Source organism: Bufo gargarizans, chromosome 6 (genome assembly GCF_014858855.1).
Source record: "Bufo gargarizans isolate SCDJY-AF-19 chromosome 6, ASM1485885v1, whole genome shotgun sequence".
Lineage (NCBI taxonomy): Eukaryota > Metazoa > Chordata > Amphibia > Anura > Bufonidae > Bufo > Bufo gargarizans.
In genome coordinates this window covers 193,786,128-194,070,601 of record NC_058085.1, presented here as the reverse complement: position 1 = coordinate 194,070,601, position 284,474 = coordinate 193,786,128, and the positions used below count along the sequence as shown (strand labels likewise).

Below are 284,474 nucleotides of genomic sequence, written 5' to 3'. Positions count from 1 at the left end.
GATTAAGGGATTTGAAATACAGCCATTTTGTGCAAATAAATATTTACTCCAGTCCTACACTGGTTCAGACATTATGAGATACCCCCTCTACATACAGGAGTTTGAATCTGGCATTTGAAAGATAGCCATTTGAAATATAGCCATTTTGGGCAAATAAATATTTAATTCAGGCCTACACTGGTTCGGACAGTGTTATATACACCCTCTACATACAGGGGTTTGAATCAGGCATTCGAAATGCAGCCATTTGAAATGCAGCCATTTTGTTCAAAGGAATATTAAAATTTAGGCCTACACTGGTTCAGACCGTGTGAGACACTCCCTCTACATACAGGGGTTTGATTCAGGGATTTGAAATACAGCCATTTTGCGCAAATAAATATTTACTTGGTTCAGACAGTGTGAGATACACCCTCTACATTCAGGGGTTTGAATCAGGCATTTTAAATACAGCCATTTTAAATACAGCCATTTTGGACAAATAAATATTTACTTCAGGCCAACACTGGTTCAGACCGTGTGAGATACACCCTCTACATACAGGGGTTTGATTCAGGCATTTGAAATACAGCCATTTTGGGCAAAGAAATATTTAATTCAGGCCTACACTGGTTCATACCATGTTAGATACATTCTCTACATACAGGGGTTTGATTCAGGCATTTAAAGTACAGCCATTTGAAATGCAGCCATTTTGTGCAAATAAATATTGAATTCAGGCCTACACTGGTTCAGACCGTGTGAGACACTCCCTCTACATACAGGGGTTTGATTCAGGGATTTGAAATACAGCCATTTTGTGCAAATAAATATTTTCTTCAGGCCTACACTGGTTCAGACCGTGTGAGATTCCCCCTCTACATACAGGGGTTTGAATCTGGCATTTGAAATACAGCCATTTGAAATACTGCCATTTTTGGCAAATACATATTGAATTCAGGTCTAAACTGGTTAAGACCGTGTGAGATACTTCCTCTACATACAGGGGTTTGATTCAGGGATTTGAAATACAGCCTTTGAAATACAGACATTTTGGGCAAAGAAATATTTACTTCAGGCCTACACTGGTTCAGACCCTTTGAGATACTCCATCTACATACAAGGGTTTAAATCAGGGATTTGAAATACAGCCATTTTGTGCAAAGAAATAATTACTTCAGGCCTACACTGGTTCAGACAGTGTGCGATCTCCCCTCTACATACAGGGGTTTGAATCAGGCATTTGAAATACAGCCATTTAAAATACAGCCATTTTGGGCAAAAAAATATTGATTTCAGGCCTACACTGGTTCAGACCGTGTGAGATGCCTCCTCTACATACAGGGGTTTGAATCAGGCATTTGAAATACAGCCATTTTGGGCAAAGAAATATTTAATTCAGGCCTACACTGGTTCATACCATGTTAGATACATTCTCTACATACAGGGGTTTGATTCAGGCATTTAAAGTACAGCCATTTGAAATGCAGCCATTTTGTGCAAATAAATATTGAATTCAGGCCTACACTGGTTCAGACCGTGTGAGACACTCCCTCTACATACAGGGGTTTGATTCAGGGATTTGAAATACAGCCATTTTGTGCAAATAAATATTTTCTTCAGGCCTACACTGGTTCAGACCGTGTGAGATACCCCCTCTACATACAGGGGTTTGATTCAGGGATTTGAAATACAGCCTTTGAAATACAGACATTTTGGGCAAAGAAATATTTACTTCAGGCCTACACTGGTTCAGACCCTTTGAGATACTCCCTCTACATACAAGGGTTTGAATCAGGCATTTGAAATACAGCCATTTTGGGCAAAAAATATTGATTTCAGGCCTACACTGGTTCAGACCGTGTGAGATACTCCCTCTACATACAGGGGTTTGATTAAAGGGATTCTGTCACCTCCCCCAAGGCAAAAAACGATTTAAAACCAGCCATGCAGCACAGCTTACCTGGATTAGGCTGTGCTGTTCAATCTTGAAATCCGTCCAGCAGTTAGTTCAAAAAACGAGTTTGATCAATGAGGAAATGCGTCCTGAAGGTGCCCAGAGGGGCGTTTTTTTCTTCTGAGAGAGCCCAGTCCCGCCCCTTTTTCAGTGCCCAGCCCGCCTTCCTTTTACTTCCTAACTGCCGCCTCCAGCCTGCCACAGCCTCCCCTTCCTCTCCTCCCCCTCCCTCTTGCCGAACGAAGTCTCGCACAGGCGCAGTACCCACTGAGGGCTGCGCCTGTGCGATCATCAGGAGACTGAGGGTGGCAGCTTCATCTTCGTCACTGGGCATGCGCCGAGCCCAGTGACGTCCGATGCTCGCTCTTCCCTCAGCAGGGAAGAGCGAGCATCGGACGTCACTGGGCTCGGCGCATGCCCAGTGACGAAGATGAAGCTGCCGCCCTCAGTCTCCTGATGATCGCACAGGCGCAGCCCTCAGTGGGTACTGCGCCTGTGCGAGAATTCGTTCGGCAAGAGGGAGGGGGAGGAGAGGAAGGGGAGGCTGTGGCAGGCTGGAGGCGGCAGTTAGGAAGTAAAAGGAAGGCGGGCTGGGCACTGAAAAAGGGGCGGGACTGGGCTCTCTCAGAAGAAAAAAACGCCCCTCTGGGCACCTTCAGGACGCATTTCCTCATTGATCAAACTCGTTTTTTGATCTAACTGCTGGACGGATTTCAAGATTGAACAGCACAGCCTAATCCAGGTAAGCTGTGCTGCATGGCTGGTTTTAAATCGTTTTTTGCCTTAGGGGAGGTGACAGAATCCCTTTAAGGGATTTGAAATACAGCCATTTTGTTCAAATAAATATTTACTCCAGTCCTACACTGGTTCAGACATTATGAGATACCCCCTCTACATACAGGAGTTTGAATCTGGCATTTGAAAGATAGCCATTTGAAATATAGCCATTTTGGGCAAATAAATATTTAATTCAGGCCTACACTGGTTCGGACAGTGTTATATACACCCTCTACATACAGGGGTTTGAATCAGGCATTCGAAATGCAGCCATTTGAAATGCAGCCATTTTGTTCAAAGGAATATTAAAATTTAGGCCTACACTGGTTCAGACCCTCTACATACAGGGGTTTGATTCAGGGATTTGAAATACAGCCATTTTGCGCAAATAAATATTTACTTGGTTCAGACAGTGTGAGATACACCCTCTACATTCAGGGGTTTGAATCAGGCATTTTAAATACAGCCATTTTAAATACAGCCATTTTGGACAAATAAATATTTACTTCAGGCCAACACTGGTTCAGACCGTGTGAGATACACCCTCTACATACAGGGGTTTGATTCAGGCATTTGAAATACAGCCATTTTGGGCAAAGAAATATTTAATTCAGGCCTACACTGGTTCATACCATGTTAGATACATTCTCTACATACAGGGGTTTGATTCAGGCATTTAAAGTACAGCCATTTGAAATGCAGCCATTTTGTGCAAATAAATATTGAATTCAGGCCTACACTGGTTCAGACCGTGTGAGACACTCCCTCTACATACAGGGGTTTGATTCAGGGATTTGAAATACAGCCATTTTGTGCAAATAAATATTTTCTTCAGGCCTACACTGGTTCAGACCGTGTGAGATACCCCCTCTACATACAGGGGTTTGATTCAGGGATTTGAAATACAGCCTTTGAAATACAGACATTTTGGGCAAAGAAATATTTACTTCAGGCCTACACTGGTTCAGACCCTTTGAGATACTCCCTCTACATACAAGGGTTTGAATCAGGCATTTGAAATACAGCCATTTTGGGCAAAAAAATATTGATTTCAGGCCTACACTGGTTCAGACCGTGTGAGATACCCCCTCTACATACAGGGGTTTGATTAAGGGATTTGAAATACAGCCATTTTGTGCAAATAAATATTTACTCCTGGCCTACACTAGTTCAGACATTGTGAGATACCCCCTTTACATACAGGGGTTTGAATCTGGCATTTGAAATATAGCCATTTGAAATGCAGCCATTTTGGGCAAAGAAATATTGAATTCAGGCCTACACTGTTTCAGACCGTGTAATATGCTCCCTTTACATACAGGGTTTGATTCAGGGATTTGAAATACAGCCATTTTGGGCAATTAAATATTGAATTCAGGCCTACACTGGTTCAGACCGTGTGAGATACTCCCTCTACATACATTGGTTTGATTTAGGGATTTGAAATACAGCCATTTTGGGTAAATAAATATTTAATTTAGGCCTACACTGGTTCAGGCCCTGTGAGATACACTCTCTACATACAGGGGTTTGATCCAGGGTTTTAAATACAGCCATTTAAAATACAGCCATTTTGTGCAAAGAGATATTTGATTCAGGCCTACACTGGTTCAGACCGTGTGAGATTCACCCTTTACATACTGTTGTTCTACTCTACTATTAATTAAACACCCATTTAGGGCAAGATCCTAAATTCGAAAAATATGAAGAGAGAGTCAAATAAGGGGCGTGGCCCAGGTCATGGTGTTGCTGGTGGAGCTCCTATTGCAGGAAGAGGACGTGATCGATCTGTTCCAGCTACACGCACAAGTGAAACCCCTTCCTCAGGTGCGAGTAGGCAACAACACCTGCAGCTGTATTTGGTCGGGCCTAATGCTGCTCAACGAATGGTGAGGCCTAAACAAGTACAGGCGATAGTAGATTGGGTTGCTGACAGTGGATCCAGTACCTTCACATTGTCTCCCACCCAGTCTCCTGCTGAAAGACAACAGTTGGCACCTGCAGCCAATGTCTATTAGTCTTTTACCTCACCCCCTTGCAAATTAGCCAAACAGTCTGAGCCCAAAGTCATGCAGCAGTCTCTTCTGCTTTTTATGACTCTTTTAGTAGTATTTCCCAGGGCCATCCACCTAGCCCTGCCCCAGAAGTGGAAGAAATTGAGTGCACCGATGCCCAACCACTTATCTGTCAAGATGAGTACATGGGAGGACCATCGTAGCACGTCTTGGATGATGATGAAACACAGGTGCCAACTGCTGGGGCTTTTGAAAGTGTGCAGACCAACAAGGAAGGCAGGGGTGAAGACTGGGTGAAAGATTATGTGGAGGACGATGAGGTCCTCGACCCCACATGGAATTAAGGTCGTGCGAGTGACCTATGCAGTTCAGAGGAAATGGCGGTGGTCTCACAGAGCCACCAGCACAACAGAAGAGGGAGCAGGGTGCAAAAGCGGAGCAGTCATCCTCTAGACAGTACGCCTCCTACTGCCCACCGCAACAAGGGACCGAGCACACCAAAGCCAGCTCCAAGGAGTTGCCTGGCGTGGCAGTTCTTTAGACAATGTGCTGACGACAAGACACGAGTGGTTTGCACGCTGTGCAATCAGAGCCTGAAGCGAGGCATAAACGTTCTCAACCTGAGCACAACCTGCATGACCATGCATTTAAGTGCAAAGCATGAGCTGCAGTGGAGTAGACACCTCAAAAACCAAGAAAGGTCTCTGGCTCCTCCTGCTTCCTCTTCTGCTGCAGTCGCGGCCTCTTCATCCACCTCTGGAGTGACAGTGCCACCTGGCACCCCGCAAGCAGAGGATCTGCCAGCAACACCAACACCTTTGTCACCAAGCATCTCCAAAATGTCCCACAGAAGCGTTCAGCTCTCCATATCCCAAACACTGGAGAGGAAGAGGAAGTACCCCCTACCCATCCCCGATCCCTAGCCCTGAATGCCAGCATTTCTAAATTATTGGCCTTTGAAATGCTGTCATTCTGTCTGGTGTAGATGGATAGTTTCAGAGGTCTTATGGCGGTGGCTGTCCCACAGTACATCATGCCCAGCCGCCACTACTTTTCAAGGCGAGCCATACCTTCCCTTCACAACCAAGTAGGGGACAAAATCCGGTGCGCACTGCGCAACGCCATCTGTGGCAAGGTGCACCTCACTACGGATACGTGGACCAGTAAGCACGGTCAGGGCCGTTATATCTCCATAACAGCACACTGGGTAAATGCAGTGGCGGCTGGGCCTGAGGCGGATAGCAGTTTGGCGCATGTCCTTCCACCACTGAGGATTGCAGGGCACTTCAGTTTGCCTCCTGTTGCTTCCTCCTCCTACTCTGCTTCCTCATCCTCTACCAGCTCCTCATCCGGTCAGCATAACTCCTTCACCACCAACTTTAGCACAGCCAGGGATAAATGACAGCAGGCCGTTTTAAAACTTATCTGTTTGGGGGACGGGTGCAGGAGCTGTGGATGGGACCACATGAGTGATTTGTGCCAGTGAGCCTCAAGCCCGGCTTGGTAGTGTGTGATAATGGGCGAAATCTCGTAGCAGCTCTGGGACTAGCCAGTTTGACGCACATCCCTTGCCTGGCGCATGTGCTGAATTTGGTGGTACAGATATTCCTTAAAAATTACCCCGATTTGTCCGAGCTGTTGCATAAAGTGCAGGACGCATGGGTGAGTCGCTCGGCGGAACAACACAACTTCACCACCAATGACTAGGCCTCCATGCGAGACCTGTGTTCCTTGTTGCGCTGTTTTGAGTACTCCACCAACATGGCCAGTGCCGATATTCCATTCTCAGCGTTACTATCCCTCTTCTATGCCTCCTTGAAAAAATGCTCCTGGCGATGATGGACGAGGATGTGGCACAGGAGGAGGAGGAAGTGGGATCATTTCTTAGGGTTTCCTGACAGTCATTCCCAAGTGGCTCCGAGGGTATGTTCCTGCACCCACAAACCCAAGGTACACAATTGTCCAGCCAGGGCACAGTTCAGGAGGATGACGAGGTGGAGGATGAGGAGATGGAGGTGGAGGAACCATGTTCACAGCAGGGTGGCATCCAGACCAGCTCATGGCCATCACTGGTGCGTGGATGGGGGATACAGAGGACCCAGACGATAAACCTCCCACAGAGGAAAGCTTTTCATTGCCTCTGGGCAGCCTGGCACACATGAGCGATTACATGATGCAGTGTCTCCGCAACGACCGCCAAGTTGCCCACATTCTAACTTGTGCTGATTACAGGGTGGCCACGCTGCTGGAGCCCCGTTACAAGGACAATGAACCGTCCTTAATTCCATCACTGGAGCATGATCGTAAGATGCGCGAGTACAAGAGCATGCTGGTAGACGTGCTGCTGATGGCATTCCCACCTGACAGCGGGGGCACAGTGGAAGCACAATGCGAAGGCAGAGGACAAGGAAGAGGTCGCCAACGCAGCTGGGGCACCACCAGCACCTCAGAAGGAAGGGTTAGCATGGCCGAAATGTGGGAAAGCTTTGTCAGCACGCCACAACAACCAGCACCACCAGCTGATATGGAATGTCTTAGCAGGAGGCAGCATTTCACCAACATGGTGGAGCAGTATGTGTGCACACGCCTACACGTACTAAATGACGGGTCTGCCCCCTTCAACTTCTGGGTCTCCAAATTGGGCACATGGCCTGAGCTTGCCCTTTATGCCTTGGAGGCGCTGGCCTGCCCTGCAGCCAGTGTATTATCTGAAGGTGTGTTTAGCACGGCAGGGGGCGTCATCACAGATAAGCATAGCCACCTGTCCACAGCCAATGTAGACACGCTCACGTTCATTAAACTGAACCAGGCATGGATCCCTCAGGACTTGTCCATACCTTGTGCAGAATAGACATGTATACCGGCACTAAGCAGCCATTGTTATACTGCAGCGTAATTGCTCATGTTAGTATTACCGATTGCCAATTAGCGAGCCTATGGGGTATAAAAAAATCTACACATTCGATTGAAGGCTTAACCAAGGGGATCTTTTCAACCTTCAGTAATATCTCCAAACACATACAACTGCTCTCTGATCCCCCTGGTTTTCTCCCTTCCCCACAAGCCCCTTTTCTGGTCTATCCCGCCATCTCTAACTCACCAGATTTTTGGAATTCACTCAAAGGCACAACTTTAGGGGAGTTAATGGCCAGTACTGACACAACAGCAAAGAGGGTAGCATTAGGTTCTCTTCATATAAAGAAGGATAATTTTTGGGACCTGAAGGTATTTAATGATACGTGTGCTAAATTACATGATAAATACAAAATAATTAAAGAACTCACTTGGTTTGAAAAAATAGTACAAGACCGTGAGACCCTCAGACATGCAATCTCTAATATTTACAGGTACCTACACCACCTACGTGAACAGAGCAAACCAGACTATATCGCTCTGTGGGAGAAAGATCTAGGAATATCATTAAATGCGAAAGAAATAGACCAAATACATCTAAGATCACACGGGTTTTCTAGATGCGTAAAAATCCAAGAACACTCATACAAAACAATGGTCAGGTGGTATAATGACTCTAGCAAACTCCATAAGAAAGGTCTGTCCTCATCGGACACTTGTTGGAGATGCCTTCAAGGCGAAGGTACCTTAGGCCACATAATGTGGTCATGCCCTAAACTAGTTAATTTTTGGTCAAATATCGAAACTGAAATAAATAATATTTGCAATCTCTCCATTAAGCTTACTCCTTCTTCAGTACTCTTATAACTACCAAGTAAAGGTTGGTCTCCTAAAGCCTTCAATTTAGCTATATGGCTGGTTCAAGCAGCTAGGTCACTGATACCCTTGCATTGGCTGGACCATGACCCTCCCACCATCTCTCAGTGGAAGATCAAGGTTGACCAACTTTTTCTTATGGAAGAACTTAGCAGCTGGGCCAATCGCTCGCACTCCAAATTCCTTAAATTATGGAAACCATGGATTGCATACAAGAAAACCTAGTCCCCAAAACCTGCACACTACATATCTTCCACTTTCTGTTACAATCTCCTCTAGAGTACTTAACTTAAGAGGGAGTAAATTAATACCTCTCCCATCTGAGATTTGTTATGGTCTCACAAGCAGTCTAACTATACAAATCCATAAGACATACATCACTGTTTCTCCACAATTTACCATTTTTTGTACCTGGGAACAGCTTATTTGTTTCTTCTTGTTACGTTCATTTGTTCGTCACAAGGAGGTCTCACTAGCCCTCCAGATGTTAACTTAATATGTCACGCCGGCTGCCACTTGATTCCTGCTGTTTAATGGGACTACAACGTCTACTATGTTATGTAAACAGGTTTTGACCCATGCAATGCGAGCAGATTACTGACCGTCTATCTAACCTGTCATTTTACACAACTTGGTAATCTCCTTTACTAGGCGAGTGACTCTTGTTAACCGCTGTTGCATACACATTATTGATGACCCAATTACTAACACCTCATTTTCTTTGTGCTATGTAATGCTGAATTTGTCGCATATTTGCTATATGTGAAAACCAAATAAAAAGATATTTGTTAAAAAAAAACCAAAAAAAAAAACCTGTGTTGGCTATCTTGTCCTACTCCACCGCCGCTTCCACCTACTCCGCTATGTGCACCTCAAACTCCTACTCAATATGGAACTCCACCTCATAAATCCTTTATTTTTTTTTTGTACGTGTTTTATTTTATATCATTTCACTACTTTGTCATTAACATTTTCTAGTGAAATTAACCAATTTTTGGGTGTATAGTACCACTGCTATACCAAGTAGGCCGGTTAAAAAATAAATAAATTGTCATTTACATTTTAGGGTGAAATTAACCAATTTTGGTGTGTATAGTACCATTGCTATACCTAGTAGACCGGTAAAAAAAAATAAAAAAAAATTGTCAGTTACATTTTATGGTGAAATTAGCTAATTTTTGGGTGTATAGTACCAATGGTATACCTAGTAGACAGGTTAAACAAAAAAATAATAATTTTCATTTACTTTTTCGGGTGAAATTCAAAAATGTTTGGGTGTATAGTATCACTGCTATAACTGGTAGGCATGTTAAAAAATAAATAAATTGTCATTTACATTTTAGGGTGAAATTCACCAATTTTGGTGTGTAAAGTACCACTGCTATACCTAGTAGACCGTTAAAAAAAGATACAAAATTGTCATTTACATTTTATGGTGAAATTAACAAATTTTTGGGTGTATATTACCACTGCTATACCTAGTAGGCCAGTTTAAAAATAAATAAATTGTCATTTTCATTTTACGTTGAAATTCACCAATTTTGATGTGTATAGTACCACTGCTATACCTAGTAGACCGGTAAAAAAAAAAAAAAAATATTTGGCAGTTACATTTTATGGTGAATTTTGGGTGTATAGTACCACTGCTATATCTAGTTGACAGGTTAAACAAAAAAATAAATTGTCATTTACATTTTAGGGTGAAATTAACCAATTTTTGGGTGTATAGTGCCACTGCTTTACCTAGTAGACAGGTTAAACAAAACAAAAAAATTGTCATTTACTTTTTCGGGTGAAATTAACCAATTTTTGGGTGTATAGTACCACTCCTATACCTAGTAGACCGAAAAAAATTAAATAAGTTGTCAGTTACATTTTTTGGTGAAATTCACAAATTTTTGGGTGTAATATACCCCTCCTCTACCTAGTTGACAGCTTAATAAATTTCAATAATTTTTCTGTTACATTCTTGGATTGATATTATACAATTTTAGATGTGAATAAACATCTGCTATGCATAGGTGACAGGGAATAAAATTTTATAAATTATTGTTTTTTTTTATTTTTTTTATATATTTTATTAATTATAATACAAAAGATTCATATCCACATTACATTTATAATATTATAAAATCCATAAGTCCATCAATTTCTAATTTGTAAGAGTAATTAACAATAATTTCATGCAATTATCCATGATTGTAACCCTGGGTTCACACCTGAGCGTTTCTCAAACGCGCGTTTTACGCGCGTTTTAGTCGCGCGTTTTTATGCACGTTTTTTGTAATAGTAAACGCGCGTTTGACGCGCGTTTGTGTGATTGACTGCAGTGTCCTATGGCCACAAACGCGCGTCAAAACGCAAAGAAGCTCAAGTACTTGATTATGCGTCGGGCGTTTTACAGCGCGATCGTACGCGCTGTAAAACGCCCAGGTGAGAACCATTCCCATAGGGAAGCATTGGTTTTCATGTGTTGAGCGTTTTACAGTGCGTTTGAACGAGCTGTAAAACGCTCAGGTGTGAACCCAGCCTAAAGGTAATAAAAATCAGGTGGAGATCTCACTTACTGGGGAAAAAGCGGGAATCGCCCAGCATCCACAGCCTGATAAAGTGGACACCCAAAGCATCTCACTTAACATAATATTATCTATAAGTAAAGGGCAGAGTTCAAGGGCCCCCAGCCCAGACAGCCACCAGGCAGCAAGCGCGTACCCCGCGCGCCCTCCCCAAACACGGGTGAGCACAACCGGCAGGACCGACACTCAAGTGACCAATCAGCTAATACTCACATACAGTACGGAGCGGCCTTACGCGATCTTTGATCGCAACATTTCGTAAAGCGAACAAGGGGGTCCAGCAGTCTTCTAGCGCAATAGTGGGAAAACCACTCGCATATTTTACTGCCTCATCCCCATATAATTAAAATTAGATAGTAATGCCCTGCTTAACCGTGCCTCACATATATTCAGATTTATATCTCTTAGCCGAGGGACTCAAATCGAGTATCACTCGACAATCACCGGCTTTTGAAGAGGGTATAAACAAGAACACAGCCAAAAGCCGGCTCTGTCCCCTTAAGAAAACACCTAGTAACACCCATACCACACCTGTGTCGTATCCCTGCCCCGCAGTCAAACCTCATGTCTGACAGGAAGGGCCGCGCCTTGGGTCGCGCCCGATGCCCGGGCCCCCCGAAGTCCCGAGTCCCATACCCCCACCCATATACCATACAGCATTATGATTTTTTTTTTACCATTGTTTAATGCCGGGAGATCCCGCCATCCTCCAGCATTCCTGGAGATACTAAACTATTCAAGTATAGCTTCACATTCTTCAAACAATTACAATTCATATAGAAAAGCCCGGACTAATAGGATCTTACCAAACCCACCCCCCAAACCCCCCCCCCCCCACCTTGCAGGAAAAAAAAAAAAAAGGTTTTAATTAGTTAGCCGTGTTCCCGTCTTTCCATAGGTTGCCCCACTTTTGGCAGGATCCTCTTTGTTTGTACAAAATCCTCTCGTAGCTTTTCACTTTCTCGACCAAACCCAACCAATTGTTACAATCTGGAGCAGAAGAGCAAAACCATAGTCTAGAAATAAGGAGCCTAGCCAAAATATCGCCTTGATCAGCAATTGCCGTTTAATAGGCTGACAGTTAACCTGTGATAGGTCTCCCAGGACCCATATCCTGGGGGACAGGGGAACAACAATATTAAGTTTACAAGCCAGGTTAGTTTGGACCGATCTCCAATAGCTGCTCACCATTGGGCAGTCCCAAAACAGATGTAAATGATCTGCCTCGGAGTCACCACAGCGTGGGCAGTCAGAGGTGACTCTAAGTCCTCTCCTATATAACCATATAGGTGTCACGTATATTTTGTGCAAAATATTAAATTGTACGACAGTATGATTAAAATTGTGTCAAACAAGTTTTAAACTTTCCTCTATACTCTCCCAATCTAGAAGGCCCCCCTCTGAGAGTAAAGAAGACCAGGATCTCTGTCCTTGAGAAAGGACATCCCCAAAAAATGTTTTCATTAAGTGTCTATAACAGTGTGATACTTTAATTCTCGTGACAACTTTCTTGCAAATTAAGTAATGTAAAAATTTAGGAGTGTCTATGAAAAAAAGGTGACTATTCAAAGTGCTAAAAAGTGCTGACCTCAATTGAAAATATGCGTACCAAGCCACCTCATCCAAATTTGCCCTTTGCCTTAACTCCGCAAGGGGCAAAATTTGTCCGCCACTAACCACCTGGTGTAAATACTGAACATTCTTGGTCCTCCAATACTGATAGCAACTTAAATCCTTTAGGTTCAGGAGCTTTGAATTATGCCACAGTGGGGTACAAATTAGTGATGCCTTAACTCCACACCAACTCCTTATAACAAGCCAGGTCTTTGTGACCATTCTGCAGAAAAGTGTGTATCCAGTCTGTGTGTTTAATAAATAATCAGACTCCAGAACCGTAAAAAAGTCTGAGAAACCTTAGTTTTTCACCACTTTGCTGCAGAAATGGCTATTTTCCCAGTCATTAAAAAAACTGAGTTGGGAAGCCACAAAATAGCCCCTAAAATAGGGGAGGTTAAGACCTCCCCGATTATAGGGCATAGCAAAATAGAGTACCTTCAATCTCACACGCTTCCTCTCCCATAATAGATCGTTTAGCATCCGTTCTATCAATCTAAAATACTTGTCTGCGATCCATACCGGCGAATTGCGCAGAACATAAAGAACCTGGGGCAGCACTACCATTTTTATTAAGGAAACTCTGTCCGCTCTTGCAGGCAGAATTTTTTGCCATATCTTAATTTTAGCCCTCAACTTTATCAACAGGGGGATCAAGTTGAGTTGTAGATATTCCTGAGGTTTGGCAGAAACTAAAATCCCCAGGTACTTTATTGAATTAGAGATTGTTAACTGGGAATCCCAATCACCTCGCACCTCATCTATGGGGAGGAGAACCGTCTTCTCCCAGTTGATCTCCAGGCCAGACGGAGCAGAAAAAAGATCAACCAGGTCATTATGCGGGGAAGAGTGGTTTCTGTTTGCTGGATAAAAACCAGGATGTCATCTGCATAGAGGGATACACGATCCTGCTTCCCCAGTATGCCAAAACCAGCCACCTGCAGGTCCTGCCTTATACTAACTGCTAACGGTTCAATGTAGATATTAAATAAAAGGGGGGAAAGAGGACAGCCTTGGCGGGTGCCTCTTCCTAAGATAAAACTCTCTGTCATCATATCATTGATCCTAATCCTGGCAACTAGAGAGTTATATAATAACTGAACCATCGCTATAAAACTAGGGCCAAAGCCCATTTTTTTCATCACCTCCCAGAGAAAGATCCACTCCACCCTGTCGAAGGCTTTAGTAGCATCCAACGACAGGATGGAGCGGGCGCCGCACCCCGAGGACTGAATATTCATAAATAGCCTATGCAAGTTATGATGGGTGCCCCTTTTTGGCATAAAGCCATTTTGATCTGGGTGGATGATGGTGGATATGACCCGCGAAAGCCTCCTAGCCAAAACTTTTGATAATAACTTAACATCAGTGTTTAATAAGGAAATTGGTCTATAGGAGCTCATTTCTACCGGGTCTTTATCCTTTTTAGGAATTAAGACAATAAGGGCCTCCATCATAGAGCATGGTAAGCCCCCTCCCTGTAATGCTTGGGTAAAGACCTCTAACAACTGAGGAAGAATCACCTCACCAGACTTACGATAAACCTCGTATGGAAGGCCATCCACCCCCGGCGACAAGCTCCCCGAGATAGACCCCAAGGAGTCTTGGAGCTCTGAGAGAGATAACTCCCCTTCCAAGTATTCTACTTGAGCTTCATTTAAAGTAGAAAGTGGAATCCTCTCCAAGAACCACGTCGCCAGATCGGACGACAAACCAAAGGAGGAGCCATATATCTGAGTGAAGTATTGTAGAAAGGTGTTCCTAATTCCTTCTGGATCTGTTATAATTTCCCCCTCTGTATTGCGAATCGAAGCAATGGATTGATTTTTCTTATCTTGTGTAATTATCCTGGCTAAAAGCTTACCAGGGCGTCCGGACTCTGAAAAATATTTTAAACCCTTAAAGAATACTCTATGATTTGCTTTCTCTATTACATACTTCTCCAAAGAAAAGCTAGCCTTCTGCAACTCTTCCCTGTTATACTCAGTGGGTTGACTAATAAATCGCTCCGTTGTAAGTGCAACAGTCTTGGCCAGTTCATCCTCTTTTTTCTTAAATGTTCTCTTTGCTGCAGCAATCTCACTTATGAAAACCCCCCTCAAATATGCTTTCAAAGCATCCCATACTATATTGATGTTAGCAGAGGGTAGATTCACCTCCCAAAAGGAGGCTATCAGTAGTTTAATGGACTGAAGGTTATTCATAATAACAAGCCAATATGGATTCAACCTGAATACTAGCCCCCTTCTGTCCTTGTTCTCCCCGATGCCAACCTCAACTAGTACGGGTGAGTGGTCAGACACTGTTCTTACCCCGTATCGTATCTTCCGGATGTTGCTCAGATTGCTCTCATTGGTGAGTGCTAAGTCAATCCTGGACATTGCTCTACCACCCCTGCTAACACAAGAGTATACTCTCTTTCCTCCGCCAAGATGTTCCCATATATCCACCACTCCAACCTCCAAACAGAACTGTGGCAACGGGGAGTTGCAAAGATTCCTCCCCCGTTCTGCATCTAGTGAAAATCTATCTTTATTAGGGTCCATGACCGCATTAAAGTCCCCCATCAGAACTAGCCGACATTCTGGTCTCTTTTCGGAAAAAAGTATTAACTGGATCAGTGGGTACATTGAGAAAGGCGGGGGTATATAAAAAAAAGCGAGGATATAGCTGTACCCATGCAGCTTACCATGCAAAAAGATAAATCTACCCTGGTCATCTATATGAGGTTCTATAAGAATAAAATCCACTAAATTATGAATCAGAACTGAGACACCCCTCGAGAAGCTACTAAAAGTGGAGTGGTAAGATTGAGAATACCATCCCATTGTCAGACGGGACACAGTTTCTTTAGTAAGATGAGTTTCTACTATACAAATAATTGCTGGGAGATACCTTTTTAACCACCTCCCGACCGCTGTACGCACATATGCGTCCGGGAGGTGGTTGCTTTACTCCTCCTGGACGCATATACGCGTCATCTCGCGAGACGCGAGATTTCCTGTGAACACGCGCACACAGGCGCGCGCGCTCACAGGAACGGAAGGTAAGCGAGTGTATCTCCAGCCTGCCAGCGGTGATCGCTCGCTGGCAGGCTGGAGATCTGATTTTTTTAACCCCTAACAGGTATATTAGACGCTGTTTTGATAACAGCGTCTAATATACCTGCTACCTGGTCCTCTGGTGGTCCCTTTTGTTTGGATCGACCACCAGAGGACACAGGCAGCTCTGTAAAGTACCACAAAACACTACACTACACTACACCCCCCCCGTCACTTATTAACCCTTTATGAACTACTGATCACCCCATATAGACTCCCTGATCACCCCCCTGTCATTGATCACCCCCCTGTCATTGATCACCCCCCTGTCATTGATCACCCCCCTGTAAGGCTCCATTCAGATGTCCGTATGATTTTTACGGATCCACTGATAGATGGATCGGATCCGCAAAACACATGCGGACCTCTGAATGCAGCCTTACAGGGGGGTGATCAATGACAGAGGGGTGATCACCCATATAGACTCCCTGATCACCTCCGTCATTGATCACCCCCCTGTAAGGCTCCATTCAGACGTCCGTATGATTTTTACGGATCCACTGATGCATGGATCGGATCCGCAAAACACATGCGGACGTCTGAATGGAGCCTTACAGGGGGTGATCAATGACAAGGGGGTGATCACGCATATAGACTTCCTGATCACTTCTATGTCATTGATCACCCCCTTGTCATTGATCACCCCCCTGTAAGGCTCCATTCAGAGGTCCGCATGTGTTTTGCGGATCCGATCCATGTATCAGTGGATCCGTAAAAATCATACGGACGTCTGAATGGAGCCTTACAGGGGGGTGATCAGGGAGTCTATATGGGTGATCACCCCTCTGTCATTGATCACCCCCCCTGTAAGGCTCCATTCAGAGGTCCGCATGTGTTTTGCGGATCCGATCCATGTATCAGTGGATCCGTAAAAAATCATACGGACGTCTGAATGGAGCCTTACAGGGGGGTGATCAGGGAGTCTATATGGGTGATCACCCCTCTGTCATTGATCACCCCCCTGTAAGGCTCCATTCAGAGGTCCGCATGTGTTTTGCGGATCCGATCCATGTATCAGTGGATCCGTAAAAATCATACGGACGTCTGAATGGAGCATTACAGGGGGGTGATCAATGACAGGGGGGTGATCAATGACAGGGGGGTTATCACCCCATATAGACTCCCTGATCACCCCCCTGTCATTGATCACCCCCTGTCATTGATCACCCCCTGTAAGGCTCCATTCAGACATTTATTTGGCCCAAGTTAGCGGAAATTTTTTGTTTGTTTTTGTTTTTTCTTACTAAGTCTCATATTCCACTAACTTGTGTCAAAAAATAAAATCTCACATGAACTCACCATACCCCTCACGGAATCCAAATGCGTAAAAATCTTTTAGACATTTATATTCCAGACTTCTTCTCACGCTTTAGGGCCCTAAAATGCCAGGGCAGTGTAAATACCCCACATGTGACCCCATTTCGGAAAGAAGACACCCCAAGGTATTTGCTGAGGGGCATATTGAGTCCATGAAAGATTTAAATTTTTGTCCCAAGTTAGCGGAAAGGGAGACTTTGTGAGAAAAAAAAAATAATAATTTCCGCTAACTTTTGCCAAAAAAAAAAAAATTCTAGGAACTCGCCATGCCCCTCACGGAATACCTTGGGGTGTCTTCTTTCCAAAGTGGGGTCACATGTGGGGTATTTATACTGCCCTGGCATGTTAGGGGCCCGAAAGCGTGAGAAGAAGTCTGGGATCCAAATGTCTAAAAATGCCCTCCTAAAAGGAATTTGGGCACCATTGCGCATCTAGGCTGCAAAAAAGTGTCACACATGTGGTATCGTCGTACTCAGGAGAAGTTGGGGAATGTGTTTTGGGGTGTCATTTTACATATACCCATGCTGGGTGAGAAAAATATCTTGGTCAAATGCCAACTTTGTATAAAAAAATGGGAAAAGTTGTCTTTTGCAGAGATATTTCTCTCACCCAGCATGGGTATATGTAAAATGACACCCCAAAACACATTCCCCAACTTCTCCTGAGTACGGCAATACCAGATGTGTGACACTTTTTTGCAGCCAAGGTGGGCAAAGGGGCACACATTCCAAAGAGCACCCATAGGATTTCGCAGGCCATTTTTTACACATTTTGATTGCAAAGTACTTCTCACACATATGGGCCCCTAAATTGCCAGGGCAGTATAACTATGCCACAAGTGACCCCATTTTGGAAAGAAGACACCCCAAGGTATTCCGTGAGGGGCATGGTGAGTTCCTAGAATTTTTTTTTTTTTGTCGCAAGTTAGTGGAATATGAGACTTTGTAAAGAAAAAAAAAAATATGAAAAAAATCATCATTTTCCGCTAACTTGTGACAAAAAATTAAAAATTCTAGGAACTCGCCGTGCCCCTCACGGAATACCTTGGGGTATCTTCTTTCCAAAATGGGGTCACTTGTGGTGTAGTTATACTGCCCTGGCAATTTAGGGGCCCAAATGTGTGAGAAGTACTTTGCAATCAAAATGTGTAAAAAATGGCCTGCAAAATCCGAAAGGTGCACTTTGGAATATGTGCCCCTTTGCCCACTTTGGCTGCAGAAAAGTGTCACACATCTGGTATCGCCGTACTCAGGAGAAGTTGGGGAATGTGTTTTGGGGTGTCATTTTACATATACCCATGCTGGGTGAGAGAAATATCTTGGTCAAATGCCAACTTTGTATAAAAAAATTGGAAAAGTTGTCTTTTGCCAAGATATTTCTCTCACCCAGCATGGGTATATGTAAAAGTGAAAAATGTCATTTTTTTGCAAAATAATCGTTACATTTCGATTAATAACAAAAAAAGTAAAAATGTCAGCAGCAATGAAATACCACCAAATGAAAGCTCTATTAGTGAGAAGAAAAGGAGGTAAAATTCATTTGGGTGGTAAGTTGCATGACCGAGCGATAAACGGTGAAAGTAGTGTGGTGCAGAAGTGTAAAAAGTGCTCTGGTCATGAAGGGGGTTTCAGCTAGCGGGGCTGAAGTGGTTAATGCATTCATAATAGCTTGCCTTTTGACCCTTTCCACGAGCCCTCTGACATTCCAGGATACGATTCTAGTAGACATAAAAAAAAAAACAAAAAAAAAAACGGGGGGCGGAGCTAGCGCCAGACGGAGATGGCAGCTTAGTTCACTGCTCTCCTAAGAGGATCGTTATAGCACCAGCTTTCAGCAGCACTTTCGGGCGAGAATGGTCAAAATCGGCAACCCGAAACAAGGTGATCATTCTACCACCTCTAAAGGCCAAGTTCCTCCTGGAGAAATGGAGAAATTCCTTAAGAAGGCGGCCACAACGGTCGCACAGAAGGAAGCCAAGATGGCGCCGACGCCACAATCAAAAGCACAGAAGCGCGCTCCAGTCCTCTCGGAAGGGGAAAGCGAAGCGGAGGACTCACAGGTCAGTTCTGACCTTCCCCTAACCAGAAAATATCTGGATCGAGCCCTAAGCAGGGTTATGGAACCCATCCTCACAGAAATCTCGGCATTTAGACAAGAGGTGAGACACATTGGGGACCGGGTTGAGGCTTTGGAGTCGCGCCAAACAGCGTCCCTAAACCACCATACCGCAGTGTCAGATGCCTTACGCCGATGTTCCACCTACCTAAATAGGGCTTCATAATGCGATCGAAGATCAGGAAAATAGAGGGCGCCGCAATAACTTAAGGTTCCGCGGGATCCCTGAAACAGTACTGCCGGGGGACATACCGGCAACGGTCCTAGCCATCTGCGGTTCACTGCTGGGATCTGACTTCCCACAAGAAGTAATCATTGAACGGGCGCATAGGGCCCTTCGTCCGAAACCCAAGCCTTCTGATCCACCCAGGGACGTCATCTGCAAGTTCCTGAACTTTCCGATCAAGACCGCCATCTTAGAAGCAGCTCGCAACAATGCGGACTTATCCTATGAGGACTCTAAGCTTGAAATCTATCAGGACCTGGCCCCATCTACTTTGAAGAAACGCAGAGCACTGAAGCCTCTGACCGACTGGCTTAGGTCCAATAAAGTTCCTGTACCGCTGGTCCTACCCGTTTGGACTCTCGTTTTCTTTTGCGGGGAAATCTCATCCTTCACGGACCTGCATGCTACCTACGACACTTTGAATATTGACCTCTTGCCAATTGAGAACTGGGAGCTTTATCAAGACCTGAGTGACCTTCCAGAACTTCCTAAAATACTTCCTTTTGAGGTCTTACGTACCCCGAAGTCCTCCAGATCTAGGAAAAGAGGGCTGCAGTTCACCCCTAGAAGCCAATCACGAGATCATCAGTCCAATCCTCAGTAATTTCCTTCTGCAAGATTGGGACTATTGTCTTACCGTTTTCTTTTTTCTTCCTGAGTAGGTTATCGTCCCCCTTGTCTGCTAATCTGCTATTGTTGGTTATGACGTGAAAATGTATATACCTGCTTCTACGTTCAGATAGATTCATTCTCCCTGATAATTTAATGGCTCTATTTGAGGTGTTATACGACCTCTCCCATGGTCATAAGACCACACTTCCCCCACATGTATGTAGCATATACACATATGCTTTGTTCTTTTTTGTTTATTGTTTTATGTTCAGTTTTATATTCTTACCCTATTCTTTCCCCAAGGTATGAGACACTCCTATTCGTTACACGCGATCTTTGCTGCATTTGGAACCTACTTGCACACCTAGAGATGAACATGCACGGTATCCCTTTGCTCTCTTGGAGGAGACATCATCGGCTTAGAGGTAACTCCATTTACACCCCACCATATGGCTGATCTACACATTGCTTCTTATAATGTCAAGGGCTTTCACTCCCCTTCCAAAAGGAGTCAAGTCTTTGCCGTTCTAAGGAAAGCCAAGGCCGAAGTGGTGTTCCTCCAAGAGACACATTATCGCTTTAACCAGTTACCCTAACATGCAGTTTTCCTATTACTCTGATTGGTATCATTGTGGGGGCAATTTGTCTGCTTCATGTGGGGTTAGCATAGGTTTTCATAAAAAGATCCCATTTAAACTTATCGACCAAATTCTTGACCCAGAGGGAAGGTATATGCTAATCAAGGGCTCCATTGGCCAACAAGTATACACATTTATTAACATATACGGTCCTAATTCCAACCAGTCACAGTGGATAGCCAACATAGTCTCAATTGTCAGCCCTTTTAAAGAAGGAATAGTGATAATGGGAGGAGATTTAAACATTGCCCTATTCCCACAGCTTGACATCTCTTCGCATAGGTCGTCCCACTCTGGCAAATCCCTCAAATTCATCAGGAAAAACCTCTGGGATCTTCACTTGGTTGACTCCTGGCGCTCCCTTCACCCCAATACCCTTGACTACACCTTCTATTCTCCAGTCCATGGCACGTACCACCGGCTGGACTACCTTTTTATTTCTAAGGAACATCTCCACCTGTGTAGTACGGCATCGATTGGTTCCATTCATTTGTCAGACCACTCCCCTATATTTGTTAAGTTGCTAGCCCCTGCTAAAAACCCTACTTGTTTTAACTGGCGTTTAAATGAGACCTTATTAGACTCCCAAGACTCGGTAGATCAAATCTCCAAACATCTAACAGATTATTTCTCTCTGAATAAAAGTACGGACATCTCTATTAACACACTTTGGGACGCCCACAAACCAGTTATTAGGGGGCCACTTTATTAAGATTGGGTCCTATAAAAAGAAATTGCAAGAGAAAGCCATGATGAAGTCCTCAAAAAAATACAGGGTCTTGAGTCTTGCCATAAATCATCTCCCACTGATTCCCAGTTAAAAGAACTTTCTGAATATAGAGCGAAACTCAAATCTTTGCTATCTTCCAAAGCAGCTAAATACTTCATGAGCATGCAACATAAGTTCTTTGCCCACGGTGATAAGGCCACTAAATTCCTGATGAGTAGAATCAAGGGAAGGAGGTCCTCTAACTATGTTCACCAGCTATCTTCAACTGGTGGTAAACCGATCTTCTCTATCTCACAGATCGCTGCACATTTCCGGGACTATCTATAATAACCTTTACAACCTTACCTCCCCTGAGTCTACTGATGAGAGAATGTCAGCTATAAGAGGTTTCTTAGACTCATCCAAAGTGCCACATCTCTCCCTGGACCAGAAGCTAAAATTGGAGGCCCCTTTCTCCATTTCGGAACTCAGGAACGCTATGCTACAAATGTCTGTAGGGAAGAGCCCTGGCCCTGATGGGTCCCCACTCTCATATTATAAAACCTTTCAGAAACTCCTCCTCCCCCATCTCTTGAAGGTCTGCAACCAGTCCCTGCTGGGTTGCCCTCTTTCCAGAGACATGACTATAGCGCATATTTCCCTAATACCAAAAGAAGGAAAAGACCACAAACAATGTTCCAACTACAGGCCCATATCCCTCCTAAACATAGACCTCAAGCTCCTGGCCAAGATGTTAGCCAACAGGCTAGCCATTCTTCTCCCCCTCCTCATACATGGAGATCAGGTTGGCTTCGTCCGAGCCAGGGAAGGCAAGGATAATACTTCTAGAGTGATCAATGTCCTCTGCCATGCCAAAAGACTCTCTTCCCCTTTGCTTCTCCTTAGTACTGACGCGGAGAAAGCATTTGATAGGGTAAATTGGCAATACCTAAAACATACTCTGCTGAGGTTCGGCCTTCCTGATCCCTTTGTAAGGGCAACTTTTGCCATGTATGAGCAGGCGTCAGCCAGGGTACAAGTCAATGGAAATCTATCTGCCCCCTTCTCGATAAGCAATAGGACGAGACAGGGATGCCCCTTATCACCTCTCCTATTTGTCTTGGCACTAGAACCCCTTCTTGCTAACATAAGGCGTGATGAGGAGATTTCAGGTCTATGTTTGGGAGGCAGGGAACAGAAAGTGGCAGCTTTTGCGGACGATGTCCTTATGATGACAACTAACCCCCAAGCCTCCTTACCACGAATTCAAACCCACCTAAATAGTTTCAGCCTAGCTTCAGACTTCAAAATGAATGCAGGTAAATCCCTGGTCCTCTGCATGGGAATACCCCAATCTACAAAGAACCAGTTGATGGTGGATTCACCCTTTAATTGGTCGTCGCCTACTCTCACATACTTAGGGGTCAAACTTAGTCCCAACATACATGACCTTTTTTCTCTAAACTATATCCCCCTTAGGAAATCCATTTTTGAGGCCATAGACAAACTAGCGCAATCCAATCCAACTCTCTCTTGGTTCGGCCACAAGAATCTCCTTGCATCGCTAATCCTTCCTCGACTTACCTACCTACAACAGGTGTTACCTATACCGGTCCCCAAACAATACTACGAGCAAATTTCCAAAAAGTTTAGAACTTTTATCTGGAGTAATAAAAAGGCGAGACTGTCGTTCTCCCTGCTAACTAGGCCCAGACAAGCAGGAGGGATTGGATTGCCAAACCCCGAAACCTATGGTAGGGCTATCCTCCTTACCCGAGCGGTTGCCTGGTTGCGGCCCGTCCCCGTACTCACTCATAGTGGAAATTGAAGTGGATATCCTAAAGAAATCCCCCAGGGCTCTTCTGCTAGGTTCTCAAATAGTTTTTCCAGGACAATTCTCCCATTATCCAATAATAAAAGCCACACTAGAGGCCTGGAAATGGCTTTCGTCCTCACACTGCTCTATCCCTTTTCCCTCCCCCCTATTGACAGTAAAAGACATTGTTGATACGGCCCCTCCCCCTATAAGATCCGCGACCTCCCAAGGGCTTAGGTCCTCATTACTACCTGTAAACGCCTTGGCACTCTCCTCGGGAGTTTGGATGGATCATCAAGCGACAAACACTCTCCTAAACCCTCATCCATGTGACATCTTCACTATTGTATATCTTAGAGCATACTTGAAACAGCACATAAATATAGGGGACCTGTGTCGCCCCTTGGTGTGGTTCGAGTCGATTATCTCTCTCCATCCTACCCCTAGGAAACTTATATCACTGATTTATAGCAAACTTTGCTCACCTCCCATGCTTGCCAAGCCATCATTTGTTAGTAGTTGGGAAAGAGATCTCAATATTGTAATCCCGTTCGACTGTTTGCCTGGTCTCCTGAGTTCTCCCCATGGGGCCTCCCGCTGCGTACGAATTCAGGAGAATAATTACAAGATCCTCACTAGATGGTACAACACGCCTGAAAAGACATCACTTTACTCTGAATCAGCATCTGACGTTTGCTGGAGGTGCCATGGGGAGAAAGGAACTTTTTTCCACATATGGTGGTCCTGTCCTCCCATTTATAAATGGTGGACGGAGATTTTTGCTTATTCAAATAGGATCTGTGGGACCTCCTTTCCAACCTCTCCGCAGCTAGCTCTCCTGTCCCTCCCCTCATCGGATCATGCTGCAAAACTGCCATACGTATTTGTCCAAATGCTAATAGCCGCGCGCCTTTTACTTCCCAAGCACTGGCTACAATCCCATGTCCCAACCATAGATGACTGGATCCAAAAAATGGATCAAATTCACAGGTTCGAAGAACTTTCCTCATGGGAAATGCGATCCCATGTCATCTTTCTCAAGAAGTGGCTCCTTTGGTCGGTATTCAGAAACCCCCAAAAGTAAACCATATTCCTAGCTAATGACACTATGTTCCTTGACCCAGGGGAGCAACCTCTACTTTAGTGGACCACCCTTTAGATAGCCTCCTATCTTGGTGGCCTTTGGGGATGGGAACTTGCTCTGAGAGCCAGTCGACCATTCATAATGTTAGGACCTTTCCCCTCTAGAATACTGTACCCGGCTTAGGGTTATGCCTTTACTAATGCCAGCAAGTGTGTCTGTCCTCCGCCCTAAGATATATTCTAAGATATATTGACCAAGTCTACTCATATACTCTTCTCTTCATCATAACTCACCTTACCTGACTATGTAATGCTCTAGGTATAAGATTGCGTGAAATGAACCTATGCTGTGTTTCTAGCTAAAATGCAATGTACTCTTTATTGATTTGAGACAGGCCTGCGTGCCTTAACCTTGGTACCTTGTTACCCCCTGTTATTGTTGGAAAAAAAACAATAAAAAAAAAAAAAAAAAAAAAAAGCCTGCAAGGTGGGTTCCCTCTCCCCCTTCCCTCCCATCCCCCCTCTCTGTTGATCCGCTCAGTCGGCGAACCTCTAACCTCAGGCCATTCTCCCCCTCCCCCGCTCCATCTCCCCTCCAACGCTTCAATCATAGTAGTGCACAATTAAATTATTGATTATTTAATGTGCACCACATCCTTTCATTCAATGCTTAAACTTTGAAAAGTTGTCACACTTTTATGCTTTAATAATTTCTCCCATATTTCAACACTATAATTTTAAATTTGAAAAAATGAATCCTCCCTTGGATGGGGTCTCTCTTTCTCACGCTCCCTCTCTGGCCTGGAACCCTGATTCCCCGCCACCCGTGATCACCATGGTAGGCGCATTAAAAGAACATCGAAAGTTGATAGAGCAGATATCAAATTGGATCGTGAACATCACGGGGACGTGCGACATGGTGGGGCAGTAAGTGTGCACACGCCTACATGAACTGACTGACAGGGGTCAGCCCCTGCAACTTCTGGGTCTCCAAATTGGGCACATGGCCTGAGCTTGCCCGTTACCCCTTGGAGGTGCTGGCCTGCCCTGCAGCCAGTGTATTGTCTGAACGTGTGTTTAGCATGACTGGAGGGGATTATCACAGGTTATATTTCCCAATGGTTTTGGGTGTACCCTAATTTTAAAAATAAAATTTAAAACAAAAAAGCGGTGTGGGCTACCTCCTCCTCCTTCACTGCCGCTTCCATCTACACTGCCACATCCACCACCTCCTCAACCTCCTACTCCATATGGACCTCGTCCTCCTAGATCAAGATTATTATTTTTACGTATTTGATGTTATTTTAAGTCATTTCCCTATCCACGCTTGCCATGCTCTTAACCACATTTTGACGCCATTTGCAGTCCTCTAGCCCTTTCCATTACATTTTTACAGCCATTTTAGTGCTCAAAAGTTCGGGTCCCCATTGACTTCAATGGGGTTCGGGGTCAAGTTCGGGTCAAGTTTGGGTCCCGAACTCTAACTTTTTTCCGAAGTTTGGCCGAACCCGTCGACCCCGAACATCCAGGTGTCCGCTCAACTCTAGTAACAGCTTAATATGCTCAAACTAGGTGACAGATTTTCTTTAACTTGTATAGGTGCCTTAAAATTTTGTCTTTTTAAATATGTATGATAATGCCGTTTACATTACATGTGACTGTTTTGAATATATTTATAAAGTAATTGAATTTTATTCTATTTACTCCTCTTCCACATACTTTTTTTTTTTTTACCAAAAGACATTTCAGGAGAAAGTCCAAACTATAGAGAACAGTTGACTATAGCATAGTGGATTGTGTAGTCCAGATTGCAGGTTTTAAAGTTCTCCCTCCTCGGAGTCGACAAGCCCTATCTTCTGGACCTGTTCCTGAACATAAAAAAGAAGACTCACTGTCACGGCCACGGTTATGGTCGTGACTCCTTGGGAGCCGCATACAGTTGCCCGCGGTTGTGGTTGTTGTGTCAACCGCAGCTGAGGCATAATGTAGTTGGCCTCAGTGCGGTTGCCGCGGACAACAGCTATGTGTGCGGTTCCCGGGGAGTTGTGTGCGTGTGTGGATGCACTTTGTTTGTATGTCTGGTGTGCACTTGTTGTTGATTGGTGCGCACGTACATCTTCCTTTCACTGTGGCTGCCCGTGGCAGCGTCTGGTATGTTGTACATGTGGTGGCAGTGTCCTGGCCTTCGGGCTGTCTTTCTGGACGGCTGCCACCCATGTCGTTGCCAGCGGCAACAGCCACAGTGTGATCTGTTGGACACTTCCCCTGTCTGTGACTTTCCCTTCTGTGGTGCTGGAAGGGTTAACTCCCTTCCCAGTGTGTGAGTGATGTCACTGGGTGTGTCTGACTGTGGGTGTGGCTTCTTGGCCTATAAAGCCTGAGTGTTTTGCATGGTTCAGTAGGTTGCTTCAGCCCTGCTAGCTGGAGCAGCCTCCTGTGTATTTGACCTGCCTGTGAGAGCCACCCCTGTGGTCATAAAATTATTGTTCTTGTTGATGTCTTTATGTTGGTGAGGTTGTATGTTCTTCTGTTGGGAGCTTTCTATGTTTTGGTGCAGCTAATGGTTCTGGATTCCTGTCTCTTGAGGGATCCAGTCAGCAAGGCTGTGGCAGGTTGGTAGAACTACCTAGTTCGCCTGCCATTTCCATTAGTCTGCTAGTGTTCCCCTTTTCCCAACAGCTTGGCCATTGAGACTCCTGCTCCTCCGTGCCAAGGAGGAGTAGGTCGTCTACCCAGCTCCTAGCGCAAGGATCTGCGGAGGGTAAGATAGGGCTCCGAGGTTCCTGCGCATGGGTCCTCCTACCTTAAAGGTCGGCCCATGCTGGTTAGGAGTTAGGGCCAGGTTAGGGACGCTTTTGAGGAGGTGACCTGCTCCCTATTCTGTGCTCATGGCCGAGTAGCCACTACAACACCTGGCATCGCACGGCTGAGGGTTTCCCCCATCCTCAGCCGTGACACTCACTTATTTGAGATCCCACTGCTGCTCTGCTCCTGGCCACTTCTGGTCCCCATGAGACCATGAAGTGGTTGTGTCCCATGACTACTACAGCCAATCACAAGCCTCAATAATCAGATCAGCATGTAGAGTACCTCACTAGCCTATTATTAGCTAGTGAGGGTCACAGTTCCCAGCTACTTCCTGGTCCCATAGGGAATGGAGCTGCATCTGGACTTTAGGCAAATGAGTCTGCTTTTTTATGTTTGGAGCACAGGTCCATTCAATAGATATTGTATGCTCCAATGCTGGACAACCCCTTTAAAAACGCATTTTCTCCACAGTTTTACTGGTATTAAAATACCTCCTCCCTCTCCTTTTTCTATTATTATTATTATCATCATAATTATTTTTTTTTGCTATCTCCCGGTCAAAGTAGCTCAAAATCTAATGAAAATATATATTAACTAGACATTAAGCCCGTTATAATAACAGGCGCTACAACAGTAGTGTATAAACATTATTAGAAACAGTCTATATTAAATAATAAGATAATTTAACCAAATTGTATTTCTTGTTTTATTTTCTTTTGTCAAAAATATTTTGGAAAGAAGTCAAAAGTAAATTAATAATACAAATAAAATGGAAACTTATATACCACGATACAGTAAGTATAGTTTGTAACAATCTCCAATATATGATACCTGAATCAGATATTCAGTGAAAAGGTATTTTTTAACCTCTTGAAATTTTTCTATAAAATTTCTTTATACACATTTTTTGTAAATATTCTATCTGAATTTGGCAACAGTTTGCCTTGTTCAGCACCATCTACAACCTTTACAACCACATCTGAAAAAGTTCTAACTATAGATAATGCAACATATAACTGACCGTGGCAGAATACTGGTTCTGGCAAGTAAATGCCAACTTTTTCTAAGGTTTGCCCCTAAGCTTTATTAATTGTCATGGCAACTGGAAATTGTGATCTTCTTAAGGTAAACGGCAAATTAGTAGAGGATGGAGTTAAATCAATACGTGGAATAAAGACCATGTCCCCTTCCGCTGAACCTGTTATTACTTGAGCAATAATGAGGTTGCTTTTCAAGTCTTTAACAAAGAAGCGGGTTCCATTGCACAATCATCTTTTAGTGTTTATATTTCTGAGGAGCATAATTATTGCTCCCTTTTTAAGGTTCAGTTTATGCCTCGGCATTCCTGTTGGAGTTAACTCATTAAGAAACTCAATAGGATAGTTCTGCATATCTTCCTCAGTCATCAATTGAGTTTGAGCTAAGGAATGTCATAGTATCTCCTTCCAAAATGTTCCAAGAGTTCTTTGGCAAATAATACATTATTTTGTTATCTTTGAGACATAAGCAACTAAAATTCTTTCTCGAAAAAAGTTGTCCACAATGTTTCCTGTACATAACATTTTTGAAGGGATTTCAATTATGTCTTCAGGCAAACCGTCAATGTTTGGTGTATCACCATTGCCAACTTGAATCAGCCAATTGCTGAATTCAGTATCAACTGAACGGATATTGTTTGTAAGGTTAAGTATTTGGAAGTTTTGCCACAGTTTATAATACTTTATACATGCTTCAACAATTTTTGTCCGGTCACCATGAGGAACCACTGGAAGTGTTTGCCGAAAATCTCCACCAAGTAATAAAACTTTTCCTCCAAAGGGTTTCTAGTTATCCATTATTTCTTTTAGCAGTTTGTTAACCACTGTAAGAGCAATAGACGGGGCCATTGTACACTCATCCCAAATGAGCACTGTAGATGATCTCAAATTTTCTGCATCAGCAGAATTGAGACGCATATTTGATATTGAGTTCTCAACTGTCGGAACAGGTAATTTGAACTGAGAGTGGTATGTTCTTCCACCCTCAAGAAGATTGGCTGCTATACCTGTTGAGGCTACAGGGAGTGCAATGTTACCTTCTCCACGAACTGTGTTGAGAAGGGCTTTGTAAAGATATGTTTTACCACTACCTCCTGGACCATCCAAGAAAAAACAACGGTTGCAAAGGTTGTCATTTTTGCTTGCAGACAATATTTTTGGAATATGTATGACAAGGAATTACAAAAATGCACGGCTGAAGAAATGGAGAAAACATTAAACAGAGAACAAAAAAGAGCTTCAGAGGTCTTTTTTGTTCTCTGTTTAATGTTTTCTCCATTTCTTCAGCTGTGTATTTTTGTAATTCGTTGTAATACATATTCCAAAGTTGATCAGTATTTGGCATTGTAGAAGGCAATCCAAAATCTTCACAGTTTTTGCCATGTAGTACCAGAATGTTGGCAATTTCTTTAAGTGCGATCTTACGACAAATTGTACAATCATCATTGTGTTGTTTATGTTTGTGAACTAAATCTTCAATGAGATATTGTTCATATTTTAGAAAAAGTGTATTCATATTTTGTAATGATGCAAAAACGCAAACAATAATTCCCTAAGTTGTTTAGGCATTGTAAAGTGGACAGCATCTTCCAGAGTGTTCTCCCACACATCGTCATAAGTAATAAGTCCTTTTGCTTTTGCAGCCTCTTGGAAAGTGGGATAGACATTACCATGTTCTGTCCTCAGATCTTCAAATTATACTGCACCAGCCACATGCAGCAATAGTAGACGCAGACAGTAACTCTCTGCATCTGATATTAAGTTGACAGAATACATTCGTCCAATATTTTTTTCTGCACCACGTTGACGCAATTTCCAACAACAATTTTGAGAGTCAAACACATAGTGCAAAGTAATGTCAGAATATAATATAGTCTTTGCTTCCTCTTTTTGTTGATTCTATTTGAACCAAGCAGTCAATTAAGTATCACGGTTTAAAGCTCTCTGTACCGCTGTGGTAATGTCATTTGGGTTGAAAAAAACTGATTGTTCTTCAGGCAGATGCACTGCTAATCTATGGATGGTATGGGATTGATAATGCATTTCAAACCCATTCAAACGCCATGCTGCTTCTGGAGCACTGACATACCTAGAATTAATAAAGGTCATTATTTCATCGTGATTCAAAGTACCTTGTTCTTGAATGACAACATTTGCATAATCATGACCTTTGTAAACATGTTTGAAAAGGTATTTGACACTTTTCACTGATGCACAAACTTCCACATTAATGTGGCAATTGTACTTCAACGCTAAGTAAGGATTATATGGTACAACCCAAGAGTTATCAATATTCTTTCCGTTAAGAATTATAGTTTGGCCTGTATTTCTTCTCTTGTACTTTGGATACCCATTGCTATTAGCAATAGTTTTTTGTTGGAATTCCTTCGGAAAATCCTTACAGCATTTGTCATACATGGAGAATTAGGATTGAGTGCTCCGCATGGTCCATGAATCATATGCTTTTTTACAATTGCATGTAAGCGACAAGTGATTTCCTTGTTAGGGATTTCAGCAGCGACAATTTTATCTATCAGTTCTTCATTTTTTGGTTCACAGCTTTCTTTAAGAATGAGAAGTATGTGAGCATGTGGTAAACCTCTCTTTTGAAATTCTATCACATAGACCAGGGGTAGGCAACCTCCGGCTCCCAGCTGTTGTGAAACTCCAATTCCCAGCACGCTCCATTCATTCTATGAGAGTTCTTAGAAGAGCAGAGCAAGTATGCATACTGGGAGTTGTAGTTTTACAACAGCTGGGAGCCGGAGGTTGCCTACCCCTGACATAGACTATTGCTTTTGGGACTCCCAAAAAAAGTTTTTTTTACTGATGTCATCAATTAGAGCTTTTAGTTTTAGGTGAAATACTCTTGCAACTAAATGTGGTTGTACATCAACAGTTTGTCCATGTTGTAGTTTATCTACAATCTCTTCCAATTTGGAATTGCATGTCATTGTAATAAAAAGATCTGCTTTTCCATATTTTCTGACAATTGCCATAGTATCTTGATAATTTTGTTGCATGTTTCTGGGGCTCCCTGTAAATGAAGAAGGCAAAATATACATTTTTCCAGGACTCAGACCTGCTTCATTGGCTTCATTAAACAAATTATCCATTAATCCAGAGTATTTTTCCACACGCAATTTCGGCTGATTTTGATGTATATATTATTGAGTCTGTTGGCTTCTGTTTTTACATATGGAAAGATGGCAACCGTAGTATTGTATTTGAGTGACTCTAACTCTAGGAATGTGTGACTGGCTTGGTAAATTTAATAAAGCTTGTGGTCTTGCAATGGAATGTCAATTCCCCAGCTTTGATCGCCATAGGGGAATAACAATGGATAAACCATGGGTTCCAACTTCCAAATTAAGATCAAGGACACTAATTCTTTGTGTTTTTATTTTTTTATTTGTACAATCTTCCCTTGGTTTGCAGTGTATAAGAAGATCTCTTTCAAGTGGTGGTTCTTCATCATCATTTTGAAAAATAAAAGCAACCTCATTATATTTTTGCGTGTTATAGCGCCTTTGGTCATTTTTGCGATCTTGTACTATTGTCATGGACAATTCCTTAATAACATTGTCATTTTTGGCGGCATTCTGTTCATATTCTTTTTCAACTTGGTACAACATTTTGCAGGCCACGGCAAAAGGATTGAATTGTGCTATAGATGTACTTAATGTTTGCATAAGCTCTGTATTTATTCCTGAGTTGGCTGAAATTTGCATTATTTGTTCTGCAGCTTTAAAGGGATCTAAAATGTATTATTGTGCAAACTGTCTGTTTTCACCCTGTTGAGGATGTAGTGTTCCTGCTGTCACAACCAGACAGCTGAGAAGCTCTGACAGAGGCCTTTCAGAACCTCCTCCTTGAGTTTCTGTGTTGTGGTATTCAGCTCCTCCTCTCGTTAGCCTCTCTCAGCTGTCATGTGTTGGACTAATTGCTTCCCTTTAAATTCCTCCCCAGAAGGCTTTTCTGGGCGGCTTATACTACTTCCTGGAGTGTGTGTCCATGCTGACCTTGTTTTCCTGTCTGCTACAAAGTTAAGTGTTGTACCTTTATCGTTTATTTTCTGTTTGCTGGATTCCAGGTGACCCTGACTCCCTCCGTATCTTGTGTAGGGAGCCGGTGGTCGTGTCCCCTCACTATTGTAGGGTGCTCAGGGCTTTATAGTCAAGGTTCGTGGATATGCAAACCTCCACCATTAGGATCTTTGCATAGGCTGAGCAGCCAGGGAAAGTGCCAGGTCTCCTGCAGGGGTCTCCCTTGGTTCCTTAGCTTTTGGATCCAGCGAGTCATTTATACATGTTGCTTTGCCTTGTTTCCTGTACACCGTCCGTGACATTATAAGCCGTCATAACCGTCTCAAGCATGGATCCGGTTTCACTTTTGGATGAACGCTTCCAGGGTCTTTCATTGGAGGTAGCTGATCTCCGTAAGATTTTTTCTCAGCTTCAAGTGACCGGTTCAGCTTGCGTTCATGGAGTTTGTTCTGAGCCTAAGATCTCGCTCCCGGATACGTTCTCCGGGGGTAGTGAGAATTTTGTGCAGTTTTAGAGAGGCTTGCAAACTCCATTTTCGCATTCTTCCCCACTCCTCTGGTGATGAGGAACGGAGGGTGGGGATCATTATATCGCTGCTTAGAGGTAACGCTCAGTCCTGGGCCTTTTCGCTGCCGGAGGGGGCACGGCCTCTCCGTTCAGTGGATGAATTCTTTTTAGCCCTGGGTCAGATATATGATGATCCGGATCGTATTGCTCTGGCTGAGTCTAAACTACGTCTATTATGCCAGGGTAAACAATCCGCAGAAATATACTGCTCAGAATTTCGGAGATGGGCAGTTGATACTGGTTGGAATGATGCTGCACTCCGAAGTCAATTTTGCCATGGTCTTTCAGAGGGATTGAAAGATGCATTTGCCTTTCATGAGAGGCCTATTTCTTTGGACTCTGCTATGTCTCAGGCCGTTCGTATTGACAGGCGTCTTAGAGAGAGAGGAGAGATGTCCCCTTCCTGTCATACTCAGTCCCAGGACAGTGCAGCGGTCCCGTTCTGTGCGCAGGGGTCTCAGTCGCCGTCAGCCCCTTCTGAGCAGGAGCCCATGCAGCTGGGGTTGATTGCTTCTGACAATAGAAGATTCAGCTCGCATGGGAGGGTTTGTTTTTGTTGTGGAGGTATAAATCATTTGGCAAATGTTTGTCCTTCTAGGAGATTCAGGCAGTTCTCTGGGAGTAATAAAGAAACAAACAGGAAAAAATCTTTAAAAATGTTCCGTCTGTTACTATTGGCAGGGTTGAGGCAGAAATTGAAGGTTTTCCATTTGCTTGTAGTTCCCGTTTTGTCCTGCCGGCTAGGGTGGCGCTAGAGAGCAAGAACATTTTTTGTGAGATTTTTGTGGATAGTGGAGCAGCGGTTAATCTCATTGATAATCAATTTGCGATAACTCATGGTTTCCAGGTGCGCACTTTGGGAAAGGATATTCCTGTTTTTGCTATCGATTCCGCTCCACTTTCTCAAAAATCATTAAAGGGCATAGTTCACAATATCCGTTTAATTGTGAGTGATGCTCATGTTGAGGATGTGTCATGTTTCGTCCTTAGCGGTTTACCTACCCCTCTGGTGTTGGGGCTGCCCTGGCTCACTAAGCATAACCCCACCATTGATTGGCAAGCGAGGCAAATAAATGGTTGGAGTGACTTTTGCAGAGAGAATTGCCTCATGACATCTGTTTCTGAGGTTGCTACTAAGACTGTACCATCTTTCTCTCTGAATTTTCGGATGTCTTCTCTGAGAGTGGAGTTCAGGATTTGCCCCCGCACAGGGAGTACGATTGCCCTATTAATCTCATCCCAGATGCCAAGCTGCCTAAATCTCGTTTATACAATCTTTCCCAACCTGAGAGGATCGCTATGCGTGCTTATATCTCTGAGAGTCTGAGAAAGGGACACATACGACCCTCGAAGTCACCTGTTGCCGCTGGTTTTTTCTTTGTTAAGAAAAAAGATGGTTCTTTAAGACCTTGTCTGGATTTCAGGGAGCTGAACAATATCACAATTCGTGACCCTTATCCGCTTCCTCTGATCCCGGACCTATTTAACCAGGTTGTTGGGGCTAAAGTCTTTTCCAAATTAGATTTAAGAGGGGCATACAACCTGGTCAGGGTCAGAGAAGGGGACGAATGGAAGACGGCCTTCAATACCCCTGAGGGCCATTTTGAAAATTTGGTTATGCCTTTTGGTTTGATGAATGCCCCAGCCGTTTTTCAGCATTTCGTGAACAGCATTTTTTATCATTTGATGGGAAAATTTGTATTGGTGTATTTGGATGACATTTTGATTTTTTCTCCCGATTTCAAAACTCATAAGGAACATTTACGTCAGGTCTTGCTCATCCTGCGGGAGAATAAATTATATGCGAAACTGGAAAAATGTGTGTTTGCGGTTCCAGAAATTCAATTTCTGGGGTTTCTTCTCTCCGCTTCTGGTTTTCGCATGGACCCCGAGAAGGTCCGCGCTGTGCTTGAGTGGGAGCTTCCTGAGAATCAGAAGGCGCTGATGCGTTTTTTGGGCTTTGCCAATTATTACAGGAAGTTCATTTTGAATTATTCTTCTATTGTTAAACCACTCACTGATATGACCAGAAAGGGGGTAGATTTTTCTTCTTGGTCAGTAGAGGCGCGTAAGGCTTTTTCTGATATCAAGGAGAGTTTTGCTTCCGCTCCCATCTTGGTGCAACCTGATGTTTCTTTACCCTTCATAGTTGAGGTTGATGCTTCTGAGGTGGGTGTGGGGGCGGTCTTGTCTCAGGGTTCCTCTCCTGCCAATTGGCGACCGTGTGCCTTTTTCTCTAAGAAAACTCTCCTCCGCAGAGAGAAATTACGATGTGGGAGATAGGGAATTGTTGGCCATCAAGTTGGCTTTTGAGGAATGGCGCCATTGGCTAGAGGGAGCCAGACACCCTATTACCGTATTTACTGACCATAAAAATCTGGCCTACTTGGAGTCAGCCAAGCGTCTGAACCCGAGACAGGCCAGATGGTCGTTGTTCTTTTCTAGGTTTAATTTTGTTGTCACGTTCCGCCCTGGAGTTAAGAATGTGAAGGCAGATGCCCTGTCACGTTGTTTTCCGGGAGGCGGGAATTTTGAAGACCCGGGTCCCATTTTGGCTGAAGGTGTGGTGGTCTCTGCTCTTTTTCCTGAATTGGAGGCAGAGGTGCAGGCAGCCCAGTCAGAGGCTCCTGATCTTTGTCCTCCTGGGAGGTTGTTTGTGCCTCTCGCTTTAAGACACAAGATTTTTAAAGAACACCACGATACAGGTCCTTGCTGGGCACCCGGGGGTAAGAGCCACACTGGATCTCATCGCTCGGAGATTCTGGTGGCCTGCGCTTCGTAAGTCGGTTGAGGGTTTTGTGGCAGCCTGCGAGACTTGCGCTCGTGCCAAAGTCCCTCATTCACGGCCATCAGGTCCTCTCCTTCCCTTACCCATTCCTTCCCGTCCTTGGACACATCTGTCCATGGACTTCATAACGGACCTGCCTCGTTCCTCGGGGAAGACTGTGATTCTGGTGGTGGTGGACCGTTTTAGCAAAATGGTGCATTTCATCCCTTTTCCTGGTTTGCCCAATGCTAAGACGCTGGCGCAGGCATTTGTTGATCACATTGTCAAATTGCACGGTATTCCTTCAGACATAGTCTCTGATAGGGGCACGCAGTTTGTTTCCAGATTCTGGAAGGCTTTCTGTTCTCGCTTGGGGGTTCGGTTGTCATTCTCTTCTGCTTTCCACCCGCAGTCGAATGGCCAGACAGAGCGCGTCAATCAGAATCTGGAGACATATCTGCGCTGTTTTGTGGCGGAGAATCAAGAGGATTGGTGTTCTTTTTTGTCCCTTGCTGAGTTTGCTTTAAATAACCGTCGTCAGGAGTCCTCTGATAAGTCACCATTTTTTGGTGCATATGGGTTTCATCCACAGTTTGGGACTTTCTCGGGAGAGGGGTCTTCTGGTTTACCTGATGAGGACAGATTCTCCTCGTCTTTGTCATCTATTTGGCAAAAGATTCAGGATAATCTAAAGAGCATGAGTGAGAGATATAAGCGTGTGGCAGATAAGAGACGTGTGCTTGGTCCGGACCTGAATGTTGGTGATCTGGTGTGGTTGTCTACCAAGAATATCAAATTGAAGGTTCCCTCCTGGAAGTTGGGTCCTAGGTTTATTGGGCCTTACAAAATCCTGTCTGTCATCAATCCTGTTGCATACCGTCTTGATCTTCCTCAGACTTGGAAGATCCATAATGTTTTTCATAAGTCCTTATTGAAACCTTATGTTCAACCCATTGTACCCTCGCCTTTGCCTCCTCCTCCGATTATGGTTGATGGGAATCTTGAATTTCAGGTCTCTAGGATTGTGGATTCTCGTCTTGTCCGCGGTTCTCTTCAGTACCTTGTTCATTGGGAGGGGTATGGTCCTGAGGAGAGGATGTGGGTCCCAGTGACGGACATTAAGGCCTCTCGTCTCATCAGGGCTTTCCATAGGTCCCATCCTGAGAAGGTGGGTTCTGAGTGTCCGGAGTCCACTCGTAGAGGGAGGGGTACTGTCACAACCAGACAGCTGAGAAGCTCTGACAGAGGCCTTTCAGAACCTCCTCCTTGAGTTTCTGTGTTGTGGTATTCAGCTCCTCCTCTCGTTAGCCTCTCTCAGCTGTCATGTGTTGGACTAATTGATTCCCTTTAAATTCCTCCCCAGAAGGCTTTTCTGGGCGGCTTATACTACTTCCTGGAGTGTGTGTGCATGCTGACCTTGTTCTCCTGTCTGCTACAAAGCTAAGTGTTGTACCTTTATTGTTTATTTTCTGTTTGCTGGATTCCAGGTGACTCTGACTCCCTCCGTATCTTGTGTAGGGAGCCGGTGGTCGTGTCCCCTCACTATTGTAGGGTGCTCAGGGCTTTATAGTCAAGGTTCGTGGATATGCAAACCTCCACCATTAGGATCTTTGCATAGGCTGAGCAGCCAGGGAAAGTGCCAGGTCTCCTGCAGGGGTCTCCCTTGGTTCCTTAGCTTTTGGATCCAGCGAGTCATTTATACATGTTGCTTTGCCTTGTTTCCTGTACACCGTCCGTGACACCTGCTCTGTGACAAATCGAACCATGGATTCGAAAACAGTATGGCCTATAGCCAGGAGGCGGAGTAATGTTAGCTCCCATAGTTGCAAATGCTAGAGCACTATTTATTGACCTTATAATTTGCATGAAATTTTTGCTATAATGATGCTGACCCGTCATGAGCTGCTGTATAAACGGATTTGTTTGAATTGGTTGAAAATTAACTTTTCCTTTTGAGCTGGAACTGTGTAAATTTTTGATCAGATGGTCTTTCTCCTTCAAAATGTTTTGCTTGACAAAAATTGCATATCTGATTTAAATCTCCACATGTGTGGGGTATAATGTTACCCTCATTAATATTAACTATATCATTTATCATTGCCATTATTTCTATTGTTGCTCGAGATTCATTATTTTCCACTCGTTTACTCCGGGCCAGTCTCTGTAATTGTGCTTGCCGCAAACATTGCAATTGTTGTTCTTCTGATGTAAGACTTGCTCTTCTAGCTTTTTCTGTTTCAGCATGTCTCTTACGTTTTTGTCTTTCCCTTATACCATTTATGCTCTCCTGTGTGGCTGTTGATAAATGTGTTGTGTCTGTTTGTAGATCTGTTATCCTGCCTCTTTTTATTGCTTGTTGCTGACGTAATGTTGCTCTTCTAGCTCTGTGTACGTTCACATTTTTCTGACGCTCATTTTCCTTTTCTTCAATAGATCTATTTGCTCGTCTTTGTCTTTTTCTTAGAGATTGTTTTTTACGCAGATTTTCCTGTTCTTCTATAGATCTATTTGCTCTTCTGAATCTTTCTCTTTTAGTGTTTTTGTGACGCTTATTTTCTTTTTCTTGAATTGATCTATTTGCTAATTTTTTTCCTTTGTTTTTCAGCCTTTCTGTTTTTGACTTTTACTTGCTGACTTGAGTGTTTCTTCAGGAGAATTTGGTTATGTAGAGTTTCATTGTCTGTGTCTTTTGTCCTACTTGATGTGTCCTTTTTTTGGGTGGCATGTTGTTAGTAAAAAGTCCAAGTAATATAGGCATGTACTTTTAAAATTTTATAATATTTTCTCTTACTGTAATACTGACTTATATGTAGCTGTAATATGCGTCACTGGCACTGACTTTTGGCTGAGACTGCAGGCACTGTGACTGGTGACTGATATGACTGCCACTGACTGGTAGTGCTGAGACCACTTGCATTGTGACTGGTGACTGATACAGCTGTCACTGACTGGTGGTGCTGAGACCACTGGCACTGTGACTGGTGGCTGATACGGCTGGTACTGACTGGTAGTGCTGAGAGCACTGGCACTGTGACTGGTGGCTGAGACTGCTGGAACTGATTGCTTGCACTGACTGCTGGCACTGACTGGTGGTGCTGAAACTGTGGGCACTGTGACTGGTGCCTGAGATGGCTGGCACGGACTGGTGGTGTTGAGACCACTGGCACTGTGACTGGTGGCTGATAGGGCTGGCACTGACTGGTGGCTGATACGGCTGGCACTGACTGGTGGTGCTGAGACGGCGGGCATTGTGACTGGTGGCTGATACGGCTGGCACTGACTGGTGGTGCTGAGATGGCAGGCACTGTGACTGGTGGCTGATACGGCTGGCACTGACTGGTGGTGCTGAGACCACTGGCATTGTGACTGGTGGCTGATAGGCCTGGCACTGACTGGTGGTGCTGAGACTGTGGGCACTGTGACTGGTGCCTGAGATGGCTGGCACGAACTGCTGGCACTGACTGGTGGTGCTGAGACTGCAGCTGATGGCTGAAATAGCTGGCGCTGACTGGTGGCTGAGACGACTGGCAGTGCCATGTGGTGCTGAGACTGCTGGCACTGTGACTGGTGGCTGATATGGCTGGCACTGACTGGTGATGCTGAGACCACTGGCACTGTGGCTGATACAGTTCGCACTGACTGCTGGCACTGACTGGTGGTGCTGAAACCACTGTCACTGTGACTGGTGGCTAATACGCTTGGCACTGACTGGTGGTGCTGAGACTGCTGTCACTGTGACTGGTGACTGATACGGCTGGCACTGACTGGTGGTGCTGAGACCACTGGCACTGTGATTGGTGGCTGATACAGCTGGCACTGACTGCTAGGACTGACTGGTGGTGCTGAGACTGTGGGCACTGAGACTGGTGCCTGAGATGGCTGGCACGAACTGCTGGCATTGATTGGTGGTGCTGAGACTGCAGCTGATGGCTGAAACAGCTGGCGCTGACTGGTAGCTCAGACGACTGGCAGTGCCACGTGGTGTTGAGACTGCTGGCACTGTGACTGGTGGCTGATACGGCTGGCACTGACTGGTGGTGCTGAGACCACTGGCATTGTGACTGGTGGTTGATACAGCTGGCACTGATTGGTGGTGCTAATATGGCACTGTGACTGGTGGCTGATAGAGCTGGCACTAACTGGTGGTACAGAAACCACTGTCACTGTGACTGGTGGCAAATACGCTTGGCACTGACTGTTGATGCTGAGACTGCTGTCACTGTGACTGGTGGGTGATACGGCTGGTACTGATTGGTGATGCTAGGTGCTAATACGGCGCTGTGACTGGTGGCTGACAGAGCTGGCACTAACTGGTGGTGCAGAAGCCACTGTCACTGTGACTGGTGGCTAATACGCTTGGCATTGACTGTTGATACTGAGACTGCTGTCACTGTGACTGGTGGGTGATATGGCTGGCACTGACTGCTGGCACTGACTGGTGGGGCTGAGACGGCGGGCACTGTGACTGGTGGCTGATAGAGCTGGCACCAACTGGTGGTACTGAAACCACTGTCACTGACTGGTGGCTAATACGCTTGGCACTGACTGGTGGTGCTGAGACTGCTGTTACTGGTGGCTGATACGGCTGGCACTGACTGGTGGTGCTGAGAACACTGGCACTGTGACTGGTGGCTGATACAGCTGGCACTGACTGCTAGGACTGACTGGTGGTGCTGAGACTGTGGGCACTGTGACTGGTGCCTGAGATGGCTGGCATGAACTGCTGGCACTGACTGGTGGTGCTGAGACTGCAGCTGATGGCTGAAACAGCTGGCGCTGACTGGTAGCTCAGACGACTGGCAGTGCCACGTGGTGCTGAGACCACTGGCAATGTGACTGGTGGCTGATACAACTGGCACTGATTGGTGGTGCTAATACGGCACTGTGACTGGTGGCTGATAGAGCTGGCACTAACTGGTGGTGCAGAAACCACTGTCACTGTGACTGATGGCTAATACACTTGGCACTGACTGTTGATGCTGAGACTGCTGTCACTGTGACTGGTGGGTGATACGGCTGGCACTGACTGGTGGTGCTGAGACAGCGGGCACTGTGACTGGTAGCTGATAGAGCTGGCACTAATTGGTGGTGCTGAGACCACTGGCACTGTGACTGGTGGCTGATAGGGCTGGCACTGACTGCTGTTACAGTGACTGGTGGCAATGATTGATGGCTGGCAATTATTGCTGGCACTGATTGGTGGTGCTGGCTAATACTGCTGGCAGCAGCTGCAGTGTGTATCTGAGAGCAATTTCTGTCACTGTGCATGAAATAGCGGTGCTTCTTATGCACTCTGCTTCTTATGGACTCGGCTCCAACTGACACCACACGCCATAAGAGGCGGTTATTGGCCAGCAGTGCAGTTGTGGGAATGGTGTGATTGGACGGCTCTATGCTGTGGGCCATCCGTACAGCGTGTGGTGCGCCGTGTGTTTATTGGCTGGCGCAATTGTGGGCGGTCCGGGCGGCGACTTTGATTGGACGGCTGCGCTGCTGTGGGCTGTCCGGGCTGCATATGATGAGCCGTGTTTTTATTGGCCGGCGGCGGGGTGCTTTGGGCGGTCCCTGCTGTGTGTGTCTGTGGAGTGTGTACTGATTGGTTTGTGCACCGCCCTTGCGCACTTAACAAATCGGCACACACACACAGACACCGCGTACACAGGGCTTTTATTAGTATAGACTAGTATTAACTAGTATGAAAATGAATATTCACAAACAGGCATTTTTTCTATTTTCCCAGTTAATCTTATTTAGAAAACAATTTGACTTCACAACTACATACAAAATTTTACTAAAAAGAACAAAAAATACTTTTATTGACCTTCCCAGTTCAAAGTTCACCAAGATACCTCCAAGTAATCGATAAACTTCCATATAAAAAGCAATGCACACATAGCATTCATGTCAAAATTGAGCTACTGCAGGCTGCATTCTTCGTTACAAACTTTGTTAAACAATTAATTTTTAGTTAATTTGGGGCAATTTGTTTACAGTAGCTGAAATAGGTTAGTGAACACGTGAGCAGATACTTTGCTGTTGGTAGTTACGGTATATTCAATGTCATTTCTTTTCATTTCTTATAAAGTCACAGAGGTCAAATTATTGTGAAATTACTAAACTAGATTTTTTTATTTATTTAGGTAAGCCATGATTTTCTGCGCCCGGACCTTCAGCTTCATAGCAGCAATATTTCTAATGTTATTCACCAGGACTCTGTCTGACACATCACCAGCATGCTCTGTAATACAAGGGCTTCCAGGTCTCAATGGACGGGATGGAAGAGATGGCATTAATGGATTAAAAGGAGATACAGGTAAGGAATAAAGACAAATGGAGGTTACAGAAGGTTCCTCTCTGGAATTGAACATATTTGCCTAGTTTACTTAAAACTAAATGTCACATATTTTAAAACTAATAGAAAAGATAAAATAAGAGATATTAGTACAGGTAATTAGAGATAGGTAGTCATCTTTATTTTTTGTTTCTCTTTCTACAGTACTTTAGTATTCACTAAAACAGTTACATTTTTTTCCCAAAATAGCAGTTTTTTTTAAAAAAGAGCTGAAAATAAATGAAATTCATTGTTTCACATGTATTGGTTGGTAAGCTAAGTCACATGATAAAAATTAAGCCTACAATGCAATAAATCTTGAGCATGTGATATACAGTCATGTGAAAAAATTAGGACACCCTTTGAAAGCATGTGGTTTTTTGTAACATTTTTAATAAAAGGTTATTTCATCTCCGTTTCAACAATACAGAGAGATTAAAGTAATCCAACTAAACAAAGAAAACTGAAGAAAAGTCTTTTCAAGATCTTCTGTAAATGTCATTCTACAAAAATGCCTATTCTAACTGAGGAAAAAGATAGGACACCCTCACATGTATTCCCTCTTAAATTGGCTCAGATCTCACACAGGTATATCACACCAGGTGCACATAATTAGTAGATCGTTACTCTGCATGTTGAATGAGGCTTGCCCTATTTAAACCTCAGACATTTAGTTTGGTGTGCTCCTGACTGTTGAAGTGAGAGTGAGCACCATGGTGAGAGCAAAAGAGCTGTCAGAGGACTTCAGAAAAAAGATTGTAGCAGCCTATGAGTCTGGGAAGGGATTTAAAAAGATCTCAAAAGATTTTGAAATCAGCCATTCCACTGTCCGGAAGATAGTCTACAAGTGGAGGGCTTTCAAAACAACTGCCAACATACCCAGGACTGGTCGCCCCAGCAAGTTCACCCCAAGAGCAGACCGCAAGATGCTAAAAGAGGTCTCCAAAAACCCTAAAGTGTCATCTCGAGAACTACAGCAGGCTCTGGCTACTGTTGATGTAGAAGTACATGCCTCTACAATCAGAAAGAGACTGTACAAGTTTAACTTGCATGGGAGGTGTGCAAGGAGGAAACCTTTGCTTTCCAAGAGAAACATCGAGGCCAGACTGACATTTGCCAGAGATAAAGTTGACAAAGACCAGGACTTCTGGAATAATGTTCTTTGGACAGATGAGTCCAAAATTGAATTATTTGGACACAACAGCAGAGGACATGTTTGGCGTAAACCAAACACAGCATTCCAAGAAAAGAACCTCATACCAACTGTGAAGCATGGAGGTGGAAGTGTCATGGTTTGGGGCTGCTTTGCTGCAGCAGGACCTGGTCAGCTCACCATCATAGAATCCACGATGAATTCTACTGTGTATCAGAAGGTGCTTGAAGAACATGTGAGACCATCAGTTAGAAAATTAAAGCTGAAGCGGAACTGGACCATGCAACATGACAATGACCCAAAACATACTAGTAAATCAACCAAAGATTGGCTGAAAAAGAAGAAATGGAGAGTCCTGGAATGGCCAAGTCAAAGTCCAGATTTGAATCCCATTGAGATGCTGTGGGGTGACTTGAAAAGGGCTGTACGTGCAAGAAACCCCTCAAACATCTCACAGCTGAAAAAGTTCTGCATTGAGGAGTGGGGTAAAATTTCCTAAGACCGATGTCGAAGACTGGTAGATGGCTACAAGAACCGTCTCACTGCAGTTATTTCAGCCAAAGGAGGTAACACTCGCTATTAGGGGCAAGGGTGTCCTATCTTTTTCCTCAGTTAGAATAGGCATTTTTGTAGAATGACATTTACAGAAGATCTTGAAAAGACTTTTCTTCAGTTTTCTTTGTTTAGTCGGATTACTTTAATCTCTCTGTATTGTTGAAACGGAGATGAAATAACCTTTTATTAAAAATGTTACAAAAAAACCACATGCTTTCAAAGGGTGTCCTAATTTTTTCACATGACTGTACACCATTAGGCCTCATGCACAGGACTGTATGTATTTTACAACTGTGTGCATTCTGTATTTTGCAGGAACGGAACAGCTGGCCCCTAATAGAACAGTACTATCCTTGCCCGTAATGCGGACAATCATAGGACATGCTCTATTTTATGTCGAAAATATGGACATATATGGAAACAGAATGCACACGGAATACCTTCCGTTTGTTTTGCGGACCCATTGAAATGAATGGTTCTGTCTACGGTCCGAAAAAAAAAAAAAAAGGAACGGACACAGAATGAAAATACATTTGTGTGCATGAGGCTTTAGGGTGCTGCAACAAGTGCAGGTTTTTTTATGCTGTCATTGAAGCCAATACCAGGAATGGATTGAAAAAAGTTAAGATGTTGTATTTGCCCTAAATACGTTCTCTCCTGTTATGATCCACACCTGATTTTGGCTTCAAAACTGCATTAAAAAAACCTGAATGTGTGGCAGTTGTAGTAGATGTTGTTGTGAGAAAATGTGGAATTAACAGTATTTAATGAAAAAAAATTAAGATACTTGATTAACAATATAAAAATTATGTTTCTACAATATTCTACATTACTTAAATTCTTTCTTCCAGAGTGTTAGTACTAATGAGAAATGTCAGCCCCTTGAGCGGATGTCATATATAAGGGCCTGTTCACATCTCATTTTTGCTGTACATCAAGCGGATACATTTACAGTAAAAAACATATACAAACATATGCAATTTTGTGGTTATTAATCCTTTTTTTAAACATATACATGTAATGGATGTGCATACGTTTCAATACATTTGTGTCCTTTTTTTAAATAAAAACGTATACTTTTTTTTAAACATTTTTTTTTAAGTGTATCAAAGAAAGTAGGAAGTATCTGGATAAAAAAAGATATGTTTAACAGATGGAAAGGCATTAAGTGCGGTATGTTAAGCTATTCTATCCTGCAAAAAAAAAAACATACAGAAAAGTAAGCAATGAAAAACAGAGTCAAAAGAGTGCACTTTTGAACTATGTTTGCCCAATAATCTGTGGGTGTATCAAGCCATACACTTCTTTACGTTTTTTCTGTTTACAAACGTATCCACTTGACGTACAACAAAAATGAGATGTGAACAGCTCCTAGGTCATACAGTAAAAAATAAATCCTTTCTGTGCTGCAATCAGAAAGAACCAACGTTTCAACAAGAATGTTTTTATTTCACTAGTTAAAGAGTGCTGCTGACCTATCCTTGGGATAGGTCATCAATATCAGACAGGTGGTGGCATACCCGCTGATCAGCTGTTTGAAGGGGCTGCTAACCTAAGAACTATCACCTACTTCCTAGCAAAGCATGTCTGGTGGTAAGACTCTCGGCGCCCCTGCTGATCAGCTGTTTGAAGGGGCTGCTAGTCTGAGAGCTGCATACTCTTCAATGTTGACCTGCCTGCTGTCTGCATTGTAGTGGTTGGGCAGGGTAATTTCACCTCCATTTACTGGAATGGGACAAACAGCTTAATTTACTCTGCACCACCACTACAATTTTGACTGCATGCAGATAAATACTGAAGAGGATGCAGATCTCTCACTAGCACTGCAGTCCATTTAGGCAGCTGGTTGGTGGGAGTGAGGCGAGCCAGACCTCCAGTCTTCCACTAATCTGAAATTGATGACCTATCCTGTGGTACAGGGTATACTGTGATTAAGATTATGAATCCATGTCTGCTTTTCTTTAGGTCCTCCTGGAGTAGTAGGAGCACCAGGAATGAGAGGCAGCACCGGACCACCAGGAAAACAAGGACCTAAAGGAGATCTTGGGCTAACTGGTAACAGAGTGAGTGAGTGAGTGAGTGAGTGAGAGAGAGAGAGAGAGAGAGAGAGAGAGATTGAACCTAGTAATACACAAATGTGTGTTTCTCCAAAATATATATGCATTGTCTAAGGGGAACTCCTTTTCGTTATGGAGATCCCAAGGTACGCCGAGTATGTGTGCGCAGTCTTGTAGACCAGGTAATGCCACTTTTGTTTCTGGCAAAAATATTCCAATAGAGACAGTGAAATTAATTCCATCCTTAGTAACATAGTAACATAGTACGTAAGGCCGAAAAAAGACATTTGTCCATCCAGTTCGGTCTGTCATCCTGCAAGTTGATCCAGAGGAAGGCAAAAAAAACCTTTGAGGTAGAAGCCAATTTTCCTCACTTTAGGGGAATAAAAATTCCTTCCCGACTCCAATCAGGCAATCAGAATAACTCCCTGGATCCTTGGTATCATTAATAAATTAAATAAAAGGGAAACCAAGCACTTATAACTGGGGATGATTCTGAATAGGAATCATTGATCACGGCTCTCAGGGCACGGTCCTTCAGCCAGTTTTGACTCTAATTACAGACTATACTTATAAGCCTATACACCTTATTTTACCTATTAGATGTCTATAAGGGACAGTATCAAATGTCTTTGCAAAATCCAAGAACACTACATTCACAGCCGGCCCTCTGTCCAGACTTCTTTCTACTCACCTCCTCATAAAAACAACCAGGTTAGTCTGACAACTTCTGTCCCTGGCAAACCCATGCTGGTTATAACTTATGGTATTATTTACAGTCACATACTCCTGTATATAGTCCCTTAAGAGTTCTTTAAACATTTTTCCCACAACAGAAGTTAAACTTAGTGGTCTATAATTACCTGTGAAGGACCAGACACTTAACACTGTAGCAGTCCCTAGAGAATCTCAAAAAATTATAAACAGGGACACAGCAATGAATGAACTGAGTTATTTGAGAACCCTGGAGTGTAATTCATCTGAACCTGGAGCCTTGTTCACATTTACCTTATTTAACTTATAAGTTATCTAGGATGATATCTACAGTTAGAAAACTAAGTATATTACTACCAGCCCTGGCGCCACCAATATCAGCACCTTTCTCTTCTTTTATATATACAGAGCTAAAAAAAAAAAAAAAACATTTAGCAACTCTTCCTTTTCCTTATCTTCAGTGGCCACCCCTTTTCCGTTATTTAGGAGACCAACCTGCTCTGACCTTGGTTTTTAGCATTTATATATTTAAAGGATTTTGGGGAATTTGTTTTGCTCTCTTTTGCCACCTGCTATTCATTTTGTGTTTTTGAAGATTGTATCTCTCTTTTTACAGATTTTATTAAACCCTTTGTAAATTTCAAAGGCTATACCTGACCTCTCAGATTGCCCTTTTTACAGTAGCTGTAAGACATGTCGGTTTTAATTTTAACCGTTTATACTTGTTACTTGCAGAAATAAAGTTTGCACTGTAATCACCCAATATGGATTTAAAGCTCTCCCATTTATCCTCTGTATTATTATGTGACAGTAGCTCCTCCCAGTCTATGTCTTAAAATGCTGCCCTCGTCCCAGGGAAATGCTTTTATAGAATTCAATGTTTTTGCTCTCATAGCCAGAGTTTGCTTCTTATAGTTCAGGGGCAATATAATTATATTGTGGTCATTATTACCAAGTGTTTCACATACAGTTACATTTTGAACAAGCTCTGCATTGTTAGAAATTACCAGAACCAACAGAGCACTGCCCCTAGTGGGAGCTTTCACAAACTGGCCCATAAAGTGGTCCTGCAGCAAGTTGAGGAATTTTCTCCCCTTTGTGGTTGAGGCAGAATCATGTCCCCAGTCAATGTCTGGGAAGTTAAAATCTCCCATTATGACCACTGTACCAGCTAGTGCAGCCCGCTCTATTTGGTTATCCAGCTGAACTTCTATCTCCTCTGTGATGTTAGGGGGGTCTATAGATTACACCAAATTTTTTTTTTCAGTTTATTTCCCTTTGTAATTCCACCCATAAGGTTTCAACATTCTCACCATCCTCACCAACAATTACCTCCTTCACAATTGACTTCATATCCCTCTTCACATACACATACACGCTACCGCCTTGTCTATTGACCCTATCTTTCTTAAAGGGGTTCTTCAGTAATTTAGAAAATGAAAATACTTAATTATTAATTTATTATAAAGAAATATTCACAGCCTGATGAACGTTTAAAAGAAAAAAACAAAAACGTTATTAAAGTCCGTTTAAAAGGAGGGCAAAAAGCCTATATGTCACAGTCTGTGACCATCAGCCAACCAGACCCAAAAATTGTGCAGAGAAGGAGTATAAATAAATCCCCTGTACAATTATAGGTCTGGATGGACTAGAGACCTGACTTGCTAGCAAGTAGTTGCTAATCAATTGCAAGCCGGATGTTAGGACACGGTTCACACTATGAATGGACACTAGTATGTTTGTTGCAAGTGACCCTATAGGATATTTGCTCAGGTGTGGCTAGTCCAGCTAATTCCTGGCCATGTAAGGCTATGTTTAGCTGATCGCACTGACTATACTGAGTGCTGCACCCTTGGTCTGCGATACAGATAAATGTATCCAGTACATATACGCTAGACCACTATGTCTGGAGCGACTATTTAATAGCCTACCTCATCCAGATGATTTTACAGCGTGCTGCGTTAGTAAAGTCTCTGTGGACATATATACGCCCTCATATAGTGCAGTGTTCAGACCAGCCTCTCAGATAGCCTGCGGCCAGTATATGTGGCTATATCCATACGGCTCTTTAGGCAGGGTTGCACGAGATGCAGTATTAACCTGATAGCCTGAGTGTGTGCATGCAGCCAAAATATACTGGCCGCAAATGTGTGGATGGAGCCAAAATATACTGGGAATAAAATTTAACATTTAATGGTAATAGATTAAAATAAATGGCACAAAAAAGGATACACAGAATATATATAGACAAGCCCAGATGGGCCAAAAACAATTGCACGATTTAGCACCAATGTGAGTATTAGAACGTTCTCACCCGGATGGTTGATAGACGGACCGATCTGTATGGATGGAACCTGAGTGGTGATGCCACAGGAAAGGAGTCCGATTCATGGAGGGTGCTGGTCACTGGAGCGCGTGCATTAAGGATGGTACCAGAAAATACTGGACGGTAGGCAACAGTGGCGGATTACAATAGGGACGTTCGGGTCGGCAGCCCCGGGCCCAGCACCGCTGGGGGGCCCAACGCTGACCCGAACGCCCGCATACTGCGGCGGGGGCACGGGAGAGCATAGCTCCCTGTCCCGTCGCCGATCACCGGCATTCACCGCATAGGCCTCAGGCCTAAGGCCTGAGGCCTATGCGGTAGTGAAATCCCGGCGCAGGCGTGCGTGATGACGTTATCGCGTGCCTGTGGCGGGACGCAGCACTGTGACGCGCCTTCCTCTGCGAGCAAGCGCCTGGCCCTGGACATAGGTGAGTATTTATCTTTTCATTTTTTGTTCATTTTTTTTTATTTTATTTCATTTGCCTACTTGGGGGGGGGGGGAGGACATATTAGGGAAGATAAATCGATTACATGGGGGGGAATGTGGGGGCTGTATGGGGCCAAATTATTATGGGAGGGAATACTATGTGGGGGCAAATTACTAGATGGGGCAGTGTGGGGGCAAATTACTAGATGGGGCAATGTGGGGGCAAATTATTATGGGAGGGACTACTATGTGGGGGCACATTTCTATATGGGGGCAGTGTGGGGGAAACTATTGTGTGGGGGAAATTTCTATGTGAAGGCAGTGTGGGGTAATTTCTATGTGGGGGCAGTGTGGGGTAATTTCTATGTGGGGGCAGTGTGGGGTAATTTCTATGTGGGGGCAGTGTGGGGTAATTTCTATGTGGGGGCAGTGTGGGGTAATTTCTATGTGGGGGCAGTGTGGGGTAATTTCTTTGTGGGGGCAGTGTGGGGTAATTCCTATGCGGGGACAGTGTGGGGTAATTCCTATGCGGGGACAGTGTGGGGTAATTTCTATGTGGGGACAGTGTGGGGTAATTGCTGTGGGAAAATTGCTATGTGGGGTCAGTGTGGGTAAATTGCTATGAGGGGGCAAATTACTATGTGGGGGCAGTGTGGTGTAAATTACTATGTGGGGGCAGTGTGGGGCAAATTACTGTGTGGGGGCAAACTACTATATGGGGGCAGTTTGGGGGAAATTACTATGTGGGGGCAGTGTGGTGGAAATTACTATATGGGGGTGTTGCTATTGGGGAGGCACTGTAGGGGCAATTCTATTATTTCTGGGGACACTATACAGGGATTATTGCCTGGAGCACAATATAGAGTGTTATTATTACTGGGGGTCTCTAGGGGACATTATAACTGCTGTAGACACTATAGGAACATTTGGGGTCATTTATCAAACTGGTGTAATGCAGAACTGGCTTAGTTGCCCATAGCAGCCAATCAGATTCCACCTTTTCATATTTGACAGCTGTTTTCGAAATCCAGTTCTACTTTACACCAGTTTGATAAATTACCCCAATTATATCTATCAGGGTCACTATTTTTTCAGCAGTATAGTTCCTGGGGCATTGGGAAGCACAACGGGCACAGTATTGGGGGTGGCAGGATGACACTGTGGGGACACCAGGATGAGGAGGTTGATGGAAAAATTGAGAAATCTAACGTGTCTGTGTGTCAGAATTTGATGTAATCTTCTAAACTACCACTAGTGGCCGCTGTTTCACCCACTCTGAACTTGTGCTGCAATTTCATTCCTCCACCACTGGAGGCTGCTGTGTTATCTGAGGATTTGCCCTTAACTAAGATGGCAGTTGTGATACTGATTGGGAGCCATCTTGTTTCCTGTTTGGGCCTACTTATACCCATGAGGCAATGCAAACATTGCTCGAGTATTGTGACTTGTTCCAGTCTCCTGCTCCTCAGAACCGTCCTTTCCAGACCGTTCCGAATCTTCACTGGATTCCCTACCTTGCGATCTACTCCTCAAGTCTGCGCCTCGTTTGTTCCTTCTGGCCACTGGATTCCAGCTGTGTCTACCAGCAGCGTAACAGGATACTCGAGCCATGCCCATGGAATCCGCCGGGGAACTGGACTTGGAGGTTCGTGTAAATAATATGAACTGTTTACTAACCAACATCTACTCTGAAATGCAAAATTTGAAAACAAAATACTTAGCATTTGAAAACCAAACATCTCATAGTGTGCAAGTATTTGGGCAAGCAACTCAGGATTTACAAAACATGGTGGCTCAACACGCAGAGCAAATACAGGAACTTCATACCCGGGCCATGGTTCCAGCTTCTTCATCCACCTTGCCTCTTCCACCCTTCAGGTTTGGAGGGGACCGTGATAAGTACCGTGGATTCATTAATCAATGCAAGTTATATTTTGGTGCACACACTTCTCACTTCCTCACTGACAGATCTAAGGTGCTGTGTATTATTATGCTTCTGACACATAAGGCTGTAGCCTGGGCTAATCCTCTTATTGAGACTAATGATGCACGCCTAGATGATCTGGAAGCTTTCCTTACAGCTATGAGCCAAGTATTTGATGATCCTAACCGATGTGCCACAGCAGAAGCAACCCTACTGGCCTTACGTCAGGGCAGGCGCTCGGTTGCTGAATATGCCACAGAATTTAGGAGGTGGGTCATTGATACTGAATGGAATAATGCCGCAAAATTAACATTTTTCAAGACTGGACTATCTAATGCACTTAAAGATGAATTAGCACGTGCTGATGCTCCCACAAATTTTGATGATTTCGTACATCATTGCGTTTGTATTGATACTCGACTGTCTGAGCGTAGGCAAGAAAAGTGGAGTTCTACCTGGCTTCGTAATAATCGATACTTATCTGTTCCACCCTCCACCTCTAGAGACTTTGAAACCAAAAAATACACTGAATCTGATTGCTGAACCTATGCAGATTGACAGCATACAAAAACGTGAAAGTGCCGATAGAAGGGAACGCAGACTTCGGGAGAATCAATGCTTCTACTGTGGTAAACCTGATCACTTTCTCATTAATTGTCCAAGTCGTCGACAGAAGTCAGTGGCGGTTATAGTGGATCCTGACCTATCTGAGGATGAATCAGTTTCTTCTGAACCAGTGCCACCAGTGAATGCGGTCATCCATTCAATCTCTTCCATAGCACCTAATATTAAGAAGGAAAACAAGAACTCTCATTGCTTCATTTCTATCAAGTTTCGTACCAGCTCACAGTGGATATCTACCTCTGCCATGGTGGACTCTGGAGCAAATGGGAACTTTATGGACATTGATTTTGCTAATAAGCATGGAGTGAAGATCCAAGGGAGACTTTCACCAATTCTGATGGAAACTGTTGATGGGTCCCCACTGAACTCGGGCCCAATTGATCAAGAGACTGAACCCTTGGAGATAATTATGGAACCCAATCACCAAGAGGTTTTATCTTTTTTACTAATATCATCACCCCATTTTCCAATCATCTTGGGACTACCATGGCTGCAAGCTCAAAACCCTCAGATCAACTGGGAAACTAAAGTAGTATCCTTCCCACCAGAGGTTCACTCAGAACAGACTTTATCTAATCAACCTCAAGTAGATGGTACTGAGGACCTCGAAACATCACCTGAACTGCCATCTATGTATAAAGAATTTATGGATGTTTGTGATAAGAAGAATGCTAACAAGTTGCCCCCACATCGACCATATGACTGTCCCATTGAACTGTTGCCGGGAGCAGCTATACCCTTTGGAAGCATATATCCATTAGCAGAGCCTGAACTAAAGGCTCTCAAAGAGTACATAGACGAAAATTCAGCTAAAGGATTTATTCGTCCATCCACTTCACCAGCAGGTGCACCAATTTTTTTTGTTAAAAAGAAAGACGGTACCTTAAGGCCTTGTGTCGATTATAGAGAACTAAATAAAATAACAATAAAGAATCGTTACCCTCTACCTCTTATACCTGAGTTGCTGGATAGAGTCCGTTATGCAAAAATCTTCACCAAACTAGACCTACGAGGAGCCTATAATTTAGTGCGTGTTAGACCTGGTGATGAATGGAAAACAGCATTCAGATCACGTTACGGACATTTCGAGTACTTAGTCATGTCTTTTGGACTGTGTAATGCACCTGCCACCTTTCAGCATTTCATTAATGATATTTTCAAAGATCTGCTAGATCAGTTTGTAGTTATCTATCTGGATGACATACTAATTTTCTCTAATTCTGAGGAAGAACACCAAAATCATGTCAAAATTGTGCTAAAGCGTCTACGAACGCATCAACTCTATATTAAATTGGAGAAATGTGAATTCCATCAAACAGAAATTCAGTTCCTGGGTTATGTAATTTCTACTGTAGGATTGCATATGGACTCCAGCAAGATTCAAGCAATAATTGACTGGCCAACCCCAAGGAATGTGAAAGAAGTTCAACGTTTTGTAGGATTTGCAAATTTCTACAGACGATTTATCAAACATTTTTCTGCTATAATTACACCAATTACTCAATTAACAAGGAAAGGAATACCATTTATTTGGTCTCCCCAAGCACAGGATGCATTCCTCTGTCTAAAGACAAAATTCACCACAGCCCCTATACTGATTCATCCTGACCCTAAACATGCATTTATCGTTGAAGTTGATGCTTCTGACTGTGCAATAGGGGCTATTCTATCACAAAGAACAGGAGAAAAAGACTTGCTTCACCCTTGTGCTTATTTTTCCCGAAAACTGACCTCCTCAGAAAAGAATTATGATGTGGGAAACAAGGAACTTTTAGCCATCATTGCTGCTTTCCAAGAGTGGCGACATCATTTGGAAGGAGCAGCACAGCAGATCGTGGTGCTAACTGATCATCGTAACTTAGAGTTCATCAGATCTGCTAAATGTTTGTCTCCCCGTCAAGCTCGGTGGAGTCTGTTTCTTAACCGATTCAATTTTGTGATCTCTTATAGACCTGGCTCACGAAATGGAAAAGCTGATGCCTTATCCAGACTGTTCTCAAATGATTCCTCTTCACCTGCACCACCAACTACCATTCTGTCGGAATCCAATTTTGTGGGGGTCATTACTAACAAGGATCTGCTAGAAGACATAAGGGCAGCATATGAGACTGATCCGGTTCTCCTAAATCCACCAGATGATATATCCCTTATGTTTCAAAATAAAGTTTGGATTCATAAGTATTGCATTTATGTGCCAGAGAGTATACGACTGAGAGTATTAAAATTAATTCATGACTCCAAGCTAGCAGGTCACAAGGGAATTCAGAAGACAAAAGAACTTCTGTCACGCTTCTTTTGGTGGCCTAATTATCAAGAGGATGTGAAGAAATATGTTTCTTCTTGTAACACCTGTGCCATGAATAAAACTCCTCGAACTTCACCAGTGGGACTTTTGCAGCCTCTGTCAATCCCGTCCCGTCCTTGGGGGTCTATATCCATGGACTTTATTGTCGATTTGCCTGTTTCTAAAGGGAAAAGTGCCATCCTAGTTGTGGTTGATCGATTGACAAAGGCAGCTCACTTTATACCATGTGCGGGTCTCCCGTCTGCCAAAGAAACTGCTGAACTTATCATCCAAGATGTCTTTCGTCTCCATGGAGTACCAGATGAAGTTGTCTCTGATCGCGGAGTACAATTTACGTCCAAATTTTGGAAGAATTTTTGTAAAACACTGGACATTGATGTTAATTTGTCATCCGCTTTTCACCCCCAATCAAATGGTCAGACTGAACGCACAAACCAAACTTTGGAGCAGTATCTCCGATGCTACATTTGCCATTTGCAAGATGACTGGGTTGATTTGCTTCCAATGGCAGAATTTTCATACAATAATACTCAGAATGCTTCCACCAAACAAACACCATTTTTTGCTAATTTGTGTTACCATCCAAGTATCCTCCCTAATTTCCCCAGAGACACTTCTATTCCTGCTGTCAATGACAAAGTTCAATCTCTCCAACAGAATCTGGAGATGTTAAAGGACACATTAAAGATTGCTCAGGAGAGATATAAGCAAACAGCAGATAAATCCCGCAGGCCTTCTCTAACTTTCAAGGTGGGAGATGAGGTGTGGCTTTCTACGAAGAATTTAAAACTTCATGTACCTTCAGCAAAACTAGGTCAAAAATTTATTGGGCCTTTCAAGATTATTGGGCAAATAAATGCAGTAGCTTTTCGGTTAAAACTTCCCAGGACAATGAGAGTACATCCTGTGTTCCATGTATCACTTCTAAAACCTGTTATTCCAGATCCATTTCCAGGACGTAATCCGCCTCCTCCAGATCCAGTTGAAGTAGATGGACAAGAACATTACACTGTTGAAAAAATACTGGACTCTAGAATTTTCCGAAATCATCTACAATACTTAATTAAATGGCAGGGGTATGGCCCCGAGGACAATTCATGGGAACCTGTAAACAATATTAGTGCTCCCCGACTGCTTAAAGAATTTCACCAAAGATATCCAGAAAAACCGAGCCAAGCATCGTCCGGAGGTCGATGCTGAAGGAGGGAATAATGTCAGAATTTGATGTAATCTTCTAAACTACCACTAGTGGCCGCTGTTTCACCCACTCTGAACTTGTGCTGCAATTTCATTCCTCCACCACTGGAGGCTGCTGTGTTATCTGAGGATTTGCCCTTAACTAAGATGGCAGTTGTGATACTGATTGGGAGCCATCTTGTTTCCTGTTTGGGCCTACTTATACCCATGAGGCAATGCAAACATTGCTCGAGTATTGTGACTTGTTCCAGTCTCCTGCTCCTCAGAACCGTCCTTTCCAGACCGTTCCGAATCTTCACTGGATTCCCTACCTTGCGATCTACTCCTCAAGTCTGCGCCTCGTTTGTTCCTTCTGGCCACTGGATTCCAGCTGTGTCTACCAGCAGCGTAACACTGTGTTACAAACTGTAGAGACGAGATGCGGCTAAAAGAATTTGCCATGGTGGTCTGGGTCAAATGGAGGAGAAGAGGAAAGAGAAGGTCTACATGACAGGAGATGTCACTGGATGTAACAGGTATGTGGTGCTGTATTCTCCTCCATGTCTTTTTTATTACAATTATATGTATTTTAAATTTGACGACCAAATTTTTTCAGTTTAGGACCCAATTTGGGGTATTTTTTTTTTTTAGTCTGAAGATGTCATATGGCCTAAGAAGAGTCTGTGGCGCTCATAAAGCACCGCAGCCTCTTCATACAAAAAAAAAAAAAAATAAACTAAAAATGGAGGGGGGGGGGGGGGCCCAAGTTGGGTAGACAGCCCCGGGCCTATCATGCACTTAATCCGCCCCTGGTAGGCAAGGTCGGGAGTGTTAGTCCCTAATGTGTCCCTGGTGGAGGGGGGAGGGGGCTAGTCGACCCTACCTACCTATACGGAGTACTTGCTCCGCAAGGAGCGACCCCGTCCGGATACCTAACCCTGGTGCGGGCCGGTGTCCCTAGTAAACCCTAAAAGTGTCCCGACGTGTCACGTTTCCGTTTAGAAAAACTCATCAGGGGACGTCAAAAGTACAGGGTGGCAGGCAAATTAATGCCTGAATAATAAACAATACTGGTGGCTAGACCTGCTATAAGGATTAGCCACAGGTATGGGAGCTGAGTCAGTAAACAAGGATAATGGCTAAAGACTCCTGCAGAATGGTCCAGTAGGGCCTATTCAAACTCTGGGTATAGTGGCCAGGCCAGTGGGACCGGACCACAAAAAATCCTCAAACAGGACCGCAGGTGCTGGTTAACCAGTGGGCTGTCCGGGCACATGGAAAAAAAAACGCTAGAGAGCGCGGTGCGGTCACTGTGGGGTCCAAGTCAAAGGTCAGGGGCTGTCGGCACTGTTTACCTGGAGAGTGCCGTTTAAATGAGGAAGACCACAGCGCGCTCCTTACCAAGGCACGCCCCCCCAGGATGTCACGTAGGGACCGGGAAGGCTGTGTCCTGTGAACAAGAATCCTGCATGTCATGGAACGCAGCGTCGGACGGCGCGTGCGTTCCACATGCCGCCACAGGGGCCGCACGGATGGAGCTGTGTGCAGGGCCGAGGGCGGAGACACGTGGAGTGCAGACGTAAGCCGCCGACGCTGCATGCCTCCACAGCGTCGGCGGCTTACGTCTGCGCTCCACGTGTCTCCGCCCTCGGCCCTGCACACAGCTCCATCCGTGCGGCCCCTGTGGCGGCATGTGGAACGCACGCGCCGTCCGACGCTGCGTTCCATGACATGCAGGATTCTTGTTCACGGGACACAGCCTTCCCGGTCCCCACGTGACATCCTGGGGGGGCGTGCCTTGGTAAGGAGCGCGCTGTGGTCTTCCTCATTTAAACGGCACTCTCCAGGTAAACAGTGCCGACAGCCCCTGACCTCATACCCTTTGACTTGGGCCCCACAGTGACCGCACCGCGCTCTCTAGCGTTTTTTTTTTCCATGTGCCCGGACAGCCCACTGGTTAACCAGCACCTGCGGTCCTGTTTGAGGATTTTTTGTGGTCCGGTCCCACTGGCCTGGCCACTGTACCCGGAGTTTGAATAGGCCCCACTGGACCATTCTGCAGGAGTCTTTAGCCATTATCCTGGTTTACTGACTCAGCTCCCATACCTGTGGCTAATCCTTATAGCAGGTCTAGCCACCAGTATTGTTTATTTTTCAGGCATTAATTTGCCTGCCACCCTGTACTTTTGACGTCCCCTGATGAGTTTTTCTAAACGGAAACGTGACACGTCGGGACACTTTTAGGGTTTACTAGGGACACCGGCCCGCACCAGGGTTAGGTATCCGGACGGGGTCACTCCTTGCGGAGCAAGTACTCCGTATAGGTAGGTAGGGACGACTAGCCCCCTCCCCCCTCCACCAGGGACACATTAGGGACTAACACTCCCGACCTTGCCTACCGTCCAGTATTTTCTGGTACCATCCTTAATGCACGCGCTCCAGTGACCAGCACCCTCCATGAATCGGACTCCTTTCCTGTGGCATCACCATTCAGGTTCCATCCATACAGATCGGTCCGTTCATCAACCATCCGGGTGAGAACGTTCTAATACTCACATTGGTGCTTAATCGTGCAATTGTTTTTGGCCCATCTGGGCTTGTCTATATATATTCTGTGTATCCTTTTTTGTGCCATTTATTTTAATCTATTACCATTAAATGTTAAATTTTATTCCCTTTGATCCCCAATAAGGGATCAGTTCATTCAATTCATTCAATTTGGGATTTTTGGTCAAGGCTCTAAGCTTGACCTGTGCACTTTTTGTACTTTATCATTTCTTCCAGAGCATGGCTGGATTTCTGGCAACTGGCTTCAGTGCGGACAGTTGGCTTATGGAGGCACAGGAGGTTTTTTCGGACAAGGAATTTTCACAGAAAAAATACATCCCATCCTTTAGTGCCGCTTTCAAGGAATTAACGGATGTATACAGAGACCAGATTCTCTCCTGGTGGGAGACGCAGAGCCTAGAGGGCTATCTAAAACATAACATCGTCCCCCGGGGACTCCGCATCTCGCTGCTGCCCGCGGCCAGATTCAGGAGCCCAGGCTTCCTTAGCAAGTGGGAGCAGGAGGCCACTAATAGCTCTTTGCGGTTGATGCGTCTCCTACTAGCCGAAGAGAAAAACTAAGTTGAAACTATAAATAAAAAATTAACTGAGCATTGAAGCTGCCCAGACCTTTGCACACGAGGCGGAGTTTCCAACAAAGGAGAAGCAACTCCAAAATTACCTTGATAAATATCAGTATCACCTCAAGGAACGGAAGCACCGCCAGTTTGTGCGAGATCTGGCAGACTTCAAGGAGAATAGAATTTACTCCTCCATAGCTCACAGAGGTGAGACTGGTGGCGCACAGACTGACCTTTCTTCTACCGAAACAGACTATTCAGACTCGGACAGTTTACCAAAAGGTAATAGACAATCCCCACGGGGAGGGAGCCGTAGGGGGCGAAGACGAGGAAGTTCACGTGGAAGGGACCGCTGTTTTTTAGGGGGTACCCCCAACCAAGGGCAATCCAACCCTCCACCCTCACAATACCCACTACGCAACCGAGTCCAACCACCCCCTCAAAACCCCTAGGCCCCCAGGTTGTCAATCTGTCGTCCCGTCCACTTAGCGCCATCGAGACTCAGGTCCTCCAACTGGGCCTCTCCTTTGTCCCTACCCCTAATTTCAATAGATTTGATACCATCAAGGATCTTAACTTATTTGTTCGTAAGTTACGTTGGCATAAATTTTTCAAGTTACAGGAGAGGAGACAGTGTCGTTAACTGGGTATCCCGAGCGAAATTTTGTCAGACGTACGCCTGCTCTTTGACCTTGACAAGGGGCCACCACAACACGACGGACGGGATCCCTTTACCGACCTTAAAACGAAAAATAACAAAATGCCACCAGTATCTGCTGATCCATCCTGCATAGATGTGTTCTTGGACCTGGTCTCACACCAGGTCGAAGAAATTAGGCCTCCACATTGCTCTAATGTTGACCGGGCCCAGGCCACCGTGATTTCTGATCTCGAGAATGACCGGTCCATCGTAATCAAACCCTCAGACAAAGGGGGTAACACGGTGGTCATGGACCAGGGTCAGTACAGAGCAATGTGTGAGTCTTTACTGAACGACCCCTCGACCTATGAGGTGCTACCTCGAGATCCATCTAATGAATTTAGATCTGAACTCAAATCTATTCTAGAGGAGGCCAAACTGGCAAACCTCTTCTCTGATGACGAATTCAAGTTTCTGTTTCCCCCGTACCCTCGCATTGCAACGTTTTATTGCCTCCCTAAATTACATAAGGGGGTCAATCCACTCAAGGGACGACCCATAGTCTCAGGGGTGGACAACCTCTGCCAAAATGCAGGGATTTACGTGGATAAAATTCTGGCTCCGTTTGTGACTATTCTTCCATCTTACACTCGCGACACAACAGATCTTCTGAAGCGGTTGGAGGGCATTTACACCGAGGCGAATAGTCTATTGGCCAGTATAGATGTGGAGGCACTTTACTCCAGCATTCCACATTCACTAGGCCTCAAGGCCGTTGAACATTTTTTGAGCAGTCGAGGTCGTCAGTATCGCGCCCACAGTCTGTTTATCCTCCGTTTGCTGGAGTTCACGCTTACTCCTAACGTGTTCTCCTTCAGCGGCAGGATCTGCCACCAGCTCAGGGGCACCGCGATGGGGAGCCCATGTGCCCCGTCGTATGCTAACCTGTTCCTGGGCTGGTGGGAAGAGACCCTGGTGTTTACGGACACTGGGTCCGCACTTTTGGATCCTGTGGGACTGTGGGCGCGATACATCGACGACATTTTCATCATCTGGAACAGTGATGAGGTCTCTTTCTGTTCGCTGGTGAAGGGCCTTAATGTTAACAACATAGGCCTCCGCTTCACCAGCGAAAATAACATCGCTCACTTGCCATTTTTGGACGTCCTCATCTCCAAAACTGCGGAGGGAGAACTGACCACGACAGTTTATAGGAAGCCTAGCTCGACCAACAATTTGCTTAGGTGGGAAAGCAGTCACCCGCTCCCACTTAAGAAAGGCATCCCAAAAGGTCAGTACCTCCGCCTCAGGAGAAACTGCTCTTCTAAAAAGGACTTCATTAAACAGGCTGCTGACTCTGCGATTGAGATTCCTTCAGCGAGGATACCCTGATAGGGTGTTGCGACTAGCCTTCAGAGCAGCATTGCAGGCAGACCGCACAGATCTTTTAATTCCTAAGCCCCACCAGGCACAGACAGGGAATCTCATCCGCCTGATTAGCACTTTTGATCGTGCAGCACCTGAAGTTCGTAACATCTTATGCAAAAATTGGGGTGTCCTCATGATGGATCCAGACCTCAGAGAGGTCTGGGACCATTATCCCAACATCACCTTATCGCAGGGGTCGTAACCTCCGCGATAGGTTGGTCTCAAGCGAATTCATACCGCCTGTACCCCCGGGTACTGCCTGGTTGCAGTCAAACATCAAAGGCTGCTACAGATGTAGTGGGTGCATTGCATGCAGCCACCTGCAAACAGGTAGGACCTTCTGCAGTAACAATACCGGTAAGGTCTATACTATTAACCACTTCATCAACTGTAGGACACGGGGGGTGATTTACCGCCTAGCCTGCGAATGCGGCAAGGAATATGTTGGCAAGATCATCCGAGAGTTTCGCAGGTGGGTGGGTGAACACCTTAATGATACATCCAAGAGCAAGGACACGCCAATAGCCAACCACATCCGCACTTATCACAACGGCACTGCCCATGTGTCTTATATGGGCATTGACCGGGTCCTCCCGCCACGTCGTGGAGGAGATTGGGATCGGGTGATCCTTCAGCGGGAACTCCGCTGGATTTATTATCTTAAATCCATGACACCGTTGGGGCTTAATGAACAGCTCAACTTTAGCTGTTTCCTGTGACCGTCTGATCACACCATTTTGTCCCAACACTCAGTTCATCTGGATTTAATGTAATATATTTTCATTCAAATTTATTATACCTCATCACTATATTTCTTGTCCTCTATGCCTCCTGACCTTACCGCCGGCCCTCTGTTACGGCAGCTGGGCCTAATTGCCTATGTCTTCCCTCCCAAAGAAGCTCTGATGTTGAGAGCATCATTTTTGCTTTATCTTTGAGACCGCTGACACGCTGGTCTCTTATTGCAGCCACTGGTCCACCGTGCGTCTCTGCGCGGCGTCCAGTTGCTAGGAAGCCTTACCCGCCCCCAGGTTTTCCACTCCAGCCCCTCCTACTCTCCTGCGTGCGTCCACAGCGTCGGCGGCTGACGTCTGCGTTCCACGTGTCTCCGCCCCCGGTCCCGCACGGAGCTCTATCGGTGCGGCCCCTGTGGCGGCATGTGGAACGCACGCGCCGTCCGACGCTGCGTTCCATGACATGCAGGACTTTTGTTCACGGGACGCAGCCTTCCCGGTCTCCACGTGACATCTGGGGGGGCGTGCCTTGGTAAGGAGCGCGCTGTGGTCTTCCTCATTTAAACGGCACTCTCCAGGTAAACAGTGCCGACAGCCCCTGACCTCATACCCTTTGACTTGGGCCCCACAGTGACCGCACCGCGCTCTCTAGCGTATCCTTTTCCATGTGCCCGGACAGCCCACTGGTTAGCCAGCACCTGCGGTCCTGTTTGTAGGATTTTTGTGGTCCGGTCCCACTGGCCTGGCCACTGTACCCGGAGTTTGAATAGGCCCCACTGGACCATTCTGCAGGAGTCCTTAGCCATTATCCTGGTTTACTGACTCAGCTCCCATATCCTGTGGCTAGTCTCTGTAGCAGGATCTAGCCACCAGTATTGTTCATTTTTCAGGCATTAATTTGCCTGCCACCCTGTACTTTTGACGTCCCCTGATGAGTTTTTTCTAAACGGAAACGTGACACGTCGGGACACTGTTAGGGTTTACTAGGGACACCGGCCCGCACCAGGGTTAGGTATCCGGACGGGGTCGCTCCTTGCGGAGCAAGTACTCCGTATAGGTAGGTAGGGTCGACTAGCCCCCTCCCCCCTCCACCAGGGACACATTAGGGACTAACACTCCCGACCTTGCCTACCGTCCAGTATTTTCTGGTACCATCCTTAATGCACGCGCTCCAGTGACCAGTACCCTCCATGAATCGGACTCCTTTCCTGTGGCATCACCACTCAGGTTCCATCCATACAGATCGGTCCGTCCATCAACCATCCGGGTGAGAACGTTCTAATACTCACATTGGTGCTTTCAATTGTTTTTGGCCCATCTAGGCTTGTCTATATATATTCAGTGTTTCCTTTTTTGTGCCATTTATTTTAATCTATTACCATTAAATGTTAAATTTTATTCCCTTTGATCCCCAATAAGGGATCAGTTCATTCAATTCATTCAATTTGGGATTTTTGGTCAAGGCTCTAAGCTTGACCTGTGCACTTTTTGTACTTTATCTGAGAGGCTGGTCTGAACACTGCACTATATGAGGGCATATATATGTCCACAGAGACTTTACTAACGCAGCACGCTGTAAAATCATCTGGATGAGGTAGGCTATTAAATAGTCGCTCCAGACATAGTGGTCTAGCGTATATGTACTGGATACACTGATCTCAATCGCAGACCAAGGGTGCAGCACTCAGTATAGTCAGTGCGATCAGCTAAACATAGCCTCACACGGCCAGGAATTAGCTGGAATAGCCACACCTGAGCAAATATCCTATAGGGTCACTTGCAACAAACATACTAGTGTCCATTCATAGTGTGAATCGTGTCCTAACATCCGGCTTGCAATTGATTAGCAACTACTTGTCTCTAGTCCATACCTATAATTGTACAGAGGATTTATTTATACTCCTTCTCTGCACAATTTTTGGGTCTGGTTGGCTGATGGTCACAGACTGTGACATATAGGCTTTTTGCCCTCCTTTTAAACGGACTTTAATAACGTTTTTTTTTTTTTTCTTTTAAACGTTCATCAGGCTGTGAATCTATTGGTATTAAGGAACGTCCACCTACGTATCTGTATAAAGTGTGAGATAATTATAAATAAATACCCAAATACCTTTCATTAGTTATAATGACTCATTTTGTCTAGAGAGCAATTATTAGGAGAAATAAAATGGCCACTGTCCTATTAGTACACACAAAACCTGTCCTAATCACACAGGAGGACAAGTTGCTTCACAATACTGAGCCAAAAATCTGCCTCATCCTCCTCTCCACTACACTTGTCAGGGATTATATTCCTGAAGACTGCAGAATCTCTGTAGGAATGGCGTTCATGAGAAGACTGAAATGCAGAGAGGACAGACTCTGGTAATGGAGACCGCATACAAGTGCTGCTGCTCATTATTACATCCCCTCCTCCTCTCTGTACTTCATGTCTTCTTATTAGCTCCATTCCCCAGAGAATGATCAGAAGATCATATTAAACTGTATTCAGTACCATAACCTCTGACAAGCAGAGCAGAGAGAAGGATGAGGCAGCTCTTTACCTCAGTGCTCTGAAGTAACTTGTCCTCCCATGTGATTAGGACAGGTTTCATGTGTACTAATAGGACAGCTGCCATTGTATTACTCCTGATTATGGCTCCTGATAAAATGAGCCAATATAACTAATGAAAGGTATTTGGAAATATACTTATAATAAAGTAATATTTAACTACTTTTATCTTTTTAATTCCCGGAAAACCTGTTTAAAGAGTGTAAAACCCTGAATATTAACAGCACTAGTCTTACCAAAGAGGCTGTCGTGTTTGGACTCTTGAGCCCTTGGCCTGGTGGCATTGGCCTTGTACCTTAAACCACCTGTTGCTACAGGGAGAGAAGATATACAGCATGGTGTTTTCTGTGATCTCTACCACCTAATTGCGATGCACAAGAGAGTGCAAATCAAAGATCTAGAGCAGTTTCTTGATTACTGTGGAAGAGGAGCCATAGGAGAAGATGACCCTGAAAAACTTGTTTCCCACCGTCCTCTTTGGTTTGTTGGAAGTCTTCCAAGAGGACGTTCTCGCCCTGCAAGATGCACTGTTGAAATTTACTCTGACTGTCATCTTGGATATAGTGGCAGAGGTGTTTTTCAGGGCATTTAGAGGAATATTTGCCCTGAAGACCTGAAAGGGCTACATATTTTGGTTCTGTTTGCTGAGGATGAAAAAGTCATCATAGTTCACATGCTGAACCCTCATATTTCTGTGGAAGCTATCACCTACTTCCTAGCCAAGCATGTCTGGTGAAAGGAGGTGTGAAAATTATAAATTAGCGGGAATCTTGTCAGGAAAGTACTGCTACGTCATTAAATTTGTTGAAGACCCAGGTGGAATCGAGGGATACCATCACGCTCCCTCTACTTTTATGATTGGTAAAGACAGAGGGAGGCTGTTTTATAGCATGATAGCCACCCGCTATACTTTTGGATACAAGGAGGAAGACTGTCTGGAAAAAGCATCTATCTGCATGAAATATTAGCATCTAGTTGCCCAAATGAGAGTATCAACTCAAGTATCAAATTCCGTATTGACTTTGTTTTAATATCTGAAAGAGTCACTCCGGTATCCATGTCTCTTGACCCGAACATTTTTTCTTATCACAAATTAGTACACACCTCTCTGCAGATCCCCAGGCTCCCCAAAGCCACAGATGCCTGGAGGCTTCACACATTTCTACTCCAAAACCAAGAAATAATAAAAATTAAGGAATTTTTCATAAAGAAAAGTGTCTTCATTGCTCAAGAGAAAGCAAAGATTTTAAAAAATCTAAACATCCAGCTGCAGACATTCTATAAACTCAAAAGTGTTGATGTTGAAATGGACAACTTTATTGCCAAGCAAAAAGAGAAAATCTAACAGCACACTGAAAGCATGTTCAAATAATTTATATACAGTTCAAGAATAGGAGGTCCTTGAAAATAATTAAAAATGTTCTCACTTCTTCTTTAAAGAGACCACCAAAGTTCATGAGATCACTACTGAACTAGAGGGTGAAACATCTACAGTATAAGGCTACAGTACATGCACACGACCGTATGTGTTTTGCGGTCCGCAAATTGCGCATCCACAAAAAAACGGATTACATCATGTAACGGATCTCCTGGCACCCAACTGGGTACCTCCGTTGATGGATGCTCCTAGTGCTTCCCGAGGGCTCCAAGCACTCAATTTGACACCATAACCACCACAGACCCCACGAACCGCTGCAGCTTGGTTGGGGTCTCACCGTCCTCCACCCACACTGGACCCAAGACTTCAGCTTCTAGTGGGTGAACCTCTCCTAAATCCAGAGAGCAGGAACCATGAACAAGCTCTTACAAGAGCTTATAATCAAGGGAGTATTGTGATATAGCTATCCCCAAGAGTGTAGTTATCCCATCCTCCAAACATGAGCCAAAGCTTCATGAAGGGGTAAAACAGGTCTCTTTATTGAACACACAAGCATTGACTTATATACACATTTTCAAACAAGGGTACCAGGTTGGGAACTGAGGACATAACATAGCAGCCAATCCTTACAGTTTAAACACAAAAACTATACATTCAACAAACACAATGGCATTGCCTGTGACGCATTCAATAGCAGAATAGGCATTGTCTTTGACGCAATCAACAAAATACAATTACCAACACACTGTGCTCTGCCTGTGATACAATTTCCAAACATAATGGGCTAACTTAATCACTCATAGGCAGAAAACACACATTTTTCTTGTGGATCCGCAATTTGCGGACCAAAACACAGAAAACACCTCAAAACACCACATATCCCCATAATTTATACATCCATGGATAGCTCTGATCTGGGTAAACATCATATCCAAAAATCACCCAGATCCGAGCAGGGGTTCCCGAATTCCATGGAAGTCTACCTTCTTCTTCAAAGTTAGTATATGGGCCATAATCCTGAGGCAAGAGGCTGGCAAACAGGCCCCTCCAAAACCCAGTGGCGAGGTTATTTTCGCCACACATCAGTATGCTATCTGTTTTATTTTTTTTGTGGATTAATTGTAACAATGCCTAAAACGGACAAGAATAGGACATGTTCTATTTTTTTTTGCGGGGCTACGCAACGAGCATATTGATGCATCCTATCTGCAAAAAAAAAAAAAAGGGGAACGGACACAGAAACAAAGTTTGTGTGCATGTAGCCTAAGTAGTATGCTGGGGAAAAAAAATTATGTTTTTTTATCAAGATGGTTTTAACAGTAAAGAAACAGATAATTATTTTACAGACGATGCACTGAATGCACTGCCAAGCACTTTATCTAAATATGAAAAAGACCAACTACAAAAAAAAGGTATCATTGGATGAAGTAAATATTGTTCTTAAGTAGTCACCTAAAAAGCCCCGGGGTCGAATGGGCTCTCAGTGGATTTTTACAAAGAATTTTGTGACATACTGTATTTCAATCAAATTTTTATAGTGTAATCTTAGAAGCCTTTAAAGCTGATGTACTACCAGTTTCCTGGAGAAAATGCCTGCTTTCACTCATCTTAAAAAAATTGAGATAAAACAAGACTTGCTAATTGGAGGCCCATAACATTGCTGAACACAGACTACAAAAAAACTGTCCAAGATCTTGGTCAACCCTTTTAAAGAAGTTTTAACATCGATCATACACAAAGTACCAAGTATGTGCAGTAATTATTAAAACAATAGGGATGCTCACTTGTGTGCTAGACTGGCGCGCAGCTCACTAACTACCAATTAGTGACTGTAACATTCAAATGGAAAAAATAGCTAGCTCATAGTCAATTTGCATATAATTTACGGAATTAAAACCCATAAAATATACATGTAATACATTGATACGACTAATGTTATTAGCACAAAAATATAAAAATATTAAAACAGACTCTGTTCCTTTAAATGCCTATAATGCGGAGTTCTCGCATAAAAGGTTTGTATATGTTATGAACAGAGACGAGCAAGTTTAAAAAAAAATTGATTCACTGGTTCTCCCAATTTTTCGGGAAAAACTTGGTTTGATCTGAATATATTTGCAGCAAATTACGTTAAAAAAGGGCTATTTCCTGTCTGCTGAGACCCTCTATAGTGGTGTAGAACACTGTGCCTTGCAGTAACATGCATAGGGAGTCTGCTTTGCTAGTAAAATACTGTGAATCCGTATGACATGCAGATGACAGGTGTCACTCTTAGAATCACTGCACACTTCACTTATTTGGGCAGTTACGAGGCCAAAACTGACCAAATAACTCAAGTGGGAACTCAGCCTTACAGGTCGATGTTAGCGCCAAGAAGTAGCGCACTCCTTTTACACCGTCGCCAGCTGATTCCACATGTCTGCAGAAACTGCTCTATTAAACGCGTATACAAGTAGAGCCCCTCTGACAGAGTGGAGAGGGTGTCAGCAGTAAGTATGTGTTGACGTCACTTATTAATTTTCCCTCCCTCTGATCCGTCAGAACAAGTGGCGACAGCAGCAGCATCAGAAGGATACCACTGAGTGGCAAGGTGACATAGTGTGGAGAATGCAGCAGCAGAATCAGGATACCATACATTTTTAACCCCTTAGGGACCCATGACGTACCGGTACGGCATGGTTCCTGAGTCCTTAAGGACCCATGAGGTACCGGTAGGTCATGTATAGTTCCGATCACCGCCGCCCGGCACCTTGGAATGCATTGTAAACAGTGGCGTACACACAATCCATGGGGCCCCGGTGCAAAACTGAATCATGGGGCCCCCCTCCCCGTCGCCGCCCCCCCCTCCCAACCTCCCTCCACCAGCAGCAGAGTTAGGCTACTTTCACACCTGCGTTAGGTGCGGATCCGTCTGGCATCTGCACAGACGGATCCGCACCTATAATGCAAACGCTTGCATCTGTTCTGAACGGATCCGTTTGCATTACCACGAGAAAAAAAAAAAAAAGATGATGCAAACGGATCCGTTTTGACTTACACTAAAAGTCAATGGGAGGCAGATCCGTTTTCAATTGCACCATATTGTGTCAGTGAAAACGGATCCGTCCCCATTGACTTACATTGTAAGTCAGGATGGATCCGTTTGGCTCTGCATCGCCAGGCGCACACCAAAACGAATCTGCACAGACGGATCCGCACCTATAATGCAAATGCTTGTATCCATTCAGAACGGATCCGTTTGGCTGCAAGCAGCGTTTTGGTGTGCACCTCCAGAACCGAATGGAGGCTGAACGGAGGCAAACTGATGCATTCTGAATGGATCCTTATCCATTCAGAATGCATTGGGGTTGAACTGATCTGTTTTGGGCCTCTTATGAGAACCCTGAAACGGATCTCACAAGCGGACCCAGAAAGCATTTGCATTATAGGTGCGGATCCGTCTGTGCAGATACCAGACGGATCCGCACCTAACGCAGGTGTGAAAGTAGCCCAAGGCTAGTTTCACACTAGCGTTCGGCTGTCCGCTCGTGAGCTCCGTTTGAAGGGGCTCACGAGCGGACCCGAACGCTTCCGTCCAGCCCTAATGCATTCTGAATGGATGCGGATCCGCTCAGACTGCATCAGTCTGGCGGCGTTCAGCCTCCGCTCCGCTCAGCAGGCGGACACCTGAACGCTGCTTGCAGCATTCAGGTGTCCGCCTGGCCGTGCGGAGGCATGCGGATCCGTCCAGACTTACAATGTAAGTCAATGGGGACGGATCCGTTTGAAGATGCCACAATATGGCTCAATCTTCAAACGGATCCGTCCCCCATTGACTTTCAATGTAAAAGTCTGGACGGATCCGCTCAGGCTAATTTCACACTTAGCCATTTTTTGCCAATATAATTCAGACGGATCCAATCTGAACGGAGCCACCGTCTGCATTAATATGAGCGGATCCGTTCAGAACGGATCCGATCGAACGCTAGTGTGAAAGTAGCCTAACTCTGCTATATTTCTGTAGCCTGCAACCTCTGACTGCCCAGTTGGGCTGAAACTACTACACCCAACATGTTTTGGCAGTAATAGTAAATGGATATTGGTGCAATTCTGAGCTATTAGTCTATATAATACATATGTATTATATAGACTAGTAGCCCAGAATTGCACCAATATCCATTTACTATTACTGGCAAAACATGTTGGGTGTAGTAGTTTCAGCCCAACTGGGCAGTCAGAGGTTGCAGGCTACAGAAATGTAACAGAGCTAGTTATAAAGCCAGCCCCTGCCAGCCCCCAGCAGACCCTACTCTGAGTCTTTTTTTTTCTTTTTACAAATCTAATGTTATCTTATCTTAACTTCTGGACCGGCGCCAGCTTCTTCGCGCTTTCCAGAAAGCGCCTTCTCCCTGCTGCATCTCAGCGTCATGTCCGGTGCGGCCGCCCAACCGGAAATGACGAGGCACGCCGCACCAGCACGGGGAGGAGAATCAGGGGGTGGAGACTCAAGGAGGTGTAGGGCTGGCCTGGCACTGACTGCAGCTCAGAAACGCAACACTGGGCGGCGGGCCCCGGGTTAAACAGGCAGGCACAGCACTACTGCGGGGCGGGGCCAGGGGTCCACAGGCGGCCGGGCCCCCTGGAGTGCCGGGCCCGGTCGCAACTGCGACCCCTGCGACCCCTGTATGTACGCCCCTGATTGTAAAGGATTAGACCCCCAAAAGTTCAAGTCCCAAAGTGAAAAAAAAGTAGAAAAAATAATGTTTTCCCCCCAAAAATTTTTAAGTTTCAAGTAAAAATAAACAAAAATGTCATTTTCCCCAAATAAAGTAAAAAAAAATTGGTAAAAAATTTGGGGGGAAAAAAAGTATACATATTAGGTATTGCCGCATCCGTATTGACCAGCTCGATAAAAATATCACATGACCTAACCCCTCAAATGAACACCGTATAAAATAAAAAATAAAAACTGTGCTAAATAAACAATTTTTTTTTCACCTTACATCACAAAAAGTACAACAGCAAGCGATCAAAAAGGCGTTTGCCCACCAAAATATTACCAACCTAACCATCACCTCATTCCGCAAAAAATTAGCCCCTACCGGAGACGATCGCCCAAAAAAATAAAAAAAAAATATAGCTCAGAATATGGAAACACTAAAACATATTTTTGTTTTGTTTTAAAAAAGCTGTTATTGTGTAAAACGTACATAAAAAAAAAAGAAAGTATAGATATTTGGTATCGCCGTGTTCGTATCGACTGGCTCTATAAAAATATCACATGACCTAACCCCTCAGATGAACACTGTAAAAAATAAAAACTGCGCTGAATAAACCATTTTTTTGTCACCTTACATCACAAAAAGTGTAATAGCAAGCGATCAAAAAGTCATATGTACCCCAAAATAGTGCCAATCAAACAGTCATCTCATCTCGCAAAAAATGAGACGATACCTAAGATAATCGCCCAAAATCTGAAAAAACTATGGCTCTCAGAATATGGAGACACTAAAACATGATTTTTTTTTTTTGTTTCCAAAATAATCTTATTGTGTAAAACTTACATAAATAAAAAAAGTATGCATATTAGGTATCGGCGCATCCGTATCGACTGGCTCTACAAAAATATCACATGACCCAACCTCTCAGATGAACACCGTAAAAAAATTTAAATAAAAACTGTGCTAAATAAACCATTTTTTGTCAGCTTACATCACAAAAAGTGTAATAGCAAGCGATCAAAAAGTCACACGCACCCCAAAATAGTGCCAATAAAACAGTCATCTCATCCTGCAAAAATCATACCCTACCCAAGGTAATCGCCCAAAAACTGAAAAAATTATGGCTCTCAGACTATGGAAACACTAAAACATGATTTTTTTTTGCTTCAAAAAAGAAATTGTGTAAAACTTAAATAAATAAAAAAATATATATGCATATTATAGCATATGATCTAACCTGTGAGATGAATGTTGTAAATAACATAAAATAAAAACGGTGCCAAAACAGCTATTTCTTGTTATCTTGCCTCACAAAAAGTGTAATATAGAGCAACCAAAAATCATATGTACCCTAAACTAGTACCAACAATACTGCCACCCTACCCCATAGTTTCTAAAATGGGGCCACTTTTTTGGAGTTTCTACTCTAGGGGTGCATCAGGGGGGCTTCAAATGGGACATAGTGTCATAAAAACCAGTCTAGCATAGTGCCTTCCAAAAACCGTATGGCATTGCTTTCCTTCTGCGCCCTGCGCTGTGTCGGTACAGTAGTTTACGACCACATATGGGGTGTTTCTGTAAAAAAGTCTTGGCAAGGGCTAGAGGGCTGCAAAAGGAAGTAAAAATGGGGTAAGAGTAGGACAAGTGCCCCACAAACAGATGTGGATAGGGAAATAACTTAAAATAGCATGAAATACATAAAAATTTAAAATAAACGTTCTAAACCTGAGCACAAGTGAATGACAGTGGCACCTGCCATCCCGCAAACAGAGGCTATGGCAGCAACGCCACCATGTCTTTCACAGTCATCAAGCATTTCCACACTGTCCCATGGAAGCGTTCAGCTGTCCATCTCCCAAACACTGGAGAGGAGGAGAAGGAAGAAGTCGACAACGCAGCTGGGTCACCGCCAGCACCTCAGAAGACAGGGTTAGCATGGCCGAAATGTGGAAAAGCTTTGTCACCACGCCACAACAACCAGCACCACCAGCTGATATGGAACGTCTTAGCAGGAGGCAGTATTTCAGCAACATGTTGGAATAGTATTTGTGCACACGCCTACACTTACTGACTGATGGGTCTGCCTAGGGGCATAGCTAGAGGGGAAGAAGGGGAAGCGGCTGCTTTGGGGCCCTGACCCAGAAGGGGCCAATCCAGGAGGAGGAGGACTAAAAATACCTTGTCAGGGCCCCCTCAACAGTATTACACAATAAAATTATATGCAGTGGCAGTATAGACAGTGTAGAAAACGGATGGAACAGCTGCCGGTCCTGGTCTGAGAGAGCGATCTTTAGTGGCCCCAGGAATGGGGGCGGCATGAAAGGAAAGGTTTGTGAAAAAATTATTGGGGGAAAGGGGGGTCCCATTCAAAAATTTGCTATGGGGCCCAGTCATTTCAAGCTACACCACAGGGTCTTCCCAATTCAACTTCTGGGTCTTCAAATTGGGCACATGGCCTGAGCTTGCCTTTACGCCTTGGGAGGTGCTGGCCAGTGTATTGTCTGAACATGTGTTTAGCATGGCTGGGGGCGTTATTACAGACAAGCACAGCCGCCTGTCCACAGCTAATGTGGACAAGCTCACGTTTATTAAAATTAACCAGGCATGGATCCCACACCACTTGTGCAGAATAGGCATTTATACCGGCCACAAAGTGCACCTATTGTTTTCTTTTTTTATATGTCCCGATGTTTTGGGGGTTACCCCAATAAAAACAAAAAACAAAACAGTGTTGGCAACCTCCTCCTCCTCCACTGCCGCTTCCACCTACACCGTCGCTTCTGGTCACAGTCTTCTCAACCTCCTACGCCACATCCACCTCCTCCTCCTAGTTCGAGATTATTATTTAAATTTTTATGTATTTTATGTTATGTTATGTTATTTCCCTATCTACATTTGTTTGCAGGGCACTTGTTTTACTCTTACCCCCATTTTGCTTCCTTTTGCAGCCCTCTAACCCTTTCCAGGACTTTTTTAGAGCCATTTTAGTGCCCAAAAGTTCGGGTCCCCATTGACTTAAATGGGGTTCGGGTTTGGGGTCAAGTTCGGGTCCCGAACTCAATCTTTGTGGTGAAGTTCGGCCGCACCAGTCGAACCCGAACATACAGGTGTCCGCTGACCTCTACAGGCGAGTTCTTCTTGGGGTAAGTATGGCCCCCGCTGCACTAAACACTTGCTCTGATGCCATAATACTGGCCGGGCAGGACAGCTTTTCCAGTGCAAACTCTGCTAGTTGCGGCCACAAATCCAGTTTGGCTGCCCAGTAGTCCAGAGGATCTTCAATGTGGGTTGGCAAGGTGCTGTCCAAGTATGCCACCACCTGATGGTTCAGGTCCTGCTCCAGGTCTACCTGCTGCTGCTGGCGAGTAGTTTCTTCACTATGCTGGTGAAGAAAGCTACTCATCAGTGACTGTAGACTCAGGCTGCTGCTGATGGAGCTGGTACTGCTCCTGTCACCCCATCCCACCCCTCCCCAACAGCCATGGCGGTGGAACATGAGCGCAGCCCCGGTCAGACTTGCGAGAGGATGGACGATAGCGCAGATAGTCAGCGGCCAACTGACTACATAGGATTTCTCTGTAGTAGTTCACTTTTTCCTTCCTCTCAGTGGGTGTAAAAAGATCCCCATTCTGGATCGGTAGCGAGCGTCTAACAAGGTGAAAAGCCAGAAATAATCCCTCTGCCGAATGGTGACAATTCAGCTGTCATTACACAAGCAAGTGAGGATGCCTCCATCTCCACCACATACTGCCACAATGTGTCTGGTTCATCTGTCTCGTCTTCCTCATCGCCCTGTAGCTCCTCTGGCTGCTCCTGCTCCTCCTCTCCTGTCACCTAAGTTGAAAAACCATACATTTTGCTACACATTACCTGTGCTCCAATGTCCTCCTCCCCCTCCTCCTCCTCTTACAGTTCAGCCCCCTAGAGGGCTTATGTGGCCGTGAGATCTAGGCGCCACGTCTCCAGTCCCCTGACCAGCCATTGTTACCGGAATTCCAATGGGTGGAAACATGGCATATCAGCCTATCTTGGGGTTTGCCGTTCTGCTGATGCAGCTCAAGGAGGGTGTGCTTTGTGGTGGCTGAAGTGCAAGCAAAGTTTCCTGGCCATTTTTAGAATATCTTGAAGATGGGTGGAATACTTCAGGAAACGCTTGACAACCAGATTGAACATGTGTGCCATGCAGGGCACATGCCTCAGCCTTCCTTGATGCAGCGCCGACAATATGTTCTTCCCGTTGTCGGTCACCATGGTTCCGATTTTTTGTTGTCTCTGAGAAAGCTAGGATTTTATTTCTTGCTGCAGGGCATGGAGCAGTTTGTCTCCTGTGCGACTCCCTTCGGCAAGGCAAACCAGGTGCAGAACAGCGTGACACTGCCGTGCCCTGCACATATGGTTTGCTGGAGGAGCACTGTGACTTGCCCCTGCAGTGGAGGCTGAGGACATGGTGGAGGATGAGGGGGCAGAGGTGGACCTTGTCACAGGACCAACGGCGTGACAACGTGGAGGCGGGAGCGGTGTGACCTGGCTAAGTTGCTGGTGTGGCTGTGCAGGAACCACATTCACCCAGTGGGCCGTAAAGGACATGTATTGTCCCTGACCGTACTTACAGCTTCACACATCGGCGCTGTCGAGCACTTTGGCAGACACCGACAGGCTCAAGGACTGGCCCACCTTCTGTTCTACATATTTGTGTAGGGCTGAAACTGCTTTTTTGGCAAAGAAATGATGGCTTGGGACTCTCCACCTCGGCTAAGTCAGGCCATCAGTTCTCTGAAAAGTGCAGAGTCCACCACTTGGAAAGGGAGGGACTGCAGCACCAGAAACTAGGACAGGAGCATTTTTAGCTTCTGCACCGTTGGATGCGTGCACAAATACTGCTGTTTCTTGGCATTTGCTTTGGTGATCGATTGCTGATGGAATGACTGACGAGTAGGAGGAAGAGCAGCAGGAGCATCTGGATCAGCAGAAGATGGGAATGACAGACAGCTCCCTTCGGCTGAGGTGGTGGAGACTTGACAGGCTGAAACAGGGTGCATGCCACTGGGTGATACAGCGGTTGCCGCGGCAGGCTGGACCACTACATCGGAGCCACGGTTCTCCCAGGCCACTATATGGCGAAATTGCACATGTTGATGCAGGGCCATAGTGCCAACATTGGCACCCTGGACACGCTTCACCTTCTGCCCACAGATTCTACATACGGCCATGTTCACCTCCTCCGGCGGCTTAACAAAAAAATGCCAGACCGGCGAGTAGGTGAATTTCCCCCCAACAGTCTGCACTGACTAATTGCTATTGCCGCTGCCTCTGTGAAGCTCTGCACCACTTCTTCCTGGGCAGTTAGGATGCTGCAAAGCAGGTGGTCTACCCTGGGCATGTTTGTCTCCCGACCTCCCACTGCTGCCACCCTGCTGACTCCCAGCCACTGGCTCACGGGCAAGCTGCCACCCTCTTCTCCTGATGATAATGAAGCCCCTTCTGCACCCGGGTCCCAAGTGTGATCGGCTTTATCATCATCGAGTACTGTCTGCACATCACTTATGTCCTCCTCACCGGTCTCTGGTTCAAGAGCCTGACCTCTTGCAATATCACCTCCCACGCCACTCTCCTCATCACTACTTGCCCGCATAGCGGAGGAAGCGGCGGATGTCTTATCCAGATCTTGGCTGGGCAGAAGCTGCTGACCGCCCTGTAGTAGCTGTTCCTCGCTAAAAAGTAGAGCTGAGCCTACAGCATATAATACTTCTTGTGTTGCGGGAACCGAAAAGGCAGGTTGAGGACAGGTGAGAGCACAGGGCCTGCTCCCGGGCCATGCCAACTAAGGGTTGGCTGGGGGAGTCTGATGTCTCTAGGGATGAAGTGGATGACAGAGTTAACCAATCAAGAACTGCTGGGTTGCTGGTTAAGACATGACCGCTAGATGACACCGGGAGCAGAGGACCAGTGAGGAGGCAGGGGCAATATTCAAATTTGTGATATTTCTCGAATATTTGGGTAAATATTCGTCTTATATTCACGAATTTGGGAATTCGTGATCTCGTCATTATTTTCTTGAATGCAAAAATCGGCAATCGGAAAATTTGCACTAAAAATCCACAATAAAAAATTTGTGTTACGAAAATTTGCGATCAACGCTACTCCTAAAGTCAAAGATATTGCAGCCTTCTCATTGGCCCACAAGCAAGCAGTGAGGGATCATGGGTACTGATGAAAAAAAAATCTATTCTATTCGAGATTACGAAGATATAGCACTATATTCTAGATATTGGAGAATTCTCAAAGTGATAATATTTGCGATAAAAATTTGCGATTAGAATATTCGCGATCAACACTATTTAGGACTCTCGCTGTGACTCCTGCAGCTACGCCCCCTTACTCTGCTGCGACCTCTGCCTGCGCCAGAAACATTTAGGCCTCTGCCACTCCTCTGTGCATGGCCTGGTATTTCTCTGTCTGACATACTTTTAGCTGAACTAAATAAATTAAAAGCAAATTAAAAACACCCCAAAAAACGACAAATATATTTTTCTTTTTGTACTAAAATAGGCCACTAAATGCTTTCACCATAAATAACTGCAACAGTGAAATGCGTATATATTTTTATTTCTTTACTGAAATAGGCCACTAAACGCTTTCAACACATATAACTGCAGAAGTCAACTGCGTATATATTTTTCTTTTTCCATGGAATGACAAATAATCTTTCCCTGCACTTGTAAATCGCTTTGCTAGCACTGTCCTTAGCGCCTTCTGACGTCTCCCCCTGCACTAAGGTGCTGTGAAATAATTCCTCCCTATCATTTCCCTGCACTAATAAATAGTTTTTTCAGTTTCTTTGTTCACAATGAGGTTTTTCCTATTGCTGTCCCTAGCACCTTCTCACGTCTGTCCTTGCACTCAGAACCCTGTAAATTGGCAGAATCTAAAATGGCTGCTATATTTATAGGGCTGTGACATCACAGTGTTGGCTGGCTGTCGATTGGCTGCATGCATGCATGCATGGCAATCTGGGTAATTCCACCTTCTGAGAGTTCCTTGCTCCATGTCCTCAGTCCTCACAAGTAGCCGCCATTTTAGGAAAAATTGCGATTCGTTACCATCGAATTTCACTTTGTCTGATTCTATTTGCTCATCTCTAGTTATGAATAGTTAGGAGCAGCACTCCTGCTGAAACTGGTAGTACTATAGATATTCCCTGCAGCGGGGACAAACTCCAACACAAGCTGCTTTTGAGATATGTAGTGTCCCACTAGGTAAATGTGGGCACTACACAAGGGTCAGTTGGGCCACGTTGTTCCCACCTCCTGCAGGACAGGGTCATTGTATTTTATATAATGTTTTTATGTGTATTTTTCCCTGTTATCTGTGCATCAGGCCTGTTAGGGTGTAGTTCCTCCTCCTAGACAGTAGAGGGAGCTAGGGAACCCCTAGTATTTATAGTCAGGCCCAGCTCAGGGAGAGTCAGTCTAGAGTCTGTGTAGAGTCAGAAGTCAGTGTGGACTTTAGTTAGGCATCAGCTGAAGTGGAGCTTCTGACATGCAGCTAGATAGCCCAGGCTTCTAGTTTGCCACCAGGAGAAGGGTGTGCCTCCTGAGAGAAAGTAAGTTCCTACAAAGCACAGTGCAGAGCCAAATTGATTCCAGCCAACCTGAGAGCTAAAGGGCAGAAGGATCTATTTAAAGCAAGGAGACAAATACCTGAGGAAGTTATAGGGCATACGGGCCTTGGGATAAAGACAGACAGGATTCTGAGGAAAGTGCAGCCTGATCTGTAAGTGTTTAACCCTCTGAGTATCTTGCAAGAACATTGTGCCTGCCAATTGATGTAAAGCCTGCATGTTTACTACCTCTGACATATGGAACCGTTACCGGCACTGGCATCACAAATTTAAAGGGATCTTGCCACCGGCACATTAAAAACACCTGCCACATCCAGAGCACCTCTCCTACCATCAGGCCTGGTCCCTATACACAGAGAGTGCCCCAGAGGACCCCTGTGCCAGCCTCTCCATCTCTGCTGTACGTCTGCCCAGGGTATATAAAAACTGAGTACCAAAAAGGCCCTCGGTTAGTAACTACCCCTGTGACCTCACCAATTGCCTCACCCTTCAGGGCTGCGTACTGCAGATACCCCGTTCTACAGTGTACTGTTCCTGATAAATTTACACCTTTGTGTTTTTAGGATTTTTCGCGCATGCGTTCTTAGAATGCATGGACGCCAGAGCCGACTTGTGTATTGTGAAATCAAATGTCTCCAAATATGAATATACACCAGTAATGTTTGACAACCTGTTCTGCCAGACGCGTTCCTGGACAATGGCTCATATAAACTGTATGTTGAATCCACAGCCACACACCCAGATGAACTACTCGGAATTGGCTATTGGCTAAAATCATGGCTCGATTACTGTCGTGTTTGGTATGCCCTGTTCGGTAAATATACGCCCAGGTGATTGCAGGTAATATCATATTTCTAGGAGATTCTTGCACATGAGCAGTAATTTTCACGCATCACTTGTGCGTTGCGTGAAAATTGCAGCATGCTCTATAGTGTGTGTTTTTCATGCAACGCAGGCCCCATAGAAGTGAATGGGGCTGCGTGAAAATCACAAGCATCCGCAAGCAAGTGCGGATGCGGTGCGATTTTCCCGCATGGTTGCTAGGAGATGATCGGGATGGGGACCCGATCATTATTATTTTCCCTTATAACATTGTTATAAGGGAAAATAATGTCATTCTTAATACAGAATGCTTAGTAAAATAGGGTTGGAGGGGTTAAAAAATTATTTAACTCACCTTAATCCACTTGTTCGCGCAGCCCGGCTTCTCTTCTTTCTTCTTCTTCTTTGCTGTGCAGGAGGAAAATGACCTGTGGTGACATCGCTGCGCTCATCACATGGTCCGTCACATGATCCATGACCATGGGGATGGATTATGTGATGGACCATGTGATGAGTGCAGTGATGTCATCAAAGGTCCTTTACCCAGGTCCTGAAGAAAGAAGAGAAGCCGGGCTTCCATGTTATAAGGGAAAATAATACAATCTACACAACACCTAACCCAAACCCGAACTTCTGTGAAGAAGTTCAGGTTTGGGTACCAAACATGACGATTTTTCTCACGCGCGTGCAAAACACATTAAAATGTTTTGGACTCGCGCAGAAAAATCGCCCATTTTCCCGCAACGCAACTGCATTTTATCCGGCCCAACTCCATGACGCCCGTGTGAAAGAGACCTAAAAGGTCACTGTTAAGGGGGGCGGGGTGTTGTGGAGGTCACATTTTAAGGGAACAGAGCTCTGTGAAGATCACTGTTAACCCCTTAAGGACACAGCCTAATTTCACCTTAGGACCAGGCAATTTTTTGCAAATCTGACCAGTGTCACTTTAAGTGCTGATAACTTTAAAACGCTTTGACTTATCCAGGCCATTCTGAGATTGTTTTTTCATCACATATTGTACTTCATGATACTGGTAAAATGAAGTAAAAAAAAAATATATTTTTTTCCACAAAAAATACCAAATTTAACAAAGATTTGGAAAAATTTGCAAATTTCTAAGTTTCAGTTTCTCTATATCTGCAATACATAGTAATACCCCCAAAAATTGTGATGACTTTACATTCTCCATATGTCTACTTCATGTTTGAATTATTTTGGGAATGATATTTAATTTTTTGGGGATGTTATAAGGCTTAGAAGTTTAGAAGCAAATCTTGAAATTTTTCAGAAGTTTACAAAAACTAAATTTTTAGGGACCAGTTCAGTTCTGAAGTCACTTTGCGAGGCTTACATAATAGAAACCACCCAAAAATGACCCCATCTAAGAAACTACACCCCTCAAGGTATTCAAAACTGATTTTACATAAGTTGTTTACCCTTTAGGTGTTGCACAAGAGTTATTGGCAAATGGGGATGAAATTTAAGAATTTAATTTTTTTGTCTAATTTTTCATTTTAACCCATTTTTTCCACTAACAAAGCAAGGGTTAACAGCCAAACAAGACTGTATCTTTATTGCCCTGACTCTGCCATTTACAGAAACACCCAATATGTGGCCGTAAACTACTGTACGTCCACACAGCGGGGCGTAGAGTGAAAGGTGAGCCGTTTGGTTTTTGGAAGGCTGATTTTTATGGACTGGTTTATTTACACCATGTCCCATTTGAAGCCCCCTGATGCACCCCTAGAGTAGAAACTCCCTAAAAGTGACCCCATTTTGGAAACTACAGGATATGGTGGCATTTTTTGGGGGACTATTTTTTGGGTAAATATGATTTTTGGTTGCTCTATATTACATTTTTGTGAGGCAAGGTTACCAAAAATTTTAATTCTGAAATTTTATCTCCATTTGCCATTAACTGTTGAGGAACACCTAAAGGGTTAATAAAGTTTGTATAATCAGTTTTGAATACCTTGAGGGGTGTAGTTTCTTAGATGGGGTCACTTTTAGGGAGTTTTTACTCTAAGGGGGCATCAGGAGGGCTTCAAAAAGGGACATGGTGTCAATAAAAAAGGCCATCAAAATTGGCCTTCCAGAAACCATGTTGGTCCTTTCCTTTTGCGGCCTCCCTTTTACTGATACAGCAGTTTACGACCACAAATGTGGCGTTTCTGTAAACTGCAGTATCAGGGTAATAAATTTAAACTTTTGTTTGGATGTTAACGCTTGTTTTGTTACCGGAAAAAACGAATTGAAATGGAAAAGTGCCAAAAATAGCGGTTTTGGCACAGCTTTTTTTCTTTTTTTTTTTAACAGTGTTAATCTGGGGAGTTAGGTCATGGGATATTTTTATAGAGGAGATTCTTACGGACGCGGAAATACCTAATAAGTCAACATTTTATGTACAATTATTTAGGTTTTTGACTATATTATCTTTTTTGATACAACATTTTTTTTGGCATCTCTAAAGTCTAAGTGTCATTTGTTTTATTTTTTTAATCCAATTATCTTATGTGGGGGCTAATTTTTTGCAGGATGAGCGGACGGTTTTACTGGCACTATTTTGGGGGCTATATGACTTTATCGCTTGCTATTAAACTTTTTGTTATGTAAGGTGACACCAAATTTTTTTTTTTGCACCTATTTTTTTTTTTTTTTACCGTGTTAATCTGGGGGGTTGGGTCATGGGGTATTTTTATAGAGGAGATTCTTACGGACGCGGTGATACCTAATATGTCTACTTTTAAAAAATTATTTTAGTTTTTTTGGGTGTCAAGTCTGAGAACCAGTTTTTTTTTATCCGATGTCAGTGCTAAATTGGGATACAAATTTAGTACTCCATGGAAGTGTGATACTCCCTGAAGCAACCGTCAATGCAGAGGCCCGGATGATCGGGGCACGTGTCGCACTGAGTAGTCATGTCCTTCCGTATCCCCCTCCTGCGACACACTCTGCACTTTTTTTGGGTTCGTCCCTTCTTCCCAGTATGGGGGACCACACCTGGAAAGTGTTGGCCAGGGACGATCCGGGCGCCTACAGTTCCCGAGGTACTCCAAACTGCTCTTTCCCGGTCCGAAAAGATCAGGGCCTTGAGGACTGCCTCATAGAACTGGAGGAATGTCCCTGTGCTGCCATCGCTTTGGGATAGTACAAAAGAGTTGTACATGGCAACCTGTACCAAGTAGACCGCAACTTTTTTGTACCATGCCCGGGTTTTGCGCATGCCGTTATATGGCTTGAGGACTTGATCCGAGAGATCAACTCCTCCCATATACCTATTGTAGTCGACGATACAATCGGGCTTGAGGACCTTTGCCGCGGTACCTTGCACAGGGACAGGGGTTATGTCGTTACCATGAATTGTGGACAGCATAAGGACATCCCTTTTGTCCTTATACCTGACCAGCAACAGGTTTCCAGTGGTACGGGCACGGGTCTCACCCCTGGGGATAGGTACCTGGAGGGGGTGGGCAGGGAAGCCGCGTTGATTTTTCCGCACGGTCCCACAAGTGGACGTGGATCTGGCGGCAAGGGAGTGGAACAAGGGGTACTGGTATAAAAGTTAACCACGTAAAGGTGGTAACCCTTATCCAGCAGTGGGTACATAAGGTCCCACGAAAGTTTCCCGGTAACACCCAGAGTGGGGGGACATTCTGGGGGTTGAATCCGGGAATCTCGTCCCTTGTATACACGAAATTTGTAAGTGTACCCTGAGGTACTCTCACAAATTTTGTATAGCTTCATGCCATACCTCGCCTGCTTGGAGGGCACATACTGGCGGAAAATGAGTCTCCCCTTGAACGCAATGAGAGACTCATCAACCACGACCTCCCTTCCAGGTACATAGGCCTCCATAAATTTGGCCCCAAAGTGATCGATGACCGGCCGTATCTTATACAAACGGTCATGGGCAGGATCACCTCGGGGGGGACATGCTGCATTATCGGAATAATGCAGACATTTCCGGATGGCCTCAAACCGGGAGAGTGTCATGGCCGTACTGTAAAGTGGGGTCTGGTATAGGACGTCCCCACTCCAGTACAGCCTGGCACTGGGTTTCTTGACCAGGCCCATATGCAGCACAAGGCCCCAAAATGTCCTCATTTCAGCTGCACTGACCGTCGTCCAGCCACCGGGCCTGGCCGAAAAGGAGCCCGGGTGTTGAGCAATGAACTGTTGGGTGTACAGATTTGTCTGCTCCACCATCAGATTTACCAGTGGGTCACTGAAAAAATTACAAAAAAAGTTATTCAGTGTAGCCCACTGTGGAACTCTGTATTCCTGATTGGCCTACAAAATCAGGAATCACGGGCTCGTATCGCTCTGGGCTACACCAGACTAGTTCACCGGCAGGGTGCTCCAGTGGATTTAACTGGTGGGCCGTACTAGTGTGGGCCACAGGGTCCCTAACATGGCGGTCCCCTTGCTCCGCCTGGCGGAGTCTCCGCCGCCTTGGGGGCTCATCATCATCGCTAGAGGATGAGGAGGACGCGGATGACAACAGGAATGTGAGGTCATCCTCGTCCTCACTGGGACTCTCGGAGTCGGAGGCAAGCTGGGCGTATGCATCCTCGGCCGAGAACGTCCGGCGGGCCATAGGGGAGTGTGTGTCTGCGTGTATATGTGCGTGTGTGTAACTCTTTATTTGGTGTGCGTGTGTGCGGGGGCACGGGTGTTCACGAACTCACCCTAAAACTAACAGAAAAAAAAACCTAAAAAACAAAAAAAAGGGCAAAAAATGTGGGAAAAAAAAAATCGGCGGTGGGGTGCGCGAAAAGGCGGAAGCCAGGAGGCACTCCAGGCTAGAGGGGGACCTGAGGAACCCGAGGTAAATGATAATAATACGATATAGTAAGAAATAAATGTACAAGAAGTAATATAGCTCCAGGGGAGCAAAAAGTCTGACCTGTCTGCAATGGAGCAGTAAAGAAAGAGGAAGTGTACAGGCAGCATGACCCTTATATACTATGCTGCGCAGTGATCTACTTGTTACTCTTTACATTTTTCTTTACTGCTGTGGAGTTAGTAAAGAGAGAGTTAATGCAAAATAGGAAGCCTCCTGTCATGTTTTAAAATTGTCTGGGACGGTTCTCGAACGCAATCAAATGTTCGCGAACCGCAAGTTCGCGGCGGGCCCCGTTCACTTTAATGGCAGGCGAAACTTAAAAACCTTCAGCTCATATTTGCAGCCACCAAATACTTAGTAGAAGTGCACAAATAATCCCACAACAAGTGACATAATAGAGGGGGATCAATGACAAGAATTCCAACTAAAAATATGTATCTTAATCAGGGGACATTTTTATGCGTCTTAAAGGGAAATTCTCTGAAATGTGCCCTGTTGGAGCCTAGAAACATTTTATTTTAGGCCACAGGAGTATGGGCCTTAAAAATTAGGCATTCACCTGACATTAAAAGAAATCTGATTATGTGGCTCGAGGTACATTATGCGGTCATTTGATAAAAATGTTACTGTAGACCACTGGACTACAGGCCCCAAACATTAGGCATTCACCGGACAGAAAAGATCAAGTGGTTATGTGGCCGGAGGTATATCAATTTTACTGCAGACGAGTACAAATACATGTCTAATACATATGTTTAAAAGAACCAAAAAATATAAAATTGGATTAAAAACATGGCTAACAAAATCCTCCCTCTTGAAAAAAAAAACTAATGATAATAGTTAAAATGCGATAAGTGGTCGTCACTGGTGTTGAATTCCTCCGAGGCCGCAAACTATTATTCACTCAGCGTACATAAAGGAACAAGTAAGTATGTGGCTGGAGGTAGATTACACAGTCATTGGATATCAATTATACAGCAGGCCAGTGTACTACAGATCCCAAAAATTATGCATTCAGCGAACATAAAAGAATTTATTTGTTCCAGTAGCGTTTGTCACTCTGTGTAGCTGTGGTAATGCAGCAAAACCGCAAACAAATGCTGCACTACCGAAATGCACTATATAGAAAGTATATAATTGGTATATAACACCCCTGCTTTAATCATTTTTTTTGGGGGGGGGGGGCAACTGTTATTTCACACCAGTAGAACTTATTTGTTCCAATAGCGTTTGTCACTAACTGTAGCTGAGCTAACACAGCTAAACCGCAAAAAAATGCTGCACTACCCAAATGCACTATATAGAAAGTATAAACAGTAATTGGTATATCACACCCCTGCTTTAATCGCTTTTTTGGGGGGGCAACTGGTATATCACACTAGTAGAAATTATTTGTTCTAATGGGGTTTGTCACTCTGTGTAGCTGAGGTAACGCAGCAGAACCGCAAACAAATGCTGCACTACCCAAATGCACTATATAGAAAGTATAATACTGGTGTATATAACACCCTTGCCTCAATCAATTTTTTGGGGGGCAACTGGTATATCACACCAGTAGAAATTATTTGTTCCAATGGCGTTTTTCACTATCTGTAGCTGCAGTAATGCAGCAGAACTGCGCACAACTGGAGCACAATACAAAAGCACTATAATATACTTTCTATGTTAGAAAGTGTATTATAAGTATATTACACCCCTTAGTAAGTCAAACCTATCAATAGCACACCTATACCAGTCCTTATAAGGACTTTTGTGGCCCTATTAGCTAGCATTTGATGTCCATAACAGTCTTTCCCTGCTCCACACAGCAACCTCTCCCTGCACTGGCAAAAGACTGAATGTAAAATGGCAGCCAGATCAGGTTTATTTATAGGTTAGGGGGTATGTCCTTGTGCTGAAATGTCTTAATTGGCTGTTAGAGATGTCATGAACATAAAATTTTCCGTTCGCGAACGGCGAACGCGAATTTCCGCAAATGTTTGCGAACGGGCGAACTGCCTTAGCCTTAATTAGGCAGGCGAATTTTAAAACCCACAGGGACTCTTTCTGGCCACAATAGTGATGGAAAAGTTGTTTCAAGGTGACTAACACCTGGACTGTGGCATGCCGGAGGGGGATCCATGGCAAAACTCCCATGGAAATATACATAGTTGACGCAGAGTCGGGTTTAATCCATAAAGGGCATAAATCACCTAACATTCCTAAATTGTTTGGAATAACGTGCTTTAAAACATCTAGTGCGTGTATACGATCAGGTATGATGTTGTATCGATCAGGTAGTGTAAGGGTTACGCCCGCTTCACAGTGACAGACCAAACTCCCCGTTTAACACACCGCAAACAGTCCATTTGCACAACCACAAACTCCCCATTTGCACAAGGTTGGATACCAAGCTAGCCATGTCCCGTTCCTTGTCCTCACTGACGTCATTGAAGGTTTCTTCCTCCACCCAGCCACGTACAACACCAAGGGTCCCCGAAAGGCAACAACAAGCCCCCTGGGACGCCAGCTGTGGTTGGTCTTCCACCTCCTCAAAGCCACCTTCCTCCTCTGACTCCTCTTCTTCAGACTCCTCTCTCTGCGTTGCCGCAGGTCCAGCAATCAACGACGACAAGGCTGCTTCTGGTGGTGATGGTGACCACAACTCTTCCTCTTCATGCTCATCTACAGCCTGATCCAGCACTCTTCGCAGGGCACGCTCCAGAAAAAAACGCATATAGGATGAGGTCGATGATGTTGCCTTGGGTTTAACTGACCAGGTTTGTCACCTCCGCAAAAAGACGCATGAGCCTACAGCCATTGTGCATGAGCGTTAAGTAACGCGGCCAAAAAATACCCAGCTCCGCAGAGGCTGTCTTTTTTTTTATGAAAAAAATCTGTTCTTACCAGTTTAATATCTGTTTTGTCCCCTAACAGGGGCTGGTGTATGGAATAGATTTTAGGAACGGGGAGATGGAAAAAGATGGTTGGTCGGTCCTCTTACTTCCAATTTGGTGCACTGCACGTGCGCCGTGCAATGTACAGTGCTACCCTATATGAGTGGTGTGTTAAGTAGTACTATTCCCATCAGTTTAATCCCTGTTACGTCCCGTATCAGGGGCCGGTGTATGGAATAGATTTTAGGAACCGGGAGATGGAAAAAGATGGTTGGTCGGTCCTCTTACTTCCAATTTGGTGCACTGCACGTGCGCCGTGCAATGTACAGTGCTACCCTATATGAGTGGTGTGTTAAGTAGTACTATTCCTATCAGTTTAATCCCTGTTACGTCCCCTATCAGGGGATGTGTATGGAATAGATTTTAGACAACCGCAAAGAGTTGTCAATAGTTGACACACTCATGACATAGATTTTATTCTTATTCCTCTATGCGTCAATCTTGGTGTAGTGATGACTGTGCTCGTGCGCACATTTGGGAGATTGCAGGCGATGGCGGTTTTTCAAAGCCTATGGTCATGCTGAGGTAGTTCAGTGACAGTTAAGTGACACAGAAAACAATGATTCTGCAGTGTGGGCCCATTGTTGGCCTAGTAGGCTTTAATGATCACCTTAGATGATCACAAAGAAAATTAATGTTTTTTCTATGAAAAATTATCCAGCCGATCGCTTTTGGTCTGTTCACAATGAAGCAACGACCTTATCATCTGGGGTGTGCCAACATTGCCAACACACTCATAGAGGTGATCGCTTCATTGTAATACACAAGCCCCTTCACCACATCAAGGTAACGATCATGAAGGGGAATTGACACATGTATGTGCCTTTTTATTTTATTTTTTTGCAGCCACAGTGCAGCACCAGAGGCCAGAAAAATTAGGCATGTACACATGCCTGAAAAATTAGGTATTGTTGCAGCAAAATTGATGTTTTCCAGGCAGAAAGTGCACTAAAACATTGCCGCTGGAACCCTAGTTGGTGGCTGAGAATTCATCCGGCATGCAGAGATTAAAAACAGCAGAGTGTGGACCATTTTTAGCCCAAGGCATCTCATCAGGCCTTTTTTAGTCAAATGCATCCCCCACTGTCAGTCCCTTCGGGATCCATGCCTCATTCATCTTAATAAAGGTGAGGTAATCTAGACTTTTTTGACCTAGGCGACTTCTCTTCTCAGTGACAATACCTCCTGCTCAGCTGAAGGTCCTTTCTGACAGAACACTTGAAGCGGGGCAGGCCAGAAGTTCTATCGCAAATTGGGATAGCTCAGGGCACAGGTCAAGCCTGTACGCCCAGTAGTCAAGGTGTTCATCGCTCCTCAGAGTGTCGATATCTGCAGTTAAGGCGAGGTAGTCCTCCATCAACAACACGTCTGTAAAGCATCCTGTCCTTGCCGGCGTGGTCGTGGTAGGAGGAGGATTGCTTTCACCTCTTCCCCAGTTAGATTCCTGTTGTGCTGTGACATCACCCTTATACGCTGTGTAAAGCATGCTTTTTAACTTGTTTCGGAACTGCTGCATCCTTTCCGACTTCCGGTAATTCGATAACATTTCAGCCACTTTCTGTTTATACCGGGGGTCTAGTAGCGTGGCCACCCAGTACAGGTCGTTCTCCTTCAGCCTTTTTATACGAGGGTCCCTCAACAGGCATGACAGCATGAAAGACCCCATTTGCACAAGGTTGGATGCCGAGCTACTCATGTCCCGTTCCTCGTCCTCACTGATCTAATTGAAGGTCTGTTCTTCCCCCCAGCCACGTACAACACCACGGGTACCAGATAGGTGACAACGAGCACCCCGGCGATGCCTGCTGTGGTTGGTCTTCCTCCTCCTCAAAGCCACATTCCTCCTCTGACTCCTCTTCCTCAGACTCCTCTTCCAGCGTTGCCGCAGGTCCAGCAAACGATGATAAGGCTGTTTCTGGTGGTGATGGTGACCACAACGCTTCCTCTTCATGCTCATCTATGGCCTGATCCAGCACTCTTCGCAGGGCGCGCTCCAGGAAGAAAAAAAATGGGATGATGTCCCTGATGGTGCCTTCGGTGCGACTGACTAGGTTTGTCACCTCCTCAAAAGGACGCATGAGCCTACAGGCATCGGGCATGAGCGTCCAGTAACGTGACAAAAAAATACCCAGCTCCGCAGAGGCTGTCCTAGCACCCCGATCATACAAATACTCGTTGACGGCTTTTTCTTGTTGGAGCAGGCGGTTGAACATTAGGAGTGTTGAATTCCAGCATGCTGTGCTGTCGCAAATCAAGCGCCTCACTGGCATGTTGTTTCGCCACTGAATATCAGAAAAGTGCGCCATTGGCCGTGTAGGAACGCCTGAAATGGCCACACACCTTCCTGGCATGCTTGAGAACGTCCTGTAAGCCTGGGTACTTATGCGCAAAGCGTTGTACGATCAGATTCAACACATGTGCCATGCACGGCACATGTGTCAACTTGCCCAAATTCAATGCCGCCAACAAATTGCTTCCGTTGTAACACACCACTTTGCCGATCTCCAGTTGGCGCGGGGTCAGCCACTGATCCACCTGTGCATTCAGGGCGTACAGGAGTGCTGGTCCGGTGTGACTCTCTGCTTTCAGGCAAATCAATCCCAAGACGGTGTGACACTGTCATATCCGGGATGTGGAATAGCCCCTGGGGAGCTGGGGGGTGCAGTTGATGTGGAGCAAGACGTAGCAGCAGAAGAGGACTCAATCGAGGAAGTTAGCGAAGAGGATGGAGTAGAGAAGGTGGCAGCAGGCCTGCCTGCAAGTCGTGGCGCTGTCACCAACTCCTCTGCAGAGCCATGCATTCCATGCTTTGCAGCCGTCAGCAGATTTATCCAATGCGCAGTGTACGTGATATTCCTGCCCTGACCGTGCTTTGCAGACCAGATATCAGTGGTCAGATGGACCCTTGCCCCAACACTGTATGCTAGACATGCCATGACTTCCTTTTCCACAATAGAGTACAGGTTGGGGATTGCCTTTTGTGAAAAAAAAAAAAATCGTCCAGGTACCTTCCACTGCAGTGTCCCAATAGCTACAAATTTTTTGAAGGCCTCAGACTCCACCAGCTTGTATGGTAAAAGCTGGCGGGCTAAGAGTTCCGACAAGCCAGCTGTCAGATGCCGGGCAAAGGGGTGACATTGGCTTCTTACGCTCAAACATTTCCTTGACAGACACCTGACTGTGGGCAGATGAGCAGGAACTGCTAAAGGTGTAAGGCGGAGTGGCGGGTGGTTAAGAGGGAGCAAGGAGGACAGCAGTGGTTGACGTAGCTGAAGATGCTGGACCAGGAGGAGGATGGTGGCTTTGAGTTTGTGTGCTGCTTGTACTCATCATGTGTTGATCCCATAGGCGTTTGTGATGTGAGATCTTGTGCCTTCGCAAAGCAGTTGTACCTAGGTGGGTGTTGGACTTCATACGACTCAGTTTCTTTTGGCACAGGTTGCAAATGGCACCGCTGTTATCAGAGGCAGACACACACAAAAAATGCCACACTGCTGAGCTTTGCAATGACGGCATTCTGGTGGTGGCAACAGCATGCATTGATTGGCGTGCTGTCTGGCTGACCCCGGGTGCCGATACATGCTGTCTGACGATGCCACTAGCTCCTTGCGACGACCTCCCCCTTCTTCCAACTTGTCTCCTCCTCCTCTCTGTCTCCCCATCTGAACTTTCCCCTTGTTCTTCTTCTCTTCGAGCAGCCACCCACGGACACATCGTCATCATCAACCGCTTCACTTGTATCTGACAACTCAGCAAAGGAAGCAGCAGCGGGTACAACATCATCATCATCATCACCACACCGTACGTCCATGTGTGTAATGCTGCCTGACAGACATATCCCTGTCAATATTCTGGCAATAATGGTTGCGCATCACTCATTTCTTCCAACTGATGTGTAAATAACGCCTCTGACAGATCAAGTGAAGCGGCTGTGGTGCTAGTGTTGGTGGTGGCGGCGGGCGGGCGAGTGGTAACTTGAGAGGTTAGCTGAGCTGGAGGAGGATGGTGCGGCAAGGTTCCGAGCGGAAGCTGTAGAAGATTGAGTGTCCTGTGTAAACCAGTCAACTATGTCCTCAGAATTTTTTGAGTTCAGGGTACGTGGCCTCTGAACACTGGGCATTATTTTAGGGCCAAAGGAAATCACGACGGCCCCTGCAGGGTGGCCTGCCTCTGCCTGTAATTTTTTTTTAGATTAGTGGTACTATGCGTTAAAGGGACTGTGCCACCCGATATGAGTGATGGGCAGTGGGCACAGTACAGTCTGTGGGCCTGACACACACTGGCAGGCAACTGCAATTATATTACAGAGAAAAAATGTAATACATTTTTTATCTGCAAGGTGCTGTGCCACCCTTTATGAGTTTGCTCAATGATGACGTATAGGGGGCGGACCAAACATCGCATATGTACTCCCGCCACGGCGTACGCGAACAAGCGATATTCGCTGGGAACTGTTCGCCGGCGAATAGTTCGGGACATCTCTATTGGCTGTCCTGTACCACCTGACGGCTGTGTCCATGGTCAAAGTACTTTACAATGTAAAAGAATATGGAGCTGGCGGATATCGCCATATGTTCGCCCATTCAGCGAACCTGAAATGAGCAAAGTTCGCCACAAAATGACCGCCGGGTGAACCGCAAGGTCATCTCTATTCACAGGTGTTGAATTCCTCCGAGATCCATGCCTCACTCATTTTTTGAAATGTGAAGTAGTCCACACTGTCGTGAGCTAGGCGAATGCGCTTCACAGTCACGATCTCCCCTGCTGCGCTGAACAGGACACAGAACGAGGGGCAAGCCACAGTTCCATGGCAAATTGTACCAGCTCTGGCCACAGGTCAAGCCTGCACACCCAGTAGTCCGGGGCTTCTTCGCTTCTCAGAGCGTCCACATCGGCCGTTAACCCGATGTAGTCGGACACCTGTCGGTCTAGGCGTTCCCTGATGATGGAATCTGAGAGTGGCTGTCGATAGGTTGGCTGCTAGAATGATCTTACAGTACAGACAAAAAGTTTGGACACCTTCTCATTCAAAGAGTTTTCTTTATTTTCATGACTATGAAAATTGTAGATTCACACTGAAGGCATCAAAACTATCAAAAAAGTGTGAAACAACTGAAAATATGTCATATTCTAGGTTCTTCAAAGTAGCCACCTTTTGCTTTGATTACTGCTTTGCACTCTTGGCATTCTCTTGATGAGCTTCAAGAGGTAGACACCTGAAATGGTTTCCCCTTCACAGGTGTGCCCTGTCATGTTTAATAAGTGGGATTTCTTGCCTTATAAATGGGGTTGGGACCATCAGTTGCATTGTGGAGAAGTCAGGTGGATACACAGCTGATAGTCCTACTGAATAGACTGTTAGAATTTGTATTATGGCAAGAAAGCAGCTAAGTAAAGAAAAACGAGTGGCCATCTTTACTTTAAGAAATTAAGGTCAGTCAGTCCGAAAAATTGGGCAAACTTTGAAAGTGTCCCCAAGTGCAGTCACAAAAACCATCAAGCGCTACAAAGAAACTGGCTCACATGCGGACCGCCCCAGGAAAGGAAGACCAAGAGTCACCTCTGCTGCGAAAGGATAAGTTCATCCGAGTCACCAGCCTCAGAAATCGCAGGTTAACAGCAGCTCAGATTAGAGATCAGGTCAATGCCACACAGTTCTAGCAGCAGACACATCTCTAGAACAACTGTTAAGAGGAGACTGTGTGAATCAAGCCTTTATGGTAGAATATCTGCTAGGAAACCACTGCTAAGGACAGGCAACAAGCAGAAGAGACTTGTTTGGGCTAAAGAACACAAGGAATGGACATTAGACCAGTGAAAATCTGTGCTTTGGTCTGACGAGACCAAATTCGAGATCTTTAGTTCCAACCACCGTGTCTTTGTGCGACGCAGAAAAGGTGAACGGATGGACTCTACATGCCTGGTTCCCACCGTGAAGCATGGAGGAGGAGGTGTGATGGTGTGGGGGTGCTTTTCTGGTGACACTGTTGGGGATTTCTTCAAAATTGAAGGCATACTGAACCAGCATGGCTACCACAGCATCTTGCAGCAGCATGCTATTCCATCCGGTTTGCGTTTAGTTGGACCATCATTTATTTTTCAACAGGACAATCACACCTCCAGGCTGTGTAAGGGCTATTTGACCATGAAGGAGAGTGATGGGGTGCTGCGCCAGATGACCTGGCCTCCACAGTCACCGGACCTGAACCCAATCGAGATGGTTTGGGGTGAGCTGGCCCGCAGAGTGAAAGCAAAAGGGCCAACAAGTGCTAAGCATCTCTGCGAACTCCTTCAAGACTGTTGGAAGACCATTTCAGGTGACTACCTCTTGAAGCTCATCAAGAGACTGCCAAGAGTGTGCAAAACAGTAATCAAAGCAAAAGGTGGCTACTTTGAAGAACCTAGAATATGACATATTTTCAGTTGTTTCACACTTTTTTGTTATGTATATAATTCCACATGTGTTAATTTATAGTTTTGATGCCTTCAGTGTGAATCTACAAATTCTCATAGTCATGAAAATAAAGAAAACTCTTTGAATGAGAAGGTGTGTCCAAACTTTTGGTCTGTACTGTATATCCGAAGTAACAAACCGCTCTCTTCTTGCAGTGGCTGTAGGATTGGTACCCGCACCTGTTTCGCTGTGGGAGGAAATTCCTCTGCCAGTGCCCACAACAGCAGAATGCAGCATTTCTCGCAGCAAGGCCTGGAAGTGCTGCATTCTGACAGCCCTCTGTGATGCTGGTAACATGTCTGCCATTTTGTGTTTGTACCAGGAGTCTAAGTACGTTGCCACCCAGTACTGGTCCTTAAGGAGAGGATTGTGGAACATCTAAAATCCCATGGATTGATTTATAGTTTTTGCTCCTCCTCCCCCAGCCACCATCCTCCTCTGACTCCTCTTCAGCCTCCTCCTGACTTGTCTCAGATGGAGTAGCCCCCCCTGGGAATTCATTCAGCATTGCGACTTCCTAATCTTCTAGCTCCTGCTCCTCAATGGCTAGATCAATTACACGACACAATGCACGCTCCAGAAAGAAGTCGTAAGGTACGATGTCACTGATGGCGCCCTGGCTGCGACTGACCAGTTTGGTGAGCTCATCAAATGGCCACAGAAGTCTGCATGTGTCGCGCATGAGCAGCCACTGAAGCAGTGAAAAGAAACCAAGCTCCCCAGAACCTGTCCTGCTGCAGAGTTCGTACAGGTAGTTGTTAACGGCACGTTGCTGCTGGAGCAGCCTATCAAGCATTTACGAGGTGGCGTTCCAGCACGTTGGGCTGTCACAAATCAGACGTCTGACGGGCAGGTGGTGTTGCCGCTGAACATCAGCAAGGTGATCTATGGCCGTGTAAGATCTTCTAAAATGGCCAGAAATTTTCCTTGCCTGACGCAAGAAGTCCTGGATCCCAGGGTATTTGGCAATGAATATATGCGCAACTAAGTTCAGGACGTGTGCCATGCACGGCACATGTGTCATTTTGCCCTGTTTCAGCGCACTCAGCAGATTGGCACCATTGTCGCACACCACTTTATTAACTGTCAAATTGAGCGGGGTTAGTCACTGATCGGCCTATGACCGCAGAGCTGAAAGGAGTGCAGGACCAGTGTGGCTCTTGGCTTCCAGGCACAGCATCCGCAGCACAGCATGGCAATGTCTCACTTGTGATGTCAAAAAGGTTCTGGGGAGCTTGGGGGGGTGTGCAGTGGAAGAGGCGGTAGCAGTGGAAATGGAGGAGTCAGCCGAGGAGGAAACGGAGGATGGAGTTGGAGGAGGAGAAGAAGAGGGGTGGCCCTGTATGTGAAAAAGATAGCATTAAATCTAATTTGATACAAGTTAGCGAGACCAATTTAGAGTCTGTTTGGGTTACCTTGCAGCTTGATAATCATAAGGTGACTTGTGTAGGTGTGATATATAGACCACCTAGCCAAGTCAAAGAATTAGATGATCTACTAGTTGAGGAAATAGCTAAAATGACATTGAAGGGGGAAGTTATCATTATGGGAGACTTTAATCTTCCTGATGTAAACTGGAAAACCAAAATAGCTAGTTCTGCCAGGAGTACAGATATTCTACATTCCCTACTGGGATTATCTCTACAGCAAGTAGTTGAGGAGCCAACCCGGAAGGAGGCCAATTTAGATTTAGTATTCAGTAAATTGGAATTTGGTATCTGATATTTCTGTAGGGGAAAGCTTGGGATTTAGTGATCACAAGTCAGTGTGGTTTACTATAAGTAGTGACTGAGTCACACCACACAAAAACAAAAAGTTTTAGATTTTAGAAAAACTGACTTTTCTAAAATTAGATTAGTGGTATACGAGTCCCTATCAGATTGGAACCGTTTCAATAGAGTCCAGAAGAAATGGGACTACTTAAAAGTGGCACTATTGAAGGCAACAGAAAATTGCATTTGGCTTGTCAGTAAAAGTAAAAAAAAGGAAGAGACCACTGTGGTACTCAGCAGAGGTGGCCAAAATCATTAAAAACAAAAAGATAGCATTTAGTAACTAGAAAAGGTACAATTTCTGGGGAAATTGTGTGATGTGTTCTTGCCTCCACCAGTAGCTTACAACTGGAGTGGGCGGAGTAACTGGGTGGAGTGTAGACTCCGCCCACTTTTATAAATGTTGACCTTTGTCTCACACTGACCCACCCTGCCGAGTTTGGGTGCTGTGGCTTAAATACTGTGAGAATGACAGCTGTTTAAAGATTTCTTATTGAAGTCAATAGGGAAAATCTGATTGGTTGTTTGTGGATCCGCCCACTTTTTAGCGTCCCCAAAATGAGATATACATTGTCACAGTCCTCCAGTGACCAACTGTGCCAAGTTTCAGAACCCTGCCATTAACAGTCTAAGAGCAGCGGCAGTTTGAATTTTTCCCATTTAAACAAATGGCTGAAATTTGATTGGCCGTTGTAGACCCCGCCCACTTTTTTATTTTTTTTGACCCCAGTCACCCAATGACTTACGGTGCCAAGTTTGGGTATTCTGGCTTAAATACTGTGAGAATGACAGCAATTTAAAGGTTTCTCATTGAAGTCAATAGGAAAAATCTGATTTGTCGTTGTTGACTCCGCCCACTTTTTCAATTTTTGAAGCCAAAGTAATCTATCACCTGATTTCTGAGATTTGAAGCCCGTGACATCAATAATGGCAGCATTTTTCAATTTTCAGCATTTTTCAATTTTCCCATTGAAATCAATCACAGAAATCTGATTGGTTGTTTTTGGCCCCGCCCACTTCCCTGAATTTTAATCCTAATCCTAAATTGTCCAACTGTACCAAGTTTGGGGATCCTGCCATTAACAGTCTAAGAGCAGCGGCAGTTTGAATTTTTCCCATTAAAACACATAGATGAAATTTGATTGGCCGATGTAGACTCCGCCCACTTTAAAACATTTGAATTCTAGTCACCTATTAACCGAATATATTAAGTTTAACAACCCTGCCATTAACAATGTTGAAATGGCAGCAATTTAAAATGTTCTCATTGAAGACAATAGGGAAAATCTGATTGGTTGTTTGTAGCTACGCCCACTTTTTAATGTCCCCAAAATGTGACAGAAATTTTCAGGTTGACCCCATGACTAAGTGACCCAAGTTTGGTGAGTTTCACTCCGAAGCTGTATGAGTGACAAATGTTTGCATTTTTCCAATAAAACTCTATGGGAGAAAAAAAGAGGTTTTGGGGGCCCGCCCCAGGGGCCCAGAGGGTGGGATCGGTTAACAAAGCACAAGCAAGATCCTCGGGTATGTGCCGACCAAGAGTGCAAAGTTCGGTATTGATACTCCTAAATCTGTGGGAGGAGTAGCAATTTGAACGTCTCATTGTAGTCAATGGGGAGAATTTGATTGGTTCTGTGTGGCCCCACCCACTTTTTCGGGTCTCCAAAATGTGCTAACAAATTGCGCGTTGACCCCATGACTAAGTGACCCAAGTTTGGTGACTTTAGTTTCAAATCTGTGCGACTGGGAGCGATTTGAAAATTGTCCCTGTCAAAGTCAATGGGAAAAACTTGGATTTTGGGGGCCCTGTGCCAGGGGCCCGGAGGGTGGGATCGGGTAACAAAGCACAAGCAAGGTACTCGGGTGGGTGCCGACCAAGTCTGCAAAGTTTGGAATTTGTACTCCTAAAAATGTGGGAGGAGTAGCAATTTGAAGGTCTCATTATAGTCAATGGGGAGATTTTGATTGGTTCTGTGTGGCCCCGCCCACTTTTTGGGGTCCCCGAAATGTGCCCAAAATTTTCGGGTTGACTCCATGACTAAGTGACCCAAGTTTGGTGACTTTAGCGTCAAAGCCTGGCGAGTGGGAGCGATTTGAAAATGTACCCTGTCAAAGTCTATGGGAAAAAAGGGGGCTTCCGGGGCCCGCCACGGGGGCCCCGGGGGTGGGATCGCTCCACAAAGTAATAGCAATCCGATCGGGAACAATCTGCACGTTTTGGTAAATTTTTGTCTATGTAGTGTAAAAACTGTGGGAGGAGTTAGGGTGGCAAATTTGGCTATAATAAGAATAAGAATAACTAGAAAAGGTACAATTTCTGGGGAAATTGTGTGATGTGTTCTTGCCTCCACCAGTAGCTTACAACTGGAGTGGGCGGAGTAACTGGGTGGAGTGTAGACTCCGCCCACTTTTATAAATTTTGACCTTTGTCTCACACTGACCCACCCTGCCGAGTTTGGGTGCTGTGAGAATGACAGCTGTTTAAAGGTTTCTTATTGAAGTCAATAGGGAAAATCTGATTGGTTGTTTGTGGCTCCGCCCACTTTTTAGCATCCCCAAAATGAGATATACATTGGCACAGTCCTCCAGTGACCAACTGTGCCAAGTTTCGGGAACCCTGCCATTAAAAGTCTAAGAGCAGCGGCAGTTTGAATTTTTCCCATTTAAACAAATGGCTGAAATTTGATTGGCCGTTGTAGACCCCGCCCCCTTTTTTAATTTTTTTTGACCCCAGTCACCCAATGACCTACGGTGCCTAGTTTGGGTATTCTGGCTTAAATACTGTGAGAATGACAGCAATTTAAAAGTTTCTCATTGAAGTCAATAGGGAAAATCTGATTGGTGGTTTGTAGCTCCGCCCACTTTTTAATGTCCCCCAAAATGTGACAGAAATTTTCAGGTTGACCCCATGACTAAGTGACCCAAGTTTGGTGACTTTAGTTTAAAATCTGTGCGACTGGGAGAGATTTGAAAATTGTCCCTGTCAAAGTCAATGGGAAAAACGTGGATTTTGGGGGCCCTTTCCCAGGGGCCCGGAGGGTGGGATCGGGTAACAAAGCAAAAGCAAGGTACTTGGGTGGGTGCCGACCAAGTCTGCAAAGTTTGGAATTTGTACTCCTAAAAATGTGGGAGAAGTAGCAATTTGAAGGTCTCATTAAAGTCAATGGGGAGATTTTGATTGGTTCTGTGTGGCCCCGCCCACTTTTTGGGGTCCCCGAAATGTGCCCAAAGTTTTCGGGTTGACTCCATGACTAAGTGACCCAAGTTTGGTGACTTTAGTTTAAAATCTGTGCGACTGGGAGCGATTTGAAAATTTACCGTGTCAAAGTCTATGGGAAAAAAGGGGGCTTCCGGGGCCCGCCACGGGGGCCCCGGGGGTGGGATCGCTCCACAAAGTAATAGCAATCCGATCGGGTACAATCTGCACGTTTTGGTAAATTTTTGTCTATGTAGTGTAAAAACTGTGGGAGGAGTTAGGGTGGCAAATTTGGCTATAATAAGAATAAGAAGAACTAGAAAAGGTACAATTTCTGGGGAAATTGTGTGATGTGTTCTTGCCTCCACCAGTAGCTTACAACTGGAGTGGGTGGAGTAACTGGGTGCAGTGTAGACTCCGCCCACTTTTATAAATTTTGACCTTTGTCTCACACTGACCCACCCTGCCGAGTTTGGGTGCTGTGAGAATGACAGCTGTTTAAAGGTTTCTTATTGAAGTCAATAGGGAAAATCTGATTGGTTGTTTGTGGCTCCGCCCACTTTTTAGCATCCCCAAAATGAGATATACATTGGCACAGTCCTCCAGTGACCAACTGTTCCAAGTTTCGGGAACCCTGCCATTAACAGTCTAAGAGCAGCGGCAGTTTGAATTTTTCCCATTTAAACAAATGGCTGAAATTTGATTGGCCGTTGTAGACCCCGCCCACTTTTTAAATTTTTTGACCCCAGTCACCCAATGACCTACGGTGCCTAGTTTGGGTATTCTGGCTTAAATACTGTGAGAATGACAGCAATTTAAAAGTTTCTCATTGAAGTCAATAGGGAAAATCTGATTGGTGGTTTGTAGCTCCGCCCACTTTTTAATGTCCCCCAAAATGTGACAGAAATTTTCAGGTTGACCCCATGACTAAGTGACCCAAGTTTGGTGACTTTAGTTTAAAATCTGTGCGACTGGGAGAGATTTGAAAATTGTCCCTGTCAAAGTCAATGGGAAAAACGTGGATTTTGGGGGCCCTGTCCCAGGGGCCCGGAGGGTGGGATCGGGTAACAAAGCAAAAGCAAGGTACTTGGGTGGGTGCCGACCAAGTCTGCAAAGTTTGGAATTTGTACTCCTAAAAATGTGGGAGAAGTAGCAATTTGAAGGTCTCATTAAAGTCAATGGGGAGATTTTGATTGGTTCTGTGTGGCCCCGCCCACTTTTTGGGGTCCCCGAAATGTGCCCAAAGTTTTCGGGTTGACTCCATGACTAAGTGACCCAAGTTTGGTGACTTTAGTTTAAAATCTGTGCGAGTGGGAGCGATTTGAAAATTTACCCTGTCAAAGTCTATGGGAAAAAAGGGGGCTTCCGGGGCCCGCCACGGGGGCCCCGGGGGTGGGATCGCTCCACAAAGTAATAGCAATCCGATCGGGTACAATCTGCATGTTTTGGTAAATTTTTGTCTATGTAGTGTAAAAACTGTGGGAGGAGTTAGGGTGGCAAATTTGGCTATAATAAGAATAAGAAGAATAATAATAATATACTTGTGAGATAACATTATGTGGTCTTGCTATGCAAGAACACATAATAAGAATAATAATATATATGTGAGATAACATTATGTGGTCTTGCTATGCAAGAACACATAATAAGAATATATATGTGAGATAATAGTATGTGGTCTTGCTATGCAAGAACACATAACTAGAAAAGGTACAATTTCTGGGGAAATTGTGTGATGTGTTCTTGCCTCCACCAGTAGCTTACAACTGGAGTGGGCGGAGTAACTGGGTGGAGTGTAGACTCCGCCCACTTTTATAAATTTTGACCTTTGTCTCACACTGACCCACCCTGCCGAGTTTGGGTGCTGTGAGAATGACAGCTGTTTAAAGGTTTCTTATTGAAGTCAATAGGGAAAATCTGATTGGTTGTTTGTGGCTCCGCCCACTTTTTAGCATCCCCAAAATGAGATATACATTGGCACAGTCCTCCAGTGACCAACTGTGCCAAGTTTCGGGAACCCTGCCATTAACAGTCTAAGAGCAGCGGCAGTTTGAATTTTTCCCATTTAAACAAATGGCTGAAATTTGATTGGCCGTTGTAGACCCCGCCCACTTTTTAAAAAATGTTGACCCCAGTCACCCAATGACCTATGGTGCCAAGTTTGGGTATTCTGTCTTAAATACTGTGAGAATGACAGCAATTTAAAGGTTTCTCATTGAAGTCAATAGGGAAAATCTGATTTGTTGTTGTTGGCTCCGCCCACTTTTTTAATTTTTGAATCCAAAGTAATCTATCACCTGATTTCAGAGATTTGAAGCCCCTGACATCAATCATGGCAGCATTTTTCAATTTTCTTAAAAAAATTTTTTCCATATTGAAATCTATGAAAGAAATCTGATTGGTTGTTTTTGGCCCCGCCCACTTTTCAAAATTTTAATCCTAATCCTAAATTGTCCAACTGTACCAAGTTTCAGAACCCTGCCATTAACAGTCTAAGAGCAGCGGCAGTTTGAAGTTTTCCCATTTAAACAAATGGCTGAAATTTGATTGGCCGTTGTAGACTCCGCCCACTTTTTCATAATTTTTTGAATCCAGTCACCCAATGACCTACGGTGCCAAGTTTGGGTATTCTGGCTTAAATACTGTGAGAATGACAGCAATTTAAAATTTTCTCATTGAAGACAATAGGGAAAATCTGATTGGTTGTTTGTAGCTCCGCCCACTTTTTAATGTCCCCAAAATGTGACAGAAACTTTCAGGTTGACCCCATGACTAAGTGACCCAAGTTTGGTGAGTTTCACTCCGAAGCTGTACGAGTGACAAACGTTTGCATTTTTCCAATAAAACTCTATGGGAGAAAAAAAGAGGTTTTCGGGGGCCCGCCCCAGGGGCCCGGAGGGTGGGATCGGTTAACAAAGCACAAGCAAGATCCTCGGGTATGTGCCGACCAAGGGTGCAAAGTTCGGTATTTATACTCCTAAATCTGTGGGAGGAGTAGCAATTTGAAGGTCTCATTATAGTCAATGGGGAAATTTTGATTGGTTCTGTGTGGCCCCGCCCACTTTTTGGGGTCCCCGAAATGTGCCCAAAATTTTCGGGTTGACCCCATGACTAAGTGACCCAAGTTTGGTGACTTTAGTTTAAAATCTGTGCGACTGGGAGAGATTTGAAAATTGTCCCTGTCAAAGTCAATGGGAAAAACATGGATTTTGGGGGCCCTTTCCCAGGGGCCCGGAGGGTGGGATCGGTTAACAAAGCACAAGCAAGGTACTCGGGTGGGTGCCGACCAAGTCTGCAAAGTTTGGAATTTGTACTCCTAAAAATGTGGGAGGAGTAGCAATTTGAAGGTCTCATTATAGTCAATGGGGAAATTTTGATTGGTTCTGTGTGGCCCCGCCCACTTTTTGGGGTCCCCGAAATGTGCCCAAAATTTTCGGGTTGACTCCATGACTAAGTGACCCAAGTTTGGTGACTTTAGCGTCAAAGCCTGGCGAGTGGGAGCGATTTGAAAATGTACCCTGTCAAAGTCTATGGGAAAAAAAGGGGCTTCCGGGGCCCGCCACGGGGGCCCCGGGGGTGGGATCGCTCCACAAAGTAATAGCAATCCGATCGGGAACAATCTGCACGTTTTGGTAAATTTTTGTCTATGTAGTGTAAAAACTGTGGGAGGAGTTAGGGTGGCAAATTTGGCTATAATAAGAATAAGAATAATATATATGTGAGATAACAATATGTGGTCTTGCTATGCAAGAACACATAATTATAAAAATAAAAAAAAAGAGGATGGCAGGCAAATTTATAAGATTAGGCAGAGAGAGGTTAAACAAGTTATAAAAGCTTCTAAAGCACAAGCAGAAGAGAAATTAGCTCAGTCAGTGAAAAAGGCGATAAGACATTCTTCAGATACATAAATGAAAAAAGGAAACTAAAACAAGGAATTACCAAATTAAAAACAAAAGAAGGAAGGTATATGAAAGAAGATAAAGAACTAGCTGACTTCCTCAATGAATACTTCTGTTCAGTTTTTACAAAGGAAAAATGAAGGAAAAGGACCTCAGTTAGGAAAGAAGACTAATGAATCTTTTGATGCATGTGTCTTTACAGAGGAAGAGGTTCTAAATCAGCTGTCTAAAATTAATACAAATAAGTCACAGGGGCCTGATGGGATACATCCAAAGTTATTAAAAGTGCTCACCGGCGAACTAGCAAAACCATTAACAGATTTATTTAACCAATCACTGGCAACAGGAGTCATCCCAGAAGATTGGAAATTGGCAAATGTTGTGCCCATTCACAAGAAAGGTAGTAGGGAGGAATCGGGCAACTGTAGGCCAGTAAGCCTGACATCAATAGTGGGGAAATTAATGGAAACCATACTTAAGGAGAGGATTGTGGAACATCTAAAATCCCATGGATTGAAAGATGAAAAACAGTATGGGTTTACTTCAGGGAGATCATGTCAAACTAATCTTATTGATTTTTTTGATTGGGTGACTAAAATAATAGATGGCGGAGGTGCAGTAGACATCGCTTATCTGGACTTTAGTAAGGCTTTTAATACTATCCCACATAGAAGGCTTATCAATAAATTTAAGTCTTTGGGCTTGAACTCCCATATTGTTGAATGGATTAGACAGTGGCTGAGGGACTGACAACAGAGGGTTGTAGTCAATAGAGTATGTTCAGACCATGGTCTTGTTACTAGTGGAGTACCTCAGGGATCTGTTCTGGGACCCATATTGTTTAATATTAGAGTTGAGCGAACACCTGGATGTTCGGGTTCGAGAAGTTCGGCCGAACTTGAAGTCAATGGAGACCCGATCTTTTCGGCACTAAAAAGGCTGTAAAACAGCCCAGGAAAGGGCTAGAGTGCTGAAAAAGGCAGCAAAATGTAGGTGAATCCCCTGCAAACAAATGAAGATATGGAAATGAATCGAAATAAAAATAAAATAAAAAATAACCAATGTCAATTGGAGAGAGGTCTCATAGCAGAGAATCAGGCTTCATGTCACCCACCACTGGAACAGGCCACTGTCAGATATTTAGGCCCCGGCACCCAGACAGAGGAGAGAGGTCCCATAGAAGAGAATCAGGCTTCATGTCATAGCAGAGAATCAGGCATCATGTCACCCACCACTAAGACAGGCCATTGTCAGATATTTTTAGGCCTCGGCACCCAGACAGAGGAGAGAGGTCCTATAGCAGAGATTCAGGCTTCATGTCATAGCAGAGAATCAGGCTTCATGTCACCCAACACTGGAACAGGCCACTGTCAGATATTTTTAGGCCCCGGCACCCAGATAGAGTAGAGGTTCATTCAACTTTGGGTTGCCCCTAGGGATGAGCGAACTCGAACTGTATAGTTCGGGTTCGTACCGAATTTTGGGGTGTCCGTGACACGGACCCGAACCCGGACATTTTCGTAAAAGTCCGGGTTCGGGTTCGGTGTTCGTCGCTTTCTTCGCGCTTTTGTGACGCTTTCTTGGCGCTTTTTGAAAGGCTGCAAAGCAGCCAATCAACAAGCGTCATACTACTTGCCCCAAGAGGCCATCACAGCCATGCCTACTATTGGCATGGCTGTGATTGGCCAGAGCACCATGTGACCCAGCCTCTATTTAAGCTGGAGTCACATAGCGCCGCCCGTCACTCTGCTCTGATTAGCGTAGGGAGAGGTTGCGGCTGCGACAGTAGGGCGAGATTAGGCAGATTAACTCCTCCAAAGGACTTGATTAACTGATCGATCTGCAGCTGTGGATCATTGAGCTGCTGATCCTCAATTGCTCACTGTTTTTAGGCTGCCCAGACCGTTTGTCAGTCACATTTTTCTGGGGTGATCGGCGGCCATTTTGTGTCTTGTGGTGCGCCAGCACAAGCTGCGACCAAGTGCATTTAACCCTCAATGGTGTGGTTGTTTTTTGGCTAAAGCCTACATCAGGGTGAAGCTGTCACACCAAGTGCATTTAACCAGCAATAGTCTGTTTATTTTTTGGCCATATACTACATCAGGGGCAAGCTGCGCCTGTCACCAAGTGCATTTAACCCTCAATGGTGCGTTTGTTTTTTGGCTAAAGCCTACATCAGGGTGAAGCTGTCACACCAAGTGCATTTAACCAGCAATAGTCTGTTTATTTTTTGGCCATATACTACATCAGGGGCAAGCTGCGCCCGTCACCAAGTGCATTTAACCCTCAGTAGTGTGGTTGGTCAAGCTATCACACCAAGTGCATTTAACCAGCAATAGTCTGTTCATTTTTTGGCCATATACTAAATCAGGGGCAAGCTGCGCCCGTCACCAAGTGCATTTAACCAGCAATAGTCTGTTCATTTTTTGGCCATATACTACATCAGGGGCAAGCTGCGCCCGTCACCAAGTGCATTTAACCCTCAGTAGTGTGGTTGGTCAAGCTGTGACACCAAGTGCATTTAACCAGCAATAGTCTGTTCATTTTTTGGCCATATACTACATCAGGGGCAAGCTGCGCCCATCACCAAGTGCATTTAACCAGCAATAGTGTGGTTATTTTTTGGCCATATCCCAGTCTAATTCTGTCACTAAATCCATACCGGTCACCCAGCGCCTAAATACTAGGCCTCAAATTTATATCCCGCTAAATCTCTCGTTACCGCTGTCCTGTTGTGGCTGGGAAAGTTATTTAGTGTCCGTCAAAGCACATTTTTTGTTCTGGGTTGAAATACAATTCCCAATTTAGCAATTTAAAAATTTAGTGGTTTCTGCTGTATCAGAGCTATTTGAAATCTATCCCTAAAAGGGTATATAATATTCAAGGTGCACATAGGGTCATTCAGAATAACTTCACACACCCGCTACTGTGCATTTCCAAGTCTAATTCTGTCACTAAACCCATACCTGTCACCCAGCGCCTAAATACTAGGCCTCAAATTCATATCCAGCTAAATCTGTCGTTAGTGCTGTAGCTGGGCGAGTTATTTAGTGTCCGTTCAAGCACATTTCTTGTTCTGGGTTGAAATACAATTCCCAATTTAGCAATTTCATAATTTAGTGGTTTCTGCTATATCAGAGCTATTTGAAATCTATCCCTAAAAGGGTAGATCATATTGAAGGTGCACATAGGGACATTCAGAATAACTTCACACACCCGCTACTGTGCATTTCCAAGTCTAATTCTGTCACTAAACCCATACCTGTCACCCAGCGCCTAAATACTAGGCCTCAAATTTATATCCAGCTAAATCTGTCCTTAGTGCTGTAGCTGGGCGAGTTATTTAGTGTCCGTTCAAGCACATTTCTTGTTCTGGGTTGAAATACAATTCCCAATTTAGCAATTTCATAATTTAGTGGTTTCTGCTATATCAGAGCTATTTGAAATCTATCCCTAAAAGGGTATATAATATTCAAGGTGCACATTGGGTCATTCAGAATAACTTCACACACACCCGCTACTGTGTATTTCCAAGTCTAATTCTGTCACTAAACCCATACCTGTCACCCAGCGCCTAAATACTAGGCCTCAAATTTATATCCAGCTAAATCTGTCCTTAGTGCTGTAGCTGGGCGAGTTATTTAGTGTCCGTTCAAGCACATTTCTTGTTCTGGGTTGAAATACAATTCCCAATTTAGCAATTTCATAATTTAGTGGTTTCTGCTATATCAGAGCTATTTGAAATCTATCCCTAAAAGGGTAGATCATATTGAAGGTGCACATAGGGACATTCAGAATAACTTCACACACCCGCTACTGTGCATTTCCAAGTCTAATTCTGTCACTAAACCCATACCTGTCACCCAGCGCCTAAATACTAGGCCTCAAATTTATATCCAGCTAAATCTGTCCTTAGTGCTGTAGCTGGGCGAGTTATTTAGTGTCCGTTCAAGCACATTTCTTGTTCTGGGTTGAAATACAATTCCCAATTTAGCAATTTCATAATTTAGTGGTTTCTGCTATATCAGAGCTATTTGAAATCTATCCCTAAAAGGGTATATAATATTCAAGGTGCACATTGGGTCATTCAGAATAACTTCACACACACCCGCTACTGTGTATTTCCAAGTCTAATTCTGTCACTAAACCCATACCTGTCACCCAGCGCCTAAATACTAGGCCTCAAATTTATATCCAGCTAAATCTGTCCTTAGTGCTGTAGCTGGGCGAGTTATTTAGTGTCCGTTCAAGCACATTTCTTGTTCTGGGTTGAAATACAATTCCCAATTTAGCAATTTCATAATTTAGTGGTTTCTGCTATATCAGAGCTATTTGAAATCTATCCCTAAAAGGGTATATAATATTCAAGGTGCACATTGGGTCATTCAGAATAACTTCACACACACCCGCTACTGTGTATTTCCAAGTCTAATTCTGTCACTAAACCCATACCTGTCACCCAGCGCCTAAATACTAGGCCTCAAATTTATATCCTGCTAAATCTGTCCTTAGTGCTGTAGCTGGGCGAGTTATTTAGTGTCCGTTCAAGCACATTTCTTGTTCTGGGTTGAAATACAATTCCCAATTTAGCAATTTCATAATTTAGTGGTTTCTGCTATATCAGAGCTATTTGAAATCTATCCCTAAAAGGGTATATAATATTCAAGGTGCACATTGGGTCATTCAGAATAACTTCACACACACCCGCTACTGTGTATTTCCAAGTCTAATTCTGTCACTAAACCCATACCTGTCACCCAGCGCCTAAATACTAGGCCTCAAATTTATATCCAGCTAAATCTGTCCTTAGTGCTGTAGCTGGGCGAGTTATTTAGTGTCCGTTCAAGCACATTTCTTGTTCTGGGTTGAAATACAATTCCCAATTTAGCAATTTCATAATTTAGTGGTTTCTGCTATATCAGAGCTATTTGAAATCTATCCCTAAAAGGGTATATCATATTCAAGGTGCACATAGGGATCATTCAGAATAACTTCACACACACCCGCTACTGTGCATTTCCAAGTCTAATTCTGTCACTAAACCCATACCTGTCACCCAGCGCCTAAATACTAGGCCTCAAATTTATATCCAGCTAAATCTGTCCTTAGTGCTGTAGCTGGGCGAGTTATTTAGTGTCCGTTCAAGCACATTTCTTGTTCTGGGTTGAAATACAATTCCCAATTTAGCAATTTCATAATTTAGTGGTTTCTGCTATATCAGAGCTATTTGAAATCTATCCCTAAAAGGGTATATAATATTCAAGGTGCACATTGGGTCATTCAGAATAACTTCACACACACGCTTCTGTGCATTTCCAAGTCTAATTCTGTCACTAAATCCATACCGGTCACCCAGCGCCTAAATACTAGGCCTCAAATTTATATCCCGCTGAATTTGAATACAATACATTGGGCCAAATAATATATTTGTTGTTGTGGTGAACCATAACAATGAGAAAAACATCTAGTAAGGGACGCGGACGTGGACATGGTCGTGGTGGTGTTAGTGGACCCTCTGGTGCTGGGAGAGGACGTGGCCGTTCTGCCACATCCACACGTCCTAGTGTACCAACTACCTCAGGTCCCAGTAGCCGCCAGAATTTACAGCGATATATGGTGGGGCCCAATGCCGTTCTAAGGATGGTAAGGCCTGAGCAGGTACAGGCATTAGTCAATTGGGTGGCCGACAGTGGATCCAGCACGTTCACATTATCTCCCACCCAGTCTTCTGCAGAAAGCGCACAGATGGCGCCTGAAAACCAACCCCATCAGTCTGTCACATCACCCCCATGCATACCAGGGAAACTGTCTCAGCCTCAAGTTATGCAGCAGTCTCTTATGCTGTTTGAAGACTCCGCTGGCAGGGTTTCCCAAGGGCATCCACCTAGCCCTTCCCCAGCGGTGAAAGACATAGAATGCACTGACGCACAACCACTTATGTTTCCTGATGATGAGGACATGGGAATACCACCTCAGCATGTCTCTGATGATGACGAAACACAGGTGCCAACTGCTGCGTCTTTCTGCAGTGTGCAGACTGAACAGGAGGTCAGGGATCAAGACTGGGTGGAAGACGATGCAGGGGACGATGAGGTCCTAGACCCCACATGGAATGAAGGTCGTGCCACTGACTTTCACAGTTCGGAGGAAGAGGCAGTGGTGAGACCGAGCCAACAGCGTAGCAAAAGAGGGAGCAGTGGGCAAAAGCAGAACACCCGCCGCCAAGAGACTCCGCCTGCTACTGACCGCCGCCATCTGGGACCGAGCACCCCAAAGGCAGCTTCAAGGAGTTCCCTGGCATGGCACTTCTTCAAACAATGTGCTGACGACAAGACCCGAGTGGTTTGCACGCTGTGCCATCAGAGCCTGAAGCGAGGCATTAACGTTCTGAACCTGAGCACAACCTGCATGACCAGGCACCTGCATGCAAAGCATGAACTGCAGTGGAGTAAACACCTTAAAACCAAGGAAGTCACTCAGGCTCCCCCTGCTACCTCTTCTGCTGCTGCCGCCTCGGCCTATTCTGCTGCTGCCGCCTCGGCCTCTTCCTCCGCCTCTGGAGGAACGTTGGCACCTGCCGCCCAGCAAACAGGGGATGTACCACCAACACCACCACCACCACCTCCGTCACCAAGCGTCTCAACCATGTCACACGCCAGCGTTCAGCTCTCCATCTCACAAACATTTGATAGAAAGCGTAAATTCCCACCTAGCCACCCTCGATCCCTGGCCCTGAATGCCAGCATTTCTAAACTACTGGCCTATGAAATGCTGTCATTTAGGCTGGTGGACACAGACAGCTTCAAACAGCTCATGTCGCTTGCTGTCCCACAGTATGTTGTTCCCAGCCGGCACTACTTCTCCAAGAGAGCCGTGCCTTCCCTGCACAACCAAGTATCCGATAAAATCAAGTGTGCACTGCGCAACGCCATCTGTAGCAAGGTCCACCTAACCACAGATACGTGGACCAGTAAGCACGGCCAGGGACGCTATATCTCCCTAACTGCACACTGGGTAAATGTAGTGGCAGCTGGGCCCCAGGCGGAGAGCTGTTTGGCGCACGTCCTTCCGCCGCCAAGGATCGCAGGGCAACATTCTTTGCCTCCTGTTGCCACCTCCTCCTTCTCGGCTTCCTCCTCCTCTTCTTCCACCTGCTCATCCAGTCAGCCACACACCTTCACCACCAACTTCAGCACAGCCCGGGGTAAACGTCAGCAGGCCATTCTGAAACTCATATGTTTGGGGGACAGGCCCCACACCGCACAGGAGTTGTGGCGGGGTATAGAACAACAGACCGACGAGTGGTTGCTGCCGGTGAGCCTCAAGCCCGGCCTGGTGGTGTGTGATAATGGGCGAAATCTCGTTGCAGCTCTGGGACTAGCCAATTTGACGCACATCCCTTGCTTGGCGCATGTGCTGAATTTGGTGGTGCAGAAGTTCATTCACAACTACCCCGACATGTCAGAGCTGCTGCATAAAGTGCGGGCCGTCTGTTCGCGCTTCCGGCGTTCACATCCTGCTGCTGCTCGCCTGTCTGCGCTACAGCGTAACTTCGGCCTTCCCGCTCACCGCCTCATATGCGACGTGCCCACCAGGTGGAACTCCACCTTGCACATGCTGGACAGACTGTGCGAGCAGCAGCAGGCCATAGTGGAGTTTCAGCTGCAGCACGCACGGGTCAGTCGCACTACAGAACAGCACCACTTCACCACCAATGACTGGGCCTCCATGCGAGACCTGTGTGCCCTGTTGCGCTGTTTCGAGTACTCCACCAACATGGCCAGTGGCGATGACACCGTTATCAGCGTTACAATACCACTTCTATGTCTCCTTGAGAAAACACTTAGGGCGATGATGGAAGAGGAGGTGGCCCAGGAGGAGGAGGAGGAGGAGGAGGAAGAGGGGTCATTTTTAGCACTTTCAGGCCAGTCTCTTCGAAGTGACTCAGAGGGAGGTTTTTGGCAACAGCAGAGGCCAGGTACAAATGTGGCCAGCCAGGGCCCACTACTGGAGGACGAGGAGGACGAGGATGAGGAGGAGGTGGAGGAGGATGAGGATGAAGCATGGTCACAGCGGGGTGGCACCCAACGCAGCTCGGGTCCATCACTGGTGCGTGGCTGGGGGGAAAGGCAGGACGATGACGATACGCCTCCCACAGAGGACAGCTTGTCCTTACCCCTGGGCAGCCTGGCACACATGAGCGACTACATGCTGCAGTGCCTGCGCAACGACAGCAGAGTTGCCCACATTTTAACCTGTGCGGACTACTGGGTTGCCACCCTGCTGGATCCACGCTACAAAGACAATGTGCCCACCTTACTTCCTGCACTGGAGCGTGATAGGAAGATGCGCGAGTACAAGCGCACGTTGGTAGACGCGCTACTGAGAGCATTCCCAAATGTCACAGGGGAACAAGTGGAAGCCCAAGGCCAAGGCAGAGGAGGAGCAAGAGGTCGCCAAGGCAGCTGTGTCACGGCCAGCTCCTCTGAGGGCAGGGTTAGCATGGCAGAGATGTGGAAAACTTTTGTCAACACGCCACAGCTAACTGCACCACCACCTGATACGCAACGTGTTAGCAGGAGGCAACATTTCACTAACATGGTGGAACAGTACAGTGTGCACACCCCTCCACGTACTGACTGATGGTTCGGCCCCATTCAACTTCTGGGTCTCTAAATTGTCCACGTGGCCAGAGCTAGCCTTTTATGCCTTGGAGGTGCTGGCCTGCCCGGCAGCCAGCGTTTTGTCTGAACGTGTATTCAGCACGGCAGGGGGCGTCATTACAGACAAACGCAGCCGCCTGTCTACAGCCAATGTGGACAAGCTGACGTTCATAAAAATGAACCAGGCATGGATCCCACAGGATCTGTCCGTCCCTTGTCCAGATTAGACATTAACTACCTCCCCTTAACCATATATTATTGGACTCCAGGGCACTTCCTCATTCAATCCTATTTTTATTTTCATTTTACCATTATATTGCGAGGCTACCCAAAGTTGAATGAACCTCTCCTCTGTCTGGGTGCCGGGGCCTAAATATATGCCAATGGACTGTTCCAATGTTGGGTGACGTGAAGCCTGATTCTCTGCTATGACATGCAGACTGATTCTCTGCTGACATGAAGCCAGATCCTCTGTTACGGGACCTCTCTCCTCTGCCTGTGTGCTGGGCCTAAATTTATGAAAATGGACTCTTACAGTGGTGGGTGACGTGAAGCCTGATTCTCTGCTATGATATGAAGACTGATTCTCTGCTGACATGAAGCCAGATTGTCTGTTACGGGACCTCTCTCCTCTGCCTGGGTGCTGGGCCTAAATATATGCCAATGGACTGTTGCAGTGGTGGCTGACGTGAAGCCTCATTCTCTGCTATGACATGCAGACTGATTCTCTGCTGACATGAAGCCAGATTGTCTGTTACGGGACCTCTCTCCTCTGCCTGGGTGCTGGGTAGTGTTGAGCGCGAATATTCGAAAAGCAAATTTTTTTCGCGAATATCGCAACTTCGCGATTTCGCGAATATTTCGAATATAGTGCTATATATTCGTAAAAACGAATATTCGTTTTTTGTTTTTTTCCCCCCCCCCCACAAAATTACAGTACACATATAATTGATTGTTTCCCAAAGGTCCAACAGCTCAGATCTTACTCACATTGCCTAGAAAGTGATTGAGGCGCGAATCTTCGTAAGGCGATTTTATTAGCGCACATGCGAATATCGGCACGTCCCAGAACAGAGGCAAAGGGCTTTGCATTCATACATTAGTGAATTGAGTTGCGAATCTTCGTAAGGCGATTTTATTAGCGCACATGCGAATATCTACACTTGTCCCAGAACAGAGGCAAAGGGCTTTGCATTCATACATTAGTGATTGAATTGAGCTGCGAATCTTCGTAAGGCGATTTTATTAACGCAAATGCAAATATCTACACTTGTCCCCAGAACAGAGAGGCAAAGGCCTGTGCATTCATATAGTATAGCACCATATTCGCGAATACGTAGAACTTCGTAAAATTCGATTTACGAATATTCGTATTTTTTATTTTACTTTCCACCTTACAGATTACATTGATCTGTACTCTGTCAACTACTGTCATCACCCCCCACTGTATCTCGATTGATTCCCAAAAGTCTCACATTCCCTAGAAAGTGATTGAGGTGCGAATCTTCGTAAGGCGATTTTATTAGCGCACATGCGAATATCTACACTTGTCCCAGAACAGAGGCAAAGGGCATTGCATTCATACATTAGTGATTGAATTGAGTTGCGAATCTTCGTAAGGCGATTTCATTAGCGCACATGTGAATTTTGCATAGCATATGTATTATGCGATGCGAAAATTCGAATTATCGCATATGCGAAATAATAACGAATTTGAATAATCGCGAATATTTTACGAATATTCTTTCGAATATTCACAAAATTTCGCGAATTCGAATATGGGACATGCCGCTCAACACTAGTGCTGGGCCTAAATTTATGACAATGGACTGTTGCAGTGGTGGGTGACGTGAAGCCTGATTCTCTGCTATGACATGCAGACTGATTCTCTGCTGACATGAAGCCAGATTGTCTGTTACGGGACCTCTCTCCTCTGCCTGTGTGTGTGCTGGGCCTAAATATATGCCAATGGACTGTTGCAGTGGTGGCTGACGTGAAGCCTCATTCTCTGCTATGACATGCAGACTAATTCTCTGCTGACATGAAGACAGATTCTCTGTTACGGGACCTCTCTCCTCTGCCTGTGTGTGTGCTGGGCCTAAATATATGCCAATGGACTGTTGCAGTGGTGGCTGACGTGAAGCCTCATTCTCTGCTATGACATGCAGACTGATTCTCTGCTGACATGAAGCCAGATTCTCTGTTACGGGACCTCTCTCCTCTGCCTGTGTGTGTGCTGGGCCTAAATATATGCCAATGGACTGTTGCAGTGGTGGCTGACGTGAAGCCTCATTCTCTGCTATGACATGCAGACTAATTCTCTGCTGACATGAAGACAGATTCTCTGTTACGGGACCTCCCTCCTCTGCCTGGGTGCTGGGCCTAAATATATGCCAATGGACTGTTGCAGTGGTGGCTGACGTGAAGCCTCATTCTCTGCTATGACATGCAGACTAATTCTCTGCTGACATGAAGACAGATTCTCTGTTACGGGACCTCTCTCCTCTGCCTGGGTGCCGGGGCCTAAATATCTGAGAATGGACTGTTCCAGTGGTGGGTGACAGGAAGCCAGATTCTCTGCTATGGAACCTCTCTCCAATTGATTTTGGTTAATTTTTATTTATTTAATTTTTATTTTAATTCATTTCCCTATCCACATTTGTTTGCAGGGGATTTACCTACATGTTGCTGCCTTTTGCAGCCCTCTAGCTCTTTCCTGGGCTGTTTTACAGCCTTTTTAGTGCCGAAAAGTTCGGGTCCCCATTGACTTCAATGGGGTTCGGGTTCGGGACGAAGTTCGGATCGGGTTCGGATCCCGAACCCGAACATTTCCGGGATGTTCGGCCGAACTTCTCGAACCCGAACATCCAGGTGTTCGCTCAACTCTAGTTGCCCCGCAATATAATGGTAAAATGAAAATAAAAAGAGGATTGAATGAGGAAGTGCCCTAGAGTACAATAATATATGGTTAAGGGGAGGTAGTTATGAATGTCTAATCTGCACAAGGGATGGACAGGTCCTGTGGGTTCCATGCCTGGTTCATTTTTATGAACGTCAGCTTGTCCACATTGGCTGTAGACAGGCGGCTGCGTTTGTCTGTAATGACGCCTCCTGCCGTGCTGAATACACGTTCAGACAAAACGCTGGCCGCCGGGCAGGCCAGCACCTCCAAGGCATAAAAGGCTAGCTCTGGCCACGTGGACAATTTAGAGACCCAGAAGTTGAATGGGGCCGAACCATCAGTCAGTACGTGGAGGGGTGTGCACACGTACTGTTCCACCAGGTTAGTGAAATGTTGCCTCCTGCTAACACGTTGCGTATCAGGTGGTGGTGCAGTTAGCTGTGGCGTGTTGACAAAACTTTTCCACATCTCTGCCATGCTAACCCTGCCCTCAGAGGAGCTGGCCGTGACACAGCTGCATTGGCGACCTCTTGCTCCTCCTCTGCCTTCGCCTTGGGCTTCCGCTTGTTCCCCTGTGAAATTTGGGAATGCTCTCAGTAGCGCGTCTACCAATGTGCGCTTGTACTCGCGCATCTTCCTATCACGCTCCAGTGCAGGAAGTAAGGTGGGCACATTGTCTTTGTACCGGGGATCCAGCAGGGTGGCAACCCAGTAGTCCGCACAGGTTAAAATGTGGGCAACTCTGCTGTCGTTGCGCAGGCACTGCAGCATGTAGTCGCTCATGTGTGCCAGGCTGCCCAGGGGTAAGGACAAGCTGTCCTCTGTGGGAGGCGTATCGTCATCGTCCTGCCTTTCCCCCCAGCCACGCACCAGTGATGGACCCGAGCTGCGTTGGGTGCCACCCCGCTGTGACCATGCTTCATCCTCATCCTCCTCCACCTCCTCCTCATCCTCGTCCTCCTCGTCCTCCAGTAGTGGGCCCTGGCTGGCCACATTTGTACCTGGCCTCTGCTGTTGCCAAAAACCTCCCTCTGAGTCACTTCGAAGAGACTGGCCTGAAAGTGCTAAAAATGACCCCTCTTCCTCCTCCTCCTCCTCCTCCTGGGCCACCTCCTCTTCCATCATCGCCCTATGTGTTTTCTCAAGGAGACATAGAAGTGGTATTGTAACGCTGATAATGGCGTCATCGCCACTGGCGATGTTGGTGGAGTACTCAAAACAGCGCAACAGGGCACACAGGTCTTGCATGGAGGCCCAGTCATTGGTGGTGAAGTGGTGCTGTTCCGCAGTGCGACTGACCCGTGCGTGCTGCAGCTGAAACTCCACTATGGCCTGCTGCTGCTCGCACAGTCTGTCCAGCATGTGCAAGGTGGAGTTCCACCTGGTGGGCACGTCGCATATGAGGCGGTGAGCAGGAAGGTCGAACTTACGCTGTAGCGCAGATAGGCGAGCAGCGGCAGGATGTGAACGCCGGAAGCGCGCACAGACGGCCTGCACTTTATGCAGCAGCTCTGACATGTCGGGGTAGTTGTGAATGAACTTCTGCACCACCAAATTCAGCACATGCGCCGGGCAAGGGATGTGCGTCAAACCGGCTAGTCCCAGAGCTGCAACGAGATTTTGCCTATTATCGCACACCACCAGGCCGGGCTTGAGGCTCACCGGCAGCAACTACTCGTTGGTCTGTTGTTCTATACCCCGCCACAACTCCTGTGCGGTGTGGGGCCTGTCCCCCAAACATATGAGTTTCAGAATGGCCTGCTGACGTTTACCCCGGGCTGTGCTGAAGTTGGTGGTGAAGTGTGTGGCTGACTAGATGAGCAGGTGGAAGAAGAGGAGGAGGAAGCCGAGTAGGAGGAGGAGGCAACAGGAGGTAAAGAATGTTGCCCTGCGATCCTTGGCGGCGGAAGGACGTGCGCCAAACAGCTCTCCGCCTGGGGCCCAGCCGCTACATTTACCCAGTGTGCAGTTAGGGAGATATAGCGTCCCTGGCCGTGCTTACTGGTCCACGTATCTGTGGTTAGGTTTACCTTGCCGCAGATGGCATTGCACAGTGCACACTTGATTTTATCGGATACTTGGTTGTGCAGGGAAGGCACGGCTCTCTTGGAGAATTAGTGGCAGCTGGGAACAACATTCTGTGGGACAGCAAGCGACATAAGCTGTTTGAAACTGTGTGTCCACCAGCCTGAATGACAGCATTTCATAGGCCAGTAGTTTAGAAATGCTGGCATTCAGGGCCAGGGATCGAGGGTGGCTAGGTGGGAATTTATGCTTTCTCTCCAATGTTTGTGAGATGGAGAGCTGAACGCTGGCGTGTGACATGGTTGAGATGCTTGGTGACTGAGGTGGTGGTGTTGGTGGTGCATCCTCTGTTTGCTGGGCGGCAGGTGCCAACGTTCCTCCAGAGGCGGAGGAAGAGGCTGAGGCGGCAGCAGCAGAAGAGGTAGCAGGAGGAGCCTGAGTGAGTCCCTTGTTTTTAAGGTGTTTACTCCCCTGCAGTTCATGCTTTGCATGCAGGTGCCTGGTCATGCAGGTTGTGCTAAGGTTCAGAACGTTAATGCCTCGCTTCAGGCTCTGATGGCACAGCGTGCAAATCCCTCGGGTCTTGTCGTCAGCCCATTGTTTGAAGAACTGCCACACCAGGGAACTCCTTGAAGCTGCCTTTGGGGTGCTCGGTCCCAGATGGCGGTGGCCAGTAGCAGACAGACTCTTTTGGTGGTGGGTGTTGTGCTTTTGCCCACTGCTCCCTCTTTTGCTACGCTGTTGGCTCGGTCTCACCACTGCCTCTTCCTCCAAACTGTGAAAGTCAGTGGCACGACCTTCATTCCATGTGGGGTCTAGGACCTCATCATCCCCTGCATAGTCTTCCACCCAGTCTTCCTCCCTGACCTCCTGTTCAGTCTGCACACTGCAGAAAGACGCAACAGTTGGCACCTGTGTTTCGTCATCATCAGAGACGTGCTGAGATGGTATTCCCATGTCCTCATCATCAGGAAACATAAGTGGTTGTGCGTCAGTGCATTCTATGTCTTCCACCGCTGGGGAAGGGCTAGGTGGATGCCCTTGGGAAAACAGGCTAGCAGACTCTTCAAACAGCATAAGAGACTGCTGCATAACTTGAGGCTCAGACAGTTTCCCTGATATGCATGGGGGTGATGTGACAGACTGATGGGCTTGGTTTTCAGGCGCCATCTGTGCGCTTTCTGCAGAAGACTGGGTGGGAGATAATGTGAACGTGCTGGATCCACTGTCGGCCACCCAATTGACTAATGCCTGTACCTGCTCAGGCCCTACCCTCCTTAGAACGGGATTGGGCCCCACCAAATATCGCTGTAAATTCTGGCGGCTACTGGAACCTGAGGTAGTTGGTTCACTAGGACGTGTGGCTGTGGCAGAACGGCCACGTCCTCTCCCAGCACCAGAGGGTCCACTAACACCACCACGACCATGTCCGCGTCCCTTACTAGATGTTTTCCTCATTGTTACCGTTCACCACAATAAGAAAAAAATTATTTGGCCTAATGTATTGAATTCAAATTCAGGCCTTTTTTTTTCAGGCACCTAACACTATCTGGCTATCTATTTAGGTACCGTATTACACCATTACTGGCACAGCAGTAACGACAGATTTAGCTGAATATAAATTGTAGGCCTAGTATTTAGGCCCTGGATGACAGGTATCCCTTTTACGGACAGAATTAGACTTGGAAATGCACGGTAGCGTGTGAAGTTATTGAGGATGACCCTATCCGCACCTTCAATCTAATATACCCTTTTATGGATAAATTTAAAGTTGGCCTGATACAGCAGAAACCACTGATTTAGGGAATTGCTAAGTTCTGAATTGTATTTCAAGCCAGAACAAAAACTGTGCTTTGGCGGACACTAAATGAATTGACCAGCCACAGCAATAACCACAGATTTAGCTGAATATAAATTGTAGGCCTAGTATTTAGGCCCTGGATGACAGGTATCCCTTTTACGGTCAGAATTAGACTTGGAAATGCACGGTAGCGTGTGAAGTTATTGAGGATGACCCTATCCGCACCTTCAATCTAATCTACCCTTTTATGGATAAATTTAAAGTTGACCTGATACAGCAGAAACCACTGATTTAGGGAATTGCTAAGTTTGGAATTGTATTTCAACCCAGAGCAAAAATATATAATTTGCCAGACAGCAGACAGTATAACAATTGGCTAGCCACAGCTGAAACACCAGATTTAGGGTACTGTTATTTTTGCAATTGTATTTCACCCCTCAATAAAATAGCAAGCACAGCCAAGCCCCTGATGTAGGATATAGCAAAAAAAAAAAAACAGTATTGATGGTTAAATGGACTTGGTGGCAGCTTGTACTGGCGCACCACAAGACACAAAATGGCCGCCGATCACCCCAGAAAAAAGTGACTGAAAAACGCTATGGGCAGCCTAAAAACAGTGAGCAATTGAATAGCAGAAGATGAATGATTCACAGCTGTAGATCAATCACTTCATTAAGTGTTTTTGCTGAGTAAATCCCTGCCTAGTGCCTAATCTCGCCCTAACAGCAGCAGCTGCATCCTCTCCCTACACTGATCAGAGCAGAGTGACGTGCGGCGCTACGTGACTCCAGCTTAAATAGAGGCTGGGTCACATGCTGCACTGGCCAATCACAGCCATGCCAATAGTAGGCATGGCTGTGATGGCCTCTTGGGGCAAGTAGTATGACGCTTGTTGATTGGCTGCTTTGCAGCCTTTCAAAAAGCGCCAATAAAGCGCCGAACACCGAACCCGGACTTTTACGAAAATGTTCGGATTCGGGTCCGTGTCACGGACACCCCAAAATTCGGTACGAACCTGAACCATACAGTTCGGGTTCGCTCATCCCTACTAAGAACCTCTCTTATCCCAGATAATAAAACTTAACTTTTATTAAGTCTACTAAGATTCCTGAGTGAAATAAATGTGAGCACTACTAAGTTAACACTTTCTGATGTCCTGTCAGTATTTCAGCAGTAATGTCCTAACTAGCATGTGAACCTGAGGTGCACATCCCATTCATTCACACACTATATTGCTGTATTCACAGACACATGTAGTATTGTACTATTTCGCCATGGAAGATTCCACATGCAGACACTAAATGTGTTGAAGACTTGCTATAGCAATCTTACTGAAAGCTGACACTGAAAGATCTCAGAACCTAAAACATGAGACTGTCCCCCAACATGTTTCGCCAGCTAATCTGGCTTCATCAGGGGTAACGGAAAGAATTGAATGAAGCGCTGTTTAAAGGACCTTAAAAAGGCAGTCACATGATTGAAGGCGTGTTACCAAGACCAATCACATTAGAGTGTACTGGTAGGTGAGTATCAGATAGATGCAAGTAGCAAATGCCTCTGACGCTCCACTGGCATCATCCATGTGGGAGTGTTCAGATATGTCAAATATGCACACGCCCCCTGCACCAAGCCTTACCTTACCAGACCATTATATCAGGGCTCTGCGACTGCGTTGGGACTTCGAATGTGGCTGGGGCGCCTCTCTCAGTGCGCCTGCGTGTGTACTTAAATAAAAACGATAAAAATAAAAAAAAAACTGGGAAAGAAAAAATAAATTAAAAAAACAAGTACGGGAATACACAAGTATCTAATACTGACATCTCTGAATCTGACATCTTGGGCTCTGAAGATCCACCTCTTAGACAGAATTACAACAGGCTTATGCCTATCAGCACTTCATTGGCAACATCCTCATTGGTCTCATTGCCCTTTGTGTTGGGCATAGGAGCCAGTTCCACCAGCAGTACAGTGACAGTTACTCCCTCTTCTTTTTGAGGTCAGGGTGTTCAATTAAGGGACAGGGACAAATGGGCCTACAATGTTCGGATGTAGCTATAGTGGACAGTTCCCAAATTATTAATCTCTCTAGCTTTGTTTTAGAGGACAAACATTACAAGTTATTGAGAAGAGGTCTGTCTTTTACTCCCATACCAGGTTATGACTGCTTTTCCTGGGTAAAGGATGCAAATCTATTTGCAAGGAAACTAGCTTTACATAAAATGAATAAACAAAAGGAGAGGGATTTTCGAGTACAAAAAGAAAAAGAAGATTCAGCTCTGACTATTCTGGAGTCCCTTGATTGTGAGAATCAGGGTAACCCTAAGTGCACTGAACCTCAATTGTCATCACTCAAACCTAGATCTCAGTTCACACCTCCTTTCTCACAGTATGGCAATATGAGACCTTTGTCAATTTGGTGACAAAGGATCTCAACGCCATTAAGACATCTAGGACTGTGGCCAATAACAATGTTTCTTCTCTATTCAGATTGTTTCTAATGTTAAAGCCCCCTTGTTTAAACCGTAACAATAATGTATCTTTATCCCTCTGCACCAGGTGAATGAAGGTCTCTACTGGGTGGTATGTTTTAGGAGGCATCAAAAGTGCTCTTAACTCTAAGATTAAACTGTTTTGCTGTCAATATACCACAGTCAGCTGAGATAGGCTGATTAATGTTATCTTTTTCTTTATGGAAATGTGCTTTAAGTTGAATGCTGCGATAAAAGCGCTGCATATCCATATCTAAAGCAAATGTGTCCAAAGTCCCTGTAGGGCTGAAAGACAAACCCTTTGCAAGTAAACTCATCAGTCTGATGTGATATTTAAAATTATTTAGTTTTTCTTGTAGCGGAATTAATTATGGGACTCTTTTCATTTGAAACAATTAGAAACAAGTGAAAGCTATCCTGCCTGAGTATATCTGATCAGGGGGAGGAGTCAGTGATATGACATCAGTTCCTTTGTATTTTTTCCATTTTTTGGTTATTTAAGACATGTTTGAGGTTATGTGAAAATAGTCTGATGAAAGCACGGATGTGTGCTGAAACGCGTCACTAACTAATGAAATAAGAAGAAGTGACTGAAAATAAATTTCTGCATTTTAAAAATAAGAGCGAGTGTCGGTCATTCCTTTACAGCGTCATTCTGGGATGCCTGCCCGTTGACACGTGCACCGCTGAACAAACAAAGTGAGCAGTACCGGCCATTTCATTCTATACAAAAAATTTAGTCATTTTGTTGACAATTTGATCTCGAAAGGCAAATACAAATTTTTGTACAATCCCTGCCCCACTATAGCAACACTATATGCGATTCCTAATATCCATAAGCAGAGACGACCTGTACCTGGCAGACCGATTGTATCAGGTAATAATAGTCTGACTGAAAATATTAGTCAATATGTGGACACGTTCATCTCTCCATTTGTCTCTTCTTTGCCTTCTTATATCAGAGATACCAAAGATGCGGTCACCAGGTTGCAGGAGATTCAGGTCGGAAACCACACTCTCCTTGCTAGTTTGGATATCGAGGCACTGTACACTAATATAAAGCACGATTTGGGAATAAAGGGGATTCAATTTCACGCTCATAACAAGCTAGTACTCACCTTACTACGGTTTCTTCTTACACATAATTATTTTTTATTCAATGACAAATTTTATTTGCAGTCTGTCGGTACAGCAATGGGCAGTAAATGTGCACCAAATTATGCAAATTTATTTTTAGGGTGGTGGGAAAACACTATTGTATTTACCGAGTACTTTCAAAAGTACATCCAGCACGTTTTGTTTTGGGGGCGGTTTATTGATGATGTTTTGATTTTATGGGACGGCACTATGGAATTATTTCAAAAATTTGTTAGGAGTCTCAACAATATTGATATAGGTATGAAATTTACCTCAGAGATACATTATAACACGTTAACGTTCCTGGACCTTAAAATCTCCATCGATTCTGGTGGCCGAATCAATACGGAATTTTACCGTAAACCAACGTCCACAAATAACTTGCTACACTGGCGGAGCTATCATCCTCTGCCTCTGAGAAGAGGGATACCTGTTGTACAGTATATAAGGGCATGTAAAAATTGCTCAAGTGACTCTGCGTTCCTCAAGGAATGTGACACACTGTATGATAATTTTCATCAAAGAGGATACCCCAAAAAGACATTATTCAAAGCCTTATACAGAGCAAAAAATACCCCCCATCCTGACCTAATGGGGGACACAAGAAAAACTGATACCACAGCCATCATTAGGTGCATTGGCACTTTTGATGTTCAACATCGCAGGGTTTTTCAAATCCTGCAAAAGCACTGGCATGTTTTACAAACTGATAGTGACCTGAGCGAGGCCCTATTGCAAAAACCGAGTGTCACATATCGTAGAGGTAAGAACCTCAAAGACCAGTTAGTGCACAGCTTTCACAGTAAGGACCCTCCCAAAACAATGTGGTTGGGATCCAATGTAGTGGGAAGTCACCCGTGTGGTAGATGCAGCTTTTGTCCCTACATTAAGAAAACTAAAGATTTTATAAATCCATTGGACAATAAAAAATATGAGATCAGGCAATTTATAAATAGTGTATGTGGCCCAGTGTCCCTGTCACAAACTGTATGTTGGCAAAACATCGCAAGAATTTTGTCGGTGGATCTGCCAGCATTTAAGCAGCATTAACACCAAGTCTGACTCCCTTACAGTCATGTGAAAAAATTAGGACACCCTTTGAAAGCATGTAGTTTTTTGTAACATTTTTAATAAAAGGTTATTTCATCTCCGTTTCAACAATACAGAGAGATTAAAGTAATCCGACTAAACAAAGAAAACTGAAGAAAAGTCTTTTCAAGATCTTCTGTAAATGTCATTCTACAAAAATGCCTATTCTAACTGAGGAAAAAGATAGGACACCCTTGCCCCTAATAGCGAGTGTTACCTCCTTTGGCTGAAATAACTGCAGTGAGACGGTTCTTGTAGCCATCTACCAGTCTTCGACATCGGTCTGAGGAAATTTTACCCCACTCCTCAATGCAGAACTTTTTCAGCTGTGAGATGTTTGAGGGGTTTCTTGCACGTACAGCCCTTTTCAAGTCACCCCACAGCATCTCAATGGGATTCAAATCTGGACTTTGACTTGGCCATTCCAGGACTCTCCATTTCTTCTTTTTCAGCCAATCTTTGGTTGATTTACTAGTATGTTTTGGGTCATTGTCATGTTGCATGGTCCAGTTCCGCTTCAGCTTTAATTTTCTAACTGATGGTCTCACATGTTCTTCAAGCACCTTCTGATACACAGTAGAATTCATCGTGGATTCTATGATGGTGAGCTGACCAGGTCCTGCTGCAGCAAAGCAGCCCCAAACCATGACACTTCCACCTCCATGCTTCACAGTTGGTATGAGGTTCTTTTCTTGGAATGCTGTGTTTAGTTTACGCCAAACATGTCCTCTGCTGTTGTGTCCAAATAATTCAATTTTGGACTCATCTGTCCAAAGAACATTATTCCAGAAGTCCTGGTCTTTGTCAACTTTATCTCTGGCAAATGTCAGTCTGGCCTCGATGTTTCTCTTGGAAAGCAAAGGTTTCCTCCTTGCACACCTCCCATGCAAGTTAAACTTGTACAGTCTCTTTCTGATTGTAGAGGCATGTACTTCTACATCAACAGTAGCCAGAGCCTGCTGTAGTTCTCGAGATGACACTTTAGGGTTTTTGGAGACCTCTTTTAGCATCTTGCGGTCTGCTCTTGGGGTGAACTTGCTGGGGCGACCAGTCCTGGGCATGTTGGCAGTTGTTTTGAAAGCCCTCCACTTGTAGACTATCTTCCGGACAGTGGAATGGCTGATTTCAAAATCTTTTGAGATCTTTTTAAATCCCTTCCCAGACTCATAGGCTGCTACAATCTTTTTTCTGAAGTCCTCTGACAGCTCTTTTGCTCTCACCATGGTGCTCACTCTCACTTCAACAGTCAGGAGCACACCAAACTAAATGTCTGAGGTTTAAATAGGGCAAGCCTCATTCAACATGCAGAGTAACGATCTACTAATTATGTGCACCTGGTGTGATATACCTGTGTGAGATCTGAGCCAATTTAAGAGGGAATACATGTGAGGGTGTCCTATCTTTTTCCTCAGTTAGAATAGGCATTTTTGTAGAATGACATTTACAGAAGATCTTGAAAAGACTTTTCTTCAGTTTTCTTTGTTTAGTTGGATTACTTTAATCTCTCTGTATTGTTGAAACGGAGATGAAATAACCTTTTATTAAAAATGTTACAAAAAACCACATGCTTTCAAAGGGTGTCCTAATTTTTTCACATAACTGTATATCTAGGCATGTAAGGACCTTCCACAAGGGAGACCCCATTGGTTAAGCTTCTGGGGTGTGTGCAAAAAGACGCTTGGAGCACGCAGAGGGAATTTGGATAGAATTCTCCTCCAAGAGGAAACAAGATGGATTTACCGTCTTGACAGTCTCAGTCGAAAAGGCATCAATGAAGTCTTTACTTTTTCTTCATTTTTAGAATAATTACCTGCACGGTTTTCCTTAATATGATCAATATGTAGTTTGGTGAGCAGAAGTAAACAGTGTTATGGGGTAGTATAGTTACCATCAGATGTGGTGAGACCTCAGTGCTCACCCACTGCGCCATGAATGTCACTATTCTTGGTGTGAGACGTTGGCAAAGTATCACCATTACTATGCAATGTAACTTGCGGTAGTTCTAGTCCACACACATGCGCAGCAGTGTCCAGTGATGCCAAAAATCAAGTGCAAACGCAGGCGCAGTGATACAAAGTGGCAAGTCTTGTATTTTAAGTGTAAGGGCAGGCGCAGTAAGGGATATGCATCCACCGTTAAAATAAGTGCAAGCACAGGCGCATTAGTGAGTGGATATGTTTGGATTGTTCTAAGTTTCTGCGCAGTCGCATCAAGGTGGAGCGATTTGTTAATTTGTCAAAGTGCACACGTAGGCGCATTATGAGAGAGGCACCCTATCTATATACTAAGTGCCTGCCCAGTCGCATTCGCCTGTTATCTGGGAAGATAATTATCACATAGAGTGGCGTTACCTACGGTGGCCAAAGTCCGAAGTGCAGACGCAGTAAGCGACAGCTTCTTGCCCGAACAGTGTCAAGTTCCTGCGCAAGCGCGCTATTGTAGAGCGAGATGTCCCTTATTATAATTTTTTTTTTTAAAGGTAGGGAGGAAAAGAAAGGGGGAAAGGTAAGAGACAGGGGAAGGGAAGAAGAAAGAAAAAAGAAGGAAAGGAAGGAAAGGAAAAAGGAAAAAAAGGGAAAGAGAGGGAAGGAGAAAGGAGAAAAAAAAAAAAGGAGGAAAAAAGAGAGGAAGAGAAAAAAATAAAAAATAAAAAAAAAATAAAGAATTTTTATTTTTTCCCCCGGAATAATATTTTTTTTATTTTTTTTTATTTCTCAAGTACACACGCAGGCGCCCTATGAGAGAGGTGCCCCAGCCACATTCTAAGTCCCCACGCAGTCGCAGAGCCCTGATATAATGGTCTGGTAAGGTAAGGCTTGGTGCAGGGGGCATGTGCACATTTGACGTATCTGAACACTGCCACATGGATGATGCCAGTGGAGCGTCAGAGGCAACTTACAGGCCGTTCCTTGGCTACTTGCATCTATCTGATACTCACCTACAAGTACACTCTAATGTGATTGGTCTTGTTAACACGCCTCCAATCACGTGACTGCCTTTTTAAGGTCCTCAAACAGCTCTTCATTCAATTCTGTCCGTTACCCCTGATGAAGCCAGATTAGCTGGCGAAACATGTTGGGGGACAGTCTCATGTTTTAGGTTCTGAGATCTTTGTCAGTGTCAGCTTTCAGTAAGATTGCTATAGCAAGTCTTCAACACATTTAGTGTCTGCATGTGGAATCTTCCATGGCGAAATAGATAGTATGATACTACATGTGTCTGTGAATACAGCAATATAGTGTGTGAATGAATGGGATGTGCACCTCAGGTTCACATGCTAGTTAGGACATTACTGCTGAAATACTGACAGAAAGTTTTAACTTGGTAGTGCTCACATTTATTTCACTCAGGAATCTTAGTAGACTTAATAAAAGTTAAGTTTTATTATCTGGGATAAGAGCGCTTTGAATTGTTTGTTTAATGTAATGATGGACGGGCCTTTTACTGGAATACAGAATGATGATTGCAGTTTATGTATATATATACTGTGACATAGCGAGGGGTTTTATCTGGGAAGGCAGGTATTTTCCTCCCAACATGTGCGGCTGGACTGGTTTCCAGCCAGGTGAGGTCAAATACGGACCGGAGTTTAAGTGCCGGTCCAGATTTTGGCAGCACCTGGCTGTCCTTTAATAGGCAGCTGGGCTCAGCAGCTGAGTCTGTTTTTGGGATCTGAGGCTTTGTGCTGTGCTGGAGAGCTGAGAGCCGCACGCTGGGGAAACAGGCCTCCTATAGCCTGCTGTGGACCGCTGAAGATAGAACTGCCAACAAGGTGATTTTTGTTCTGTGGACTTTCCATTGTGTGAACTAACACCAAAACTGCAAAGTGTTGTTTTCCCTTTCATCCTCCATGACGGCATACCATGAGAGATGACCCGCCTCCAACCAGGTAGGGACAGGAAGTATAAATTTGACTCTCCTCCGGCTCCTCCTCAGTGTCTTCCTGTCCCTCCAGGTAGGAGATAGGGTTTTCCCTTATGGTTGCGGACCATGAAGAATGAAGAGGATCACCATGTGAGTCCGAGCCCTAGTTGGGTAATGGGCCATGAGAACATGTCTCTTACCTGCTGCTAAGCACAGGCAGACAGGTCCACATGGGGCCGGACACTCATGGAGTCCCTCCGGTCAGTCACCAAGCTCCACACTGCGATCCGGCATGGCTGGCACTCACAGTGTCGTCACCGGAAGTGGACTCGCTCCATGCGTTCCACGATGCAATCCACGGCTTACTTCAGGTATGGGGCCTGAGAGCACTTCCGGCGTTGGATTGCATGCCGGGGATGGCGAGAGATACAAAAATCGCGAAGGATTATGACGGAGGTCGTCCTCTGATCTGAGGTCTTAAAGTAAAAATTATTTAGAAAGGGGGAAGTAAGTGTGGCTGTTACACTAAACATGCTGGATCCAAGTGGAGTTATGGAGACCACTCAGGGATCTAAACCTGTGAGTAATGTTACCAGGACAAGGGTTAAACAGTATATTCTGTAATTAACCCATACGTGTCTCCCTTTCTTTCTGTATGTTTGCAGAGTGAGAAAGAGGTTGCTCAGAAAGTTAAAACTAGTCAGAGGGCAAAAAAGTGCAGTATTTGTTCTGTTAAACTTTCAGATTCCTATACTAGGAAAGTTTGTGAAAAATGTACTGACAATATTTCAAAAGATTTAGTTCCGTCTTTAAAAGAAGAACTTAAAAATACGATCAGAGAAGAAATCAGGTCTGCTATGTCAGATCCCTCGATAATTCCTCCCTGCTCCAAACAGGCGCAGGGACCAGCGACAAAAACGTCTGATTCAGATTTAGAGGAAGATTCAGAATCAGGAGAACTAGGTTCCGGAGATTCTTCTGGATCTGATTAAGAATTTAAAAATTATCTTTTTTCATCAGAGGATACCAGAGAATTAATTAAAGCTGTTAGGGCCACTATGGATCTTTCTGAGGAAATGGTCCGCAGATCAGTCCACGATGAAATGTTTAGTGGCTTTGAACAGAGGTCTAACCAAGGTTTTCCAGTACATAAAAATATGCATGATCTAGTTAAAAGAAAATGGAGGTCCCCGGATAGGAAATTGTACATTCCTAAAACAATAAGACAACTGCTTCCTTTTTCTAGTGAAGATGAGGCCCTATTAACGACTTGTCCTAAGATAGACGTTTCCCTATCTAAATTAGTGAAAGGTCCCAATGCCTTACCGTTTGAGGATATGGGATCCTTAAGGGATCCCATGGATAAAAAGACGGATCAAACTCTCAAAAAGACATGGGAAGCTTGTGCTGCCCTGTTTAAACCAAACCTAGCTGCAACATCAGTATCCAGGTCTCTAAAGAAATGGCTCATGCAATTAGAATCCTTACTGAAAAACTGTAATACATATGATAGTCTAAAACAGGGATGCTTAACCTGTGGCCCTCCAGATGTTGCAAAACTACAACTCCCAACATTCCTGGACAGCCTACAGCTATTGGAGCATGCTGGGAGTTGTAGTTTTGCAACAGCTGGAGGGCGGCAGGTTGGGCATCCCTGGTCTAAAAGATTCCTTTCCACTATTAATTAAAGCTGTGGATTTTTTTATCTGATTCCACTGCAGAATCAGTCAGGATAGCTGCAAAGGCAACTGGGTTAGCGGTTGTAGCAAGGAGATCCCTCTGGGTAAAGTCCTGGTCGGGAGAGGTCAGTTCAAAACTGAAGTTATGTACCTTGCCTTTTCATGGGAATTTGTTATTTGGAGAGGATTTAGAATCTATCCTAGAAAAGGCTTCCGACTCAAAGAAAACCTTTCCCAGGGACTCCGGGAAAAGGAAATTCCCCTTTCGGAGAGTTAAAAAAGGAATTCCCTTTTAAACGAAGAAAACGAATACAGATTATGGCTGGTTAAGGGAAAAAAAAACAGAAGAGTAGAGGATACTTGTTCACTACAAAGAATACAGAACCGTCATAGCAATGACACCAGATCTCAGGTAGGAGGAAGATTAAGCTTTTTTCTAGACTATTGGGCAATGATTACAACAAACCCTTTGTCTTAAATATAGTATCAGAAGGCTACAAAATTGTGTTCCGTCTTCCTCCTCCCTCAAATATTTTCAGGGTAACTCCAGTTCAAAGAACAACCATAGTTCAAACAAATCTGGAAGAAGGGATTCGGAAGCTACTGGCTCAAAAGGCCATAATTCCGGTTCCCCATTCTCAAAAAGGTCAGGGATATAATTTAACCGTATTTCTAGTAAAAAAAAAAGCCAGACGGGAAATTTCGGTTAATAATAAACCTAAAAAACTTGCACAAGTTCATAGAATACAGCAAATTCAAAATGGAAACAATAAGATCAACTGTGAATCTGCTAAAAAAAAGGGAGACTTCTTGGCCTCCATAGACCTAAGAGAGGCATACTACCATATTCCGGTATGCAAACAGTCTAAAAAATTCCTGCGGATAGCGGTCTATTTGGGGAAAGATCTTCTCCATTTTCAATTCAAGGTATTACCTTTTGGCATAACCTCAGCCCCCAGAATCTTCACGAAGGTGATGCTGGAGCTGGTGGCGCACTTGAGAAGGAGAAACATCCTGATTGTCCCTTATCTAGATGACCTACTGATAGCAGGCGAGACAAGACAGTCCCTAGAGAACAATCTCTTGGTTACCTGTCAGACGCTGTATCTGGTGGGAAGGCTAATAAATTGGGAAAAGTCAAAACCAGTCCCATCCCAGGAAATAATTTTCTTGGGCCTCTCCCTAGACACCACTCGTCAGAGGACGTCTCTTACAGAGCAAAAAGTGTCTGGAGTGGTAGAAAAAGTCACAAAGTTTCAAAGCCATCCGTCTTCTATGATACGAGAAGCTATGAAACTACTAGGGACTTTAACTTCTTGCATCCCTGCAGTAAAATGGGCTCAGTTCCACTCTCGAACTCTGCAACATTGGGTATTAACCTGCTGGGACAGAAACCAGAGTTCACTGGAACAAACAGTTCTGATTCCCTTAGCAGTAAACCAGTCTTCAGTGGTGGAAACAAGTAAATCACCTATGTCAGGGAATTCCATGGAATTCGGAGGATCAGGTGTTCATCACAACAGACTCAAGTCCTTGGGGTTGGGGAGCGCATTGCTCTCAACTCTATTTCCAAGGGGCCTGGGCAGACCACCAAAAAACTTGGTCATCAAACCAGAAGGAATTGATGGCAGTTTGGGAGACAATAAAAGTTGCGAGTCAATACATAAGAGGAAAGGATGTTCAAATAAGATCCGACAATACAACAGTGGTGGCATATTTAAATCATCAAGGTGGAACAAGGAGCCAATGCCTGAGCCAGATAACAGAAAAAAAAAATCCTGGGCAGAAGAAAATATAAGATCCCTTTCATCAGTCCATTTAAAAGGAAGCTTAAATGTAAAAGCAGACTTCCTAAGCAGGGTAAAGATAAAACAAACAAAATGAAGTTTGAAGGAGCAAGTTTTTCGCCAAATAACAAAAAAATGGGAGGTTCCCCGGATAGATCTCTTTGCGTCAGCCACAAACGCAAAGGTGGGTCGTTTTCTTTCCCTCAATCCAAAAGACGGAAACGAAGGGATAGATGCCTTATCAATAAAATGGGATTTTCATCTGGCTTACGCCTTCCCCCCTCTGCAACTAATATCTCGAATGATAAAGATGATAAGGCAAGACAGGGCTCATGTTATCCTGATAGCCCCCTTATGGCCCCAAAAAAATCACGGTTTCCACTGTTAAAGATCATGTCCATTCAAAGTCCATGGATTCTTCCTTGGGAGCAGGATTTGTTGTCGCAGGGACCAGTTCACCATCCCGAGGTGGAAAGGCTGCATATGGCAGCCTGGAACCTGAAAGGATGATTCTAAAAGCTAGAGGCCTGTCAGATCCTGTCATCAATACTATGACGGCCAGTAGAAAGGAGATAACTTAAAAAATCTATGGTAAAGTGTGGAGAACTTTTAATACCTGGTGTATGAAAGAGAAAGTATCCCCTGAAAAATTTTCAGTTCTTTCAGTTCTAGGCTTTTTACAATCCGGGCTGGAGAAAGGTCTACGTCCCAATACACTAAGGGTTGACGTGTCGGCTCTTAGTGCAGTTTTTGATGAGAAAATTGCCAATCATTCTTGGAGTATCAGATTCCTAAAAGGGGCAGACCGAGACCATCGTTGAGATCCACGACTCCCCCCTGGGATCTCAATGTGGTTTTATCAGGCTTAATAGAATGTCCTTTTGAACCCTTGTCAAATGTCTCAGTAAAATATATAACACTAAAAACCCTGTTCTTAGTGGCAATTACGTGAGCTCGCAGGGTTAGTGAAATCCAGGCCCTAAAGATTAATGAGCCTTTCTGCGTTATTTCTTTGGATAGAATTACGTTTAAATTGGATAACTCCTTCCTTCCCAAAGTTGTGTCTAATTCCACAGGCAAGAAGAAATCTTGGTTCCCTCATTTTGTGACGACCCAAAAACAGAAGGAGAGGAAAGGTTTCATAAATTGGATGTACGCAGAGCAGGTCTAATATATTTAGAAGCCACAAAAACCTTCAGAAAGAGGGACTCTATTTGTTCAGTTTGTTGGTACAAATAAGGGGCAGAGAGAGACAAAAAATACTGTTTCCAGATGGATTAAAACGGCGATTTCAGAATCATATAAAGCGCTAGGGAAATCACCTCCTGAAACCTTTACAGCGCATTCTACAAGATCAGTTTCTGCCTCTTCACTAGAACAGATCTGTAGGGTGGCCACTTGGTCTAGCCCTAATACATTTATCAAACATTACAGAGTCCATGTTAAGGCAGGTCAAGATCTAGCCTTTGGGAGGAAAGTTCTTCAAGCTATAATCCCCCCCTAGTTGTTTAATATGTTACAGTTGCAAGAAAAAGTATGTGAACCCTTTGGAATGATATGGATTTCTGTACAAATTGGTCATAAAATGTGGTCTGATCCTCATCTAAGTCAAAACAATAGACAATCACAGTCTGCTTAAACTAATAACACACAAATAATTAAATGTTACCATGTTTTTATTGACCACACCATGTAGACATTTACAGTGCAGGTGGAAAAAGTATGTGAACCCTTGGCTTTAATAACTGTTTGAACCTCATTTGGCAGCAATAACTTCAACCAAGCGTTTCCTGTAGTTGCAGATCAGACGTGCACAACGGTCAGGAGTAATTCTTGACCATTCCTCTTTACAGAACTGTTCCAGTTCAGCAATATTCTTAGGATGTCTGGTGTGAATCGCTTTCTTGAGGTCATGCCACAGCATGTCAATCGGAATGAGGTCAGGACTCTGATTGGGCCACTCCAGAAGGCATATTTTCTTCTGTCTAAGCCATTCTGTTGTTGATTTACTTCTATACTTTGGGTCGTTGTCCTGTTGCAACACCCATCTTCTGTTGAGCTTCAGCTGGTGGACAGATGGCCTTAAGTTCTCCTGCAAAATATCTTGATAAACTTTGGAATTCATTTTTCTCTCGATGATAGCAATCCGTCCAGGCCCTGATGCAGCAAAGCAACCCTAAACCATGATGCCCCACCACCATGCTTCACAGTTGGGATGAGGTTTTAATGTTGGTGTGCTGTGCCTCTTTTTCTCCACACATAGTGTTGTGTGTTTCATCCAAACAACTCAACTTTGGTTTCATCTGCCCACATAATATTTTGCCAGTACTGCCTAGGAACATCCAGGTGCTCTTGTGCAAACTGTAAAAGTACAGCAATGTTTTTTTTTGAACAGCAGTGGCTTCCTCTATGGTATCCTCCCATGAAATCCATTCTAGTAGATTCGCTAACAGGGATGTTAGCATATGCCAGAGACTTTTGTAAGTCTTTAGCTGACACTCTAGGATTCTTCTTCACCTCATCATTGAGCAGTCTGCGCTGTGATCTTGCAGTCATCTTTACAGGACAGCTACTCCGAGGGAGAGTAGCACCAGTGCTGAACTTTCTCCATTTATAGACAATTTATCTTACCGTGGACTGATTAACAGCAAGGCTTTTGGAGATACTTTTACAACTCTTTCCAGCTTTATGCAAGTCAACAATTCTTAATCGTAGGTCTTCTGAGAGCTCATTTGTGCGAGCCATCATTCACATCAGACAATGCTTCTTGTGAAAAGCAAACCCAGAACTGGTGTGATTTTATAAGGCAGGGCAGCTGTAACCAACACCTTGAATCTCATCTTATTGATTGGACTCCAGTTGGCTGACATCTAACTCAAATTAGCTCTTGGAGATCTCATTAGTCTAGGGGTTCACATACTTTCTCCACCTGCACTGTGAATGTTTACATGGTGTGTTCAATAAAAACATGGTAACATTTAACTCTTTGTGTGTTATTAGTTTAATCAGACAGTGATTGTCTATTGTTGTGACTTAAATGAAGAAGATCAGAACACATGTTATGACCAATTTGTGCAGAAATCCATATCATTCCAAAGGGTTCACAAACTTTTTCTTGCAACTGTATTCCTTCCCACGTGCATAACCTTACAATTGTCAGTGTTAAACCTCATCTGCTACTTTTCTGCCCAAGCCTCCAATCTATTCAGATCCATCTGTAGCAGTATACTGTCCTCTTCCATGTTAATTACTTTACACAGTTTAGTGTCATCTGCAAAAATTTTAATTTTACTGTGCAAGCCTTCTACAAGATCATTACTAAATATATTGCAGAGAATAGGGCCCTATACTAACCCCTGAGGTACCCCACTAGTGACAGTGACCCAATATGAGTGTGTACTAGAGATGGCCTTGCGGTTCGTCCGGAGGTCGTTTTGCAGCGAACTTTGCGTGTTCGCGATTCGCCGAACATGCGAACATATGGAGAAATTCGTGCCCGCCATATTCTTTTACATTGTGAACAACTTTGACCCATGACACATCCATCAGGTGGTACAGGACAGCCAATTGAGACATTTCAGCACATGGACATACCCCCTACTTTATAAATAAACCTGATCTGGCTGCCATTTTACATTCAGTGTTTTGCCAGCGTAAGGAGGGGTTGCTGTGTGGAGCAGGGACAGGCTGTTAGGGACACCAAACGCTATCCAACAAAAGTCATTTTAAGCACTTGTATAGGTGTGCTATCGATGTGTGATACACAGAGGGGTGCAATATACTTATAATATACTTTTATAATGCGTCCAAAACACATAGATCTATATAGTGATCACCTGGAAGTCGGGGGCCTAGGGGCTAAGGGCTTACTAGGGCTATTTTTATATAGGGTAAGGTTCCAGACGGGGTCGCTCTTATCAGGGCGGGTGGTCTGTGGTTAGGCTATCAGGGCCAGAATAGCACCCCCCTGTAGGGCAATTTCAGGGACAGTTCTTTGCCCACCCTGTCCTTCAATACCATATCATCATCTAGCCCAGGGATGGATGTTTTTTTGCTTTCCCTCCTGGATTCATCGATGTGCACTGGAACCCCCCGGATTGTGGTAGGACATATGGCTTCTGATTCGGTGCCGCCGAGCACCTGATTTAGTGCCGCCGAGCACTTGTTATTGCCTACCACATCTATGCTTTTTGGTTAACTTTAATAATTTCTTTTATTTTAATTTTGAGAAATATCTTTTCCATTCACGCGTTCGCAAAATGGGTCCGCATCCGTTCCACAATTTTGCGGAACGGGTGCAGACCCATTCATTTTCAATGGGGCCGGAATGTGCTGTCCGCATCTGCTGATCCGCACTTCAGCATCTGTGCTTCCGTTTCCGCAAAAAAACATGTCCTATTTTTGTCCACAATTGCAGACAAGATTAGGCATTTTCTATTATAGTGCCGGCGATGTCCAGTCCACAAATTGCGGAATGCACATTGACGGTGTCCGTGTTTTGCGGATCCGCAAAACACTTACGGACGTGTGAATGGACCCTCATAGTAAAATTATTAAAGGTTACGTTTTATCTTTATGTATATTCTAATGGATTGCCTTCCTTGTACAATGTTTTCTATCACTGAGCCAGTTACTTACCCACATACAGACATTTTCTCCCAGTACAAGCATTCTCATTTTATATACTAACCTTTTATGCGGTACAGTGTCAAATGCTTTGGAGAAGTCCAGATATAAAACATACATTGATTTGCCACTTTCAAGTCTAGAACGTACCTCCTTATTGAAACTGATAAAATTAGTTTAACATGACCAATCCCTCATGAAGCCATGCTGATATGGCATTATTTGGCTTATTTTAATTGCAGTACTCCAAGATAGCATCTATTATAAAACATTTAAACAGTTTACCCATGACAGATGTTAAACTTACCGTCCTATAGTTTCCAAGCTCTGTTTTTGGACCCTTTTCGAATTTTGGCACCACATTTGCTATGTGCCAATCCTGTGGAATACTCCCTGTCAGTATAGAGTCCTTAAATATCAGAAATAAGGGTCTGGCTATGACATTACCTAATTATCTTAAGATTTGGGGGTGTTTGCCATCTGGTCCTGGTGATTTGTCCATTTTAATATTTTTAAGACACTGCTGTACTTCTTCCTGGGTCAGACAGGGCACTTTTAAAGGGGGATTTACTTTTACATTCTGCATTTCATCTGACAGTTTATTTCCCTCAGTGAATACAGTAGAGAAAAAAATATTTAATAGCTTTGTTTTCTCCTCATCGCTATCTGCAACTCCCCCCTAATTACTCACCTTCAGATTTATATTTTTTACCATTTATATAATTAAAGAACATTTTAGGGATAGTTTTGCTCTCTTTGGCAGTTAATCTCTCGGTCTCTAGTTTGGTTGCTTTAATTTGTTTTTACATATTCAATTATTTTTCTTATAGTTTTTCAGTGCTTCCTCGCTACCCTCTGTTTTAGTGATTTAATTGCTTTATGTTTGTAATTTATTGCTTTACAGTTCTATTTTATTGTTCCTTAAACTTTTACAGTTGCAAGAAAAAGTATGTGAACCCTTTGGCACAAATTGGTCATAAAATGTGATCTGATCTTCATCTAAGTCACAACAATAGACAGTAACAGTCTGCTTAAACTAAAACACACAAAGATTTAAATGTTACCATGTTTTTATTAAACACACCATGTAAACATTCACAGTGTAGGTGGAAAAAGTATGTGAACCCCTAGACTAATGACATCTCCAAGAGCTAATTGGAGTGAGGTGTAAGCCAACTGGAGTCCAATCAATGAGATGAGATTGGAGGTGTTGGTTATAGCCGCCCTGCCCTATAAAAAACACACACCAGTTCTGGGTTTGCTTTTCACAAGAAGCATTGCCTGATGTGAATGATGCCTCGCACAAAAGAGCTCTCAGAAGACCTACGATTAAGAATTGTTCACTTGCATAACGCTGGAAAGGGTTATAAAAGTATATCCAAAAGCCTTGCAGTTCATCAGTTCATTTACAGTTTGCACAAGAGCACCTGGATGTTCCACAGCAGTACTGGCAAAATATTCAGTGGACAGATGAAACCAAAGTTGAGTTGTTTGGAAGAAACACACAACACTATGTGTGGAGAAAAAGAGGCACAGCACACCAACATCAAAACCTCATCCCAATTGTGAAGTATCGTGGTGGGGGCATCATGTTTTAGGGCTGCTTTGCTGCGTCAGGGCCTGGACGTATTGCTATCAAAGTAAAAATTAATTCCAAAGTTTATCAAGACATTTTGCAGGGGAACTTAAGGCCATCTGTCCACCAGCTGAAGCTCAACAGAAGATGGATGTTGCAACAGGACAACGACCCAAAGCATAGAAGTAAATCAACAACAGAATGGCTTAAGCAGAAGAAAATGCGCCTTCTGGAGTGGCCCAGTCAGAATTCTGACCTCAACCTGATTGAGATGCTGTGGCATGACCTAAAGAAAGCGATTCACACCAGACATCCCAAGAATATTGCTGAACTGAAACAGTTCTGTAAAGAGGAATGGTCAGGAATTACGTCTGACCGTTGTGCACGTCTGATCTGCAACTACAGGAAATGTTTGATTGAAGTTATTGCTGCCAAAGGAGGTTCAACCAGTTATTAAATCCAAGAGTTCACATACTTTTTCCACCTGCACTGTGAATGTTTACATAGTGTGTTCAATAAAAACATGGTAACATTTAATTCTTTGTGTGTTATTAGTTTAAGCAGACTGTGATTGTCTATTGTTGGGATTTAGATGAAGATCAGATCACATTTTATGACCAATTTGTGCAGAAATCCATATCATTCCAAAAGGGTTAACATACTTTTTATTGCAACTGTATTCCCGTAAGGTATGTACCCCTCACAATTAGATTTTAGGATGGTTTTAAAAATATCCTAATTTGTGACTGTATTTTAATTTTTGAGGACTTTGTCCCAGTTAGTTAGGCCCATGGCTTAGATGAAAAAATGTAGCTTTTTGAAGTTTGCTATTTTTGTTCCTCCTTTAAGAAATATTCTTTTGAATGACAATTGGAAGTTTATTACTTTATGTTCACCATTTCCCACCTGCACATCTGTTGTTCTGTAAGGTCTATTGGTTAATACTAAGTCCAGTGTGGCCATCCCTCTAGTTGGGTCCTGAATCAGTTTGGAAAGGTAGTTGTTTTTGGTTATTGCAAAGAACCTATTTCCTTTATGATATGTACAGGTTTTAGTTTCTCAGCCTATATCTGGGTACTTGAAGTCCCCCAAAATGACAACCTTATTATAATTTGCCACTTCGTCTATTTTGTTTAGAAGTAGATTTTATGTGGACTCTGGTAAATTAGGTGGCTTATAATAAACTCCTATTAGGATTTTATTCTCGTTTTTTCCTCCATGTATTTCTACCCACAGTCACTCATCATGTACATGTCCCTCACTTATATCTTCCCGGAGTGTGGGCTTTAGATAAGACTTTAGATAAAGGCAGACCCCTCCCCCTCTCCGGTTTTGACGATCCTTTTGAAACAGAGTGTAACGCTGTACGTTAACCGCCTAGTCTTAGCTTAGCCATGTCTCAGTTATTCCTACTATGTCATAGTCCTCCTCACACATCACTAATTCCAGTTCACCAGTTTTATTAGTCAGGCTTCTGGCATTAGTATTCATACAATTAAGAGTTTTATGTATATTTTTTACCCTACACCTTTCCTTCTGAACTGTTCCAGTTCCACTACCTCCCCTCAGGTCTCTATCTGCACTATCTTCCCCTTGTATAATGTAATTACCCTTCCCCCCAGTGTCCCTTAAACACTCCTCCAACCTTCTAGCCATCTTCTCCCCCAACACAGCTGCCCCTTACTTATTGAGGTGCAGCCCATCCCTACGACAGAGCCTGTAGCCGACAGAGAAGTATCATTTAATTTATTTTTTAAATTGTTTGCAAACAGTAAAACGCTTTAATCTGGCTCTCAAATGCCGCGATCAGTGATGGACACGGCATCTGTGGGGTTCAATGACGGGGGGTCGGTGCAGTCGCCCTTCTGTCATTGCACCTGCTATTTACAAAGAAATATGCTTTGTCACAAAGTAATTTTTTGGTAAAATTTGGCGAAGCAGCCGAATTGCATTTTTGGAGAACTTCATTCATCTCTAGTATTAATTTCACAGTTAGTCAATGCATGAAAAGCCTCTTTGATTTTGCATCTAACCTGGTCATATGCACACAGGCCACCTGTTCATACAGGTGCATAAACTGTTACAGTGCATTGATTACAGTTTTCTATTGTAATGAGCTGTATACCATCATACAACATACATTAACTGATTTTTATCCTAAGGATGCCTACAACGAGACCTCACAACTCAATCTCTTGGTGCATGCTCCCTAATAGTGTGGCACCAGGTGAAGTGAGTTTACACATAGAGTGGTACTATGACAGCACTGATACTGTATGGGCACAGAAGCTGTGCCCACAGGGTCAGGAGTTGAATCAGATAAAGTGTATTGTAAATCTACTTGTCCTGGGATATGTTAAGTGGTTTATAAATATGTTGTTATTATTAGCAAACCATATGTAGTTGAAATTAAAGTTTACACAAAATACTATTCTTCTAAATGTCTCTTCCTTTACAGCATTGCTTACAAATATACAAAACAAATTATCATCTCTTGAAGCCCAGGTGAATCAAATGCAGCTCATTACATCAGCGAGGACTAAAGGTTTGCCCAGTTATAATGTATACTTTTGTCATGTTAACAATCAGCTTCAGTATTCAAATTAATGAAAAGTTTAAGAGAAACTTCAGTAGGCAGTATGAAATAGTTGCCATTGCTGCTACTGCAGGTAGCGGTCCATTATAAAGGGGTTTCCCAAGAACTAGGGATGAGCGAACTCGAACTGTATAGTTCGGGTTCGTACCGAATTTTGGGGTGTCCGTGACACGGACCCGAACCCGGACATTTTCGTAAAAGTCCGGGTTCGGGTTCGGTGTTCGTCGCTTTCTTGGCGCTTTTGTGACGCTTTCTTGGCGCTTTTTGAAAGGCTGCAAAGCAGCCAATCAACAAGCGTCATACTACTTGCCCCAAGAGGCCATCACAGCCATGCCTACTATTGGCATGGCTGTGATTGGCCAGAGCACCATGTGACCCAGCCTCTATTTAAGCTGGAGTCACATAGCGCCGCCCGTCACTCTGCTCTGATTAGCGTAGGGAGAGGTTGCGGCTGCGACAGTAGGGCGAGATTAGGCAGATTAACTCCTCCAAAGGACTTGATTAACTGATCGATCTGCAGCTGTGGATCATTGAGCTGCTGATCCTCAATTGCTCACTGTTTTTAGGCTGCCCAGACCGTTTGTCAGTCACATTTTTCTGGGGTGATCGGCGGCCATTTTGTGTCTTGTGGTGCGCCAGCACAAGCTGCGACCAAGTGCATTTAACCCTCAATGGTGTGGTTGTTTTTTGGCTAAAGCCTACATCAGGGTGAAGCTGTCACACCAAGTGCATTTAACCAGCAATAGTCTGTTTATTTTTTGGCCATATACTACATCAGGGGCAAGCTGCGCCTGTCACCAAGTGCATTTAACCCTCAATGGTGCGTTTGTTTTTTGGCTAAAGCCTACATCAGGGTGAAGCTGTCACACCAAGTGCATTTAACCAGCAATAGTCTGTTTATTTTTTGGCCATATACTACATCAGGGGCAAGCTGCGCCCGTCACCAAGTGCATTTAACCCTCAGTAGTGTGGTTGGTCAAGCTATCACACCAAGTGCATTTAACCAGCAATAGTCTGTTCATTTTTTGGCCATATACTAAATCAGGGGCAAGCTGCGCCCGTCACCAAGTGCATTTAACCAGCAATAGTCTGTTCATTTTTTGGCCATATACTACATCAGGGGCAAGCTGCGCCCGTCACCAAGTGCATTTAACCCTCAGTAGTGTGGTTGGTCAAGCTGTGACACCAAGTGCATTTAGCCAGCAATAGTCTGTTCATTTTTTGGCCATATACTACATCAGGGGCAAGCTGCGCCCATCACCAAGTGCATTTAACCAGCAATAGTGTGGTTATTTTTTGGCCATATCCCAGTCTAATTCTGTCACTAAATCCATACCGGTCACCCAGCGCCTAAATACTAGGCCTCAAATTTATATCCCGCTAAATCTCTCGTTACCGCTGTCCTGTTGTGGCTGGGAAAGTTATTTAGTGTCCGTCAAAGCAAATTTTTTGTTCTGGGTTGAAATACAATTCCCAATTTAGCAATTTAAAAATTTAGTGGTTTCTGCTGTATCAGAGCTATTTGAAATCTATCCCTAAAAGGGTATATAATATTCAAGGTGCACATAGGGTCATTCAGAATAACTTCACACACCCGCTACTGTGCATTTCCAAGTCTAATTCTGTCACTAAACCCATACCTGTCACCCAGCGCCTAAATACTAGGCCTCAAATTCATATCCAGCTAAATCTGTCGTTAGTGCTGTAGCTGGGCGAGTTATTTAGTGTCCGTTCAAGCACATTTCTTGTTCTGGGTTGAAATACAATTCCCAATTTAGCAATTTCATAATTTAGTGGTTTCTGCTATATCAGAGCTATTTGAAATCTATCCCTAAAAGGGTAGATCATATTGAAGGTGCACATAGGGACATTCAGAATAACTTCACACACCCGCTACTGTGCATTTCCAAGTCTAATTCTGTCACTAAACCCATACCTGTCACCCAGCGCCTAAATACTAGGCCTCAAATTTATATCCAGCTAAATCTGTCCTTAGTGCTGTAGCTAAGCGAGTTATTTAGTGTCCGTTCAAGCACATTTTTTGTTCTGGGTTGAAATACAATTCCCAATTTAGCAATTTCATAATTTAGTGGTTTCTGCTATATCAGAGCTATTTGAAATCTATCCCTAAAAGGGTATATAATATTCAAGGTGCACATTGGGTCATTCAGAATAACTTCACACACACCCGCTACTGTGTATTTCCAAGTCTAATTCTGTCACTAAACCCATACCTGTCACCCAGCGCCTAAATACTAGGCCTCAAATTTATATCCAGCTAAATCTGTCCTTAGTGCTGTAGCTGGGCGAGTTATTTAGTGTCCGTTCAAGCACATTTCTTGTTCTGGGTTGAAATACAATTCCCAATTTAGCAATTTCATAATTTAGTGGTTTCTGCTATATCAGAGCTATTTGAAATCTATCCCTAAAAGGGTAGATCATATTGAAGGTGCACATAGGGACATTCAGAATAACTTCACACACCCGCTACTGTGCATTTCCAAGTCTAATTCTGTCACTAAACCCATACCTGTCACCCAGCGCCTAAATACTAGGCCTCAAATTTATATCCAGCTAAATCTGTCCTTAGTGCTGTAGCTGGGCGAGTTATTTAGTGTCCGTTCAAGCACATTTCTTGTTCTGGGTTGAAATACAATTCCCAATTTAGCAATTTCATAATTTAGTGGTTTCTGCTATATCAGAGCTATTTGAAATCTATCCCTAAAAGGGTATATAATATTCAAGGTGCACATTGGGTCATTCAGAATAACTTCACACACACCCGCTACTGTGTATTTCCAAGTCTAATTCTGTCACTAAACCCATACCTGTCACCCAGCGCCTAAATACTAGGCCTCAAATTTATATCCTGCTAAATCTCTCGTTAACGCTGTCCTGTTGTGGCTGGGAAAGTTATTTAGTGTCCGTCAAAGCACATTTTTTGTTCTGGGTTGAAATACAATTCCCAATTTAGCAATTTCATAATTTAGTGGTTTCTGCTATATCAGAGCTATTTGAAATCTATCCCTAAAAGGGTATATAATATTCAAGGTGCACATTGGGTCATTCAGAATAACTTCACACACACACGCTTCTGTGCATTTCCAAGTCTAATTCTGTCACTAAATCCATACCGGTCACCCAGCGCCTAAATACTAGGCCTCAAATTTATATCCCGCTGAATTTGAATACAATACATTGGGCCAAATAATATATTTGTTGTTGTGGTGAACCATAACAATGAGAAAAACATCTAGTAAGGGACGCGGACGTGGACATGGTCGTGGTGGTGTTAGTGGACCCTCTGGTGCTGGGAGAGGACGTGGCCGTTCTGCCACATCCACACGTCCTAGTGTACCAACTACCTCAGGTCCCAGTAGCCGCCAGAATTTACAGCGATATATGGTGGGGCCCAATGCCGTTCTAAGGATGGTAAGGCCTGAGCAGGTACAGGCATTAGTCAATTGGGTGGCCGACAGTGGATCCAGCACGTTCACATTATCTCCCACCCAGTCTTCTGCAGAAAGCGCACAGATGGCGCCTGAAAACCAACCCCATCAGTCTGTCACATCACCCCCATGCATACCAGGGAAACTGTCTCAGCCTCAAGTTATGCAGCAGTCTCTTATGCTGTTTGAAGACTCCGCTGGCAGGGTTTCCCAAGGGCATCCACCTAGCCCTTCCCCAGCGGTGAAAGACATAGAATGCACTGACGCACAACCACTTATGTTTCCTGATGATGAGGACATGGGAATACCACCTCAGTATGTCTCTGATGACGAAACACAGGTGCCAACTGCTGCGTCTTTCTGCAGTGTGCAGACTGAACAGGAGGTCAGGGATCAAGACTGGGTGGAAGACGATGCAGGGGACGATGAGGTCCTAGACCCCACATGGAATGAAGGTCGTGCCACTGACTTTCACAGTTCGGAGGAAGAGGCAGTGGTGAGACCGAGCCAACAGCGTAGCAAAAGAGGGAGCAGTGGGCAAATGCAGAACACCCGCCGCCAAGAGACTCCGCCTGCTACTGACCGCCGCCATCTGGGACCGAGCACCCCAAAGGCAGCTTCAAGGAGTTCCCTGGCATGGCACTTCTTCAAACAATGTGCTGACGACAAGACCCGAGTGGTTTGCACGCTGTGCCATCAGAGCCTGAAGCGAGGCATTAACGTTCTGAACCTGAGCACAACCTGCATGACCAGGCACCTGCATGCAAAGCATGAACTGCAGTGGAGTAAACACCTTAAAACCAAGGAAGTCACTCAGGCTCCCCCTGCTACCTCTTCTGCTGCTGCCGCCTCGGCCTATTCTGCTGCTGCCGCCTCGGCCTCTTCCTCCGCCTCTGGAGGAACGTTGGCACCTGCCGCCCAGCAAACAGGGGATGTACCACCAACACCACCACCACCACCTCCGTCACCAAGCGTCTCAACCATGTCACACGCCAGCGTTCAGCTCTCCATCTCACAAACATTTGATAGAAAGCGTAAATTCCCACCTAGCCACCCTCGATCCCTGGCCCTGAATGCCAGCATTTCTAAACTACTGGCCTATGAAATGCTGTCATTTAGGCTGGTGGACACAGACAGCTTCAAACAGCTCATGTCGCTTGCTGTCCCACAGTATGTTGTTCCCAGCCGGCACTACTTCTCCAAGAGAGCCGTGCCTTCCCTGCACAACCAAGTATCCGATAAAATCAAGTGTGCACTGCGCAACGCCATCTGTAGCAAGGTCCACCTAACCACAGATACGTGGACCAGTAAGCACGGCCAGGGACGCTATATCTCCCTAACTGCACACTGGGTAAATGAAGTGGCAGCTGGGCCCCAGGCGGAGAGCTGTTTGGCGCACGTCCTTCCGCCGCCAAGGATCGCAGGGCAACATTCTTTGCCTCCTGTTGCCACCTCCTCCTTCTCGGCTTCCTCCTCCTCTTCTTCCACCTGCTCATCCAGTCAGCCACACACCTTCACCACCAACTTCAGCACAGCCCGGGGTAAACGTCAGCAGGCCATTCTGAAACTCATATGTTTGGGGGACAGGCCCCACACCGCACAGGAGTTGTGGCGGGGTATAGAACAACAGACCGACGAGTGGTTGCTGCCGGTGAGCCTCAAGCCCGGCCTGGTGGTGTGTGATAATGGGCGAAATCTCGTTGCAGCTCTGGGACTAGCCAATTTGACGCACATCCCTTGCTTGGCGCATGTGCTGAATTTGGTGGTGCAGAAGTTCATTCACAACTACCCCGACATGTCAGAGCTGCTGCATAAAGTGCGGGCCGTCTGTTCGCGCTTCCGGCGTTCACATCCTGCTGCTGCTCGCCTGTCTGCGCTACAGCGTAACTTCGGCCTTCCCGCTCACCGCCTCATATGCGACGTGCCCACCAGGTGGAACTCCACCTTGCACATGCTGGACAGACTGTGCGAGCAGCAGCAGGCCATAGTGGAGTTTCAGCTGCAGCACGCACGGGTCAGTCGCACTACAGAACAGCACCACTTCACCACCAATGACTGGGCCTCCATGCGAGACCTGTGTGCCCTGTTGCGCTGTTTCGAGTACTCCACCAACATGGCCAGTGGCGATGACACCGTTATCAGCGTTACAATACCACTTCTATGTCTCCTTGAGAAAACACTTAGGGCGATGATGGAAGAGGAGGTGGCCCAGGAGGAGGAGGAGGAGGAGGAGGAAGAGGGGTCATTTTTAGCACTTTCAGGCCAGTCTCTTCGAAGTGACTCAGAGGGAGGTTTTTGGCAACAGCAGAGGCCAGGTACAAATGTGGCCAGCCAGGGCCCACTACTGGAGGACGAGGAGGACGAGGATGAGGAGGAGGTGGAGGAGGATGAGGATGAAGCATGGTCACAGCGGGGTGGCACCCAACGCAGCTCGGGTCCATCACTGGTGCGTGGCTGGGGGGAAAGGCAGGACGATGACGATACGCCTCCCACAGAGGACAGCTTGTCCTTACCCCTGGGCAGCCTGGCACACATGAGCGACTACATGCTGCAGTGCCTGCGCAACGACAGCAGAGTTGCCCACATTTTAACCTGTGCGGACTACTGGGTTGCCACCCTGCTGGATCCACGCTACAAAGACAATGTGCCCACCTTACTTCCTGCACTGGAGCGTGATAGGAAGATGCGCGAGTACAAGCGCACGTTGGTAGACGCGCTACTGAGAGCATTCCCAAATGTCACAGGGGAACAAGTGGAAGCCCAAGGCCAAGGCAGAGGAGGAGCAAGAGGTCGCCAAGGCAGCTGTGTCACGGCCAGCTCCTCTGAGGGCAGGGTTAGCATGGCAGAGATGTGGAAAACTTTTGTCAACACGCCACAGCTAACTGCACCACCACCTGATACGCAACGTGTTAGCAGGAGGCAACATTTCACTAACATGGTGGAACAGTACGTGTGCACACCCCTCCACGTACTGACTGATGGTTCGGCCCCATTCAACTTCTGGGTCTCTAAATTGTCCACGTGGCCAGAGCTAGCCTTTTATGCCTTGGAGGTGCTGGCCTGCCCGGCGGCCAGCGTTTTGTCTGAACGTGTATTCAGCACGGCAGGGGGCGTCATTACAGACAAACGCAGCCGCCTGTCTACAGCCAATGTGGACAAGCTGACGTTCATAAAAATGAACCAGGCATGGATCCCACAGGATCTGTCCGTCCCTTGTCCAGATTAGACATTAACTACCTCCCCTTAACCATATATTATTGGACTCCAGGGCACTTCCTCATTCAATCCTATTTTTATTTTCATTTTACCATTATATTGCGAGGCTACCCAAAGTTGAATGAACCTCTCCTCTGTCTGGGTGCCGGGGCCTGAATATATACCAATGGACTGTTCCAATGTTGGGTGACGTGAAGCCTGATTCTCTGCTATGACATGCAGACTGATTCTCTGCTGACATGAAGCCAGATCCTCTGTTACGGGACCTCTCTCCTCTGCCTGTGTGCTGGGCCTAAATTTATGAAAATGGACTCTTACAGTGGTGGGTGACGTGAAGCCTGATTCTCTGCTATGATATGAAGACTGATTCTCTGCTGACATGAAGCCAGATTGTCTGTTACGGGACCTCTCTCCTCTGCCTGGGTGCTGGGCCTAAATATATGCCAATGGACTGTTGCAGTGGTGGCTGACGTGAAGCCTCATTCTCTGCTATGACATGCAGACTGATTCTCTGCTGACATGAAGCCAGATTGTCTGTTACGGGACCTCTCTCCTCTGCCTGGGTGCTGGGTAGTGTTGAGCGCGAATATTCGAAAAGCAAATTTTTTTCGCGAATATCGCAACTTCGCGATTTCGCGAATATTTCGAATATAGTGCTATATATTCGTAAAAACGAATATTCGTTTTTTGTTTCCCCCCCCCCCCCCCACAAAATTACAGTACACATATAATTGATTGTTTCCCAAAGGTCCAACAGCTCAGATCTTACTCACATTGCCTAGAAAGTGATTGAGGCGCGAATCTTCGTAAGGCGATTTTATTAGCGCACATGCGAATATCGGCACGTCCCAGAACAGAGGCAAAGGGCTTTGCATTCATACATTAGTGAATTGAGTTGCGAATCTTCGTAAGGCGATTTTATTAGCGCACATGCGAATATCTACACTTGTCCCAGAACAGAGGCAAAGGGCTTTGCATTCATACATTAGTGATTGAATTGAGCTGCGAATCTTCGTAAGGCGATTTTATTAACGCAAATGCAAATATCTACACTTGTCCCCAGAACAGAGAGGCAAAGGCCTGTGCATTCATATAGTATAGCACCATATTCGCGAATACGTAGAACTTCGTAAAATTCGATTTACGAATATTCGTATTTTTTATTTTACTTTCCACCTTACAGATTACATTGATCTGTACTCTGTCAACTACTGTCATCACCCCCCACTGTATCTCGATTGATTCCCAAAAGTCTCACATTCCCTAGAAAGTGATTGAGGTGCGAATCTTCGTAAGGCGATTTTATTAGCGCACATGCGAATATCTACACTTGTCCCAGAACAGAGGCAAAGGGCATTGCATTCATACATTAGTGATTGAATTGAGTTGCGAATCTTCGTAAGGCGATTTCATTAGCGCACATGTGAATTTTGCATAGCATATGTATTATGCGATGCGAAAATTCGAATTATCGCATATGCGAAATAATAACGAATTTGAATAATCGCGAATATTTTACGAATATTCTTTCGAATATTCACAAAATTTCGCGAATTCGAATATGGGACATGCCGCTCAACACTAGTGCTGGGCCTAAATTTATGACAATGGACTGTTGCAGTGGTGGGTGACGTGAAGCCTGATTCTCTGCTATGACATGCAGACTGATTCTCTGCTGACATGAAGCCAGATTGTCTGTTACGGGACCTCTCTCCTCTGCCTGGGTGCTGGGCCTAAATATATGCCAATGGACTGTTGCAGTGGTGGCTGACGTGAAGCCTCATTCTCTGCTATGACATGCAGACTAATTCTCTGCTGACATGAAGACAGATTCTCTGTTACGGGACCTCTCTCCTCTGCCTGGGTTCCGGGGCCTAAATATCTGAGAATGGACTGTTCCAGTGGTGGGTGACGGGAAGCCAGATTCTCTGCTATGGGACCTCTCTCCAATAGATTTTGGTTCATTTTTATTTATTTAATTTTTATTTTTATTCATTTCCCTATCCACATTTGTTTGCAGGGGATTTACCTACATGTTGCTGCCTTTTGCAGCCCTCTAGCCCTTTCCTGGGCTGTTTTACAGCCTTTTTAGTGCCGAAAAGTTTGGGTCCCCATTGACTTCAATGGGGTTCGGGTTCGGGACGAAGTTCGGATCGGGTTCGGATCCCGAACCCGAACATTTTCGGGAAGTTCGGCCGAACTTCTCGAACCCGAACATCCAGGTGTTCGCTCAACTCTACCAAGAACTATATTGATGATCTTAGGATGGACCATCAATATTAAACTGGTTGGGATCAGACTTCAGCAGACCCACTGTTTGAACGGCTGTGGTTAGAGTTACTTCATTGTTTACGTTGTTCTGTATCCAGGAATGTCTTACACTTATTAGCAACCATTATAGGTAATGCACTTTTCTTTCAATGTTTTTATCCATTGGATAAATTGAAGTCAGACCATCAAATAGGCTTATTTGCCACCAATTTTACTCTTTGTTTCCCACATAATTTTAATTAACAACATGTTATATTGGATATACTTCTCAAAATAATAAATAGGTTTTCTTCTCAATATTATTTGAAAAGGAAAGGAATATAGTTGTATGTACTACAAAGAAGCTACCCTGCCCTGTATTAGTTGACATATTTGCATCATATAGCCTATTCATATGGGAATTCTGCTGGGTGTCCAACACATTACGGTCTACTCTCTATTCTGCAATTAAAACTATTTCCAATACTAATGTATTTTGATGCATCTCTTCACCACTGCCATCTTATGCACCACAATTATCAGGAGGCGCACAATTATGGTGATCCATCTGTGCATGTCTATGTTTGAGAACTGAAATCTATGCATGCAAGGGAGCATACTTAGATTTCCGTTATTATCTACCGCAGTTTCCTGGTATAGATCAAAATAAATATGCTGGGCGACCTACTGTATGGCTAGACCCACAGGGCCCAGTATTTGGCTCGCTTATAACAACTGAGAAAAGTAAAAGGTAGCAAAGCCAGCATGAAGCACAGAACACTCAAAAACCCCATACAAATAAACAGCTCCAGTCCCATGCAGTAACAAAACCTAAATAGCATCAGGAGAACCTCCAACCCCCATACACATTTCTTGCTCCTTGCTTCAATCTGGCTTTTATACCTCCCATTTAGTTTTATTGCTCTATTATTTTTTTACTCCTTCCAGGCATGTACAGTACTTTTTTATATACATTATAGGCATTTACCAATATTCCACACTCTGCCGACCAAAATTCCCAAAAGTTTTTTTTTTCTTTCTGTTTGGATTTTTACAAGAAATATATTGTATTGGAATTTGGTTTACATTGTATTCTAAATTACTATACTACCTTGTTCCTATACACTTGTGTAGGAACGAGCCATCGCATTGAAGTGGAAGGGCTGGCTTTTAATTACACATGCTCACAGCTGCAATGAGGGCAGCCTTCTTTTCAACCAGCTTATTGGCAGGGATGCCCGGGTGTCAGACACCACCGCCAATCTGATATTGATACCTATCCTGAGGATAGATCATCAATAGTGTTGAGTGAATCGAGCTTCGGATCCAAGATCCAAAGTCGATTCATTCAAAACTTTGTTTTAATACTGTGCAGCATTAAAATGTATGGGCTCTGGAGCAGTGAAATTCGTTATCACCAAAGTCTCTTGGGGAGTGATGAGCGGACTGGTGGATGTTCGGGCTTGATTGGTTCGACCGAACTTCGTTTTAAAGTTTGGTTCCGGCACATTGAACCCCATCGATGTAAATGGGGACCGGAACTTTGGGGCTGAAAAAGGCCTGCAAAATAGTTATATAAAGGGCTAGAAGCCTGCAAAAGGATCCAAAATGGGGGTAAGAGCAGTAAAATTGCCCTGCAAACAAATGTAGCTAGGGAAATGACTTAAAATAACATACATAACAAATGTGGGGGTCCGAGTGGAGGAGGAAGGGGACGTGAAGGTGTAGGTGGAATAGGCGGAGGAGGAGGGAGAGGAAGCCAACACTGTTTCTTTTTTTTTTTTTCCATCTGTACGTCAGTTCTGTGTCAGGTTGCTAAGGGCCACGGAGTGACAGTTTTGTGCTTGTATGTCCTGGGTAAAAACTGCAGCTGCTATGCAAAGTTCATCGAGTGCAATGGTCCTTCTCCTCCGCCTATTCCACCTACACCTTCACGTCCCCTTCCTCCTCCACTCGAACCTCCACCTCCTGGCTCCAAATTATTGTCTTAGATTGGCAGAGTAGAGAAATATACCCGCCACACCCCAGAAAATGGTTAAAGGTCACTTACAAGACAATTATTTTAAGCTAGGAGGTGGAGGTAAGAGTGGAGCAGGAAGGGGAAGTGAAGGTGTAGGTGGAATAGGGGTAGGAGGAGGGGGAGGAAGCAATGTGCAGCAACAGGCCAATGCATAACAACAACAGGCCATGGAGCAGCAGCGGAGATTACAGGCAGAGGATAAAAAGAGAAAAATACGTTTTATGTGTCCAACAACAGCCCTGGCGCAGCAACAACAGGCCATGGCACAGCAACAGCAGGCTTACATGAAGGCCCAGGCGCGGCTTTGATAAGGACAGGGGTCCCAGGTGTGGCTTTGAGGATGAACATGGCCCTAGAAGAGGCTCCTTTCCATTCCTGAAGTCAGCCTGTGTCTCCCTCTTGTGGAGCTTCTGAACTGGATTTGGGAGCGATAAAGTTGTCCAGCATTTTCTATGTATCAGCAGCCAGGCCCCCTGTCTGGACAATAGACGCCAGGTGTCACAAGGGGCTAGTCAGTGGCTGAACAATGGGGCCTGACATCACAGTCAAGAATGCTTTTTTTTCTTCTTTTTTTCTACTTCCTTCTCCTTCCTCCTGTCTTTCTTTTTGCCCCCCATTTGATGTTATGTACATGCAGTGACCAGGAATGGGTACGCTGACACCACTTTAATGCAGTGGCCGGGTCAGGTGGATAATATATCCTGTATTTGTCATGACGCCAATTGCAGCGTGCGCAGGGTACTATCCCAGGGCCCTTCCAAGGTGTTATAACACATGTCCCAGATTAGGAATGCCAGAGTGGTGTAATGAGCTATAATGTCTCTATAGGATAGTGATAATTGTGTCACGGTGTCTCCTACCTGGGTACAGCCAGGCTCACTTGCAATGAATTTGAGTGTAGTGATAGTAGGAGTAATAGAGGAACTTGGCAGAATAAATTATGCCTAGACCTTTAAATGAAGTTCAAACGTTTCTTTACTTGAAATAACTTGCATCCAGGCGGTATACAGCTTTGGTCTCTTGGTCTCAGCAGGTTTTGGCAATAATTGGCAGGAATGAGTACTTCTGCTTTAAATGTGGACCTTGCGGGATAAAAAGTCTTCTTGGTAGCTCTTTAACTGTGGCAGGGTTAGCTTCTGCACTTATCTGTACCTTCTCCTGATTGGGTACAGACTAGCTGAGGAGGAATTGGCTTCTTCTAGGGCTGGATTTATCTCACGGGTTTGCAGGGGATGCTTTCTTCCTGGAACTCTGGAGGTTGTCAGTAGTTTCTGCTTTTCTTCATTCAGCTGAGCTGAAGGTGCTCAGACTGGATATATGACTGTCCTTGCAGTCTATCCTATGCAGGGAGTCTCCTGGACACTATCACACAGCCTTTCTCAACAGGGGTGGCTAGTACAATTACCTTCTAACTTCCTTCTCCACCCATGCTGCAGGATTTGGGACCAGCCCACTTCTCCACACACAGGGGGAGCTAAGCTGGAATAATCCTTTCCAGCTCAGATTTACTAAACACTAAACTTGTACCTTCCAATGTGTTGCTGCCACCTACTGATAACCAGGCAAATTACATGAACAATTGCATTTAACATGGATTTATATGCAAATTTGTGAAAGACATGAGCAAAATCCTATCAGATGACAGTATAAAGGCTCTTAGAAGATAGTAGCGGGGTAGAGACGTGCAGTAACACAACTCTGGGGTGTTACATACATGTCACTCATGCCTTTTCCACTCTCCCTCTTTATCTTTTACGAGTGAGTGAGTGAGTGATGGATGGGGAGGAGGGTAGAGAAGCTTTGGCAACAGGACGTACGTGTGAGGAAAAGGGAAAGTGTACCAGGCGGGTGGTGTTATGCAGATTGGAAACCTGAAGAGCATTTTCATGAGAGCAGAGCGGCGGACGGATGATCTCCCTGTTTTGTGAGAGCAACATGCCTCCTGGAATGGGGCTGGGGCCTGGAAGCTTTCGCCTTGAAAAGTGTTCTTCTTCGGCGAATGGCGGCCTCGGCGCCGAACCCTTTTCAGGATTATTGTTTCTCGGCCTTGTAACTCAGATCACCTGTAGTATCTGTTTGTTTATTAAGTAAACTGCTCCATAGCCTGTTGTTGTGCATTGGCCTGTTGTTGCTGCTCATTGGCCTGCACCAGCTGCTTCATAATTTCCTTTATTGCACTCGATGAACTTTGCATAGCAGCTGCAGTCTTAACCCAGGACATACAAGCACAAAACGGTCACTCTGTGGCTCTCAGATGATTGTAAGTATTCATTAAGTGCTGCCTCGTGGCCTGCGCTGCGTCACAGTACTTGTAAGCAAGTATTTATGTTTGATGATTTGATTGTAATAAAGGTGTTTTCAGTTAAACAAAAAAATCTGTTTGTCTCACAGTACTAATGTGTCTTCAGACAGGTAAACCAATGGGCACAAGCACTTGTCATGGATGGCCATCAAGAGACGCTTACCCATCCAGTCATTCATGCACGCCCGCAACCTGTGCAAAACCCGCTACTGCCCCAGGTGCCCTTTCAGAGATTGCTTCTCGGCCTTTTGGCTAAGATCAAGTGTAGTATCTGTTCTTACCAATTCCTGGTGGACAGAGCCCTGCCAGGATGTAGAACAGAGAACCACACAGCATCCCTAAGGTGTATGGCTTCAGCCATTAATGCCCTATCCTAGGTGACCAAGAGCTCTGCTGGATCTAAGCCAGGAGCTAAGATGTTTGAAATCCCAAGGTGCAGAAGTGCCCCAGGAGTGGCGACCCTGGGATGCCTGAACACACTGGTGGTGAGAGCCCAATGAGTAATTGCACATTTGCACACACTTCACTTTCTCACATTTTGAGCGCACACACCTCTATTCTTTGCCCGGCCGTCAGGCCTAGCGTAAGGAGGAGGAATTTTTATAATTCCGGCCGGATGCCCGGGCTGAGTCTCAGCATACATTCACTATTTATAAACGTAAACTTTTTTTTTGTTCACTGTGTGTTCACTTTCCACATTTGTTTGTCACAAGGATTTCTTGGGTTGCAGTGCCTTTACGGGTACCCCCCTAGAGGCCTAGGGGTGTGTGTGGCCATAAGGTTCCACAACCACCTAAAAAAAAAAAAAAAATTGCGCAGACCTAGTTGTTGAAGCTCCATTTCGACACCTTGGGTGGCAGCCTAGGCGAAAGCCGGAGCACAGACTAGGCATACCCTCGGCTTCGGCTGAGGGTTGTCTTGGCGTACTCCCGGCTTCGGCTGTGGGTTGCCTGTTTTGTCTCGATCCCTTGCAGGAGCCTTCTGGCCCGGAGGGACTGGGAAAGGTTTATAGGGGCGCTTCTCTTATGGAGAGGGCCTGTGATGGACTATAACCTTGTGCACATTTTTCTGGGGCACGATGCGCAATTTTGTTGCACGGGTGTAGAAAGCACGCTCCTTGGGCTTAAAAAAAATCTGTTTATTAAGTACTAAGTATGTATGTTTGATAATTTGATTGTAATAAAGGCATTTTCTATAAAAAAATTAAAATATGTTCGTCTCACTAATGCCTTCAGACAGATTAACCAATGGGCAAAAGAACTTGTCATGGATGGCCATCCAGGGAAGCTTACCCATCCAGTCATTCATGCATGTCTGAAACCTGTGCAAAACCTGCCACTGCCCCAGGTGCCCTTCCACAGAGGAAGGGTCGGTTTTACACAAAATGTGGCCCTGGGCAAAATCAAAAGTAGGGCCCCAAATCTTGTATTCATGTACTAACAACACAGTTACATTCTGTCGATTCCGGCCCTCCCTCACAGATTTACACCCCATAAAGCTTTTCACACAGATCTGCACCCTGATGGCCCCAGAATACACCACATGCCCCCTCATGAGTTTCCCTCACTCACGGCATCTGAGTGTATTAAAAACCGAAAGCACAGGCTTCCTCTTCAGGCGATCTTTCCCACATCAGAAAATCGGGGAAATCACCCTGTTCTAAAAATGAGCCGCAGCCTGTACTTGGCTTCCAGGCTCATTGTTAGTATATTCCAGTTCAGGCAACCAGATGGCCACACTGAACTGTGATGTAGTTATTTCTATACAGAATAATGGAGCAATTTTCATTATTCTGTATAAGTTGCAATCTGATGATTGCAAGTTGTGGTCCACTTGGGAACCTAACAAAAAGTAATAAAAAAAAAGTAAAAAACAAAAAAATAAGTAAAAAAACAAAAAATAAAACAACTTAGAATGTAAAATCACCCCACTTTCCCCAAAATAAAAATAAACAAAAAGGAAAATAACATTATGGGCTTTGCCGCATGCGAAAACGCCCGTACTATTAAAATATTAAAAAAAGTTAGGCCATATGGTGAATGGCGTAACAGAATTTTTTTTTTTTTAAAAAGGCTGATTTGCTATTTTTTCATAACTTTATCTCCCAAGAAAATTGAATAAAAAGTGATCATACACACCCCAAAATGTTATTGTCAAAAATGACAGATCGTCCTGCAAAACATTAGCATCTCTGTTAAAATAACTATAAAAAAGTTATGGGGGTCAGGATATCTATTTTTTAAACACCTCTGTGGGGATTCAAACTCGCAACCATCTAAATTGAAGGCAAGAACCTTAACCACTGAGCCATAGAGCTAAATGCTTAACTGTTCTTGAAAAAACTTATAGAAGTTTCTCTTGCATTAGGTATTCATATACAGCAGAAGTATCTTATTTCTTATTTTTTTTTGTAATTGTAAAAAAATCATATAAATATGTCATTACTAAAAAATATATATATATATAAAAACATACTTTTGATATATATTAATGCATAATGCATTAGAAACTGCTATGAGGGTTTTTAGCCATAATACAGGTACAGTAATTTAACATACATAGTAATATAGTAACATAGTTTATAAGGCCGAAAAAAAGACATCTGTCCATCCAGTTCGGCCTGTTATCCTGCAAGCTGATACAGAGGCAGGCAAAAAAAAAAACTGTGAGGTAGAAGTCAATTTTCATCACTTAAGGGGAAAAAAATTCCTTCCGACTCTAATAAGGCAATCAGAATAACTCCATGGATCAACTACGCATCTCTAGTAGCTATAAACTGTAATATTATTACACTCCAGAAATACATTCAGGTCCCTCTTGAACTCTTTTAGTGAACTCACTATCACTACCTCCTCAGGCTGAGAGTTCCATAGTCTCACTGCTCTTACAGTAAAGAATCCTCTTCTATGTTTATGTACAAACCTTTTTTCCAGACGCATAGGATGTCCCCTTGTCAGTCACAGTCCTGGGGATAAATAGATGATGGGAGAGATCTCTGTACTGAGCCCTGATATATTTATACATAGTTATTATTAGGGTTGAACGAACCCGAACTGTAACTTTGCAAGTTCGGGTACCTGAAGTTTGGGTTCGTTGTTCGGGTGATTTTATTATTTTCCATCATAACAGAAAAAAGAAAGAAGAGGATACCGGCTGCGGGAACAAGTAGATGAGTTGAGTTTTAGATTTTTTTTATTTTATTATTTTTAACCCCTCAATTACCATTTTATTTAGCATTCTGTCTTAAGAATGCTATTATTTTCCGTTATAACGTAAAATAATAAAGTGAAGTTCGGGTCCTTAGTGACTTTAATGGGTTCTGGGTTTGGGGGCAACCTATTGATGCAACCTATTATCTTATTGGTCTTGGCAGCAGCTGCCATCTGCAAGCCTTCTACAAGATCATTAATAAATATATTGCAGAGAATAGGGCCCAATACTGACCCCTGGGGTATTCCACTAGTGATAGTGACCCAATCTGAGTGTGTACCATTAATAACCACCCTCTGTTTTTTTATTACCGAGCCAGTTACTTACCCACATACAGACATTTTCTCAGATTCCAAGCATTCTCATTTTATATACTAACCTTTCATGCGATATAGTGTCAAATGCTTTGGAGAAGTCCAGATATACAACATCCATTGATTCACTACTGTCAAGTCTAGAACTTACCTCTTCATAGAAACTGATTAAATTAGTTTGACATGACCAATCCCTCATGAAGCCATGCTGATATGGCATTATTTGCATTTTTTTTTTATTGAGGTACTCCAAGATAGCATCTCTTAGAAAACCTTCAAACAGCTTACCCATGACAGATGTTAAACTTACCGGCATATAGTTTCCAGGCTTTGTTTTTGGACCCTTTTAAAATATTGGCTCCACATTTGCTATGTGCCAATCCGGTGGAACTCTCTCTTTCAGTATAGAGTCCTTAAATATCAAAAATAAGGGTCTGGCTATGACATTACTTAATTCTCCTAGGACTTGGGGGTGTATGCCATCTGGTCCTGGCGATTTTTCTATTTTAATATTTTTAAGCCGCCGCTGTACTTCCTGGGTCAGACAGGGCACTTTTAATGGGGAATTTATATTCTGCATTTCATCTGGCAGTTTATTTTCCTCAGTGAATACAGTGGAAAAAAAATATTTAATAGCTTTGCTTTCTCCTCATCACTCTCTGCAACTTCCCCTCATTACTCTGTAGAGGGCCGACACCTTTAGAGTTATACTTTTTACTATTTATATAATTGAAGAACATTTTAGGGTTAGGTGGCTGCTTTTATTTGTTTTTTACATATTCTATTTTTTTTCTTATAGTTTTTCAGTGCTGCCTCGCTACCCTCTGTTTTAGTGATTTCAATGCTTTCTTTTTGTCATTTATTGCTTTACAGTTCTATTTTCTTGTTCCTTAACCTTTTATTCCCATAAGGTATGTACCTCTCACAATCAGATTTTAGGATGCTTTTAAAAATATCCCATTTTGTGGCTGTATTTTATTTGTGAGGCCTTTGTCCCAGTTAGTTAGGCCTATGGCCCCTCTTAGTTGGCTAAATTTAGCTTTTTTGAAGTTTGGTATTTTTGTTTCTTTATAGCTAATTGGTTAGGGTTCTTGTCTTTAATGTAGATGGTTGTGAGTTCTGAATCCCCACAGAAGCATTTCAAAAATAGATGCTAAATAAAAATAAAATTCTTAGGGTGTCCCGAACAGTAAAAAGTTTGATTTTATTGAAAAAAAAAGGAGCAAAATGTAAATTATCAAATAACACCCATATTAATCCACACCAATCTTTTTAACTTTAACCAGTATTTTTTATTTAGAAAGGTGGCAACCCTAGCAGCACCCCTGCTCAGAACCTCTATAGGCCCACTCACTGCATCAAGCCCAGCCTCAGTAAGCCTCATCAGGGCTCACTTTGTAAAAAAAAAAAGTGAACAGGCTTGTTTCTGCTGCTCGCACAATCTCTCCAGCATATGCAAGGTGGAGTTCCACCTTGTGGGAATGTCGCATATAAGGCAGTGAGCGGGAAGGCCAAAGTTACACTGCAGCGCAGACAGGCGAGCAGCAACAGGGTGAGAGAGCATACAGACGGCCCTCACTTTCTAAAGTAGCTATGATATATCAAGGTAATTTTTAAGGAGCCTCTGCATCACCAAATTCAGCACATGTGCCAGGCAAGGGTTAAGCGTCAAACTGGCTAGGCACAGAGCTGCTATGAGATTTCGCCTGTTGTCACACACAAACAGGTCAGTCTTGAGGCTCAGCAGCAGCAACCACTTATTGGTCTGTTGTTCCATGCCCGCCCACAGCTCCTGCGCAGTGTTGGGTCTTTCCCCCAAACATATTAGTTTTAGAACAGCCTGCTGTCGTTTTCCCCTGGTTATGCTGAAGTTGATGGTGCAGGTGTTGCGCTGATGTGATGAGGAGGTGGTAGAGGAGGAACTGGAGGATGAAGCGGAGTAGGAGAAGGAGTACACGGGGAACTGAGAAACATCCATCAATCTTCGGTGGTGTTAGGACGTGCACTAAACCGATTTCCGCCTCAGGCGCAGCCACCACTACATTTATCCAGTGGGCAGTTAGGGAGATATAACGTCCCTGCCCATGCTTACTGGTCCATGTATCAATGGTTATATGGACCTTGCCACTCATGGCATTGCGCAGTGCACACTTGACTTTTTCGTGCAGGGCAGGGATGGCCCACCTGAAAAGCAGTGGCGGCTGGGAACCATGTACCGTGGTACAGCTGCCGTCATGATGTTTGTAAAACTGTCCGTCTCCACCGGATGGAATGACATCATTTCAAAGGCCAGGAATTTTAAATGCTGGCATTAAGGACTAGGGCTCGTGGGTGGGTAGGTGGGTACTTTCTCTTTCTCTCCAGTGTTTAGGGGATGGACAGCAAAAAGCTTCCATGAGACAGTGTGGAGATGCTTGTGACGATGGTGGTGGTGATGGTGTTGCTGTGACATCCTCATTTTGAGGGGTGGCAGGTGCCCCTGTTTCTCCAGAGGGGGAGGAAGAGGCCGAGACTGCAGAAGAAAAGGGAGCAGAAGGAACCTTTGGCATTCCGTGGTTCTTGAGGTGTCTACTCCACTGCAGCTCATGCATTGCAGTTAGATGCCGAGTTATGCACTTGATGTTTAGGTTTAGAATAGTGATGAGCGGCAGGGGCAATATTCAAATTTGCAATATTTCACAAATATTCGTCATATATTCAAAAATATTCAAATTCAAGATTATTTTCTTGATGTCGAAAAATCGGCAATGTAATATTTGTAGTAATTAGCATACAGAGCAGGAGACTGTAACTGGGGCAAAGCGGGCGAACGGAGCGGCACCCAGGAATAATAATAGATGCAGGGAGATCTCTGGGCGCCGCTCTATGTAGCCTGGTAACTTAACTAAGTCCGGACCCATGAAATGTCGTCTTTAACACATAATACAGGAGGCAGGTGCCGGTAGCAGAATCACATAGCCGGCACCCTGCCTCTGACAGGGAGCTGCGATCAGCGGCAGTTAACCCCTCAGGTGTGGCACCTGAGGGGTTAACAGCCGCTGATTTGCTGCCAGTACCCACCTCCTGTATTAAAGGTTAATTATCATTGGTCGCACAGTGCGCCTCCTCCCCCCCCCCCCAGTATTAGAATCATTGGTGGCGCAGCTCCCCCTCCCCCCCTCAACTACCCCAGTATTAAAATCAATGGTGGCAGTGGCCACAGAGTCCCCTCACCTCCTCTTATTGGTGGTGCAGTAGCAGCTTCCGATCAGAGCCCCAGCAGTGTAATCCTGGGGCTCCGATCGGTTGCCATGGCAGCAAGGAGGCTACCATAGTCGGCTCCCTGCTGCTGTGTGCACAAAGCACAGAGCAGCAGGGAGAGTCTAAAGTCCTAACCCACCAAAATATTAAGTAAAAATGACATATAAAATATATAAAAAATAAACAAACATATCACATATCGCCACGTCCGAAAAGTACAAACTATTAAAATAGAAAAAATAAATAAAAAAATCGGAATGCACGTGGCTTTTTTGTTTTATTTTTTTTGCGTGGCATCGGATGCCATCGAGTATCGCAATACTTTTTTATGGTATTGAAATCAAATAAAAAATTTGGTATCGCATCAACTCTAGATTGCTGTCACATGTACCACACAGCCAGTACTTGCCAGATATTCCTGCAGCTCCTTTAATGTTGCTGTAGGCCTCTTGGTAGCCTCCCAGACCAGTTTTCTTCTCGTCTTTTCATCAATTTTGGAGGGACGTCCAGTTCTTGGTAATGTCACTGTTGTGCCATATTTTCTCCACTTGATGATGACTGTCTTCACTGTGTTCTATGGTATATCTAATGCCTTGGAAACTCTTTTGTACCCTTCTCCTGACTGATACCTTTTAACAATGAGATCCCTCTGATGCTTTGGAAGCTCTCTGTGGACCATGGCTTTGCTGTGGGATGCAACGAAGAAAATGTCAGAAAAGACCAACTAGAGCAGCTGACCTTTAGGTTAATCAGAGGCACTTTAAATGATGGCAGGAGTATGCTGACTCCTATTTAACATGATTTTTAATGTGATTGCTTAATTCTTAACACAGCTACATCCCCAGTTATGCAACCACATTATTTTAGTTTTTTTTTCTTCCATCCATCTAAAAGATTACAGTTTATTTTTCAATTGAGTGGTACTGTTTATAGGTCACATTAAAGGTGGAAAAAGTTCTGATATTATTTATCTTTGTCTTTTTACATCACAGAAACCTGACATTTTAACAGGGGTGTGTAGACTTTTTATATCCACTGTATATATAAGTAAATTTTTATCTAGTATTCTTTTTTTTGTATCTGCAGTAAAAAAATTTACTGCAGTGTCAGCACGCTGTACCAATAAGTAAAACATTTTTTACCGGTCGCTTTTGTGCTTAGTTTTCCTTTTTTTGGGGGAAGGTGAAAAAAATATATTTAGTGTTACATATAAATAAATTTTAGTTAGGTAGTGTTAGTGTAGATTTTTGCATGCATATACTATCTGTGCGTGCATGCGTCCTGCACCTGCTGAGCACTGATCAGAAACTTAAATTGTTCTGACTGCTCTACTCAGTTGATTATGCAGATTTTTTTTTCTTTTTCATGTAGGTATATATATATATATATATATATATATATATATATATATATATATATACACACACACATACACACACACACACACACACACACACACACACACACACACACACACAGTATAATTAATACCCCAATAAATAAATAAATGGCCTGTCCATCCCAACAAGTATACACAGCTGAAGAGGCATATGCCTTTACCTCTGATACTGAATCTGCTAGTGAGGAAGAAGAGGATGCCACATTCCTCTACTCCTTTACCCCCTCTTCATCATCATCATGATGAGGGACCCTCTAGAAGGCGCCCCAGGGACCCTACCCCCTGACTATTATCAGCCCCAAATTCTGGATTTTGAGGGCAGATCCAGAATGCAGATAGATTGTGCGGGATTCACTGAACTCGATTTTTTCAAAGTCTTCTTTGAAGATTTTGTAAGTTTAATGGTGGCCCAAACCAATTTATATTCAAAAAAAGTCATTGCTCATATTCCTACATCGCCATATGCTAGACCCCTAGGTTGGACCCCAGTAAATGCAGCAGAGATGATGAAGTTTTGGGGACTCATGCTGCATATGGGCATTGTTAAGTAGCCAAACGTTAGACAATATTGGAGTTTGGACATTTTCTACCAGACTCCAATTTACAGTAACACCATGACTCGGAAGCGATTTGACATTGCAGTGCCCACCCCATAATGATCCGACATTTGACCATCTGTTCAAGGATAAGCCTGTCCTTGACCACTTTAACACCAGGTTTGCTGAGGTGTACAACCCTATTAGAATGACTGTGTAGATGAGTCCCTATTACTTTTCAAAGGGAGGGTTAGATTCTGCTAGTACCTGCCTAGCAAACGGGCAAGGTATGGCATTAAGATTTAAAAACTTTGTGAGAGTAGCGCTGGGTACACCCACAAGTTCCACATTTATGAAGGTAAAGATTCCTAGATAGAACCCCCAGAATGCCCCCCCCCCCCCTCATCCTAGGAGTTAGTGGGAAGATAGTGTGGAACTTGCTGCACCCACTGCTGGATAAGGGTTACCACGTGTGGATAACTATTATACCAGCATACCCCTATTCATGTCCCGAACTGCCAGAGATACAGTGGCTTGCGGCACAGTGCACAAAAATCAGAGAGGCCTACCTAGATCCCTAGTAGGGCAACCACTTAGAATGGGTGAAAGCAGGGCTCTCCTCCATGAGAACATGCTGGCGGTTAAGTACAAGGACAAGAGGGATGTCCTTTTACAGACCACCATTCACAATAACACCAGCTCCCCTACCATAACCACTAACCTCCAATCTAGTTTGTACCCTGGACTACAACAGGCACATGGGAGGGGTTTATCTTTCAGATCAAGTTCTGAAGCCCTACAGTGCCATACGAAAAACAAAAGTGTGGCACCAAAAGCTGGCTGTGCACCTCATACGTGCTATTTCAATCTGCAGGTCACACAGGAACATTCCTTCAGTTCCAAGAGGTGGTTATCAAGGCTCGAATTTTTCAAAGTCAGGCCAGGGAGGGTCCCAGTACTTCAGGAAGTCATGGTTCTTGTGTTGTACCAGGGCAACATTTTCCAAGTCAAGTCCCCCAGACAGCAAAGAAGGGAAGGACCCAAAAAAGATGCAGGGTGTGTTCCAAAAGAGGGATAAGGAAAGACACCCTTTACCACTGTGAAACCTGCCATGAAAAATCTGGCCTGTGCATGCAGGATTGTTTCAGAATCTACCACTCATCCATGGAGCATTAATTTATTTCATCCTTTATGTACCCTGTAGTTTTACCACCTTATATTTCTGATTTAGTTCGCATAGCTTACATATCAACTTTTCACCAAAAAGTTTAATTTCTGTGAAACACCTGTTAGGTCAAAAGGGCCCTTTCCACCTCTTACGGGGGTGCACTTTCCACGATGGGATCACCTCTTGGGGTTTTTAATTTCTGTGGACCTCAAGAATTTTTTTAATGTGACATGGAACCTAAAATCCATGTCTGCCAATTCAGGCCTGCCAGAAAAGTACATCTTTTACAGCAGGCTACAAGCACATATGAGGTGTTTCCTGAAGGGAAGAAAACGGGGAACAAAACGTGGGGTGCATTTTCTCTTTTAACCCCTTGTAAAAGTGAAACATTGGGGTCTGCTAGTAATTTTTCATTCCCTTACGTCCTACCAGCAGCACAGATGGGGTTAACTACCCCCCCCCCCCCCCCCCCCGTGGACTGGTATGACCGGCGGAAGTTTAATAAGCCCAAGTAACAATAATAAACATTCCTCTGTTGTTTTTTTGGGGGGAAGCATGTATTTGGGGCGGAGCCTCACCTATTTTAGGAGCCTCTGTTCTCATGCTCTTCCTCTGGCAGCACATGCTTCTCTTTAAGCTAGCTCCCAGAGCCCATCTAGTACATTGTACTCAGATTCCATTGCTACTAGCGGTTGCTTTCTGGCGTTTCCCTCGGTGGGCTTACGTTTTTTTTTTTTTTGTATTCTTTTACTGGTGGTAGAATTTACTAATTCTTAAATTCTTTACAGCTATGGCTTCACCTAGAGACCACCCGGATTAGCGGAAATCGGTTTTGAAGAGGAAACATCTGGCCTGTTTTGACTGCAGCACTCTCCTGGATGAGAATTGTCCCTATTCCAGATGCGTAGTTTCGGTGGTGGCAGCTTTGAGACTTCAGGGACTGACCATAATTCCTTATCTGAACGATTGGCTCCTAAAGGCCTCTTCAGTCCCAGTCCTTTCCCATCATCTTCATATTGCTATCCCCTTTCTGGTCTGCCTAGGGTGGATCATCAACTGGCAGAAGTTGAACGTGAGCCCGTAGACTTCGGTAACCTACCTAGGGTTTATAGTCAACTCCGTTGGGATGTCCCTCCAGTTGACTCCAGAAAGAAGAACTTGGATTCAGGACCTGGCAAGGTTCTAATCTGTTCCTCGTCGAGTTCCTATCCGGACTCATGAAGATGTTGGGGCTCAGATCAGCGGCTGCGGATGCAGTCCCTTGGGCTTTGTGGCACCTCCGCCCTCTACAGTCGGAGGTACTTTCCAAGTGGGATGGAAGCCCTGCTAGATTGGCTAGATTCCCAGTGCTCCCTGTCTTGTCAAACTCAAAGCTTCCTGAGATGGTGGTTCCATCTCCCGGGCGGGAAGTCTATAACCCAGCCATCCTGGGTCATATTGACAATGGACGTGTCCCAAGTAGGCTGGGGTGCTCACCTAGACGATTCCCCAGTCCAGGGGACTTGGTCTCCTCAGGAGCGGCTACTCTCTTCCAATCTCCACGAGATTCGAGCCATCCGGCTAGCCCTCCTTCACTTCGCCCCCGAATCTGGGGCAGGGCAATGAAAGTACAGTCAGACAATATGACTGCGGTTCTGTACATCAACAAGCAGGCTGGCACAAGATCTCTACCCCTCCTTTTGGAGATCGTGATGATTCTTCGGTGGGCAGAGTCGAACCTTTCCCACCTGTCTGCCATCCACATTCGAGGTTTCCTCAATATGATCGCAGATCACCTGAGACGCGGTCTACCGACGATGGAGTGGTCCTTGCATCCGGAGATGTTCAGGCAGATAGTTCTCAAGTGGAGTTTGCCAGAGGTAGATCTCATGGCAACGATGTTCAATGCCAAGGTGGAGAGGTTCTGCTCCCTTTACAGGGAGGACAACCCCCTGGCGATAGATGCTCTGTCAATACCGTGGAGGTACAGGCTGGCTTACATCTTCCCTCCGTTTTCCATGATACCGAGGGTATTGATGATATCATTCAGATGAGTCAAGGGCATTATTGGAGGCTCCCCCCTGAGCAGATCCTGGTGTATTGGGACACTCATCTCTGCCCAGATTTAAACAGATTCAACATGACAGCCTGAAGGTTGATCAGTCCCTTCCCAGAATAAAAGGGCTCTCAGAGTCGGTCCTGAGAACATTGTTACATTCAAGAGCAGACTGTACTAAAAAAGCCTACTCCAGAATCATGAGGATATTCTTGTCTTGGTGTGCCTCTAAATAGGTGGCGTTTTCAGATCTGCCCCCTCTCTGCGATACTTAAATTCCTGCAGGACGGCCTTGACAAACGCCTTACTCCATCTACTCCGAAGGTCCAGATTTCTGCCATTTCGGCCTGCCTCAACAGATCCTATTCTCGGGACCCACTCAAACGCTTCCTCAAAGGAGCTGAAAGATTGAAGCCTACAGTACTGAAGCCCATCCCTCAGTGGGATTTATCAGTTGTACTCAAGGGGTTAGCATCTCTCCCTTTCCAGCCTTTGGAGGAGGTAGATTTGAAATTTGTGACTTTGAAGTTGGGCTTCCTACTGGCGGTAACCTCGGCAAGAGGGTCTTGGAGCTTCAAGCTTTCTCGGTCCACGAACCCTATACAATTTTTCTACAAGACCGGGTTCTCCTAAGATTTCTTCCATACTTCAGGCCCAAGGTTCCATCATTTCAAAACTTCAACATAGTTATTTCATTGGCAGTTTTGTATTCTCTTTCTACCTCCTCCAGAGATCCAGTCAAACATCTGTTGGCTATCTCGAGATGCCTCCAGATCTATGTGGATAGATCTAGGGAGTTCAGGATAGATGAGAACCTCTTTATCCTGTTTGCCGGTAAGTTTAAAGGCCGTAAGGCGTCCAAGACTTCTATTAGTCGCTGGATTAAGGAGGCCATAAGAGTCCTTCGTTTCTCAGGCATTCGATCCTCCAGAGTTTGTGAAGGCCCATTCCACTAGGGCCGTCTCTACTACTTTTGCTAATAGAAGTCTCCTTCCTATGGATGTAATCTGTAAATCTGCCCCCCGGAGCTCTGAATCAACCTTCATCTCCCACTACAGACTGGACGCCAGGGTAGCTGAGTTTTTGGCCTTTGGGAAGACCATTCTTAGTTCTGCCAGGCATGAGGGCCCTCCCTAGGGGTTCTTCTTGCTATCTCCCAATCTGTGCTGCTGATAGAAATTAATAATTCCCTTATATCCTAACGATAATTTGTTTTCCCTTAGTCCTAACAGCAGCACACAAATATCCCATCCTAGTAAAGTTATTTTTGCTATAAACACAGTGGGCTGGGGGGCGTTTCCCTCCTTTTGTAAGGGAGTAAAGTTTATTATTGGTACTTGGGCTCATTAAACTTCCGCCGGTCCTACCAGTCCACGGGGGGTAGTTAACCCCAACTGTGCTGCTGTTAGGACTAAGAAAAAACTAATTATCGTTAGAAATTAATGATTTTCACAGCCGTGTGCTTTTTGTAACACACAGGGGGTGGGGTAGTCACCACGAGCTCCACCCTCACCCCTGTCCCTGCCTACTTGCCTCGCAAGTCCTAGCGACAAGGGACAACTGGTCGACAAACTCTTAGCTAGGATAGTGCAAGGGAGACAAACAACAAATAAACAGAAAGGTCAAACAAGCCATGTCAAAACCAAGAGAGCAGAAAAGGTACCGGAGGAGCAAGCAGAGAATCGTCAGGACAGAGCGAAGTCAAACCAGGAGAGCACGCCAAGACCAGAGGATGAGACGGACAGGAAATTGGAAGCCAAGCAGAAACAAACAAACCAGGTGAGTATCATGCAGGAAGAACCTCAATAAAAGGCAATATGTGGCCAGCAGATTGCCTGTTTAAATAGTGCACTAGTGGAGTCATGTGACGTGGCCAGCGTCACATGAGTTCTAATGCAGCCCATACAGCCAAGCGTCGATTAATCAGCTTGGCACTCAGCCACAGGAACGGGCGACGCGGGGTGCGCTGATGACGCGAGCACGCCTCGGTAGTCCCCGCCTCCTGGAACCACCCACAGAGCGCATCGTGACACTTTTAAATGTCTGCCATCGTTTCTGCCATCTGTGAGACACCTGTTTACTGAAAAGTTCCCTTTCAACCCCTTAAAATGTTCGTACGGTGGTGCACTTTCCAAAATAGGGTCACATATATATATATATATATATATATATATATATATATATATATATATATATTTCCTAATTTCCCTGGTTCTTTTCTGGCCCTTTGTTTACATGCAATAAAAACAATCTCTGCCCCTCCACCTGCACTGCTAAGAGAGTGGCTACAAGAGCTGCCCTGAGTGACATGTCTGCCTGCTGGGAGACTCTGCATAATGTTATATGTGTAGGACTACAAGTCCCAGCTGTATAATGACACTGCTAAGGGAGTGGCTACAAGAGCTGCCCTGAGTGCCAAGAAGAATTAGCAGCATGTTGTATGTGTAAGACTATAAGTCCCAGCTTTACAATGACACTGCTAAGGGAGTGGATACAAGAGCTTCTCTGAGTGCTGAGAGAATCAACAGCAACTTGTAAGTGTAGAACTACAAGTTCCAGCTGTATAATGACACTGCCTATACACACAGGATCTTCCCCTACCTTCTTGTGCAATGCCCTCTCTAGTCCTTCAGCTCCTGTGCCCAGAATTGTCACTGTTGCAGATACCCAATGTGTGCAGCTGAAGGGGTTAAGAATCCTAGCAGAGAGCAGTGAAGGGGGGGTGTGGCCAGCACAGTGACATCTCGTTTACAGGCTTGTAAACAACCTTTATCAGAGCAGGGAGAGAAGCTGACATCACAGGTCATGGACCCTCAGTGAAATCTGAGAAACCAGCCACTGGAGATAGTGAGTTAATTGGAAAGCTGTTATATTTGCCCCTTTAAAGGATATATATTTAGAATGTGTATATATATTTTGTTAACATATTAAACTTAGGCTTGAGCTTAAAGGTTTAGGAAAAGGGTAAAGATAGCAGTAAAAATAATGTTTTGTTTTTTTGTTAGAGCCAAGTCATCAATTAACCTCTGATAAAATGAACCCCCAAGTTCCGGTATTAGCACATTATTGATAGTAAATTTCCTGAGAGAATGGCACTGAGGTTCAGATGCTCTGATAATAGCATCAGCCACAAATGCTCACATAACAGCAATAATCACAAATAACCCATATACCAATGACAGCCACAGACACCCCATAACAGTAACAGTTATTAATCACTCATCATCTTTCTCTTACCATTCCTGAACCTTCAATGCTGAGCTGCCTTATTTATCCTTTTTTACATTTTTGCAATTTAGAATTTTACAGCAAAAAAAGTTTATGTTGATAATTGATGTTTATTTCATTGTTCCATTTCTTTCAGCCTTAGTGTTTGCTAGAGGGGCCATTGCTGGAGAAAAAATATTTGTTACAAGTGGGAAACAGCTAACATATGATGAGACAAAAGCAATATGCCTGAAAGCTGGTGGCCAGTTAGCCACACCAAGAAATTCAGAAGAGAATAATGCTATTTTAAATATTGCACAGAATTACAACATGTTTCCATTCCTGGGAATCACTGACATTCAAACAGAAGGTACTTTTCGATACTCAGATGGAAATTCAATTACTTATTCAAATTGGAATATTAGAGAACCCAATCAAAAAGGAGAAGAAGACTGTGTTGAAATGCAACTAGATGGGAAGTGGAATGACAGACGGTGTGAGGAAAAGAGACTGAATGTATGTGAATTTTAACATCAAAATGAATGTTGGGATGATAGAAATTCAGCAATCATTCTTTTTGTTTAATTGAGCAAAGTATTTACCCAATAAAGTTGCATTCACTCTAATACCATTAATATAATATCTAACAAGCAATAAACACTTTGTTATGTGTGATGAATGATATAAACTGGTTGATGATATAAGCATGATTTTCATGACTGGCAGACCGACTGCATTGTGTAGTATATTGTACGTGATCAAAAGGGGAACATTGGCTGCAATACACAGTCACAATTGCGCTCTAACAGTAGAGGTTAGAGAAAATTATGATCTCAGACATTCAATACACTGTATGTCACAATTAGAGATGAAACAAGTATCTAAAAAATTCAATTTGCACTTTTTGCTGAATTTCACAAAAAGATTTGATTCGATCTGAATTTATTTGTGACCAATCGAGTTAAAAAACAGCTATTTCCTGGCTGCAGAGAGACTGTATAGTGGTATAGAACACTGTGCATTGCAGAAACAGGCATAGGGAATCCGCTGTGCTAGTGATACAATACTGTGAATCAGTATGACAAGCAGGTGACAGGCATCACTCTTAGAATCACTTCACTTATTTGGTCAGTTTTGGCCCCAGTAAGTGTGAACTTAGCCTTACAGGTCAATGTTAGCGCCAGGTGTAAATAACCATGCAGTGGCCCAAGATTCTACTATAAAGCGAAAGAGTGCAATTCTTTTTACACTGTCATCAGCTGATGCCATATAGATTTCTACAGAACCTGTTACATGCTGACAGAGTGGAGAGGGTGTCAGCAGTAAGTTTGTGTTAACATCACTGTTTATTTTAACCTTCTTCTCATCCGTCATAAAAACAACCTAAAAAAAAGGGATCCTGTCTTTTTAGTATCCCCCTTCCCACGGTCAGCATTTGGTCCGTAATCCATCAGTATTGATAAGGCCAAAAAAAACAGGAGTGGATCCAAAACAGATGACACATGATTGGAAAGTTTGCATGTATTCTGTATTTTGTACCCACTCCTGCTTTTGGCTTCCAAATCATGAGCACATCCTGCTACAAAATAGGGACTGAGTGACACAGACCTTACAGATGCTCCAAAGAGCGGATCCGTCATATATCTAATTGTTCCATCCTTCTGACAGATCAGAAAGGTAAAATAAATGGTGATTGATGGAAAAATATTTCTTTAAATATATATTATATATTAGGAGTTAATTAGGAATGAATTCTTGCAAGAGATCGCAAACTGCAAGATATCTGGGTTAGCGATCTTTAGAATATTTTGTCTTAGTTTCCTGTCTTAGTCTATAGAAACATTTGTTATATGCCCTATATAAAACTGCACGTAAGCCAAATAGACAGATCAGTTATTTTCTATTATGCTGATGGCAGAAGCGTTATAATTAGAGGTGGGACGAAGCTAATTTTTTTCTAATCCGAATCCTAAAAGGTTCTCAAATATATCGAATCTTTTGAATCTCGAATCCTACGAATCCTGTACATATGAATTGTCCAAGGATGTGCTGTCCAGAAACAATGGATCTGTATGGGGATGAATGATCACAGACATGGTACTAGAAAATCATCCCCATACAGAGGAAAGGATCACTACATGTAAATGCAGCTTTCACCTCCTCGGAGGAGCAGGCAGTTACTTCCCAAAGTTCCCAATAACTGCCTGTAATGAGGACCACAGGCTTGGTCTATAGGACAGCCTCAGGTGTGTGCAGTCACAGTTAGACTGCACCCTCTGCATGTCTCATAAGAGAGGGACTTCTTGTGTCCACAGAAAAGTGACAAGATTATTGGGAAGTGCATTGGTACTATGACCCCCATCATCAGCTTGCACTCACATACTGTATCAATAGACAGCAGCAGACCAGCGCAACACAACTAACAAGAAGTCACTACTACTACTCCAACCCTCTCCTGACAGCATGTTCGGTGCTGTAGTTTCAAGAGGCTGAACTACAGACTTGCTATGAGACGTAAAGCAGTTCAGTGAGTGCAATGAGAAACATAGGAGAACACAGAGCTGCACACACACAACTTACCCCGGAGCTCACAAACATCTCTGCAGTGCAGCAGCCAGCAGATAAGCTGCCAGAGAACCAACAACCTCAAGGACGGCGGTTGAAGAGGCTCAAACCGCGTCAGTTTGTCTGAACCTCCTCCTTCTCCCTCTTTTGTGGGTGGAGAAAAAAAACTTGGCAGGAGAGCTGTGCAAACAAGTCGACAGTCTCACTGCTGCCCGGGCACGGCAGAGGCGACTGCCCGTGACCTGAGGTGAGTGCGCTCCTCAGGCTGCTGTTATGCGGTGCTTGCTGCAGTGGCGGATTCAGAGCCTGGTCTCGGGAGGGGCACTTCCAGATTATTTTCTGTCCGCCGCCACAAAACAATGGTGCTTATAGAACAGACTACACAGTGTAGAGGTATACTGTATATTGTGTGGCACAGTGTATGTTATATGTGTATAACAAACATATTTCACATGAAAACTTACAAATACTTGGCTTGGCCCTTGGGGATATCGGACACCACTTCAAGACTTGGCTGGGGGGCTCGGTGGAGCTGATGTGTTTTATCCTAATGAGAAATATTTCATTATAAGAAATTGGAGGGGCAAAGGGATAGCAGAGCAGGGAGAGGCTGGTGCTGCTGCTAAGGGGTCATACCATGGGGGAGTAATAAAGCACACCATAATGTCCCCCCAGTAGAAATAATTCTCCTTATAATGTGACAGTGCAAAAAATACCCCCTTGAAATTCCCCCAGTTGAGCTAATGTCCCCATAGTGCCCCCATAATGTGCCAGTATAACATACCCCTATATAGTGCCCCCAGTAAATGCCTCTATAGTGCTTCTCTCCCCCTTCCTCCTAGTGCCCCCCATAATGTACCAGTATAAAATGCCCCATATATAGTGCCCCAGTAGATGCCCTCAGTGTCCCCCATAATTTGCAAGTATAAAATACCCCTTCTTAGTGCCCCCGTAGATGACCCTATAGTACTCCTCTCCCCCCTAGTACCCACCATAATATTTCCCAGTATAGAATGCTACTGTACAGAGCCCCCCATATAAAATAACCCTTCTTTGTGGCCTCAGTAGATACCCCTATAGTGCCCACCAATAATGTGCCAGTAATAAGTGCCCCCAATCATGTGCCAGTAATAAGTGCCCCCAATCATGTGCCAGTAATAAGTGTCAGTAATAAGTGCCCCCAATCATGTGCCAGTAATAAGTGCCCCCAATCATGTGCCAGTAATAAGTGCCCCCAATCATGTGCCAGTAATAAGTGCCCCAATCATGTGCCAGTAATAAGTGCCCCAATCATGTGCCAGTAATAAGTGCCCCAATCATGTGCCAATAATAAGTGCCCCCAATCATGTGCCAGTAAAATGTGCCCCCAATCATGTGCCAGTAACAAGAGCACCCTCTATCATGTGCCAGTAACAAGAGCACCCCCCATCATGTGGTGCCAGTAATAAGAGCCACCCCATCATGTGCCAGTAATAAGGGCCCCCCCCATCATGTGCCAGTAATAAGAGCCCTCCATCATGTGCCAGTAATAAGAGCCCTCCATCATGTGCCAGTAATGAGCCCCCATCACGTGTCAGTAATAAGCCCCCATCATGTGCCAGTAATAAGGGCCCCCCCATCACGTGCAAGTAATAAGAGTCCCCTATCATGTGCCAGTAATAAGAGCCCCTCATCATGTGCCAGTAATAAAGCCCCCGCATCATGTGCCAGTAATAAGCCCCCATCATGTGCCAGTAATAAGAGCCCACCCATCATGTGCCAGTAACAAGAGCCCCCCAATGTGCCAGTAAAACTATTGTACATATATTTAAAAAAAAACACTTATACTTACCTCCATGTCAGCGATGCGATGCAGGCCTCTTCCGGCCTGTGTCCCTCGCTGTACGGCTCAGGTGGCGCGATGTTGTAATCGCGCTGCTTGTGCCGGCCTCTTATAGGCTGCCGAAAAATACCCCCTTGTAATTCCCCCAGTTGAGCTAATGTCCCCATAGTGCCCCCATAATGTGCCAGTATAAAATACCCCTATATAGTGCCCCCAGTAAATGCCCCCATAGTGCTTCTCTCCTTCCTCCTAGTGCTCCCCATAATGTACCAGTATAAAATTCCCCATATATAGTGCCCCAGTAGATGCCCTCAGTGTCCCCCATAATTTGCAAGTATAAAATACCCTTTCTTAGTCCCCCCGTAGATGACCCCATAGTACTCCTCTCCACCCTAGTACCCACCATAATGTGTCCCAGTATAGAATGCTACTGTACAGAGCCCCCCATATAAAATACCCCTTCTTTGTGGCCTCAGTAGATACCCCTATAGTGCCCACCAATAATGTGCCAGTAATAAGTGCCCCCAATCATGTGCCAGTAATAAGTGCCCCCAATCATGTGCCAGTAATAAGTGCCCCCAATCATGTGCCAGTAATAAGTGCCCCCAATCATGTGCCAGTAATAAGTGCCCCCAATCATGTGCCAGTAAAAAGTGCCCCCAATCATGCGCCAGTAATAAGTGCCCCAATAATGTGCCAATAATAAGTGTCCCCAATCATGTGCGAGTAAAATGTGCCCCCTATCATGTGCCAGTAACAAGAGCCCTCCATCATGTGCCAGTAATAAGAGCCCCCCCCATCATGTGTCAGTAATAAGATCCTTCCCATCACGTGCCAGTAATAAGCCCCCCATTATGTGCCAGTAATAAGAGCCCCCATCATGTGCCAGTAATAAGAGCCCCCATCATGTGCCAGTAATAAGAGCCCCTATCACGTGCCAGTAATAAGAGCCCCCATCACGTGCCAGTAATAAGAGCCCCATCACGTGCCAGTAATAAGAGCCCCCATCACGTGCCAGTAATAAGAGCCCCTTATCATGTGCCAGTAATAAGAGCCCCTTATCATGTGCCAGTAATAAGTGCCCCCAATCATGTGCCAGTAATAAGTGCCCCCAATCATGTGCCAGTAATAAGTGCCCCAATAATGTGCCAATAATAAGTGTCCCCAATCATGTGCGAGTAAAATGTGCCCCCATAGATGCCCCCAATCATGTGCCAGTAACAAGAGTACCCCCCCATCATGTGGTGCCAGTAATAAGAGCCCCCCATCATGTGGTGCCAGTAATAAGAGCCCCCCCATCATGTGCCAGTAATAAGCCCCCATCATGTGCCAGTAATAAGAGCCCCCCCATCATGTGCCAGTAACAAGAGCCTCCCAATGTGCCAGTAACAAGAGCCCCCCTAATATGCCAGTAAAACTATTGTACATATATAAAAAAAAAAACACTTATACTTACCTCCATGTCAGCAATGCCATGCAGGCCTCTTCCGGCCTGTGTCCCTCGCTGTATGGCTCAGGCGGCGCGATGATGTAATCGCGCCGCTTGTGCCGCCCTCTTACAGCCTATCAGAGGAAGGGTAAGGGACACGCCTCTCTCCCTTGCCCAGCCGCAGCACAAGCATCTGTATTGCTGTCCTGAGGACGGCAATACAGATGACTATGGAGATGAGCACTTCCACAATGGAAGCGCTCATCTCCCTGTGCCATGCGGCCGCCGCCCCCCACTTCTGAGCAGCTCGGGGGGAGGGCAATTGCCCCGTTGCCCCTCCCCCTGGATCTGCCAGTGGCTTGCTAAGGCTCCTTTCACACCTGCGTTCAGGTGTCCGCTTGTGAGCTCCGTTTGAAGGGGCTCACGAGCGGCCCTGAACGCAGCCGTCTGGCCCTAATGCATTCTCAGTGGAGGCGGATCCACTGAGAATGCATCCGCCTGCCAGCGCTCAGCCTCCGCTCAGTGAGCGGACACCTGAACGCTGCAAGCAGCGTTCGGGTGTCCGCCTGGCCGTGTGGAGGCGAGCGGATCCGTTCCGACTTACAATGTAAGTCAATGGGGACGGATCCGCTTGAAGATGACACCATATGGCTCAATCTTCAAGCGGATCCGTCCCCCATTGACTTTCAATGTAAAGTCGGAACGGATCCGCTCAGGCTACTTTCACACTTAGAAAATTTTTCTAAGTTCTAATGCAGACGGATCCGTTCTGAACGGAGCCACCGTCTGCATTAATATGAGCGGATCCGTTCAGAACGGATCCGATCGAACGCAAGTGTGAAAGTAGCCTTAGTGTTTTACTAGGGAAAGTTCATGGGTAGGGAAATAGCAGGGGTCTCGGGAGGTGCGGGGACATGGCGTCGCGGCGGGATTTGTCGGATTCGAATTTCATGAATTACGTCGGAATTGGAGTCCACGAATCCCATGAATCCAGCAAAATTTGAGGGATTCGTAGATTTCCACCTCTAGTTATAATACAGCCAGTGTACTGATAATTGGCAGACAATATCTTAGCACACCAGAGGTGTTTTTTATTGTCTCTCTACCGGCAGAAAAAAAACTGGACATACTTTTTTATTAAGATGACCATGTTCTTCAATCATTGATAATTAGAAAATTATCCTAACATCTTGGTCCTTTGAGAGCCGGAATCCATCATCCACTGTCTTCATCCAAACGTGGGCTGAAAACCGTGCACGGAGAAGTCTCGGACTTCTAGGGTCAGAAGACCTCCAGTTGAATTGCCATTTAAAAGTGGCTGGTCCACCTGGACTGAGGCAACGGATGACGGATTTTGCAAAAAACGGATGTGCAAAAAATACGGATGACGTCCGTGTGCATTCCATATATTGCTGAACGGAACAGCTGGCCCTTCATAGAACAGTACTATCCTTGTCCGTAATTTGGACAATAATAAGACATGTTCTATTTTTTTTGCGGAACGGAAATGCGAACATATGGAAACGGAATGCCCACAGAGTACCTTCCGATTTTTTTGGCGGACCCATTGAAATTAATGGTTCCGTATACGTCCGCAAAAAAAAAACAACTGAACGAAAACAGAACGGGGTATAACCAAGTTCTTGGGGGCTAAGTTCCTGGGGCGGTATAACCAGGAATCCTTTAAGATAAGAGACAAAGTAAGTCCATAGTCTGTATGAGAAGACTACAGGAATAAATAACTCTGTGCAGCACGTTAAAGATAGTACTGAGCTCTGAGCGTCTTGTGGTAAATGTTTTGTTGTTTTTTGCTGTTTTCTGTTTTTGTTGTGATATCGTAAGACTTGTGAAAGTTCAAACGTCCAAATATATCTTACTGAAAAATCTTTGAATATTACATGAAAGAGTAGATTATTGACACATTTTTAAATAATTACTAGATGTGTAAATAGTGATATTGGATTAATATAGAACGTTCAAGAGTATTTCTAATTGGACATACGATAATCTCAGAAGATTATTTAGATCCTTATTGATGTTATAAATGAATATTACTGATATCTGTTTTAGTAATTACAGGTGAGTTGACGCCCACTGCGCTGAAGGCTTTGTCTCAGTTTTGTGTCTCATTGTTTACTATATGTTTAATGCTTAAAGTTGTTTGGAATATCAGAAAAGGATGTTCCCCTTCTAGTATAATATAAGACTAATTTGACTAATATGCATAAATTAGGACCTAAATATTTAGAAAAGATAAAAACTGTGTAAGAAGTTTGGATTTAATGGTAAATTGACTGTAGAATCATATTCAAAATTAGTGAAAGAATTAGGTAAAGGAAACCCTTTAGTATATAACATATTGTGAGAAGGTGCAGCTGGAGAATAACTCCATGGTCTGTGACCTGGTAGAGAGAGACTTAAGGAACTCCTAAACGGAGTTAGAAGAATGGGTGAGGCCACTTAACTGAAGGGGACGGGACTTTACACATAACAGCTTACAATGGCGAACCCTCAGACCACGCCACACCCTGTGTTAGAAGCTATATTAACATTGGTGCCTGATACATTGTGGGTGACCAGTAAAGTAGTTTGTCAGGAGGTCTGCTTGACCTGCCCATGTTAGAATAAGCCCTAGTGCAAACTTCCTAGGCCACGCCCAGGAAAAGGCCATTAGAGCCCAGCTAAATGTACTTCTCTGTAAGACATGCCTCATTTCCAGTAGCAGGGAGGACACTGAACAGACGACTTGTAGTTTATTAGATAATGTATGATCTGCTCTAATATGTTGATGTTCCATCAGTATGTAACTCTGAACAGCAGAGTTGAAGAATTTGTTAGTCTTTTATCATTTCTATTTGTGAAGAGCAGCAAAGTGTCCAGAGATAAGCTGAAGTCCTAGCGTAGTCCATGGTCACTTTTCTAAGACAGTGTATATTTCCAGGTTTGACATCCATTCAGCAAAACCTCTCTCCCTAGAAATCCATGGTGAATGAGGCAATGTTCAGGAATAGCAAGATATTGTGGAAAGGGGACACCTGGAGCCTCTTCCTTCTTAAAAGCCTGTTTACAAAAATAAGCAGCTTCAGAACTAAAACACATGATTGATCATCACACTTCACCCCTTACTTGAGACTATGCCAGAAATGATAAAATAAAAAAATAACAGACTTTCATTGTTGATGAAAGTTCAGCTACTGTATTTATGTGGTAAATCTAGATGTGGTTTATTATGTAAGTAAAAATAACCGACGAGGTAGAGTCGGAGTATAAAGGAATAGTGAAAGTGGTTATGTGTGTAAAAAGATAGAGATAGCTTAACAGGTCAGAACCTTAAAATGAGAAAGACGTGACACCATGACTAGTTAGGATGGACAAGTACGTTATGAGAAGGGTAAAGAATAATTTTAGTAAAAAAATGAAGTTTAAGAATAGATGGGAATACAATTTTTTTGTGTGACTCAGGGCCAACTAGAACAGTAATCCACCCAGATGAGACATCTACACTTAAACCCTCATCGGTAATAGAGGCCTCGGAAAAAGAAGCAACTGACAAAGCAGATCCAAGGGTCGATCATCACAATCCCTATAGCTGATATAGGGATAAAAATTATAAAAATAAAATCCCACGTGGGAGGGACCTTATCAAGTTCTCCTCATGACCCCTACTGCAGTTAAAATAGCTGAAAGAACATTGTGGGTACACCTCACTCATTGCAAATTGGTCAGGCAGCTAGGGACAGAATAGGATCCGGACCCATTACTCTGAAGCCCAGATACAAAGGGAGATATTTTACTATAAAAGGTCTGTCTCAAACCTGGTGAAGACTCCATTCCCCACTCCTCGAGCAATGGGACTGGATCTAAGAATGGGGATAATAGGGATTGCAGTAATGAGTTTGGTAGCCCAGGTGACCAGGGGAGGGGACTCAACTCAGACATGTGACCTATTTGGTAGCAATACTGGTGGGAGTATAAAACTGCAGAAATGGAAGGTGTTATATCTTAATTTTACTAAGGGTCGCACTGCTGCATACATGGTAAACTTTTGTACTACAGCAAAGGGTCAAGGATGTGGGAATAAGGTGACCTCTGAGAAATTGACAGCAGCAGATAAATATGTTTGTTACATCACCTCAAACTCTTATGCATCTAGAACGTGCAGATAATGGCTAGAGATCAGGGAATTTCAAAAAAATTACATTCGGCCAGTTCACCAAACTTTCCAAAAAGTTTTGATGCATAGTTTACTTGTGGTGAATAGCATTATAAAACAGCTGTTTCCTGGCTGCAGAGAGCCTGTATAGTGGTGTATAACCCTGTGCTTTGCAGTAACACGTTAAGGGAGTCTGCTGTGGAAGTGAAACAATACCATGAGTCAGTATGACACGCAGATGACAGGCGTCGCTCTTAGAATCAATGCACACTTCACTTATTTGCACAGTAATGGTGCCAGAACTGACCAAATAATTCAAGTGTGAAATGAGCCTTACAGGTCGATGTTAGCGTCAAGAAGTGCACTCCTTTTACACCATCGTCAGCTGATTCCACATAGATGTCTACACCTGTTCTATTAAACACTTATACAATTAGAGCCCCCCGACAGTGTGGAGAGGGTGTCAGCAGTAAGTTTGTGTTAATGTCACTGATTATTTTGCCCTTCCTCTGATCAGTCAGAACAATAACCCCCCAAAAACAGATCCTGTCTGTTGAGCATCTGCCTTCACTCGGTCAGCATTTGGTCAGTAATCCATCAGTATTGCTAAAGCCCAAAAAACCGGAGTGGATCCAAAACAGAGATGACACGTGAATGGAATATTTGCATGTCTTCTGTGTTTTGTACCCACTCCTGCTTTTGGCTACCAAATCATAAACCAATTTTGATGCAAAGAATAGACATACATATACAGACAAGATCTGTTGTGCTTCCTTCTAACAGATCAAAAAAAGGGTCAAATAATGATGATGTCAACCAGGCCAAAAAGGCAAAATAGTGGCCCAGTTATGGAGTGGAGAGGGTGGAAACAGAATGAGAAGTCCACAGAGTTGCCCTATGACATAGGGGTGAGGTGGAAGCAGCATGAGGATACCACAGAGTGGCCCAGTGACATAGTTATGAGGTGGCAGCAGCATCAGGAGAACATAGAGTGGCATAATGACAGTGTTGAGGTGGCAGTAGTATGAAAAGACCACAGAGTGACCCAGTGACATAGTGTTGAGGTAGCAGCAGCATTAGGAGACCACAGAGTGAGGAAGTGGCAGCAGTATGAGGAGACCACGGAGTGGTTATGTGGCAGCAGCAGGAGGAGACCAGAGTAGTGATGTGGCAGCAGCATGAGGAGACAACAGAGCGGCCCATTGACATAGTATTTAGGTGGCAGCAGCATGAGGATACCACAGAGTGTCCCAGTGACATAGTGTTGAGGTGGCAGCAGTATGAGGAGACCACAGAGTGGTTATGTGGCAGCATCAGGAGGAGACAACAGAGCGGCTTATTGACATTGTGTTGAGGTGGCAGCAGCATGAGGAGACCACAGAGTAGTAATGTGGCAGCGGCATGAGCAGACCACAGAGTAGTGATGTGCCAGCAGCATGAGGAGACCACAGAGCGGCCCATTAACATAGTATTTAGGTGGCAGCAGCATGAGGAGACCACAGAGTGGCCTCGTGACATAGTGTGAAGGTGGCAGCAGCATGAGGAGACCACAGAGTAGTAATGTGGCAGCAGCATGAGCAGACCACAGAGTAGTGATGTGGCAGCAGCATGAGGAGACTACAGAGTGGCCCATTGACATAGTGTTGAGGTAGCAGCAGCAGCATGAGGAGACCACAGAGTGGCCCAGTGACATAGTGTTGAGGTAGCAGCATAATGAGACCACAGAGTGGTGAAGTGGCAGCAGCATCAGGAGACCACAGAGTGGCTCATTGACATAGTGTTGAGGTGGCAGCAGCATGAAGAGACCACAGAGTGGTGAAATGGCAGAAGCAGGAGGAGACCACAGGGTGTTGAAGTAGCAGCAGCATGAGGAGACTACAGAGTGGCCCAGTGACATAGTATGGAGGTAGCAGCAGCAGCATGAGGAGACCACAGAGTAGCCCAGTGACAGAGTGGGGAGGTGGCAGCAGCATGAGGAGACCACAGAGTAGTGATTGTGCAGCAGCATGAGGAGACCACAGAGTGGTGAGGTCGCACCAGCATAAGGAGACCACAGAGTGGCCCAGTGACATAGTGTTGAGGTGGCAGCAGCATGAAGAGACCACAGAGTGGTGAAATGGCATAAGCAGGAGGAGACCACAGAGTAGTAATGTGGCAGCAGCATGAGGAGACCACAGATTAGCCTATTGACATAGTGTTGAGGTTCCAGCAGCAGCATGAGGAGACCACAGAGTGGCCCAGTGACAAGTGGATAGGTTGGGAGACATACCAGTACCAGCAGGGTGCTCTCCAAGTATGCCACAACCTGCTGGTTCAGGTTCTGCTCAATGTCTAGCTGCTGCTGCTGGTGAGTAGTTTCTTCAGTAGGCCGGTGAAGAAAACTGCTCATAAGTGATTCCAGACTTAAGTTGCTGCTGATGGAGCTGGTACTGCTCCTGCCCCCCATACCCCCCCAGCAGCCATGGCAGTGGGAGGTGAGCACAGAGGGCGCCCCCAGGCAGACCTGCATAAGGATGGGCGATGGCGCACATAGGCAGCGGCCAACTGACTACATAGGATGTCTCAATAGTAGTTCCGTTTGTCCTGCCTCTCAGTGGGTGTAAAAAAGACTGCATTTTGGACTGATAGCGATGGTCTAACATGGTGAAGAGCCAGTAGTCATGCCTCTGCCGAATGGTGACAATTCAGCTGTCACTACGCAAGCAAGTGAGCATGTGTCGGGCCATTTGCACAAGTGACTTAGAGGGAATCCCTGCCTTCATGATATACTGCCACCTTGTGTCTGGGTCCTCTGCATTATTGTCTTATTGCCTTTAGCTCCTCTGGCTGCAACTCCTCTCCTGTCACCTGTGTAGAAAAAAACACCCTTTTCTCTACACATTGCTTGTGCTCGAATGTCCTCCTCCTGTAGTTCAGCACCCACAGGGCTCATGTGGCCATGAGATGTAGTCGCCACGTTTTCCTTCCCCTGGCCAGCCAGAATTAGCAGCATCTGGTCCAGGACATGAATTAGTGGAGTGACGTTGTTCATCCCGTAGTCCTGGTGACTGAAAAATAAAGTGGCCTCCTCAAAGGGTCTGAGCAAACGGCAGGTGTCACGCATGAGCTGACACTGGCCAACATCAAAGTTACACAGGGCAAAACTACTGTCTGCTGTGATCATGAAGAAATTGTTTATTGCCTTTCTCTGTCCGTACAGTCGGTCCAACATATGGAGGGAATTCCAACGGGGGAAAGCGGTTCTGCCTCTAGAGCTCAAGGAGGGTGTGCTTTGCGGTGTACGAGTGACTGAAGTGTATGCAAAGTTTCCTGGCCATTTTCAGGATGTCTTGCAAATGGGCGGAAGACTTTAGGAACGGCTTTACAACCAGATTGAACACGTGCGCCATGCAGGGCGCATGGCTTAGCCATCCCTGATGCAGCGCCGACACAATTTTCTTCCCGTTGTCGGTCACCCTAGTTCAGATTTTCAGTTGTCGAATAGAAAGCCAGGATTCGATTTCTTGATGAAGGACGCGGAGCAGTTCTTCCTATGTGTGACTCCGTTCGCCCAGGCAAACCAAGTGCAGAACAGTGTGACACCGCCATGCCCTGTACATGTGGTATGTTGGAGGGGCACTGGGAATTGTCCCTGCAGTGAAGGCTGAGGACACTGTGGAGGATGAGAAGGCAGAGGCAGACATTGTCTCAGGACCAACAGTGTGAGAACGTGGAGGCGGAAGTGGCGTCAACTGACCAACTTGCTGGTGTGGCTGGGCAGGAACCACATTTACCCAGTCGGCCGTAAAGGCCATATATTGTCCTTGCCTGTACTTACAGCACTACACGTCGGCGCTGCCATGCACTTTAGCAGACACCGACAGGCTCAAGGACTGGCCCACCTTCTGTTCTACATATGTATGTGTTAAGGGCTGATACTGCATTTTTTGCAAAGAAATGACAACTTGGGATTCTCCACCTTGGCTTGGCACAAGCAATCAGTTATTTGAAGGGTTCAGAGTTCACCACTTGGAAAGGGAGGGACTGCAGCACCAGCAACTTGGCCAGGAGCACGTTCAGCTTCTGCGCCGTTGGATGAGTGCAGGCATACTGTTGTCCCTTGGTAATCACTTTGGTCATCAATTGCTGATGGAATGACTGACGAGGAGTAGGAGGAGGAGGAGCATCAGGACCAGCAGATGATGGGAAGGACAGACAGCTCCCTTCGGCTGAGGTGGTGGAGCCTTGACTGCATGAAATTGGGTGCGTGCCACTGGGTGATGCAGCGGTTGCTGCGACAGGCTGGACCAGCACATCGGAGCCATAGTTTTCCCAGGCCACTTTATGGTGACACTGCATTTGTTGACGCAGGGCCATGATACCAACATTGGCACCCTGGCCACGCTTTACCTTCTGAACACAAATTCAGCAAATAACCATGTTCACCTCCTCCGGCGGCCTAACAAAAAATTGACGTACCGACAAGTATGCCATTTTCCCCCCAACACTCTGCGCTGACTGCCTGCTACCGCTGCCTCTGTGAAACCTTGCACCACTACTTTGCAGACCGGTAGGCTCCTGCGAAGTGGGTGGTCTACCCCGGGCATGTTTGGTTCCCGACCTCCCACTGCTGCCACCCTGCTGACTCCCAACCATTTTCCACCCTGCTGGCTCAGCCGCTGCCTCACGCGCAAGCTGTTACCCTCTACTCCTGATGAGGATGATGAAGCCCCTAATTCACCCAGCTCCCAAGTGCGATCGGCTACATCATCATCCGCTTCTGTCTGCACATCACTGATGTCCTCCTCAATGGTCTCAGGGCCAGGAGCCTGACCGCTCGCAACACCTGCTCCCACGCGACTCTCCTCATCAATACTTGCCCGCCTACCGGAGAAAGTAGCGGATGTCTCTTCCAGATCTTGGCTGGGCAGTAGCTGCTGACTGTCCTCTAGTACCTCGTCTGTGCTGATAAGTGGAGCCGAGCCTATGGCATATAATACTTCTCGCGCTGAGGGAACTGAAAATGACAGGTGGGGGCACAGGGCCTGCTCCCTGGCCATGCCTACTAAGTGTTGTGTCAGAGGAATCCACAGACTCTTGTCTAGAGGGTGTCTGATGTCACTTGCGATGAAGTCGAAGACCAAGTCAACCATTCAAGCAACGCTGGGTTGCTGGTCAAGACGCGACCGATTGACACTGGGAGCTCAAGCCTCTCGCTGCGACTCCTGCTGCCACCCCCCTTCTTCTGCTGCCTGCGATAGAAACATATTGGCCACTGCCCGTTTCCTTTGAAGGGCCAGTCACCTGTCTGTCTGACATACTGCATAATAAATAAAAAAATTAAGATAATACCCCCCCAAAAAAGGCTGTAGTACAATGTTACATCACAGCTGAACGGCAATTAAGACACACACAAAAAAAAAATATATATGATTAATAAACTTCCATCCCCCAAAAAAAAATTACAATTCACCCCAGAATGACAATTAAGACGTATTCTTTCCTATTTCTACCGCCCAAATAAAGAAATATAACGATCACAATACACCGCAGAATGGATGATGGAACGTCCGTATATTTTCTTTTTCTACAACACGTAAATATCTGTAGTACAATGTTACTTCACCGCTGAACAGCAATTAAGATATATATATATATTTTTTCTGATTAATAAACTCCCCCCCCCCCAAAAAAAAAATGATCACAAATAACTGCAGAACGGCAAGTAAGATGTATTTTTTTTCCTATTTCAACACCCCAAAAAAAGAAATACAACGATCACAGTTCACCGAAGAACGGGTGATGGGACGTACGTATATTTTCTTTTTCTACACCACGCAAATGGCTGTAGTACAATGTGCAGTACGCCGCCCTGCAGGGTGGGGCGAATAGTGAGGTCACAGGGGTAGTTACTAACCGAGGATGGTTGTAGTACTCACAGTCATTTGTATACCCTGGGCAGACGTACAGCAGTGATGGAGGCTGGCACAGGGGACCTCTGGGGCACTCTGTGTATAGGGACCAGGCCTGATGGTAGATGAGGTGCCCTGGATGTTGCAGGTGTTTAATGTGTCATTGGCAAGATCCCTTTAACCAGCTCCCGACCGCCTAACGCGAGTTGCGAGATTTCCTGTGAACGCACGCTCAGTTTTATTTAACCCTTGAAAGGTATATCAGACGCTGTTTTGTTAACAGCGTCTGATATACCTGCTACCTGGTCCTCTGGTGGTCCCTGTTGCTTGAATCTACCACCAGAGGACACAGGCAGCTCTGTAATAAGTAGCACCAAGCACCACACTACACTACACCCCCCCCTGTCACTTATTAACCCCTTATTAACCCATGATCACCCCCCTGTCATTGATGACCCCCCTGTAAGGCTCCATTCAGATGTCCGTATGTGTTTTGCGGATCCGCAAAACACGGACACCGCAGATCTGCAAAACACGGACACCGGCAATGTGCTTTCCGCATTTTGCGGATCCGCACATTGCCAGAACTATATAGAAAATGCCTTTTCTTGTCCGGACAAGAATAGGACATGTTCTATAGGTTCTACAAAAAACGCCGTGTTTGCCCGATCAGGCCTGATCTTGTGCGCAAATTTCTTTTTTCTGATCACTGCAAAAACACCATAAAATCGCTGCGGCGCTATAAAGATCACTTTTGAGGAACATGGCGAGTTCATAGAAGATTTTTTTTTTTTGGCACAAGTTAGCGGAAATTATTATTTTTTTATGTTTTTTTTTTCTTACAAAGTCTCCTATTCCACTAACTTGTGACAAAAAAAAAGAAAATCTCACGTGAACTCCCCACATGCCCCTCACGGAATCCAAATGCGTAAAACTTTTTAGATTTTATATTCCAGACTTCTTCACACTTTAGGGCCCCTAAAATGCCAGGGCAGTATAAATACCCCATAAGTGACCCCATTTTGGAAAGAAGACACCACAAGGTATTCCGTGAGGGGCATGGCGAGTTCCTAGAATATTTTTTTTTGGGCACAAGTTAGTGGAAAATGTATTTTTTTTTTCCTCTTACAAAATCATTTTCCACTAACTTGTGCCAAAAAAAACAATATTCTAGGAACCCGCCATGCCCCTCACAGAATACCTTGGGGTGTCTTCTTTCCAAAATGGGGTCACATGTGGGGTATTTATACTGTCCTGGCATTTTAGGGGCCCTAAAGCGTGAAAAGAAGTGTCTGGAATCCAAATGCCTAAAAATGCCCTCCTAAAAGGTACTCATTGGAATTTGGGCCCCTTTGCGCACCTAGCCTGCAAAAAAGTGTCACATATGTGGTATTGCCGTACTCAGAAGAAGTAGGGCAATGTGTTTTGGGGTGTATTTTTACATATACCCATACTATGTGTGAGATAACTTTTTAAAAAATTGTATACAAAGTTGTCAATTTACAGAGATATTTCTCTCACCCAGCATGGGTATATGTAAAAATACACCCCAAAACACATTTCCCTACTTCTCCTGAGTACGGCGATACCACATGTGTGACACTTTTTTGCAGCCTAGGTGCGTAAAGGGGACGAAAATCCAATGAGTACCTTTAGGCTTTACAGAGTTGCTCACAATTTAGCCCCACCCAAAATGCAAGAACAGTAAACACACCCCACAAATGACCCCATTTCGGAAAGTAGGCACGCCAAGGTATTCGCTGAAGGGCATATTGAGTCCATGAAAGATTGAATTTTGTCACAAGTTAGTGGAAAGGGAGACTTTGTGAGAAAAAAACAAAAAAAAATAAAAAATCTATTTCCGCTAACTTGTGCTAAATAAAGAAACTTCTATGAACTTGCCATGCTCCTCACGGAATACCTTGGGGTGTCTTCTTTCCAAAATGGGGTCACATGTGGGGTATTTATACTGCCCTGGCATTTCAGGGGCCCTAAAGCGTGAGAAGAAGTCTGGAATCCAAATGCCTAAAAATACCCTCCTAAAAGGTACTCATTGGAATTTGGGCCCCTTTGTGCACCTAGGCTGCAAAAAAGTGTCACACATATGGTATCTCCGTACTCAGGAGAAGGAGGGGAATGTGTTTTGGGTTGTATTTTTACATATACCTATGCTGGGCGAGAAAAATCTCTGTAAAATGACAACTTTGTATAAAAAAAAAAAATGGAAAAAGTTGTCTTTTACAGAGATATTTCTCTCACCCAGCATGGATATATGTAAAAATACATCCCAAAACACATTGCCCTACTTCTTCTGAGTACAGTGATACCACATGTGTGACACTTTTGCAGCCTAGGTGCGCAAAGGGGCCCAAATTTTAAACAGCACCTTTAGGATTTCACAGGGCATTTTTTACGCATTTGGATTCCAAACTACTTCTCACGCTTTAGGTCCCCTAAAATGCCAGGGCAGTATAAATACCCCACAAGTGTCCCCATTTTGGAAAGAAGACACCCCAAGGTATTTCGTAAGGGGCATGGCGGTTCATGTAAAATGTTATTTTTTGTCACAAGTTAGTGTAATATGAGACTTTGTAAGAAAAGAAAAAAAAAAAAACATTTTCCGCTAACTTGTGACAAAAAATAAAAACTTCCATGAACTCACTATGCCCATCAGCGAATACCTTAGGGTGTCTACTTTCCGAAATGGGGTCATTTGTGGGGTATTTCTACTGTCTGGTCATTGTAGAACCTCAGGAAACATGACAGATTCTCAGAAAGTCAGAGCTGCTTCAAAATGCAGAAATTCATATTTTTGTACCATAGTTTGTAAACGCTATAACTTTTGCGCAAACTAATAAATATACACTTATTGCATGTTTTTTTATCAAAGGCATGTAGAACAATAAATTTTGAGAATAATGTATATAGAAATGTAGTTTTATTTGAAAAGTTTTACAACAGAAAGTGAAAAATTTCATTTGTTTGCAAAAATTTCGGTCAATTTCAATTAATAACAAAAAAAGTAAAAATGTCAGCAGCAATGAAATACCACCAAATGAAAGCTCTATTAGTGAAAAGAAAAGGAGGTAAAATTCATTTGGGTGGTAAGTTGTATGACCGAGCAATAAACCGTGAAAGTAGTGCAGTGCAGAATTGTAAAAAGTGGTCTGGTCATTATGGGGGTTTAAGTTAGGGGGGCTGAAGTGGTTAAATTTGTGACGCCAGTGCCAGTAACGGTGGCACACCAATTCATGATAGGAATAATTGAGGAACACGTTGTTGTGGTGAACCAAACTTCCTTTTACTTGAAACAGTTAACGATTTTCATTCTTTTGGCAAAGTTCCATAGGTCAGTAGCAGTCACAAGCAGGCACAATGTTTGTGCAAGATACTCAGAGGGTTAAACACTTACAGATCAGGCTGCACTTTTCCTCAGTGTCCTGTCTGTCTTTATCCCAAGGCCCATATGCCCTATTGCTGGCTTTATACTTGGTAAGGGGAAACTTCCGCAGGTATATATCTCCTTGCTTTAAGTAAAATCCTTCTGCCCTTCAGCCCTCAGGTTGGCTGGGAACACTTTGGCTCTGCTCTGGTTATGGGAACTTCAGGTTTCTCTCAGGAGGCAACTTCTTCTCCTGGTGGCAAATAGAAGCCTGGGCTGTCTAGCTGCATGTCAGGATGTGGCCTTCAGCTCCCCCCTGGCTAAAGTACACACTCTTCTGGCTCTACACAGACTCCTGACTCTACACAGAACTCCTTTCCCTGAACAGGACCTGACTATTTATACTAGGGGTTCACTAGCTCCCCCTACTGTCTAGGAGGAGGAACTACGCCCTAATAGGCCTAATACACACATAACAGGGAAAAATACACATAAAAAGCATAGCAATATACATTAAAATGGACTGTAAAATACAATGCCACTGTTCCTCAGGAGTAGGAGAACAACGTGGCCCAATTGATCCGTGTGTAGTGCCCACATTTACCTAGTGGGACACTACAAATGTAACTTCACCGCTGAATGCCAATTATGACATATTTTCTCTTTTTCCCCCCCCCCCAAATTTCTATACCATAAAAAAAATATAAAAATCACAATTCACTGCAGAACTGTTGATGGGAGGAACATATATTTTCTTTTTCTGCACCACGTAAATAGCTGTAGTACAATGTAACTTCACCGCTAAATGCCAATTATGACATAAATTTTCTACTTTTTTTTCATAGTTCTACACCCCAAAAAAAGGAATATAACTAGAGTTGAGCGGACACTTGGATGTTCGGGTTTGACGGGTTCGGCTGAATTTTACAAAAAAGTTCAAGTTCGGGACCGGAACTTCACCCCAAACCCTATTGAAGTCAATGGGGACCCGAACTTTTGAGCACTAAAATGACTCTAAAAATGTCATGGAAATGGTTAAAGGGCTGCAAATGCCAGCAAAATGTGGTTAAGAGCATGGCAAGTGCTCTGCAAACAAATATGGATAGTGAAATAACTTAAAATAACATAAAATATGTAAAAATAAAAAATAATAATCTTGATCTAGGAGGACAAGGTCCATATGGAGTAGGAGATGGAGGAGGCAGGGGATGGCGCGGTGTAGGTGGTTGTGGCAGTGGAGGAGGAGGTAGCCTAAACTCGTTTTTGGTTTTTAATTTTTTTAAAAAAAATTTAAATTAGGGTACACCCCAAAATATTGGGAAGTATAACCTGTAATAGCCCCCTCCAGCCATGCTAAACAAACGTTCAGACAATACACTGGCTGCAGGGCAGGCCAGAACCTCCAAAGGCGTAAAGGGCAAGCTCAGGCCATGTGCCCAATTTGGATACCCAGAATTTGCAGTGGGCAGGTCCATCAGTCAGTTTGTATAGGTGTGTGCACACATACTACTCCACCCTGTCGCACGTCCCCGTGAGGTTCACGATCCAATTTGATATCTGCTCTATCAACTTTCGATGTTCTTTTCTGCGCCTACCATGTTGATCACGCTTAGCGGCGAATCAGGGTTCCACGCCGGAGAGGGAGCGTGAGAAAGGGATAGCACATCCAAAGAAGATCAATGGATGAAATTTTATTGTGATTGAGCGGAAATGTGGGAGAAGTTATTAAAAAAGGAAGAGTCGAAGGAAAAGATGGGGCGTGCGGCAAATACCCACTCCCAACTTGGGGAGGTAGTGACGATAAATAACAATACAGGACTCTTAAGATGCCCTGTTATTGGAATGATTAATAAAAAATTATAGGGAATGTCACTGGGGTATTTAGGATTTGGAAACATTAGACAGGAGAGGCCCTGCTGCCGCTTTGTTGACTCTAGATAACTTCTGCCTAATCGCACATTACGATCCATTTGGATATCTTCTCTATCAACTTTCGATGTTCTTTTCTAAACCTACCATGTTGATCACGGTTATGGGTGAATCAGGGTTCCACGCAGGAGAGGGAGCGTGAGAAAGAGACCACATCCAAGGAAGGTTAATTTTTTTAAATTAAATATGATTGAGCTGAAAAGTGGGACAAATTATTAAAGCGCAAATGTGGGACAAATTGTTAAAGTTTAAGCATGAAAGGAGGTGGCGTGCATCAATTAAAGAAGAATTTTAAAAATGTTATTGCCTGTCACCTATGCAGAGCAGGGGGTTTGTATATGGCAAAATTGATTAAAATGTCACCTGACAATGTAACAGACGATTTTTAAAAAAATTTATGTCCCGAAATGTAACAGACCCGAAAATGTAACAGACAAATTAGTGAAATTACATAAAATAAAATATGTACAAATAAAAAAAATAAAACTTGATTTATGAGGTGGAGGTCCATATGGAGTAGGAGTTTGAGTAGGCAGAGGACGTAGCGGTGTAGGTGGAAGCGACGGTGGAGGAGGACGAGGTAGCCAACACTGGTTTTTGGTTTAAATTTTATTTTTTAAATTAGGGTACACTCTAAAAGAGTGTAAAATATCCAAAATACAACAATGAACAATTGTGCTGTAATATAACAATGGCTGGTTAAGGTTGGTATGCATGTCTATTCTGCACAAGGTACTGGCAAGTCCTGTAGGATCCATGCGCTTGTCTGTGATGACACCCCCTGCCGTGCTAAACACACTTTCCGATAATGCACTGGCTGCAAGGCAGGCCAGCAATTCCAAGGCGTAAAGGGCAAGCTCAGGCCATGTGCCCAATTTGGAGACCCAGAAGTTGAAGGTAGCAGACCAGTCATTCAGTACATGTAGGAGTGTGCACACATACTGCTCCACCATGTTGGTGAAATGCTGCCTCCTGCTAAGATGTTCCATATCAGCTGGTGGTGCTGGTTGTTGTGGCGTGCTGATAAAGCTTTTCCACATTTTGGCCATGCTAACCCTGCCATCTGATGTGCTGGTGGTGCCACAGCTGCATCGGCAACCTCTTCCTCCTCCTCCTCTGCCTTCGCCTTATGCTTTCACTGTGCCCCCACTGTCAGGTGGGAATGCCACCAGCAGCGCGTCTACCAGCGTGCGCTTGTACTCGCGCATCTTACGTGGCCACCTAGTAATCAGCACAAGTTGGAATGTGGGCAACTCGGCGGTCATTGTGGAGACACTGCAGCATGTAATGGCTCATTTGTGGCAGGCTGCCCAGAGCCAACGAAAAGATGTCCTCTGTGGGAGGTGTATCATCAGTGTCCTCTGTATCCCCCCAGCAATGCACCAGTGATGGCCATGAGCTGGTTTGAATGCCACCCTGCTGTGAACACAATTCCTCCTCCTCCATAACTGTGCCCTGGCTGGACAATTGTGTACCTGGCATTTGTGGTTGCAGGAACCCACCCTCGGAGCCACTTGTGAATGACTGGCCAGAAACCCTATGAAATTATCCCTCTTCCTCCTGTGCCACATCCTCTTCCATCATCACCAGCAGCATTTTTTCAAGGAGGCATAGAAGTGGGATAGTAACGCTGAGAACAGCGTTATCGGCACTGGCCAATTTGGTGGAGTACTTGAAACAGCGCAACAAGGAACACAGGTCTTGCATGGAGGACCCAGTCATTGGTGGTGAAGTGGTGCTGTTTCGCAGAGCGACTCACCCGTGCGTGTTGCAGCTGAAACTCCACTATCGCCTGCTGCTGCTCGCATAGTCTGGCCAGCATGTGCAAGTTGGAGTTCCACCTTGTGGGCACGTCGCATATGAGGCGGTGAGCGGGAAGGCCGAAGTTACGCTGCAGCACTGACAGGCGAGCAGCATCAGGGTGAGAAAGCTGAAAGCACGCACAGACGGGCAGCACTTTATGCAGCAGCTCTGACATATCAGGGTAATTTTTAAGGAACCTCTGCACCACCTAATTCAGCACATGTGCCAGGCAAGGGATGTGCGTCAAACAGGCTAGTCCCAGAACTGCTACGAGATTTTACCCATTATCACACACCACCAGGCCGGGCTTGAGGCTCACTGACACCAACCACTCATCTGTCTGTTGTTCAAGGCCCATCCACAGCCCCTGGCTGTGCTGAAGTTGGTGGTGAAGGTGTTACGCTGAACAACAGGAGGCAAACTGAAGCGCCCTGCAATCCTCGTGGTGGAAGGACATGTGCCAAACTTCTATCCGCCTCAGGGACAGCCGCCACTGCATTTACACAGTGTGCTGTTATGGAGATATAACTTCCCTGACTGTGCTTACTGGTCCACGTATCCGTAGTTACTGTAGGTAGTTAGGTAGACCTTGCCACAGAAGGCCTTGCGCAGTGCACTGATTTTGTCCCCCACTTGGTTGTGCAGGGAAGGGATGGCACGCCTGGAAAAGTAGTGTCGGCTGGGTACGATGTACTGTGGGACAGCCACCGCCATAAGGCTTCAAAAACTCTCCGTCTCCACCAGACACGCCCCTTGAAGAAGCCGAGCGAAACGAGTGTCGGGGGGCGCTCACCAGGACTCTAAGGTTTGTCCCCATTACATGTTTAACTGGTGGTTACATGCGGGTTGTTGTTACATGGGCTCCAGATGGATAAGCGCATGTAGGTGTTTTATATACACTCACCTAAAGAATTATTAGGAACACCTGTTCTATTTCTCATTAATGCGATTATCTAGTCAACCAATCACATGGCAGTTGCTTCAATGCATGTAGGGTGGTGGTCCTGGTCAAGACAATCTCCTGAACTCCAAACTGAATGTCAGAATGGGAAAGAAAGGTGGGCTACAACAGCAGAAGATCCCACCAGGTACCACTCATCTCCGCTACAAATAGGAAAAAGAGGCTACAATTTGCACAAGCTCACCAAAATTGGACTGTTGAAGACTGGAAAAATGTTGCCTGGTCTGATGAGTCTCGATTTCTGTTGAGACATTCAAATGGTAGAGTCCGAATGAGAACATGTATCCATCATGCCTTGTTACCACTGTGCAGGCTGGTGGTGGTGGTGTAATGGTGTGGGGGATGTTTTCTGGGCACACTTTAGGCCCCTTAGTGCCAATTGGCCATCGTTTAAATGCCACGGGCTACCTGAGCATTGTTTCTGACCATGTACATCCCTTCATGACCACCATGTACCCATCCTCTGATGGCTACTTCCAGCAGGATACTGGTTTCTTGAACATGACAATGAGTTCACTGTACTAAAATGGCCCCCACAGTCTCCAGATCTCAACCCAATAGAGCATCTTTGGGATGTGGTGGAACGGGAGCTTTGTGCCCTGGATGTGCATCCCTCAAATCTCCATCAACTGCAAGATGCTATCCTATCAATATGGGCCAACATTTCTAAAGAATGCTATCAGCACCTTGTTGAATCAATGCCACATAGAATTAAGGCAGTTCTGAAGGCCAAAGGTGGGTCCAACACCGTATTAGTATGGTGTTCCTAATAATTCTTTAGGTGAGTGTATATTTATATTGACATATTATTTTTAACAACTGTTGTAACTCGCTTTGTAAGATATCACCTGTATTATTATCATAATAAACGCTCTCCTCTGGCTTTCTGAGGAGATTTTTTTTATCTCCGCACTAACAGTATTCTCAAGCCATTAGGAGGGGTGTATGAAGGGGATACATTTATCCGGTGTATCCTTGGTGTGCCGCTGATTTGCAGCAGTACTGCATTACTGCTATTTATATTACATTAACTATTGTCCATTTTGTTGTCTTTTATGATGATATTCAATAAAAATGTATTAATATATATGTGTGTTCTTGTCTGTTGGGTATACACCCGACAGAATGACAGCAATTCAAAGCACAGTAATTTTAAAATGCTGGCATTCAGGGCCAGGGATCGCGGGTGGGTAGGGGGGGGTCCTTCCTCTTCCGCTCCAGTGTTTGGGAGATGGAGAGCTGAATGCTTCCGTGGGACATTGTGGAGATGCTTGGTGACCCAGGTGTTGGTGTTGCTGGCAGATCCACTGTTTGCGGGGTGGCAGGTGGCACTGTCACTCCAGAGGTGGATGAAGAGACCGAGACTGCAGCAGAAGAGGAAGCAGGAGGAACCAGAGACCTTTTTTGGTTTATGAGGTGTCTACTTCACTGCAGCTCGTGCTTTGCACTTAGATGCCTGGTCAGGTCATGCAGGTTGTGCTCAGGTTAAGAACGTTTATGCCTCGCTTCAGGCTCTGATTGCACAACTAGCAAACCACTTGTGTCTTGTCGTCAGCACATTGTCTGAAGAACTGCCAAGCTAGGGAACTCCTTGAAGCTGGCTTTGGTGTGCTCAGTGCTGGGCAGTAGCAGGCGTACTGTCTAGGGGATGACCGCTCCGCTTTTGCACCCTGTTCCCTCTTCTGATGTGCTGGTGGCTCTGTGCAACCACCGCCTCTTCCTCCGAACTACACAGGTCACTCGCATGACCTTGATTCCATGTGGGGTCGAGGACCTCATCGTCCTCCACATCATCTTCCACCCAGTCTCTACCCCTGCCCTCCTTGTCAGTCTGCACACTTTCAAAAGTCACAGCAGTTGGCACCTGTGTTTCGTCATCATCCGAGACGTGCTGCAGTGGTCCTCCAATGTACTCATCTTGAAACATAAGTGATTGGGCATAGGTGCACTCAATCTCTTCCACTTCTGGGGCAGGGCTAGGTGGATGGCCCTGAGAAACCCTGCTAGCAGAGTCATAAAAAAGCAAAAGAGACTGCTGCATGACTCAGGACTCAGACTGCTTGGCTGTTTTGCAAGCGGGTGAGGTGAAAGACTGATGGACATCGGCTGCAGGTGCCAACTCTGATCTTTCAGCATGAGACTGGGTGGGAGACAATGTAAAGGAACTGGAGACACTGTCAGCAACCCAATCTACTATCGCCTGTACTTGTTCTGACCTGACCATTCGTAGAGCCGCATTAGGCCCGACCAAATACCGCTGAAGGTTCTGTCGCCTACTCGCACCTGAGGAAGGTGTTTCACCTGTGTGTGTAGCTGTCACAGATCGACCACATCCTCTCCCTGCAACAGTAGCTTTACCAGCAGCACGACGAGCAGGGCCACGTCCCTTATTTAACGCTCTCCTCTAGGGATGAGCGAACTCGAACTGTATAGTTCGGGTTCGTACCGAATTTTGGGGTGTCCGTGACACGGACCCGAACCCGGACATTTTCGTAAAAGTCCGGGTTCGGGTTCGGTGTTCGTCGCTTTCTTCGCGCTTTTGTGACGCTTTCTTGGCGCTTTTTGAAAGGCTGCAAAGCAGCCAATCAACAAGCGTCATACTACTTGCCCCAAGAGGCCATCACAGCCATGCCTACTATTGGCATGGCTGTGATTGGCCAGAGCACCATGTGACCCAGCCTCTATTTAAGCTGGAGTCACATAGCGCCGCCCGTCACTCTGCTCTGATTAGCGTAGGGAGAGGTTGCGGCTGCGACAGTAGGGCGAGATTAGGCAGATTAACTCCTCCAAAGGACTTGATTAACTGATCGATCTGCAGCTGTGGATCATTGAGCTGCTGATCCTCAATTGCTCACTGTTTTTAGGCTGCCCAGACCGTTTGTCAGTCACATTTTTCTGGGGTGATCGGCGGCCATTTTGTGTCTTGTGGTGCGCCAGCACAAGCTGCGACCAAGTGCATTTAACCCTCAATGGTGTGGTTGTTTTTTGGCTAAAGCCTACATCAGGGTGAAGCTGTCACACCAAGTGCATTTAACCAGCAATAGTCTGTTTATTTTTTGGCCATATACTACATCAGGGGCAAGCTGCGCCTGTCACCAAGTGCATTTAACCCTCAATGGTGCGTTTGTTTTTTGGCTAAAGCCTACATCAGGGTGAAGCTGTCACACCAAGTGCATTTAACCAGCAATAGTCTGTTTATTTTTTGGCCATATACTACATCAGGGGCAAGCTGCGCCCGTCACCAAGTGCATTTAACCCTCAGTAGTGTGGTTGGTCAAGCTATCACACCAAGTGCATTTAACCAGCAATAGTCTGTTCATTTTTTGGCCATATACTAAATCAGGGGCAAGCTGCGCCCGTCACCAAGTGCATTTAACCAGCAATAGTCTGTTCATTTTTTGGCCATATACTACATCAGGGGCAAGCTGCGCCCGTCACCAAGTGCATTTAACCCTCAGTAGTGTGGTTGGTCAAGCTGTGACACCAAGTGCATTTAACCAGCAATAGTCTGTTCATTTTTTGGCCATATACTACATCAGGGGCAAGCTGCGCCCATCACCAAGTGCATTTAACCAGCAATAGTGTGGTTATTTTTTGGCCATATCCCAGTCTAATTCTGTCACTAAATCCATACCGGTCACCCAGCGCCTAAATACTAGGCCTCAAATTTATATCCCGCTAAATCTCTCGTTACCGCTGTCCTGTTGTGGCTGGGAAAGTTATTTAGTGTCCGTCAAAGCACATTTTTTGTTCTGGGTTGAAATACAATTCCCAATTTAGCAATTTAAAAATTTAGTGGTTTCTGCTGTATCAGAGCTATTTGAAATCTATCCCTAAAAGGGTATATAATATTCAAGGTGCACATAGGGTCATTCAGAATAACTTCACACACCCGCTACTGTGCATTTCCAAGTCTAATTCTGTCACTAAACCCATACCTGTCACCCAGCGCCTAAATACTAGGCCTCAAATTCATATCCAGCTAAATCTGTCGTTAGTGCTGTAGCTGGGCGAGTTATTTAGTGTCCGTTCAAGCACATTTCTTGTTCTGGGTTGAAATACAATTCCCAATTTAGCAATTTAAAAATGTAGTGGTTTCTGCTGTATCAGAGCTATTTGAAATCTATCCCTAAAAGGGTAGATCATATTGAAGGTGCACATAGGGACATTCAGAATAACTTCACACACCCGCTACTGTGCATTTCCAAGTCTAATTCTGTCACTAAACCCATACCTGTCACCCAGCGCCTAAATACTAGGCCTCAAATTTATATCCAGCTAAATCTGTCCTTAGTGCTGTAGCTGGGCGAGTTATTTAGTGTCCGTTCAAGCACATTTCTTGTTCTGGGTTGAAATACAATTCCCAATTTAGCAATTTAAAAATGTAGTGGTTTCTGCTGTATCAGAGCTATTTGAAATCTATCCCTAAAAGGGTAGATCATATTGAAGGTGCACATAGGGACATTCAGAATAACTTCACACACCCGCTACTGTGCATTTCCAAGTCTAATTCTGTCACTAAACCCATACCTGTCACCCAGCGCCTAAATACTAGGCCTCAAATTTATATCCAGCTAAATCTGTCCTTAGTGCTGTAGCTGGGCGAGTTATTTAGTGTCCGTTCAAGCACATTTCTTGTTCTGGGTTGAAATACAATTCCCAATTTAGCAATTTAAAAATTTAGTGGTTTCTGCTGTATCAGAGCTATTTGAAATCTATCCCTAAAAGGGTAGATCATATTGAAGGTGCACATAGGGACATTCAGAATAACTTCACACACCCGCTACTGTGCATTTCCAAGTCTAATTCTGTCACTAAACCCATACCTGTCACCCAGCGCCTAAATACTAGGCCTCAAATTTATATCCAGCTAAATCTGTCCTTAGTGCTGTAGCTGGGCGAGTTATTTAGTGTCCGTTCAAGCACATTTCTTGTTCTGGGTTGAAATACAATTCCCAATTTAGCAATTTCATAATTTAGTGGTTTCTGCTATATCAGAGCTATTTGAAATCTATCCCTAAAAGGGTATATAATATTCAAGGTGCACATTGGGTCATTCAGAATAACTTCACACACACCCGCTACTGTGTATTTCCAAGTCTAATTCTGTCACTAAATCCATACCTGTCACCCAGCGCCTAAATACTAGGCCTCAAATTTATATCCAGCTAAATCTGTCCTTACGCTGCTGTAGCTGGGCGAAGTTATTTAGTGTCCGTTCAAGCACATTTCTTGTTCTGGGTTGAAATACAATTCCCAATTTAGCAATTTCATAATTTAGTGGTTTCTGCTATATCAGAGCTATTTGAAATCTATCCCTAAAAGGGTAGATCATATTGAAGGTGCACATAGGGACATTCAGAATAACTTCACACACCCGCTACTGTGCATTTCCAAGTCTAATTCTGTCACTAAACCCATACCTGTCACCCAGCGCCTAAATACTAGGCCTCAAATTTATATCCAGCTAAATCTGTCCTTAGTGCTGTAGCTGGGCGAGTTATTTAGTGTCCGTTCAAGCACATTTCTTGTTCTGGGTTGAAATACAATTCCCAATTTAGCAATTTCATAATTTAGTGGTTTCTGCTATATCAGAGCTATTTGAAATCTATCCCTAAAAGGGTAGATCATATTGAAGGTGCACATAGGGACATTCAGAATAACTTCACACACCCGCTACTGTGCATTTCCAAGTCTAATTCTGTCACTAAACCCATACCTGTCACCCAGCGCCTAAATACTAGGCCTCAAATTTATATCCAGCTAAATCTGTCCTTAGTGCTGTAGCTGGGCGAGTTATTTAGTGTCCGTTCAAGCACATTTCTTGTTCTGGGTTGAAATACAATTCCCAATTTAGCAATTTCATAATTTAGTGGTTTCTGCTATATCAGAGCTATTTGAAATCTATCCCTAAAAGGGTATATAATATTCAAGGTGCACATAGGGACATTCAGAATAACTTCACACACCCGCTACTGTGCATTTCCAAGTCTAATTCTGTCACTAAATCCATACCTGTCACCCAGCGCCTAAATACTAGGCCTCAAATTTATATCCAGCTAAATCTGTCCTTAGTGCTGTAGCTGGGCGAGTTATTTAGTGTCCGTTCAAGCACATTTCTTGTTCTGGGTTGAAATACAATTCCCAATTTAGCAATTTCATAATTTAGTGGTTTCTGCTATATCAGAGCTATTTGAAATCTATCCCTAAAAGGGTATATAATATTCAAGGTGCACATTGGGTCATTCAGAATAACTTCACACACACCCGCTACTGTGTATTTCCAAGTCTAATTCTGTCACTAAACCCATACCTGTCACCCAGCGCCTAAATACTAGGCCTCAAATTTATATCCAGCTAAATCTGTCCTTAGTGCTGTAGCTGGGCGAGTTATTTAGTGTCCGTTCAAGCACATTTCTTGTTCTGGGTTGAAATACAATTCCCAATTTAGCAATTTCATAATTTAGTGGTTTCTGCTATATCAGAGCTATTTGAAATCTATCCCTAAAAGGGTAGATCATATTGAAGGTGCACATAGGGACATTCAGAATAACTTCACACACCCGCTACTGTGCATTTCCAAGTCTAATTCTGTCACTAAACCCATACCTGTCACCCAGCGCCTAAATACTAGGCCTCAAATTTATATCCAGCTAAATCTGTCCTTAGTGCTGTAGCTGGGCGAGTTATTTAGTGTCCGTTCAAGCACATTTCTTGTTCTGGGTTGAAATACAATTCCCAATTTAGCAATTTCATAATTTAGTGGTTTCTGCTATATCAGAGCTATTTGAAATCTATCCCTAAAAGGGTATATAATATTCAAGGTGCACATAGGGACATTCAGAATAACTTCACACACCCGCTACTGTGCATTTCCAAGTCTAATTCTGTCACTAAACCCATACCTGTCACCCAGCGCCTAAATACTAGGCCTCAAATTTATATCCAGCTAAATCTGTCCTTAGTGCTGTAGCTGGGCGAGTTATTTAGTGTCCGTTCAAGCACATTTCTTGTTCTGGGTTGAAATACAATTCCCAATTTAGCAATTTCATAATTTAGTGGTTTCTGCTATATCAGAGCTATTTGAAATCTATCCCTAAAAGGGTATATAATATTCAAGGTGCACATAGGGTCATTCAGAATAACTTCACACACACCGCTACTGTGCATTTCCAAGTCTAATTCTGTCACTAAATCCATACCTGTCACCCAGCGCCTAAATACTAGGCCTCAAATTTATATCCAGCTAAATCTGTCGTTACGCTGCTGTAGCTGGGCGAAGTTATTTAGTGTCCGTTCAAGCACATTTCTTGTTCTGGGTTGAAATACAATTCCCAATTTAGCAATTTCATAATTTAGTGGTTTCTGCTATATCAGAGCTATTTGAAATCTATCCCTAAAAGGGTAGATCATATTGAAGGTGCACATAGGGACATTCAGAATAACTTCACACACCCGCTACTGTGCATTTCCAAGTCTAATTCTGTCACTAAACCCATACCTGTCACCCAGCGCCTAAATACTAGGCCTCAAATTTATATCCAGCTAAATCTGTCCTTAGTGCTGTAGCTGGGCGAGTTATTTAGTGTCCGTTCAAGCACATTTCTTGTTCTGGGTTGAAATACAATTCCCAATTTAGCAATTTCATAATTTAGTGGTTTCTGCTATATCAGAGCTATTTGAAATCTATCCCTAAAAGGGTAGATCATATTGAAGGTGCACATAGGGACATTCAGAATAACTTCACACACCCGCTACTGTGCATTTCCAAGTCTAATTCTGTCACTAAACCCATACCTGTCACCCAGCGCCTAAATACTAGGCCTCAAATTTATATCCAGCTAAATCTGTCCTTAGTGCTGTAGCTGGGCGAGTTATTTAGTGTCCGTTCAAGCACATTTCTTGTTCTGGGTTGAAATACAATTCCCAATTTAGCAATTTCATAATTTAGTGGTTTCTGCTATATCAGAGCTATTTGAAATCTATCCCTAAAAGGGTATATAATATTCAAGGTGCACATAGGGACATTCAGAATAACTTCACACACCCGCTACTGTGCATTTCCAAGTCTAATTCTGTCACTAAATCCATACCTGTCACCCAGCGCCTAAATACTAGGCCTCAAATTTATATCCAGCTAAATCTGTCCTTAGTGCTGTAGCTGGGCGAGTTATTTAGTGTCCGTTCAAGCACATTTCTTGTTCTGGGTTGAAATACAATTCCCAATTTAGCAATTTCATAATTTAGTGGTTTCTGCTATATCAGAGCTATTTGAAATCTATCCCTAAAAGGGTATATAATATTCAAGGTGCACATTGGGTCATTCAGAATAACTTCACACACACCCGCTACTGTGTATTTCCAAGTCTAATTCTGTCACTAAACCCATACCTGTCACCCAGCGCCTAAATACTAGGCCTCAAATTTATATCCAGCTAAATCTGTCCTTAGTGCTGTAGCTGGGCGAGTTATTTAGTGTCCGTTCAAGCACATTTCTTGTTCTGGGTTGAAATACAATTCCCAATTTAGCAATTTAAAATTTAGTGGTTTCTGCTGTATCAGAGCTATTTGAAATCTATCCCTAAAAGGGTAGATCATATTGAAGGTGCACATAGGGACATTCAGAATAACTTCACACACCCGCTACTGTGCATTTCCAAGTCTAATTCTGTCACTAAACCCATACCTGTCACCCAGCGCCTAAATACTAGGCCTCAAATTTATATCCAGCTAAATCTGTCCTTAGTGCTGTAGCTGGGCGAGTTATTTAGTGTCCGTTCAAGCACATTTCTTGTTCTGGGTTGAAATACAATTCCCAATTTAGCAATTTCATAATTTAGTGGTTTCTGCTATATCAGAGCTATTTGAAATCTATCCCTAAAAGGGTATATAATATTCAAGGTGCACATAGGGACATTCAGAATAACTTCACACACCCGCTACTGTGCATTTCCAAGTCTAATTCTGTCACTAAATCCATACCTGTCACCCAGCGCCTAAATACTAGGCCTCAAATTTATATCCAGCTAAATCTGTCCTTAGTGCTGTAGCTGGGCGAGTTATTTAGTGTCCGTTCAAGCACATTTCTTGTTCTGGGTTGAAATACAATTCCCAATTTAGCAATTTCATAATTTAGTGGTTTCTGCTATATCAGAGCTATTTGAAATCTATCCCTAAAAGGGTATATAATATTCAAGGTGCACATAGGGTCATTCAGAATAACTTCACACACACGCTTCTGTGCATTTCCAAGTCTAATTCTGTCACTAAATCCATACCGGTCACCCAGCGCCTAAATACTAGGCCTCAAATTTATATCCCGCTGAATTTGAATACAATACATTGGGCCAAATAATATATTTGTTGTTGTGGTGAACCATAACAATGAGAAAAACATCTAGTAAGGGACGCGGACGTGGACATGGTCGTGGTGGTGTTAGTGGACCCTCTGGTGCTGGGAGAGGACGTGGCCGTTCTGCCACATCCACACGTCCTAGTGTACCAACTACCTCAGGTCCCAGTAGCCGCCAGAATTTACAGCGATATATGGTGGGGCCCAATGCCGTTCTAAGGATGGTAAGGCCTGAGCAGGTACAGGCATTAGTCAATTGGGTGGCCGACAGTGGATCCAGCACGTTCACATTATCTCCCACCCAGTCTTCTGCAGAAAGCGCACAGATGGCGCCTGAAAACCAACCCCATCAGTCTGTCACATCACCCCCATGCATACCAGGGAAACTGTCTCAGCCTCAAGTTATGCAGCAGTCTCTTATGCTGTTTGAAGACTCCGCTGGCAGGGTTTCCCAAGGGCATCCACCTAGCCCTTCCCCAGCGGTGAAAGACATAGAATGCACTGACGCACAACCACTTATGTTTCCTGATGATGAGGACATGGGAATACCACCTCAGCATGTCTCTGATGATGACGAAACACAGGTGCCAACTGCTGCGTCTTTCTGCAGTGTGCAGACTGAACAGGAGGTCAGGGATCAAGACTGGGTGGAAGACGATGCAGGGGACGATGAGGTCCTAGACCCCACATGGAATGAAGGTCGTGCCACTGACTTTCACAGTTCGGAGGAAGAGGCAGTGGTGAGACCGAGCCAACAGCGTAGCAAAAGAGGGAGCAGTGGGCAAAAGCAGAACACCCGCCGCCAAGAGACTCCGCCTGCTACTGACCGCCGCCATCTGGGACCGAGCACCCCAAAGGCAGCTTCAAGGAGTTCCCTGGCATGGCACTTCTTCAAACAATGTGCTGACGACAAGACCCGAGTGGTTTGCACGCTGTGCCATCAGAGCCTGAAGCGAGGCATTAACGTTCTGAACCTGAGCACAACCTGCATGACCAGGCACCTGCATGCAAAGCATGAACTGCAGTGGAGTAAACACCTTAAAACCAAGGAAGTCACTCAGGCTCCCCCTGCTACCTCTTCTGCTGCTGCCGCCTCGGCCTATTCTGCTGCTGCCGCCTCGGCCTCTTCCTCCGCCTCTGGAGGAACGTTGGCACCTGCCGCCCAGCAAACAGGGGATGTACCACCAACACCACCACCACCACCTCCGTCACCAAGCGTCTCAACCATGTCACACGCCAGCGTTCAGCTCTCCATCTCACAAACATTTGATAGAAAGCGTAAATTCCCACCTAGCCACCCTCGATCCCTGGCCCTGAATGCCAGCATTTCTAAACTACTGGCCTATGAAATGCTGTCATTTAGGCTGGTGGACACAGACAGCTTCAAACAGCTCATGTCGCTTGCTGTCCCACAGTATGTTGTTCCCAGCCGGCACTACTTCTCCAAGAGAGCCGTGCCTTCCCTGCACAACCAAGTATCCGATAAAATCAAGTGTGCACTGCGCAACGCCATCTGTAGCAAGGTCCACCTAACCACAGATACGTGGACCAGTAAGCACGGCCAGGGACGCTATATCTCCCTAACTGCACACTGGGTAAATGTAGTGGCAGCTGGGCCCCAGGCGGAGAGCTGTTTGGCGCACGTCCTTCCGCCGCCAAGGATCGCAGGGCAACATTCTTTGCCTCCTGTTGCCACCTCCTCCTTCTCGGCTTCCTCCTCCTCTTCTTCCACCTGCTCATCCAGTCAGCCACACACCTTCACCACCAACTTCAGCACAGCCCGGGGTAAACGTCAGCAGGCCATTCTGAAACTCATATGTTTGGGGGACAGGCCCCACACCGCACAGGAGTTGTGGCGGGGTATAGAACAACAGACCGACGAGTGGTTGCTGCCGGTGAGCCTCAAGCCCGGCCTGGTGGTGTGTGATAATGGGCGAAATCTCGTTGCAGCTCTGGGACTAGCCAATTTGACGCACATCCCTTGCTTGGCGCATGTGCTGAATTTGGTGGTGCAGAAGTTCATTCACAACTACCCCGACATGTCAGAGCTGCTGCATAAAGTGCGGGCCGTCTGTTCGCGCTTCCGGCGTTCACATCCTGCTGCTGCTCGCCTGTCTGCGCTACAGCGTAACTTCGGCCTTCCCGCTCACCGCCTCATATGCGACGTGCCCACCAGGTGGAACTCCACCTTGCACATGCTGGACAGACTGTGCGAGCAGCAGCAGGCCATAGTGGAGTTTCAGCTGCAGCACGCACGGGTCAGTCGCACTACAGAACAGCACCACTTCACCACCAATGACTGGGCCTCCATGCGAGACCTGTGTGCCCTGTTGCGCTGTTTCGAGTACTCCACCAACATGGCCAGTGGCGATGACACCGTTATCAGCGTTACAATACCACTTCTATGTCTCCTTGAGAAAACACTTAGGGCGATGATGGAAGAGGAGGTGGCCCAGGAGGAGGAGGAGGAGGAGGAGGAAGAGGGGTCATTTTTAGCACTTTCAGGCCAGTCTCTTCGAAGTGACTCAGAGGGAGGTTTTTGGCAACAGCAGAGGCCAGGTACAAATGTGGCCAGCCAGGGCCCACTACTGGAGGACGAGGAGGACGAGGATGAGGAGGAGGTGGAGGAGGATGAGGATGAAGCATGGTCACAGCGGGGTGGCACCCAACGCAGCTCGGGTCCATCACTGGTGCGTGGCTGGGGGGAAAGGCAGGACGATGACGATACGCCTCCCACAGAGGACAGCTTGTCCTTACCCCTGGGCAGCCTGGCACACATGAGCGACTACATGCTGCAGTGCCTGCGCAACGACAGCAGAGTTGCCCACATTTTAACCTGTGCGGACTACTGGGTTGCCACCCTGCTGGATCCACGCTACAAAGACAATGTGCCCACCTTACTTCCTGCACTGGAGCGTGATAGGAAGATGCGCGAGTACAAGCGCACGTTGGTAGACGCGCTACTGAGAGCATTCCCAAATGTCACAGGGGAACAAGTGGAAGCCCAAGGCCAAGGCAGAGGAGGAGCAAGAGGTCGCCAAGGCAGCTGTGTCACGGCCAGCTCCTCTGAGGGCAGGGTTAGCATGGCAGAGATGTGGAAAACTTTTGTCAACACGCCACAGCTAACTGCACCACCACCTGATACGCAACGTGTTAGCAGGAGGCAACATTTCACTAACATGGTGGAACAGTACATGTGCACACCCCTCCACGTACTGACTGATGGTTCGGCCCCATTCAACTTCTGGGTCTCTAAATTGTCCACGTGGCCAGAGCTAGCCTTTTATGCCTTGGAGGTGCTGGCCTGCCCGGCGGCCAGCGTTTTGTCTGAACGTGTATTCAGCACGGCAGGGGGCGTCATTACAGACAAACGCAGCCGCCTGTCTACAGCCAATGTGGACAAGCTGACGTTCATAAAAATGAACCAGGCATGGATCCCACAGGATCTGTCCGTCCCTTGTCCAGATTAGACATTAACTACCTCCCCTTAACCATATATTATTGGACTCCAGGGCACTTCCTCATTCAATCCTATTTTTATTTTCATTTTACCATTATATTGCGAGGCTACCCAAAGTTGAATGAACCTCTCCTCTGTCTGGGTGCCGGGGCCTAAATATATGCCAATGGACTGTTCCAATGTTGGGTGACGTGAAGCCTGATTCTCTGCTATGACATGCAGACTGATTCTCTGCTGACATGAAGCCAGATCCTCTGTTACGGGACCTCTCTCCTCTGCCTGTGTGCTGGGCCTAAATTTATGAAAATGGACTCTTACAGTGGTGGGTGACGTGAAGCCTGATTCTCTGCTATGATATGAAGACTGATTCTCTGCTGACATGAAGCCAGATTGTCTGTTACGGGACCTCTCTCCTCTGCCTGGGTGCTGGGCCTAAATATATGCCAATGGACTGTTGCAGTGGTGGCTGACGTGAAGCCTCATTCTCTGCTATGACATGCAGACTGATTCTCTGCTGACATGAAGCCAGATTGTCTGTTACGGGACCTCTCTCCTCTGCCTGGGTGCTGGGTAGTGTTGAGCGCGAATATTCGAAAAGCAAATTTTTTTCGCGAATATCGCAACTTCGCGATTTCGCGAATATTTCGAATATAGTGCTATATATTCGTAAAAACGAATATTCGTTTTTTGTTTTTTCCCCCCCCCCCACAAAATTACAGTACACATATAATTGATTGTTTCCCAAAGGTCCAACAGCTCAGATCTTACTCACATTGCCTAGAAAGTGATTGAGGCGCGAATCTTCGTAAGGCGATTTTATTAGCGCACATGCGAATATCGGCACGTCCCAGAACAGAGGCAAAGGGCTTTGCATTCATACATTAGTGAATTGAGTTGCGAATCTTCGTAAGGCGATTTTATTAGCGCACATGCGAATATCTACACTTGTCCCAGAACAGAGGCAAAGGGCTTTGCATTCATACATTAGTGATTGAATTGAGCTGCGAATCTTCGTAAGGCGATTTTATTAACGCAAATGCAAATATCTACACTTGTCCCCAGAACAGAGAGGCAAAGGCCTGTGCATTCATATAGTATAGCACCATATTCGCGAATACGTAGAACTTCGTAAAATTCGATTTACGAATATTCGTATTTTTTATTTTACTTTCCACCTTACAGATTACATTGATCTGTACTCTGTCAACTACTGTCATCACCCCCCACTGTATCTCGATTGATTCCCAAAAGTCTCACATTCCCTAGAAAGTGATTGAGGTGCGAATCTTCGTAAGGCGATTTTATTAGCGCACATGCGAATATCTACACTTGTCCCAGAACAGAGGCAAAGGGCATTGCATTCATACATTAGTGATTGAATTGAGTTGCGAATCTTCGTAAGGCGATTTCATTAGCGCACATGTGAATTTTGCATAGCATATGTATTATGCGATGCGAAAATTCGAATTATCGCATATGCGAAATAATAACGAATTTGAATAATCGCGAATATTTTACGAATATTCTTTCGAATATTCACAAAATTTCGCGAATTCGAATATGGGACATGCCGCTCAACACTAGTGCTGGGCCTAAATTTATGACAATGGACTGTTGCAGTGGTGGGTGACGTGAAGCCTGATTCTCTGCTATGACATGCAGACTGATTCTCTGCTGACATGAAGCCAGATTGTCTGTTACGGGACCTCTCTCCTCTGCCTGGGTGCTGGGCCTAAATATATGCCAATGGACTGTTGCAGTGGTGGCTGACGTGAAGCCTCATTCTCTGCTATGACATGCAGACTAATTCTCTGCTGACATGAAGACAGATTCTCTGTTACGGGACCTCTCTCCTCTGCCTGGGTTCCGGGGCCTAAATATCTGAGAATGGACTGTTCCAGTGGTGGGTGACGGGAAGCCAGATTCTCTGCTATGGGACCTCTCTCCAATAGATTTTGGTTCATTTTTATTTATTTAATTTTTATTTTTATTCATTTCCCTATCCACATTTGTTTGCAGGGGATTTACCTACATGTTGCTGCCTTTTGCAGCCCTCTAGCCCTTTCCTGGGCTGTTTTACAGCCTTTTTAGTGCCGAAAAGTTCGGGTCCCCATTGACTTCAATGGGGTTCGGGTTCGGGACGAAGTTCGGATCGGGTTCGGATCCCGAACCCGAACATTTTCGGGAAGTTCGGCCGAACTTCTCGAACCCGAACATCCAGGTGTTCGCTCAACTCTACTCTCCTCATATTTCTTAAATTTAGGATCTTGCCTAAAATGGGTGTTTTTTTATAACAGAATAGAACAAGATTATTAAAAGGGTGTATCTCACAATTACAGATGCAGCAAAGGCTTCCAATTTACGTTCTTTGCCCTAAATAGTTTTTTTTTTTTTAATTAGCAGAATAGAACAACAGCATTTAAAGGGTGTATCTCACACGTACAGATGCAGACAAGGCCGCAAATTAAGATTTTTGCCCAAAATGGGTGTTTATTTGATGCCAGAATAGCACAACAGTATGTAAAGGTTGTATCTCACAATGACAAAGGCTGCAAAATTAAGATTTTTGCCCAAAATGGGTGTTTTTTAAAATCCAGAATAGCACAGCAGTTTCTAAAGCGTGTATCTCATACCTACAGATGCAGACAGGACGGCAAATTAAGATTTTTGCAATAAATGGGTGTTTATTTAATAGCAGAATAGCACAGCAGTATATAAAGGGTGTATGTTATAATGACAGATGCAGCATAGATGCAAAATTAAGTTCTTTGACCTAAATAGGTGTATTTTTAATAGCACAATAAAACAATTGTATTTAAAGGGTGTATCTCACAATGACACATGCAGCAAAGGCTGCAAAATTAAAATGTTTGCCCTAAATGGGTGTTTTTTTAAAAGCAGAATAGAACAACTGTATCTAAAGGGTGCATCTCACATGTACAGATGCAGACAAGGCCGCAAATTAAGATTTTTGCCAAAAATTTGTGTTTTTTTAATACCAGAATAGCAGAGCAGTGTCTAAAGCATGTATCTAACACGCACAGATGCAGACAAGGATGCAAATTAAGATTTTTGCCCAAAATAGGTGATTATTTAATACCAAAATAGCACAGCAGTATCTAAAGGGTGTATCTCACAATGACAGATGCAGCAAAGGCTAAAAAATTACGATTTTTGCCTAAAATCTGTGTTTTTTAAATACCAGAATACCACAGCAGTATCTAAAGCGTGTATCTCACACGTACAGATGCATCAAAGACTGCAAAATTAAGATTTTGCCCTAATTGGGTATTTTTTAATACTAGAATAGCACAACAGTATCTAAAGTGTGTATCTCACACGTACAGATGCAGACAAGGCTGCAAATTAAGTATTTTGCACAAAGTTTTTTGAATAACAGAATATGACAGCAGTATATAACGCTTGAATTTCACATGTACAGATGCAGCAAGGGCTGTAAAATTGAGTATTTTGCACAAAAAGGGTGTTTTTTTAAAAAATCAAGAAAACTATTGCTGTATTTCTAGCTTAAATTGCACACTGACTAATGCGGTATAGGTCCAAGATGGAGGGTATTGCCAAAAATTGGTGTTTTTTAAAACCTAGAAAATTATTGAAGTATTTCAAGCTTGTTTTAACAATAACAGATGCAGCAAAGGCTGCAATATTAAGTACTTTGTCCAAAAAGGGTGTTTTTTAATAACCGAATATGACAGCAGTATATAACGCTTGAATTTCACACTGACAGATGCAGCAAGGGCTGTAAAATTGAGTATTTTGCCCAAAAAGGGTGTTTTTTAAAACCCAGAAAAATATAGCTATATTTCTAGCTTCAATGGCACACTGACAAATGCTGCAAAGGCACCAGATGTAGGATATTGCCAAAAATGTTACTGTTTTTTTTAAACCCAGATTATTATTGCAGTATTTCAAGCTTGGATTTCAATGTCACAATAGCACATATGCAGTGCTGGTGCACTGAGCTTGCATAAAACGACTGCCACCGCCTACCTAACTAACAGACGGATAAAAGTTTTTTTTCTCTCTGTGACTGGGCTCAGGGCAGTGTAAAAAGATTGTGCACTGCACCCACAAAACAAAATCTAGGTAGATCGCTGAGTTAACAAGCACTTCTGATTAAAGATGCTTTCCTATTCTCTCCCTCACAGCAGCAGCATCCTCTCCCTACACTAAGCACAGCAGAGCGACGTGCAGCGCTACGTGACTCCAGCTTATATAGAGGCTGGGTCACATGCTACACTGGCCAATCACAGCCATGCCATTAGTAAGCATGGCTGTGATGGCTCCTAAGGGCACAGCGTTAAACGCTTGTTGATTGGCTGCTCTGCAGGCTTTCAAAAAGTGCCATAAAATAGCCGAACACCGAACCCGAACTTTCACTGAAATGGGGTCCAAAAATCGTAAAGTTCGGTACGAACGCTCAACCCTACTCCCTATCCTTTCCGTGCACTTATAAATCCCTTTTTTAAACAGAGGTTTTTCCAATTGCTATCCCTAGTGCCTTCACACATCTGTCCCTGCACTCTGAATGCTGGAAAATGGCAGAATCTAAAATGGCTGACGTTTTTATAGGGCTGTGACATCACAGGGTTGGCTGGCTGCTGATTGGCTGCATGCAGGCATATCAATCTGGGTGATCCAACCTTCCCAGAGTTCTTTGCCCTATGTCCTCAGTCCTCACACGTGTAACCGCCATTTTAGGAAAATTGCGATACGTTACCATGATTCGCAAGGAAAATTTCATTCATTGTAAATTAAAATTTTTCCTTAAATTTGGATCGAATTGCACTTCGTCAGCCTCGATTCGCTCATCTCTAATCTGGTTCTAACAAATAGGTGTTAGGATGAAGAAGAGCACAAATGGAGTATGACTGCAAGATCTGAATACACAGGGTTTGAGTGTTGTCTGTCGCCATGGAGACACATTGGTTGAATAAGATAGATTAGCTTTTTCAACCTTACTTCCCATTTACTGTATCTGTATAATAGGTTTACACACAGCAAAAGCCTCAGACAATAATACAGTGTTTTTAAAAGGGCTGTTCTAAATCACAAACTCCATTCTGCTACATCTGTACATTTTACTATATGCATGTACGTATGATTTTTTTTTTATAACCATACTTTACTTTAATAAATGTTGATATAAGTATGTGTTTTGGTATCAATGTTACCATTGTGATAGTGACATCATTCCTCCTGTCAACATGTGAAGTTTCAGATAAAACAGCTGTATGTTTAGTTATCCAAGGAGTACAAGATTTTATTGCTAAAGATGGGAGAGATGGTCTTCCAGGTCCAAAAGGTGAACCAGGTCAATTTGTACGAAGATTAGCTGTATAAGTGTGTTCACATGTACATTTCAGCAACAAATCTGCTCCAAGTGAACATACAATAAGAGATTTTATAAAGCTACAGTTAGGGATGAGCGAACTCGAACTGTATAGTTCGGGTTCGTACCGAATTTTGGGGTGTCCGTGACACGGACCCGAACCCGGACATTTTCGTAAAAGTCCGGGTTCGGGTTCGGTGTTCGTCGCTTTCTTCGCGCTTTTGTGACGCTTTCTTGGCGCTTTTTGAAAGGCTGCAAAGCAGCCAATCAACAAGCGTCATACTACTTGCCCCAAGAGGCCATCACAGCCATGCCTACTATTGGCATGGCTGTGATTGGCCAGAGCACCATGTGACCCAGCCTCTATTTAAGCTGGAGTCACATAGCGCCGCCCGTCACTCTGCTCTGATTAGCGTAGGGAGAGGTTGCGGCTGCGACAGTAGGGCGAGATTAGGCAGATTAACTCCTCCAAAGGACTTGATTAACTGATCGATCTGCAGCTGTGGATCATTGAGCTGCTGATCCTCAATTGCTCACTGTTTTTAGGCTGCCCAGACCGTTTGTCAGTCACATTTTTCTGGGGTGATCGGCGGCCATTTTGTGTCTTGTGGTGCGCCAGCACAAGCTGCGACCAAGTGCATTTAACCCTCAATGGTGTGGTTGTTTTTTGGCTAAAGCCTACATCAGGGTGAAGCTGTCACACCAAGTGCATTTAACCAGCAATAGTCTGTTAATTTTTTGGCCATATACTACATCAGGGGCAAGCTGCGCCCGTCACCAAGTGCATTTAACCCTCAGTAGTGTGGTTGGTCAAGCTATCACACCAAGTGCATTTAACCAGCAATAGTCTGTTCATTTTTTGGCCATATACTAAATCAGGGGCAAGCTGCGCCCGTCACCAAGTGCATTTAACCAGCAATAGTCTGTTCATTTTTTGGCCATATACTACATCAGGGGCAAGCTGCGCCCATCACCAAGTGCATTTAACCAGCAATAGTGTGGTTATTTTTTGGCCATATCCCAGTCTAATTCTGTCACTAAATCCATACCGGTCACCCAGCGCCTAAATACTAGGCCTCAAATTTATATCCCGCTAAATCTCTCGTTACCGCTGTCCTGTTGTGGCTGGGAAAGTTATTTAGTGTCCGTCAAAGCACATTTTTTGTTCTGGGTTGAAATACAATTCCCAATTTAGCAATTTAAAAATTTAGTGGTTTCTGCTGTATCAGAGCTATTTGAAATCTATCCCTAAAAGGGTATATAATATTCAAGGTGCACATAGGGTCATTCAGAATAACTTCACACACCCGCTACTGTGCATTTCCAAGTCTAATTCTGTCACTAAACCCATACCTGTCACCCAGCGCCTAAATACTAGGCCTCAAATTTATATCCAGCTAAATCTGTCCTTAGTGCTGTAGCTGGGCGAGTTATTTAGTGTCCGTTCAAGCACATTTCTTGTTCTGGGTTGAAATACAATTCCCAATTTAGCAATTTCATAATTTAGTGGTTTCTGCTATATCAGAGCTATTTGAAATCTATCCCTAAAAGGGTAGATCATATTGAAGGTGCACATAGGGACATTCAGAATAACTTCACACACACGCTACTGTGCATTTCCAAGTCTAATTCTGTCACTAAACCCATACCTGTCACCCAGCGCCTAAATACTAGGCCTCAAATTTATATCCAGCTAAATCTGTCCTTAGTGCTGTAGCTGGGCGAGTTATTTAGTGTCCGTTCAAGCACATTTCTTGTTCTGGGTTGAAATACAATTCCCAATTTAGCAATTTCATAATTTAGTGGTTTCTGCTATATCAGAGCTATTTGAAATCTATCCCTAAAAGGGTATATAATATTCAAGGTGCACATTGGGTCATTCAGAATAACTTCACACACACCCGCTACTGTGTATTTCCAAGTCTAATTCTGTCACTAAATCCATACCGGTCACCCAGCGCCTAAATACTAGGCCTCAAATTTATATCCAGCTAAATCTGTCCTTAGTGCTGTAGCTGGGCGAGTTATTTAGTGTCCGTTCAAGCACATTTCTTGTTCTGGGTTGAAATACAATTCCCAATTTAGCAATTTCATAATTTAGTGGTTTCTGCTATATCAGAGCTATTTGAAATCTATCCCTAAAAGGGTATATAATATTCAAGGTGCACATTGGGTCATTCAGAATAACTTCACACACACCCGCTACTGTGTATTTCCAAGTCTAATTCTGTCACTAAATCCATACCGGTCACCCAGCGCCTAAATACTAGGCCTCAAATTTATATCCAGCTAAATCTGTCCTTAGTGCTGTAGCTGGGCGAGTTATTTAGTGTCCGTTCAAGCACATTTCTTGTTCTGGGTTGAAATACAATTCCCAATTTAGCAATTTCATAATTTAGTGGTTTCTGCTATATCAGAGCTATTTGAAATCTATCCCTAAAAGGGTAGATCATATTGAAGGTGCACATAGGGACATTCAGAATAACTTCACACACCCGCTACTGTGCATTTCCAAGTCTAATTCTGTCACTAAACCCATACCTGTCACCCAGCGCCTAAATACTAGGCCTCAAATTTATATCCAGCTAAATCTGTCCTTAGTGCTGTAGCTGGGCGAGTTATTTAGTGTCCGTTCAAGCACATTTCTTGTTCTGGGTTGAAATACAATTCCCAATTTAGCAATTTCATAATTTAGTGGTTTCTGCTATATCAGAGCTATTTGAAATCTATCCCTAAAAGGGTATATAATATTCAAGGTGCACATTGGGTCATTCAGAATAACTTCACACACACCCGCTACTGTGTATTTCCAAGTCTAATTCTGTCACTAAATCCATACCGGTCACCCAGCGCCTAAATACTAGGCCTCAAATTTATATCCTGCTAAATCTCTCGTTAACGCTGTCCTGTTGTGGCTGGGAAAGTTATTTAGTGTCCGTCAAAGCACATTTTTTGTTCTGGGTTGAAATACAATTCCCAATTTAGCAATTTCATAATTTAGTGGTTTCTGCTATATCAGAGCTATTTGAAATCTATCCCTAAAAGGGTAGATCATATTGAAGGTGCACATAGGGACATTCAGAATAACTTCACACACCCGCTACTGTGCATTTCCAAGTCTAATTCTGTCACTAAACCCATACCTGTCACCCAGCGCCTAAATACTAGGCCTCAAATTTATATCCAGCTAAATCTGTCCTTAGTGCTGTAGCTGGGCGAGTTATTTAGTGTCCGTTCAAGCACATTTCTTGTTCTGGGTTGAAATACAATTCCCAATTTAGCAATTTCATAATTTAGTGGTTTCTGCTATATCAGAGCTATTTGAAATCTATCCCTAAAAGGGTAGATCATATTGAAGGTGCACATAGGGACATTCAGAATAACTTCACACACCCGCTACTGTGCATTTCCAAGTCTAATTCTGTCACTAAACCCATACCTGTCACCCAGCGCCTAAATACTAGGCCTCAAATTTATATCCAGCTAAATCTGTCCTTAGTGCTGTAGCTGGGCGAGTTATTTAGTGTCCGTTCAAGCACATTTCTTGTTCTGGGTTGAAATACAATTCCCAATTTAGCAATTTCATAATTTAGTGGTTTCTGCTATATCAGAGCTATTTGAAATCTATCCCTAAAAGGGTAGATCATATTGAAGGTGCACATAGGGACATTCAGAATAACTTCACACACCCGCTACTGTGCATTTCCAAGTCTAATTCTGTCACTAAACCCATACCTGTCACCCAGCGCCTAAATACTAGGCCTCAAATTTATATCCTGCTAAATCTCTCGTTAACGCTGTCCTGTTGTGGCTGGGAAAGTTATTTAGTGTCCGTCAAAGCACATTTTTTGTTCTGGGTTGAAATACAATTCCCAATTTAGCAATTTCATAATTTAGTGGTTTCTGCTATATCAGAGCTATTTGAAATCTATCCCTAAAAGGGTAGATCATATTGAAGGTGCACATAGGGACATTCAGAATAACTTCACACACCCGCTACTGTGCATTTCCAAGTCTAATTCTGTCACTAAACCCATACCTGTCACCCAGCGCCTAAATACTAGGCCTCAAATTTATATCCAGCTAAATCTGTCCTTAGTGCTGTAGCTGGGCGAGTTATTTAGTGTCCGTTCAAGCACATTTCTTGTTCTGGGTTGAAATACAATTCCCAATTTAGCAATTTCATAATTTAGTGGTTTCTGCTATATCAGAGCTATTTGAAATCTATCCCTAAAAGGGTAGATCATATTGAAGGTGCACATAGGGACATTCAGAATAACTTCACACACCCGCTACTGTGCATTTCCAAGTCTAATTCTGTCACTAAACCCATACCTGTCACCCAGCGCCTAAATACTAGGCCTCAAATTTATATCCTGCTAAATCTCTCGTTAACGCTGTCCTGTTGTGGCTGGGAAAGTTATTTAGTGTCCGTCAAAGCACATTTTTTGTTCTGGGTTGAAATACAATTCCCAATTTAGCAATTTCATAATTTAGTGGTTTCTGCTATATCAGAGCTATTTGAAATCTATCCCTAAAAGGGTAGATCATATTGAAGGTGCACATAGGGACATTCAGAATAACTTCACACACCCGCTACTGTGCATTTCCAAGTCTAATTCTGTCACTAAACCCATACCTGTCACCCAGCGCCTAAATACTAGGCCTCAAATTTATATCCAGCTAAATCTGTCCTTAGTGCTGTAGCTGGGCGAGTTATTTAGTGTCCGTTCAAGCACATTTCTTGTTCTGGGTTGAAATACAATTCCCAATTTAGCAATTTCATAATTTAGTGGTTTCTGCTATATCAGAGCTATTTGAAATCTATCCCTAAAAGGGTATATAATATTCAAGGTGCACATTGGGTCATTCAGAATAACGTCACACACACACGCTTCTGTGCATTTCCAAGTCTAATTCTGTCACTAAATCCATACCGGTCACCCAGCGCCTAAATACTAGGCCTCAAATTTATATCCCGCTGAATTTGAATACAATACATTGGGCCAAATAATATATTTGTTGTTGTGGTGAACCATAACAATGAGAAAAACATTTAGTAAGGGACGCGGACGTGGACATGGTCGTGGTGGTGTTAGTGGACCCTCTGGTGCTGGGAGAGGACGTGGCCGTTCTGCCACATCCACACGTCCTAGTGTACCAACTACCTCAGGTCCCAGTAGCCGCCAGAATTTACAGCGATATATGGTGGGGCCCAATGCCGTTCTAAGGATGGTAAGGCCTGAGCAGGTACAGGCATTAGTCAATTGGGTGGCCGACAGTGGATCCAGCACGTTCACATTATCTCCCACCCAGTCTTCTGCAGAAAGCGCACAGATGGCGCCTGAAAACCAACCCCATCAGTCTGTCACATCACCCCCATGCATACCAGGGAAACTGTCTCAGCCTCAAGTTATGCAGCAGTCTCTTATGCTGTTTGAAGACTCCGCTGGCAGGGTTTCCCAAGGGCATCCACCTAGCCCTTCCCCAGCGGTGAAAGACATAGAATGCACTGACGCACAACCACTTATGTTTCCTGATGATGAGGACATGGGAATACCACCTCAGCATGTCTCTGATGATGACGAAACACAGGTGCCAACTGCTGCGTCTTTCTGCAGTGTGCAGACTGAACAGGAGGTCAGGGATCAAGACTGGGTGGAAGACGATGCAGGGGACGATGAGGTCCTAGACCCCACATGGAATGAAGGTCGTGCCACTGACTTTCACAGTTCGGAGGAAGAGGCAGTGGTGAGACCGAGCCAACAGCGTAGCAAAAGAGGGAGCAGTGGGCAAAAGCAGAACACCCGCCGGCAAGAGACTCCGCCTGCTACTGACCGCCGCCATCTGGGACCGAGCACCCCAAAGGCAGCTTCAAGGAGTTCCCTGGCATGGCACTTCTTCAAACAATGTGCTGACGACAAGACCCGAGTGGTTTGCACGCTGTGCCATCAGAGCCTGAAGCGAGGCATTAACGTTCTGAACCTGAGCACAACCTGCATGACCAGGCACCTGCATGCAAAGCATGAACTGCAGTGGAGTAAACACCTTAAAACCAAGGAAGTCACTCAGGCTCCCCCTGCTACCTCTTCTGCTGCTGCCGCCTCGGCCTATTCTGCTGCTGCCGCCTCGGCCTCTTCCTCCGCCTCTGGAGGAACGTTGGCACCTGCCGCCCAGCAAACAGGGGATGTACCACCAACACCACCACCACCACCTCCGTCACCAAGCGTCTCAACCATGTCACACGCCAGCGTTCAGCTCTCCATCTCACAAACATTTGAGAGAAAGCGTAAATTCCCACCTAGCCACCCTCGATCCCTGGCCCTGAATGCCAGCATTTCTAAACTACTGGCCTATGAAATGCTGTCATTTAGGCTGGTGGACACAGACAGCTTCAAACAGCTCATGTCGCTTGCTGTCCCACAGTATGTTGTTCCCAGCCGGCACTACTTCTCCAAGAGAGCCGTGCCTTCCCTGCACAACCAAGTATCCGATAAAATCAAGTGTGCACTGCGCAACGCCATCTGTGGCAAGGTCCACCTAACCACAGATACGTGGACCAGTAAGCACGGCCAGGGACGCTATATCTCCCTAACTGCACACTGGGTAAATGTAGTGGCAGCTGGGCCCCAGGCGGAGAGCTGTTTGGCGCACGTCCTTCCGCCGCCAAGGATCGCAGGGCAACATTCTTTGCCTCCTGTTGCCACCTCCTCCTTCTCGGCTTCCTCCTCCTCTTCTTCCACCTGCTCATCCAGTCAGCCACACACCTTCACCACCAACTTCAGCACAGCCCGGGGTAAACGTCAGCAGGCCATTCTGAAACTCATATGTTTGGGGGACAGGCCCCACACCGCACAGGAGTTGTGGCGGGGTATTGAACAACAGACCGACGAGTGGTTGCTGCCGGTGAGCCTCAAGCCCGGCCTGGTGGTGTGTGATAATGGGCGAAATCTCGTTGCAGCTCTGGGACTAGCCAATTTGACGCACATCCCTTGCTTGGCGCATGTGCTGAATTTGGTGGTGCAGAAGTTCATTCACAACTACCCCGACATGTCAGAGCTGCTGCATAAAGTGCGGGCCGTCTGTTCGCGCTTCCGGCGTTCACATCCTGCTGCTGCTCGCCTGTCTGCGCTACAGCGTAACTTCGGCCTTCCCGCTCACCGCCTCATATGCGACGTGCCCACCAGGTGGAACTCCACCTTGCACATGCTGGACAGACTGTGCGAGCAGCAGCAGGCCATAGTGGAGTTTCAGCTGCAGCACGCACGGGTCAGTCGCACTACAGAACAGCACCACTTCACCACCAATGACTGGGCCTCCATGCGAGACCTGTGTGCCCTGTTGCGCTGTTTCGAGTACTCCACCAACATGGCCAGTGGCGATGACACCGTTATCAGCGTTACAATACCACTTCTATGTCTCCTTGAGAAAACACTTAGGGCGATGATGGAAGAGGAGGTGGCCCAGGAGGAGGAGGAGGAGGAGGAGGAAGAGGGGTCATTTTTAGCACTTTCAGGCCAGTCTCTTCGAAGTGACTCAGAGGGAGGTTTTTGGCAACAGCAGAGGCCAGGTACAAATGTGGCCAGCCAGGGCCCACTACTGGAGGACGAGGAGGACGAGGATGAGGAGGAGGTGGAGGAGGATGAGGATGAAGCATGGTCACAGCGGGGTGGCACCCAACGCAGCTCGGGTCCATCACTGGTGCGTGGCTGGGGGGAAAGGCAGGACGATGACGATACGCCTCCCACAGAGGACAGCTTGTCCTTAACCCTGGGCAGCCTGGCACACATGAGCGACTACATGCTGCAGTGCCTGCGCAACGACAGCAGAGTTGCCCACATTTTAACCTGTGCGGACTACTGGGTTGCCACCCTGCTGGATCCACGCTACAAAGACAATGTGCCCACCTTACTTCCTGCACTGGAGCGTGATAGGAAGATGCGCGAGTACAAGCGCACGTTGGTAGACGCGCTACTGAGAGCATTCCCAAATGTCACAGGGGAACAAGTGGAAGCCCAAGGCCAAGGCAGAGGAGGAGCAAGAGGTCGCCAAGGCAGCTGTGTCACGGCCAGCTCCTCTGAGGGCAGGGTTAGCATGGCAGAGATGTGGAAAACTTTTGTCAACACGCCACAGCTAACTGCACCACCACCTGATACGCAACGTGTTAGCAGGAGGCAACATTTCACTAACATGGTGGAACAGTACGTGTGCACACCCCTCCACGTACTGACTGATGGTTCGGCCCTATTCAACTTCTGGGTCTCTAAATTGTCCACGTGGCCAGAGCTAGCCTTTTATGCCTTGGAGGTGCTGGCCTGCCCGGCAGCCAGCGTTTTGTCTGAACGTGTATTCAGCACGGCAGGGGGCGTCATTACAGACAAACGCAGCCGCCTGTCTACAGCCAATGTGGACAAGCTGACGTTCATAAAAATGAACCAGGCATGGATCCCACAGGACCTGTCCGTCCCTTGTCCAGATTAGACATTAACTACCTCCCCATAACCATATATTATTGGACTCCAGGGCACTTCCTCATTCAATCCTATTTTTATTTTCATTTTACCATTATATTGCGAGGCTACCCAAAGTTGAATGAACCTCTCCTCTGCCTGTGTGCTAGGCCTAAATATATGCCAATGGACTGTTGCAGTGGTGGCTGACATGAAGCCTGATTCTCTGCTATGACATGCAGACTAATTCTCTGCTGACATGAAGCCAGATTGTCTGTTACGGGACCTCTCTCCTCTGCCTGGGTGCTGGGCCTAAATTTATGACAATGGACTGTTGCAGTGGTGGCTGACGTGAAGCCTGATTCTCTGCTATGACATGCAGACTGATTCTCTGCTGACATGAAGCCAGATTGTCTGTTACGGGACCTCTCTGCTCTGCCTGTGTGCTAGGCCTAAATATATGCCAATGGACTGTTGCAGTGGTGGGTGACGTGAAGCCTCATTCTCTGCTATGACATGCAGACTGATTCTCTGCTGTCATGAAGCCAGATTGTCTGTTACGGGACCTCTCTGCTCTGCCTGTGTGCTAGGCCTAAATATATGCCAATGGACTGTTGCAGTGGTGGGTGACGTGAAGCCTCATTCTCTGCTATGACATGCAGACTGATTCTCTGCTGTCATGAAGCCAGATTGTCTGTTACGGGACCTCTCTGCTCTGCCTGTGTGCTAGGCCTAAATATATGCCAATGGACTGTTGCAGTGGTGGGTGACGTGAAGCCTCATTCTCTGCTATGACATGCAGACTGATTCTCTGCTGACATGAAGCCAGATTGTCTGTTACGGGACCTCTCTCCTCTGCCTGTGTGCTAGGCCTAAATATATGCCAATGGACTGTTGCAGTGGTGGGTGACGTGAAGCCTCATTCTCTGCTATGACATGCAGACTGATTCTCTGCTGTCATGAAGCCAGATTGTCTGTTACGGGACCTCTCTGCTCTGCCTGTGTGCTAGGCCTAAATATTTGCCAATGGACTGTTGCAGTGGTGGGTGACGTGAAGCCTCATTCTCTGCTATGACATGCAGACTGATTCTCTGCTGTCATGAAGCCAGATTGTCTGTTACGGGACCTCTCTGCTCTGCCTGTGTGCTAGGCCTAAATATATGCCAATGGACTGTTGCAGTGGTGGCTGACGTGAAGCCTCATTTTCTGCTATGACATGCAGACTGATTCTCTGCTGACATGAAGCCAGATTGTCTGTTACGGGACCTCTCTGCTCTGCCTGTGTGCTAGGCCTAAATATATGCCAATGGACTGTTGCAGTGGTGGGTGACGTGAAGCCTCATTCTCTGCTATGACATGCAGACTGATTCTCTGCTGTCATGAAGCCAGATTGTCTGTTACGGGACCTCTCTGCTCTGCCTGTGTGCTAGGCCTAAATATATGCCAATGGACTGTTGCAGTGGTGGGTGACGTGAAGCCTCATTCTCTGCTATGACATGCAGACTGATTCTCTGCTGACATGAAGCCAGATTGTCTGTTACGGGACCTCTCTCCTCTGCCTGTGTGCTAGGCCTAAATATATGCCAATGGACTGTTGCAGTGGTGGCTGACGTGAAGCCTCATTCTCTGCTATGACATGCAGACTAATTCTCTGCTGACATGAAGCCAGATTGTCTGTTACGGGACCTCTCTCCTCTGCCTGGGTGCTGGGCCTAAATTTATGACAATGGACTGTTGCAGTGGTGGCTGACGTGAAGCCTCATTCTCTGCTATGACATGCAGACTGATTCTCTGCTGACATGAAGCCAGATCCTCTGTTACGGGACCTCTCTCCTCTGCCTGGGTGCTGGGCCTAAATTTATGACAATGGACTGTTGCAGTGGTGGCTGACGTGAAGCCTCATTCTCTGCTATGACATGCAGACTGATTCTCTGCTGACATGAAGCCAGATCCTCTGTTACGGGACCTCTCTCCTCTGCCTGGGTGCTGGGCCTAAATTTATGACAATGGACTGTTGCAGTGGTGGCTGACGTGAAGCCTCATTCTCTGCTATGACATGCAGACTGATTCTCTGCTGACATGAAGCCAGATCCTCTTTTACGGGACCTCTCTCCTCTGCCTGGGTGCTGGGCCTAAATTTATGACAATGGACTGTTGCAGTGGTGGCTGACGTGAAGCCTCATTCTCTGCTATGACATGCAGACTGATTCTCTGCTGACATGAAGCCAGATCCTCTGTTACGGGACCTCTCTCCTCTGCCTGGGTGCTGGGCCTAAATTTATGACAATGGACTGTTGCAGTGGTGGCTGACGTGAAGCCTGATTCTCTGCTATGACATGCAGACTGATTCTCTGCTGTCATGAAGCCAGATTGTCTGTTACGGGACCTCTCTGCTCTGCCTGTGTGCTAGGCCTAAATATATGCCAATGGACTGTTGCAGTGGTGGGTGACGTGAAGCCTGATTCTCTGCTATGATATGAAGACTGATTCTCTGCTGACATGAAGCCAGATTGTCTGTTACGGGACCTTTCTCCTCTGCCTGGGTTCTGGGCCTAAATTTATGAAAATGGACTCTTACAGTGGTGGGTGACGTGAAGCCTGATTCTCTGCTATGATATGAAGACTGATTCTCTGCTGACATGAAGCCAGATTCTCTGTTACAGGACCTCTCTCCTCTGCCTGGGTGCTGGGCCTAAATTATGACAATGGACTGTTGCAGTGGTGGCTGACGTGAAGCCTGATTCTCTGCTATGACATGCAGACTGATTCTCTGCTGACATGAAGCCAGATCCTCTGTTACGGGACCTCTCTCCTCTGCCTGTGTGTGTGCTGGGCCTAAATATATGCCAATGGACTGTTGCAGTGGTGGCTGACGTGAAGCCTCATTCTCTGCTATGACATGCAGACTGATTCTCTGCTGACATGAAGCCAGATTCTCTGTTACGGGACCTCTCTCCTCTGCCTGTGTGTGTGCTGGGCCTAAATATATGCCAATGGACTGTTGCAGTGGTGGCTGACGTGAAGCCTGATTCTCTGCTATGACATGCAGACTAATTCTCTGCTGACATGAAGACAGATTCTCTGTTACGGGACCTCCCTCCTCTGCCTGGGTGCTGGGCCTAAATATATGCCAATGGACTGTTGCAGTGGTGGCTGACGTGAAGCCTCATTCTCTGCTATGACATGCAGACTAATTCTCTGCTGACATGAAGACAGATTCTCTGTTACGGGACCTCCCTCCTCTGCCTGGGTGCTGGGCCTAAATATATGCCAATGGACTGTTGCAGTGGTGGCTGACGTGAAGCCTCATTCTCTGCTATGACATGCAGACTGATTCTCTGCTGACATGAAGCCAGATTCTCTGTTACGGGACCTCTCTCCTCTGCCTGTGTGTGTGCTGGGCCTAAATATATGCCAATGGACTGTTGCAGTGGTGGCTGACGTGAAGCCTCATTCTCTGCTATGACATGCAGACTGATTCTCTGCTGACATGAAGCCAGATTGTCTGTTACGGGACCTCTCTCCTCTGCCTGGGTGCTGGGTAGTGTTGAGCGCGAATATTCGAAAAGCAAATTTTTTTCGCGAATATCGCAACTTCGCGATTTCGCGAATATTTCGAATATAGTGCTATATATTCGTAAAAACGAATATTCGTTTTTTGTTTTTTTCCCCCCCCCCACAAAATTACAGTACACATATAATTGATTGTTTCCCAAAGGTCCAACAGCTCAGATCTTACTCACATTGCCTAGAAAGTGATTGAGGCGCGAATCTTCGTAAGGCGATTTTATTAGCGCACATGCGAATATCTACACTTGTCCCAGAACAGAGGCAAAGGGCTTTGCATTCATACATTAGTGATTGAATTGAGCTGCGAATCTTCGTAAGGCGATTTTATTAACGCAAATGCAAATATCTACACTTGTCCCCAGAACAGAGAGGCAAAGGCCTGTGCATTCATATAGTATAGCACCATATTCGCGAATACGTAGAACTTCGTAAAATTCGATTTACGAATATTCGTATTTTTTATTTTACTTTCCACCTTACAGATTACATTGATCTGTACTCTGTCAACTACTGTCATCACCCCCCACTGTATCTCGATTGATTCCCAAAAGTCTCACATTCCCTAGAAAGTGATTGAGGTGCGAATCTTCGTAAGGCGATTTTATTAGCGCACATGCGAATATCTACACTTGTCCCAGAACAGAGGCAAAGGGCATTGCATTCATACATTAGTGATTGAATTGAGTTGCGAATCTTCGTAAGGCGATTTCATTAGCGCACATGTGAATTTTGCATAGCATATGTATTATGCGATGCGAAAATTCGAATTATCGCATATGCGAAATAATAACGAATTTGAATAATCGCGAATATTTTACGAATATTCTTTCGAATATTCACAAAATTTCGCGAATTCGAATATGGGACATGCCGCTCAACACTAGTGCTGGGCCTAAATTTATGACAATGGACTGTTGCAGTGGTGGGTGACGTGAAGCCTGATTCTCTGCTATGACATGCAGACTGATTCTCTGCTGACATGAAGCCAGATTGTCTGTTACGGGACCTCTCTCCTCTGCCTGGGTGCTGGGCCTAAATATATGCCAATGGACTGTTGCAGTGGTGGCTGACGTGAAGCCTCATTCTCTGCTATGACATGCAGACTAATTCTCTGCTGACATGAAGACAGATTCTCTGTTACGGGACCTCTCTCCTCTGCCTGGGTGCCGGGGCCTAAATATCTGAGAATGGACTGTTCCAGTGGTGGGTGACGGGAAGCCAGATTCTCTGCTATGGAACCTCTCTCCAATTGATTTTGGTTAATTTTTATTTATTTAATTTTTATTTTAATTAATTTCCCTATCCACATTTGTTTGCAGGGGATTTACCTACATGTTGCTGCCTTTTGCAGCCCTCTAGCTCTTTCCTGGGCTGTTTTACAGCCTTTTTAGTGCCGAAAAGTTCGGGTCCCCATTGACTTCAATGGGGTTCGGGTCCGGGACGAAGTTCGGATCGGGTTCGGATCCCGAACCCGAACATTTCCGGGATGTTCGGCCGAACTTCTCGAACCCGAACATCCAGGTGTTCGCTCAACTCTAGCTACAGTATTTTCTTGAATTTTGATGTAAAAACGGGGTGAGGGGTGTAGCAAACCTCTTAATGATCGGGCCTGAAAGGGCCTTAAAACGGATTCTGTCACCAGATTTAACCCTATTAAGCTAGCTGACACTAGCGATGTGCTAATGTCAGCTAAATCTAACTAACCTATTCCTACGTTTATCTGTTCCCCCAGTACGCCAGAAATCGAACTTTTATAATATGCTAATTAGCCGCTAGGAGTAGGGGGGGCCGTTGTTCCTGCGTCTAGAGGCTCCGTTCTCCCACCTTTGTCGCCTCCCTCCAAGTCCTGATTGACAGGGCCAGGGACTGCTCGCATCTGTCTGCCAGCCCTGTGTTCTGGTGAAATCTCGTGCAGGTGGCGCAGGCGCGGTGAGGAAGCTGGCACCCTGCGAGCGTCTTTCCCTCACCTCGCCTGTGCCGAATGCTGAATGGCGTGAGATTTCACCAGAGCATAGGGCTGGGAGACAGATGCGAGCGCTTGAAGGAAAGCGACAAAAGGTAGGAGAACGGAGCCTCAAGGGGCAGGAACAACGCCCCCTGCTCCTAGAGGCTAATTAGCATATTATAAAAGTTTGATTTCTGGCGTAACGGGGGCATAGATAAAAGTAGAAATAGGCTAGTTAGGTTTAGCTGACATTAGCACATCACTAATGTCAGCTAGCCTTATAGGGTTAAATTTGGTGACAGAATCCCTTTAACCACTTCAACCCCCCTAGCTAAAACCCCCTTAATGACCAGGCCACTTTTTACACTTCTGCACTACACTACTTTCACAGTTTATTGCTCGGTCATGCAACTTACCACCCAAATGAATTTTACCTCCTTTTCTTACTAATAGAGCTTTCATTTGGTGGTCTTTCATTGCTGCTGACATTTTTACTTTTCTTATTAATCGAAATTTAACGATTTTTTTGCAAAAAAAAAAGTCATTTTTCACTTTCAGTTGTAAAATTTTGCAAAAAAAAAAATAACACATCCATATATTAATTTTTCACTACATTTATTGTTCTACAGGTCTTTGATAAAAAAAAATGTTTGGGTAAAAGTTATAGCATTTACAAACTATGGTACAAAAATGTGAATTTCCACTTTTTGAAGCAGCTCTGACTTTCTGAGCACCTGTCATGTTTCCTGAGGTTCTACAATGCCCAGACAGTAAAAAAAAACAAAAAAAAAACACAAATGACCCCTTTTCGGAAAGTAGACACCCTAAGGTATTCGCTGATGGGCATAGTGAGTTCATAGAACTTTTTATTTTTTGTCACAAGTTAGAGGAAAATGATGATTTTAAAATTTTTTATTTTTTTCCTTACAAAGTCTCATATTCCACTAACTTGTGCCAAAAAATAAAAACTTCCATGAACTCACTATGCCCATCATGAAATACCGTGGGGTGTCTTCTTTCCAAAATGGGGTCACTTGTGGGGTAGTTATACTGCCCTGGCATTTTAGGGGCCCAAATGTGTGGGAAGTAGTTTGAAATCAAAATCTGTAAAAAATGGCCTGTGAAATCCGAAAGGTGCTCTTTGGAATGTGAGCCCATTTGCCCACCTAGGCGGCAGAAAAGTGTCACACATGTTGTATCGAAATGTGTTTTGGGGTGTCATTTTACATATACCCATGCTGGGTGAGAGAAATATCTTGGTCAAGTGCCAACTTTGTATTAAAAAAAAAATGGGAAAGTTGTCTTTTGCCGAGATATTTATCTCACCCAGCATATGTAAAAAGACACCCCAAAACACATTCCCCAACTTCTCCCGAGTACGGCGATACCACATGTGTGACAATTTTTTGCAGCCTAGGTGGGCAAAGGGGCCCACATTCCAAAGAGCACCTTTCGGATTTCACCGGCCATTTTTTTACACATTTTGATTGCAAACTACTTTGGGCACCTAAAATGCCAGGGCAGTATAACTACCCCACAAATCACCCCATTTTGGAAAGAAGACACCCCAAGGTATTCCGTGAGGGGCATGGCGAGTTCCTAGAATTTTTTATTTTTTGTCGCAAGTTAGTGGAATATGAGACTTTGTAATAAAAAAAAATAAAAAAAAAATTCTAGGAACTCGCCATGCCCCTCACGGAATACCTTGGGGTGTCTTCTTTCCAAAATGGGGTCACTTGTGGGGTAGTTATACTGCCCTGGCATTTAGGGGCCCATATGCGTGAGAAGTAGTTTGAAGTCAAAATCTGTAAAAAATGGCCTGTGAAATCCGAAAGGTGCTCTTTGGAATGTGAGCCCATTTGCCCACCTAGGCGGCAGAAAAGTGTCACACATGTTGTATCGAAATGTGTTTTGGGGTGTCATTTTACATATACCCATGCTGGGTGAGAGAAATATCTTGGTCAAGTGCCAACTTTGTATTAAAAAAAAAATGGGAAAGTTGTCTTTTGCCGAGATATTTATCTCACCCAGCATATGTAAAAAGACACCCCAAAACACATTCCCCAACTTCTCCCGAGTACGGCGATACCACATGTGTGACAATTTTTTGCAGCCTAGGTGGGCAAAGGGGCCCACATTCCAAAGAGCACCTTTCGGATTTCACCGGCCATTTTTTTACACATTTTGATTGCAAACTACTTTGGGCACCTAAAATGCCAGGGCAGTATAACTACCCCACAAATCACCCCATTTTGGAAAGAAGACACCCCAAGGTATTCCGTGAGGGGCATGGCGAGTTCCTAGAATTTTTTATTTTTTGTCGCAAGTTAGTGGAATATGAGACTTTGTAATAAAAAATAATAAAAAAAAAATTCTAGGAACTCGCCATGCCCCTCACGGAATACCTTGGGGTGTCTTCTTTCCAAAATGGGGTCACTTGTGGGGTAGTTATACTGCCCTGGCATTTAGGGGCCCATATGCGTGAGAAGTAGTTTGAAGTCAAAATCTGTAAAAAAATGGCCTGTGAAATCCGAAAGGTGCTCTTTGGAATGTGAGCCCATTTGCCCACCTAGGCGGCAGAAAAGTGTCACACATGTTGTATCGAAATGTGTTTTGGGGTGTCATTTTACATATACCCATGCTGGGTGAGAGAAATATCTCGGCAAAAGGCAACTTTTCCCATTTTTTTTATACAAAGTTGGCACTTGACCAAGATATTTCTCTCACCCAGCATGGGTATATGTAAAATAACACCCCAAAACACATTCCCCAACTTCTCCTGAGTACGGCGATACCACTAGGCGGCAAAAAAGTGTCACACATGTGGTATTGCCGTACTCAGGAGAAGTTGGGGAATGTGTTTTGGGGTGTCATTTTACATATACCCATGCTGGGTGAGAGAAATATCTTGGTCAAGTGCCAACTTTGTATTAAAAAAAAAATGGGAAAGTTGTCTTTTGCCGAGATATTTATCTCACCCAGCATATGTAAAAAGACACCCCAAAACACATTCCCCAACTTCTCCCGAGTACGGCGATACCACATGTGTGACAATTTTTTGCAGCCTAGGTGGGCAAAGGGGCCCACATTCCAAAGAGCACCTTTCGGATTTCACCGGCCATTTTTTTACACATTTTGATTGCAAACTACTTTGGGCACCTAAAATGCCAGGGCAGTATAACTACCCCACAAATCACCCCATTTTGGAAAGAAGACACCCCAAGGTATTCCGTGAGGGGCATGGCGAGTTCCTAGAATTTTTTATTTTTTGTCGCAAGTTAGTGGAATATGAGACTTTGTAATAAAAAATAATAAAAAAAAAATTCTAGGAACTCGCCATGCCCCTCACGGAATACCTTGGGGTGTCTTCTTTCCAAAATGGGGTCACTTGTGGGGTAGTTATACTGCCCTGGCATTTAGGGGCCCATATGCGTGAGAAGTAGTTTGAAGTCAAAATCTGTAAAAAAATGGCCTGTGAAATCCGAAAGGTGCTCTTTGGAATGTGAGCCCATTTGCCCACCTAGGCGGCAGAAAAGTGTCACACATGTTGTATCGAAATGTGTTTTGGGGTGTCATTTTACATATACCCATGCTGGGTGAGAGAAATATCTCGGCAAAAGGCAACTTTTCCCATTTTTTTTATACAAAGTTGGCACTTGACCAAGATATTTCTCTCACCCAGCATGGGTATATGTAAAATAACACCCCAAAACACATTCCCCAACTTCTCCTGAGTACGGCGATACCACTAGGCGGCAAAAAAGTGTCACACATGTGGTATTGCCGTACTCAGGAGAAGTTGGGGAATGTGTTTTGGGGTGTCATTTTACATATACCCATGCTGGGTGAGAGAAATATCTTGGTCAAGTGCCAACTTTGTATTAAAAAAAAAATGGGAAAGTTGTCTTTTGCCGAGATATTTATCTCACCCAGCATATGTAAAAAGACACCCCAAAACACATTCCCCAACTTCTCCCGAGTACGGCGATACCACATGTGTGACAATTTTTTGCAGCCTAGGTGGGCAAAGGGGCCCACATTCCAAAGAGCACCTTTCGGATTTCACCGGCCATTTTTTTTACACATTTTGATTGCAAACTACTTTGGGCACCTAAAATGCCAGGGCAGTATAACTACCCCACAAATCACCCCATTTTGGAAAGAAGACACCCCAAGGTATTCCGTGAGGGGCATGGCGAGTTCCTAGAATTTTTTATTTTTTGTCGCAAGTTAGTGGAATATGAGACTTTGTAATAAAAAATAATAAAAAAAAAATTCTAGGAACTCGCCATGCCCCTCACGGAATACCTTGGGGTGTCTTCTTTCCAAAATGGGGTCACTTGTGGGGTAGTTATACTGCCCTGGCATTTAGGGGCCCATATGCGTGAGAAGTAGTTTGAAGTCAAAATCTGTAAAAAATGGCCTGTGAAATCCGAAAGGTGCTCTTTGGAATGTGAGCCCATTTGCCCACCTAGGCGGCAGAAAAGTGTCACACATGTTGTATCGAAATGTGTTTTGGGGTGTCATTTTACATATACCCATGCTGGGTGAGAGAAATATCTCGGCAAAAGGCAACTTTTCCCATTTTTTTTATACAAAGTTGGCACTTGACCAAGATATTTCTCTCACCCAGCATGGGTATATGTAAAATAACACCCCAAAACACATTCCCCAACTTCTCCTGAGTACGGCGATACCACATGTGTGACACTTTTTTGCAGCCTAGATGCGCAAAGGTGCCCAAATTCCTTTTAGGAGGGCATTTTTAGACATTTGGATCCCAGACTTCTTCTCACGCTATAGGGCCCCTAAAAAGCCAGGGCAGTATAAATACCCCACATGTGACCCCCATTTGGAAAGAAGACACCCCAAGGTATTCAATGAGGGGCCTGGCGAGTTCATAGAATTTTTTATTTTTTTTGGCATAAGTTAGCGTGACAAAAATCGTGCATGTTTGGTACCCAAACCCGAACTTCTTCACAGAAGTTCAGGCTTGGGATTGATGTTCTGAAGATTGTATTATTTTCCCTTATAACATGGTTATAAGGGAAAATAATAGCATTCTGAATACAGAATGCATAGTATAATAGTGCTGGAGGGGTTAAAAAAATAAATAAATAAAAAGTTAACTCACCTTCTCCTCTTGATTGCGTAGTTCCCGGTCTCTTTACTTCTTGAATGAGCTGTGGGCTAAATGACCTGTGGTGATGTCAGATCACATGCTCCAATCACATGGTCCATCACCGTGGTGATGGAGCATGTGATCTGACGTCATCAAAGGTCCTTTACCTGTATTTAATGCTGACCACAGGTCCTGCTCAACAAAGGATACAGAAGGAGATGCCGGGCTTCGCGATCAAGTGGACTAAGGTGAGTTAAATTTATTTTTATTTTTTTTAACCCCTCCAGCGCTATTATACTCTGCATTCTGTATTCAGAATGCTATTATTTTCCCTTATAACCATGTTATAAGGGAAAATAATAAAGTGAATAGACTGTCACCTAGCAACCATGCGTGAAAATCGCACCGCATCCGCACTTGCTTGCGGATGCTATGCGATTTTCACGCATCCCATTCACTTCTATGGGGCCTGCGTCGCGTGAAAAATCGCACAATATAGAACATGCTGCGATTTTCACTCAACGCACAAGTGATGCGTGAAAATTACTGCTCATGTGCACAGCCCCATAGAAATGAATGGGTCAGGATTCAGTGCGGGTGCAGTGCGTTCACCGCACACATCGCACCCGCACGGAAAACTCGCCCGTGTGAAAGGGGCCTTATACAGAGCCAATTGAATTAAATTTACAGACACCTTCTTATACCAGCGTCTGGTGCGTCGGGAAACTAAATACGGAGACAACATCTGGTCATTGAAGTCCACCTCTCCCATGTGAAGGTTATAGTCGTCGACTGAGAGGGGCTTTTCAATTACACAGGTTGCTCGCTCAATTTGGATTGTCGTGTCTGCGTGAATAGAGGAGAGCATGTAAACGTCACGCTTGTCTCTCCATTTCACCGCGAGCAGTTCTTCGTTACACAAGGCAGCCCTCTCCCCCCTTGCAAGACGGGTGGTAACGAGCCATTGGGTGAAGCCCGCGCGACTAGTTTGCGCGGTGCCACAGCAGCCAATCTGTTCTAGAAACAAATGCCTGAAGAGGGCCACACTTGTGTAGAAATTATCCACATAAAGATGGTACCCCTTGCCAAATAAGGGTGACACCAAGTCCCAGACTGTCTTCCCACTGCTCCCCAGGTAGTCAGGGCAACTGACCGGCTCCAGGGTCTGATCTTTTCCCTCAGATACGAAATTTGTGGGTATAGCCTGTGGCCCTTTCACAGAGCTTATACAATTTGACCCCATACCGGGCGCGCTTGCTTGGGATGTATTGTTTGAAGCCAAGGCGCCCGGTAAAATGTATTAGGGACTCGTCTACGCAGATGTTTTGCTCAGGGGTATACAAATCTGCAAATTTCTGGTTGAAGTGGTCTATGAGGGGCCGAATTTTGTGGAGCCGGTCAAAAGCTGGGTGGCCTCTGGGACGGGAGGTGGTGTTGTCGCTAAAGTGCAGGAAACGCAGGATGGTCTCAAATCGTGTCCTGGACATAGCAGCAGAGAACATGGGCATGTGATGAATTGGGTTCGTGGACCAATATGACCGCAATTCATGATTTTTAGTTAGACCCATGTTAAGGAGAAGGCCCAGAAAAATTTTTATTTCGGAAACTTGGACTGGTTTCCACCGGAAAGGCTGGGCATAAAAGCTTCCCGGGTTGGCGGTTATAAATTGTGTGGCATACCGATTTGTTTTTGCCACAACTAAGTCCAAGAGCTCCACAGTCAAGAACAGCTCAAAAAATCCCAGGGCCGAACCCATCTGAGCTGTCTCAACCCGAACTCCAGACTGGGCGGTGAAAGAGGGAACTACAGGTGCAGCTGAAGTTGGGGACTGCCAATCAGGGTTTGCCAGCACCTCAGGGATTCTAGGGGCTCTACGGGCCCGTCTTTGCCGTGGCTGCGACGTGGTAACTACTGCACGTGCCACCGTACCAGCTTCAACTGCCCTTCTGGTGCTCACCACATTACCATGTTGTATGGCAGTGCTGGTACTAGGTCCAGGATGGGCTGCGCTGCTGGTGTATGCCTCACCACATAATCCGACAGCGCCAGCCCCACTCTGCTGCCCTTGAAGCGGATCCTGCGCAACCTGTGGTCTAGCAACATGGGACCGGGTACGCCTGGTGCTATCAGGGACCTCAACCTCCTCATCAGAGTCAGACTGCCACTGCTTTCTACAGGTTCATATTCTGACCCGCTAGATTCATCAGATGAGGGTTCCCATTCCTCATCCAACTGGGTCAGAAGCCTGTAGGCCTCTTCAGAAGAATACCCCCTGTTTGACATTTGGGGAACTAAATTTAGGGGTATTCCCTGAGACTACCCAAGAAAAAAAGCAAGCCTGTCTTACAAAGGGGAGGCTAGCGAAGTACCGGAGGCCGCTGCGGTTGATAAAAAATATCAAAACGGATTTTTTTTATCGCCGCAGCGCTTGTGAAGTGAATGTGCAGTGATCAAAAAAATAATAATTTATGTCACTGCGGCGGGGCGGGCGTGGGTGAACGCACGTGTGGGCGACTGATCAGGCCTGATCGGGCAAACACTGCGTTTTGGGTGGAGGGCGAACTAAGGTGACACTAATACCATTATAGATCTGACTGATCAGTTTTGATCACTTACAGATACTATAAAAGTACAAATGCTGATTAGCGATATGCTAATCAGCGAATAAGTGACTGCGGTGCGGTGGGCTGGGCGCTAAACGATCGCTAAACTACCTAACCAAGGGGCCTAAACTATCCTAAAACCTAAAGCCAATACCAGTGAAAAAAAAAAAAAAAAGTGACAGTTTACACTGATCACTTTTTTCCCCCTTTCACTAGTGATTGACAGGGGCAAGAAGGGGTGATCAAGGGGTTAATTGGGGTGCAGGGGGGTGATCTGGGGCTATGTGTGGTGTTTGGTGGTACTCACTGTGAAGCCTGATCCTCTGCTGGAACCAAAAGGACCAGGTGAGGAGCAGGGAAGCCATTTAACACATCATATTTACTAATATGATGTGTTAGATGGCTTGTGATTTGTCATTTTAAAAATTGCCAGCCTGCCAGCCACGATCATTGGCTGGCAAGCTGGTGACGAAATTGTGCTCGTTCATTTGCCGGCCCGAGATGCGCATGCGCGGGCAGGCTCAGTCCGAAATATCGCGTCTCGCGAGATGACGCACGGATGCGTCCAGGAGGAATGAATCGACGCATCCGTGCGTTACATGGTCGGGAGGCGGTTAAAAAGGTATTCCAGTTTCATATAACCTATCCTCAAAATAGGTAATTAGATATTGGTGGAGATCGAACTCCCACCATCCTAGCCGATCAGCTGCTTTTAGGGGCTGCCGCGCTAGTGCGAGAGAAGCATCCTCTTCAATGTTTACTTGAATGCCGTCTATAATGTCTACCTGCATCACCTTTACAATATAGACAACGTACAGCTAAACATTGAAGAGAACACAGCTCTAGGACTAGTGCCACAGCCCCTTTAAGCAGCTTAAAACCCCTTTAAGATGATCTCTTTATGCAACTTTGTAGTTTTATTATCTGCTATATTTATCTGAAACATCTCTTGACCAACAGATGGCAGTGAAAGCATATAAAAAAAAATATATACTATGCAGTGCACAACTGAATATTGTCGTGCTGGACCAGTACTAACATGGAAACCAGGTGTTCGCTTCGGCAGCACATATACTAAAATTGGAAAGATACAGAGAAGATTAGCATGGCCCCTGCGCAAGGATGACACGCTAACATAGAAACCAGGTCAAGTGCTGTACAGGTGCAATCTGACAATTAGTGTTAATCCGTTTGCTGTGAAGCCGTGGAGTCAGGGGCATAGCTAAAGGCTCATGGGCCCTGGTGCAAGAGTTCAGCTTGGGACCCCCTTCCCTCAATGCTTTGTGGCAAGGGGCAGGGGTGCTCCTAGCCTTTGTGCTGCCTGAGGTAAAACTGGAAATGGCAAGCCCCGCCAATGCCAAATTCTCAACCTAACCCCCTTCCCTCCAGCCTTACTGTTAGGCCCCTTCACACGAGCGAATTTTCCGCGCGGATGCAATGCGTGATGCGAATGCATTGCACCCGCAATGAATCCGGACCCATTTATTTCAATGGGTCTGTGTACATGTTGTTTTTCACGCGTCATTTGTGCACTGCGTGAAAATCGCAGCATGTTCTATATTCTGGGCTTTTCACTCAGCCCTGGCCCCATAGAAGTGAATATGGCTGCTTGAAAAGCGCATCACATCCGCAAGCAAGTGCGGATGCGATGCGTTTTTCACTGATGGTTGCTAATAGATGTTTGTAAACCTTCAGTTTATCACGTGCTTGAAAAATGCATCAATGAGCATTTCACCTGCGCAAAAAAAATGAACCACTGAACGCAATCGCGGACAAAACTGACTAAACTTGCTTGCGAAATGGTGTGAGTTTTCCTGAACACACCCTGAACGCATCCGGACCTAATCCGTATCGTCCGTGTGCAAGAGGCCTTAAAAACATACTTGGAAAACATTGCATACAGCGCTACAAACATACAGGTTAATACAGTGCATATACATCCAGTGACATCTCCTCAGATGTAGATATTCTCTTTCCTCATCTTCTCCTTTCAGACCAGACCACCATGATGATATCTTTCAGCCATCTCTCATCCCTGCAGAGTTTGACGAACAGACATCTTAGTTTTATACTTTTCCATCCTCACATTTTCTCGACACCCCTTCCTGCCACCCCTAATACTGTACACACTGTGCTCTCCAATACTATACTGCAGAAACAGTCCCCATGAAAATACCAGTACCACACAGATCCCACAGTGCATCCTTCAATATATATTGGATCACAGTGCCGTAAAAATAAAAAAAATAAAAAAATAAAAACTGTGCCAAACAAATAGTGTCCCTGACACTAGTAGTGTAAACATAATGTCCCCCCAAAATAATTGGGCTAATACTGTGCCAGGGTGTCCCCTCACAGTAAGGCCAGGTTCACATCACTGTTTAGCTTTTAGAAGAGAAAGAGAAAAATAATTAAGATCCTGTAAAAAACGGATCCTGTTGCATCAGTTAGGGTGGGTTCGCACTAGCATTATGACATTCCATTATAGGTTCCGTTTATAACGGAAAACAATGGAATGCACAGACAGAATGCAAAACGGAAGCCTTTAAGAGGCATTCTGTTTTGATCTGGCCTAATAGAAGTGTAGGGCCAAGATTAACGCATCCGTCTGGTTTCTGTTATACAGGATGGAAACAAAGTCCTGTCATCCTGTATAACGGAAACCAGACAGAGATCCGTTATGCTTGTCCATAGACTTTTATTAGGACTGATCCAAACAGAATGCTTCTTAAAGGCTTCCGTTTTGCATTCGGTCTGTGAATTCCGTTATAAACAGAACCTATAATGGAATACCAAAACTCTAGTGTCAACCCACCCTTAGGCCTCATGCACACGACCGTTGTGTGCACCTGTGGCCGTTGTTCCGTTTTCCGTGATTTTCTGCGGACCCATTGACTTTCAATGGGTCAGTTGAAAACTCGGAAAATGCACCGTTTGTCATCCGCCTCCGTGATCAGTGTATCCTGTCTGTCAAAAAGATATGACCTGTCCTATTTTTTTGACGGACAATGGTTCACGGACCCATTCAAGTCAATGGGTTTGTGAAAGAACACAGATGCACACAAGTTTGGCACCCGTGTCCGTGATCCGTGGCCGTAGGTTACTTTCATACAGACGGATCCGAAGATCCGTCTGCATAAAAGATTTTTCAGAGCTGGGTTTTCACTTCGTGAAAACTCAGATCCGACAGTATATTCTAACATAGAGGCGTTCCCATAGTGATGGGGATGCTTCTAGTTAGAATATACAACGAACTGTGTACATGACTGCCCCCTGCTGCCTGGCAGCACCCGATCTCCTACAGGGGGCTGTGATCCGTACAATTAACCCCTCAGGTGCCGCACCTGAAGGGGTTAATTGTGGGTATCATAGCCCCCTGTAAGAGATCCGGGGTTGCCAGGCAGCAGGGGGCAGACCCCCCTCCCTCCCCAGTTTCAATTTCATTGGTGGCCAGTGCGGCCCCCCTCCCTCCCTCTATTGTAATAATAACATTGGTGGCACAGTGTGCGCCCCCCCCTTCCTCCCTCTATTGTAATAAGAACATTGGTGGCAGTGTGCGGCCTCCCCCAGCCCCCCTCCCTCCATTGTAATAAGAACATTGGTGGCAGTGTGCGGCCTCCCCCAGCTCCCCTCCCTCCATTGTAATAAGAACATTGGTGGCAGTGTGCGGCCTCCCCCGGCCCCCCCTCCCTCCCTCTATTGTAATAAGAACATTGGTGGCAGTGTGCGGCCTCCCCCAGCTCCCCTCCCTCTATTGTAATAAGAACATTGGTGGCAGTGTGCGGCCTCCCCCGGCCCCCCCTCCCTCCCTTGTAATAAGAACATTGGTGGCAGTGTGCGGCCTCCCCTGTCCCCCCTTTCCTGATCATTGGTGGCAGCGGAGTTCCGATCGGAGTCCCAGTTTAATCGCTGGGGCTCCGATCGGTAACCATGGCAACCAGGACGATACTGCAGTCCTGGTTGCCATGGTTAATTAGCAATAGTAGAAGCATCATACTTACCTGCTGGCTGCTGCGATGTCTGTGTCCGGCCTACTGGTAAGTGACAGTTCATTTAGCAATGTGCCGCACAGACCTGTCACTTACCAGTAGGAGGAGCTCCCGGCCGGACACAGACATTGCAGCAGCCAGCAGGTAAGTATGATGCTTCTACTATTGCTAAGTAACCATGGCAACCAGGACTGCAATGGCGTGCTGGTTGCCATGGTTACCGATCGGAGCCCCAGCGATTAAACTGGGACTCCGATCGGAACTCCGCTGCCACCAATGATCGGTGGGGGCCGGGGGGGGGGCCGCACACTGCCACCAATGTTCTAATTACAATAGAGGGAGGGAGGGAGGGGGGCCGGGGGAAGCCGCACACTGCCACCAATGTTCTTATTACAATAGGGCGGTGGGGCCGGGGGAGGCCGCACACTGCCACCAATGTTATTAATACAATAGAGGGAGGGAGGGGGGCCACACTGGCCACCAATGATATTCAAACTGGGGAGGGGGGGGAATCTGCCCCCTGCTGCCTGGCAGCCCCGGATCTCTTACAGGGGGCTATGATACGCACAATTAACACCTTCAGGTGCAGCACCTGAGGGCTTAATTGTGCTAATCACGGCCCCCTGTAAAAGATCGGGTGCTGCCAGGCAGCAGGGGGCAGTCATGTACACAGTTTGTAGTATATTCTAACTAGAAGTGTCCCCATCACCATGGGAACGCCTCTATGTTAGAATATACTGTCGGATATGAGTTTTCACGATGTAACTCATATCCGACAGTATATTCTAACAGAGGCGTTCCCATGGTGATGGGGACGCTTCAAGTTAAAATATACCATCGGATTGGAGAAAACTCCGATCCGATGGTATAAAAGGGACTCCTGACTTTACATTGAAAGTCAATGGGGACGGATCAGTTTGCAATTGCACCATATTGTGTCAACGTCAAACGGATCCGTCCCCATTGACTTGCATTGTAATTCAGGACGGATCCGTTTGGCTCCGCACGGCCAGGCGGACACCAAAATGACTTTTTTTTCATGTCCGTGGATCCTCCAAAAATCAAGGAAGACCCACGGACGAATAAACGGTCACGGATCACGGACCAACGGACCCCATTTTGCGGACAGTGAAAAAATACTGTCGTGTGCATGAGGCCTTATGCATAGGATCACTCATTTTTATTTTTATACAGGATCCTGTAAAAAAAAATGGATCCTGCTTCATCAGTTGTCAACCGTTTGAACCATTTCTGCCTGAGATCTGGTTTTTTTAAACAGAAAAAAAGTACTGCATGCAGGACGCAAAGCTAAACGGTCATGTGAATGCACCCTAATATGTCAGGATCCGTGGCTTTAGAGGGGAGCCTGCAGGGTCACACTGGACCTCGCTCTGTCAGCACTCCATCATCTGAAACTAATCAATCTTAGCTGTCACCACTCATCATATCAGCCTGACGAGACACCTTTACATTAAATAACACCTAAGTACTCTCTACAGCTGCTAGCATTCACAGGGTTAATAAATTAGTCTAGGTAATGCTTCTTCTAAGGTCATTGAATCATTAGAACACAAGAAGGCTCTTATTAAAGTGAAGTTTTAATATCAAAAAGGGACAGTGTGTACAAACAATGGGGTTCTTATAGAAAATATAACAAAAAACACAGACATATACATACAGTGCAAAATAACAGTTTGTAAGATAAAAGGGTTAAAAACAGAACTTCATACGTTATGCAACGGTTGCCTGGGGAAGCAGAAATATCGGTCAGTCCATTAAAGGGCTTCTGTCACCCCACTAAACCTTTTATTTTTGCGATTTCTGCATACATAAGCTAAATAATCATTTCGGTCCAGTAGAATTTGTTAAAAACGTAATTTTAAAATATGCAAATTACCTGTCTACCAGCAAGTAGGGCGGCTACTCGCTGGTAGCATCCGCATCCTCCGATCCTAAAGACGCCCCCTCCGCATGTTGATTGACAGGGCCGTCCTCTGCTGGCCCTGTTTGAATCCAAAATACCTGTCTTCAATCGGCGCAGGTGCACTGAGAGGCGGCAGCTCCATCCTCAATGCGCCTGCGCCGATGATGTCACATCTACACCTGGCGCAGGCCCTACTTGCTGGTAGCAAGGTAATTAGCATATTTAAAAATTATGTTTTTAACAAATTCTACTGGACCAAAATGATTATTTAGCTTATGTATGCAGAAATCGCACTATAGGGATTATAAGTAAACAAAGAAAAAAAGGAAAAAAAAAAAAGTTTAGTGGGGTGACAGAAGCCCTTTAACCCTTTAAGCTAGTGATCCCCAAAGAAATGACAGTTTGTTTTTCTCCATACATGTGTTAAAAAGGGTCAGTATCTTCCCCCATCATCCCCCACCCCAACCCTTTGATATCAGAGGAGGCCAGGGAGTATGGTAATGACCTTTTAATATAGTTAATTAGCAATTTCATATTACCTCCATCCACTCCGTCCGAATGTCCTGCACACATGCGTACCAAACATGGCAGAGGTAATGGCAGGATAGATGAAGTTATCTAATTGCTACCTGTTACTGAGCTGCGATATATGTAGGCAACACAGTTGCCGTATTTGTGGGAGGGGAGGCTCCTGCACATCCTATTTAAAGCACCGCTACGCCCTCCCCCCTTTCAGCTACCTCTGATTCTTGTCCACAGCAGCGGTGTGTAGCTACTTCCGATTACTGGCCAGCAGCTGTGTGCGCAGGTGCGGCGTCACTTCCGGGTCGCGAGCAGGGTCAGCGTCCTCTGCGGTTCAACGGACGACTGACTGTGTTCCTGATCGTTTCTTCAGCGTGTGTGTCCGGTCCGTATAGGGTAAGCCCCGCACTCGCGTGCGCTTCCTTCCTACAGCTGGGCCCCACGTCTGGCCAGCGTGCGGCTCGGCACATTCGGCTCTCTGTGCAGCCGCTTTTAAACCACATGCGCCCAGCGCACACCGGCTCTTATTTTGTGTTTAGCTGTACGGGTCAAGTAGTTAAAGGGCACCTGAGCCTGCAGCACATTCAATGTAGATGGACTCTTAGCAATTGCCCTTACTCCCCCACTTAATCATGGACATTTAATACTCATGTCAGTGCCCATAAGTATACTACAACAACTTCAATGTCCTTTTTACATATAGCAGCCACATTTCAGTAGCCAGGTACCACACGATTCTGTTCATACAATATAGCTAACAGTCCCATACACCGTGCACAGATAGGTGGCTTGTAGGGATGAGCGAACTTCGTACCGAATTTTGGGGTGTCCATGACACGGACCCGAACCCGGAAATTTTCGTAAAAGTTCGGGTTCGGTGTTCGTCGCTTTCTTGGCGCTTTTGTGACGCTTTCTTGGCGCTTTTTGAAAGGCTGCAAAGCAGCCAATCAACAAGCGTCATACTACTTGCCCCAAGAGGCCGTCACAGCCATGCCTACTATTGGCATGGCTGTGATTGGCCAGAGCACCATGTGACCCAGCCTCTATTTAAGCTGGAGTCACATAGCGCCGCCCGTCACTCTGCTCTGATTAGCGTAGGGAGAGGTTGCGGATGCGACAGTAGGGCGAGATTAGGCAGATTAACTCCTCCAAAGGACTTCACTTGATTAATCGATCGATCTGCAGCTGTGCATCATTGAGCTGCTGAAATTCAAATGCTCACTCACTGTTTTTAGGCTGCCCAGACCGTTTGTCAGTCACTTTTTTCTGGGGTGATCGGCGGCCATTTTGTGTCTTGTGCGGTGCTGCGACCAAGTGCATCCAAGCTGCGACCAAGTGCATTTAACCCTCAATGGTGTGGTTGTTTTTTGGCTAAAGCCTACATCAGGGTGAAGCTGTCACACCAAGTGCATTTAACCAGCAATAGTCTGTTTATTTTTTGGCCATATACTACATCAGGGGCAAGCTGCGCCTGTCACCAAGTGCATTTAACCCTCAATGGTGTGGTTGTTTTTTGGCTAAAGCCTACATCAGGGTGAAGCTGTCACACCAAGTGCATTTAACCAGCAATAGTCTGTTTATTTTTTGGCCATATACTACATCAGGGGCAAGCTGCGCCCGTCACCAAGTGCATTTAACCCTCAGTAGTGTGGTTGGTCAAGCTGTGACACCAAGTGCATTTAACCAGCAATAGTCTGTTCATTTTTTGGCCATATACTACATCAGGGGCAAGCTGCGCCCGTCACCAAGTGCATTTAACCCTCAGTAGTGTGGTTGGTCAAGCTATCACACCAAGTGCATTTAACCAGCAATAGTCTGTTCATTTTTTGGCCATATACTACATCAGGGGCAAGCTGCGCCCGTCACCAAGTGCATTTAACCCTCAGTAGTGTGGTTGGTCAAGCTGTGACACCAAGTGCATTTAACCAGCAATAGTCTGTTCATTTTTTGGCCATATACTACATCAGGGGCAAGCTGCGACCGTCACCAAGTGCATTTAACCAGCAATAGTGTGGTTATTTTTTGGCCATATCCCAGTCTAATTCTGTCACTAAATCCATACCGGTCACCCAGCGCCTAAATACTAGGCCTCAAATTTATATCCCGCTAAATCTCTCGTTACCGCTGTCCTGTTGTGGCTGGGAAAGTTATTTAGTGTCCGTCAAAGCACATTTTTTGTTCTGGGTTGAAATACAATTCCCAATTTAGCAATTTCATAATTTAGTGGTTCCTGCTATATCAGAGCTATTTGAAATCTATCCCTAAAAGGGTATATAATATTCAAGGTGCACATTGGGTCATTCAGAATAACTTCACACACACCCGCTACTGTGTATTTCCAAGTCTAATTCTGTCACTAAACCCATACCTGTCACCCAGCGCCTAAATACTAGGCCTCAAATTTATATCCTGCTAAATCTCTCGTTACCGCTGTCCTGTTGTGGCTGGGAAAGTTATTTAGTGTCCGTCAAAGCACATTTTTTGTTCTGGGTTGAAATACAATTCCCAATTTAGCAATTTCATAATTTAGTGGTTCCTGCTATATCAGAGCTATTTGAAATCTATCCCTAAAAGGGTATATAATATTCAAGGTGCACATAGGGTCATTCAGAATAACTTCACACACACGCTACTGTGCATTTCCAAGTCTAATTCTGTTAGTAAATCCATACCGGTCACCCAGCGCCTAAATACTAGGCCTCAAATTTATATCCCGCTGAATTTGAATACAATACATTGGGCCAAATAATATTTTTGTTGTTGTGGTGAACCATAACAATGAGAAAAACATCTAGTAAGGGACGCGGACGTGGACATGGTCGTGGTGGTGTTAGTGGACCCTCTGGTGCTGGGAGAGGACGTGGCCGTTCTGCCACATCCACACGTCCTAGTGTACCAACTACCTCAGGTCCCAGTAGCCGCCAGAATTTACAGCGATATATGGTGGGGCCCAATGCCGTTCTAAGGATGGTAAGGCCTGAGCAGGTACAGGCATTAGTCAATTGGGTGGCCGACAGTGGATCCAGCACGTTCACATTATCTCCCACCCAGTCTTCTGCAGAAAGCGCACAGATGGCGCCTGAAAACCAACCCCATCAGTCTGTCACATCACCCCCATGCATACCAGGGAAACTGTCACAGCCTCAAGTTATGCAGCAGTCTCTTATGCTGTTTGAAGACTCCGCTGGCAGGGTTTCCCAAGGGCATCCACCTAGCCCTTCCCCAGCGGTGAAAGATATAGAATGCACTGACGCACAACCACTTATGTTTCCTGATGATGAGGACATGGGAATACCACCTCAGCATGTCTCTGATGATGACGAAACACAGGTGCCAACTGCTGCGTCTTTCTGCAGTGTGCAGACTGAACAGGAGGTCAGGGATCAAGACTGGGTGGAAGACGATGCAGGGGATGATGAGGTCCTAGACCCCACATGGAATGAAGGTCGTGCCACTGACTTTCACAGTTCGGAGGAAGAGGCAGTGGTGAGACCGAGCCAACAGCGTAGCAAAAGAGGGAGCAGTGGGCAAAAGCAGAACACCCGCCGCCAAGAGACTCCGCCTGCTACTGACCGCCGCCATCTGGGACCGAGCACCCCAAAGGCAGCTTCAAGGAGTTCCCTGGCATGGCACTTCTTCAAACAATGTGCTGACGACAAGACCCGAGTGGTTTGCACGCTGTGCCATCAGAGCCTTAAGCGAGGCATTAACGTTCTGAACCTGAGCACAACCTGCATGACCAGGAACCTGCATGCAAAGCATGAACTGCAGTGGAGTAAACACCTTAAAACCAAGGAAGTCACTCAGGCTCCCCCTGTTACCTCTTCTGCTGCTGCCGCCTCGGCCTCTTCTGCTGCTGCCGCCTCGGCCTCTTCCTCCGCCTCTGGAGGAACGTTGGCACCTGCCGCCCAGCAAACAGGGGATGTACCACCAACACCACCACCACCACCTCCGTCACCAAGCGTCTCAACCATGTCACACGGCAGCGTTCAGCTCTCCATCTCACAAACATTTGAGAGAAAGCGTAAATTCCCACCTAGCCACCCTCGATCCCTGGCCCTGAATGCCAGCATTTCTAAACTACTGGCCTATGAAATGCTGTCATTTAGGCTAGTGGACACAGACAGCTTCAAACAGCTCATGTCGCTTGCTGTCCCACAGTATGTTGTTCCCAGCCGCCACTACTTCTCCAAGAGAGCCGTGCCTTCCCTGCACAACCAAGTATCCGATAAAATCAAGTGTGCACTGCGCAACGCCATCTGTGGCAAGGTCCACCTAACCACAGATACGTGGACCAGTAAGCACGGCCAGGGACGCTATATCTCCCTAACTGCACACTGGGTAAATGTAGTGGCAGCTGGGCCCCAGGCGGAGAGCTGTTTGGCGCACGTCCTTCCGCCGCCAAGGATCGCAGGGCAACATTCTTTGCCTCCTGTTGCCACCTCCTCCTTCTCGGCTTCCTCCTCCTCTTCTTCCACCTGCTCATCCAGTCAGCCACACACCTTCACCACCAACTTCAGCACAGCCCGGGGTAAACGTCAGCAGGCCATTCTGAAACTCATATGTTTGGGGGACAGGCCCCACACCGCACAGGAGTTGTGGCGGGGTATAGAACAACAGACCGACGAGTGGTTGCTGCCGGTGAGCCTCAAGCCCGGCCTGGTGGTGTGCGATAATGGGCGAAATCTCGTTGCAGCTCTGGGACTAGCCAATTTGACGCACATCCCTTGCTTGGCGCATGTGCTGAATTTGGTGGTGCAGAAGTTCATTCACAACTACCCCGACATGTCAGAGCTGCAGCATAAAGTGCGGGCCGTCTGTTCGCGCTTCCGGCGTTCACATCCTGCTGCTGCTCGCCTGTCTGCGCTACAGCGTAACTTCGGCCTTCCCGCTCACCGCCTCATATGCGACGTGCCCACCAGGTGGAACTGCACCTTGCACATGCTGGACAGACTGTGCGAGCAGCAGCAGGCCATAGTGGAGTTTCAGCTGCAGCACGCACGGGTCAGTCGCACTACAGAACAGCACCACTTCACCACCAATGACTGGGCCTCCATGCGAGACCTGTGTGCCCTGTTGCGCTGTTTCGAGTACTCCACCAACATGGCCAGTGGCGATGACGCCGTTATCAGCGTTACAATACCACTTCTATGTCTCCTTGAGAAAACACTTAGGGCGATGATGCAAGAGGAGGTGGCCCAGGAGGAGGAGGAGGAGGAGGAAGAGGGGTCATTTTTAGCACTTTCAGGCCAGTCTCTTCGAAGTGACTCAGAGGGAGGTTTTTGGCAACAGCAGAGGCCAGGTACAAATGTGGCCAGACAGGGCCCACTACTGGAGGACGAGGAGGACGAGGAGGACGAGGATGAGGAGGAGGTGGAGGAGGATGAGGATGAAGCATGGTCACAGCGGGGTGGCACCCAACGCAGCTCGGGTCCATCACTGGTGCGTGGCTGGGGGGAAAGGCAGGACGATGACGATACGCCTCCCACAGAGGACAGCTTGTCCTTACCCCTGGGCAGCCTGGCACACATGAGCGACTACATGCTGCAGTGCCTGCGCAACGACAGCAGAGTTGCCCACATTTTAACCTGTGCGGACTACTGGGTTGCCACCCTGCTGGATCCACGCTACAAAGACAATGTGCCCACCTTACTTCCTGCACTGGAGCGTGATTGGAAGATGCGCGAGTACAAGCGCACGTTGGTAGACGCGCTACTGAGAGCATTCCCAAATGTCACAGGGGAACAAGTGGAAGCCCAAGGCCAAGGCAGAGGAGGAGCAAGAGGTCGCCAAGGCAGCTGTGTCAATGCCAGCTCCTTTGAGGGCAGGGTTAGCATGGCAGAGATGTGGAAAACTTTTGTCAACACGCCACAGCTAACTGCACCACCACCTGATACGCAACGTGTTAGCAGGAGGCAACATTTCACTAACATGGTGGAACAGTACGTGTGCACACCCCTCCACGTACTGACTGATGGTTCGACCCCATTCAACTTCTGGGTCTCTAAATTGTCCACGTGGCCAGAGCTAGCCTTTTATGCCTTGGAGGTGCTGGCCTGCCCGGCGGCCAGCGTTTTGTCTGAACGTGTATTCAGCACGGCAGGGGGCGTCATTACAGACAAACGCAGCCGCCTGTCTACAGCCAATGTGGACAAGCTGACGTTCATAAAAATGAACCAGGCATGGATCCCACAGGATCTGTCCGTCCCTTGTCCAGATTAGACATTAACTACCTCCCCTTAACCATATATTATTGGACTCCAGGGCACTTCCTCATTCAATCCTATTTTTATTTTCATTTTACCATTATATTGCGAGGCTACCCAAAGTTGAATGAACCTCTCCTGTGTCTGGGTGCCGGGGCCTAAATATATGCCAATGGACTGTTGCAGTGGTGGCTGACGTGAAGCCTCATTCTCTGCTATGACATGCAGACTGATTCTCTGCTGACATGAAGCCAGATTCTCTGTTACGAGACCTCCCTCCTCTGCCTGGGTGCTGGGCCTAAATATATGCCAATGGACTGTTGCAGTGGTGGCTGACGTGAAGCCTCATTCTCTGCTATGACATGCAGACTGATTCTCTGCTGACATGAAGCCAGATTCTCTGTTACGAGACCTCCCTCCTCTGCCTGGGTGCTGGGCCTAAATATATGCCAATGGACTGTTGCAGTGGTGGCTGACGTGAAGCCTCATTCTCTGCTATGACATGCAGACTGATTCTCTGCTGACATGAAGCCAGATTCTCTGTTACGGGACCTCCCTCCTCTGCCTGGGTGCTGGGCCTAAATATATGCCAATGGACTGTTGCAGTGGTGGCTGACGTGAAGCCTCATTCTCTGCTATGACATGCAGACTAATTCTCTGCTGACATGAAGACAGATTCTCTGTTACGGGACCTCTCTCCTCTGCCTGTGTGTGTGCTGGGCCTAAATATATGCCAATGGACTGTTGCAGTGGTGGCTGACGTGAAGCCTCATTCTCTGCTATGACATGCAGACTGATTCTCTTCTGACATGAAGACAGATTCTCTGTTACGGAACCTCCCTCCTCTGCCTGGGTGCTGGGCCTAAATATATGCCAATGGACTGTTGCAGTGGTGGCTGACGTGAAGCCTCATTCTCTGCTATAACATGCAGACTGATTCTCTGCTGACATGAAGACAGATTCTCTGTTACGGGACCTCCCTCCTCTGCCTGGGTGCTGGGCCTAAATATATGCCAATGGACTGTTGCAGTGGTGGCTGACGTGAAGCCTCATTCTCTGCTATGACATGCAGACTAATTCTCTGCTGACATGAAGCCAGATTCTCTGTTACGGGACCTCTCTCCTCTGCCTGGGTGCTGGGCCTAAATTTATGAAAATGGACTCTTACAGTGGTGGGTGACGTGAAGCCAGATTCTCTGCTATGGGACCTCTCTCCAATTTGTTTTGGTTAATTTTTATTTATTTAATTTTTATTTTAATTCATTTCCCTATCCACATTTGTTTGCAGGGGATTTACCTACATGTTGCTGCCTTTTGCAGCCCTCTAGCTCTTTCCTGGGCTGTTTTACAGCCTTTTTAGTGCCGAAAAGTTCGGGTCCCCATTGACTTCAATGGGGTTCGGGTTCGGGACGAAGTTCGGATCGGGTTCGGATCCCGAACCCGAACATTTCCGGGATGTTCGGCCGAACTTCTCGAACCCGAACATCCAGGTGTTCGCTCAACTCTATAGATAATAACAGTATATTAATAAGTGGCTTGTATTAAATTCCTGTACATAATAAATGCCATTTGATGAAGTGAGGCAACTCCTTTTAAGAAGCTCCAGCAGCTGCCCTCACTGCAAGATACTAAACCCCTGTACAAACAACAATTGAAGCAGCACTGTGAAAAAATTAATTACTAAATAAAAGAGGAAAATGGGTCCACACCTCCAGGGAGATCAGATCCAAATTCTCAGCAGTCCACAAAAACAATGAGGTAGACAGCATTCCAGTGCACATACAACATAGTATATACAGGTCCTTCTAAAAAAAAATAGCATATTGTGATAAAGTTCATTATTTTCTGTAATGTACTGATAAACATTAGACTTTCATATATTTTAGATTCATTACACACCAACTGAAGTAGTTCAAGCCTTTTATTGTTTTAATATTGATGATTTTGGCATACAGCTCAGGAATTTTGGGTTTTCATATCTCAAAAAATTAGCATATCATGAAAAGGTTCTCTAAACGAGCTGTTAACCTAATCATCTGAATAAACTAACTCTAAACACCTGCAAAAGATTCCTGAGGCTTTTAAAAACTCCCAGTCTGGTTCATTACTCAAAACCGCAATCATGGGTAAGACTGCCGACCTGACTGCTGTCCAGAAGGCCATCATTGACACCCTCAAGCAAGAGGGTAAGACACAGAAAGAAATTTCTGAAAGAATAGGCTGTTCCCAGAGTGCTGTATCAAGGCACCTCAGTGGGAAGTCTGTGGGAAGGAAAAAGTGTGGCAGAAAACGCTGCACAACGAGAAGAGGTGACCAGACCCTGAGGAAGATTGTGGAGAAGGACCGATTCCAGACCTTGGGGGACCTGCGGAAGCAGTGGACTGAGTCTGGAGTAGAAACATCCAGAGCCACCGTGTACAGGCGTGTGCAGGAAATGGGCTACAGGTGCCGCATTCCCCAGGTCAAGCCACTTTTGAACCAGAAACAGCGGCAGAAGCGCCTGACCTGGGCTACAGAGAAGCAGCACTGGACTGTTGCATGTCATTCGGAAATCAAGGTGCCAGAGTCTGGAGGAAGACTGGGGAGAGGGAAACTGCCAAAATGCCTGAAGTCCAGTGTCAAGTACCCACAGTCAGTGATGGTCTGGGGTGCCATGTCAGCTGCTGGTGTTGGTCCACTGTGTTTTATCAAGGGCAGGGTCAATGCAGCTAGCTATCAGGAGATTTTGGAGCACTTCATGCTTCCATCTGATGAAAAGCTTTATGGAGATGAAGATTTCATTTTTCAGCACGACCTGGCACCTGCTCACAGTGCCAAAACCACTGGTAAATGGTTTACTGACCATGGTATTACTGTGCTCAATTGGCCTGCCAACTCTCCTGACCTGAACCCCATAGACAATCTGTGGGATATTGGGAAGAGAAAGTTGAGAGACGCAACCAACACTCTGGATGAGCTTAAGGCCGCTATCGAAGCATCCTGGGCCTCCATAACACCTCAGCAGTGCCACAGGCTGATTGCCTCCATGCCACGCCGCATTGAAGCAGTCATTTCTGCAAAAGGATTCCCGACCAAGTATTGAGTGCATAACTGAACATAATTATTTGAAGGTTGACTTTTTTTGTATTAAAAACACTTTTCTTTTATTGGTCGGATGAAATATGCAAATTTTTTTAGATAGGAAATTTGGGTTTTCATGAGCTGTATGCCAAAATCATCAATATTAAAACAATAAAAGGCTTGAACTACTTCAGTTGGTCTGTAATGAATCTAAAATATATGAAAGTCTAATGTTTATCAGTACATTACAGAAAATATTGAACTTTATCACAATATGCTAATTTTTTTAGAAGGACCTGTATAGGGTGAGTGTCAATTAACATCAATCAATTCAATCCAATAAAAAAAATATATAAACAACATGACTCTGCATCACATAAAACTATATAATAATAAAACATGATCCCGACCTAGTTCATGTGCATCCAATTATATTATACTTGTATACATAAAGTGCAGATGTGCATAAACCCTTTATTAGCCTGTTTATGACAGATTAAAAACATCTCATGAAGCGCTCACAATTTTTAAATATGTAAAAAAGGGAAGGAGGAGATTTCTCTATTGACAGAAACCTTATGACCATGGTTCCAGCCACACCACAGGTCTCATAGAAGTACTAGCATCCGGCAGGCAGCGGCATCCCAGAATTCCCAGTGTGCATGTCAAACGAGAATGGCCTAGTGCGCGTGTCACAGAGGGGGAACGTCTTACTTGGCGCATTACCTGACCTCCACCACGTAACGTCCTCAATGTCATCAACATGCGCATCAGGGCCTTGAGATGTCAAAGTCTGCCATTTTGGAGACTGGCAAAACTAAAAGGGCAATTTTTATTTATTTATAATAATTAAATTAAATTCAACACATATCATGCTGAGGTAATTAAAGCAGGCTGAAAGCATAAGTCTAGATAAATAAATGATAATTAGTTTCAGCGAATAATCAATATTGAGACCCTTGAGGTGCAAGCACCCTGGTCTACTGATCCATTTCACTTTGTGTCTCTTCAATCTCAACTCCCTATCATCACCCCATTGCAACGGTGGAATCTGATCTACAATACAGAATCTAAGCTGGTTAACTCTGTGATTTGCCTCCTTAAACTGCCTAGAGAGCGGAAGGTCCAGCTGCTCCTTGCATATCAAAGATTTATGGTTATTCAAATGCAATCTCAATTCAGTGGTGGTCTCACCAACGTAAATTAAATTGCATGGACAAACCAAAACCTGTGTTACATAGTCAGACCTACAAGTAAGGCTACTTTCACACTTGCGTTCGGGGTTCCGCTTGTGAGTTCCGTTTAAAGGCTCTCACAAGCGGCCCCGAACGGATCCGTACAGCCCCAATGCATTCTGAGTGGATGCGGATCCGCTCAGAATGCATCAGTATGGCTCCGTTTGGCCTCCGTTCCGCTCAGGAGGCGGACACCCGAACGTGTCCGCCTGGCTGTGCGGAGCCAAACAGATCCGTCCAGACTTATAATGTAAGTCAATGGGGACGGATCTGTTTGACGTTGACACAATATGGTGCAATTTCAAACGGATCCGTCCCCCATTGACTTTCAATGCAAAGTCAGGACGTATCCGTCTAACAATTAGACTTTTTTTCTGAAATATAATGCAGACGGATCCGTTCTGAACGGATACCATCGTTTGCATTATAGGAGTGGATCCGTCTGTGCAGATACCAGACGGATCCGCTCCGAACGCAATTGTGAAAGTAGCCTAAGAAAATGTCTGTGTATTTCTTAAATGTACCAGGATGACAAAAAACATCTCCTTTTTTAGCATGTGTGCAATTATCACAATTCAGGCAAGGGAAACCAATGTCCACATGTACCAGACTATCCTGTAAATTATGGAGTCTTCTATAAGAGAATAAAGATGGAGTAGAAAATTCGATAATATTGCCAAAGTAATTACCCAACATCCACCAATGATTACATATTGTAGATTAAATATACCCACTACCTCTTAGTGATAACCTGGTACATGCAGATATTGATCCTATTGGTAGTCTACTGCAACCTATGGGATATACAAGTAAGTAATTTATTTATTTTTTTGTCATTTTGTGTGACTTATGCAATAAAATCTTAAGTGAAGTTTTATAAATTTGGATATAGAACAGATGTCTAGCCACTTACTGTTAGACATGTAAGTGGTTCTGACTTTCCATTTTCCTTCCAAAAAAAAATTTCATGAAAATGTTTTAACTCCATCATGACACAGCAATTTTTTCCCTCCTTGCCTTTCAGGAGCTATATATTCTGTTAACAGAATGGGACAAGATGTGGGACCAATTTGTAATTTTTTGTGGCACCATTTAACTTCCCATAGCTTGTATTGGAAAATGGGGGGGGGGAAATATTTAGGAATGAAATTGGAAAAAAAATTGGTTTTGTTTTTACAGAGTTCACTATGCACTAAGACATGACAAACTTATAAGTGCTAAATTTGTATAGTTTTTATGATTTACTTCATTAAAAAAATAAAAAAAAATCTTGTAAAACGTTTTTTCTTTGCAGTACCATATTCTTTGCAAATGACCTTTTGTTTTTTTTTGTTTTTTTACTGGTACCTTTTTTAGAGTACATATGACTTTTTAATCACTTTTTTTCAAATGTTTTTGTTTTTTGTGGGGAGGGAGGGGCGAAGTGGCCAATAAGCACCAAATCAACAATTTTTATTTCTTTATCTGTTACTCCATTTACTGCACAGGAAAATGCTTTAATTTTCTAATAGTTTGGACATTTCAGATGTGGAGATACCTATTATGTTTATTCTTTATATTACTTATTCATTTTATATATAAAATTGGGAGAGGGGCTGATTTAAATTTTTTTACATTTGTGTTTTTTACACATACTTTTAAAAAAAATTTTCTTTAAATCCCCTTAGGGGACTTCTGATAACTTGCACCATAGACTGCAATATTGCAGTCTATGGGGTTGTCACTGGCTGCCTGTTAGGCTGTACCTGAGGCACAGCTCTGCAGGCAGCTCACTAAGACAAGCTAGCGAATCTTCAGAAAGCCCCAGGCTATCATAGCAATGGATTGAAGCCCTGCAATTTTGCCATAGGGGCTCCAGAGGAAGAAGAAGGCCGCCATCAACTGATATAAAGGGTTAAATAACAGGGATCAGTATTATAACTAATCCTGGTGATTTCTGCGAGGTAGAGATAAGCGAAGTTTAGAAAACTTTGATTCGGCTGCTTTGCCGAATTTCACAAAGAAGTAATTTTTCACGAAGCACATTTCTTTCTAAGTAGCGGACACAATGATTGAACAACGATTTTGCTCCCCCCCCCCCCCGTCGTTGAACCCCTCAGATGCCGCATTCATCACTGATCGCTAGACCTAAGATAAAAAAAATTAGGGCTTTCAGGGGTTAATTGATGAAAATAAATAAATAACATTCTCCTTATCCAGAGGCTGCCGTGACCATCTTGATAGAAGATCCTGTGAGAAATCTTGCTCGGTGAGTGGTGACGTCATACATCACCAACTTATTCTCCCTACAATTATACTGCACTAATGATGTATAGTTACATTGTGGTGCATACGGGGTTAATTTACCATTGTCAAAAATTGTGAAACATTTATGATCACCTTACTAAACCAAAGGTTTAGTAAGTATAAGTGTGAATACCCAAAAATAGTACTCGGACATGGTGTACTGCGACTGGTACACTATTCTATCAGGGGAAAAACTACAGAAATAAACAGCAAGCAGGTCAAAAAAAAGTCCAAGAAAGCCCAGTACATGGCTAAAATAGTGTTTCCCAAATGCATCTTCCTCAGTCTTTGCTGAACAGTTTTCTGATGGAAGCCCCCACAATGGGACCTGATCGTCAATGCACATATAAAGCGGTGTGAAGGGAAATATGGATTTAGAGAGATCTGACTCAATGTACATTTTAAAATTCATTTGCAGATAAATCTGACTGTACATAAATAAGCAAAATGACAATACTCACTCCACCAACCTAGACTAACCATTAGGCCCCTTTCACACGGGTGTTGCAGGAAAAGGTGCGGGTGCGTTGCGGGAACATGCACGATTTTTCCGCGCGAGTGCAAAACATTGTAATGCGTTTTGCACGCGCGTGAGAAAAATCGGCATGTTTGGTACCCAAACCCGAACTTCTTCACTGAATACAGAATGCATAGTACAATAGCGCTGGAGAGGTTAAAAAAATTCTAAATAATTAAACTCCCCTTAATCCACTTGCTCGCTCAGCCTGGCATCTCTTCTGTCTTCTTCTTTGCTGTGTGCAGGAAAAGGACCTGTGGTGACGTCACTCTGGTCATCACATGATCCATCACCATTGTAAAAGATCATGTGATGGACCAAGTGATGACCGGAGTGACGTCACCACAGGTCCTTTTCCTGCACACAGCAAAGAAGACAGAAGAGATGTCGGATTAAGGTGAGTTAAATTATTTTGAATTTTTTTAACCCCTCCAGCGCTATTGTACTATGCATTCTGTATTCAGAATGCTATTATTTTCCCTTATAACCATGTTATAAGGGAAAATAATAATGATCGGGTCACATCCTGATCGTCACCTAGCAACCGTGCTACACTTGCTTGTGGATGCTTGCGATTTTCACGCAACCCCATTCATTTCTATGGGGCCTGTGTTACGTGAAAAACACACAAAGAGCATGCTGCGATTTTCATGCAACGCACAAGTGATGCGTGAAAATCACCGCTCGTGTGCACAGCCCCATAGAAATGAATGGGTCCAGATTCAGTGCTGGTGCAATGCTTTGAACTCGTACATTGCACCCGCGCGGAATACTCGCCCGTGTAAAAGGGGCCTTAAGGGTGCACCCATGAACTATTTTAATGTTCAGCCAAATGATCCTGGATTTCAATAGTCTTTTTTTTATTTTTTATTACAGCTGCAGATGTTGCTATAAGCGGACAATCCTCTGCATATTTCAAGAATAAAAAGTGTCAAGAAGCCCTCAACATGGGGATAGAAGATACATATATAAATGAATTTATAAAGGAGCTGGAGGAAAGTGGTATAACAAACAATCACAAGAAAGACCTGGATATTGTTGTGTGTGGATAATGTTTCAGAAAAAATACAGAAGAAAAAAATAGATTTTTTTTCCGTTTGAAATTATTTGCATAATTGTGTGAATTTATCCTTTCCAAAATTACATTTGATGTTGGCTTCATTGTTACATTTGATCATGGCTGTATGTACCATAGTGGCAGCCCATTCAACTTCTACAGGGTACATGAAGAGAGACATCACTGTCCTGGTTGGTCCCATTCTTCTTGTCTTTAAGGGGCAAGGACATGTGCAGGTCTTTGCTCTTCAGAATAACTGAATTGTTGGTAAGGGGGTGCTGAATTGGTCCAATGGTCATGGAAGGGGGATGAATGAGGAAGCAAACACTAAGGCGCCTTTCACACGAGCAAGTTTTCCGTGCGGGTGCAGTGCGTGAATTGAACGCATTGAGCCTGCACTGAATCCAGACACATTCATTTCAATGGGTCTGTGTACATGAGCTTTGTTTTTCATGCATCACTTGTGCATTGAGTGAAAAACACAGCAGATTCAATGCGTTTTACACGCAGCCCCATTCACTTCTATGGGGCCACTTCTAGGTAAAATGCAGAATATAGAATATGCTGCGATTTTCACACACAAGTGATGCATGAAAAACACGCTCATATACACAGACCCATTGAAATGAATGGGTCTGGATTCAGTGCTGGTGCTATACGTTCATGTCACGCATTGGACCCGCGAGGAAAACTCGCTCGTGTGAAAGAGGCCTAAATCTATTTGTTATGGATGGCCAAACCCAGCATTCTAGGAAATATATAACGGAGGGAGGTGGGAGGGTAGAAGAGTCTGATAAAGTCACTTGTCCGTGTATCTAATTTTAGTGCAAAGCCCTTAAAATGAGCATTACTAACAACTCAGTGTAGGTGAAGAAGTGTAAAGTAACAATTGGGTGTTCAGGGAGTTCATTTCCCTGAGCTGGTGAGGGGTAATGATATCTCTTTTAGCTGTCCATGGGAGCCATATTTCCATATATTGATGTGTGCGAAGTTCCCAGTGGGATAGTTCCTCAAGTCTTGCGAGGGCTTCCACCTTACCTCTCCATTGAGATATTGATGGTGGGACTGATGATTTCCATTTCGAGGCAATCAGTATTCTCGCTGCAGCCAGCAGAATTCTCAAGAGACATCTTTGAGGTCGGTATAGACTTCGGTAATAAAGTCAGCAGGGCTATTACTGGACAGCAGGGAAGAGTATCTGCTTTTAATTTTAAGAATATCCCTCAACAGCTCTAAGACTATATCCCAGAAGGTTTTTATTTTGGGACATGACCACCATATATGTAGGAAAGAACCTTTTTCTGAAAGACATCTCCAGCATCTGTTAGATACGTCTCCGTACATCTGGCTTAGTCTTACAGGAGTTAAATACCATCTTGTGAGGACTTTGTATGCGTTCTCTTGTATGGCTACACATCTGGAGATATTTTTCGGAGCACTTAAGATAATCTGAGTCTCCTTCCGAAAACTTCTTGTCTAAATCCTTCTCCCATTCCTTTAAGAAGTATAGGGAGGAGGGGTCTTCTGAGGGTAGTAAGGTCCTAATCACCGAGGAAATAATCTTTGGGTATTGAGTTTGTGAGTGTCACGGAAGGTGTACAGGAAACAAGACAACACAAAATGCGTATATGACTCACTGGATCCAAAACTAAGGAACAAAAGGGAGACCCCTTCATCAGACCTGGCACTCTCCCTGACTGCTCAGCCTATGCGAAAATCCCAATGGTGGATGATCGCATATCCTCGTACCTCGACTATATACCACCTGAACACCCTACAATAGTGAGGGGACACGACCACCGGCTCCCTACACTAGACACGGAGGGAGTCAGGGTCACCTGGGATCCAGCAAACAGAAAATCACAAATAAATGTACAGCACTTATCTTGTAGAAGACTGGAAAATAGGATCAGCATGCACACACACTCCAGGAAGTTGTATAAGCCGCACACTAATGCATTTTGGGGAGGAATTTAAAGGGATGCAATCAGTCCAACTACATGACAGCTGAGAGAGGCTAACGAGATGAGGAACTGAAAACCAAAACAAAGAAAACTTAAGGAGGAGGTTCTGAACGGCTTCTGTCAGAGCTTCTCAGCTGTCTGGTTGTGACAGTACCCCTCCCTCTATGAGTGGACTCCGGACAATCAGAGCCCACCTTCTCAGGATGGGACCTATGGAAAGCCCTGATGAGACGAGTGGCCTTAATGTCAGTCACTGGGACCCACATCCTCTCCTCAGGACCATAACCCTCCCAATGAACGAGGTACTGGAGAAAACCGCGGACAAGACGAGAATCCACAATCCTAGAGACCTGAAATTCAAGATTCCCATCAACCATAATCGGAGGAGGAGGCAAAGGCGAGGGTACAATGGGTTGAACATAAGGTTTCAATAAGGACTTATGAAAAACATTATGGATCTTCCAAGTCTGAGGAAGATCAAGATGGTAGGCAACAGGATTGATGACAGACAGGATTTTGTAAGGCCCAATAAACCTAGGACCCAACTTCCAGGAGGGAACCTTTAATTTGATATTCTTGGTAGACAACCACACCAGATCACCAACATTCAGGTCCGGACCAGGCACACGTCTCTTATCTGCCACACGCTTATATCTCTCACTCATGCTCTTTAGATTATCCTGAATCTTTTGCCAAATAGATGACAAAGATGAGGAGAATCTGTCCTCATCAGGTAAACCAGAAGACCCCTCTCCCGAGAAAGTCCCAAACTGCGGATGAAACCCATATGCACCAACGACGGTTATTTAAAGCAAACTCAGCAAGGGACAAAAAAGAACACCAATCCTCCTGATTCTCCGCCACAAAACAGCGCAGATATGTCTCCAGATTCTGATTGACGCGCTCTGTCTGGCCATTCGACTGCGGGTGGAAAGCAGAAGAGAATGACAACCGAACCCCCAAGCGAGAACAGAAAGCCTTCCAGAATCTGGAAACAAACTGCGTGCCCCTATCAGAGACTATGTCTGAAGGAATACCATGCAATTTGACAATGTGATCAATAAATGCCTGCGCCAGCGTCTTAGCATTGGGCAAACCAGGAAAAGGGATGAAATGCACAATTTTGCTAAAACGGTCCACCACCACCAGAATCAGTCTTCCCCGAGGAATGAGGCAGGTCCGTTATGAAGTCCATGGACAGATGTGTCCAATGACGGGAAGGAATGGGTAAGAGAAGGAGAGGACCTGATGGCCGTGAATGAGGGACTTTGGCACGAGCGCAAGTCTCGCAGGCTGCCACAAAACCCTCAACCGACTTACGAAGCGCCGGCCACCAGAATCTCAGAGCGATGAGATCCACTGTGGCTCTTGCCCCCAAGTGCCCAGCAAGGACCGTATCGTGGTGCTCCTTAAAAATCTTGTGTCTTGTGCGAGAGGCACAAACAACCTCCCAGGAGGACAAAGATCAGGAGCCTCTGACTGGGCTGCCTGCACCTCTGCCTCCAATTCAGGAAAAAGAGCAGAGACCACCACACCTTCAGCCAAAATGGGACCCGGGTCTTTAAAATTCCCACCTCCCGGAAAACAACGTGACAGGGCATCTGCCTTCACATTCTTTACCCCAGGGCGGAACGTGACAACAAAATTAAACCTTGAAAAGAACAACGACCATCTGGCCTGTCTCGGGTTCAGACGTTTGGCTGACTCCAAGTAGGCCAGATTTTTATGGTCAGTAAACACGGTAATAGGGTGTCTGGCTCCCTCTAGCCAATGGCGCCATTCCTCAAAAGCCAACTTGATGGCCAACAATTCCCTATCTCCCACATCGTAATTTCTCTCTGTGGAGGAGAGTTTCTTCGAGAAAAAGGCACACGGTCGCCATTTGGCAGGAGAGGAACCCTGAGACAAGACCGCACCCACACCCACCTCAGAAGCATCAACCTCAACTATGAAGGGTAGAGAAATATCAGGTTGTACCAAGATGGGAGCGGAAGCAAAACTCTCCTTGATATTAGAAAAGGCCTTACGCGCCTCTACCGACCAGGAAGAAAAATCTACCCCCTTTCTGGTCATATCAGTGAGTGGTTTAACAATAGAGGAATAATTCAAAATAAACTTCCTGTAATAATTGGCAAAGCCCAAAAAACGCATCAGCGCCTTCTGATTCTCAGGAAGCTCCCACTCAAGTACAGCGCGGACCTTCTCGGGGTCCATGCGAAAACCAGAAGCGGAGAGAAGAAACCCCAGAAATTGAATTTCTGGAACCGCAAACACACATTTTTCCAGTTTTGCGTATAATTTATTCTCCCGCAGGATAAGCAAGACCTGACGTAAGTGTCCCTTATGAGTTTTGAAATCAGGAGAAAAAATCAAAATGTCATCGAAATACACTAATACAAATTTTCCCATTAAATGATAAAAAATGCTGTTCACGAAATGCTGAAAAACGGCTGGGGCATATATCAAACCAAAAGGCATAACCAAATTCTCAAAATGGCCCTCAGGGGTATTGAAGGCCGTCTTCCATTCGTCTCCTTCTCTGACCCTGACCAGGTTGTATGCCCCTCTTAGATCAAATTTGGAAAAGACTTTAGCCCCAACAATCTGGTTAAACAGGTCCGGGATCAGAGGAAGCGGATAAGGGTCACGAATAGTGATACTGTTCAGCTCCCTGAAAACCAGACAAGGTCTTAAAGAACCATCTTTTTTCTTAACAAATAAAAAAACAGCGGCAACAGGTGACTTCGAGGGTCGTATGTGTCCTTTTCTCAGACTCTCAGAGATATAAGCACGCATAGCGACCCTTTCAGGTTGGGAAAGATTGTATAAACAAGATTTAGGCAGCTTGGCGCCTGGGATGAGATTAATAGGGCAATCGTACTCCCTGTGCGGGGGCAAATCCTGAACTCCACTCTCAGAGAAGACATCCGAAAATTCTGAGAGAAAAGGTGGTACAGTCTTAGTAGAAACCTCAGAAACAGATGTCGTGAGGCAATTCTCTCTGCAAAACTCACTCCAACCATTTATTTGCCTCGCTTACCAATCAATGGTGGGGTTATGTTTAGTGAGCCAGGGTAGCCCCAACACAAGAGGAGTAGGTAATCCGCTAAGGACGAAACATGACACATCCTCAACATGAGCATCACTCACAATTAAACGAATATTGTAAACTATGCCCTTTAATGATTTCTGAGAAAGTGGAGCGGAATCAATAGCAAAAACAGGAATATCCTTTTCCAAAGTGCACACCTGGAAACCATGAGTTATCGCAAAATGATTATCAATGAGATTGACAGCTGCTCCACTATCTACAAAAATCTCACAAAAAATGTTCTTGCTCTCTAGCGCCACCCTGGCAGGCAGGACAAAACGGGAACTACAAGCAAACGGAAAACCTTTAATTTCCGCCTCAACCCTGCCAATAGTAACAGATGGAACATTTTTAAAAGATTTTTTCCTTTTTGTTTCTTTATTACTCCCAGAAAACTACCTGAATCTCCTAGAGGGACAAACATTTGCCAAATGATTTATACCTCCACAACAAAAACAAACCTTCCCATGCGCGCTGAATCTTCTATTGTCAGAGGCAATCAACCCCAGCTGCATGGGCTCCTGCTCAGAAGGGGCTGACAGCGACTGAGACCCCTGCGCACAGAATGAGACCGCTGTACTGTCCTGGGACTGAGTATGACAGGAAGGAGAGATCTCTCCTCTCTCTCTAAGACACCTGTCAATGCGAACGGCCTGAGACATAGCAGAGTCCAAGAAGATAGACCTCTCATGAAAGGCAAATGCATCTTTCAATCCCTCTGAAAGACCATGGCAAAATTGACTTCGGAGTGCAGCATCATTCCAACCAGTATCAGCTGCCCATCTCCGAAATTCTGAGCAGTATATCTCTGCGGATTGTTTACCCTGGCATAACGGACGTAGTCTAGACTCAGCCAAAGCAACACAATCCGGATCATCATATATCTGACCCAGGGCTAAAAATTATTCATCCACTGAACGGAGGGGCCGTGCCCCCACCGCCAGCGAAAAGGCCCAGGACTGAGCGTTACCCCTGAGCAGCGATATAATGATCCCCACCCTCCGTTCCGCATCACCAGAGGAATGGGGAAGAAGGCGAAAATGGAGTTTGCAAGCCTCTCTGAAACGCACAAAATTCTCACTACCCCCGGAGAACGTATCTGGGAGCGAGATCTTAGGCTCAGAACAAACTCCATGAACGCAAGCTGAACAGGTCACTAGAAACTGAGAAAGAGTCTTACGGAGATCAGCTGCCTCCAATGAAAGACCCTGGAAGCATTCAGTCAAAAGTGAAACCGGATCCATGCTTGAGACTGTTTTGGCAGCTTATAATGTCACGGAAGGTATATAGGAAACAAGACAACACAAAATGCATATATGACTCACTGGATCCAAAACTAAGGAACAAAAGGGAGACCCCTGCATCAGACCTGGCACTCTCCCTGACTGCTCAGCCTATGCGAAAATCCCAATGGTGGATGATCGCATATCCTCGTACCTCGACTATATACCACCTGAACACCCTACAATAGTGAGGGGACACGACCACCGGCTCCCTACACTAGACACGGAGGGAGTCAGGGTCACCTGGGATCCAGCAAACAGAAAATCACAAATAAATGTACAGCACTTATCTTGTAGAAGACTGGAAAATAGGATCAGCGTGCACACACACTCCCGGAAGTTGTATAAGCCGCACACTAATGCATTATGGGGAGGAATTTAAAGGGATGCAATCAGTTCAACTACATGACAGCTGAGAGAGGCTAACGAACGAGATGAGGAACTGAAAACCAAAACACAGAAAACTCAAGGAGGAGGTTCTGAAAGGCTTCTGTCAGAGCTTCTCAGCTGTCTGGTTGTGACAGTGAGACTAGTTTCTCAAACCATTTTAATGATGTATTCGCTTTGTTATTTTTAAGAATAGAGCTGGTTGTATTTTTTAGGCATGAGAGTTGCATTTGGCTGAGGTTAGGAAGTTTAAATTTACTTATTAAAGAAGCAGAGTCAAGAAAAGTGCCATCATTATCCAGTAACTCATGGATAGGCAGGGTAGAGTTATGTAGTTGGGAGGGCAGGATATTAAAACTATCTGTATTAAGGCTAATGCAGTCCTTGATATTTATCAGTGCCGATGGGTGAGTCAGACAGGATCCTCTCACATCTGAGTTTCTCCATAGTGACATTGTGGCTGACGTCAGTGGATTTCCTATGTTAGGGTGGAAGGGTTTTACGGATTCTGATAATAGCCAGGGTCTGATAGGACAACCCACTAACTTTTCTTCCAAAGGAATCCAAAGTTTATGGTCAGGTCTCCTGATCAGATCAATGATTCTATTAAGACGAACCGCTCTGTGATATCTTTTGATGGACGGAAACCCAATTCCCCCTTTTATAAAGGGGAGGAGCAGGATCTTATTAGATATTCTGGGTTTTATATTTCCCCAGATATAGGAGGAACTCAACTTCCTGAATGACTCCAAGAAGCTGTATGGCAATTTTACTGGGAGCACTTGCAGTAGATAGGTAAGCTTGGGGACTATTAGAGAATTAAAAATGTTACGTCTGCCTATCCAGGAGATAAAAGAGGGCGACCATGAATTCAAGGTATCAGGAATGGATTTTAGTAAGGGGGGGGGGGGGGGAATTGGCTTCATATAGATTATTTAAGTTTGGTGTGATGTTTATTCCCAGGAATTTTATATGTGAGTGAGCCCATTCAAAAGGGGAACTTTCTTTAAGTTTCAGAGTGAGTCTGGGTGGGGGGTTTATATTCATCGCTACTGATTTAGCCAAGTTTATTTTAAAGTTTGAGATGAAACCAAAGGCCATAAAGGTCTGGATTATAGCAGGAAACGCTTGAGTTGGGTTGGAGATCATTAGTAGTAAATCATCAGCATAGGCTGCTTGCTTAATCTCCAGTGTTCCACATGACAGGCCTTTTATTTCTTTGGACTGTCTAATGAATTGTAGCAAGGGTTCAATTGTGATAATGAAGAGTATGGGAGATAGAGGGCAACCTTGTCTAGTCCCGTTATTTATCAACACCGGCTGAGAGAGAATATCATTGACTTTAATATTAGCGCTGGGAGATATGTACATAGAGAAGATAGCCTCTATAAAGGGGGTAGGGAAGCCTAATTTAATCAGTGTGCTTTTAACAAAGGGCCACGCCACTCTGTCAAATGCTTTTTCAGCATCTGTCCCCAAAACCACAAAAGGAGTCCTAGTCTTTCTTGCCAAGGCTATAGCATTTAAAACCTTCTAAGTGTTATCTTTACCTTCACGTCTAGGAACAAATCCTGTCTGATCAGGGTGGATGAGGTTTTTTAATAGAGGTTTGATTCTGTTAGCCAATATTTTAGCATATATTTTAATATCTAGATTCAGCAGAGATATAGGTCTATAACTGGAGCATAAAGTAGGGTCCTTCTGTGGCTTGGGGATTAGAGTGATGTGCGCATTTACCGTTTGTGATGGGAAAGCTTTGCCAGCGAAAGCTTTATTAAAGGAGTTAAGTAAGTGGGGCAATAGAGTCTCCTTAAAGGTGAGGTAGTAAAGCATTGGGAGACCATCTGGCCCGGGGGACTTCCCTTTGGCCATCTTTTTTAGTGTATCTGCCAGTTCTGAGGGTTTAATTGGAGAGCAAAGATTAATGGCTTGTTCGGAGGTCAAGGTTGGGAGATGTATTTTACTAAGGAACTCTTCTGTTCTGGCTATTTTTTCCTCTTTGAGGGCAGTAGTGTCCGAATTTTCTATGTTGTACAGCTCTGAATAGAACCTGCGGAAAGCCTCCGCTATTTCTAAGTCATTATTGACTGAAGTGTTCCCATCAGATCTAATAGCTGTTATTCTGGATTTCCGTTTATGCTGTTTTATTAATGCCAGCATGAACTTAGTGGGTTTATTGCCATGAGCATAAAATGTATGATTAGAAGTTCTTTAAGCTCATCTCTAGTAGAGGAAAGTTCCAGAAGTTGCTGATTATTATGAGAGCTTTTGTGCGAGGATTCCAATAAGGAAATTTTTTTGTATAGCTCTGTCACTTTAGCACGCCTTAGTTTGTTTATATGTGAAGCAGTAGAGATAATTTCACCTCTGATCACTGCCTTATGTGCTTCCCATAACATATGTGGAGACACTGTTCCAGAATTATTCAGTAAGAAAAATTCTTTCAGTTTGGCCTCAATTTTATCTTTAACCAGTTGATTATCTAACAGCGTTTCATTTAGTCTCCAAATGTATGTCCTGGGAAGCGTATCAGGTGATTTAAAAGTGAGAAATACGGGGGCGTGGTCTGAATGTACTATATTCCCAATGTGAGTTTCTGTACAACAGTGAATCTGGGTTGAAGGAATTAAGATATAATCTATTCTATGGTATGTATTATGCGGGTGGGAATAAAAGGAGAAGTCTCTCTCATTTGGGTTGTTAGCTCTCCACACGTCAATCAGAGGTTACTGTTATGGATTAGCCTTTTAATGGCATTAGGGTGTTTTCATTGGGACTGAGGACTTACCCAGGGAAGTGTCCCAAAGAGGATTAAGTGCAACATTAAAATCTCCTGCTACGACAGCGATCCCCTCTCTAAATTCTTCAAACATCTGCCAAGTATTTTTTGAACCAAGGTTTTTGACCTACATTAGGTTCATACAGGTTGGCAAAGGTATAGATTTTGGAATTTATAGTTCCTTTTACGAACAGATATCTACCCTTGGGGTCATATTTTAATTCTGACATGTTGAAGTCAGTATGTTTGTGAAGACCGATACTTACTCCCAATTTCTGCAATAATGCGTCTAGGAGTGAGTCTGCCCTATTTCTTCTTAGACCTTTGTGACTTGCCGCTTCCGACTGTTTCCCATGAGGTGGGAGGCATGATGTCTTGTGGGATCAGGATGTCATTGGTAGCTGACCAATCCGGAATGTCCACGTCTTGAATTTCTAAAGCAGCAAGAATGTCAGGGAGATCTTTAGGAGATCTCAGGACGTATTTCTTTTCCTTGCAGGTGATCAGCATCCCGAATGGGAACAGCCATCTGAAAGCTATGCGTTTTTGTCTGAGGTGATCTGTGAGAGGTTTTAGGGCACGCCTCTTGTTGAGAGTAGCCGGGGCCAGATCTTGAAACAGGAGGATCTGGGAGCCTTCATATTCAATGCTCCCACTTTCTCTGGCTTTTTTCATAACTAGATCTTTTTGTGCGAAATTTAAGAGCTTACAGATAATGTCCCTTGGGGGCTCGCCTAGTTTAGGTTTAGGACGTAAGGCACGATGAGCTCTTTCTATTATGATGGGGTCCGGGTAGTCCTCCCCCAACAAGGATAGGCAAATTTCTTTAGTTGCAGAAGGAATTGCTTCCATGGCGACAGTCTCTGGGACTCCTCTAATACGGATGTTATTTCTCCTACCCCTGTTGTCTTGATCCTCCATATAATCATAGAGGTAGTTGATGTGCTGTTGATAAACAGATAGGGCTGTAGAGTTTTTGCTTGTGTATTCAGCTATAGCAGATTGATTAGACTCCAAGGCTTCAACCCTCTGTCCTATTTGCCTCACCTCTCTCTTTATTTCAGACAGTTCCTCTAGCACAGGGTTTAGTGCTTTAGATAAAGCTTGAGAGATAAAGGATCTGGATATTGGGAGATCTGAGGCAGCGTCTGTTTGGTCTTCTTACTCACTATCTCTATCATGCTGTGGTGCTGATTGTCATTGAAAGTTGCTTTTGGGGGTAGTCTGAGATGGCTCCTGGTTATTCGAATTCTTCTTCATCATAAACCTGTCTAAGTCCAACTGAGCAAGAGAAGGAGCTTTAGGGTGTTTGTGAGAGTCTAGATCTGCCCCCCTGTACCTTCCAACCTTTACCATAAGTGCGTTTAATCAGGCCCCTGAAGCCAATTGCTCACTTCTTCTTCATCAAAGATTGTGTAGATTAATACATCGCTGGATTGGATATCGCTTAGGCTTGTTTTCGGTCCTCTAAGACCTCATTTGATTGTAACTAGGCCTCCTCTGCCATAATTGCATGAATCGCCTAAATATGTTACTGTCCCTTTAAATGAGTAAATATAGTTAAGGCGACCTTTGAGCAACAGATAATCCACTCTTTATTAAGACTGACTGCCGAAGAGTCTATTTCAGTGAAAAGTCCCTCCAGCTCAGCACTGGACAATGATCTGTGAACTGTGGTGGGTCACTGTAGGCAGGATATGTCTACAATTTGGTGTGGATAGACTGCTGAAACAACCAGTGACTCCTGTGACAGTTGTGCCCCTAAACTGGCTGATTTACTATTAGCTGACAGGCACACTGACTTTACTGGACAGAGGCTTACAGCTGTCGCTAGTGAGAGTGATGTCCTGTCGCTATGGCCAGATGACAATATGGCGCCCGCTCAGTGTAACAGTCTGCCGCATGGAGCTATGGACGCTTAGGTTGCTGGGCTAAGGTAGGCACCGTTGTGTGATTGTTTTCCTTACCCCAGGCTTGCGGTGTTGTCGCTCTTGCCGGAGAGAGATGCAGAGAGGTTTTGTGTGCGGCCTCACACTGCTCCGGAACGAGTCGGGGAAAGGCCTCACCCGCGGCTCTGGGTCGGAAGTTCCGATCCCGGAAAAATTAGGCGGGTATTATCCTGTGTCCCTTGAGGGCTAGCATCGGGCTTGTGGAGGCTTTATTTTGCCGGTTTAGGTATATGAGAAGCACTCCCGGCCGACTTGCTCCTCCAATCTGGGCCGAGGATTCCTTCTTCTCTAGGCCTCACTCCGAACTCCTGAACGGAGCAACCTTTAGGCCCCCAGGAGATCTCAAACTGGGGCAGATGTTAATCTGCTGCTCTTGAGGTCTGAAATAAGGTTCTCTAGCATTAAATAGAGGGTAGATGGGCATAGATTAGATCTGCTGTGACAGAGCGGCTGCCATAGACGTCTTTCCCGGTCAGCAGCTAGCCACGCCCCCAAACCCAGCATTTTAATAAGGAATCAACTCAAGAGGTTGGCCAGTTAATATTACTAGCTACACCTATGCAGCTCCTACTAATCAATATTTAACTTTTTTCACAGATGTCCGATAGTTTAATAAGATAGTTTAACATGCAGGTCGCTTGCCATGAATGCTGGCGCTGTGCTGTGAGCATGGCCACTGATGCAGGATCCAGTCCATCAGCCTCCTCTATTCATTTATTCTGGAGACACAGGGGAACTAGTGCATACGCAGTCCATTGCTAGTGTAAATAAATGGAGGCTGCTGATGCATGGAAACCTCTTTCTCGAGTCAGGAGACCTACATGTAAATATGAATTATTCTTAATAGCTATCGGTCATCAGTGCCAATAATTTAAAGAGAACCTCTCAATGTGAATTAATCCCCAGACAGCATGTTATAGAGAAGAAGCTGAGCATATTGGTATATAGGAGCTCACTGAATATGAGATATTGGCTTTGGGCTGCAAAATATTGTAGGATCACTGAGACATGCAGCGTTAAAACTTAACCTTAAATCTTATAATTAAAAATAGGCAGATAATTAAATAGAATAATAAGAGCAAGATATCCCAGTGTGGGAAAAATCAGGCGACCCTGTGAAACAGGAAACCCTCTACACGAAAATGTGACAGACCCTTGGGGGATGTCTTTCTGACAGACCGCTATGGCCCCTTAAACGTCCAGTACAGTGGAAAGTTCAATGGGTCCTGGATGATCCAATCAGTCTATCCATAGGTCCGATCTACCTAGGATATGGCTCATATAATGATCATGGATACATCTATTCAACGTATTTGCTTCAGCAGGGCATGCAGGCCTCTGCACAGTGGTGGAGCAGAGGTTTAACTCTAGGATACTGGTAGAACCTAACAGCAAATGTGACAGCTGTGAGTAAAGCCTTCACCCTATGCTCCCTGCTGTACCATCACAGGAACATACAGATGTGGTCAATGTGTGACATGCACCTTTTATATTATTCCACTGGCAATATAAATATCAACAGATCTTTCATTAATTTCAAGACTACGGGTGTCATATATATATATATATATACAGTACAGACCAAAAGTTTGGACACACCTTCTCATTCAAAGAGTTTTCTTTATTTTTATGACTGAGATTTGTAGATTCACGCTGAAGGCATCAAAACTATGAATTAACACATGTGAAATTATATACATAACAAAAAAGTGTGAAACAACTGAAAATATGTCATATTCTAGGTTCTTCAAAGTAGCCACCTTTTGCTTTGATTATTGCTTTGCACTTCAAGAGGTAGTCACCTGAAATGGTTTTCACTTCACAGGTGTGCCCTGTCGGGTTTAATAAGTGGTATTTCTTGCCTTAAAAATTGGGTTGGGACCATCAGTTGCGTTGTGGAGAGGTCAGGTGGATACACAGCTGATAGTCCTACTGAATAGACTGTTAGCTGCTTTTTTTATTGCCATAATACAAATTCTAAGTAAAGAAAAACGAGTGGCCATCATTACTTTAAGAAATGAAGGTCAGTTAGTCCGAAAAATTGGGAAAACTTTGAAAGTGTCCCCAAGTGCAGTCACAAAAACCATCAAGCGCTACAAAGAAACTGGCTCACATGCGGATCGCCCCAGGAAAGGAAGACCAAGAGTCACCTCTGCTGCGGAGGATAAGTTCATCCGAGTCACCAGCCTCAGAAATCGCAGGTTAACAGCAGCTCAGATTAGAGACCAGGTCAATGCCACACAGAGTTCTAGCATAAGACACGTCTCTAGAACAACTGTTAAGAGGAGACTGTGTGAATCAGGCCTTCATGGTAGAATATCTGCTAGGAAACCACTGCTAAGGACAGGCAACAAGCAGAAGAGACTTGTTTGGGCTAAAGAACACAAGGAATGGACATTAGACCAGTGGAAATCTGTGCTTTGGTCTGATGAGTCCAAATTTGAGATCTTTTGGTTCCAACTACCGTGTCTTTGGGCGATGCAGAAAAGGTGAACGGATGGACTCTACATGCCTGGTTCCCACCGTGAAGCATGCAGGAGAAGGTGTGATGGTGTGGGTGTGCTTTGCTGGTGACACTGTTGGGGATTTATTTAAAATTGAAGGAATACTGAACCAGCATGGCTACCACAGCATCTTGCAGCGGCATGCTATTCCATCCGGTTTGCGTTTAGTTGGACCATCATTTATTTTTCAACAGGACAATGACCCCAAACACACCTCCAGGCTGTGTAAGGGCTATTTGACCATGAAGGAGAGTTATGGGGTGCTGCACCAGATGACCTGGCCTCCACAGTCACCGGATCTGAACCCAATCGAGATGGTTTGGGGTGAGCTGGACCGCAGAGTGAAGGCAAAAGGGCCAACAAGTGCTAAGCATCTCTGGGAACTCCTTCAAGACTGTTGGAAGACCATTTCAGGTGACTACCTCTTGAAGCTCATCAAGAGTATGCAAAGCAGTAATCAAAGCAAAAGGTGGCTGCTTTGAAGAACCTAGAATATGACATATTTTCAGTTGTTTCACACTTTTTTGTTATGTATATAATTCCACATGTATTAATTCATAGTTTTGATTCCTTCAGTGTGAATCTACAATTTTCATAGTCATGAAAATAAAGAAAACTCTTTGAATGAGAAGGTGTGTCCAAACTTCTGTACCTTTTCACATGTGTATGTTGGAAAGAGCACATGTAAGCTGTGAAGATGAATTGGGGAGCATGTGGGAGAATTGGTACTCTGGTATCACGACATGCCCACTCAGCTCACAATGGTGATAAGAAGGCTGTATCGTATCAGGGCATTGAGCAAATTTGGGCATCCCCCAGAAGGGAGAATCTGGATCTGAAGTTCCTGCGCAAGGAAGCCCCAGGGTCTCAATCACCATAATTCATACCCTACCTTTATTAGGTATCTGATAGGAGGGGCCATTGATTTGTAAGTCCCACTGTGGTCCAAGCCTGATACATCAGGCTAGCTCATAATGCTGCATTTAACATCCGAGTGCTGTGCTAATAAACAGGGTGTATATCACACCATACATATGAAATGAAGTTACACAGTATTAAACAGTATAAGTCATTGCCAGTTAACCCGTTAAAGTAAAATAGAGTAAGATGTTTATAAATTTGCATAGGGGAACTAGGAAAATGTCCACAAGTGTCCAGACTTCAGAGTACCCCTCCTCCAGTACACTATTCTCTCCCCTACTTTAACTGTGGTGTCCCCGACACAGTCAGGACTACTTAAGAAAAAATATGTGGGCAACTGGCATCAACTATGTACATAGGGTTTGAGATAGTCCAGCTCTAGATGGGCCTTTAATCTTCCCCTAGGATGAATGCTTTTAAATGTTACAAACAGGATTTAGCATGGGCTTAGTAGTCAACAACAAGATTTGTTTTTGTTCCACTTCTGATTAGTGGGCTGCTGATGCTGTAATTTGAATAATAACTGATGATGCATCCTGGTAGCTGGATCTATAGAACATATGCAATGCACATGGACAGGATACAAGTGGCTGATCAATTCTGTAGACATTAAGCTGATTATCAGTGGTCACTACTGTGGTAATCAAGCTGGAGGTTGGCAGACTTTAGCAAGGTCATATAAATGGTCATCACTGAGGCAGGACCGGATGGCAGGTACTGTGGTCAGGTTGCATAACTAGGACGTTTAGGTTTGGGTGCTCCCCTTCTTTTCCACTGACACTCTGTCCAGCATCTGCACCTGCAGCAAAAAGACTCAAAAGGGCATCATTAACTGGACTGAACCAAACCACCAACATAGTCATCATGTACAATATACACAGTATGCCCTTGTCAAGCATCATTCTGAACCTTTTTTCACTTAGAGGACCTTTCATTACAATAAAAAATCTAAACTAAGCATACAGACATGGAGAGCGGCACCCAGGGATCTCCCTGCACTTACTATTATCCCTGGGCGCCGCTCCGTTTTCCCTGTATAGGCTCCGGTATCTTCAGATTTTCGGCTCAACTGGGAGGAGCCTTGCCGGCATCTCCTTCTCCCAGGCTGTAGCGCTGGCCAATCGCAGCGCTCAGCTCATAGCATGGGAGAAGGAGATGCCGGCAGGCTCCTCCCAGTTGAGACGAAAATCTGAAGATACCGGAGCCTATACAGGGAGAACGGGGCGGCACCCAGGGATAATAGTAAGTGCAGGGAGATCCCTGGGCACCGCTCTCCATGTCTGTATGCTTAGTTTAGATTTTTTATTGTAATAAAAGGTCCTCTTTAAGCCTTTATAGGGTTGACCTTAACACCTTTGCAGTTTATCACAGCTGACAATATAGCAAACTTAACCTAAATGAAATTTACTAGTACATAGCCTTTTGCATAACTTGCAGCAAGACAGTAATATTTTTTCAAAGGATACAAAGCACTTCAGAATCATCAGCAAGAATGGGCAATATCATAGATAAACCTACATCTCCTAAGAAGATTTCATTAGAAGCATAGGTATAGTCATACAGTACTTAATCACTTATTCATAAAAATATTATTTCCCTATAAATGCAGTTCCAGCCCATAAATTAAAATTACATGACAGAATGGGAGGTGGAACAGTTAATTCTAGTATCTGGCTGGTTTGATACCTTTGGTGGCTCTTTCAGATCTCCTGAGCTGTGCGTCGATCACAGGATCAGAAAGAGCATTATTGGTGACTTTGGCAATGGAACTACAAAGTTCAGGAACACTAGAGACAGGTAACAAAATTTTTGGTACCATCCACCATTTTAGGAGCAAAAAACAGTTAAAAGGGGTTTTACTGACCATAGATGTTTTTAACTTAATTTCCAGTAATACATTTTCAGTTGGTACATTTTCCTGAGACATAGGTGTTTCTTCCCCAAGTTCCTTGGCTAAACACAGCTTCAATTAATTACAGTGTACAATTTTTAGGTTATCATTAGAGTTGAGCGAATCAAAGTTGATAGGGTGGAATTTGATCCAAATAGTATAAAGCTTGGCTAATAGTAGCTATTCTATTAAACCTTGTTGCACTAATTGGGGTTAAAAAGATGTTTTAATACTGCTGATTTCAGGTTGTTTGCATTCTTTTATAAATTTGATTTAGATCATCCTTGATTCTGTTATTTGGGTGAAATTGCGTTCTGATAAAACACATTTTGCGGTGTTTACATTCTTTTTAATATACTGTAAGTACATCCATTCATCCTAGATTCTGGGGTGAAATTGCAGCCTGATACTACATATTTCAGGGTAGAATTGTTAGGGTAAAGTTTTTTATCTTAAATTGTGTAATTGCAGTGAAATTGTGGCCTGATACTAAACATTTTGTAGAGTTTACATTCTTTTATACATAAGTTCATCCATTCATGTTTGTTTTGGAGGTGAAATTGCACCCTTACACTACTGCTATTTTAGACTTACAGTTACTGTTACAATACAGTATGTCTGACATACAGGTGGCAGGCCCTGTTTGCAGTGGGCAAAATGTTTCTGGAGCAGGCAGAGGTAGCAGCAGAAGAAGGGGGGTGATAGCAGCAGTAGCAGTGACTGGCCAGAGCTGCCAGTGTCATCCAGCAGTCGTGTTTTGACCAGCGACCCAGCTGTACTTAAATGGCTGACTTGGTCTTCATCATAATTAGAGATGAGCAAATCAAAGTTGACAAAGTGGAATTCGATCCTAATTTCAGGAAAAGTTCTATTCGCACCAAAGCGGAATTTCCTCACGCTTCGTGATAACGAATTGCATTTTTTCCTATAATGGCTGCTGCACGTGTTAGGACATGAAGCAAAGAACTCTGGGAATGAAAGATCACCCACAATGCCATGCATGCAGCCAATCAACAGCCAGCCCTGTGATGTCACAGCCCGACAAATAGCCTCAGCCATCTTGGATTCTGCAGGCGCCAGGGACAGTGCTAGGAAAAACGTAATTGTGCTGAAATATCGATTTACAAGTTTGGGGAAAGATTATGTAAGCTGTAGGGAAAGGATAGGGAGGAATCATCTACACTATAATAGGAGAACAGGGTGCAATTGGAAAATGTACAGCCTGGGTAATAGGAGCATCTACTATTAGGGATGAGCGAACCCGAACTGTATAGTTCGGGTTCGTACCGAATTTTGGGGTGTTCTTGGACCTGAACCCGAACATTTTCGTAAAAGTCCGGGTTCGGTGTTCGGCGCTTTCTTGCCACTTTTTAAAAGGCTGCAAAGCAGCCAATCAACAAGCGTCATACTACTTGCCCCAAGAGGCCATCTATTGGCATGGCTGTGATTGGCCAGTGCAGCATGTGACCCAGCCTCTATTTAAGCTGGAGTCGCCTAGCGCCACACGTCACTCTGCTCTGATCAGTGTAGGGATAGGATGCAGCTGATGCTGTTAGGGCGAGATTAGGCAGGGATTTACTCTTCCAAAACACTTAATGAAGTGATCGATCTACAGCTGTGAATCATTCAACCTCTGCTATTTAAATGCTCACTGTTTTTAGGCTGCCCAGAGCGTTTTTCTGTCACTTTTTTCTGGGGTGATGGGCGGCCATTTTGTGTCTTGTGGTGCGCAAGCACAAGCTGCTAACCAAGTACATTTAACCAATAGTGTTTTTTTTTTTTTTGCCATATCCTATATCGGGGGCTTGGCTGTGCTTACTATTTTATTGAGGAGTGAAATACAATCGCCAAAATAGCAGTACCCTAAATCTGGTGTTTCAGCTGTGGCTAGCCAATTGTAATACTGTCTGCTGTCTGGCAAAGGATATATTTTTTTTTGGGTAAAAATACAATTCCCAACTTAGCAATTCCCTAAATCAGTGGTTTCTGCTGTATCAGGCCAAGTTTAAATCTATCCATAAAAGGGTATATTACATTGAAGGTGCTGATAGGGTAATCCTCAATAACTTCACACGCTACCGTGCATCTCCAAGTCTAATTCTGTCCGTAAACATATACCTGTCATCCAGGGCCTAAATACTAGGCCTACAATTTATATTCAGCTAAATCTGTGGTTATTGCTATGGCTGGTCAAGTTATTTAGTGTCCGTCAAAGCACAGTTTTTGTTCTGGGTTGAAATACAATTCCCAACTTAGCAATTCCCTAAATTAGTGGTTTCTGCTGTAGCAGGCCAAGTTTAAATCTATCCATAAAAGGGTATATTACATTGAAGGTGCTGATAGGGTCATCCTCAATAACTTCACACGCTACCGTGCATTTCCAAGTCTAATTCTGTCCGTAAACGTATACCTGTCATCCAGGACCTAAATACTAGGCCTACAATTTATATTCAGCTAACTCTGTGGTTACTGCTGTGCCTGTATTAGTGTAATACGGTACCTAAATAGATAGCCAGATAGTGTTAGGTGCCTGTAAAAAAAGGCCTGAATTTGAATTCAATACATTGGGCCAAATAATTTTTTTCTTATTGTTGTGAACGGTAACAATGAGGAAAACATCTAGTAAGGGACGCGGACGTGGACATGGTCGTGGTGGTGTTAGTGGACCCTCTGGTTCTGGGAGAGGACATGGCCGTTCTGCCACAGCCACACGTCCTAGTGTACCAACTACCTCAGGTCCCAGTAGACGCCAGAATTTACAGCGATATTTGGTGGGGCCCAATGCCGTTCTAAGGATGGTAAGGCCTGAGCAGGTACAGGCATTAGTCAATTGGGTGGCCGACAGTGGATCCAGCACGTTCACATTATCTCCCACCCAGTCTTCTGCAGAAAGCTCACAGATGGCGCCTGAAAACCAAGCCCATCAGTCTGTCACATCACCCCCATGCATATCAGGGAAACTGTCTGAGCCTCAAGTTATGCAGCAGTCTCTTATGCTGTTTGAAGACTCTGCTGGCAGGGTTTCCCAAGGGCATCCACCTAGCCCTTCCCCAGCGGTGGAAGACATAGAATGCACTGACGCACAACCACTTATGTTTCCTGATGATGAGGACATGGGAATACCACCTCAGCACGTCTCTGATGATGAAACACAGGTGCCAACTGCTGCGTCTTTCTGCAGTGTGCAGACTGAACAGGAGGTCAGGGAGGAAGACTGGGTGGAAGACGATGCAGGGGACGATGAGGTCCTAGACCCCACATGGAATGAAGGTCGTGCCACTGACTTTCAGAGTTCGGAGGAAGAGGCAGTGGTGAGACCGAGCCAACAGCGTAGCAAAAGAGGGAGCAGTGGGCAAAAGCAGAACACCCGCCGCCAAGAGACTCCGCCTGCTACTGACCGCCGCCATCTGGGACCGAGCACCCCAAAGGCAGCTTCAAGGAGTTCCCTGGCGTGGCAGTTCTTCAAACAATGTGCTGATGACAAGACCCGAGTGGTTTGCACGCTGTGCCATCAGAGCCTGAAGCGAGGCATTAACGTTCTGAACCTTAGCACAACCTGCATGACCAGGCACCTGCATGCAAAGCATGAACTGCAGTGGAGTAAACACCTTAAAAACAAGGAACTCACTCAGGCTCCCCCTGCTACCTCTTCTGCTGCTGCCGCCTCGGCCTCTTCCTCCGCCTCTGGAGGAACGTTGGCACCTGCCGCCCAGCAAACAGAGGATGTACCACCAACACCACCACCTCTGTCACCAAGCATCTCAACCATGTCACACGGCAGCGTTCAGCTCTCCATCTCACAAACATTTGAGAGAAAGCGTAAATTCCCACCTAGCCACCCTCGATCCCTGGCCCTGAATGCCAGCATTTCTAAACTACTGGCCTATGAAATGCTGTCATTCAGGCTGGTGGACACAGACAGCTTCAAACAGCTCATGTCGCTTGCTGTCCCACAGTATGTTGTTCCCAGCCGCCACTACTTCTCCAAGAGAGCCGTGCCTTCCCTGCACAACCAAGTATCCGATAAAATCAAGTGTGCACTGCGCAACGCCATCTGTGGCAAGGTCCACCTAACCACAGATACGTGGACCAGTAAGCACGGCCAGGGACGCTATATCTCCCTAACTGCACACTGGGTAAATGTAGTGGCGGCTGGGCCCCAGGCGGAGAGCTGTTTGGCGCACGTCATTCCGCCGCCAAGGATCGCAGGGCAACATTCTTTGCCTCCTGTTGCCTCCTCCTCCTACTCGGCTTCCTCCTCCTCTTCTTCCACCTGCTCATCCAGTCAGCCACACACCTTCACCACCAACTTCAGCACAGCCCGGGGTAAACGTCAGCAGGCCATTCTGAAACTCATATGTTTGGGGGACAGGTCCCACACCGCACAGGAGTTGTGGCGGAGTATTGAACAACAGACCGACAAGTGGTTGCTGCCGGTGAGCCTCAAGCCCGGCCTGGTGGTGTGCGATAATGGGCGAAATCTCGTTGCAGCTCTGGGACTAGCCGGTTTGACGCACATCCCTTGCCTGGCGCATGTGCTGAATTTGGTGGTGCAGAAGTTCATTCACAACTACCCCGACATGTCAGAGCTGCTGCATAAAGTGCGGGCCGTCTGTGCGCGCTTCCGGCGTTCACATCCTGCCGCTGCTCGCCTGTCTGCGCTACAGCGTAACTTCGGCCTTCCCGCTCACCGCCTCATATGCGACGTGCCCACCAGGTGGAACTCCACCTTGCACATGCTGGACAGACTGTGCGAGCAGCAGCAGGCCATAGTGGAGTTTCAGCTGCAGCACGCACGGGTCAGTCGCACTGCGGAACAGCACCACTTCACCACCAATGACTGGGCCTCCATGCGAGACCTGTGTGCCCTGTTGCGCTGTTTCGAGTACTCCACCAACATGGCCAGTGGCGATGACGCCGTTATCAGCGTTACAATACCACTTCTATGTCTCCTTGAGAAAACACTTAGGGCGATGATGGAAGAGGAGGTGGCCCAGGAGGAGGAGGAGGAGGAAGAGGGGTCATTTTTAGCACTTTCAGGCCAGTCTCTTCGAAGTGACTCAGAGGGAGGTTTTTTGCAACAGCAGAGGCCAGGTACAAATGTGGCCAGCCAGGGCCCACTACTGGAGGACGAGGAGGATGAGGAGGAGGTGGAGGAGGATGAGGATGAAGCATGTTCACAGCGGGGTGGCACCCAACGCAGCTCGGGCCCATCACTGGTGCGTGGCTGGGGGGAAACGCAGGACGATGACGATACGCCTCCCACAGAGGACAGCTTGTCCTTACCTCTGGGCAGCCTGGCACACATGAGCGACTACATGCTGCAGTGCCTGCGCAACGACAGCAGAGTTGCCCACATTTTAACGTGTGCGGACTACTGGGTTGCCACCCTGCTGGATCCCCGGTACAAAGACAATGTGCCCACCTTACTTCCTGCACTGGAGCGTGATAGGAAGATGCGCGAGTACAAGCGCACGTTGGTAGACGCGCTACTGAGAGCATTCCCAAATGTCACAGGGGAACAAGTGGAAGCCCAAGGCGAAGGCAGAGGAGGAGCAAGAGGTCGCCAACGCAGCTGTGTCACGGCCAGCTCCTCTGAGGGCAGGGTTAGCATGGCAGAGATGTGGAAAAGTTTTGTCACCACGCCACAGCTAACTGCACCACCACCTGATACGGAACGTGTTAGCAGGAGGCAACATTTCACTAACATGGTGGAACAGTACGTGTGCACACCCCTCCACGTACTGACTGATGGTTCGGCCCCATTCAACTTCTGGGTCTCCAAATTGTCCACGTGGCCAGAGCTAGCCTTTTATGCCTTGGAGGTGCTGGCCTGCCCGGCGGCCAGCGTTTTGTCTGAACGTGTATTCAGCACGGCAGGGGGCGTCATTACAGACAAACGCATCCGCCTGTCTACAGCCAATGTGGACAAGCTGACGTTCATAAAAACTAACCAAGCATGGATCCCACAGGACCTGTCCATCCCTTGTGCAGATTAGACATTTATAACTTCCTCCCCTTAACCATATATTATTGTACTCCAGGGCACTTCCTCATTCAAAACTTTTTTTATTTTCATTTTACCATTTATATTGCGGGGCAACCCAAAGTTGAATAAACCTCTCCTCTGTCTGGGTGACGGGGCGTAAAAATATCTGACAGTGGCCTGTTCCAGTGTTGGGTGATATGACGCCTGATTCTCTGCTATGACATGAAGCCTGAATCTCTGCTATGGAACCTCTCACCTCTGTCTGGGTGCCGGGGCCTGAAAATATCTGACAGTGGCCTGTTCCAGTGTTGGGTGACATGAAGCCTGATTCTCTGCTATGACATGAAGCCCGAATCTCTGCTATGGAACCTCTCACCTCTGTCTGTGTGCCGGGGCCTAAAAATATCTGACAATGGCCTGTTCCAGTGGTGGGTGACATGAAGCCTGATTCTCTATGACATGAAGCCTGATTCTCTGCTATGACATAAAGCCTGATTCTCTGCTATGACATGAAGCCTTATTCTCTGCTATGGGACCTCTCTCCTCTGTCTGGGTGCCGGGGCATAAATATCTGACAATGGCCTGTTCTAGTGGTGGGTGACATGAAGCCTGATTCTTTGCTATGACATGAAGCCTGATTCTCTGCAATGGGACCTCTCTCCTCTGTCTGGGTGCCGGGGCCTAAAAATATCTGACAGTGGCCTGTTCCAGTGGTGGGTGACGTGAAGCCTGATTCTCTGCTATGACATGAAGCCTGATTCTCTGCTATGGGACCTCTCTCCTCTGTCTGGGTGCCGGGGCCTAAATATCTGACAATAGCCTGTTCCAGTTTTGGGTGACGTGAAGCCTGATTCTCTATGACATGAAGCCTGATTCTCTGCTATGACATAAAGCCTGATTCTCTGCTATGCCATGAAGCCTGATTCTCTGCAATGGGACCTCTCTTCTCTGTCTGGGTGCCGGGGCCTAAATATCTGAAAATGGCCTGTTCCAGTGGTGGGTGACGTGAAGCCTGGTTCTCTGCTATGACATGAAGCCTGATTCTCTGCTATGACATGAAGCCTTATTCTCTGCTATGGGACCTCTCTCCTCTGTCTGGGTGCCGGGGCATAAATATCTGACAATGGCCTGTTCTAGTGGTGGGTGACATGAAGCCTGATTCTTTGCTATGACATGAAGCCTGATTCTCTGCAATGGGACCTCTCTCCTCTGTCTGGGTGCCGGGGCCTAAAATATCTGACAGTGGCCTGTTCCAGTGGTGGGTGACGTGAAGCCTGATTCTCTGCTATGACATGAAGCCTGATTCTCTGCTATGGGACCTCTCTCCTCTGTCTGGGTGCCGGGGCCTAAATATCTGACAATAGCCGGTTCCAGTTTTGGGTGACGTGAAGCCTGATTCTCTATGACATGAAGCCTGATTCTCTGCTATGACATAAAGCCTGATTCTCTGCTATGCCATGAAGCCTGATTCTCTGCAATGGGACCTCTCTTCTCTGTCTGGGTGCCGGGGCCTAAATATCTGAAAATGGCCTGTCTAGTTTTGGGTGACGTGAAGCCTGATTCTCTATGACATGAAGCCTGATTCTCTGCTATGACATGAAGCCTGATTCTCTGCTATGACATGAAGCCTGATTCTCTGCTATGACATGAAACCTGATTCTCTGCTATGACATGAAGCCTGATTCTCTGCTATGACATGAAGCCTGAATCTCTGCTATGGGACCTCTATCCTCTGTCTGGGTGCTGGGGCCTAAATATCTGACAGTGGCCTGTTCCAGTGGTGGGTGACATAAAGCCTGATTCTCTGCCATGAGACCTCTCTCCAATTGATATTGGTTAATTTTTATTTATTTTATTTTTATTATTATTCATTTCCCTATCCACATTTGTTTGCAGGGGATTTACCCACATTTTGCTGCCTTTTGCAGCCCTCTAGCCCTTTCCTGGGCTATTTTACAGCCTTTTTAGTGCCGAAAAGTTTGGGTCCCCATTGACTTCAATGGGGTTCGGGTTCGGGGCGAAGTTCGGGTCGAGTTCGAATCCCGAACCCAAACATTTCCGCGAAGTTCGGCCGAACTTCTCGAACCTGAACATCCAGGTGTTCGCTCAACTCTAATTACTATTACACCTTGCTGCACTAATTGGGGATCCAAATTTCAGTTATACTGCTGCTTTTAGGTTGTTTGCACTATATGATACATCAGTAATTCCAGCAAACCTTGCTTGTGATTGGGGTGCAAGTTCTGTGTGATACAGCCATTTATGGGGTGTATTAATAGGAGAAAAAAAAAAGAGAACAATATATGTCATAATTGCAGTTCTGCGGTGAAGTTACATTGTACTAAAGCCATTTACTTGGTGTATTAAAAGGAAATAAACGTATGTCCTATTAGCGGTTCTGCGGTGAAGTGTGATTGTCATATTTCTTTTTTTGGGGTGTATTAATAGGACAAAAAAGGAAAAAAATTATGTCTTAATTGCCATTCAGCGGTGAACTTACATTGTACTACAGCCATTTATGTTGTGTATTAGAAGGAAATATATGTACAATCTAAGCAAACACCTTCAATTGCTTTTCAATGGCTTTTGTCTGAAGATAATGAAATGAGTTGAGAAATTTGAGTTAACAGAGGGAGCGCTAACCATGATATATCTGTATGTCCCATTAGCCTTTCTGTGATGAATTGTGATTGTTATATTACATTTTTGGGGTGCAGTAATAAGAAAAATAACATGTCTTAATTGCCATTCTGCGGTAAGGTTATATTGTACTACAGCCATTTACTTAGTGTATTAAAAGGAAATATAAGTATGTCCCATTAGCCGTTCTGAGGTAAATTGTGATTGTTATATTTCTTTTTATGGGGGTGTAGTAGTAGGAAAAAGAATATGTCTTAATTGCTGTCCTGCAGTAAAGTTACATTATACTACAACCTTTTTTGGGGGATATTATATTCATTTTAATTTAATTATTTTATTATATAGTATGTCAGACAGACAGGTGATAGACCCTTCAAAGGAAACAGGCAGTGGCCAAAATGTTTCTGTAACAGGCAGCAGAAGAAGGAGCTGGCAGCAGGAGTCACAGCGAGAGGCCTGAGCTCCCGGTGTCTTCTAGCGGTCATGTCTTGACCAACAACCCAGCGGTGCTTGAATGGTTGACTCGGTCTCCGACTTTGTCTCAAGTGACATCAGACACCCGCAGCCAAGAGCCGGTGGGTTCCTCTGACACAACGCTTAGTTGGCATGACCAGGGAGCAGGAGCTGTGCCCCCACCTGTCCTCAACCTTCCTCTTTTATTTTCAGTTCCCTCAGCACGAGAAGTATTATATGCCGTAGTTTTGGCTACACTTTTCAGTGACAACGAGCTACTAGAGGACAGTCAGCAGCTACTGTCCAGCTAAGATCTGGAGGAGACATCCGCCGCTTTATATGGTAGGCGGGCAAGTAGTGATTATGAGAGTAATGTGGGAGCAGGTAATGCACGCGGTCAGGCTTCTGGCCCTGAGACCGATGAAGGGGACATCAGTGATGTGAAGACAGTAGCGGATGATGATGATGTAGCCGATTTCACTTGGGAGCCGGGTGAAGAGGAGGGTGGCAGCTTGCACGCGAGGCAGCGGCTGAGCCAGTAGAGTGGCAGAAATGGGAGGTCAGGAGCTAAACGTGCCTGGGGTAGACCACCCACTTGGTCCAGGAGCCTACCGGGCCGGAAAGTAGCTGTGCAGGGGTTCACGAAGGCAGCGGTAGCAGGCAGTTAGCACAGAGTGTTGGGGAGAAAATGCCATACTCGGTAGTGTGGCAATTTTTTGTTAGGTCGCTGGAGGAGGTGAGCATGGCTATTTGCCCAATTTATGGGCAGAAGCTGATGTGTGGCCAGGGTGCCAATGTTGGCACCGCTGCCCTGCGTTAACACATACAGCATCACCATAAAGTGGACTGGAAGAACCGTGGCTCTGATGTGGTGGTCCAGCCTGCAACAGCAACCGCTGCATCACTCAGTGGCACGCACCCAATGTCATGCAGTCAAGGCTCTACCACCTCAGCCGAAGAGAGCTCTCTGTTGTTCCCATCATCTGCTGGTCCTGATGCTCCTGCTCCTCCTACTTCTCGTCAGTCATTCCGTCAGCAATCCATCACCGAAGCAATTGGCAAGAGGCAACAGTATGCGTGCACTGATCCAATGGCGCAGAAGCTGAACGTGCTCCTGGCCAAGTTGCTAGTGCTACAGTCCCTCCCTTTCCAAGTGGTAGACTCTGCACCTCTCAGAAAAACTGATGGCTTGTGCTGAGCCAAGGTGGAGATTCCCAAGTCGTCATTTCTTTGCAAAAAAGGCAGTACCCGCCCTGCACACATATGTAGAACACAAGGTGGGCCAGTCCTTGAGCCTGTCAGTGTCTGCCAAAGTTCACGGCAGTGCCGACAAGTGGATCTCTCACTACGGTCAAGGACAATATGTGTTCTTTATGGCCTACTGGGTAAATTTCGTTCCTGCCTAGCCACACCAGCAACTTGGCCAGGTGACACCGCTTCCGCCTTCACATTCTCACGCCATTGGTCCTGCGATAATGTCCCCCTTTGCCTCCTCATCCTCCACTGTGTCCTCAGCCTCCATTGCAGGGACAATTAACAGTGCTCCCACAGCATACCACATGTGCAGGGCATGGCAATGTCATGCTGTTCTGCACCTACGTAGTTTTCCTGGGCAAACAGAGTCACACAGGGGAGGAACTTCTCCACGTCCTTCATTAAGAAATCGAATCCTGGTTTTCTCCTCGACAACTCTAAATAGGTGACTGACAAAGGGAAGAACATGGTGTTGGCTCTGCGTCAAGGAGGGTTAAGCCATGCGCCCTGCATGGTGCATGTGTTTATTCTGATTGTAAAGAGGTTCCTGAAGTCTTCCGCCCATCTGCAAGACGTCATGAAAATGGGCAGAAAACTTTGTAAGGAACTTCAGCCACTTATACACTGCAAAACACACCCTCCTTGAGCTGCAGCAGCAGAATGGCATCCCCCAACATAGGCTGATATGCGACATTTCCACCCATTGTAATTCCACCCTCCATATGTTGGACTGATTATGTGAACAGAGAAAGGCCATAAGTTATTTCTTGATGATACAGGCAGACAGAGGTACTCCCCTATGTAACTTTGATGTTAGCCAGTGGCAGCTTATGCGTGACACCTGCCATTTGCTGAGGCCCTTTGAGGAGGCCACTTCGATTGACTTCAATTGTCAGTCGCCAGGACTATTGGATGAACAACGTCATTCCACTGATTCCTTTACTGGAACAGATGCTGCTAAATATGGCTGGGCAGGGGACAGGAGACAAGGCAACTACATCTCACGGCCACATAAACCCTGTGGGGGCTGAAATGGAGGAGGAAAAGGAGGACATTCGAGCACAAGCAATGTGTAGAGAAATGGGAGTGGCCAAATGACAGAGTGGGGATGGTGGTAGCAGCATGAAGAGACCACAGAGTGGTGATATGGCAGCAGCATGAGGAGACCACAGAGTTGCCCAATGACATACTGGTGAGGTGGCAGCAGCATGAGGCGACCTCAAAGTGGCCCAGTGACATAATGTTGAGGTGGCAGCAGCATGAGGAGACCACAGAGTGTCCCAGTGACATATTGTTGAGGTGGAAACCGCATGAGGAGACCACAGAGTGGCCCAGTGACATAGTGTTGAGGTAGCAGCAGCATGAGGAGACCACAGAGTAGTGATGTGACAGCAGCATGAGGAGACCACAAAGTGGCCCTGTGACATAGTGCTGAGGTAGCAGCAGCATAAGTAGACCACAAAGTAGTGATGTGGCAGCAGCATGAGGAGACCACAGAGTGGTGATGTGGCAGCAGCATGATGAGACTACAGAATGGTGTTGTGGAAGCAACATGAGGGGTCCTCAGAGTAGTGATATGGACTGGCAGCAGCATGAGGAGATCAGAGTGGTGTAGTGTCAGCAGCATGAGGAGACCACAAAGCGGCACAGTGACATAGTGTTGAAGTGGCAGCAGCATGAGGAGACCACAGAGTGGTCATGTGGCAGCAGTACAAGGAGACCACAGAGTGGCCCAGTGGCAGAGTGGGGAAGTGGGGGGCAATACTAGTACCATCTCAAGATGGTGGCTGGCAGTAGGAGCACCTGGCAGCAGGTGTGACATCAGACAGGTGGCAGCATTAGAATATTAACTGAAGCAGGTAGCCAGAAGAAACAGGTCTCTTTTGTCAAAGTGTTGGAGTGGCACCATGGATAATCTAACCTGATGCATCAAGCACTGGTGTTTGAAAAGTCTGGCTGATCCACGCCTGATTCATCTTCACAAAGGTCAGTTTCTCCACATTTCGGGGGGATAGGCGAGTACTCCTTGGGGTAACTATGGCCCCTGATGCACTAAACACTCGCTCTGATGCCACACTGCTGGCCGGGCAGGAAAGCTTGTCCAGGACAAACTTGGCCAGTTGTGGCCACAAATCGAGTTTGGCTGCCCACTAGTCCAGGGCATCTTCGATGTGGGGTGGCAGGGTGCACTCCAAGTATCCCACAACCTGCTGATTCTGCTCTATGTCTGCCTTCTTCTGCTGGTGAGTAGTTTCTTCAGTAGGCAGGTGAAAAAAAACTGCTCATCAGCGATTCTATACTTAAGTTGCTGCTGATAGAGCTGGTGCTGCTTCTGCCCCTCCACCCCTTCCCCCAGCAGCCATGGCAGTGAGACGTGAGCATAGAGGGTCTCCCCGGTCAGACCTGTGTGAGGATGGGCGATGGCGCATATAGGCAGCGGCCAACTGACTACATAGGATGGCTTAATAGTAGTTCAGATTGTCCTCCCAATCTGCGGATGTAAAAAAGGCCCCCATTTTTGACCGCAGCCAGGGTCTAACATGATGTAGAACCAGTAGTTATCCCTCTTTAGACTGGTGACAATTTGGCTGTCACTACACAAGCAAGTGAGCATGCATCCTGCCATTTGCACAAATAACTCGGAGGGATTTCCTGACTCCATCTCCATTGCATACTGCTACAGTGTGTCTGGGTCCTCTGCCTCATCTTCCTCTTTGCCCTGTAGCTCCTCTGTCTGATGCTGCACCTCCTCTCCTGTCACCTGTGTAAAAAAACACTGATTTCTCTACACATTGCTTGGGCTTGAATGTCCTCATTCTCCTCCAGTTCAGCCCCCACAGAGCTTATGTGGCCGTGAGATGTAGTCGCTACGTCTCCTGTCCCCTGGCCAGCCAGATTTAGCAGCATCTGTTCCAGTACATGAATCAGTGGAATTACATTGTTCATCCCGTAGTCCTGGTGACTGACAAATGACAGGTGTCACGCATGAGCTGCCACTGGCTAACATCAAAGTTACACAGGGGAGTACCTCTGTCTACCTGGATCATCAAGAAATCGTTCATGGCCTTCTCTGTTCATATACAGTTGCAAGAAAAAGTATGTGAACCCTTTGGAATGATATGGATTTCTGCACAAATTGGTCATAAAATGTGATCTGATCTTCATCTAAGTCACAACAATAGACATTCACAGTCTACTTAAATTAATAACATACAAATTAAATGTTACCATGTTTTTATTGAACACACCATGTAAACATTCACAGTGCAGGTGGAAAAAGTATGTTAACCCCTAGACTAATGACATCTCCAATAGCTAATTGGAGTGAGGTGACAGCCAACTGGAGTCCAATCAATGAGATGAGATTGGAGATGTGGGTTACAGCTGCCCTGCCCTATAAAAAACACACACCAGTTCTGGGTTTGCTTTTCACAAGAAGCATTGCCTGATGTGAATGATGCCTCGCAAAAAAAGAGCTCTCTCAGAAGACCTACGATTAAGAATTGTTGCCTTGCATAAAGCTGGAAAGGGTTATAAAAGTATCTCCAAAAGCTTTGCTGTTCATCAGTCCATGGTAAGACAAATTGTCTATACATGGCTAAAGTTCAGTACTGCTGCAACTCTCCCTAGGAGTGGCCGTCCTGTAAAGATGACTGCAAGAGCACAGCGCAGACTGCTCATGGAGGTGAAGAAGAATCTTAGAGTGTCAGCTAAAGACTTACAAAAGTCTCTGGCATATGCTAACATCCCTGTTAGCGAATCTACGATACGTAAAACACTAACCAAGAATGTATTTCATGGGAGGATACCACAGAGGAAGCCACTGCTGTATAAAAAGAAACATTGCTGCATGTTTAAAGTTTGCACAAGAGCACCTTCGATGTTCCACAGCAGTACTGGCAAAATATTCTGTGGACAGATGAAACCAAAGTTGAGTGGTTTGGAAGAAACACATAGCACTATGTGTGGAGAAAAAGAGGCACTGCACACTATCATAAAAACCTCATCCCAACTATGAAGTATAGTGGTGGGGGCATCATGGTTTGGAGCTTCTTTGCTGCATCAGGGCCTGGATGGATTGCTATCATTGAAGGAAAAATGAATTCCCAAGTTTATCAAGACATTTTGCAGGAGAACTTAAGGCCATCTGTCCACCAGCTGAAGCTCAACAGAAGATGAGTGTTGCAACAGGACAGCGACCCAAAGCATAGAAGTAAATCAAAAGAATGGCTTAAACAGAAGAAAATACGCCTTCTGGAGTGGCCCAGTCAGAGTGCTGACCTCAACCCGATTGAGATGCTGTGGCATGACCTCAAGAAAGCGATTCACACCAGACATCCCAAGAATATTGCTGAACTGAAACAGTTCTGTAAAGAGGAATGGTCAAGAATTACTCCTGACTAGGGATGAGCGAACCCGAACTGTATAGTTCGAGTTCGTACCGAATTTTGGGGTGTCCGTGACACGGACCCGAACCCGAACATTTTCGTAAAAGTTCGGGTTCGGTGTTCGTCGCTTTCTTGGCGCTTTTTGAAAGGCTGCAAAGCACCCAATCAACAAGCGTCATACTACTTGCCCCAAGAGGCCATCACAGCCATGCCTACTATTGGCATGGCTGTGATTGGCCAGTGCAGCATGTGACCCAGCCTCTATTTAAGCTGGAGTCACGTAGCGCCGCACGTCACTCTGCTCTGATCAGTGTAGGGAGAGGATGCAGCTGCTGTTAGGGCGAGATTAGGCACTAGACAGGGATTTACTCAGTAAAAACACTTAATGAAGTGATCGATCTACAGCTGTGAATCATTCATCTTCTGCTATTCAATTGCTCACTGTTTTTAGGCTGCCCAGAGCGTTTTTCAGTCACTTTTTTCTGGGGTGATCGGCGGCCATTTTGTGTCTTGTGGTGCGCCAGCACAAGCTGCCACCAAGTCCATTTAACCATCAAAAGTATCCTACATCAGGGGCTTGGCTGTGCTTGCTATTTTATTGAGGGGTGAAATACAATCACCAAAATAGCAGTACCCTAAATCTGGTGTTTCAGCTGTGGCTAGCCAATTGTAATACTGTCTGCTGTCTGGCAAAGGATATATTTTTGTTCTGGGTTGAAATACAATTCCCAACTTAGCAATTCCCTAAATCAGTGGTTTCTGCTGTATAAGGCCAAGTTTAAATCTATCCTTAAAAGGGTATATTAGATTGAATGTGCGGATAGTGTCATCCTCAATAACTTCACACGCTACTGTGCATTTCCAAGTCTAATTCTGTCCGTAAAAGTATACCTGTCATCCAGCGCCTAAATACAAGGCCTACAATTTATATTCAGCTAAATCTGTCGTTATTGCTGTGCCTGTATTAGTGTAATACGGTACCTAAATAGATAGCCAGATAGTGTTAGGTGTCTGTAAAAAAAAAAAGGCCTAAATTTGAATTCAATACATTGGGCCAAATATTTTTTTTCTTATTGTGGTGAACAGTAACAATGAGGAAAACATCTAGTAATTGACGCGGACATGGTCGTGGTGGTGTTAGTTGACCCTCTGGTGCTGTGAGAGGACGTGGACGTTCTGCCACAGCCACACGTCCTAGTGAACCAACTACCTCAGGTCCCAATAGCCGCCAGAATTTACAGCGATATTTGGTGGGGCCCAATGCGGTTCTAAGGATGGTAAGGCCTGAGCAGGTACAGGCATTAGTCAATTGGGTGGCCGACAGTGGATCCAGCACTTTCACATTATCTCCCACCCAGTCTTCTGCAGAAAGCTCACAGATGGCGCCTGAAAACCAAGCCCATCAGTCTGTCACATCACCCCCATGCATATCAGGGAAACTGTCCGAGCCTCAAGTTATGCAGCAGTCTCTTATGCTGTTTGAAGACTCTGCTGGCAGGGTTTCCCAAGGGCATCCACCTAGCCCTTCCCCAGCGGTGGAAGACAGAGAATGCACTGACGCACAACCACTTATGTTTCCTGATGATGAGGACATGGGAATACCACCTCAGCACGTCTCTGATGATGACGAAACACAGGTGCCAACTGCTGCGTCTTTCTGCAGTGTGCAGACTGAACAGGAGGTCAGGGAGGAAGACTGGGTGGAAGACGATGCAGGGGACGATGAGGTCCTAGACCCCACATGGAATGAAGGTCGTTCCACTGACTTTCACAGTTAGGAGGAAGAGGCAGTTGTGAGACCGAGCCAACAGCGTAGCAAAAGAGGGAGCAGTGGGCAAAAGCAGAACACTCGCCGCCAAGAGACTCCGCCTGCTACTGACCGCCGCCATCTGGGACCGAGCACCCCAAAGGCAGCTTCAAGGAGTTCCCTGGCATGGCACTTCTTCAAACAATGTGCTGACGACAAGACCCGAGTGGTTTGCACGCTGTGCCATCAGAGCCTGAAGCGAGGCATTAACATTCTGAACCTTAGCACAACCTGCATGACCATGCACCTGCATGCAAAGCATGAACTGCAGTGGAGTAAACACCTTAAAAATAAGGAACTCACTCAGGCTCCCCCTGCTACCTCTTTTGCTGCTGCCGCCTCGGCCTCTTCCTCCGCCTCTGGAGGAACGTTGGCACCTGCCGCCCAGCAAACAGAGGATGTATCACCAACACCAACACCTCCGTCACCAAGCATCTCAACCATGTTACACGGCAGCGTTCAGCTCTCCATCTCACAAATATTTGAGAGAAAGCGTAAATTCCCACCTAGCCACCCTCGATCCCTGGCCCTGAATGCCAGCATTTCTAAACTACTGGCCTATGAAATGCTGTCATTCAGGCTGGTGGACACAGACAGCTTCAAACAGCTCATGTCGCTTGCTGTCCCACAGTATGTTGTTCCCAGCCGCCACTACTTCTCCAAGAGAGCCGTACCTTCCCTGCACAACCAAGTATCCGATAAAATCAAGTGTTCACTGCGCAACGCCATCTGTGACAAGGTCAATCTAACCACAGATACGTGGACCAGTAAGCACGGCCAGGGACGCTATATCTCCCTAACTGCACACTGGGTAA

General features: G+C 45.1%; 1 protein-coding gene, 1 non-coding gene and 1 pseudogene across 3 annotated transcripts; all 3 read left to right on the top strand.

The window, feature by feature from the left end:
* The first annotated feature begins 41,230 nt into the window (after positions 1-41,230).
* Positions 41,231-166,398, top strand: LOC122942325 (pulmonary surfactant-associated protein A-like). 2 transcript variants are annotated; one of them, XM_044299884.1, is made up of 5 exons: positions 41,231-41,537; positions 41,630-41,802; positions 45,494-45,583; positions 137,289-137,375; positions 165,930-166,398. In XM_044299884.1, exons 2-5 carry the CDS (start codon positions 41,637-41,639, stop codon positions 166,301-166,303), a joined length of 717 nt encoding a protein of 238 aa, XP_044155819.1. In that variant the 5' UTR covers positions 41,231-41,537; positions 41,630-41,636; the 3' UTR covers positions 166,304-166,398. The 2 variants fall into 2 exon arrangements, with proteins under 2 accessions (XP_044155819.1, XP_044155818.1); XM_044299883.1 differs by having other exon boundaries at positions 41,236-41,494.
* On the top strand, positions 150,896-150,993 carry LOC122942861 (annotated as a pseudogene).
* Positions 166,399-230,613: 64,215 nt separating the features above from the next.
* On the top strand, positions 230,614-230,721 carry LOC122942914. The gene has a single exon (XR_006390753.1). It is a non-coding gene; the product is annotated as a U6 spliceosomal RNA (small nuclear RNA).
* The last annotated feature ends 53,753 nt before the right edge of the window (positions 230,722-284,474 follow it).

Bases quoted from the DNA above. Each gene is read 5' to 3' on its own strand.
- LOC122942325 (XM_044299884.1), top strand. From the start codon at position 41,637: ATGATTTTCTGCGCCCGGACCTTCAGCTTCATAGCAGCAATATTTCTA. The intron at 41,803-45,493 runs GTAAGGAATAAA...GCTTTTCTTTAG, and splicing joins TGGATTAAAAGGAGATACAG to GTCCTCCTGGAGTAGTAGGA. The intron at 137,376-165,929 runs GTTTGCCCAGTT...CATTTCTTTCAG, and splicing joins TACATCAGCGAGGACTAAAG to CCTTAGTGTTTGCTAGAGGG.